Genomic DNA, 225,919 nt, shown 5'->3' on the forward strand with positions numbered 1-225,919 from the left:
TCTCTGCTAACGACTCTGCATCTGTATGGAATGGCCTGAAAGCAATCACTAACTATAGAATGCCATCCCCCCAAACAGTGAACAATAAGGGTCTTGCTAATGAACTAAACATGTTTTTCTGCCGATTTGAAAAGGACACCCCCATTTCCCACACACACCCACCTCTACCAGAAACTACTCTATCTACCCCTCCACCCTCTTTTTCTCCACTACAGATCCACGAACAGGACGTGAGACGGCTCTTCAAGCAGCAGAAGATCAAGAAAGCTGCGGGGCCCGACAAAGTGTCCCCCTCCTGCCTGAAAGTCTGCGCTGACCAGCTGGCTCCGGTCTTCACACAAATCTTCAACAGATCTCTGGAGCTGTGTGAGGTCCCATCCTGCTTCAAACAGTCTACCATCATCCCAGTTCCCAAGAAATCGGCAACATCGGAACTGAACGACTATAGGCCTGTCGCCCTGACGTCTGTGGTCATGAAGTCCTTTGAACGCCTTGTGCTGAACCACCTAAAGAACGTCACCGGACCCCTGCTGGACCCTCTCCAGTTTGCCTACCGGGCAAACAGGTCTGTGGAAGACGCAGTCAACATAGGTCTGCACTACATCCTCGAGCACCTCGACAGCACAGGGACCTATGCAAGGATTCTGTTTGTGGATTTCAGCTCTGCGTTCAACACCATCATCCCGGAACTCCTCACCCCCAAACCTCTCCACCTCGGTGTGTCCCCTACGATCTGCCAGTGGATCCTCAGCTTCCTGACGGGACGGACACAACAGGTGAGACTGGGAGCAACAACATCATCAATATACACCACCAGCACTGGAGCCCCACAGGGATGTGTCCTCTCTCCACTGCTCTTCTCTCTCTACACAAACGATTGCACCTCAACAGATCCAGCTGTCAAACTCATAAAGTTCGCAGACGACACCACGGTCGTCGGTCTCATCAAAGACGGCGACGAGTCTGCGTACCGCCAACAAGTGGAGCAGCTGGAGCTCTGGTGCAGCCGACACAACCTCGGGCTGAACACGCTCAAGACTGTAGAGATGATCGTGGACTTCAGGAAACATTCTTCTCCACAGTTGCCCCTCACACTATCCAACTGCCCTGTGTCAACCGTCGAGACCTTCAAGTTCCTGGGAATCACAGTCTCCCAGGACATGAAGTGGGAAGTCAACACCATCTCCATCCTGAAAAGGGCCCGGCAGAGGATGTACTTCCTGAGGCTGCTGAGGAAGCATGGCCTGCCACAGGAGGTGCTACGACAGTTCTACACGGCAGTCATCGAATCAATCCTGTGTTCTTCCATCACGGTTTGGTTTGGGGCCGCCACAAAAAAGGACAAAATCCGACTTCAACGGACAGTTAGGACGGCGGAAAAAATCGTTGGCACCGCCCTACCCACTCTTGAGGACTTGCACACTGCAAGAATCAAGACAAGGGCACGGAAAATCCTCCTGGATCCCCCGCACCCTGCCCACCACCTTTTCCAGCTACTCCCCTCAGGCAGACGCTACAGATCCATGCGCACCAAATCCAGTAGACACTTAAACAGCTTCTTCCCTCTAGCCATTAACTCCTTAAACAGTCACTGACGTAGTCACTCTTCTTGTACTACAAATACTGCTACTGGTTACTCTAAAATGGTTCAATGATTTGTTGTTTACGATGATACTAATGAAGCGTGTTATACCGGAGACAAATTCCTTGTGTGTTCTACATACTTGGCCAATAAAGATGATTCTGATTCTGATTCTGATTCTGATTCACTCCCATGTATATTTTGATATTTGAGGTCTTTTTATCTTATATATGTTTTATCTTTTCTGATTCAGATCTTATTTATTACTGTTTAAAAAACTTGTTTTTCAGTTTCAAATCCGTTTTTTGAGTTTCAGAATTTTGACCCTGATGAGGCTTTGGGGGCGTGGAATCATGAGTGACAGCTGAACAATAAGGCTTGGAACATCCCCCAGTGACATTGCCTCTTGAGCACAGGTGTCAAACTCAAGGCCCGAGCGCTAGATCTTGCCCGCGAAACCAAATCATGGAGGTCATCTTCCATGATGCTTGCTAAAATTCGAATCAGAATTTGAATTTGTCATATGTAATAAATAGTGTTGAGATATTGCAAGCATTTTCGATTAACAGAAACTTGAACAACGGTTGAACAAACGACGATCCTTGACTTTTGATTTTAAAATTAGTGATCCATTAATTCTGTACTATGTATGTAATATTTATAAGGGGTGGTTAAACATATATATCATAATGGCCCTCCGAAGGAAACTGTAACTACATTGTGGCCCGTGACAAAAACGAGTTGCTCTCGAGAACATCCAACTACGGTAACTAGAATAACATGTTATAGTGCCACGGTAATTTGTAGCGCTGATGGTGGACCATATGTGTCCTGAGATTATATCATAGTTTATTACACTCGCACGTGCAGAAATATATATTTTTTCTCTTTGCTTAATCTAAAAATGTAACTGTTACTGACCTTCACATTTTTAAATTGATTTTTTTGAGTGTTTCCTAAAGCCAGAAGTTGCCATTTGAAATGACTTCAGTTTTGTGTCATGCACCTTTTATTTCGACAAAACTACAAAAAAAAAAACATATGACTGAACATCCTCCGAGACCGGTGATTCCATAATTTTTGCCATGGGGTGTAAGAGCAGTCTCAAAAGCACAACAATCAACACCAGGGGAAGTTGGCACGGTGTTGTATAGTGTTGTAGGTCAGTATGATTTTTAGACTATGTGGGATTTTTTTTAGATCAAAAGAAGTAATTTAGGTGGGACACTGTATAAGTGGGTGTTGAAAAATAGAAGTCGGTGCATACACACTACTCGAAAATACTGTATGTAGAGTTGAAAACGGTACCCCATGAGGTAGTGTTTGCAGTCCAGTACAGTTTAGTATAATGGTCATTGACATCTTTGATAAACTGGAAAATAAAAATCCATATGTTCAGACTCTTTGGACACAAGTACAAAATTTAAAGTTGATTCAAGAGAAAATGCAATTGAGGTGGTATGGGGCTGGTCAAATTGGGGCTGTAAGTTAGATGGGGTTTTTTCAGACATCATCAGGTTGTCTGTGATATTACACGGCCAAATGCTTAAAAATGTTAGTATGCAATTTCCAAGTATGTTTTTTTGGTGAAAAGCTGACCTGAAAACAAGACACTCTGGTTCAGGAGAAATGTAAAAAGATGAATGACTTTTAAAATGGTTGGCAGAAAAAAACATGGGGATCCATATGAGCGTCATATAAAAAATTATCAGGCCCAAATAGGAGCACCGAGCAATGATGGACGGGGTGTGTTTTGAACAGATATCTGCAGCAGAAAGTCATCCAAAGTAGTGCGAATCTACATTTATTCAACCAAGTCTCGTACTTTACATCAGCGAAATCTCACGGCACATCATTAAAAGTTACAGATACAGTCATCAACCCATAATCCTATTGTAGTGATGTTTTTTGTTTGCTTTGTTTATTTGTATTGTCTTTGAGCAGGAAGAGCAAATGAACAGAAAATCAAGGAATCAATGGAATATTGCAGATGTAAGGGTAGGAGTGCCACATAAGCCTGAAGGTTGGTTTAAGCAGGCAGTAAGTATGTTGGGTGACTGGCCATGAGCTGCGGCTGATAGCAGCTCCCGAATGAATGGACATTCTGTTACCGCTTGTGGGAATAAAGCAAGTGATACGCATCAGCAACTGTGCCAGTTGCAGTTAATTACATTTAAAAGAATTCAGCAACCCTAGTAAGGAAACGCGTTACAGATGATGGATGGATGGATAGTTTAATGAAAAGAATGGCAAGTATTTTTTTTTCATTTCCTGCCACCTGGTCATTCTAATACATTTGGAGTCTCGTGATTAACACTCCAACCCGGTAGGTGGCGGTAATGTACCTTAACGCTGGCTCAACCTCGCAAATCAAATAAATTTAAGACGAGGAAGAAGAAAAAGAGGATTCCCGTTCAAAACATGATGGGGAGAATTGAAAGTGAGGTAAGATTGTTCATTTATTAATTCATTTCCCGAACGCATTATTTTCACTCATGTACATATCTGGGTTAAGAGTTGATACTGTCATTCATACAGAATACTGTCATTGTTAAGTAGTTGTTTTGGGGAGCGTATGGCGGAGATTTAAGCTAATTTCCCACGTGGAAACTTAAGATTTTATAATTAGCTAATTTACTTGTGTTGAGGGGAAGAGATGTAAAATATGAAACTATTGTTTCTTATGCATTGTCACACCCGACCACGTTTTATGAGAGTATTGTCTTTCGCCAGCTGCCTCAAACATGTGATTGTACTGTATTATACGTTGTTGCGGAGACTAGACTGTTTTATCACTAAGTACAATTTCAGCTCTAATGGTAAATAAAACCTAGTGCACGGGTGTGTAAGTGTACCACAACAGAAAAATTCTAGGACCTGTAAATTCATAATCGCTTATTCTCTCCCTCAGATGAAGTCTTTGCTCATGGTTTTCTGACTTTCCTTTTGAGGTCGACTGTAATACTGCAAAAAGACAGGTAAAAGTACACACGAAAAGGGCCCCTGATGTAAGCAAGTCTAACGTGATCACGTTGATTATCAAACAATGATGTATGAATGGAAAATTGTGGTATTTGCTTTGCCACAGTTGTAACGGTTGACACAATATTTTGTCTGTGTGTACAAAATATTCAAACACATTTAACAAATATGTACTGTTGGGGGGAGGGGAAATTGTGTATACACATGTGTATGCTGCTCATATTCAGTCATGCTGTATAACTTTCCCATGCCCACAACGTAGCTTGGCGTCCTTGAAACAATCGTCACCTAGAATTGGAACACTCCCTACTGGAGACGCACAAACATTGGAATGCACTAGTTGATACAAGATGAGAATCGGTTTAGGAGAAACGAAAGTTATGATGTCACACCTTGAGTTTTGGTGCCGCCCTTCTGATGATATAAAAATGATGTGAATCCCTTCCTGCTTCGCACTCGTGACACGCAGCCATTGTCTGTAAACCGCGGCTGCCCGGAATATTGTGTTATTAAAAGCTTAGAAGAAACTGTTTATCGACTCCAGCCTGTATTTTGGATTACTAACATTCTCCTCGTCCGAAATTCAACGAACACGCGGGGGAAAGGAGGCCACTTTCCCCCCCAATGGTACAATACTATGATCATTATTGAAAGTACCTTGAAATACCACTAGATGATTGTATTTAGTTTCAAATTAATACAGTACAAGCAACATCGATACGGTCACTTATTCAATGCCAGCCGTTTGCACTGATCACAACTCTTGAGTGCCAGCGATTTTGACAGATTTTTCAAGACCCGCAGAATATTCTGTTCTCTGATCATTTTTACATCGAGGCTACCAAATGAAAGAATTGACTCTCACGCCAGAAAAAAAGTTTGATTCGACATGTTTCCATTCTATAATAATCAGAAATAGAACATAGGTAAGCTTGAAAAAATTCTTCCACTTTGTCCGAAGTCTGGAGAAAACAACTTTTTGTGTAAACAAATATGAGGCAAAACGGTCATTTTTTAAAAATGCTTACATTTGTTTCTTTTGTGACACCTCTAACATCTGAACAGCAGTTTCCTTCTATGAGGTAGTTAATTCAGAACTAATTAATGGCTTTTGATTGCAAATAATATATTCAGTGAAATATAAGCACCGGAGTAAATGCCAACCTAGCAGGGTGGCTTCATCAGGCATCAGTGGCTGTTCACGTGACAAGCTCGTCATCCTCGTCATGTTTCCAAGTTAGTTTTTGTCCATTTTTCATTTATGACACACATACATGCTTTTGCTGTCATAATACATACATATACTGTATACAGTAATAAACGTGCCCCGTTCGAATATATCTTTCAGACTGTCCGACTAAAGGTCTGTTGACTGTGCCTTGGCGCCATGACAGCGAGGGGATTTTTAATCTAAAATTGTGCACCGCGACCACAGAAATACAGTTTTTATGAATATTGACTATCAATAGGCCCGTGACGACTGAAGCCACAGGGCAACGATCTTACGTTGCCACTGTTCCTGATAACTTGATATACTGTATATATATATATATATTTTTTTTTTCCATTGAAAACACTTAGCAGTCCGTGTTTTACTCTAGGATCCCTCTACGGAGTAATGAGAGCCTCTCAAAGAACAAACTTCACTGTTGGCATTGACCATTCAGATTGTATTATCTCAGTATCATGCATTTTGCCTGACAGAATTTAGGTTTCGATTTCAGAGCAAAATGTGTCCTTGATGGGCTTTGCTTACATTTCACTGTTGTTAGTCTGATAACATGATACAGACGGATCTCTGAGTAGCTCTACAAAATTTTAAATCCCGTTCTTACAGATGAAATATGGATTTGGCGCTTCACCCAGACTCATAGACACCACAATGTGCCATACACGATGGTATTTTCGGTGTTGAGACAGAAAATAACATGAAAACGCTGCAGAGAAATCAAAGTATTCCTGTTAGGTGGGTTTCGCGTGTGGCAACGTAAGTAGGCCACTGGTGGCTTCACTTCTGCGAGGGCGCACAACGGCATACTTAGTCCATTCATCTATGTACTTTACATCGGTGACTGCGACCCTCTGCTGGCATTTCGTCTCATTGTCTTTCGTCAAAATGCTTGCAATTTAAAGGCCCAGCGCATCAGACTCATATCAACTCTTCCCAATGAAAGGAAAGAAAGACGGACAGAACTCAACCTTGACACAGAATGTTTTCATTCTAATGTACATTTTAAGGCTTTCTTGGCATTTAATGAGTTAATGACTTCATTTCAAATGTTACTACACTTTTCTTGAGTGTTGATTGACTTTTTTTCCGGTGGCTTTGGACACATTCAACACGTGGTATGACACAAAATGGACAGAGTTAAAATGTTTTTGATCTTGCACAGTTCCAATATAAATTTTAGTGTGATTAAAAATCACAACAACTTTGTGAGTTCAGTAATTTTATGATGTGTTCCAGGGCATCATGCCGTATTCCCGCCCGACTTCGCAAAACCCAGCCAAGGGCCAGAAAGCACAGAAGTCTTCGATCACAAGTCGCTTCAAAGACATTCACATCAATGAAGAACTCAAAATTTCAATTAACTTGTCTCTGGAGAGGTTTCGTTATAGCGACCAGAAAGGTATGTGATGATTACGTAAGTCAAGTTTATATATTTTCCAATGTGAGCAGCGAGGAATGACAATCCAAATCTAATCTCCCCCGAATGAACAGAGATGGAATTTCCTTCTTCGCTTACTTCTAATGAGAGAGCCTTCATACATCGTGCGGCGCAGGCTTTGGGTTACATTTCTAAAAGCAAAGTGTAAGTATGTCTCACTAGAACGTCAGGGTAGGAATTATTGAAAGTATAAAGAAGGGCTTTCATCAAGAGCTGTTTTCATTCAGGATACGTTGGTGAGATCAACGAACAGGGTGCAGACAAAAATACAGATTTGAGCACCAATCACAAATTCGAACACAATCTGTTCCATGATGCTACTTAACTTGCAAATCTTAATTTGACAACAGTTTTCCCCCAAGAAGTGTAAAGTGACATAATTTGAACCGAGCTGAACTGTCACTATCATAAAATATTTATTCGCTGAACACAAAGTAAAAATTTAGTAAAAATTATCATTCACTTACCTTTCTATTAGACCAGACTTTGATGCCTTTTGGTGGCATCATTGGGCATTTAAGAAGGAACACAAAAATAGCAAAAGGTGAGTTATGAAGATAAGGTTGCATTTGTTAGTCATTTTGCGGAAAATAGGTTCTCCAAAAATCAGTAAATTCAAATGTAGCGATTTTATTAAATTTTTTTGTAAAACGGCATTCATATTTTTATTTATATTTCAGTTTTACAAAAAACAAATATACACTGAAATAATATTTAAAATAAAAGTGTTTGTGTGTGTGTGTGTGTCTGTCTGTCTGTCTCTCTCTCTCTCTCTCTATAATTATAAAACATATAAAAATCATTTCAGCTAAGAGTTTTGACTTTTCATGCATTAAGCATTACAGATACTGAAATGATGTCTTTAATCCACTGGTGAAAGGACACTTTGATTCACTCTACTTTCATCTATAACTGCTTTAAACAACAAAGTGTATGCAGAAAAGTGGTTAAGTTTGCACGGCAGTCTGTGTCTTTTGTGTTGCGTTGTATTATTTGTCATTTTATGTTAACTGTTCTTTTGATGGCGGCGCGGGCACCCGCAGCGGCTCCTCTCTCTCCTGAGGAAAGAAATGTCCTCTGTGCTGTATGTTGCAGATGTAGCACATTTGACAATAAAGTTGACATGAACATGAGAACATACAAATGGTAATATATTTTGTGTTTCAGGAAAAGCTCAAATCGCTTCCTCACCATCAGGAAAAAGAATCTCCTCGACAGTCGTCGGTCCGCCATGCTGCTGACACTCTCCCAAACCTCCTTACATGCCATCCGCAGCCTTCTTCAGAAGTTTCCTATCACCAGTAAAGAGCGTGAAGACCTTCAAGCCAGCAGCAAAAGCAAACTGTCTGTTGCTGCACAACTCGGTGCGTTTGTGTTTAAAGTGGTGTTAGCAGAAATGAACCCACAAAGCTACACTTTAGCAAATTCTGCGCTTTCTAGTTTTATCACAATAGGCTAATTGGAAAAACTAATGTTGGTATTATTCGGCCTGCGTTAGGAATGGGATCTCACAAAGACATGCTGTTCACCTAATCAGTGTTCTCCTTCTGAGTTTGTGCAACAAGATTAGCTGTAAACCTAAAACCACACTCATGCTGTCTATGTTGTTGTTGCACAACCTTGAAACATTAGCTGGCTGTGCCACCTTTCAGAAGCATTGTGTTTCTCCTATTTGTCTAAATCTGAGAACGAGCTTTCTTACCAAATCTGCAACATTTACATATATTGAAAAAAAAAAGTGGATGCAATTGGGTCGTGTGTACCGTTTCGTGCCCTGTAGTTTGCACAAATTGCAGTGTACATTGTCGTCCTGTCTTGAAGTGTGTAACCATGGGGGCCAATAAACCACTAATGAGACATAATAGATTTCAAATGTTCTGCAATATTTTCCTATAAATGACAACTCACGAACAGTTGCAGTCATGCGAATGTTCGGCTTTTATAGTCACATTTGGAAAAAGGTGTGTAATATTCTCCTGTCTTCCATCAGTCAACAGCTTTGACATGAACAGGCCAAGGGGGCACTTGGATGGTGGCGTTTCCGCAGTACCCCCAACGAGGAGGACATCGGAGTTTGACAGTTTCCGACGTGCGCTACCTGTGTATGAGCACCAAGAAGAGATAGTCAGACTGATTAGAGAGAACAAGGTGGTACTGATTGTAGGAGAGACCGGTTCTGGGAAAACAACCCAGGTAAGAGAGTGATTGCAAAATCGATGCCAATGTTAATTTTCGAAATTTACAGATACCCTTTAGTGGAATTCCTGTGCCTTCAGTGTCGTCCTTTAAGTACCGTATTGGCCCGAATATAAGTTGTTATTTTGCCTCATTCAAATCTTAATATCTTTTACATTTAACCATGTCAACTAAAGTGTAAATTACATCATAACTTCTCCTCAGCTGCCGGTTGACCTGGCCAATCTTCGACCCACTTTTCTCCAGATTGTCGCTACGTTCCTCCATTTTCTGTTATCTCTTCTATTATTTTTTTTCTCTTTTCTTTCTTACTGCTATTTTTTATTTTTATTCTTCGTGCTACCGCTATTTTTATTCTTCGTGACAGGGGTTCACTTTGGCCTGGGGAGCCAAGTTTTCGCTTCAATGATATCTGGCGCCATCTAGCGTCGTGAATGGGTATAATGTCTAGACCCCGAATATAAGACGACCCCCACTTTTTCAGTCTTATTTCAATGCAAAAAACACCGTCTTATATTCGGGCCAATACAGTATTAGGCCCGTTACACTAGTGAAAAAACGATATGCTTTTTTTCAGGGCTAATAATTATTACTAGCCAAGGAGGTCGACAACTGATATTTGAAGCCAATATTCATATGTAGAAAAAAAATGGCATCCAAAACTACAACAAATGACTTTGTTTAAATGCCTTTAAGTCAGTCCTTCTCGAAAAAGTGCGGTGGGCCCCCTGTGTCGGGTGTGTGTATCACCCCAGTGCCTATTTATTTTATTTTTTTAATGCTGTACTTGATTAAAGTGTACCGTGCCTGGCGAAAGTATTAGGCTCCTTTTGCCCTTTGACCCCAAAGATATAAAATTTGATTTTTTGTTTTGTTTTGTTTTTGGTGAAGAATCAACACCAAGTGTGCTCTTTATTCAAATGCAATGTCTGGGGTTATCTGAAATACACACGCACGCACACACACACACACACACACACACACACACACACATATACAGTATATATTTGTAATATACGTTTGATCAGATTCCACAGTTTCTGCTGGACGACTGCAACAAGAAAGGAGAACGCTGCAGAATTTTCTGTACTCAGCCGAGACGCCTGGCTGCCATCACGGTCGCTGAGAGAGTGGCAGCCGAGAGGGGAGAGACAGTTGGCAAGACTGTCGGCTTTCACATTCGACTGGAGAGCAGGTAAAATCCCTTTTAATCACAACTTCCTACTTAAAATAATTATATATTTTTGGGATATCCGGTGAAAAGTAAAATGAATGCGCTGTAAAATGTTCTAAAAGGTCTAGAATTTTTTTTGTTATATAAAGAGGGACGGCAAGATGAATAATTTCAGAGCTTTCCGCCTTGGCAGAGGATTGGCATCCATGGTGGCAAAACAATGTCTGAGGCTGATTCTTTAACTCTTTGATAGCCATTGCTGTAAAATGGCATCAACAGAATTCCTAACAAGGAGCGCCATCGATTTTTAAACTTATTTTGTGGGGCAATGGGTGAATAAAAGTCTTGGTCAAATGTGGTTTAAGCCATAAAAGTAGGAGAAAACATTAACTGTGTCTCGCAGAAGGCAGGAATGGATCTCTTTTGGAGTTATCTACGTCACAACACTTGTTACCTCCTAAAACGTTGCTGAGCCTTGGAAATGTGACCCAAACAAGCAGCTTGTGATGATCAAACTGTTAGTCACGTAAAATCTACCACAAAGAGTATGCTAAAAGACAGAAAATATTAAATAATAAATATAATGACTGAAGAAAAGATGTTCAGATGTTTAAGACGTCAGTAAACGAGAAAGGTATAAATTCTCCCAAATCTTTCCACAGACCGGACAGAGTTCATTTGATGTGATTTTCATACTTTTGATAAAGTGTGAAATAATTTTAAGAAACCCCCTCTTAGCATAACATTCTGATTCCTTCTCGTAATCTTGATGAGATTGTGCAAATGACTCTTGACTTTGAATCTATAGGGTTTCTCCAAAGACTCTGCTGACTTTCTGTACCACTGGAGTTTTACTCAGGACACTTATGGCTGGAGATGTCAGTCTGGCATCCGTCACACATGTCATTGTGGTGAGCATTAATTGTGCAATTGCAGATTCTGAAAGTGTTTTTGCAATATCACTCGGTGCAGTTGCGTGTTCTTGTTCATACCCCTGATAGCTGAAATGAATCTGCCATGTTAAAACCTGTCTTACTGTGTTTTCGAAGGATGAGGTGCATGAACGCGATGGTCTCACTGACTTTTTGCTCACGAAGATGCTTGATATACTTGAGGACTTACCTGCAATAAAACTGGTTCTCTCCAGTGCTTCTCTGGATGTTGACTTGTTCCTCAAGTACTTTGGCACTTGGTCCTGTCCTGTTATTTATCGTAAGCCATTTTAAACTGTGATTTTTAAAGTCAAACTGAAGCAGTTGTTTCTTTTTAACACCGGTCTCACGATTGGCCCCACAATACAAGATGGAAACATTTTCATTGCTGACTTATGGCACGTCTCTAATGTCTGCCTCATATCGACTCATAATCTCAGATCTAAACGATCCAAAAATGAATTGAATCAATTCAACAGAGCAGGGCTCACCAACCTCCTGATTGTGTGAAGGGCTACCAAATTGATACACGTCTGAAATAACATTTGTACAAATTACATTTAATAATATTAGAATGTGTTATTTTTAATACTTAATGATTTTAATTTTCAGGCTCTGATCATCTTAAAGATGTCTCACAATACTGCCTGTGTTTGCATTTCTAAATCATAATTTCTACTCGCACTGGCGGGCTATTGGTGTGGTCCTCACGTTCTACCTTGTGCCCGCGGGCACCACGTTGGTGACCCCTGCCATAGAGGCTCGATTCCAAGACAATTGTTGGTTCTCAAGGCAGCCAGTACTTGGAAGATACATGATGTTTGTGGGCAGTATTTAAGTTATACTGTGAACACATTGTCATACATTACAGGAAATTCTTCCACACTGATTTTCGGCTTTCAGCATTTTAAACTATTCTCGCACATTGTCTAATTTTTTTATAGTATGAATCAGGATCTGCGAACCATCGCACACAGTCAAATTGACTAATTTGTTCTTGCTGCTCATTGTATGAAGTTTTTTAAGTCATCTTTCGTTTTGCATAAATTGATAATGAATTGTTTTGGGTTTTATTTGTAGTGGAAGGAAGACAGTTTGAAGTGAAACAACGTTTTCTGGAAGACATTTTGAGGTTCACAGGTTTTAACAGTAGAGAAGTGGGCAAAAGCAAGGAAGAATCCCAGAGAAGTATGTAGGAATATTTAATGACTTTTTTTTTTTTTTTAATGAAACAGTATTGTCTTATTCACCTCACTGTGGCTCTTGCTACCAGAGGAAGAGACGGAGAACCTTTGGACAAAGTGGGGAAAAGCAGAGAAGAAAAGCAGTGTTGAAGATGGACAGAACACACACCCGGCATCCTCTGACTCATACAGGAGCAGCAATGATCTTGATACAGGGGGCACTGTTAAGACACTGGTAAGATGCTTGTGAACACACAGAATGCTAAATACTAGTGATGGGTCCAGCAACACCGATGCGTTGACGCATGCGCCGGGCTCACAGAGCAAACCACGTGTCGGTGCATGTGCTGCTTCATTACGTCACGTGATTGACACGTGAACTGCACCGGCGCAGTTTAGACTGCATCGGCTGCGTTGACACAGTCCAGGCTGCTAATTGACACATCGGCTGCGTTGACACAGTCCAGGCTGCTAATTGACACGTGAACTGCACCGGTGCAGTTTAGATTGCATCGGCTGCTTGGCACAGTCCAAGCTGCGCCACTTAGTCCAGGGGGCGTCGACGCAGCAAAAGCCCGCACAGTGTATCCTAAGGAAGTGCGTCTGGCGACACGATGCCGATTACCGAAACAAGCCAGACCTCACCCTCGCTCGAATAAAAATATATGTTTGGGCAATACGGAAAACACACTGATTATCAGAAAAAATGTGTCCGTCTGACTTCGAGCGTCATGTCGGCTGTCATATAATAGGCTATTATTATATGAGAAGTGCTTTATGAACGTTTGTACTGTACGTCATACTCCAGTTGATTGAGAGGTCCCGCCTATAAGGGGGAGTTCCAGAAAGTGACTGCGAGTGAGCACACCGCATGTTGCTACGTTGCTATTAAAAGTCACATAAAACGTAAACCTTGTCTGCTGACCATCATTACATCGGCTAGGCTAGTTTAGCTGTTGTCGTAGTTCAAAGCTTAATATGTGGCGTGGGTTGGGTCGGCGCCGCGAGTACGTGCTCGCGCTCACAGCAGAGAGCAGCAGACTATCGACTGCTGAGACGCGCTTCACTCGAGTGACGTTGCTACAGTACGTGCATATTATGGGGCAGCTTCCGGACAAAACAAATTGTCCGCCGTGTAGAGCCATTTTGATCTCCTTTTGGAAGATATGGTATTTATTAAAATCTCCTTGTCTCGGATTTTTGACATGTCTTATTCCATTGTGTGTGAGTGTTCTCCACAACAGGGGAAATAGCATGCATTCAACGCAACAGACTGAAATTTAAAACACTGGAGCATCTTATTTTTCTAAATCAAAATTTGTGAAGACAAAGCCCACAAGCATCCTCATTCACATGATTTTCACATTATTGAAACACATTGAATGATACAATATGAATGCATGGATGTGAATGATATTGTCAAGGGTCAATGTCATCTTTATTGTCAAATATGCTTTATGTATGACATGCAGCATAGATGAAATTTCTTCCTCTCAATCCTCAGTGCATACATGCATGCAAACATGCTGTGCATTAAACACACACAGCTAAGAAAGGATAGCAGCTACACTGTATAAAAAGACATGTAATCTAAAACAGTATAGACAATATAAACAATATAAAAAGCATAAACAACAACATAAACAATGGCGCTTGTGGCTATTGTGGGTAGAGTGAGGTAGTGCATTGTATACATGTCATCATCAAATAAGTTTGTTCAGTCTGTCAAGTGGGTTGGCTGCAGGGATTTTGAAGGTCCAGCAGGTGGCAGTGGTCAGCGAGACAGTATCAGTACAGTATCAACACAGTGTGTCATTGTGTCGACACGACTCATGAGGCCTCATGGACCCATCACTACTAAATACCGTAAATACAAAATGACGGGGGGGGGGGGGGGGGTAAATAAAAATCATTGTACATTGAAATATCCAAACACAATTCCATTGTATTGGGGACATTGTGTTGAACATAAATAAAAACAGAATGCAATTATTTGCCATTCATTTTCAACCTATATTTAATTGAATACACTCGAAAGGGGAAGGGAACTCCGGTTCCTCGAGAGCCACATTCTGCCTATTTTAGAGCTCTCCTGACTCCAACACACCTGATTCAATTGATCATGTTCGTTTCAGGCTTCTCCAGGGGTTGCTAATGAGCTGATCGTTTGAATCGGGGGCATTGGAGTCGGGAGGGATCTAAAACAGGCATCATATGGCTCTCGAGGAACCTGAGTTCCCTACCCCTACCCCTGCACTAGAAACACAAGATATTTAATGTTCAAACTGATAACCTTATTTTTTTAGCCACTAATCATTAAATTAGATTTTTATGGCGTAAAAGCTGGATCAAGTGGCAAAAAAGACTGAGAGAGTTGAGGAATGCTCATCAAACACCTGTTTGGAACAGGCTAACTGGGAACTGGTGGGTGCCATCAGCAGGTATTAAAAGGAGCCTCCTTGAATTGATCAGTCACTCAAAATAAATAATGGGGCAAGGTTCACCTCTTTGTGAACAGCTGCATGAGAAACTAGGACCGTTTAAGCACGATGTTCCTCAATGTACAATTGCAAGGAATGAAGGGATTTCATCATCTACGGTCCATAATATCAAAAGGTTCAGGGAATCGAGAGGAAGTCACTGCATGTAAGTGGCAAGGCTGAAAAGCAACATTTTAATGCCCGTGACCTTCAACCCCTCAGGCGGTACTGCTTCAAAACCCCACATTGATTTATCAAAGATATCACTTCATGGACTCCAGAAGACTTCAGAATTGATTGCATTGTTTGCAAAAAGGGGAAAAAAGTGTGTCAATTTCATCTATCCATCTTTGGACCTCAACTTGTAAATGCCTCTTTTTTTTTGTGTTACAGGATGGAGAAGGCTTAGAGCTGTTGGAGCCATGGATCCAGAAAGAGATGGATTCCTGCATAGTGAACATTTTTGTGAATGAAGACCAGGAATATGTTGTTCAGCTCTTCAACCTCATTCTCAATGAAAATGTCAATGGTATGACTGGGCAGTCCTGAATGAACATTTGTAATAGAAAACATTTTGGTTGGTAGTGTCTACCTGTATATGGAATATGTTGCGCAGTTTCTACAGTTTTACATATTTTCATGTGGAATTTGATTTGTTTCCTCATGTTTGTATTGATTTGCTTAGTTGACTACATGCACAGTGAGACAGGGGCCACACCTTTGATGGTGACAGCAGGTCGAGGGTACCTACCTCAGATGGAGCGGTTGCTTAACATGGGCGCTGACATCAACTTGAAGGCATTCAATGGATGGTATGACAAATCGATTTATTTATTGAAGTCATTGAACTGTTGCCGGTCGCAAGTGAAATGTTAATTATCTTCACATTTACATTAGGCGTAGAAAAAAAAGTAGTGTGTTTCCGGTAACCCGACCGACCGAGAATTTCTACGTCGAAAAAAAACTTTACGGTCTGCATTTTTTTCAAACAACCCTCTACATTTTAGTGTAGAGGGTTTACATCGGTGCAAACTCTCGCGATATTCAAGTTGAGCGCGTGCGTCGTTTGCCCTGTCGTCTGTCAACAACATTGAAACATGGCGGCGGCCGCGATCTGCGACGACAGTTTAAACCGTGTTTTCTGCGTTACAGTTCCATGCTCGCACTATAATGTTAAGAAAATAGCATCCATTGATGTATCGAAAAAAATCAGCGAACTATTTGATGAACACCATGGGCCGATTAAACACCGAGGGCGGAGGAGGACGTCGGCGGAGGCGGCGGCGTGCCCGGGCCCCCCCCCCCCCCCCCCCCCCCCGAGTCCGAAGCGGGGAGAAAACTAAATAGGTGGCGGCGGCCGCGGCCGTGCAGCGGCGGCCGCGCAGCGGCGGGTTCAATGTCTTCTTGTTCTGTTTTATGGTTATTTTGTTTAAATTTTTGATGATTAAAAAAAAACTTTGTCCGACCTACCGACCCTATGCTGAAATTTCATGTTACCGGAAACACACTACTTTTTTTTCTACGCCTTACCTTAAAATTGTACAATAAAACTGATGTCTTTTAATTGAAGGACTGCCTTGGACTTTGCCACAAACTTGAAACAGGAAGAGGCTGTTGATCTTCTTCAGTCCTCAATGTGAGTATTATTTTGTCTTGATAATGCACAATTACATTTGGCGATTTTATACACTGTTGATGGTCGTGTCGTACTTTAACAATGTTGGTTTGTCAATTGGTTTTCTAAAGTCCCGTTTTCTTTTCATAATCAAAAAAAAAAAAGATTCATTTTTGTTTTGGTTGTGGTCAAATTTGGTGACCCGTTCAAATGACAGTGTCACAAAGAATGTTTTTCGTTCAGGGCCTCAGGAAAGCTATCTCAGTAACTTTAGAGTTTCTTATTCATTTTACAAGGAGATGTACAGTGGATTAAAAACAGTCTCCACCCCTGTTCATGTGCCAGTTTTTTGTGACATAAAAAAAATAATAATACCAAGAGTCATTTGAAAATGCATACACTTTTATACAGTACAGTCAAACCTCAGTTTTCGAACTGTCTCGGTTCTCAACCAATTCGGTTTTCGACCAAAAATTTCGAGTTTTTTATACCTCGGATGACGAACAAATTTCGGTTCTCGAACGAACTGAGCGCACGTGAATGCACCATTTCACTCCTCTCGCCTTCCTTACACGTATTGGGAATCGAGAGGAAATCTCGTCTACCCGATGAAGCGTCACTTCCTCGTGTTGCTTTCCATTGTGAGCAGACGTGTTCAGTAAACATTTTTATTTTAAAAAGAGCATGATTTCGGTTTTCGAACAGCCTTCTGGAACGGATTATGGACGAAAACTGAGGTTTGACCGTACCTGAGGATGCGGCTGTGTTCAGAAATAACCAGTCACATTCAAGCTCGTAGGTTTTTGAGCTGTGCGAAGCCTCCGTCAATTTCTCAGAGGCTCATTGGGAGGCACAAACCCTTCCAACATGATAACACCTAAAAGGGGAGGGGGATTTCACCCCCCCCCCTTCAAATTAATGTTTTCCATTCATTGCATGCCGGTTATTGTATGTCCACGATGAGTTTTTGTGTGGTGAAACCCTGAATTATGCATCGAGAAATAACCATGTCATCACACGGCTGTCTATCTGTGCAGTGCCAATAAAACGATGGAAGAGTGCCCTCGGGTTCAGTGTGCCAGTGCTGAGCAAAGCTCCGAAGACCAGGACCTGCTCAAACTGTACCACCACAACTTTGATGATGAGTTTGTAGACCTAGATCTCATCATGGACCTCCTGCACAAGATCTGTTCAACCACATGTGATGGTGTGTCTCATCACAATCTGTTAGGTGTTAATGGAAAAAGAAAATTGAATTGAAAGGCAATTTTAAGTTATTAAGGAACAAGTTAAATTGTTTCCCAAAATTCAGCACAATTGGATTAGCTGAAAAGTAAAAAAATTACAAAGTAATTTCTCCCCCAAAAAATAATGCTCAAGTTTACCATTTATAACAGCACACAAAAAATGGACACATATTGGCTATTTGTAAAAATATTTTTATTATTCAACAGTGCTCCCATGCGAGTCAATGTATTTAATCCACTCTCAACTCATTCATTTCAAGGAAGTACTATTTGTAAATATTTGCATCAATAATAGGTGGGGATTCAAAATACAAAAGCAACACAGTGCATGAAATAATTGATAGTTGTTTTGCCAGTCCAGTGGTTAGCACGTCGACTTCACAGTGCAGAGGTTCAATTCCAGCTCCGGCCTCCCTGTGTGGTGTTTGCATGTTCTCCCCGGGCCTGCGTGGGTTTTCTCCGGGTACTCCGGTTTCCTCCATCCATCCATCCATCCATCCATCATCTACCGCTTATCCGGGGCCGGGTCGCGGGGGCAACAGCTTTAGCAGGGAAGCCCAGACTTCCCTCTCCCTAGCTACTTCTTCCAGCTCTCCCCGGGGGATCCCGAGACGTTCCCAGGCCAGCTGGGTGACATAGTCTCTCCAGCGTGTCCTGGGTCTTCCTCGGGGTCTCCTCCCGGTGGGACATGCCCGGAACACCTCACCAGGGAGGCGCTCAGGAGGCATCCGAATCAGATGCCCGAGCCACCTCATCTGGCTCCTCTCGATGTGGGGGGAGAAGCGGCTCGACTCTGAGCCCCTCTCGGATGACCGAGCTTCTCACCTTATCTCGAAGGGAGAGCCCGGACACCCTGCGGAGAAAACTCATTTCGGCCGCTTGTAACCGGGATCTCGTTCTTTCGGTCACGACCCATAGCTCGTGACCATAGATGAGGGTTGGAACGTAGATCGACCGGTAAATTGAGAGCTTCGCCCTTTGGCTCAGCTCCTTCTTCACCACGACAGACCGATACAACGTCCGCATCACAGCAGACGCTGCACCGATCCGCCTGTCGATCTCCCGCTCCCTCCCGCCCCCACTCGTGAACAAGACCCCAAGATACTTGAACTCCTCCACTTGGGGCAAGATCTCCTCCCCGACCTGGAGGGGGCACTCCACCCTTTTCCGACTGAGGACCATGGTTTCAGATTTGGAGGTGCTGATCTTCATCCCAACCGCTTCACACTCGGCTGCGAAACGCTCCAGTGAGAGTTGGAGAGCCCTGTTTGAAGGAGCCAACAGCACCACATCATCTGCAAAAAGCAGGGATGCAATACTGAGGCCCCCAAAACGGATCCCCTCAACGCTTCGGCTGCGCCTAGAAATTCTGTCCATAAAGGTTATGAACAGAATCGGCGACAAAGGGCAGCCTTGGCGGAGTCCTACCCCCACTGGAAACGATTCCGACTTACTGCCGGCAATGCGAACCAAACTCTGACATCGGTGGTATAGTGACCGAACAGCCCGTATCAGGGGGTTCGGTACCCCATACCCACGAAGCACCCCCCACAGAACTCCCCGAGGGACACGGTCAAACGCCTTCTCCAAGTCCACAAAACACATGTAGACTGGTTGGGCGAATTCCCACATACGCTCGAGGACCCTGCTAAGGGTGTCGAGCTGGTCCACTGTTCCACGGCCGGGACGAAAACCACACTGCTCCTCCTCAATCTGAGGCTCGACTTCCTGACGGACCCTCCTCTCCAGCACCCCTGAATAGACCTTACCAGGGAGGCTGAGGAGTGTGATCCCTCTGTAGTTGGAACACACCCTCCGGTCCCCCTTTTTAAAAAGAGGGACTACCACCCCGGTCTGCCAATCCAGAGGCACTCTCCACGCTGACCACGCGATGTTGCAGAGGCGTGTCAACCAGGACAGCCCCACAACATCCAGAGCCTTGAGGAACTCCGGGCGGATCTCATCCACCCCTGGGGCCTTACCACCGAGGAGCTTTTTAACCACATCGGTGACTTCAACCACAGAGATAGGAGAGCCCACCTCAGGGTCCTCAGACTCTGCTTCCTCCAAGGAAGGCGTGTTGGTGGAGTTGAGGAGGTCTTCGAAGTACTCTGCCCACCGGTTCACAACGTCCCGAGTCGAAGTCAGCAGCGCCCCATCCCCACTGTACACAGTGTTAGTGGTGCACTGCTTCCCCCTCCTGAGACGTCGGATGGTGGACCAGAATTTCCTCGAAGCCGTCCGGAAGTCGGCTTCCATGGCCTCACCGAACTCTTCCCACGCTCGGGTTTTTGCCTCGGCGACCACCGAAGCTGCGATCCGCTTGGCCAGTCGATACCCGTCAGCTGCCTCTGGGGTCCCACAGGCCATAAAGGCTCGATAGGACTCCTTCTTCAGCTTGACGGCATCCCTTACTGCTGGTGTCCACCAGCGAGTACGGGGGTTGCCGCCACGACAGGCACCAACCACCTTACAGCCACAACTCAGATTGGCCGCCTCAACAATAGAGGCACGGAGCATGGTCCACTCGGGCTCAATGTCCCCCGCCTCTCCCGGAACATGGGAAAAGCTCTGTCGGAGGTGGGAGTTGAAACTCCTTCTGACAGGGGATTCCGCCAGACGCTCCCAACAAACCCTCACAATACGTTTGGGTCTGCCAGGACGGACCGGCATCTTCCCCCACCATCGGAGCCTATTCACCACCAGGTGGTGATCAGTTGACAGCTCCGCCCCTCTCTTCACCCGAGTGTCCAGAACATGCGGCCGCAAATCCTCCCACATTCCAAAAACATGCATGGCAGGCTGATGGAACGTTCGAAATTGTCTCTAGGTGTGAGTGTGGGCGTGGATGGTTGTTGATCTCTGTGTGCCCTGCGATTGGCTGGCAGCCGATTCAGGGTGTCCCCCGCCTACTGCCCGAAGACAGCTGGGATAGGCTCCAGCACCCCCCGCGACCCTAGTGAGGATAAAAGCGGTTCGGAAAATGAATGAATGAATGAATGTTTTGCCAGTTATGTAGATACAAATCTTGTTGATTATGTACCACCTTTGTCCTTCATTGTACTTCTAAATCTGTTTAAATGTGATCATATCTGTTTGTCTCAGGTGCAGTGCTAATTTTTCTTCCTGGATATGATGACATTGTGTCGCTCAGGGACCGTATCCTCTATAATGATAAGAGATTTTCCACCGTTTCCAAAAGGTAAAATGTAAAATAATTTGGTAAGGTAATTCATGCTAATGAAACTTTTAATAGTGCACCAAATACTGCTGGTTTAAGTTAAGTAGTATTTCATGTAACAAATAGGAAATTTGATTGGATCACAGGTGTTTCTGTTGGCAGTTCCTCATTACTTCTCGTATGTAGGATGCAATTGTGACAGTGTTCTGTTTATTTCAATTGGCAAAGTACAGTATTTCATATAACTAAATCGGAAAAGGGCTGTCACTTGTATAGCGCCTTTCTACCTTGGGCACTCAAAGCGATTCACACCGTTGCCTCATTCACCTACTGATGACAGCAACTGGGGGTTCAGTAACTTGCTCAAGGACACTTCAACAGCGCTAGTGACATAGCAGCCACAAACATGCCCACGAAGTTTGACAGCAGAGTGCAGTTTACCTCGATTTATACATAGTGTGTACTAAAATTGTCTTCCTGGTAATAATCTCCCTCTCAAGCAGAGATTGAGTGCTACAATATAAAGTGTACCATCCAGTGGTGAGGAGTACTGTTATAACTTAGTGCGGAAGTGGCAGAGGAAGCATATTGTAAGGTTAAAAAAAATAATCAATTAAAGGGCCACGGGCCTCCAGTTGCCCATCTCTGGTTGAGATTGAAAATATAGATCAGTGCTTCTGATAGTCTTTCGGCCAACAGAGAAGGCCTTGCTGGCCCTATGGCTCACTGCTGCCATTAAATATTGTCCTGGATGATCGTCACAGAGCCATTCATGTCAAGTGTAGCATCATTCTGAAGAGTGTGTCTGACAAGAGTATATTTTCCTCTCAGGTACCAGGTGTTCACACTTCATTCGGACATGCCAAGCATTGAACAGAAAAAAGCCATGAAGACATCTCCAATGAATGTTAGAAAGATTGTAAGTCTTTGTCTCCATATTGACATGAAGAGGATGCATGTTTTGGTTCCAAAGGAAACTGTCGTCGTAGCTGCATTTTTAAATTAATTTGAAGTGTTGTGACATGTGTAATACATACTGTATGTTAAATGACCTTGAGCTAGCCAAAATAGATCCGTTGCAATTTTTCGCCTCCCAGATTCTTTCTACTAACATTGCCGAGACAAGCATCACCATCAATGATGTTGTTTTTGTGATTGATTCTGGAAGAGTCAAAGAGGTACGAACATTTTCCAAAAGATTTCCCAAGAACGCCAGTTTATCAATAGACAAAAGTATCTGTCAACAAATGTCCTCTTCTTCTTTTGTAGAAATCATTTGATACCATCAGTCGCATCTCAATGTTAAAGAAAGTCTGGATTTCAAAAGCCAGTGCTCTTCAACGAAGTGGAAGGTAACAATAATTATGTCCATATTCAGAATTTGTTTTGGCAATCGCAGTTCCAGTGGTGAGCTAACACAACTCTGTTGTTTTCAAATGTTGTCTATCCTCAAGTTAGTTTCATGCTGCAATTTTATGGAACATAAAATTCCAAAGGCACAGTAACTTAACTTCTTACAAGTACAATAAATCCAAAAAGCCAGTGCTAAAGATTCGTTGCACATGGAATCAAAACTTTCTGCTTCTCAGATTGTATTTTGTTTGAGCTACATTTGAAATACAGTGGAACCTCTACTTACTAAATTACATATATTTTTTAAATGTATGTCTCAATGTCACAAAGTGCATTTGCAATTAAACTCAAGACGGTAAGTTTTAGTGTTTGTTTCACATGTAAAGATGGGCCCAGTCATCTTAAACTTGTATACAGTGGTACCTCTACTTACGAAATTAATTGGTTCTGGAAAAAAATTCTTGGCTAGAAAAAGTAGAGACGCCTTTTCCATGTAAATGCCCTAATCCGTTCCAAGCCCCCCCCCCCAAAAAAATTCAGACATTTATGTTTTCTAAAGCATAAAAATGCATCAAAATATGTAACAAATACATGTTACAATGAGATTATTGCCCAATAAATGAGAGTTGTGCATAATGTAAAAAAAGAAAGAAGAGAGTAAAGAATAAAATTGGTGGTCATTTAACTTGTAACTGCGCCCTCATCGTTTTTTGCCCTCTTTAATTCATGTTCAAGTGGTTTTTGCCTGGCGTTTTGTAAATAACTGATCCAAGGACGTTTGCTTTTGTCGGCTTTTAACAATCCTTCAAAAATGTCCAAGGCAAACATCAGCATAGTGAGCGATCGCCCGACTGATGAACACTTTTTCTGGGTGATTCACATTTACGTAAAACTATCGGAAAGCCTCATGGTCCAAGGGGCAAATGACAAGGATGCTGCATTGACACATATATATCTTATTTATCCATCGACACACACAGACACATCCAGTAGAGGTCCCTCTTAGCCAATGGGATGCCAGGAAGATGTTAACAGCCAATGGGAGAGGAGCTATAAGTATGTTGCGTTCAGGAAACTCTGAGCTGCGAGTAGCAGCCCATACTTGTATTTTTACCTTTCGTATCTTCAAATTTATTTCGTAACAAGAGGCAATATTTTCCTGTTGATTTCGTAACTTGAAAATTTCATATCAAGAGACGTTTGTAAGCAGAGGTATCACTTTAGCTGTGCCCATTTACTCAGTGACAAAAAGTAAGTGTTTGACAATACGGAACAAGGAACTGAAAATCGAGTATGTCCACAGAGCGGGGCGCTGCCAACCAGGGATTTGCTTCCACCTCTTCAGTCAACTACGGTTCAACAATATGCAAGAGTATCAGGTTCCACAGCTGCTACGGATGCCTCTGCAGGTAGAACCCATTTTCAATTTTGATATGAAAAAGTAAGGTTTGTTGCTGTGACGACTGTATATGACTATTGTGCCCATGTCCAAACATGCTGGATACACAGAACCATAAACACCATAGATGAACTCAGGTCAAGTTCAAGCCGTCACGTTACTGTTGTCAGAATCAGAATACCGTAATAATTGAAGCAAATTGAGGGATTCTGGGATCTTTTCACCCATTTCTTTATAAAATATGCATTTTATATAGACCCCACCATAAAATGAAAAAATATTTATAAATTGAAAAAAATAATAGAAATTTTAAAAAAAGAATAAATACACATTTCATGATTTAAATGAAATTCCGATATATTGTACCTTTCTCTGATATAGTGTATATAACAGGTGCGAAACTCAAGGCTTGCGGGCCAGATTTGGCTCGCCACATCATTTTATGTGGCCCGCGAAAGCAAGTCATGTGCCTCAACTTTCTTGATCCTTGCTAAAATCTGGACCGAAATGTCAAATTGTAATGAATAATGTTGGGATTTTGCGATAATTTTGTTCCCCTGTTTACACTCACTTGAACAATACTTTAACAAACAAAATAGTTGACTTATTTCAAAACTAGTAATTTATCAGTTTTTGTGTCCAAGTAATTATACGATGTGATGTTTAAACATTTACAGTATTCGGGTTCACTGTCGTAACGGCCCTCCAAGGGAGGATGTAACTTCCAAATGGCCCACGACAAAAAATGCGTTTGACACCACTAATGTATATCATTATATTGCACAACTGTAATTCTCAGGGAAGAACATGAGTATGTTTTGTCTGAAATAACATAATATAAACTTATAATTAGCAATTGCATATAGATACAGTACATTTAAAATCCCATTTTACAGTGGAACATGAAGAACATCAAACAATTGTCTGCGACCTGGATGGAACCTAAATGATAAAATTCCTTCACAAGGCATTCATTTTTAATTTTCATCTGTCATGTTTTGTGTGTGTGTGTGTTAGGAATTATGTCTGCAGACCAAATTGCTGACTCCCTCTCCAGTATCAGAGTTCTTGTCCAAAGCTCCGCAACCTCCTACCGCGCACGCTGTAAAAAGTGCCGTGCAGATGCTTAAGGTCAGGAATATTAACTGATGATGATTGCTTCGCAATGCACCACACCCACTCATCTTCTGTATTGTTTCAACCTCGTCTTTTTCATCAGACAATCGATGCATTGAACCAGAATGAAGACCTGACTGATCTTGGCTTCCATCTGGCCGATCTACCTGTTGAGCCCCATCTGGGAAAGATGGTGCTATGTGCTGTGGTGCTGAGGTGTCTCGACCCCATTTTGACAATTGCCTGTACACTTGGTTATCGGGACCCCTTTGTTCTTCCTGTCCAGAGCTCTCAGAAGAGAGCTGCTCTTCAGTGTCGTAAACATTATTCTTCCAACACCTTCAGTGACCACATGACCATGCTGAGAATTTTCCAGGTACATTCAATTGTCTATTGAGCACCCAATTCAACACGTACTCACATTTTTATCAATGCGCACAGAACACTTAATGTATAATTTTTGCTAAACCTCTAAAATACATGTACGTATATGCTGTACTGACATGACATTGCTTTTGGTTTGTCAGGCATGGCAGAAGGCTCGCAATGATGGCTTGGAGAGGTCCTTCTGCGAAAAGAACTTTTTGTCCAATGCCACCATGGACATGATTCTTGGCATGCGAACACAGCTGCTGAGACAGCTTCGTGCAACTGGTCCGTTCTAATTTACACTAAAATCTTCAAAGGCCCCCAGTATTTGTTTCTATGCATTTCTTTGAATTGGCATCCTGAAATATTTGAATCTATTGAAGTGGAATGAATTCTCCTGACATTATTCCCATTTTTTCCTCAAGGCTTTGTGAGGGCCCATGGAGAAAATGATATACGTGATGTGAACATCAACTCAGAAAACTGGGCAGTGGTGAAGGCGGCCCTGGTGGCTGGCATGTACCCAAATCTGCTTCATATTAACCCTGAGACAAACCTGCCCTCTAGTAATAAGGAGAAGAAAGTCAATTTTCACCCTACGTCCACATTGAATCAATCCCAGAACAAGGAGGTATGTAGATGAAGTTACTGTATTCTTTTGGAACAAAATAAGTCTTTCGGTGAGTATGGATGCAAAATACAAACATTGTTGATACGGCAACCTGTCAAATGGTTCAATAATGTGGCCTAGTCTGAAACAGGGCCAGATCCCATTTGGACATGTGCGAAAAACAGTGTGGGCAGTGAATCTGCAAATTTGTTTTGAGTAAAAGTTGACTTTATATTTGACTTTAATTTCATCTCACCTGGAACATGAAGGATAAAGTGGACATTTGTGGCGAGAGTACTAGTCCTTCCATGCAACGGGTTCATTTGTTACCTGCGGCAATGACGTGACATCATTTTTAGTACAAACTACATGAAATCAGGAGCGTCGCCTCATATCTCCCAAATATTTTTCCCTCCACCCACCTCACTACTCTGTCAATCTGAGATAAAATGAGCCCCTACGCATGGGACCATACACTTTTTTGTTTTGCACATAACAGTACTTGACATGCTTTGTGTGCTTCCGTGTTAAATCATGGACGGGTTCTGTTCACATTAGGAGTGGCAATTTGTTTTTGTAGTGTGAGTGAGTACATAAAAAGATCGGATTTCACAAAAATTCCAAATTGGACATCATGCACTATAATGTGAATGTAGCCTAATGGTTGAAGCTTTGTAGGTCGATTTTTTTTCCCATTCTTGTTTGCTTTCCAACTGAATTTGCTCAACAGTTCGAGGGACTCTGTCGTATTTTGGAGCGTGTTGCAGGCATCAAATTCAAAATGACAATATATGGAAGAAAAAAAATAAAAGAACGAAACTGACATTCATGAGTTTTAACATCAAATATCTTCAGTATTCAGTTGAATATAGGTTGAAAAACATTTGCAAATCATTGTATGCTGTTTTTATTTACATTTTACACAACATCCAAAGTTCATAGGAATGGGGTTTTGTAGTACTGTAAATCAAATGCCTTTTTTTTTTTGTTTGTTTAATTCTCTCCAGGGTAGTTCAACTCAACCACAGGGCCTTCCCACAGACTGGCTGATCTATGATGAGATGAGCAGAGGCCACAGGATTGCCAGTGTTCGCTGTTGTACTTTGGTGACAGCCATCACTGTAGCCATATTTGCAGGCGGTTCCAGACATCTTTGCTCTGCCCTGCATGAAGCTACTGTTCAGAAAGGTACTCTTAAAAGCACAAATCCACCTGCTGTTTTTGTAGCTACGTTATCTGCATCATTCACTTAATTGTAGTTTGCCAAATGACTTGCAAAGCAAAATGGAGTGCAACAAATGACAAAATGTTCTGTTATCAAGCAAGCAGCATCATTAAGTGCTATAATGGTTTCAGTTTCAGCCAGATCTCATCATATCGCCATTTTGAAAAGGAAAGATGGATTTCTAACTGAATTCACCTTTTTACTGCCATATTTGAACCAGTCACAAATAATTCAAACATAGGATCCAACCAATTATTTTTATGTTCAGTCACATAATTTCTTAATCAAGAAGCCATACTTTGTTTTTTAATCTTAGATTTTAGCATTACAAATATTTTGAGGAATGAGCTCTACATTTTCCTTGACACAGAGAACAAGATTTCGTAAATTATCAGGAATGTAAATTTACAGCGACAACGACATTTGGTGGTGGTCTAAAAAAGAAATGCAACAGCTATTAGCCAGATAGGGACATTTTGTGACATTTCTAATTCATTTGGGTGAGACAATCCGTCTGATTGGACATCATCTGCAAGAAGTTATTCTTGCTGAAGTTCTGACTTGTTTTTTCTCATTGTTATTTGATATTAAAAAAAATGTATCGATACAGTGCTGTGAAATAGTATTTGCCCCCTTCCTGATTTCTGTGTTCTTTGCATATTTATCACATACAAAGGTCTCATTTCATCAAACCACTTTTAATATCACACAGACTGACTACCCAAAGAAATACAATAAACACACACAAAAAAATCCCAAACTACCTGTCCCTATGTGAAAAAGTCATTGTTAAAGCCTATGTTAAATCACAAAGTAACTGACTAATGACAGTTTTGCGAAAGGTGAATTCACTTTCACAGGCAACACCCAGGCATCACATTTGTTGAATCAAGAAATCACATAAATAGAATCTATCAGACAAAGTGAAGTAGGCTACAATGTATCTGTGGTGGTCATGTGAACACTTTTGTTAGAGCTCGACAAGTTTGTGCTGTTCTCCTTTTATTCCGTTGGCCAAAGTTGGTTTATTTTGTTGGAGTTGATTCAAAATATGCTGCCTCTTTACCATTATGTTCTGTCCTTCAGACAGTCCAGTGGATGACATGAGTGACAGTGAGACAGAGGACGCTGACGCCGCCGAGTTGAGAATTGATGAGTGGCTCATCTTCCATACAAACAGTGAGGTATGGAGAAATTGACGTTAACTATCTTTCAATATATGCTATAAGAGTGTACAAACTAATTACCGGTCATCTACAACTAAGTTAACAACTGTTAGACTGAATTCTAGAGACAAATAATCAATAAATTTATCAAAGGACAAATGCTATTCACGCTCCATAACAACACAGATTTTTTTTGTGTAATTTTTTTTGTATATTCAAATTGTTTGAAATGATAAATAAATAATAAGTGATAGCATTCGTAGCCGTTGCCATGAAGCTCAAAAATTAAGCTAGGGCATGTCTGATTTCTGCTGATCACGGCCCATCTTAACTGAGCGAGACAGGAACTATCCAGATGAAATGTAAGCATCTGTGGAAATGTCACAGAGCATTCAGACAAAGCATCTGCCGATAGAACTGGGATAAACCCATGAGGAGCATCAAGACTGAGTAACTCAGTCAAAGGCTATAGCATAGTTAGTTTGTTGTGCCTGCTCTCAGGTTTGATGGTATAGTTGCATTTCAACCAAAATTAATTAATCGTAGTCTGAAAGTAAATTGCAATGAACAACCAGTGTTTTTTCCGAGTTATTGTCCATTATAAATTGAAGATTGATCAGTAGTTTACTTGGAACAAGTAATTTAATCTATCAAATTTACTCAAGCAAAAAAACAAAAACAAAAAATCTTGCATTATTTTTAGTACTGTGCTTGTTTCAAATAGGCAATCTTAGTTTTTGTATCCAGTACTTACAGGTCTTATTATGACTGGAATATCTTGTCAGTCAGCAGAAATGGTGTTTGACCTGAGAAACAAGTGGAATAATCTGTTCATCAGGAGAATCTGTTGCCCATCAAAACCCTGGTTGAAAGATGATGAGATGACCATTCAAACCCTCACTTCGGTAAGTCACAATTTTTCAGTTTTCAGAAAAACTTCTGTTGAATTTTTGTATACTTAAGTATTGCACCCTTGCAACACTAGCCAAGAGTGTCCAATTTCACGAGCTAGTTGACTGGACCACCCCAACCTGAGTCGCCACGCACATATGCCTTCTATATTTAACATTAGTGTACAACTGCACTGCAAAACCTAAACTTTTTCACCTGCTGTCTTGCTGCAAAATTGGACACAGCTCTCGATGTAGCCCCATGACACTGCAAACAACATATGCAACCGCCAATTATTGTTAAATGAATTCCTCTGTCCATAATAACTGAGCCAAATGATATTTGCTCGTTGAAAGATTTATGCAGTTCTTGTTTTTGATCTCATTAGATTCAACTTTTTTTTTTTTTTTTTTGGTCAAAACATTTGCCATCTATTTATTGCTATACAGTCTTCCACTGCCCTAGTCATGGTTCGCCGCTCTGGATTTCATGTACCGTATTTTCCGCACTATTGGGCGCACCAAAAAGTCTTCAATTTTCGCTCACCGAGCGCCTTAAAATCCGGTGCGTCTTTTGTATGATCATTACGGTAATACGTCGACTCCAAGATGGCTCCTTCCTGGAGACATGCTTCCAATGTTATAACTTGCTGTTGGTTCAGTGAACTGTGTCGCTGCTTTATTAAATAAGTATGTGTTGCAGCTCCGAAAAGAGAGCTGTGGTGTTAATTTTTTAAAACAGTCTCAACAAATACAGGTACGTCTTTGTCTATCTCCGTGCTTTCTTCCGTTCGACTTGAGAGGCGTTCAAGACTGCCACCGAAAAATGTAAACTAACGATTACTTCAATGAAACTACAAAAATTGAAAATAATACATCAAAACTGAAAAGCAAGCGAGGATATAACAAAATAAATTCTATTGCCCCCCCTCCTACAGAATTTATATTGTGATTTCATCATTTGTGAATACACAACAAAGGAATAAATAACTACGACTGACATCTTGTGTTATTTTGACTTCAAGATGGCGCCGCAAGAGTGGCTGCCTTTCCAGCAGCTGCTATTTATTTTGTTCTTCTACTTCTTCATCTCATAACTTTGCTGCTGTGAAGTGGGAATTTCTCCATTGTGAGACTATTAAAGGTTTTCTTATTTCATCTTATCTGATTGTACTCTTGGAGCTACGATAAAGGAAATGCAAATGGGTCTTTCGGAGTCATGAACGCCTCTCGAGTTGACCGGAAGAAAACAAGGGAAGGAGACGGACAAAGACACAAAAAATGAGAGCCGTGGTTGTGGTTTTATTATTTTTTTAAACGCAGACTTTATGAATGGTTTTCACAGTCTCAGCAAGTACAGGTGCTGTACGTCTTTGTCCGTCTCCGTGCTTTCTTCCGTTCCACTCGAGAGGCGTTCACGGCCGCCTACGAAAAACGCAAATTAATTCTTACTTCAATGAAACCACGAAGAAAATCAAGCGAGGAAATCACAAAATAAATTCTGTAGGGGGGATATGGAATTTATTTTGTGATTTACTGGCTTGATTTTCTGTTTTGATGCATTATTTTCAATTTTCGTAGTTTCATTTAAGTACAGCAATAGTTAATTTACATTTTTCAGTGGCCGTCATGAACGCCTCTCAAGTTGAACGGACGCCTCTCGAGTTGAATGGAAAGAGCTTCCTCGTGGACGTATTGTAGATTGCGCCTTTTAGTGCGAAGCGTCTAATGTATGAAATTTTTTTACAAAATAGTCATTCATTGAAGGTGCGCCTCATAATCCAGTGCGTCTTTTCGTGCGGAAAATACGGTATTTGAAAATTCAACGATTGGCAGATTTTAATGGTGAACCCATCCTCTGTCAATCATTGTTTCTGAGCTCTTTCTGAAACACCCAAGATGTCCCAAGATGGCGCCTAAACCCTACCCTAAAGCCCTGTATGCACATAAGAAAAGTCAGCTACATTCACATTGCAGGGAGTGATGACCGATTCAGATTTTTTATAAAGTGTTTGGATGTAGTCGTTCACATTACCAAACAAGTGCGACTTTTGATGTGAATGGAATGCATCCGTGAAGTGACAGGCATTTGCACAAAAGACAATGTCGAGTGACACGCATGTACACAAAACATGACCTCAGGTGGCGCAGTTTTTACGGAAGTAAATATGGCGCTGTCTATTCGGGCTCACCTCATTTCTCTCTTTGTACCTTCCAAGGTCCTCACTCCTGTGTTTACATGCTTGCACCTTGCAACAGAGATCCAATCGAGAAGATTAGGACATTGACAGAGTAGTGAGGTGGGGGAGGGAGAAATATTTCGGGGGAAATGAGACAACGCTCCCCGATGTCCTCATTTCATGGAGACCTCAAGATGACATCATGTCATTGACTCGCATAATAAATGAACTGTCTGAGTTATTACTATCCACATAAAAGTCCACTTTATTTTTTGTTTCAAGTGTCAAATTAAATCTAAAATTAACACCATTACTCGTCGCTTTACGGATACAAGGACGATCGTGAGCAATCTATCCAAAGCACACTCCTCCGCCAGTGCTCCGCCCATATTTGGCTTTTCATGACGTATCTGTTGGATGACGTGACCTGAGGGCCCATATTGCAGACGCCTCTGATACCTATTTGATAAATGCCTACATATGAAAGACACCCAGGTTAGATTCCGAAAAAAAAATTAATTGTATGGTTCACATTGGAAAAAAAATCGAAAATGACCTTCAGTGTAAGCGAATAGCCTACAAGTTTCACCCCTCATCTGAGCAGGTTCATGCATAAGGCTAAGTAGAACAGCAGTATCCTGAGTGATGGTGTGGAAAACCAATTTATGTTTGAAGTTAAAAGCATGTTACCAACCGCAAAAGGTATTATTAATCAGTGTATTCCCCACTACACTTCAAATTGCTTCTCTGGGTATGGGGGATCTGATCTTCGTGGTGTGTGACCAGGTTTGAAAAAGGACCGAAAGGTTATGTTGTTTGAAAATCCTTCAGAGTTTCTCAGATAGACCTGAGAGGTATGAAATGAAAATATTGGTGCTATTGAGGTATGAAAAATATGCATAGTATGTCTCCTTGAATACTTCACAAAGTTGACACACAGATACACTTTCCTAACATATTCACATTTCGTCCTGTAGGTGCTTACAACAGAAGAGCATGGAGCAGGCTTGACTCAGCCCTCAGGGATAGGCCAGCGTCCCTGCCCTTTCATGTCAGAAAGGTTCATCCAGAGCTCGAAAGGCAACCCAAAGCTTACCTGCGACACCACTGATGACGGGTAACAAGATACCATCTGCATTTCAGTACATTTAATAGCCCTGTTTGAGAAAGTTGAACAGGAGTCCCTGTCCTGCATCCAAAGATTTTCCTACACGCTATTTTTTTATTCATGTAAGTTATCAACCTTTCACTTCTTGTGGTAGGTATTGTTTAAATCAGGGGTTCCCAACCTTTTTAGACGCAAGATCTACTTATTAAGAAGCCAACTTTCCACGATCGACCAGTTCTGTGTCAACATTGTAAACCCACACACCTTTTCCAGCCTTAAGTAGCATCTGTTTACTTCCTGTCATGCAAGTCACATGCTATATCTAGGTCAACGATGACCTACATTAAAAAAAAAAAAAAAATTGTGGATGTGAGACTGATAGGGTACGCAGGCTGTTGTGCACACCAACTCAAAATATATAATGTGCCCCCCCCCCCCCCCCAAGGAAAAAACATTTTTTTTCTTCCCCCACATCCTTTGCAATCTTCGACCGGTTGGGCACTCCTAGTTGAAATAATTTCCTGAAATGTTGAGGCCCTACAAAAAGCACATTTTTTCCAGTCACACTAGTTTGTAACACTGTGCATGTATTTAATACGTGTTCAAGAATTCTTGAAATATTGTTGCATTCATAGCTTTAAATATCTGCTTGACCTAGGCATTTGCTGAGTAATATCATTTTAACACTGTAACCCCCCCTTCCCCAACCCTCGCTCCCTCATATTTAGATGCTCCAGGGTGCCAGGAGTCTCAGGCCAATGTCAGAAGAAACCATATAGCAGTGATAAGCCTTCACTGAGCAAAAAACATCTTGTGGAGCAACGTCTCTCCTCCAGGAATTTCGCCTCTTTTGTCAACTTGGACAGTCAGTTTGACAGTGCATTCCCTTCGTCCTCAGAAAAGGTATTCCCAAATTTAAATATCTGATCCGTACATCCATTGCCCAATTTACAGAAATAAAGCTGAATATATTTTTGTTCATTGTAAAAGTCCCTTGTTCTATATTTCAGAAGCTCAAAATAGCTCTTATCCATTTCTCTTCGTGGACTGTTTCACATTACAAATTCCCAAGAGTAAAAAATTGTTTGACAGTAGCAAGGAGAAAAAACTTGAGTAAATCAGACTTGAACCACTTAGATGAAATGGGAAGAATTCTCAGCTGTCGCCTGAAAACTATCCACACAAGAAATTAAGCCTGCACCGTGAAACTGTTTGCCAAAGTAATGTACGTATATTTCTGCGAATGGGGTGCTAGAGGGAAGCAAGTACAGTACCGGAGTATTTGTTTAACTTGTATAACAACGGAGAAAAAAATCTTCAGAAGTTGGTTCATTTAGTCTTCTAGGGGTTGTGTTTGAATGTCATGATCCTTTTCTTAGGTTGTGGTTTGTGATTGTATAAAAAAAAAGGACCTGTAAAAATTGTTTTATATGTATGTATATAGGGCGGCCCGGTAGTCCAGTGGTTAGCACGTCGACTTCACAGTGTAGAGGTACCGGGTTCAATTCCAGCTCCGGCCTCCCTGTGTGGAGTTTGCATGTTCTCCCCGGGCCTGCGTGGGTTTTCTCCGGGTACTCCGGTTTCCTCCCACGTTCCAAAAACATGCATGGCAGGCTGATTGAACACGCTAAATTGTCCCTAGGTGTGAGTGTGAGTGCGCATGGTTGTTTGTCTATGTGTGCCCTGCGATTGGCTGGCAACCAGTTCAGGGTGTCCCCCGCCTACTGCCCGAAGCTCGGGGGCCACGCCCAAGACGGCTGGGATAGACCTGAGTGAGGATTAAGCGGTTCGGAAAATGAATGAATGTATGTGTGTATATATATATATTTATATATATATATATCAGACTTTAAATAGCTAATGTTGCTAATAGTCAGATGGGCCAGCATCCATCAGTTTTCTGATCGACTTATCCTCACACGGGTCGCGAGGCGTGCTGGAGCCTATCCCAGCTGGCTTCGGACAGTAGGCGGGGACACCCTGAACCGGTTGTCAGCCAATCGCAGGGCACACAGAGACGAGCAACCATCCGCACTCACACTCACACCTGGGGACAATTTAGAGCGTTCCATTAACCTGCCACGCATGTTTTTGGAATGTGGGAGGAAACCGCAGTACACGGAGAAAACCCATACAGGCACAGGGAGAACATGCAAACTCCACACAGGAAGGCCAGAGCCGGAATCGAACACTGCACCTCCGCACTGTGAGGCCGACGTGCTAACCAGTAGACCACCAGTGAGGTTGCCTATTCATAATAATAATGAATACAGTATACCTGGTTCCAGTTGGGGCAATTCTGGGTGAACTCTCTTAGGAGGAGTTTGTCAAAATATGATTAATGGAATTCACATAAAGTAGCAGGAATGGATTTTTCTGCATCTTGTTCATTGTTCATCGATGTGCTGTTTTTGGTCTCACATTTAAGAGTGTGCTACTGAATGTGCTCTGTGTGGGGTCATATTTGGACCCCTAAAATATGTATCTTTTAATCACATGCTTCTAAAAATGTATGCCTTTTTATGAATATATATCGGCCTCCAAGAAGGCAACTCATTTGTTTTAAGGTTTATCGTAATCACATTTCCTTTTTATCAGCCCAAACATGGCAGAGAAAGCAGCATGCCAGCACTAATTATTAACGTTAACGGTAGAAATTCAAATGCTTTTTACAGCTCAAGTTAATTGACGTCTAGAAGTGCAGCCAGGCTAAGCAGAACTGCTCGCAGCTGCTGATGCGAAAAAATAATATCACAACATCGCAATGTAACTTGCATTTGGCGCTAAGTCTTTGCAGCAGAGGTCGTATGGCAAAATTATACATTACTTGATTCGAATAAAATGATTAAAAACAATCACATTCCAAATCTTAATATTTGGAGACATGGCAATTAGTAGTTTTTTTATTCTATATACGGTATATATTTTTTTTACTAATAGTTCAACCCTATTTCATATACTGCAGTTTTTTTTGGGGGGGGGGGGGATTTGTCAGACAGGGGAGTTCCTGGTTTATGGTTGACCCAATAACTGTAAGGTGCTCACTTGTTTTGTGGCTCATGATTTGGGCGAAAGCTAGTCCAAACTCGCCATTTTCACCAAACATCTCTAGTTTGATGTGCCCAAAGTACATTGTTCTTGGAAGTTTTGTTTATATGTAACTTGGTAAACCATTGTGACATTATATTCATATTTACTGCTTCTTAATTGATTGAATATTTTCCCAGCACTGCACAAAACAGTTGTTATCACCACTGGACTTTTCATCAGTCCGGTACTTCATCATGAAAAGCAGCAACCTGAGGAACATAGAAATTTCTCAGCAGAAAGGCATCTGGTCCACTACCCCAGGTAATGAGACTAAACTGACCAAGGCACTGCAGGAGAATGAAGTCATCCTCATCTTTTCTGTTCAAGGCTCTGGGCACTTCCAGGTATGTAGAATTTTAGCTTTTAAAGTAGCATAACTTCCCTATAATGTCTTAGGGATCGATTCAAGATACTTTCCTGCTGTATACAGAACCAGCTTGTTGCACACCACACAGGCAGGCATAGACGGAGTGAGTCAGTTGCAAATTGTGACTGCGCATTTGAAACTGTGTTTCCTGCTCTACAATTGTATCCCACCGAGGGATGCTATGCATTCACAGTTGTCCGTCTGACATACCAAATGTTTTTTTTTTTGTTGGTTGTGTAACACAGATTGCATTAATGTCTGTCTGTAAAGGCAAGTTACTTTTTTTTTTTGCACAATTCATATAAAAGGATGAATGGGTGTCTTCCCCCCCCAGCTGTAAGGGGAAGTCAAGTCCAAAATTTTCTTCATCTAAAACAGGCTGGGTAAGGGCTCTTAATGAGGCCTTATCCGGACTTGAGCACCCTTTCCATCAACCATACAATTTACCAATTTTTCTTTTGGTAGAATGAGTGCATAAAAGTGAGGGCTTATTACATTTTATAGAATCATAGATAATTAGAAGATGCCGCATGAGACACATTGTGGTCATAGACGACAATGCATTTCTGGCTTTATTTTGAGACTTTGCACATTATAATTGGTTTTACTTTTCCAGGGATATGCTCGCATGTCTTCAACTATCACTTACACTAATTGCCAAGACTGGGGGTTCGGGCGATTAGGAGGAGTCTTTAGTGTGGAGTGGATCTGCAAAGAGAATTTACCTTTCCAGTGCACCCAGCATATTCTCAACCCATTGAACGACAACAAGAAAGTCCAAATCAGCAGGGACGGACAGGTGAGTTTTTCATTTCATGTTTGATAAAGAAAACCTCATGTGATGACTGTAGTTGTACATGCAGTCTCGAACTATGTGTTATGCTGTAACAAATGGATAGATAAATGGATGGCATTCATATTTTAACATTCTACATGTCATTCCGATATAAAGACAATTTAACCCAAGACTTAGTTCTTTCTTGCAATCACAGATTACCTTTAACTGGAAAAATTAGTTGTTGGTCTGGGGGATTAAAGACATGCTTGCATGCGTTTCATTTTTTGTTTCGTTTGTTTGTTTTTTTTGGGGGGGGGGGTGGTATTTACAGGACACATGCCTTGCCCACACACGGCCAGTTTGAAAGCAGAAGAGAAAAGAGGAGCCGCTTTTCATTATTTTGAAGATACTCACTGGATGGCTGATAACATTTCCAAAGATGAGCGACAGCTCACCTTATGGCAAAGCTATAGCTTATACCCGCCACACCACTAACGTAACTCAATTGTTGTTGTCCCGTCACAAATCACCTGCAGTACAGGTTCACCATTTAAACACCACATTAACAATAAAAAGGGCTAAACTTATTGGGATACAAAGGTTATGGTTTTTTTTTTTTTTTTTTTTTGGAGGGGGGTTGTTTGTTTTTTGCAGTTTACATCAGGCCAGTGCGATAGTCAAGTCAAGAATTATTTTACTAAGTACAGTTTCTTCTACAGGTAACTAGAAACTAGATCAGAATAGATGTTAAAAGTAACCCCCCTAAACCGTAGATAAATTATACCTTGATATTGGCTCTTTTAATTGTGCTTGATTTTTTTTGTTGTTGTTGTCTCAAAATGCATCAAATTGATGCATTCAAATATGAAATATTCTAAATTTTCTACCATGTCCTTACCTCTCACCGTTTTCACCCCTGACCTCTTTTCATGCCTGGCATGCACAAGATTTGGCTTTTTAATTCAAATTCTGAGCCCCTTATTATTATTATTATTGACACTCACTGTTCACTTTAATGCCTCAATTCTACTGTTTTCTGCATTAATACATTGTGTTTGAAAATCTCTCTCCATTTTGATATCTATGACAATATCATTTAACAAGAATATTTGGATTGGATACAACTTTGTCAAATGTGCTTGCTGTATGTGTAACATACAGCACAGATGAAATTTCTTCCCTCTCAAGACAACATAAAACAAGATCAGTGTGTGCTGCACTGCAACATTTTGGTTAATTGACCGCTAGTCAATTTAAGCGTAAAATGTTTTCAGTCAAACTATTATTATTATTTATTTATTTATTTTTGCTTTGATCGCTGTATTCTACCAGTTAACCTTAATGACATGCATTACAGTATAAAAAAAAGTTGTTTTTGGAATTCGAGTAGACCACCCGGAACTGAGGTGGGTAGAACCAAGAACAACCAAGTCCAGTGCATCCTGAAATTATTCACATAATACTTTAATGTTGTTGTTCCCCCCCCCCCCCTCCCCTTTTGAAGGAATTAGATGCCCAGGCAGGCAGACTGCTGCTGTCTCTTTGGGTAAAGTAATTTGGTGTTCACACTTCACTTCATCATCATCATTGGGATATCCTTCTGCATTATTTCTACCACTGTTTCTATCCGTTTGTCAAGTTCCAATCCACTGAGGGATCCAACTGCATCTGTTAAGAATCTCTTCCCGACAAATGTTATGTATACTTGAAGTAATTGGTATGAATTGCACTAAGTGAACTGTAGTTTAAGAGAACAGAACAGTGGTTTGGTGATGGTTTTGAAATGTTCACATGTTTTTCTTGTTTGTTTCTTCAATGTTGAAAGTTGCCTCTTCCAGGCTACCATTGTTTATATTCCATGTATGCCAAATGTACCAATTCTTTGCAATGGCATGTTCATCAAATACAGGAAATTGAAATGCTGCTGTTTTAGACATTTCTATTTTATCGTACTATTTTTGGATTTCTACTCTGCCTTTGTAATTGTTTATTACCGGTAATATTCTGTTGAGATTGGAATCCAAAGAATGTTTGTCCATTCATTGTTTATTTACAATATTATTCAATAAATAAACTGTTGGTTGGTTCTTATTCACACTCTTGCTAATCCTGTGAAGAAATGAATGTTTAAATACAATATTTATAAGATTGCAATACATAACTGTAGCACGGTGCTCAGTGATGGTGGCCGCACATCTGCCTTACAGTCCTGAGGTTCAAATCTCAATTTTGGCCTTCCTCTATCGAGTTTGCTTGTTCTTTCTGTTCTTGTATGGGTTTTCTTAGTGTACTCTGGTTCTTCCCACATTCCAAAAAACGCCCATGTTAGGCTAATTGAAGACTCTAAATTCACCATAGTAGTGAATGAGTTGTTTCTCTTTGTGCCCTGTAACTGATGACCAGTACAGGTTGTTTGTACCTGGCTAGAGTCATTTTTGATAGGCTCCTAATATGACAAGCAGTGCAGAAAATAAAATTTGTTTTTAGTTATTATCAGTGGGGGGGGGGGTTGTTGTTGTTGTTTTTTTTTTTTTTTACACCAACATGAACATTTCATTTCACTCTCACATGAGCTGGTTAAGGGAGCGGGGATGTCAAATTAGTATGGCCTCATTAGTAATGTTTTCCTCATAGTTTGCTTGAGTTACGGTGGATTTCTTGGTCTGGATTATCTTTTCTAAAAGTCTAATATTTTTAAATAATGAGCAGTATGAGGCAGCAATAACTAAATAGATGAATTGTTTTTTAAAATTCTATTTATGGGCTCGGAAGGCCATGAATAACCATTTGACGAAGGGTTGTGACAAGTAGCAAACGACATGACAGGTGCAACCCAACCCCAATAAAGAATTTGAGTGCAAATGAGAGAACAGTCCAGGAGGTTTATACATTGATATACTGTATACACGTACATGTATATCCACACACACGCACGCACACTATCGATCTATACTAATGTGTATATACACACCTACAATTTTAAGTGAATACCTTTATGAAAATAGGACTTACAAGCATGCCTGTTCCAGCATTTACACATAAAACCATGGCAATGAAAAAAATGTCAGGTTTATCAAAGAGGCAAAAAGTGTGCAGTGCAAAACTTCCCCGCTATAAGTGTAGTCAGTGATATAGAAATGCCCGATACAAAATACACGTTTTTCATCACTATATGTGGTGTTTTTTAAAGGTATTTCAAAACACTTAAAACAATAGAAATGCTATTAAAGACAATACATTGAGAAAACGGGAGCAATGGAAAATTAAAATCTTGTTCAAGCAGTATAGATGATGAAATTGCTTGTTTTTTTTTTACGATGGATGACTACCATTGTTTTAACAAAACAAAAAAAAACTTTAAATGTAATGTCTGAGTGTTTACCTATGTGAGTGTTGAACTCTTGATTTAACTGAGTTATATTTGTTCTTCACAACGTGTAAATATATATATTTAAAGGGTCACATTTAACAAGATTTCATAGCGTAATATTCCTTTCAAAGTTCCAAATACATTATCACACGAACACCTGACTTGAGACGTTTAGAGCTGCCCACTGCACGATCTACTTACCGCGCCAGGAATTACGTTCAGGCTGTGATTGGTTGTCCCCTCTCACCAGACATCGTGCACGTGATTCTATTGGACCACTGTTACAGCGTTGTTCCGTGGTTGCAATTCTTACTTTGTGATTGGCCAGGAAATCTACGCGCTGCTCCTTCTGCACGTTGAACAAAGTACCTTGTAATCTGATTGGTCGAATAGTCTTGTGTGTAGCACATAGGTTACGCTTCCCAGTCATCCTCGCATATAAATACTCTTCTGCCGTGGTTACTCTCTATTTCAGAATTGCTACTTAACTGGCGCTCAGTTCAAACCAAATTACGTTACAGGCGTTACACTCACACAGGTAAGATTTTTTTTTTATGCCTACAATCAAGAGTTGATCGGTTGGATTCTTTATTATGTATATGGACACCTTTCCGACGAGCTTGGTCGGACATGGGTATCCGTGATATTTTTACATCATATAAAAACTATTTAAATTAGCAACTGCTATGAGAAGTTGTCATCGAAGTTGTTATGAAAGATGTTACAAGACCGAAGTGAGCTAGCTTGACAGATCGCAAAATCATGTCCGTCAATTTATTTGCTCCGGGTAGTAAACCTCCCATGATGACGACCCTTATAACCTGATCATCACAAAGGAGTTTGTCCACATTAAATGGCAATTCATCCTATCTATCTTATGTGTGGTTAAATGTCACTGTGTTAACTGAGCTAACGAGTGACAGATGACGGCACTGCCATGACTGACCATTTTAATTTAAGGCAAATTGCGTTAACCTTTCACCCAGTTTTCTTCCTCATTTCCTTGGACTTCAGTTTACATAATCCTAATGCTAGTCTTTCTCTTATCTTTTTTGTCAATAACTGCAGGTAGCGATGGAAACATTAGTGCCATCACATTTTTGTGAACTTTTTAATAATAAAACTAACAATAAGAATCATGTGCGTCCGTTTCTGTGTGTTGTGTGGTTGGAACCTCGACAACAATGTAAAGTGCCAATTCGTTTTATTTACACTCGAGGTCAATGGTCATCTTGTTGTCTCCCTACATTCTGGCCCTATGAGCAAGGTTTATGTACCGGGGACATCTCGCCTTTAAAATAAATCCAGTGTCAAAAAAAAATTATGTAAATTAAAGAATTGTGTACAAAGAACATTACAATTTTTAGAACCAATAGAAGATTTTTTTGAATAAGTAGTAAGTATTATTGTCTAACAATGAAATAAGAAGGACTTAGAGTAAACATTTAGAGATACATTTGAATCGAGCACTCAACTGCATTATCTTCATTTCACTGCATATAACCATGAGTGTTTTAATATGAAACCTTCTCAACCTATACAGGATGCCTGGTTCTGCCTCTAATAACTGCTTGGGTCCGTGGCCCAAGGATGTGGGTATCATTGCTATGGAACTGTACTTCCCATCGCAGTATGTGGACCAAGCTGAACTGGAACAGTTTGATGGTGTTACAGCTGGCAAATACACAGTGGGCCTGGGTCAAGCCTGCATGGGTTTTTGCTCAGACTGTGAAGATATCAACTCCCTTTGCCTGACAGTGGTCCAAAGACTGATGGAGAAGAACAACCTTTCTTACGATTCAATAGGTCGTTTGGAAGTTGGCACTGAGAGCATCATTGATAAGTCCAAGTCTGTAAAGACAGTCCTCATGCAGCTGTTTGAAGATTCGGGCAATACTGATGTGGAGGGCATTGACACCACAAATGCCTGTTATGGTGGGACCGCTGCGCTCTTCAATGCTGTAAATTGGGTTGAATCCAGCTCGTGGGATGGTAGGTGAACAAACACACGCAAATAATGAGTAGAACGAGTAGTAGTTTGATCATTGTTTCATATTGACAGGTTAATGTAATGATTGTCATCTGAACCGTGATGTAATTCATCCCACCACTACAATGTTGCTGTTATTTCACTGCTATTTAGTGGGCAACACTATTTTTCCCCCTTTGTGTGGTTGATCTTCTTTTCTCTACGCAGGCCGCTATGCCTTAGTTGTAGCAGGCGACATTGCTGTTTACGCCTCAGGAAGCGCCAGACCTACAGGCGGTGCTGGTGCTGTGGCAATGCTCATTGGGCCCAATGCTCCTTTGGCCTTTGAAAGAGGTCAGAAAATGTGTGAATGTGTTGATCAGTGCCTGAATTAACACTATGATAAGACTTAAGATAAGAATTAAACGAGTGTGTTAATGATGATGTACATGTATCTTGCTCAGGTTTACGAGGAACCCACATGCAGCATGCGTATGACTTCTACAAACCTAACCTCATGTCAGAGTATCCTGTGGTGGATGGCAAGCTATCTATTGAGTGCTACCTGAGTGCCTTGGACCGCTGCTACTCTGTGTACCGGAATAAGATCCATGCTCAGTGGCAAAGAGGTTGGCCAAAAGTCTTTTTACAGTTGAAAACGTTAAGGCTAACATCAGTGTTCTTTCTAACTTGTTCAGATACTTAACTAACTGAGCAAATCTTCAAATGTGGAAATGCGACTCTGTTGGTATTAAAATAAACACTCCTTCCACACTGTAAACTGCAATATTAATGAATGAATATAGACGATGTGAAGCTTGCACTGTCGGTAAAATCCATTGTACAGTGTTCTTCATAAACTCTTCACATTTGTCTCTTTTTGAGGCTGGTCATACTTCTCCAATATGGCCCGCAACAAAATCCATAACAGACATACAATTGACGTTCCACTTGAGGAAATGGGGATCCCAAAGAGTACTATAAAGGGCAAATGAGTTTAATGTTCACTGAACTAAAGTCTCAGAAAATAAGGTATGGCCACAATTTATGACTTAAACTCTTAAATGGTCTTTCAATATGTTCTATGCTGCCACTTATCTAAATACGGCATGCAGATTTAATATTGTGTCTGTGGAATATGAATTAAGCAACCGTTTTTTTGTTTCCAACGCGGGGGGGGGGGGGGGGTCATTTTGCCTCTCGTTGCCGACTGAAAATGACATTACAGTGCATAAGGGCTCGGTTAATCAATCACAGCTCACCTGTTTTCTGGGTTTGGTCATGTGACGTTCACAAACTGAGCCCAGCACTGTGATGTTATTTTCAATCAAGAGCAAGTGGGAAAATGAAAATGGGTGCTTAATTCATATTCCACAAACGCAGTATTAATCAGAATGCTGACTAGACTCATGGGGGCGCATAGTGGTGTCCTAAACAACCTTTTTGACGTCACCCTCCCGTGTAAGTGTATTTTTTTCAAATTCTGTTAAATCACCAGTACAAATATTGATGACAGAAACATGTAGGGACCCTATATCAAGGTGGTTATTGATATTCCACAAAGCTATCCTTGGTATGTTAGTACAACTGTAATTTTAGCATGAACTTAAAAGACTGTGCATTGCAATTTTTTTTTTAAAGTTTGGTTTCTCTGTTGGATGTCTGTTTTGCATACTTGTTTGTTGGGTGAACTGATATCTGCCTAATTGATTGAGAGGGCTAAGAACATTACTTGCTGTTGGATTTACATGGCTTGCTGTGCTAAGTTTACCCAAGTGCAGTGATCATAATGTAGCTTTGAAACAAGCCTTTAATCTGCTGAGCAAATGTGTCTAAGTGAGGGAGCCCAAGTGTCGTAAACAGGGATGGCAATTTTCCGCGGATACGCGGAAATCCGCCGTCTTATTTCTTAAATTGATCATTTTTGTGAATCATCTAAATCCGTTGAGAAAATTTTAGGGGGGGTCAGGTACCTTATCGTCGAGTTTTCACGAGCTCTCCCGATCAGTCTTTCCATCTTCCGATTGTAAACAGCCCTGCGATTGGACGTGTATGATGTCTTACTTGTTGTGATTGGTCGCCCCGTCTAGGCCACGCCCTTTCCGCTTTTTTCATCACTAGCCATTGCCATCCCTGCGTAAATCATTGATCAACTAGGCAAGCTGTACTCTGTTCTTATGTGCTTAACCTCGAGACATTTGGACCAAAGCAGAGTCTCAATATCACTTTGACTTTTGGATGTCATTTGGGTTTTATTTTTATTTTATTTTTTTTGGTGGAGTAGAAGACAAAGGGCAAAAACACATCCACGCGAGTGCTGGGATTCCACAAAACTGCTTGTTGTTCATTCAAGTTGCTACTTGGCACTTTCTTTAACTATGGGTAATAATTGTCCCATGAAATATGTCCGTCATGAATACTATATATTTGGAAATCACCCTATTCACCACAACACTTGACACCAGTTGTGCAACACCAAATTGTTCATACATAACCCCCAAAAAGGAGACTACAAAAGTGCTGCCCAATAAATGGCATTGCTTCGAGGCAACACACAGTATGAGAACTACTACATTAACCATTTATTTTGTTACTGCACTAAGTGTAACTTCTGATTTTACATGGTATATTTCGGCTTGTTTATTTAAGACTGAGCTTTAAATGTACCGTATTTTCTGCACTATGAGGCGCTTCGGAATATAAGGCGCACCTTCAATGAATGGTCTATTTTAAACCTTTTTTCATATATAGGGTGCATTGCATTATAAAGTGCATAGAGTAGAAGCTGCAATAGTGGCTGGGGTTGCACTATGCATCCACTAAATGGAGCTACACTAAAGGGAATACAATACAATACAGCTTTATTTATATTTAAAGAGCCTTCACAACAGCTGGAGCTGGAACAAAGCCATGAGAACTGGTCACAAACACCAACATGAAACATATAAATACAAATGGCATTACCAAACAATAAATGAAAGACAAAAGTTATGAAAAAAATCTATCACATCCACAAGGGGCTAAGTATTCCTAGAGGTTTTGCTTGTCTCCTTCCTTCGTTTAGTCAGCAGTTAACTCTGCTTTTGGTATTATCTTTGTTTCATGATGGCTGTGCAGAGCTCACAAAATAGTTGTGTTGGCGAATGCACATGTCAATTAGTGCCGGGCAGAAGCTTTTTAGGTTACAATTGGTTCGTGCTAATAATTACCACTCAATGGCATAGGAATAAGAACAGGGAAAAAACTAAATGGGAAATATATACAGAGACTGTGAGACCATATATAAGGCGCATCGGATTACCGGGCGCACTGATGGCTTTTGGGAAAATTGAATGTCTATAGGTGCGCCTTACAGTTTGGAAAATACGGTCATTTGTTTGCGGTAGTTACTTTGTAGTGCACCACAGACATGCTATAAAAACATTTTATTTTGTTTGAGCCACTACCCCAATGGCCTTATCAATATTAAAAAAAAGTTGTGTCAGATACTGTTATTCAAATAGACACAATTTAGACAAATGAGACAATATGGATGTACTTTTGCATTAGGGACTGTCATGGCAGATGGTCAATGATTAACTGGGGTTATACAAAAAATCTGATTGGGACATTCCTAGTAAATGCCTCGGTAAAAGGTGAAATGGGATTGCATTTTGTCAGTGAAACAGTTCCTTTATTCTGACAAACAAAGCAAGAAGTAATTTTTGAACTGAAGGATTTTTTTTAAGCCTTTCTCTTCTCCTTGACAGATGATTCAGAGAAGCGCTTTTCTTTGGAGGACTTTGGCTTTCTCGTGTTCCACTCGCCATACTGCAAGCTGGTGCAAAAGTCGTTGGCGAGACTGATGCTGAATGACTTCCTGAACCACCCCTGCCCAAACACGGAGACGGGCCCCTTCAGTGGCCTTGATGCTTTCAGGTAAACCACCAACAAAAAATGGCTGGACAGGGGGACATGCTCATTTACCCACAAATCTTATCATTAAAATGCACGCGGCTCAAAGGATAATGTGTAAAATGTCATCATATTTCTCTTCTTTTTGGCAGAGACATAAAGCCAGAGGAGACCTACTTTGATCGTGATGTTGAGAAGGCCTTTATGAAAGCCAGTGCGGACTTGTTTGAGAGGAAGACCAAGCTGTCTTTGCTCATATCCAACCAGAACGGAAATATGTATACCCCGTCAGTCTACGGCTGCTTGGCATCAGTCATTGCGCAGTATGTCTCAATATCTGACTTTTGTTTTGACATGCATGCACTCGTCGCTAAAACCATGCGGGCAAGAACTAGAATCTCAAATCAAAAGCATGTACTGGGATTGCTACACATTTAAAATAAGGAGCACTCCCTCTCGTCGGTAATGACCTCATATCAAGCTTGATAAATGGAAGACCTGAAATTCAGTCGAACTTACGGCTCATCGTTGTTGAAACTAATTATTACTTTGTATTTGACAGATTCAGAGTTGTGTATCAAAACCTTTCTCATTTGGGGGGGGAAATTTATTTGATAAAATCCAAGACAAGACGCGTCATCTTGAAAGGCAATTTCAAATAAAAATAAAACGGAGAACAACAGGCTGAATAAGTGTACGATATGCTCATGTTCCATGACTAGTAAACAACGAACTGAGAACGTGCCTGGTATGTTCACGTAACATATTCAGAGTTACTCAGATAACTATAGCATAAAAAACATGCTAACAGGTTTACCAAACCATCAGTGTCACCCCAAATCACTAAATCCAATGAAATCTTCATCCTCTGTACCACTTTTAAACAACTCTGCCAACTCTGGAGGTAGAAGATGCGCAGCTCCCTTTTCTACTTCGCTTACGTCAGACTTATCAACACATGAGTAGAGCGCCCTCCTGTGGTGTAATATGAAAATAACATGTGAAGTGATATACAGAACTGTAATTATGTGTTAATAATTTCACACTTAAGTCGCTCCAGAGTATAAATCGCACCCCTGACCAAACTATGAAACCCCCACCCCCTGCAATTTATAATCCGGACAATACGGGATACTGTACTGAAAATGAGGCCATCACTAAACCCATTAACTTCATAATAATTTAAAAAAATATACAAGTTTATGACAACTGGGACATGACAACCATCTTTACAAGTAAAACGTAAACACTAAAACTTGCCGTCCTTAAATTAATTGCAAATGCACTTTGTGACATTTATTGACGCATACTGTACATTAAAAAAAAATACCACTGTGAACACTTCATTGACTTTAAAAATAAAACGACAAAGAATATGGTGATGAGTGTCATCATCCTGCACCTCAAACTTTATCTGTCAAGTATTTACATGGATTTTGCTTCTTTTTTCGTACTGTAAAAAACAGGAACCCTGTTCAGCAGTACCATATATTAAATATAATTTATGGCATAGCATATGTCTTGACAGATAAGCAGCAAATTTAGGTCGATTTTTCATAATTTTAGTGTAACAGGTTGCCATCTTTGTTGCAGACACACATCTTTGCAGATGGCAGGTCAAAGGATTGGAGTCTTCTCCTATGGCTCAGGATTTGCTGCAACTCTGTATTCTCTCAGGGTCTCACAGGACCACACACCTGGTGAGTTTCCCACCGTTCGGCCCCACTTGTCTGACACGAATCAGTCGTGATTGATACCCGCTGCCCCCAGGTTCTGCTCTTGACAAACTTATCTGCAGTATGAGTGACCTGAAGGTCAGACTGGAGTCAAGGAAGAAGGTTTCACCTGCTGTCTTCTCTGAAAACATGAAGCTCAGAGAAGAGACCCACCACCTAGGTAGGACTTTTCCCACGTTTATGCTGAACGGTGCAAATCGTAATGACACACTAGTTGGTAGCCAGGAAAAGCACAGCAAAATATTGCTGGGCCAGATTCGAGAAGTCACTAAATTCGGCATAAGCACAGATTAAAATAAACGAATGTGGCTTTATCACGTCAGATTTTCACTTTTCATGAAGCGCTGATATGCAAACAGGTGGACTGCATTTCCTCTGAACTTACTTACACTATATTTATAAATAAAGTATGCATATACACTGTACGTAAAAAAAATTCTAACCTATTGCACAAAATAGTTTTTTTCTCTTGTTTTCTCCAAATGGCGTCCGTTGCGATTTGAAAATTGCATTCTGCTATTTTGGCCATGTCGCTTTGAATTGAATTGTTCATCCCTCTCATATTTCTTCATAATGTAAAATCCCCATTGAAGTAAACATCATCAAACTTAATTCCAATTTTTCTGTACCAAACTCGACACTAGTGACCCTTCCACTCTCAGCCACCAAAGCTGGCTTGCGAGGTGCAACATTGCCAAGCAAAGTTTCTTGTGCGGCAGAGCTATACGTCGATATGACATGTTCCTTTTCAGCCGTGTTTCGATGGCAGTTGCGAAGCTAATGTCAATGCTTCATTACGTTTGAGGGGACTTTCCCTTGCCAACATGTCTGCCACGTCAATGCGCTTTTTAACCTGCTCTAGTCTACTGTAAAGTCTGTTTATCTGTAACGTGATTTGAACAAATATTTTAAATCTGTCCTTACAGCCAGCTACATCCCTCGTGGTTCTGTGGAGGATCTGTTTCCAGGTACTTGGTACTTGACACGAGTGGATGAGAAACACCGTCGGGAATACGCCAGGAGACCTCTGGACAGTGAGCTGCCTTCAGAGCCAGAACGTGTTCATTCCAGCACTGCCACTGAGGTACAGCTTCTGGAACAACACTCAAGTCTTCTGGAACATAAGTGATGTCTTGAAAGCTGGCTTTTGACCTGGCAAAATAATGTTCTTGCATTGCACACCGGAGCTCACCGAATTATTGAATAAGTGTTATGTTTTACAAGTAAGGATGGCCATTCGACCAAATTTCCTTGATCTGCCCTGTGGTGGCCAAGCATTCAGAGCAAGGTCACTTTCTGATCCTTCAATGTCATATCTTGCTATCACTATGAAGCAGAAGTCACCACACGTTGGAGTGTTCACCCACAAAAAGGAAACATGAGCTGGGTTGAGGGCTAAACGCTTTAGGAAAATAATCAAATTCAAATTTTGTATTTTTTTAAATATGATATAATAAACAATTATTAGTTTATTAGTTTTTTATTATTTTAGTTTAATATATTTTTGTACATATATACAGTATATTACGAATATAAATAATAATTTACATTATAATAATACATATTTTAAATATGTATTATATTATTATTAGTAGTAGTAATAAAAATAGGTATTATATGCATGTTTTGGTATTTTAGGTGAGGTTTACGACGAAATAAAGTCAAATTAACTATGAATTAATATGAATCATTTCTGACCTGGCGTCTGTTGAAAATGATGTCATTGTAGCACATCCCAAGTCCAGCCAAGAAGATGCCACGCATCCCTGTGGCCACGTCCAACAACGACACTGGCGTCAGCAACTGAGAGCCTCCTCCCCCCTCATCCCAGCTCTTCCTCAAGGTCTCACGGTCCAGTAATTTGGAAACGGTGCAAACACTAAGTTGATCAAAAGGCCAGCGTGTCATTGGTCTTGCAGTGCGGCTTGTGGACAGCTTTTCGATGCCGCTGAACTGCTTGTAACTTGCCCATCCTCACCAAGTGTACACATCTATCAAGAGGGGACGATATATTTCATACATCAAAAAGTGTTAGGAAAACTTAATTTTCATATTTTTATTTTGGAGCACTGACTGTTATGACTTCAGCATCACCTAACCAGAGAAAGCAAATTCTGTTTTAAAATTTAAAAATTAGAATTTTACCTGTGCACATTGCTGGTTCGACAGCAGCCAACCCGAATCACCCTTTTCATGCATATTTTGTCTTTGACTGTACCTACTTTGATTCCTCCCCTGGACGCATTGAAAGATATAAAATCGCATGGCGCTCTGAATAAAACACTAGCTTGATAATTGGTTATTTGGCAGTGTCAGTTAACCTTCAGGGTGACAAAAAAATATATATTTAATCTTTTTAATCATTTTTAAAATGACATTAAATGTTACTGGTATATATCGGTAATCAAATAAACTGGGAGATGGTTATTATCATTAGATATTTCTTAAAACTGCTGACTGAGTTTTATCCAGTTAGACTTTTTCTGCCACACCACTCTAAACACTGCATGTCTCTATCTGCTAACTATTACAGAAACGGAAACTAACCTACATTAAAAAAAAAAAAAGGTCTTGAGTCAATTTGTGTCACTTGTGGCTCCGTGTGTTTTGGTGCTTTCTGCTCGTATCATATTTGGCAACGTTGACAGGAAGCTAAACCGCATAAATATCTTTTGAACTGACAGTGGCCATCATTTGAGTTTGAGTTTTTGTAATAAGTCATTCTAAGTTCTTTCTTCGTCTGTGTCTCTCCGGTTGTTTTATTCCTGTTCAATCTTGAATAAAATATCCGGCATAGGAAGAAATAGTACTCAGGTAGAAACCATGGCAACCATCAGTCTTGAATTTAATGAGGTGTGGATAATTATAGACAGAGTTATTGAAATTACAGTTACGTATGCCATTAAGAAGCCTTATTTCAATGATGTATCAAATGTAAACAAAATGTGTTTCCTTATGTACAGAAATTCTCAGTTGTACAGTCAGTTGGTGCCTCTCCACACATGCTAGCGTCACAATTGCAGTGTGGCTGTTTTGCTAGTGTGACTGTAATGTAGCTTGCCTAATAGGTCACACGATCTAAAATTTTGATTTTAATGTACAGTAAATGCTGTAAAATTATTTATGCATTGTAGATAGGAGTGGATGTTCCATCCGATTTATTTTAGCCATACCGGTTCTGTAAATGAAAATAAATGATTACTGTATTCAACATTTGTTGTTGGTCTGTTTTCACTTATCTAAAATTGTTTTTTGCGCACTAAAGACATTTCAGTAAGTACCTTGAGAAAATTATATAGATCAACTCAAAACAATGAATAACTTATTACGTCACAGAAAGGCTTTGAGTACATCAATTTGACTGAAATAAAAAAATAAATAAATGAGAGCAGCGCTGCCACCTACTGTAGTGGCTGTCCATTGACACTTTATTGTCGTATGGCAAAATATATACTGTATATATATATATACAGGTGTATATATCTATCGAGGGTCACGGGTGTGCTGGACCCTATCCCAGCTGTCTTCGGGTAGTCGGCAGAGGACACCCTGAACTGGTTGTCAACCAATCACAGGGCACGCATAGACAAACATTCTTTCGCACTTACACCCACAATTTAGTGTGTTGCATTAACCTACAATGCATGTTTTGGGAATGTGGGAGGAAACCGAAGTACCCGAAGAACATCCAAACTCTACACAGTAAGGCCGGAGCCGTACTCAAACCCTGCACCTCTGCACTGAACACGACGTGCTAACCAGTCGTCCACCGTGCCACCCTAAGGCAAATTATTTTTCACGGTACTGTACGAGATCACATTATTCCCATACATTTTAACTCATTTGAAAAGGATTGACGCAGCAATATTTTGTGGTGCCTTAGCTGAATTTTTTTTTAAATAGTTAATTTATTTTCCTGGCAACACAGCAAAATTAAACAAAAGTAAATGGTCTGTTCTTTAAAAAATATTGTGGCCTAAATTGTCGGTGTCAATCGCCGATTCTGGAACGACTATTTGTCATTTAATCGGCGGGCTGTTGTCTGGGCACTTCCCGTAGTTACCACCAGATGGCACCCAAGTAATGAGCCTCGCGCCACACTTCACACGTTCAACATAATCTTAGATTACGTTTTAGTGTTGCTCCATACCATCGCTATCACTGACCTATTATTGTATTTCCTTTGAGATTAGCCTCAAATCTGGGAAAGCAGTCGGCCTACTGATCTACTCCATGACGCGAGACACCGCCCGACTGCAGTCATGCAGTATGCATCCAGGGAGGAGTTTGAAGCTACCACTACCCTGAGCGGATAGGGAGGGGAAGTTACAAAAAAAAAGGTCGCTAACTGCCCTTTCTCCCTTGCCCTGTTTCTTGGATTAATTGAAATCACCACAAAATCGCTTCATTGAATTTCCAAGGGGACTGTCGGCGGCACTGTTAACTGCGCGCTCAGGTAGGAACTATGTTTTCAACTTCGAAAAGTTTCCACCGTTTTTGCAATAAGTCCTTGACGTCACCAGGGACTCGGTGTGGAAACAGAATGAAAAGTTAGTGGCGCTGATTTGTTTACGAGTATTATTTGTTGCAGTCAAAAGGTAATCGTGCGTATTCGTCCATGTTCAGTTCCCTAAATAGTTTCCACACAACGGTGTGCAGTTCTCCTGGATGGCTAGTGGAGGCTAACTGCGCCTTTCCTCTTCAGACGCATACCGTACGTAGCAGGACGGTCTGCAGGCTCCACTGTAGATCTCATTCTGACGTGTGCAGCCTTCTATAGAACAAGCAAAGCGATCTGAAGTTGAGGTAGAGGGGTGACGAGTTTGTGTCCTATTTGTGTGGTGTGGAAGCTCACGTTGAAACGTGAACATTTCCATATTTCCACAACGGGTTTTTGTTTTTGGGTTTTTTTTTTTTTTTTGCTTGAGATGCTTTGTTGAGGTGGCTGGAGTTCCGCTCTAACGGGAGAGCAAATTATCGAATATTACAGTATTTCATTTTGGTTGAAACAAAGCTGAGCCCCGGGGCGTGTTGTGCTCCAGAAAAGACAAAGTTCTAGCCTCCGGGTGTCAATTCTCACACCGCTATGTTGAGAGGGTGTGACAAGTGTGGAGGAATTTGCGTTCATAAATCTACTTTGATAAGTAAACCATTATCATTTGGCTAAAAGGTAGGTTTGTCAAAACACTTGGGCAAGTTGCATAAGCACACTTTGGTTGCCCCTTTGTTATTTTATTTACACATAGGCCTGTATGATTATCATAGTTCCACTTATTACAATAACAAATTAATCACATCAGCAGAGAGGAAGTTATTTCTCAATAGGAATTTAGGCTGCAGCTCACCCATGTACTATTTTGCTCTGATCTGCTTGCCTACTGCTGGAAACAGATGAACATACTAACAACGATCAACATCCATCCGCTTCATGGGCTGTCAAAGCGAGCAAAAACACAATCTAATTTTTTACGTTGTCATCTGAATTATAATGTGTTAGTTAACCTGATCCCTTGATCCCTCCCACCTTCTCTTCCAAAGACAAAGTAAAACAATTCACTTATTTCATTCATGACCTAAAATAACTACAGTACATCAATAACATGGTATGTGACGACGAATGTGATGGCTGGTTTTCAGGCTAGTGGATAGAAAGAGAGCGCCTTGGCAAGACTGACTTTGTTTACGTGCACAAATCAATGGGAAGACTGACATTGTTTCTTTGCTGTACTTGATCCACACTTTTTTGTGTGGTTCCCGTTTTTATGCAGTAAGTGTAATCCGATCATTGGCCAAACCGTATCTGCCTATGTGTGTACTGTGTCTGTGTTGGCTGGCCGATGATGCTCTTTTCAACTGCTTAGGGGTGGAGGTTCAATAAGGTAGAGGGGCTTGTTGCTACTTGCTTCCCTCAAGTGTGGAACAAGCAGAGCGGTAAAAGGAATAACTTTACAGCTCTTTACAATTTGTATGTGTGGGTGTGTACTTAAAAAAAACAACAACAACTGAGTGTTGCACCCAAAATAGCATGTTGGAGAAAGGAGTGCACTTCTAGTGTCTGGGGGGGAAAAAACAACCATAGATATGAAGAGGTAGAATCAACTTCTTTAGTGCTGCATGCTTACGGTGATGCTAAGCTAACGTCAATGCTTTCCATATCCTTTGACGGGACAGTCACCCTGCCAACATGGCCGACACATTGGTCAACTTTTTAGCCTGTTTTAGTCTACTGTAAGTCTATCAATGACAAGAAGGCAGCGCAAGCCAGAAACACATGACCGATCTCTGTCTGCTGAGGGCGGCCCAGCGCCATTTACTGCCACTGTGGCAAATTGCGGCCAATTCTGGAATTAACAGACTTTGAAAGGTCATTTTTGAATGCAATGGCCACTATTTTCTGTCTGTTGGTTCTGTGTTTGTTAAATCAAGGTTCAACTGTATTTTCTTCCAACACAAACAGTCAGAACATCCCTTCCACCCATCTTACTCTCTTGGGTTTCAATGCAAATTTTAATGTCGGTCATCTATCCACTGCAGCATCAGTGTTTATACATACAATAGGATTTTGATTTTCACACGAATAGTCCGGATGAGTTAACTTTCTTACTTTCATACTTTCAGATGGTGTGTACATGCAATTCTGGTTTCAGTCTGTTTTAAGTCCGACCTACGTAATCATCTGTACATTTGAGGCCTGCACACCGAACGACACGGCTGAATATCAGAATCTGAATCAGAATCAGAATCATCTTTATTGGCCAAGTATGTAGAACACACAAGGAATTTGTCTCCGGTATAACAGGCTGCATTAGTATCATCGTAAACAACAAATCATTGAACCATTTTAGAGTAACCAGTAATGGTACCTCTACTTACAAACGTGTCTTCATACGAAATGTTCAAGTTACGAAATGCCTCAACAGGAAAATATTGCCTCTTGTTACGAAAGAAATTTCAATACACGAAAGCTAAAAATACAGTATGGGCTGCTAATCGCAGCTCTGAGTTTCCTGAACGCAACATACTTTGAGCTGCTCTGCTATTGGCTATTACCGAGCATCATCCTGGCATCCCATTGGCTAAGAGGGACCTCTACCGAATGTGTCTATGCGTGTAGATAGATAGATGTTTGTCTATGCAGCGTCCTCCACATTCGCCCCTCGGGCCATGAGGTCTTCTGATAGGTTTATGTGAAATGTGAATCACCCAGAAAAAGTGTTCACCAGTTGGGCGATCTCTCACTATGCTGATGTTTGCCTTGGACATTTTCGAAGGATTGATAAAAGCCAACAAAAGCAGACGTTCTTGGATCAGTTCTTCACAAAACGCGAGGCAAAATCCACTTCTGAGAGAGAACATGAACTAAAGAGGGCAGAAAACGATGAGGACGCAGTTAAAAGTTAAATGCCCATTATTCTTATCCTTTACTCTTTTCTTTGTTTTTTACATTATGTACAACTCTCATTAATAAGAAAGCCTTTATTAGTCTCGCAATGGAGAAATTCCAGATTCACAGCAGCAAAGTTATGAAAGGAAGAAGTAGAACAACAAAATATAGGAGCTGCTGGAAAGGCAGCCACTCATGCGGCGCCATTTTGAAGTCAAAATAACAAAAATAACACAACACAACACATAGGACACAGACAGTCATGCAATCTTCACCACTTTTCTGCATACATTTTGTTGTCTGAAGCAGTTCTAGATGAAAGAGGAGAGGATCAAAGTGTCCTTTCACCAGTGGATCAGAGACGTCATGCAGAAAATGTGCACACGTCTGCTACAAGCTAAGTTTTGAAAGCAAACACGAAGCTGTAGCGTCCATTGACGAAAAAGAGATTGGCTCACATCTCCTGTCCCATGTAAATCCACTTCAATTCCAAGCCGCGACTCCCAGTTCCACATCTGCATCGGCGCTAACGCTCCTTTCTTCTCATCGTCGGCTCCTCAAGCCTTACATCCATCCAGCCGCAGACCGTTCAACAGCACCGATCTCTCCGCTGAACAAAGTGGGGCTGTGAAAAATGCTGCCCATAACAGGCGCAAGACACAAGCGCCCCGGGACTGTCCAGCAACGACAGTCAAATGGCGCCGACATTCCTCCCAGGCAAAAACAGTGCTGGTATACTTGTGCAATAATCTAATTGTAATATGTATTTGTTACATATTTTCATGCATTTTTATGTTTTAGAAAACATTTATGTCTGAATTTGGGGGGGGGGGGGCGGCTTGGAACGGATTAGGGCATTTAAATGGAAAACGCGTCTCTACTTTCAAAATTTTCAAGTTGTGAAATTTCTTCCAGAACCAATACTTTTCGTAAGTAGAGGTACCACTGCATAATAATACAATCATGACTCCAACATTGCATGATTGTCAAGGATAAAGTGGCCATTGTATCTTTGTTATAATAATGCAAAAAGAGGAAATAGGTGAGAAATAAAGGAGAGAACGGATGCTTGAGAGGCTCTATGCTCGTGCATACTCTATATGCGCTTTGCTAATAGTGTCTTTCCATACTTTGCTTTTTAAGCCATAGATAGTAGTGAAATGATATATATGGTAAACTATTAGTATAATATATCCATACCTCCATTTCCTGTACCTTTTATCCTCATTAGGATCGCAGGTGTACTGTAGCCCTGACTTCGGGCGAGGCATTGGATTGGTCGCCATCCAATCACAGGGCACATGTAGACAAACAGCCATTCACACTCACATTCAAAACTGAGGACAATTTAGAGTCTTCAAATTAACCTAAGATGCATGTTTTTTGAATGCCTGCAGACAACCCCGCAAGCACAGTCAGAAAGAACATGGAGTCTTCACAGAGGGAGGCCAAAGCCCGGATATGAATCCCCTAACCAGTCGACCACTGTGATGATGTGCTAACCAGTTGGCAGTGATAGTTTTAACTCAAGGTTGATTTAGCGCTAAACAAGTGTTTTGTCAAGAACACTGATGCTTCACCGAAATCAATCGGTGGTGGATTCGTGCAGCAAAGTACTGTACATGCCTCAAATACGTAGCAATATTTACTACAAATGACACTGTCAGCATCGTCACTTTCAAAATATGCAAGTCTGTTCTCAAATATCAGTCCTTTGCCCATCTGAAAAGACACTTGTTAATGCTAGCTGAAGAGCAGCCTTAAATCCTCCTGTCAGGAGTCAGCAAATTCACCAAACGCCCTCCCATACTAGTAAAAAGACTGACAATGTAATGTCGTGTCTTCTGACAACAATGAGATGGTGGTTGATCAATAACCTCTATATTGTAAAAATGAACACTAAGTGGTGCCAAAGCAAATATCCAATTTGCGTTTCTCTCAACCACCAGTCTTCATCTCACAGGCACACACACACACACACACACACACACACACACACACACTGGCCCCACCCTTCGACTCACTCATCCACATGGCCCTAAAGTACTCCAGTGTGGTGCTGGAATTCTGGCGCACAAATGTCTTTTAACAAGGCCTGTCCTGCATGTGTGAGTGTGTGTGTTGCTGAAATACGTACACGCCATATAGCGCACGATGTCAAAGTCAAGCCCCGGGGGCCAGCTCTGGCCCATTACATCATTTTATGTGGCCCACGAATGCAAATTAAGCATGTCAACTTCCATGATACTTGCCAAAGTCTGAACCAAAATTTCAAATTGTCATATGTAATCCATAATAACAGTTTTGAAAAAGCCATTATTCTTGACTTCTGATATCAAAACTAATTACAGTGAAACTCCTCTAGAACGAAACCTACGTGGGCGAAAATACCCCCTAATGTGAAAAAATCTTCATGCATTAACACCATTCCCATTCTACTGCCCCCCATACGACGAAAACCCCCTGTTGCGTTATATGAAATCATTTTCTCTGCTCCAGCCTCGCGAAGACATTCACTGCAACGAAGTCTGATCCAACAGCGACCTCTACTGCTTCGTTCGGAAACGGCAGCAGCAACCACCACACTGGTTTACATAGTTTTTTCGGTCACAGCTGCGAGTTTCCTGAACGCAGCATACTCATAGCTGCTCTGCCATTGGCTTCCCGAGCATCATCCTGGCCTCCGATTGGCCAAGAGGTACCTCACTGTCTATGTGTGTAGATACTGAAGCTAGATCTGTAGAAGATAGAGTGAAATGCATCCGATTAGCTGCTCAGAGTAAATTGCTTATGGCTCAACGGATATTCAAATAAACGAACGTTTCCTCGTATTACAAGTAAAGCATTTTCCTCGAAAATGCTTTACTTGTTATCATGCTAAAAACCTTACGCTAACTGGAGCGCTAATGAGAGAGAAGCGCTCCAGTTAGCGTAGGGTTTTTAGCCTTCGAGAGCTAACTATGGCCATCAAGGACTACGAAGCGTCCCGTGGCTGGCTTAAAAGTTCATTGCATGACATCAACTGAGCAACGCTGTCTTGGGTGGCGATCGAGGGGAGGTCGAGTTAAAGACAGTGAGATGGTGGAAAGAAAAGCCACCGGGTCTAGGAAGTATTTGTTATTGTTAGATTCAGACGAGCATGGACGTTGCTTTGCTAAAATGGCTACAAAACAGACCTTTGGATGTCAAGCAGCTAAGACAAGAAGCGCTCTGATGCTGGAAGAGAGGGTAAAAGTGATCAAAATGAAAGATGGCGCAAGCAAAATAAAAGACATTATCCAAGAAATTGATGTAAGTGAAAGTGAATGCTGATTGTAAATTTCGCAATTTCTTTCCCTTTTTTTCTTTCTACACTGACAATATGAAGTGTCAAATAAGTGTGTGCTTATACTTATGCACTATTGAAATAAAAATAGAGAGTACACATACGATTGTGTGCACGTGTACACATACGTTTGTGTGTATGTGTTTGTGTGAGTGTGTGTTTACATCTGAGATCAAATTTGCTACAGTGAAAAACCCCGTTGTGAAAAATTTCTTGCTGCAAACATGATTTCGTTGTAGAGGAGTTTCACTGTATTCATCAATTTGTTGTTCGCTGTGTATGTAATATGTAGACGTGATTAAACATTTATATAGTTTCACAAAATTCACAGTCATAACGGCCCTCTAAGGGAAACCGTAATTACTACACAGCCCGCGACAAAGATGAGTTTGACACCGCTGATATTGTGGATTAAAGGAGTAAAGTTTACCAAAAGTATACAATAATATTACAGGTATGGATTCTGAATTTGATGCTTGATTTGGTACCACCGAGTACACCATACACTTGAACTCAGCAGTGAATGCTCAAGAGCGTAATTATATCATTCCATAGCTGCCATTTCAACAAACCAGAAAGGCTTGAAAGTGCTTAAAGATTTACTGCCTTTACTTCTCGAAATGTGACACAGATTATTGGAGATGTGCAATACCAATTTTTTTTTCAGACCGATACCAGTTTGAGTAATTAGGTCTTCAGTAGTACCAAGCACCAAGACCACTGTTACGTTTGCTATAAACAATTTCCTCCCAAAAACAAAGAAAGACCAAAATATGTTACTGATATATTTTTCCTTAAAATTACATGATATTATTGGGGTTTTATTCATTTCTTCATAAAATACATATTTTGTATAGAAAATGAATTCAAGTCTGTCACTGGATTATTTGTTACATTGTACTGATTAATTTACTGACTTGGAAAGTCCCAATCAAATTTTTTTGTAGTGCAACTTCTTTTCAAGGAATACAGTGAAGTGAAAAGAAGTGAATTGATTACAACAGTGCTACAAGTAATATTTAGGACTATCGTACATTTGACAATAAAGTTTACCCAATTCAAAATCCAATCCAATCCAATATCGACCATTAAACAAGATATTTGGCAGCACAGGTTTGTCACCGTTTCATTCAATTGTGGTGTCTGTCCGAACACTAGGTGGCATCTGATAATGATGTACATAAATTAAGAAGAAATCTGACGTCATGTCACGGCGCTCTGCTGAGCTGAAAATAACGTGAATTACAAACATATTTATATATACAGTAGCAGACTATCATTGAGATTTACAACATGGACAAAACCCGAATGTCTGACATCGACCCAGACGAGTCCTGACCAATTTAAAATTATTTGCGGCAATCAAAGGCTTGTAACCTGCGGTTATCGCAAGCTAGATGCTAACAATAATGTAAGCCACTGTCACGCCAATGACCGCCGACCTTTTCACTGCCGTCATTTGACATGTAGTACAGTGAAACTTCTCTACACGATAGCCACACGCTGGCTATATGACACTTCATATAGCCAGCATAGAAAGAAAAAAAGGGAAAGAAATTGCGAAATTTACAATCAACATTTACTTTCACTTACATCAATTTCTTGCATAATGTCTTTTATTTTGCTTCCTCCATCTTTCATTTGTATTACCTTTATCTTGTCTTGAAGCGTTAAAGCTTTGCTTTTTTTAACTCCTCGGTATGCAACGGTCCGTTTTGTCGCGTTTTTAGCAATGTAACGTTCGGGCTGCATCTGAAACTAACAATAACAATTACTTCCTGGACTACTGCGCATGTGTAAACCAGTGTGGTGGTTGCTGTTGCCGTTTCCGAACGAAGCAGCAGAGGTTGCTGTGGCATGCTGAGGTTGGATTAGACTTTTGCGGAAGGCTTGTTTTGGTTGTAGTGAATCTCATTGCGAGGCAAGAGCAGAGAAAAAGATTTTGTATAACGGAACAAGGGGACTTTTCGTCGTAGGGGGAGCAGAAAAGTGGGAATGGCTTTCATGCATGAACATTTTTTCACACTCGGGGATATTTTCGCCCATGTGGGTTTCGTTGTAGAGGAGTTTCACTGTAGCAGCTTAGCTCAGCAACACTGGTGGCAGGAAACGTTTGGCCCTAAAAGGCAATGTACATGCGTTGAAATGAAATCATAACTTCTATTTTTTTTTTGTGACGTCCCTGAACATGGAACGAGGTAACACTTTGCCACTTCGAGCTTGAACGTTGCTGGAGGCACAGGGAAATGTCAATTTATTGTTCATAACTATGGTGATGGCAAAGCCCCTCTGTTCCCAGAATGCATTGCGTAGCGCAATACCTTTTAGTGAAGAAGTTCTCAGGACCTTCATCCTTGTCACAGATGTGTTTGTGTTACTAGTAGTTGAATGTGTGTCATAAGTGTCACGTTTGCTGGAGTGTATATGGAGCACTGTATTTATGTATTTTTAGACAAACCGTGACATTAGGTTGTGTGTAAAATGGTGACACCCAAGTCAATTTCTACAAAGCATTATTATAAATGGTAGGAATGACTCCATTGTGAGCAGACGTGTTCAATAAAGATTTTTTTTTAAAAAGAGCGTGGTTTCGGTTTTCGAACAAATCGGTTTTCAAACAGCCTTCTGGAACGGATTATGGTCGAAAACCGTGGTATGACTGTCCTATAATTTGGTGGACAGACAGAAATGGCATCTTAATGGGCAGCTGTCAGTGTCATGCATGCCTTTAGTTGCTGAAAAGTAACACGGCCACCAGAGGGAGCAACATCTTTGACGCACAAATACCAGATGTTCAATCTAAGGTAGCACTGAATTCATTAAACATAAAATTATGCTCAAGGATGAAGAGTGCACCACATTCGACGTCTGCAGCCAATGACAAAGTGGCCTTAAAACTTTGTGGCAGGAACGCCAACAACAGTGAGACTGACTGGTAAACAAGCCCAGTGTTTAAAAGTGTACAGAGTAGTCATTGTTTGATTGATTCAGTTGAGTTTAGCTGAGGTTGAAGACTGTTGTATTTATTTATTTATTTTTGCACATTTAATGCTTTTGTTTATCTGCTCCCGAGCTCCTCCTGCGCCTGTAAAGCACACCTTCTCGAGCTCGTCCCAAATGAAGGACAAAAGCTGTCTATTGAAGCGTGGGCTCTTGATACAAAAACAACAAGAAGACTATTATGATGTGGTGAGATGATTCTCAACATTGTGTTGGCGAATTTTCAGATGAAGAAGCAAAGTGAGATGCATAAGGCTTGCCTTTTCTGTCCTGTCTACACACTTTTCTGCTTAACTATGAAACACAAAACAAGTCTCGTGTTGTTGTGACTTTTGGCTTGTCCCATTAGGCTTTACTTCTTCGATGTACTCGAGGTCTCGATTCGGGTGTGAATCGCACTTGTGTTCCTTTTAAATGCCAGAAAAGTGCTTCACCTTTGACCATAGAGTTGTATAACCGTTAGACAAGGAATATGTATGCCCTAAGTACAAATCACCAGCTCAAAAAGCACTTCTTCCTCGAAAAATGCGATCACTGCGGTCCGGGTGATAATTTCACCTCTTTGAGTGTACAGCATATTTAAAGTTTAAAGTTTAAAGAATAACATGTTACGTGACTTCACCCAACGAGAGACAGTTGATCTCTTTTAATAGTGTCGTTTAGTTTTAAGGTCAAATATTTTATTAGAAATGAGCTGAATAGTCCCGTAGGCAATTTTGAAGGTCGCTCTTTCAAATTAGGTCAAGTTACCAGAGTCCCGAGTCACCAGATAAACAAATCCAGCCTGGAGAGAGTTAAAGTGGCTTTAGGCTGCTGTCGATGTGTAGTGTCAGGGTCCACATTCACGCCAGTTAAGGAGACTCGCTTTTCATTCCAGCGTGCTGCACAGATTGGCTCGTCGTGTTTTCACTCACTCGGCCATATTTGGGCAAGACGTGCTGCCACTCCTTTAAGCACAAGAAATCATTTGTTGTCGACCTCAGCCAATTCCTCAGCCTGCGTTAGACACATAAGGGATTCAGAAAATAACTTTGGTTAATTCGTATCAAAGAAGAGTATTGGAAAGATGTTTTTTTTTTTTGAAAAATGTTTTATTTGATCTCCGTTTGGTCTACCCATCAGTGTTTTTTTTCGAAAGGAACATTTGAGATGGAGCATTCTGAAGTAGTGGTGGAGCCACCATGACTATTACTAAATTGATATTTGATTTTTTTTGTGTGTGTTTTTTAACAAGGGGATGTCATAGCCTACCGGATATAGCAACTATAGATTATTAAAATTTCTGATTTGACCTTGTTGGAATGGTTATTTAGAATAGTTCAATTTTGCGATAAATTACAGACATACGGTGTACGAACCAGCTCGAACCACCTCTGACATGTTGTTTTGAATTCTCTTTTATCATCTGTGAGACAAGCCCTGCCATTTGACATTTCTTGGATTGAATAAGGGGAAAATTAACAATCAATTAATTGACTGAGTGTTGATTTTTTATTTTATTTTATTGTATTTTTTTGAGGGCATGGTGATAAACTGAATGTTCTGAACTGTGGTATTGTGGTATCGAGCAGATTAATGCTGGCAGGAATAATTGTGCCATAGTGGAGTTCTTTGTGGATGTTGCTCAACTTTCCGTTGCTGACATCATCTTGTTCTTCAGACCACAAAGTCGTTGAGACTGTATCAACAGCACCTCTGCTGGTTGCCGTCATGCACTCCATTTTGTGTCACTTTCTTCCGGATATGAGCTTAACCATCGCTGAATATTTTCAATCCGTTTTTTTTTTAGGTCTGCCCTATGTTTGATTGGTGACTAGTCCGGGGTTTGCCCTCCCCCTTGCGCAAAGTCAGCTGGCATATAGGCTCTCACTCAGCTCGATGTATGCTTTTTTGTTGAAGCACTTTAAACCCAAGATCATTCAGTGGACCTCTAGCAGCATGATCAACACATTGAGTTTGCCCAAGCATGTGATCAAAATGCATGATGCAAAATCTTTATAAAAATATAACAGTTGCATTCCAATTTTATTGTTTGCCGTGTGCACCATCCAGTGACAATAAAAGCTTTCTATTCTAGTCTATTGTCTTTAGTGATAGAACGTTTTAGTCCAAACCTATGCATTTGCAGAGAGATGATACATTTTTAATTGCCGAATAATTCAGGAGCAACTAATGAATTAAAGATGATAAATCAATACACGATGATGCGCAATGCGCATTAAAACAATTGCACAGTGGGAGAGGCTTTTGTAATTGTAACTTTTGATGCACTTGCCTGAACATCTTTATCCTTACGCAGGTGTCATCCATTATAGTTCATCTTTGTAAGGCACGACCAGTTGTATATTCCAAATCCATCTTTAATTCATAACCGGATCAGCTTTGTTGAGTAATGTCTAACTTTAGTAGAAGTGTTGTTGTTGTTGTTGTTGTTCAAGGTGATATCATAGCTACAGTACAGACTGAAGAACGTCATTGTTTAAAAAAAAAGACGAGAGACATGTTACCACAAGATTGTAATTTTGAGTGAGTTGAGCTGTCACTCTCATGAACCCTTTCATGCACAAATAATGATAGCCTGTAACCCGATATCCTGATAAGCTGTCCACTGTAATAACCGCTGTCCCTGAAAGGTTTCAAGACATGAGAGGGTCACTCGATGGTATGAATACAAGTGAACTCTGTACAACGTCCCTTCAACTGTTGAATTGTATTACGACTGCTTGTATCCTTGTTTAAGTCGCAACATCACAAGTGGCGGCCATCTTTTTGGAATTAAAAAAAAAAATGGAATGATACTTTTATTTTTTATTACTGCCACGGCCTAACGGATAAATCTCCGTTGTTTTCTGGTTTGGATTCATGTTGATTTTCCTCAGGCCCCCTCAAATGCTCCATTTATATTTGTCTTTTTTCTTTACTTCAATGCTTTGCTCCTATTTTTTTTTTTTGAGTGAACGAAGAACAGTATCTATATAGCTGTCTAATGAGCATTTCAAAGGGCTGCAGAATTTTCCATCGCAAATACATTTAGGAAAATAAACAATAAAGTACATGACTAATTCTACTGCCTACAGGGCTACTCTCACGAATATTCCATCCATCCATCCATTTTCAAATTCGCTTATCCTCACGAAGGTCGCGGGCATGCTGGAACCCATCCCAGCTTTCTCCGGGCAGTAGGCGGGGGACACCCTGAACCGGTTGCCAGCCAATCGCAGCCAACCTTGAACCTCTGCACTGTGAGGCGGACGTGCTAACCAGTCGCTCACCGTGCTGCCCCACCAATGTTCCATTTATGCTAATTAAGCAGAGTTTTTATCGAATGAGACATTGTTTCAAACATTACTCCCTCGGAATTTTCGGCCTATACGTGCTTATTGGTGGATATTTTAAAGTTAAGGCAAAATGAAAGGGTCCAGGAAATATCGTGAAAAATAAACAAGTTATACTGTGTACAGTCAAACCTCGGTTTTCGAATGTCTCTGTTCTCGACCAAATCGGTTTTCGACCAAAACTTTCGAGTTTTTTATGCCACGGATTACGACCGAAAATTGGTTCTCGACCAAACTGAGCGCAGTTGAATGCGCCACTTGACTCCTCTCGCCTTCCTTACACGAGGAAGTGACGCTTCCTCGTGTAGCGTTCCATTGTGAGCAGACGTGTTCAATAAAGATTTTTTTTTTAAAAAGAGCGTGGTTTCGGTTTTCGAACAAATCGGTTTTCAAACAGCCCTCTGGAACGGATTATGGTCGAAAACCGTGGTATGACTGTCCTGTAATTTGGTGGATATTTCATTTAATTTTATTTTTTTCCTTATCACACAAAACGTTCCCCGAAAAGGCCTTTATTTTTGGCACAAGAAATTCAAGTTCCCCGGAACCCAGATTAAACGTTCAATTCTTAGTACAAGTACATTGCACTGAGGTTGAACTGACTATTTCAAGAAGGCTCAGCGTTTTTTTACAGACTGTCATTTGTGAGAAATCTTGTCACGTTGCCAAATTAAATACCGCAGTAGAACAGGAGTGCTCCATATCGTGCACTTGGTTTCTGAAACCATTGAAAGCTTGATGACATAAAAGGAAAATGACAGTTGCGGCCAAAAATCTCAGCTCTTGAGAAACTCGTTTCGGTTGTCTTTTATTATCTATGCACTGCTCCTAAACATAGTCCATTTGGCTTACTTACCTACTTCCACATTTACTAATCTAATATGTTGACAACAAATTGACTGTTTGTGTTTGAAGTAGGCATATCTGGCACGCATGTGTACGCTATGATGTATTCTATTTTCTCTTACTTGTGGATTATATCCTGTGAGTTGAAACATCTCAATCATACAACGTTATCTCTCGCTAAACATTCCTGTATTCTGTGGGGAGTTTTTGAATGTCGTCAGCAACATAAGGCTTCGTAAAGCATATCGCTGTCTGCTCTAACTGCAGTCTGTTAGGATGCTGGTGTTCAGGGGAATGCAAAGTTGAATTCCTCTGGAGGTCTGGAGGCAGCAGAGCCACCAGGGCACATTAAGGAATGTGCAAAGTTTTGCTCAACATTGTCTACTTATTTTGGAAAAGATGACACTAAATTACAGACTCTGGATTCATCAAATATAATAACGGAAAGGCAGTTACAGTAAAGCGCGTTAATGAAATTGGTCAGGGAAAACATGAACACGCAAGCTATTTTCAATGGCCTTTTTATAAACTACCTAGGCTGTCACATTTTTTCATGGGGTGATCGAGTGCAGTTGACCCTAACCTTTTTTTGTGTCATGGACCCGTTTAGACAAGTCCATGCTGTTCGCGGACCGGCAACCTTTTTTTCATTGCTATTAAATTGCCAGTTTTAAAGCACTGGTAAAGTCAACCAAGATAATTATAGAGTACTTAAACATTTTATCAGAATTCTTTTTCATTCCTTTCAAACAGTTTTATTCAATAGTACAACAAATGTAGAATAATATAAAATTACACAGTAAACTACTAAGAAAGTGAAAAATCAGGAATAATAAATACACCTCCTAATGTAAACAGAATAATGTTTAGGTTCGGATCCTACATACGGCGTTAGCATCATTGCTACTTTCAAAAGATGACACAATTGATTGCTGGTTCCATCCAGTGGCTATTGGTGAGTTATAAGCGACTAGACTACTAATATTTATGTGGGCAGGCTGTTCAAACTCTGCCTATTTTTGCTTCTTGTTCAAATAATTCAACAGGTTTCTTGTATTGCCTTGTTTTTGACGACATACCATGCACAACAGCTACCTCCTCTACGTCGCTCTGGCGATACCGGCACGGGATGAACTTCTTTTGTCAAAATAGCTTCATTTTTGCAAGTCATGGCTGACCATCGCTATATAAATCAGCACGTATTGTATTGTATTGTATTGTATTGTATTGTATTGTATTGTATTGTATTGTATTGTATCAGCTGCGCCTTGAGCTGTATGTTTGTTCAATTTGTAAATATTACTTCTTGTTTCCTGCTTCTTCTTTCATTCATTGGCAAATTTCTGTTTCTTTCAACTTACAAGGCAGTCCGATTGGTGAGACTCGCGCACATTTCCACCACGTCTGATGGAGGAAACTCACAGCTAGCAGGTCTGTTTCTGTGCGGCCCGGTCCCAAATGGCCCGAGGCCCGGTACCAGTCCGCAGACCTGTGATTGGGGACCTCTGATCTAGTGTCCACACTGATGATGGCTGACCACTCATGGTATTAACTGCCTCTTAAAAAAATGATATGCAGTCGTGAAGTGGAACGTTTTCTTTCAGCAGTTAGCGACCCCTTTAACAGATAAAGCATTATTGAGTGACAACAATTTCATTGTCAAATTCATTTAATATTTCTTCAGAAAAAGAAGTCTTTTAAACCTAGAAATAGCACATCTTTTAAGTTTCAACGTATTCTATTTGAATGAAGTTGGCGATGAGCAATACCTTTTGGTATGATACTCAAAAGGTTCTGTTAAAAATTGAGCAGTAGCTGCTGTTTTTTTTTTTTTTTTTTAACTCAGCATGAACATTGTCACAGTCATGTTTGACTGGCCAGCTGCCATCTTGGGTTTATTGTATGAAGCCAATTTAAATCTCACCCCACTGGTAAGAGTAAATTTTGAGCCAATAAAATCTGTATGTGTGAGTGAAGCATGTTTGTGACCTATGCTCCCTCTCAACTGCGCGCGTGCGCACTTCTCTCACCCTCTCAGCGCACATGGCGACTGCTGGCGCGGACCACGCCACGCCCACGCACTACATTACGACACTCATACCTTCATTTCCACCCCACTTTAATCGACAAACAGGACACCAGACTATCCCCATAGTTTCAGTTGTGTAATGACTGTGCGCACTCAGTTGTTCTACGATAGTTTGATGCATACATTGACACACATTCACTCTCACTTACCACAGACGAGAGGCTGCAGGCGACGCGCGGACCGCGGAAGTCCAAATATGGACATAGTTTAGAGCAGTGGTTCTCAACTAGAAAGGCTGTCGGTCCACTTTTTTTCTTTTTTTTTTTTAAGACCAAGGTCCGGTCCCATGCACGGCGGTCATGGGGAGCAGGGCTATATGCCCATTTAGTATGGTCAAGCCAAGCTTATACAAATCACTCCTCACAACCAACCAATAATGGGGTGCATGAAAATAACAATTATTCACTTTGCCAGTACACAGCAAATAATGAGAGGTATTGTGTTGAGGCACAGGAACTCTTTTATTTTGTTAAGTTGTGCCTGCTTGATAATAGAAATAGCCCTTTTAGGGAAATAAGACATTTTTACTTTAACTTTGTTAAACAGTAGTTGTCTTTTTTCCCTTAATTTAACAAAAGCAAAACAAAATACTCATTTTACCAAAATAAATACTAAACATGAAAACAAAAATATTATTTTCATTTGTACAATTCCCCTTTTCACATCCCCTCTGAAATCACTGAAAAATATATCAGAAGAGGAGTTAAGAACCATTTTAAATACTGACACAAGGGAGCACAGGAATGTGCAGTGCTGTTCTTCCACTAAAGGTGAATGCAATGTCTGAGGCATGCAAATATTATTTGAGGACGCCATTGTGATGTTCATTTACCATGTTGCGGTGTTCTGCTGTTAAACAGCTGCAAAGATCCCCGGGTAGACGGGAGCAAAACTGCACACGATCGAAACCTCCCGCGATTCGTCTTGTCTAATTGTCTGTGTGCGGCTCTCCTGGGCTGAAGCTGTGAGCACACTGTGGCGTCGCGCATGCGTCTGCTTCCTGACACGATCATCCATTTTGAATGCGTGACGCTTATGTATGGGCACACCTTAAGTTCAGAGGAGCCAATCAGCGCATCGTTATCGCCGACATGCCCTGCTCAGCCAGGGTCTCCAGTTCGTCAAACATTATACACACACAGTCGCGCTGCTGCGTCCTCTGCAATACATCTGTTCGTCCACGCAAATAATAAAGCGGATAATTTTAACAAGCAATCGCGGTAATGCGCAGATTATAGTCCAAAAATATAAAATGTATAATGTAAAAATCACTTTATATAGACTTTGAAGTCAAGATGGCGCCCGAGTAGGCAGCCGTCAGCAAGTGCTCTCATGAGCCTTGCTTTTTTTTGTTGTTTTTGTGTTTGTTTTGTCACTTTGTGTTGTTTACGTCGTGTGGACCTGATGTGGACTTTTCTCAGCATTTTTTGGCCACGACATTCATCAAGGAGGAGACTCTGTGCTCGGTGGTTGCGCCTTCTCGGCAGCATGGGTATACCAGCTGTTTTTGACTGGGAGGAATGTCGGCGCCATTTGACTGTCGTTGCTGGACAGTCCGGGGCGCTTGTGTCTTGCGCCTGTAATGGGCAGCATTTTTCACAGCCCCGCTTTGTTCAGCGGAGAGATCGGTGCTGTTGAACGGTCTACGGCTGGATGGATGTAAGTCTTGAGGAGATGAGAAGAAAGGAGCGTTAGCGCGGAGCGCCGATGCGGATTTGGAACTGGGAGTCGCGGCTTGGAGTTTGAAGCGGATTACGTGGGACAGGAGAAGTGAACTCATCTCTTTTCGTCAATGGACGCTACAGCTTCGTGTTTGCTTTCAAAACTTAGCTTGTAGCAGACGTGTGCACATTTTCAGCATGACGTCTCTGATCCACTGGTGAAAGGACACTTTGATGCTCTCCTCTTTCATCTAGAACTGCTTCACACAACAAAATGTATGCAGAAAAGTGGTGAAGATTGCACGACTGTCTGTGCCCTATGTGTTGTGTTGTGTTATTTTGACTTCAAAATGGCGCCGCGAGAGTGGCTGCCTTTCCAGCAGCTCCTATATTTTGTTGTTCTACTTCTTCCTTTCATAACTTTGCTGCTGTGAATCGGGAATTTCTCCATTGCGAGACTAATAAAGGTTTTCTTATCTTATCTTATAATTTATTATTTTATACAATTTGCTGAGGGTCCGGACAGAGGACGTCGGCGGTCCGGATAGAGGAGGTCGGCGGTCCGGTCGTGGATCGCGGTCCGCCAGTTGAGGAAGTTAGAGTTCCTCGAGTGAGGGTGTTTTATTAAATGGCATTATTATTATTATATATTTTTTAATACGTTCTTATTATTTTCCATTATTTATGAGTGCACAATGTGTGACCATAGTTATACAGCAAGAATTTAAACAAAATAACCATAAAACATAAAACAAGAAGACATTGAACCCGCGGCGGCGGCACCGCCGCCGCCACCTATTTAGTTTTCTCCCCGCTCTGGACTCGGGGGGCCGGGGCGCGCCGCCGCCTCCGCCGACGTCCTCCTCCGCCGACGTCCTCCTCCGCCCTCGGTGTTTACTCGGCCCGTGGTGTTCATCAAATAGTTCGCTGATTTTTTTCGATACATCAATGGATGCTATTTTCTTAACATTACGGTGCGAGCATGCAACAGTAACACAGAAAACGCGGTTTAAACTGTCGTCGCAGATCGCGGCCGCCGCCATGTTTCAATGTTGTTGACAGACGACAGGGCAAACGACGCACGCGCTCAACTTGAAATATCGCGAGAGTTTGCACCGATGTAAACCCTCTACACAAAAATGTAGAGGGTTGTTTGAAAAAAACGCAGACCGTAAAGTTTTTTTTCGACGTAGAAATTCTCGGTCGGTCGGGTTACCGGAAACACACTCCATTTTTTTCTACGCCTAAGGCTGGTAAAGTGAATATCATCAATAATTACAGGCCAATAGGGTTCGCCGGCATATTGCCGAAAGGCTTCCAGGGAAATCAGTTGAACAGCGTAAGACTTTATGAAGTCCGGGTAACAAGTTAGTTTTTAATCTAAACAGTACTGACTACTTGTAGGGTCACTCCCTTTTAGTGTGTAGTAGGTAAAATGCCGAACATAGTTCAAGTCCGGAGATCAATTTGGCCCATCGAAAACGTTCCTTTTCTTGCCCTGATAAAAGCCGGAGTTGTTTATCAGTGTTTTTTCGGGCGTTATCTTGTTTCTCCTAATCAGTTTGGTTGCATCTTTCTTGGCATGCAAAGTATTTGTGGAGAACTCTGAGTTTATTTAGCTGCCACCCTCAATAGAGAGAGAACCAAATTGTGTTTTCCGAGCCAATACCGATTACTCGCCAAGGAGGCCGATAACCGATCGTTTGAGTTGTTCCCAGATTTTGGCTCTTATGCAGTAAATAACACCGTTTTAAATCAATCGGCTGTCAGATTTTTGGAAACGGCAGGTCCCCGTCAAATATCGGCAATGATAATCAGTCTGTCCCCAGTCCTCCATGACGATTATTGAGCCCATCTCAGAGAAACCTTTTTGGGCAGGGTATCGATTCAGATTTCCAAAGTCAATTTGATTCGACCGCGTGATCGGATTTACGGTTAACGATTCAGTTTGATTGATTTTCGATTCAGTTCAGGAATTCCCGCAGTACCAATTTGACTTTCATGGCAAAAGCACTTTAACTCATGCCATTCGCATTCCTGTGACTGTCTAGCAACATTTCAATTCATTGTCATTGTCTTTATGTTTATTAAAACCCCAAATTTCCAGACATTTGCCTTTAAGCTGATTTCAGTGCTTCCGCCATATTGTTTTGATAAGCTTCTCTCGCGTCATGATGAGATGTCAAGTGATGTGACAAGTTACATGAATGTATGGGAAAATTATGTTTTAAAAGGATTGATTTATGAATTGATATAGGGGTATGAAAAGGTAAATCGATTTGATTCAATTCATATGTATTTATATGCCGTGTTGCCCCCCTAATTGCTTGGAATAGAGCCTGAGCCATGCCGCAAATAGCGGAAATTCGCGATTAATGCTGATGCCACAGCTCAAAAGGTTTATAATTGCTTGTAGATGGCACTATATGCCCGCAACGCAACTTTTTTCAATGAGACAAGGCTGTCTCATTGACTGAATGAAACTCCTTCCCCGGAACCGAGAAGGTAGCTCAAAATAGTTCCTTGGCACCACAATGCAACAACAAGTTGGCGCCAAAGCAATGTATATATATATATATTTTCTTAGACATGGCTTGGGCCTGAGCACACAACAGTGAACAGGCAGATTTTTCATTGAGTACTGGAGTATAGTCCCCCCGCCCCCCTAAAAATCTATGATTCCATAATATGGTGGAGAGCATGGCTTTTTGGTGTGGGAAAGGAGAACCAGAGACACCGACTGTGTACATGCTGTCAATCAAAAAAATAAGGGATCAGCGTTTCTTTCTTCCTTTTGATCTTCAGCTGAGGCTCACCGAGTTTTCCATGTGCCTTTTTTTTTGACGGATGAAGTTCAAACTTCACTCCACCAGAAGAAATTCCTGCATTTCTTTCTTTTTATAGATTCAGTCTGCCCTTTTCTTTACTCAGTGGTCGCGAACGGTCATTATATCCCAGCGCACTGCATATTCAGCTTCATCAGCATTGACCAAAATAAAACAAAAACAAAATTCCCCGTGTGTGAATTCACCTCACCTCTTTTTTTGATTTTACACTTCACAGTGGAAAATGTGTAAGAAACTACAAGAGAAAATCTATTATATGTGCGACAAACACGGCTCCTGTGAAAAGATCAGCATCTCGGCAGGGTAAACACAGCTGCATCAAATACTGTACAAGCGACAAAGAGAGCAGTTTGGTTTAGGTGGCTTCACTGGTGACACCATAATAAGTACTGACAGTTTGTACCACTTTAATGTTGACAGCTGGTTTATTGTTTCCATCCATCCATCCATTTTCTGATCCGCTTATCCTCACAAGGGTAGTGGGCCACGCTGGAGCCTATCGCAGCTGTCTTCAGGCAGGAGGGGGAGTACATCCTGAACTGGTTGGCAGCCAATCGCAGGGCAAACATAGATAATCAATCATTCGTGCTCACACCCACACCTAGGGACAATTCAGAGTGTTCCATTAACCTGCCATGCATGTTTTTGGAATGTGGGAGGAAACCGGAGTACCCCGAGAAAACCCACGAAGGCACGAGGAGAACACGCAAACTCCACACAGGAAGACCAGAGCCGGAATCGAACCCTACACCTCTGCACTGTGAGACTGACGTGCTAACCAGTTGACCACCGGGCCGCCCTGTGTAATTCTAATTTGTTTTTGACAATACATTTTCATTTATGTAGCGCATTTCACAACAGCTGGAGCTGTAACTCAAACCTCAAAACTGCATATAAAATAACAAAAATACATTAACGAAAGAAAGTGAAAACAGAAATTAATGATACTAACCCACGTACAATACACACCTGAAAACAGTAGAACAGTGTCAGTCTCATATTGGGTCAAAAGCCAAAAAATAAAAATGTGCCTATTTAAATGAGTGTTTAAAAATGGAGAGGGAGCGGGCTTGACTAACATTTAACGGAAAGTCATTCCAGTGGGAATGAGCAGTAACAGAAAAGGTTCGATCCCCTCTGAGGGTTCGCTTCGTCTTCGAAACCTCCAGTAGCGTCTGGTCCGCAGACTTGAAGTACGGGACAGGTGCCTAGGGGTGGAGGACCTCAGAGAGGTAAGATGGGGCGAGGTCATGTAAAGATTTGAAAACAATTTGAAGTATCTTAAAATGAACTCTAAAATGTACTGGGAGCCAGTGAAGGGAAGCCAGAATTGGCGTTATGTGCTCCGCACGTACGAGCTCCAGTTAAGAAGCGAGCGACAGCATTTTGGACCAACTGGAAATGCTTGAGGGAGGACCAGATGATTCTAAAATAAAGTACAATACAGTAATCTAGCACAGATGTAACAAAGGTATGGTTTTACAGCTGGAAGGCTCTTTTTGAAAAATATTTCCCAATGTTATCTGCCAAGCTGCTGCTTGTTGTGAAGCAAGTTGTCAGCTGCCACCACATAGCGCTGGTATACCACGTTAGCGCTCACAGGCCAAAGCAAAAAATAAATAAAAAATCACCTGATCGACAGCTCGTATCTTGAAAACCTCTCAAGTTGTGTTACTCGCATCTCAAGGCAACGCTTTACTTTATCACACCATATGCAACTCCTGGTGAAGTGGATCAGGGTGTGGATAAATGATTGCTTTCGCACCAAATAAACGCGCACCATATATTTTGACAGTGTGAAATCCACATGACCCACTCCCAAAAAAACAATACATCAATAAATTCAGTCACTTGCCCAGCCTAGTGTAGGATTGCTGTCGGATTGTGCTGCAGTAGCACGAGGCCACCTGACTGTTTATACGACCACGCCACTATGCAGCGATGGACATGAAACAGAGATGCCGTTCATATGACCTCATTTGCACTATTCTGGCAAGCTGTTCGTCACCTCTTCTACCCTTCTGTCAACACTAGCATAACATTCACTAAGACGAGTTGTCCCTTCATCTTCTTTTCTTCAAGAAGCACTCCCAAGGATTGTATTCACGGGCAATGCAGTATTTATTGTGACCTGAGCCTTTGGTATATAAGAAATCCTGCTCTCTGCAGATGACCAACTGTGCCTGCGCAACATTAAACAAAACACAACATAACATGAATCTCTATGTCGGGTTGTATCATAGGCTGTTACCGGAGTACCCAGACAAAACCCACACAAACTATAAATTACCGTATTAGCCCGAATATAAGACGGCCCTGATTATAAGACGACCCTCTCTTTTTCAAGACTCAAGTTCGAAAAAAGACTTTTTGAACACCAAATTAATTTTTATACAGAAAATAATTACAGTACATCTGAAACAAATGATTATAACAATATATTTGAGAGAAAAAGCATGTTATTTTTCCTCATTCAAATCTTAATATCTGAACATTTAAATATGTAAACTAAAGTGCAAGTAAATGAATGGCTTCTGATTTTTCAAATGTAAATTGTAAAATCATAACTTCTCCTCAGCTGCCGGTTAACCTGGCCGATCTTCGACCCACTTTTCTCCAAATTGTTGCTACGTTTCTTCATTTTCTGTTGTCTCTTCTATTATTTTCTTCTCTTTTCTTTCTAACCGCAATTTTTTATTTTTCTTCTTCGTGCTACCGCTTTTTATATTTATTGCCACCAACCGCTTGCCACCAGCACCAATACGTCCATCCACCATGCTCAATCAAGCATGACTGTAGGTCCGACACTTCAGCATCACTACAATATACTTCATAAACTGTATTTCATTGGCTTGGTGGTGGGCAAGTCTTGCTCGCTTCCAAGCCTGGAAATATACTTTTGGCTTGTGTGTAGAAAGCCCGTGTGAGTGGATGACGTCATAACACCGGTGTGCGCGGACTGCTGCGTTAAGTGCGGCATGAAAAATCAACAACTTTTCTGCTCATATTTCATATGAATCGGTGCTCGGTATTACCGACCCAAATCACCACATAACCCAAAAAGGTAGCAACCCACTTTTGGACCATGATCCACCAGTTCAAAATCACCGTACTATAGTGCTGTTTGGTTTGCTCACGGTGAGTGCATTATTAGAATTTAATAATAGCACTACAATTAGCATTACGGTAAACTTGAAAATGTGCGCTGTGCACATCAACCTTTTTTTAATATATTTTACTGGCTAAAAGCTTGCGATTTTTCTAAATATTGGAGAAAGACCAAAGGTATTGCAGTAACTACTGGTCGGGTATCAATACAGAGGAGCAGTTTTGAAAATAACTGGCAGAAGAGATCATTTATATCCCTCTGCTGTTGCTGATGGACAGTTCCGCTCGTTCCGGCAGTCCTACTGGATGTGAGAGGGTGAAATGTGTCTGAGTGATAGAAAGAATTTGGCCTGCGTTGTGACAAGTGACAAGATAGCTATCCAAATCTAACGGAAGGAAGCCTGACCAAACAATGAAAGTCAACAAAAAAAGCCTTTAAACGTTGGTGATGACTCTGCGGGAATTTTGATGTTCCGTGTTGTCTCAATTTTCCATGATTCATTTCGGTAAAGCACTCTGCAGGTATTTTGACTGCAGGGGTCATATTGGAATAACTTGAGGCTGCACTCAAACTGAGCAATTCATACCAGTCATGGGAAAAACTGACAGCAAGTCCCCCCCATCACGAGTAGAATCGTTGCAATGAGACCTCTCCTCCGAGTGGTGAGCAAACAGCTCCAGCAGTCTTAGGTCTGAAGGGTGCCTTCTCCAGACAGCCTGTTGCAGCCCCACGGATGTACAATAGCATTTACACGAGGGCTCATAGAAGAATGTTTTGCTCTTAGCTATTTTCTAGCCTTTCAGTTGTGGCTTTTGGCTCATTATCCTGTTGGAAGACCCGTGATCTGTGACTGAGACCCAGCTTTCTGACCCCCGGCAGCACATTTCTTTCCAGAATGTCGTGGGAATTCATTGCATCCTGCACAGCGTCAAGATACCACGTGCCGGATGTAACAAAGCAACCCCAGAACACATCCGAGCATTCTCCATGTTTCACGCTAGAGAAAGTGTTCTTTTCTTGGTATAATAATAATAATTATTATTATTATTATTTTGCGAATCAGTCACTGTTAGACATAAAAATGAGTTTTATTTTGATTTTGTTGTGGAGAATGTCGACAATACTTGACTGTCACTGCTTAACCGCCATGGGGCGCTTCTTAATCACCTTAATGGGCAGCATTTTTGTAACAGCCCCATTGTTGAACGATAAATATCAACGCTGTCTACGACTGCACGGGTCAGGGAGCTGCGATGTGATGAGCGTCAACAACGAGGACCCCTGAAGAGTTGCGGAGAGGAATGAGAGCCAGTGTTTGAAGGCAAGGTGACGTGAGAGAGATGACGTCAAGGGATTGGAGAATTGAACTCTTTCTGTATCTGTGTCACTCGCCAATGGAGGAACGTGTGGCTATTAGAAAGCTACACTTGCTTGTTTACTGTCAAATTTAGCTTGTAGCAAACGTGAGCGATGCATGCTGTGATAATGACATCTATAACCCAACCCTGTGACCTCATCTGGTTAAAGGAGACTTCAAATCTCCTATTTCATCTATAATGGCTTCAAACGCCCTAAGCAGCTACAGGGAATCAAACTGAACCGACGATGTGCAAGGTGGTATGGTACACTTTTATTGTCAATACGCAATATTTGAAACAGAGGATTTAATTGCACAGCATGTCTTATGTATGAAAAGTGTAATATAAATGTGATTGATTGATTGATCTAAATTTAGTTTTCAAGGGCTCGCAGTCACAAAAATGTGACGTAAAACAATGACAACACAGGGGTTTGCCAATGTGGACTGTGAAGGGAGCAATATTTTGAACGGAAAAGAACATTTTGTTGTTGTTGTTTTTGTGATTGAGTTAGTGTTATTACGGCGCTTTGGTACAGTTATGGCTCTGGTGAAAGTGCTATGCAAAAAATGAGTTTGGATCAATGATTCAATTCCTGTTCCGAACGATTTTCAATTCCGGTCCTTCTGTGTTTTTTTAATTTCATGAACTTCTTACTGTTTGTGAACTTTACTACGCATTACTCAAAGAGCTATTTTTAACCGGCATAATAATATCAAACCTATGAACTTGAATTTTTTAGCTTCGGGGGCGACGTTCGTTGAAGATGGTACATGTGAAGATGTTTTATCAAATTTGAAGCGCAACCTCTTTTGATATTGTTTACTGAAATGTGTTGCACTAAGCACTGCCCCCCCCCTTTTTTTTAAAAATATATATACTTTTTACGAAGTTCGGTGAGACTGTGCAAAATGGCCGCCTCCTGAGATGGATAAAAACGGATGAATTTGGCTGCTTCACTCCTATTCCACAAACACAATATTAATCAGAATGCCGTGTTTAGACTAATGGAGCCGCAGAGAACATATTACTATCAAGAACATTTTTGGGTTGACATCCCCTTTAAAGATGGCCTCATAGATGTTACCTATAATTTTCTTTGTAATCTCCTGAGACAAGGCTCATCTTTTTCTGTGGTCCATGTACAGTGTGGTCAACACCGTGTCACCAAACCACATAGTGACTACTTTTCACCATTTGAAGACGAGTTTGAAAACACCTCAAATAATAATCAGAAGACACATATATGGTCTACATGGTCAAATTATTTTCTTTTTTGAGTTGGCAAGGCCCGGATCATTACTTTTTCTTTTAAAATTATTCTATTGAACCACAAAAGCAGGGTCTGATTTTCATTGGTTTTCAGTAGTTTATTGGTAATTACTTTTGTCAGTTCCAAGTTATTACAGTGAGCATTGTGCGATTTTTCATCACTGACAGAGATGTACAAATATGTCTCTGCACTTTTTTTTGTCACTCTCACGCTTATTCTATCAATTCAGACTGTTGTGGAAAGCATTTAATTTTTACCAACCTCAAGACTTTGTTGGCAAGCGCTTGATTTAAAAACCAAACGTTTCAAGCTATTATTGAACTTTTCTTCAGCTCCTCAAGATGTCTTTCAAGACACAGCAGACAGGATATGCCACTTCCAGCTGAATCATAGCTGGGGGTGTGTAGACCGCTGGAATGCCCTTTTATGGCATAGAAGGGCTTTTTAAAACAGGAAATGATGTCATGAGTAAGTGAGGAGGAGTAGTTCTTGTCACTGACCGACCAGCAGAGAGAGGCCCTTAAACTGTTCACTTGTTTCATTGCAAATCAAGCACTGTAGAAAGAGCGTCAGTTGAAATAAATGATTGCAAACTGTCTATTTTTTTTTTTTTTTTTACATTTAGGGAGAAGAAGAAAGCCAGAATTCATCAACTGACAGTGCTGCCAGTACAGATCACAGGTACTGGCCTCTTTCACTCTCTGACCTCATAACCTTATAATCAACAAAATTAGAGAAACTAAAATTTGCAAAATGAAATTGGGAATCAGAGGAGTGAAATACACTCACGAGATGGAAGAAAAGATCGCCATTTCCTTCGTTGAGAAGAGAAAAATAGAAAATGAAGTGGGAAGTGATTCAGAGAGAGCAGGATGTGAGGCTGAGGGTGTCAGGGCGTCTGTGTTGTGACATTCAATCCACGTGACCTCTGATAGCAACCCCCTACCACAACGTTCTGTCCCATTGCTGTCACTATGCTGATGCTAACATGCAACTTCCGGATTATTTTTCAAAGAAACCTGCTTATTCGGTGTCTCTTAATCATTTCCTTTCAAATAGCCCTTCAGCACAATGCCCTTGAACATCAGTCATGCCAGAATTGCTGATAAACAAAGTCAATCATACTTGGTTTTATCAATCTTAAATGTAAATAAAACATGAAAGTTAAATTGGAAGTAATCTTTATTGCAGTGCAAACAATTCCCAATTTGGTGAATGTGAACACAATATATGTTTGGAACACTTGTCACAGTTAAAATGGTTAAATATATGCTTATGTGGACGAAACTCTCAACTACAGGACCTCGTGTTCCGGTCCCCAAGTCATCTGACAAAAGTTCCTATTTTTAAACCCAGCTTGATGCGCTTGTAAAGTGAGTTTTAATCGGAACATGTTTTTCTGACGAATGAAAGCTACAGTTGACGTTAAGATATTGTTTTTGATAGGAAAAATAAAAAAATTTAAAGTTTGTAATTGCTTTCAATTTGCAACAGTTCCCTCCTGTGAGCCTTTTGTCCACTGAACTGAACTCTATTGCTTGCTAGAATTGGCGTTTCCGTTGAGCTCATCTGTAGCTTTAGGATACATGAACAGTGTTGGGACACTCATCTGACTGTCCACGAATGAATATATTAACTCTTTCATTCCACAAGACGTACTTGTACGTCTTTTTAAAATTAGGCCCCGCCTACCAAGGACATACTTGTACGTCTAAGTCTTTTTTGTTTTTGCGTCATAGAGAGGAGGAGGGTCTGATGCAATCTGTGAATGAGAATAAGCCGTTTGCATTGTAAATCATGTAAAAAAGCGACCAGTAGGTGGCAGTGGTGCCTCAAATGATTGAAATGCATGCTTTTACAAAAAGCTCTTTTTCTCCGTTTTATGCCCAGGAATCGCCATTTCGATGAAACTAAGCCATTTTGTAATGCCGATTGCTGAAGAATGGAAAAAGAAACAAATTTTTTTTCTGCTGAAAGAAGAGAGTCCAAACCTTATTTTGGTCGGCTCCATGTGTATATAGCATTAGAACCAAATATTCTGTGGGCCTTTGCAAGATCAGTCAAAATCCAGTAAAACGCTGGGATTGAGGGGGTTGCTCCAGTGAAAAGGGCTGGGATTGAATGAGTTAAATATTATGTAATAGTAATAGTATGAGTACACATCAAAGATCATTCTGCTACTCCAAATGTGAATATACTGTAGATGTTTCATTGTGGTGGATCACGCTGGAACAAATGTTAAAGCGATAAAGGAATTTATTCACATTTGCCAAATTTTCCGCACTGTAAAGCGCTTCGGATTATAAGGCGCACCTTCAATGAATGGCCTAGTTTACTGTTTTCATATGTAGTGCGCAGCACATTATAAGGCACATAGAATAGAAGTTACAGTAGTGGCCGAGGTTGCATTATGCATCCACTAGATGGAGCTATGCTAAATAATACAATACAATACAGCTTTATTAATATACTGCTTTCACAACCGCTGCAGCTGTAACAAAGGACATTACAGAACATTTGAAATACTACGTCCAGAAAATCTGAATTATTGATCCATATAGAAGCCGCATTGGCTTATAAGGCGCACTGCCGGCTTTTACGAAAATTGAATGCTTTTAGGTGCGGAAATTACGATAATTGTAACTGCAAGATATGTTATATTATTTTGTATACTGGTATTATTTGTTCTTAAACACAATACATTGAAAATTGGAATGGCATGTAAGGTTTTCAAAAGGGCAAGTCCAAATTTCTTTTAATAATTCCGCTTTCTTTGTTTGAATCTTTGTTTCTCTGTAGGTGTGAGTTGGGTGGCCGTGAAGAACCGACATCATGGTGGCCTTGTCATTAAAGATCGGTGTGGGCAATGTGGTCAAGACCATGCAGTTTGAGCCCTCCACCATGGTGTACGATGCCTGCCGCATCATCAGGGAGAGAGTTACGGAGGCGCAACTTGGACAGCGTAAGTTTTCCGCCTCTTTGCGTTTGCCCACACACGGACACACGCTCACACATATTCACACGGGGGCAGTGATTACAGAGAACCCACAAATTGTGATGACCAGTCTGCAGTTGGCTTGCAGGCCTTTACATACAGTATACTTCGCCCCAATTTCATCAATGTGAAAAACATCAATTGCAAGAATGTGAAGTCAATTTTTTTCCCTTCAATTCCAAGATCACAATCAATGGGAAGCCACACCCTACAGCGGACACAATTAGCAGTCTCCAATGTTCGTGATCTTTTTGTTGATAAACCGCAATTAGTTTCTTGCCCTTGTTATTATAGGGCATTTTTGTGTATTTTTGACCCTTTATTTCATTATTGCCCATAGAAGGAAGTTACTGTGGCAAGTATTTTTAGCATGACTATGTTATCTGTTGACATTGCATTGAAAGCTGGCACATGCCAGAGTATGCCCCGTTCAATATTACAATAACAGGACACAGACCTATATTTGGGGCTTTGACTCCAGATAATTTACTTGAATACTCCATTTAACTTATTTAATGTGACTATGAGAGTAACATTTCCCATACGTGAAATGCTCAACTAGTACAGTGGACCTCTGCACACTTCAGGTTCAGCCCCCGTGGTTTTAAATATCCGCAGAGTTTTGCTGATTATTTCTTAAATGTATAAAAAAAAAATTGGGAGGTAACCCTGTTTTTAATCTTCCCTTATGATTTGTTGTTGTTGTTTTTTTGTTTTTTCCGAATGCATTTATCAACTATGCATGGATTTTCGCGATTGGTGGGCCGCTCCCTGTAGACCGCAAATATAGGAGGTCCACTGTACCTACCTGTAAAGAAACCAAATTAGGCGAGCAAATCAGGCCTATTGGTGCTTCATTACAAACTTGGCAGAATAGCATTTGACAGTTTTGTTTATTAGTTCGTATCAGCTGTCACCGCATGACAACTACGGCACTCTTCCTGGAGTCCCTTTTTTAATTCGCACACATAACAAAATTACATTCTAGTAATTCTACAACACAAACGTACAGATTGTGGTCCACGTAGTACATATTTTCATCAGAATAAAATATCACCATGCTCCTAGTCGTCAACTACGACTTAGAGAGCATAGACTTGATCAGCAGTTTCTTCAAATTGGCTCTCGGAGAAGCTTCTGTAACAGCAGGCGACAGATTATTCCGAATAGTTATAGCTCTAAACAACACAGATCTACAAACTGCATCAGTCTTGGGTCTGCGATGGGCCATATGACCATGAACGGCTTTTCTGGGGGAATACCTATGCTGCTCTCTCACATAATGTGAAAGAGCATGAAATCCAGTATGTTGTTTACCGTAGCATACATTTCTAAAACAAAAAAACCCACACACTTAAGTCAGTCTTCTATTCTGAGACACAACAGGCGCGGGTGAAGAGCATCTGAGTCCGCATCCAGTGCCACTGTTGGCAGCTTTGTTTTGTGCAGTCTGTTGTTTAATCAGATGGGTCTTGGGGGTTTTTTCGGTCCCGGCACACACCGCAGAACAATAGTCCAGGTGGGATAACAGCAAAGGCTCAACCCCCAGGACTCGAGAAGCTGGTTAAATCTTGTCATGAACCACAATTAGCCTCTCGGTTCAAAGATGTACCAGCTGGTGTACACACTGTGCTATTTATTGTTACATAAACAGCAGGGCTCACCATTGCGTGACCTCACAGGCTTCTTGTTTTACAGTGAGAAATACAAATACTGACATATCTGAATGTGCTTTCTTGAACTGTTGATCTTGTCTGGAGTTCATGTATCAATCACCCATCCTACATGGAGCACTTGTTTCGATCATCCACATACAATTCACAGACATTAAGGGGGAGTATATTCAAACAAAGAAACACAGTTGAAGCAATTAATGAGCATTGTTGTTAAATTTGTTTTGTTTTTTTGCAGCCAATGACTATGGACTATTTCTCTCTGATGAAGACCCCAAAAAAGGCATTTGGCTGGAGGCTGGAAAAGCCTTAGACTACTACATGTTAAGGAATGGGGTGAGTCACTCCTAAAAAGGAAGACAGACATCGCAAACTTCATTGGTCTACTTTATGGGCACTCAAAAAATTATAGGGACATTTTCAGCTAAATGGACAGTTATCTCAAATAAACATCAATCACTGGATCTTTATTTTAGGAATGCTTAGCAATATGTTTTAACTGAATTTAAAAAAACGCTTGGACGTGATGGATCAAACACGACAATAAAAATAAAACTAGTAACACATTTGACAAAATGTTCATGATCAACTCGAGGGGAAATTAATGATCACTTCATTAATTAATTGCTACAGTGGTGTCTTGAGATAGGAGTGACTTGACTGAGAGGTTTTTTTGAGATGCAAGTTGTAACTCGGCCAATTTTTCGCTTCGACTTGCGAGTGAGATATGAGCACTGTATGGTGGCAATAAATTCAATTCCGATCACTTCACAAAACAAAGCAATTTGGCAAATAATGAATAATTAAGAACAAAAAGAGGTTTCAGCCTGTTGAATGCCACTACCAATTTAAATTTACTTCAAAACTAAACATAAATTGAAGAGAATTCCATCTTAATTAAAACACCCAAACAACCTTGCCCTCAGATAGTCACTGCTAGCTTAATGCTACACTACAATGAAAAATGCCATTGGTTGGTATTGGCAGTTGTACTTTTACAACTCTTTAAGCAATGGATATTTGAACATATTTGGTGGAACAAAATAACTATTACAGCAACTTTCTGAGTCACGGTAGTAATAGAACAAGTCCATTCTTGTTTGCCTCTTCGACTGTATTATTACAGTACTGCCTCCCGGAGGCCACGATGGGCACATCACATGTCAAACCATAATGAGAATAATGCAAAAATATTTTCAATATGTCTATTCTATCACTCCATGTTTTGATAAGAGTGGCTGGAGGGCTCAGCTGGTCGCACTCCTGACTTCGGACACCAATGTCTGGGGATCAAATCCCGGTCAGGGCGGACAGTTGGGTCCCTCTGCAAGACCCGTTATGGACGTGTGTTGCGTCAGGAAGGGCATCCGGCATAAAAACTGTGCCAAATGTATCATGCGAGTAACTCAGTATTGAGACAGACCCCTGACTAAAAGGCGCTAAGACGAAAGTAAAATGACTCTTCCATATTTTGATAAAGTCCGATATGATAGAAGGGTAATTTTCCTTCTTAAAAAACAAAAACAAATATTTGGTGGGTGAAATATCTTTATTGTATTTCCCTTCATTTCAGTGAGGAAAGAGGATTTATGATCCAACTGTTTTGAGTTACAAGCGTGCGCATGAAAAAATAAGAATAAATAACAACTCTATAGCGATAGAAAAGTCTTTATAGTCTTTTGGAATTGCCCTGCTGTCTCTAATCTAGATATACTGTATAACAAAAAAAGGCAAACATTGACACTCAGTTCGGGTTTTGTAGCCCTTAAATCTGGTCGATTTTACTTGAGCTTTTCACTTGTTCTGAATTTGAGAATCTGTTAAATATTGCTACTTTTGAAGTACCGGTAAATTGTAGTCACTAGGGCCAGACGTGTTCACATCCATTGTAACATTATTTTGTCTCTCAGGACACTCTGGAGTACAAAAAGAAACAGAGGCCTCTGAAGATTCGTATGCTGGATGGCACTGTAAAGACTGTCATGGTGGATGATTCCAAGATTGTCAGCGACATGCTCATGACCATCTGTGCCAGAATAGGTCAAATGTCTTACACAATTCACAATTGAAATAACAGCTTTGATTTCTGAAAATTCTGATTAAGCTGTAACTTTTGTGATTTTAGGCATTACAAATTATGACGAGTACTCCCTGGTGCGAGACATTGGTGAGGAGAAGAAGGAGGAGATCACAGGCACTCTTAAAAGAGACAAAACACTGCTCCGAGATGACAAGAAGATGGAGAAATTAAAGCAGAAGCTCCATACAGATGATGAATGTATGACATTGATCTGCTTTCATCTTGATATTATGACGATTTGAGTCTTAAAATGTCGGGTAATATTGAATATACCGGTCATGGATAAACATTGACTCATTTACTATCATTTTACATTACTTGCATTGTGGTGACGTTGAAAAGGTTAGGTTCAACTGAAGTTGTGTTCCACAGTAAACTGGTTGGACCATGGGCGGACTTTGAGAGAACAAGGTGTTGAAGAGACAGAAATGTTGTTGCTGAGGAGGAAGTTCTTCTATTCAGATCAGAACGTTGACTCCAGAGACCCCGTACAGCTCAACCTTCTCTATGTACAGGTACATGAATCCCACTCTTGCCTTCACAGTTGAAGAGTTGCCGTACAAAAATCCTTGCTTCCTTTTGCATAAATGTTGTAATAAATGGGTAGGACAGCCTACCCATTTATTACAACATTTATGATTTATGATTTACATTTATGATCCTATGATTTACACCCCTCTCCTTTTGTTCTTTAAGCCAAGTTTATTATTATTTGGACTTGGACTCGCAGCCAAAATCCTGATTTCATATTCCTAATGTATTCAAATGGGTTATCACTGCAGTTTTTATAAACAAAAAAAAAGAATATCGAGTCTGACAAATGAAAAATCCAATTTTATGTAAATGGCATGTTGATACATTGTACTTTGTCTATTCCATACAGTGCCCTAAGCCTGACATCCACTTATTTGAGGGCATACTGTATCTATTGAACGGGAGAGTGCAGAGGCGTGGCAGCCACCCGCGTACTCTGTAAATTCCGGAAAAGTTATTCTTTTGAGTTTAAAATGACTTACTTTTAACTAGGAACTCGTGCACCCTGGTGCCCAAAGGTAGAATTTGGGGCAATTATTTTGCCTATTCGTGTTGTCATAAATCGTCATCGCCATGGACCAGCTGCATCCTATAACTGGACTAGATAGCTAGCTGGAGAGGCGGTCTCTCCTGGGCTGAAGTTAGCTAACGCCCACTGCGTGTTGCCGTGTGTGACGGAATGAGTAAAAGGTCGGTTGCAAACTAATAACAGAAGTGTTAATACACTGTCTAAGAGAGGTTTTGTTGACCATCCTATTTAATACTTTATTTAATGCTTATTAGCTGGCTAGCTATTCCCATACATGTGCACACCACTCATACGCACTCCCCGCATAACTCGACACGCATCTCGTACTCGAATCCCAATTTGAATCCCCACTGATTCATGCTCAGCCCTGATTATTATCGTCTACAACACAAGGACATTAATTTCTTACTATTTTGAAGCTGGATGAATCTAAAATCTTGCTATTATGACAAGAGAAAATAGTGCACACAAAGCTCTCAGGATACAATAACAAAGTGCCTTCATATGCATTCACTTGATTTTGACTAAAAGGTCAACTTAATGTATGTGCGCACGTCTGTGTTGCTGTAAACAGGCTCGTGATGACATTCTAAATGGGTCTCATCCAGTCTCCTTTGACAAGGCTTGTGAGTTTGCCGGTTATCAGTGTCAGATCCAGTTTGGTGACCACAACGAGTCGAAACACAAGCCTGGATTCTTAGAGTAAGTGTTATCCGACATTGAACTCTGTTTCATTTCATTTCAATTCATGTTGATCTTTTTGCATTGCAGTTTAAAAGAGTTTCTTCCCAAAGAGTACATCAAACACAAAGGAGAGAAAAAGATCTTCCAGGTAAGAATACAATATCCAACAGATTCGGCAGTCAAGCAGAAATCAATTCAATTCAATTGAGCAAATTGAGTCGAGATTATTATTTGGTTTGGTAAAATTGTGTGACGTTGTTGTTATGTAAAATAGTTGTCTTTCGGCAAAGGTTGCCGTTTGCGTTCAAGTTCATGTGGTAACAAAATTTAGTCTTCCTGTACGATTTACATTTTCTTATCGTCAGATTAAAACTTTATTTTTACACCTTTGACTTTTTTTCAGGTAAATTTCAATTGCCCCCCCCCCCCCCCTTCTAAGTGGGGTCTAAATAATTTTTTGTAGTTCTAATGCAGCACTTTGTTGGTCTGCCGTTTACCCAGGCACACAAAAACTGCCAAAACATGACCGAGATCGAGGCCAAAGTCAGCTATGTGAAGCAAGCCAGGTCTCTTAAAACCTATGGCGTGTCCTTTTTTTTGGTCAAGGTAAGAACACTTGTCAATTCATGGGATATCCGAACTGACTGATATTGTCCCCTACATTTGTTAACACGAAATATCCTGTAGGAGAAGATGAAGGGCAAGAACAAATTGGTGCCACGTCTCCTGGGCATCACCAAAGAGAGCGTGATGAGGGTGGATGAGAAAACAAAGGAGGTGATCCAGGAGTGGAACCTGACCAATATCAAACGTTGGGCTGCTTCACCCAAGAGTTTCACTCTGGTCAGTTTCTTCTCCAAAGACAAGCCACATGATTACAGCTTGATCGGGGTTTGACATTAACTGGTCAGGTTAGCACGCAATGGCATTTTGTGCCCTGCTCAATAAGATGACGGAATGGTTTTGAGCAGTTACACTTTAACACTTACCCTAGTAAACTTGCTGTGTCGAGTCACGGCATGACGCAAGCTAAAATGCCCGGCAAGTGCGGTCTTGAAATAATTAAATAAGTTGAAATAATATAAAGTTTACTGTCGTTGTTAGAATCAAAACTGTATCATATTTACCGGATACGTTTCTTTTTTAGAACTGCATTCATTGACTCGTTTGATTTGTACAAAAATCTCATCCCATCCCATATCATCAAAAGTTTTTTTTTTTTCAAGAAAGCTTTCTTAGATTTTTTTTTCCATTGGCTGCCAGTTTTATAATTCATAGCAGTGAAGCGCTCACTCATGAAACTCATTTCTATATCATTGTCATCCCTCTTCTTATCTCAATGAAATTGTGCTCTTTTTATGACATTATCAATATTTTACCTTGCATGTTTAATTATCTCTTTGAAGTTGTTGACTCAGTGGGGCTGTGGAGTTGTTTTTTGCAGTGCGTTTTTCGTTGGTTTTCTTCATTCTGTGTGTCAAGTGTCGTGAGATTTCTGTTGTGAATTGGCATTAGACAAATGGAAATCATATGACTAATCTCTACAGTGCGAGGGAGCACATTCTAGCATAATCTTGAAATGAATGACGTTATTTGATCGACTTTCAGGATTTTGGAGATTATCAGGATGGCTACTACTCGGTGCAGACCACCGAGGGAGAGCAAATAGCTCAGCTTATTGCTGGTTACATCGACATCATCCTGAAGAAGGTAACAGACGGCAGATTTGCATATTGCTCCACTTTGTCCTCATCCATTCCTAATCAGCCATGTCAAAGTTTTTTGCACTATACCGTATTTTCTGCACTATAAAGCGCTTTGGATTATAAAGTGCACTTTCAATGAATGGCCTATTTTAAAACTGTTTTCATATATAGAGCACGCTGCCTTTATAAGACCCGTAGAATAGAAGCTACAATAGTGGCTACGGTTGCACTATGCATCCACTAGATGGAGCTACGCTAAGAGGAATACAATACAATACAATACAAGACAGCTTTATTTATACAGAGCCTTCACAACCGCTGCAGCTGTAACAAAGCCATTAGAACTGGTCACAAACACGGACATGAAACGTATAACTACAAATGGCATTACAAAACAATAAATGAAAGACAAAAGTTATGATGACAATTGCTTGAACAAAAAGGCACACACACCTTGTTTGTCTCCTTCTTTTGTTTAGTCAGTAGTTAACTATGCTTTCGGTATTATCTATGTTTCATAATGGCTGCGCAGAGCACACAAAGTAGTCTGTTGGAGCATGTGTTGGTGAATACACGTCAATTATAGTGTCGGGCAGAACTCTTTTGGTTCCTGCTAATAATCACCACTAGATGGCATAACAGGGAAACAACTCAATTGGGAATATAAAGAGACTGTGTAACACCATAAATAAGGCACATCGGATGATAGAGCGCACTGTTGGCTTTTGAAAAATAGAATGCTTTTAGGTGCACCTTATAGTGCGGAAAATACAGTATCTGCTTTGTCATATGGGATTTGAGGCGCGGGGTAGGGTGTGGTTTTTATGACTGGCGGTGGGCGGAAGGAATTTATTGTCTTTCATTACCGGTACAGTACCTATTTTGTGAAGCACTTCTTTTTTAAGTGGGGAAAGTGGCAAAATCTCAAACTACATGAATAATTGAATGATTAATGCAAACATTTCAACTCAAGTCAACTTTATTGTCAAATATGCTCCATGTGCAACATACAGCACAGATTAAATTTCTTTCCTCTCAACCACAAGAGAGAGAGAGAGAGAGGAGCCGCTGCGGGTGGCCGCACCGCCATCCACAGAACAGTTAACATAAAATGACAAAATAATACAACATAACACATAAGACACAGACATCATTTCATTTTAATGTTAATATTTTTTCCATCTCATTGAACGATTATAATGTGAAGATCAGCACTAATGGGAGGAAGCATTCGTACAAGCCTCAAAACTTGAATGTGAAAATTGTTTTAGAAAATGTTGAAACTGTCAAGCTGCAAAGCAAATACTTGTGTGACACTTTGTAAGAACAGACGGAAATAGACCGTATACAACTCACTAAAAGTGAGAAATCTTTGCCTTGCGAAATTTCAAGATGAGCCTAAAATGTGCTGTGATCTTTTCAGGTGACCTGAATTTGACCTTTGCTGAACTTTTGAATGCACATACTGTACATACCCAACTCTTTATTTTGTTGTGATGATTACTGACAACTGAATCTTGAAACAATAGACGGTATGAACGGAATTTCATGAAGAAAGGCTTACGTGGAACACATGAAATCTACTTTTCAACTGAGCCAAAGTATTTGAACAGACATGAAGACATTAGCTTAAAGTGAATAACGTTTAATATTTGGTAGCATCACCCTTATTTGCAATAACTGTCTCAAGCCTGCAACGCATTGTTTTCACCAGATGGTTGATTCCGCTGGATAACATTTACCGAAATGAAAACCTTTTCACATTGTATCAGTATTCACCTGCAATAGTTAAAGTATTCTCTAATATCCAGTTTCCGTGTTTTTAAATCAAAACTAAACGATCCACATGGTCAACTGTATCTGCCAAAAATGTCTTTGGACAGAAAAAAAGCAAAGACCACTTTGGGCTGGAGGGAGATGAAGAGTCAACGATGCTGGAGGACTCCGTGTCCCCTAAAAAGTATGTGTGTGTTCTTCCATTTCCATCAACAGCATTCCACTGTGTCATTTTGTTCTTTCAAACATGAAGTACTGTACTATTATCCACGCAGCATATTTTGAGGGCCTTGAAATAACCATAAAATAGAAACTGGTCAAGCTAGCCTCACCACAATAATACTGTCGATCTTGCTATGAAAGCGAGGAGAAAATTTCAATGATTATTATTTTTTTGTTTCGTTACTTCAGGTCAACAGTGTTGCAGCAGCAGTTCAACAAAGTGGGTAGGGTCGAGACGGGCTCAGTGGCCCTGCCAGCCATCATGCGCTCGGGAGCCGGCGGTCCCGAGAGTTTCCAGATGGGCTCCATGCCTCAGGCCAAGCAGCACATCACCAGTGGACAGATGCACAGAGGACACATGCCCCCACTGGTGAAATAAACATGACTTACTAGAAAGCACATATGACTGAAACCAGTGCATGTGGTGTGAATGTTGCGGGGGGCAAGAGAATAAGGTCAAATTTTAGAACAAAATATGTCTTTTCTAGAATAAAAGACAAGATTATGAGATTAAAGCTATGTCTTTTGTTTGGTTACAATTTTATTCTCATTGCAACTTTTTGTTCTAAAAAAAAACGATGTTGTAACGCATTATAAGATAAGATAAGAAAACCTTTATTAGTCTCGCAATGGAGAAATTCCCAATTCACAGCAGCAAAGTTATGAAGGGAAGAAGTAGAACAACAAAATATAGGAGCTGCTGGAAAGGCAGCCACTCTCGCGGCGCCATTTTGAAGTCAAAATAACAAAAATAACACAACACAACACAGGACACAAACAGTTGTGCAATCTTCACCACTATTCTGCATACACTTTGTTGTCTGAAGCAGTTATAGATGAAAGAGGAGAGGATCAAAGTGTCCTTTCACCAGTGGATCAGAGACGTCATGCTGAAAAATGTGCACACGTCTGCTACAAGCTAAGTTTTGAAAGCAAACACAAAGCTTGAAGAAAAGAGATTATGACTGTTTTCTCACATTTTGAAACCTTTTTAATTCCAATCGTCGTTGAGATTTTATACAAGTTTGAAAAGCCCCCAGTTTGAGTCACATTTGTATTTTGTGCACCTTCAAAACTGTTGCCTAGCATTCTTAGAGTGCATCATCAAGCTTGGGATGCATTTATAAGTACAAACAGTGAGCAAGGAACCCAGCTTTTCTTGAATATTTCGATGAAGACAACATTCCCTTCTTGTCCCACAGTTTTAAAAAAAAATGTGCAGGGCGGTCTGAGGAAAGAGCAACTTAGAGGTTTACCATCTTCTTGAAGACAGAGAGATGCAGTCTTTTTAGACCCTTGAGGTTACTCCACATCACTGTGACGTTGGGCAATTGCCTCCCTCTGTTTCCGGGAAAGTCCCAATTGCTGAGCTGCTTGTTGGCTTGAGCTCTTCTAAATCATCTTTTGTCTTCTTTCATTTCTGTCTCATTGTGGAGTTGCCTTTATTGCATATTGTAAGTAAATCAAGTCATCAAGTTGATCAATGAGCAATTGGTTTATACTGGCATATTATTATTAGTTTTAATTCATGGGTCTCCAGGTAGTAGGTTGGACATTTCAAGTATAGAGTGTGCAAATGGAACAGCTATAGTGTTGGCAGCACCTGTAGATTGTGATCTGTGGAATTTTTGTGTGTTTGCAGACTTCAGCTCAGCAAGCCCTGACTGGTACCATCAATTCCAGTATGCACGCTGTCCAGGCTGCTCAGGCCTCTTTGGATGACTTTGATACCCTGCCACCACTGGGAACAGATGCTGTAAGATTTCACTCTCCTTTACACGAACTTCCCGATTAAACCCGAAAGCCCGTATTTCACTCGGCCACGAGTGATTGCGGATATAGCAATCTATTATAGATTTATTTATTTCAGGGTTGCTAAAAGGTTGCAAACTGTTGCAAAATTTTCTTCACGTCACAAAGACATTTTGAGCATGTGTGCGATCATTAAAACTGTCGGCGAATGTATGGCAAACATCTTTGTGACCATTTGCGGCTTTGAACTAACGCTGATGAAAAATAAGCATTTGAGCCATGTACAAATACACACCTTTGCCGCTCAGCGAGATGTGTCAGCGGGCGAGAACTCACTGAATTACTGTATTGGCCCGAATATAAGACGGCCCTGATTATAAGACGACCCCCCTCTTTTTCAAGACTCAAGTTTGAAAAAAGACTTTTTGAACACCAGATTAATTTTTATACAGAAAAGAATTACAGTACATCTGAAACAAATGATTATAACAATATATCTGAGAGAAAAAGCATGTTATTTTGCCCCATTCAAATCTTAATACTGTATCTGAACATTTAAATATGTAAACTAAAGTGCAATCACATTCGTAAATGAATGGCTTCTGGTTTTTGAAATGTAAATTACATCATAATTTCTCCTCAGCTGCCTGTTAACCTAGCCGATTTTCGACCCACTTTTCCAGATTGTCGCTACGTTTCTCCATTTTCTGATATCTCTTCTATTATTTTCCTGTCTTTTCTTTCTTACTGCTATTTTTTATTTTTCTTCTTCGTGCTACCACTATTTTTATTTTTATTCTTTGTGACAGGAGTTCACTTGGGCCTTGGGAGTCAAGTTCAGCATTCGCTTCAATGATATCTGGCGCTATCTAGCGTTGTGAATGGGTATAATGTCTAGACCCCGAATATAAAGGCCACTATTTCAGTTTTATTTCAATGCAAAAAACACCGTCTTATATTCGGGCCAATACGGTAATACAGAACCATTGCTTTTGCTTGTATTGTTATTCTAACTCAATTTGACAAACATTACTTGTCGATTTTATATCAAATACATTGGAGACATCCAATATGGCGGCTGCGCTGACACATGGCTTCAGATGGGCCACCTGGTTCAACGGGTGTCTGCTTCAGAAATTAAAAGAAACATCCAAAAGAAATTTTGGGGCCTGATGGTCCAGTGATTAGCATGTCGACATCACAGTGCAGAGGTACCAGGTTCAATTCCAGCTCCAGCCTCCCTGTGTGGAGTTTGCATGTTCTCCCCAGGCCTGCGTGGGTTTTCTCCGGGTACTCCGGTTTCCTCCCACATTCCAAAAACATGCATGGCAGGCTAATTGAACACTCCAAATTGTCCCTAGGTGTGAGTGTGAGCGCGGATGGTTGTTGGTCTCTGTGTGGCCTGCGATTGGCTAGCAACTGGTTCAGGGTGTCCCCTGCCTACTGCCTGAAGACAGCTGGGATAGGCTTCAGCATGGATAAGCGGATCAGAAAATGGATGGATGGATCGAAAGAAATGTGATCTTCATTTCAATGTCCAAATGGCTCCCGTGGTTTATTTTCTGAAATGAATTCAAATGGCTCGTTACTTGCTGATATTGCCTAAGTGTTCCTCCATGAATTACAAAATATTGGGCCGATCATTCTGATATTTTTAGAGGTTGATGTGGGAATAAGTAGAGATGTCCACATACATTTTCATAATAAGTGATTCACATCTTAAGCGACGTAAACTTTTTTTCACTTATGTTGCGTCCCAAGTGCCAATCCAAAACAGTGTCCTTGGCTCTCATTATTTAAAAATCCATACAATTTTGCATACATGTCTTGCATAATGCCACACAAACAAAAACCTTGCAGGGCTCTTGCACGCAAAGATTGCCATATTTGTCGTGGATAAGCATGCATACCTAACATTATTTTCAGTCGGGTCCTGATTGGCTATTGCGGATACCGTACGCGCTGGAATCAAACATTACACCACCGTTTCTTTATATTTTTAATGCCTTAGTGTGAAGCAACTCAGCCTTCGTATTTCATTAGTATTTATTCTTGTGTTTAAGGCATCCCAAGCCTGGCGTAAAAACAAGATGGACGAGTCGAAACACGAGATCCATTCTCAGGTGGATGCGATTACAGCGGGCACTGCCTCCATGGTGAACCTCACAGCAGGTAAAGCTTTTCAGAACGGACATCATGGTCAAGATGTTGTCGTCGTAGTGTGTTAGTCCTTTGAGTGGAGCTACTTTCCACAGTCAGAGATATCACCGTGCAATAAAATGGTTTTAAGGTGTTGAATCAATGTCAGAAACCCAAACTAGAATTAGGAACAATTGTGACGTCGAGATTAAATAAAGGAACAATTCATCCATTCGCATTTGCCATATGAACGGCTCCAAAGTTTATACTGCGCTTTATAGCCCACAGGAAAGTCAACCGATACTTAATGTTCTCGACTCCACCTCACATCTGGACCAGATAGTTTCCATTTTTGATCATCACATCTGTATCAGATAGTATCAAAAATGGAAACTTTCGCTTTTGGTTTGAATAGTGTTTGCTTATTTCGCTTCTAGAGACTAGATATAGCACATTCTTTTTTTTATTAAAGAGTACGCTTTTCAGGTTTACACACCCAACGATGCAAATTAAAGTATTTATTTCAATCTGCTGTTTGCCTTGAAGCCAATATGTTGACCGGCAAACCATAATTTTCCCACCTTGGCCGAGGTCTGCACAATGAATGACTCTAGCCACTCTAAAGTTGACTCGGAACAGTGGAGGCAGATACCATCTACTCAAAATTATTCCAATTGTGAGAAATAGAGTTTGATCCGTGTACCCATCCACAGGTGACCCAGCAGAGACAGACTACACAGCAGTGGGCTGTGCTGTGACCACCATCTCCTCCAACCTCACGGAGATGTCAAAGGGTGTCAAACTGTTGGCAGCACTCATGGAGGATGAAGGAGGAAATGGACAGCAGCTGCTAGGTGCTGCCAAAAACCTGGCCTGTGCTGTCTCTGACATGCTGAAGACTGCGCAGCCAGCAAACACAGAGGTATACACCATATGAGATCGATCAATGGTTTTCCGATGAAAGGAACCTGAAAAAAATAGGTTTGAGACGCACAAAAAATCTGATAATTACGCTTTTGCAACGTAAAGAGTATCAGAAATGGTTTGGGGGTTTTTTCTCTCGATAAATATTGTCAATAATATGGACAAATATGGCTTTGCTTTTTAGCCTCGTCAGAATCTACTGCAAGCTGCGGGAAATGTGGGTCAGGCCAGTGGAGAGCTCCTGTCACACATCGGAGAGACGGACACTGATCCACAGTTCCAGGTATGTGTACTGGTACTCTAAATGTGAGTTCTAATTCTGCTATTTCTTTATCATTATTTTATATTAATACTCATAAGTCTGCCTGGAAGTTTCTGAGGGCCTATTAAAAGTCTGGTCCAAAAAGAATTAATAATGTCCAAATTACCACAATACATTGGCGACACTGACTTTTACAAGTACAGTATTTCTGAAAAGAACCTTTAAATCTCACTTAAAGGTCATCGTGAATATGTTCGCTCTTAAATTAAGAAAATGTTGAGATTTTGTAAAGTACGGTTCTTGTGGTTTTGCTTTACAAGTATATACCGGTACACTGTTTTCTGTCTTTTTTTTTTCTCTTCTATATTTGACAGTTTCTAGGTAAAGGATCTTTCAGGTCTGCCAGATGGAGAGTGCCTACTTATTGTCAAATGATGGTAACAAATGTCTGCTGAAGACATTTAACGATGAAATGCCAATCAAAGCAATCTATTAATTCATTTCGTAATCCATGTCCGGTGATCATCATGACAAACTGTCAATCCAAACTGATTTATACTAAACTGTCGGGTGAAAGTATTGCGCCGTTAATATTAACCCATCCTCACATATTTTTTTTAGTCCTGGGTGGCATCTGAGGCGGATGTGTATTTTCATTCATTTGTCTTGCCAGTCCAACTACTGGTTTAAAACATAATCTTGCACTGTCTGTAAGACACACAAAGATTTCTCAATTGGAATTGAAAACGTGGTTCAGGTAAAGACTATTGCTCGCTATAATATACAGCTTCAGTGATGAAGTATTGGGAAGGAAACCCGAGATGTATGTTTTGAAGGTATTGGCTTTCTTTGTCGATCATTGCCAAGAGTATTAAATGGATGAAAAGAAATTTGGGGCGGGAACAAAAATAAGAAAAGAAAATGAAGTCATCATTGTAGGATATTTCAACATTCCCTGGGGTGTTTGGAGAGATTAGCTAATCCAATTTTAAATCAATCACCCATCTCTAAATCGTGACTCTGTCTTAATTTCCTTTTCTGATTTCTGATTTAATTTCCAAACCCAATTACAGTATTTGAATGTCAAGATATCATGGCAAACCTTTCTTCTCACCCTGCTCATTGTGCATGTTTGCCCTTTGCAGGATATGCTGATGCAGCTGGCTAAAGCGGTGGCTAATGCCGCAGCAGCCCTTGTGCTCAAAGCTAAAAACGTGGCCCAGAAGACAGAGGACTCCGTCCAGCAGAACAGAGTTATTGCCGCAGCCACCCAGTGTGCTTTGTCCACGTCTCAGCTGGTGGCCTGCACAAGAGTGAGTTAGACTACCGCCACCGGAAATATTCAGACTGGGTGGGACAACACTTCCATACCCCAATATATTGGATCTTGGTGTACGTATGGCAATATCAGGTATCGCTAGTCTTCCTGACTGACATCCATTTAGAAATCATGGATATAGTTTCACCTCACTTCATTAATGTGCTTAATTTGATGAAAAATATAATGGCCACTTTTGCCAAGATCTATGAAAAAAAGATGGAGTTTTACCTCAATATTGTGAAAACCCCAGAGAAGAACACATCCTGCATGAAAAATTAAAAACATTTAAATGTATATATTGATATTTATTCTGGTCACATAACTGTTGATACTTTCAATACTCAATTTCTTGCTCCATGACCCGCCAAATAGTTTCTTACAAAAAGCTAAATTGTTCCCCATCAGGTTAAATAGGGTGATGAGAGCTTTTCTGGGATGGTGATAGAGTTGAAGTCCTTCTGTTTCTTCTATGATGCTTCTTACACTACCATCTCTCATGTAGGTGGTGGCTCCAACCATCAGCTCGCCAGTTTGCCAGGAACAGCTGATAGAGGCAGGCAAGCTGGTGGCCAAGTCAGTGGAAGGTTGCGTGGATGCCTCGCAGGGGGCCACAAACGATGAGGGCCTCCTGAAGCAGGTGGGCGTGGCCGCAACAGGCGTCAACCAGGCATTAAACGAGCTACTTCAGCATATTAAACAGTACGCCAGTGGAGGTCATCCTATTGGACGCCACGGCGAAGCCACCGATCGCATTTTGGATGTCACAGAGAACATCTTCAGCTCAATGGGAAATGCTGGTGGGTGTTTCATGTTTAGTAGGACTCATACACATCATATAGGCTGACATAGCAACATCTGTGCAATAGAATCCAATCTGTACCTTTTTTTTTTTAAACATAACATTAGTGTTATAATTCTGCCATCCTGGAGAAAATACATATACAGTAATTACAAAGTCCAGGCATAGCATGGCATTCATGCTCTTGATGAGTGTTTGTAAAGTTCTGGCCACAGCTGTATATAGTGTGACACCTCAGCAGCATGACAATGTGTTTCCTACCAGGGAAGATATGCAACAGGCATGATTACACAATGTGCAACAGTGTTACATGCTGATAATCCATAATCAAGCAAACACAAACGGCATTGGGGAAATTTCCTGTCGAACAATCAACAAATAGGAACAAAGAAAAAGAAGCGTGGTTAAGTCCACACTACATGAGTGTATCTTATTGTTCTGTACACCAGTAAAAGCTGAAAACTATTTGCAATGGAAGCACGGAAAAATGCTTACATACATGCATGGATTCATCCATCCATCCATCCATTTTCCGAACCGCTTGATCCTCACTAGGGTCGCGGGGGGTGCTGGAGCCTATCCCAGCCGTCTTCGGGCAGTAGGCGGGGGACACCCTGAATCAGTTGCCAGCCAATCGCAGGGCACACAGAGACGAACAACCATCCACGCCCACACTCACACCTAGGGACAATTTAGAGCGTCCAATCAACCTGCCATGCATGTTTTTTGGAATGTGGGAGGAAACCGGAGCACCCGGAGAAAACCCACGCAGGCCCGGGGAGAACATGCAAACTCCACACAGGGAGGCCGGAGCCGGAATCGAACCCGGTACCTCTGCACTGTGAAGCCGACGTGCTAACCACTGGACTACCGGGCCGCCTCTGCATGGATTCAATACAATTCAATAATTTGCCCCCCTCCTGATTTCTGTGTTCTTTACATATTTATCACACACAAAGGTTCCAGTTCATGAAACCAATTTTAATGTCACACAGAGTCAGGCCAAGGAATTACAAAATGCAGTTTTCAAATGACAACTCAATTTATTAAGGCACAAAAAAAAATCCCAAACCTTTCTGACCCTCTGTGAAAAAGTATTTTCCCTTTGAAACTAATAATGTGCTGTGCCTACCTCGGCAGCAATAACTGAAATCAAGCATCTGCGATAATTGGTGATGAGTCTTTCACATCGCTGTGGAAGAATTTTGGCCCACTCTTCTTCGCAGAATTGCTTCTTCTTCGCCATATTGGAGGGTTTTTTAGCATGCGTTGCCCGTTTAAGGTCACATTACAGCATCTCAATTGGATTCAAATCCAGACTTTGACTTGGCCTCTCAAGAACCTTAATTCAGTTTTTTGTTTTTTGGAGGGTTTTTGTGCCATTCAGTGGTGGACTTGCTGGTGGGTTTTGGATCCTTGTCCTGCTGCATGATCTCAGAGTGCTTTTGCATTTGAGAGCGCAAACTGATGGTTGAATGTTCTCCTTCAGGATTTTCTGGTAGACAGCAGACTTGACCGCAATCACAGCAAGTTGTCTTGGTCCTGAGGTAGCAAAGCAGCCCCAGACCATCACACTGCCACCACCGTGCTTAAGTGTTGCCATCATGTTCTTTTTAAGCAAATGCTGTGCCATTTCTAAACCAGATGTAAGGGCACGCATCTCTTCCAAAAAGTTCAATTTTTGACTCATCAGTACACAGAATGCTTCTCCAAAAGTTTTGATGATCATCAAGGTGTCTTTTGGCAAATGTGAGACGACCCTATGTGTTCTTTTTGGACAGCTGTGGTTTTCGGCTGGGTCCTCTCCCATGGATGCCATTTTTGGGCAGTGTCTTTCCTATGATAGAACACTGACCTAAACTGAAGCCAATGAAGTCTGGAGTTCTTTGGATGTTGTTCTAGGTTCTTTTGCAACCTCCCGGATGAGTCGTCGTCGCATTCTTGAAGTAATTTTAGCTGGTTGACCACTCCTGAAAATGTTGGCCACTGTTCCCAGTTTTCTCCATTTGTGGATAAGGGCTCTGGCACTGATTTGCTGGAGCCCCAGAGTCATGGAAATGGCTTTACCCCCTTTTCCAGATTGATACATTTCAATAACGTTTTTTTTTCTTCTTGAATTTCTTTGGAGGCATGATGCGTTTGTTGTTATTATGTTGTTGTTGTTTCACTTTGTCTTCCAGATTCTATTTATGTGACTTCTTGATTCAACAAATGTGCTATTAGGGTGTGATCTGTGAAATTTTTACTCTGATTTCCCAACCAGTTGTTAGTCACAGTTACTTTGTGATCTAGCCAGGGGGCCAATTACTTTTTCACATTGAGCCAAGTAGATTTGGATGGGCACTTCCTGAACTACCGGAAAAGCACCAAAATAAAAGCAAATAGGAGAAAAAAAATACAGTGTAACAATAAAGCATGGCAAGAACAGGATTTTAACTGTAGAAAACAAAAACTTGTCAAAAGTAATAAACAGATGAACATTTATGTGAGTCCTCTACATACTGGCTGAATTTATGTACCTGGTAATATTCACAGTTTTTGGGAAAATCTTAGAAAACTTTTATTTCGGGTTTATAGATCTGAGAAAATATACAGGCCAGGACGTTTTGATCTGTTTGTTCGTGCCACTGCATATTCAACAGCTGCAGATTTTAACTTTGGCTGTGGACGTTTTCTTTAACAGGTGAGATGGTTCGCCAGGCTCGCATCCTTGCACAGGCCACATCTGATCTGGTCAATGCCATTAAGATGGATGCAGAGGGAGAGTCAGACCTGGAAAATTCACGAAAGCTCCTGTCAGCTGCCAAGCTTCTGGCTGATGCTACTGCCAAGATGGTGGAGGCGGCCAAGGTCTGCATGTATTTTTTTAGCATACTTTATGCAGTCTTGTTCTTGTGTTGCTGAAATTAACCGATTTTGAGGGGTTGTGCTCATGCGCGCGACTTTATACTCTCCTCCTTAAACTGCTCGGCCAATGGCGAATCTGGATTTCGCTCCCATGACGACACAACAGAGCCCTTATTTACACCTTGAGTAGCTTCTTCTACTTGGGGTACCAGAGTTGGAAAAATGCTGAGCTTGCAGTGATCTAAACAGACAAGAAAAAGTAATAAATGCAAAGCCTAAAAGTTCAACATTTATTTAGCTCTCTATCTATGTATAATGTATATAAATCATAATTTGAAACACAGCAGTATGGCATAAAATGACATTTGTGTGTGTTTCCTTCAGGGCGCTGCAGCAAACCCCGACAGTGAGGAGCAGCAGCAGAGGTTGCGAGAGGCGGCAGAAGGTCTCCGTATTGCAACGAATGCTGCGGCTCAGAATGCGATCAAAAAACGTTTGGTCAACAAGCTCGAGGTAACTCAGATTCAAAGATAGTATGTTTGTTTTCATGTCACTCACCCAGGATTATCTGATTGAAAATTGGACGTTATATGTTATATACGTTAAATGAATAAAGCCCCTCAAAAAATCCAAATTAGGTACACAAGTTTGCCAACGTTTGAGCGTTTGAATCAAATGTTTCCTTACCCCATCGTGCATTTCCACATTTAGTGGCCTCAATTTAATGCCCTTGATACCTTTGACTTGAACTCAAGCTGCAAAATGATTTTCTTCTTTCCTGCTAGAACGCAGCAAGACAAGCAGCTGCAGCAGCTACTCAGACAATAGCTGCAGCCCAGCATGCGGCCTCATCCAACAAGAACCAGGCTGCCCAGCAGCAGCTGGTCCAAAGCTGCAAGGTGAATACACACAGTATTATTATAAAGTATACCATGCTACTTTTTTTGTTCATCTGTTCTTTTTAACACATTTAATACAACTAGATAGCAGAGGTGAATTGTCTTTCTAAAATTTGGAAACCACATGCGGTCAAGTTGTGCAGGATGTGACATCGTGCAGGGGAAAAAATGCAGCTGAAAATGCGTCCTTCTGAAGACCCAGTCTTTGATTTTGGACACAGCCAAAGACTCACTCAGGAGCGGTCATAAGATGACACGCGTACATGCCCGCAAACAAGCTTTCAGCGGGCCTCTTTTGGAGGACAGATTACAAAACGTTCCTTTGACTTCCATTTGCTCGCAGCGACTGCGTGAGTAGAGTCAGGTGGTCTATATGAGATAGAAGAATTGTGAAAATGTATCCACTTGTTGTGCTCAGGGCTCATATAAACAAGCGGGCCAATGGCGTATCTCCGTCTGCGTGTACAGTAATTGTAATCCTGAAAAGAATCCCCTTTTTTAATAAATATGACTATAATCTGATTATGTCCATTTTTTTTCTGCAATTGTAACGGAATACAGTTGCATTTTTTAAAATTCAGAATCGGTAATGCTGGTTGGTACATGCATTCCGTTACTCTCCAAGCCTGTTATTTATCGTACCATCCACAGCCAGGGTTTCATGAAAGTAAATATACACATATAGAAAAACGTACCCAACACACCTGAGAGCGGCCAGCACTAACTGGCAAGTAGCCCCGCTCCTATAGATACATTTGCTGAGGTCTTTCTTTTTGTGTATGTGTCTCTCAGGTGGTTGCGGAGCAAATTCCTCAGTTGGTTCAAGGAGTCAGAGGCAGCCAGTCTCAGCCTGACAGCCCCAGCGCTCAGTTGGCCCTCATCAGTGCAAGCCAGAACTTCCTGCAGGTATTGCACCACACACAAACAACATGCAAACTCCACACAGGAAGGCCAAAGCCGGAATCAAACCCCGCACCTCTGCACTGTGAGACCAATGAGCTAACCAGTCGAGCACCGTGCCGCCGTCCGAATTATTCAATAAACATTCATTTGCAACTTTTTGGTTTTCAGCTGAAGGTCGTCACCTCTGTGGGAAGTGTGTTTACATATGAGAGAAAATAATTTCAACCAATGGGGCTAAAGGCATGTCCTTTTTTTTGTTGTTGTTTTGTTATGCTTGGTAATTCACATAGATCAATTTATGGGAACCGGTCAAAAGCAATCATCGCTGACTGCGGTTGTACCTTAGATTAGCCAATGAGCTACATTATATATGCATTTTGACTGAATATCGTTTGTAATTGTTTCTGTTTCAGCCTGGTGCAAAGATGGTCACAGCCTCCAAAGCCACAGTTCCCACCATCAGTGACCAGGCATCTGCCATGCAGCTCAGCCAGTGTGCGAAGAACCTTGCAAGTGCCTTGGCTGAGCTCCGCACCGCCTCACAGAAGGTACCTCATTAAATGCTGTGTCTGAAAGGTTTGGATTTGGTTTTAACCCTTTCAGGGACAGCGGTTACTATAGTGGACAGCTTACCACGCTATCAGGTTACAGGGTGCATGAAAGGATTAATGTGATTTAAAATGTGAATCGCTGTTGTGCAATGTAGCGGTGTTGCATCACCGCACAAAGGAATAGGTCGATGAAACACAAAATCCCTCCCTGGCACCCCTTGAGCTGCATGCCTTCAGCAATGCTATGCTCGGAGGGTCAAAGTTACAAATTCCATGTGTGTGGATGGCAAGAAAACAAAAAGGCCCAGGATGCCGGTACATTTTACTGCATACAACGGCGTACAATTACTACAAAGGATTTGGGAGTAATCTCTCAAAGGCAAAACTATTTTTGGTGGCTTTTTTTGAAGTGGTAAATATTGATGATGACACACTTTGGCATTGGCAAGGCACTTGTTTAATACTTGTTGATTTCATGAAATGAAACTTTTAGTGTAGAACTTTGACCTACTGAACCTTTTTTGCCCCGTATCTGAGAATCCAGACTGATTTTGTTGTGGAAGGTCACATGTGTACCTGTGGACAAAAAAAGCAAAGGTCCCTGTATCTGTCGCCAAAATGTATGCGAGCGATGTATGTACTGTGCCAGATACATTCTGGTCAATCGTGATCCGCTCAATATATCACCGCTCTTTTATTCTCACCCAAGTCCTCTCTCAGGAAATAACCCACTCCTTCCCTGACAGTTAGTCTTTTTTTTAATGATTTAATAAAATTGGTAGTACAATACACTGTGTGTGCCCGCTCAAAAGGTGAAACCGGCTCACTTTTTAACTTTGCAGAACGTCCATGGATCAAATTGCCCAATGCGCGGGTCTGAGTTGCCAACTGCCATTTGCAATGGTCCAGTCTAAATCGGGTTTGGTTGTATCGCATAGTGTGTAACGGGCCTTAAAGCACAATTTACAATTTAGCAGTCTTCACACCTTTTTGATATGAAATGTCACTGCTGCCTACTGTCCCTGGCAGATTTTTTTTCCCATTTCATACGCAATTGTTTAGCTTCCTTCTTATTTATAAAATGTTTGCATGTGTAGGCTCAAGAGGCGTGCGGCCCACTGGAGATCGACAATGCTCTATCCGTTGTGAGACGTCTGGAGAAGGATATTCAGGATGCCAAAGCTTCAGCTGATGAAGGCAAACTCAAACCCCTGCCGGGCGAGAATGTAAGTGACGCATACACTGGGATGGATCAAGACACATGCACTTACACGCTCGTGCCCATGTTTTTGCTTGTGCAAATGACATCAACCAGAGACATGCATCAATAACAATTTCTTCTTCTCTGCGTGCCTCACACGGTTACAGCTTGAGAAATGCTCCCAGGACCTTGGCACCAGCACTAAGGCAGTAAGCTCAGCCGTAGCCCAATTGCTAAGTGAGGCCACCCAGGGCAATGAGAATTATACAGGTGTGTTCCAACCCTTGTCAACCATTTGCATTCTATTTGCTTGATATAGAGCCTTCCATAATTTGAAAAAAAAAAAACTTGTCCTCTGTAATTCCTGTCAAACCAATAACACTGATGCAAAATATGCTCTGAGTGTGAAGTTTTGGCGACATAATGAAAGAAGTGAGACTGCATTGCTTGGCCTGTTCGATGGAAAGGTTTTAAAATGTCCTATGGGCATGGTTGTGTGCAAATTGATCAAAAAGACTCTTCGCTTATCATCGTAGCATTTAAAGCCTACGATATTGAGGCAAATCATGTTGCAGCTAGCAGGAACACCAGACTTAATGATGGAGTCACCAGATCAAATATTAACAAGGCTATTCGTCTCTATAATTGGCTGAAAGAGGAGGCGAATTACCGGTCGTATATTTTCGCAGCACACTAAGTATAAAAATTGAGGGCGTCAAAATTGAATAAAAAGCAAAACAATTACTTGCAAGCATCTGCTTTTACTTTGGAAAACATTGACCGAAGCAGTAACTGAATCCTTTTCAAGTTTGGTGAGCACATTTGTTGTCGTTTATTTGTTCTTTTTATAATCACTAAACAAGACAAAATCAATAACAATAATTGATTGATCATAAGTATAATAATAATAATGCTCTGAGGAACAAGTTTAATTCATTCTGTGAAGTTGCTTGTTTTTTTTTAAGTAATCATACTCCAATCATGTTTCCCAATTGAAATAAATGCAGAAGCAATTAATCCGTTCCAACGTCCAATAACTCAGACATTTTTTTTCACATGATTTTTTTTTTCCATGAAAAGCTGCACTCAACCGTATTGAACTGTATAAAAACGCACAATAATAAAATTAGCTCTCCATATAACCAGCAAACAGAAATGTGAGCACAAAAAAAAATCCTCCCTGATTCCTCTTCTTTTGTGGTGTTCATTGGCAGTCGGCAAACCAAACCGCAACATATTGTATTCCATTGTATGGTAACCAACCAGGCTTATTGCATTGTCAATGCAGTCATCCTGAGTTAGATCTTTTTTCTTTTTTTTTTAAGGTATGGCGGCCAGAGATGTAGCCCAGGCTCTGAAGTCCTTGGCTTCAGCAGCAAGAGGAGTTGCTGCAAGCACAGATGACGCAGGAGCGCGTGCTGCTCTGCTGGACTGCGCCAGTGATGTCATGGATAAATCAGGCAACTTAATTGAGGAGACAAAGAGGGCCATCACCAAGCCAGGAGACCCAGAGAGTCAGCAAAGGCTGGCCCAGGTCAGACAAAGGCTGAGGATCAGAGGGGCATCAAGTTTAGATAACAGATTCGGCAATTTGTCTCTGTTTTTTAAATTATTTTTATGATTTAAAAAAAACAACAACAACATCAGATGCAGTTATTATGCTTTTCGAGACATGTTTTGACTTGAGAATTGTAACTGTTTTTGTATAAGATTGTTCACATTTGCCTCTGTCTTGACTGAAGTTAACCTGCAAGTGTTTGAGTTCAACAGTCACTCAGTAAGGGTGTATTTGTGCGTCTCCTTCGGTATGTAGGTGGCCAAAGCGGTGTCTCAGGCCTTGAACAGATGTGTGAACTGCCTCCCTGGTCAGAGAGATGTGGACAACGCCATTCGTACCGTGGGTGAAGCCAGCAAATGTCTACTGGCTGATTCTGTGAGTGTAATCAGTGTGAATTGCAACAGATTGCTCACATTTTTTTTTCTTGGACTTGTTTGGTTGTACGATTTTTTTTTTTTTGTCGGTAGTATATCATACATCCTAACTGAAACACACTTCTACTTACCGTACATAAAAAATACGGCCACACACCAATCATTGCGACACATTTGATTTTGAAGATGAAACATAAAGTCAGTAACCATATATCAAGTCAAGTACAACTTTATTGTCAAATACTTATACTTTCAGTATCATATTCAGTGTCACATACTTTCAGACAATTATAAACAAAAACAATCCAAATCTTGCATGCAATAAAAGTTACTTATAATGATGAAGACAATTGTAATAAACGTAATATTTAATGATAATCGTATTCAATCAAATAAAAATATATGACACAAATAACTGCTATTGACTGCTATCGAAGTCAGACATGTAGTGTTTCTCCTTTTAAACTGTATTTACATGGGCAGACGTTTGTCAACATAAACATTAAAATGTAATCACAGGTGTTTTTCCATCAGGCTACTCATCAACTCATTTGTGCCAAATTTAACAACTTTTAATTATAGAAATCTTCACAAAAATGATTAATTCAAGTTAGCGATGTTTACGTTTTTATCCAAGAGTCTTAGGCAGAAGTCGGCAACCCAAAATGTCGAAAGAGCCATCTAGGTAAAACAAAAAACAAATGTCTGTAGCCGCAAAAAAATAAAAGCCTTCTATAAACCTTACAATGAAGGAAACACATGCTGTAGGTATGTAGGAGACTTGACTGTCTCAGATAGAATTTATTTTGTGATTTCCTCGCTTTATTTTTTGTTTCGGTGCATTATTTTCGCTTTTCTTAGTGTCAGTGAAGTGATCATTAATTTCCGTTTTTCGGAGGCTGTCTTTGAATGCCTCTCAAGTCGAACAAGAAGAGAGAATGCACGGAGTCGGACGCAGACGTGTCTGTGTTTGTTGAGACTGTTAAAAGCATAAATAAAGTGTATGTTTTAAAAAACCAACACCGAAGCTCTCCATTTTCGGAGCTGCAACATGTATCTATATCTATTTGAGCTATATTAGCCTACTATCAAAATCTTTTTCCATTTTCAAACATTTTTTATAAAGCTCCAGGGAGCCACTAGATGTCGCTAAAGAGCCGCATGAGGCTCTGGAGCCGTGTGTTGCCGACCCCCGGTCTCAGGCTACGTTCACATTGCAGGGGTTATTTATTTTTTGTACTCGTTCACATTACAAAAACAAACGCAACTTCTAATGTGAATGCACCACGTTCCTGATGTGACATACAGTATGCGCACAAAGCATGATGTCGAGGAGTAAGACATCTTGTGCCGCAGTGCATGGCTCAGCTTCAGAAAAAAAGTCTTGCATGCGATCACAAATCGAGGGAGCTAAATAAATGCATACAAAATGTTTTGAAATGTTATCCTCACAGTTGCTCTTCTCCTTTCTAGTTCCCATCCAGTGGAAGGAGTTTCCAGGAGGTTCAAGGTCAGCTTAATGAAGTGGCAGCCAGTCTGAACCAGTCTGCCAATGAGGTTGTCCAGGCGTCTCGAGCAACCACCCAAGACCTGGCTAGAGCCACCGGCAAGTTCGGAAAGGACTTCAGCAACTTCCTGGAGGCTGGTGTTGACATGGCAGGAACATCACAAGTCAGTATGATGAGCTTCATCAGTAAAACGGTAGCCACTTTCATATGGCATTCTTGGTAAATTGGCACATAAGAATTGTACAGCAACAGTAGTCGTTCCACACATTTACCACCAAAATTGCGACTTGTGAATGTGTTTACTGAGACAGAAACACACTAGAAAATGTAATGCAGTGTCAGCGTGACAGTCACAATTTCTTTCGACACAAAAGGGAGTCTAGGGTTTTGAACATCAATCTCTGGTGTGGCTGATGTCAGTCCACCTCTGTTACGCCTTGGATACTACGTTGGAAGCTGGCAGGTCGACTTCTGTCCATTTTCAATGCAGTTGCCTTGGAAAATATCCATACGCACTATGTCTGATTTTTATCCACATTCTGTGTCGTTTTATTTTGTTATTCTTTAATGCAGTCTGCATTGTGACACTTGAGAGCAAAAAATATAGAGAGAATTTTGGCAGCGATGTAAATCTAGCCCAATTCTTCTCCAGGCATCTTTAATTCACTTGTAGATGTGACAGTGATCCCCGATCTTTATTGAGCCAAGACACATACAGTATAAGTTCAAAAAATTGCACGGCACACCACCAAACAAAACTGTCACAAAAAGAGGATACATATGTCAATTTAATACTTTTTGGATTCTAATAGAAGATCATCTATTTGGTTTTTTTCTGTCACTGTAAGTTGCTGGCATAGATAGATGGAGAAAGATACATTATTTGTTCTTGATAAATAATTTTCTCACAAATTAGGTGACATTTGATAATTTGAGCTCTCGCGGCACTCTAATGTACCCCGGCACGCTGGTTGGGAATCACCGAGATATGTCTCCAGATCGACCCACAACTTTTCATCCCTAAAATATTACAGGAGCAAAAATGCAAACGATTTTATTCAGAATGAATTACATTTGTCTTGCGTGCGAAATGTGTAAAACTCTTTGCCTTCTTCCTTGCTTTCTTCAGTCTAAAGAGGACAAGGCACAAGTGGTGTCCAACCTGAAGACTATCTCAATGTCATCCAGCAAACTACTACTTTCAGCCAAAGCACTATCTACTGACCCCAATTCCCCCAACCTCAAGAATCAGCTGGCAGCTGCTGCTCGGTACCGTTTATCTTGAGCTTTCTGTTTTATAAATCCTGTTTTTTGTTGTTGTTGATGCAGATTGGGTTCTTGTATCTCATGTATCAACCTTTGTCTCCATAGGGCTGTCACAGATAGCATCAACCAGCTCATAACTATGTGCACTCAGCAGGCTCCAGGTCAGAAGGAATGTGACAATGCCCTCAGAGAGCTGGAGGTACCACCACCAAGCAACTGGAATGTTACTCTCTTGTCTCTTCTGTCGTTTGCGTCATTCTGCTTTCTTCTCAAAGATTACTAGACACCATAAATAGTTTCACAAAAACGTTTATTTCGCAAATCCATCAATGAAATAGCTGATCAAAACGATTTGGGAAATAGCGGGAACAAGTCCAGTTCAAGTTCAGTTGGTCCCATTCACTTGCATTGGTAAATAAACATACATTGCCAAATTATGGTAATCTACTCGATATATGAAAATACATGTAATCTATATTATGACGTCATTATATTCTTTTTTTTCCAGTTCTGATAGCTATTAATTGTTGTTCAATATACTGTAATTAGTTTAAATGACCATATTGATTAAAAATATGCTGCTCTGGCAGTATCGTCTAGTCCAGGGGTGGGCAATTATTTTCCCGGGGGGGCCAAATGAGAAGCAGAAAATATTGTGGAGGGCCGGGCCAAAAGTTAGAAATAGGACTATTTGCTACAAAATGAGACGAGTAAGAGACCCTGTGGCTTTTCTTTCCTCTCACTCACTGTCTCTTAACTTTACCTTGTCTCGATATCCACACATGATAGCATTGCTCAGCTGATGTCGCGCAACGAACTTTTGAAGCCAGCCTCGGGACGCTTAGAAGTCTTCGATGCTCATAGTTAGCGCTATGGAACTCGCCTCCTCTCTTATTAGCGGTCTAGTTTGCAAAAAGTTTTTAACATGATAACAATTAAACCATTTACTCGAGCCACAAGCAATTCACTCTGAGCATGGAAATTGCCAGAATCGGACTGAGTAAGAATCGCTTCCTTGTTTTTCAAAGTCTCGTAGATTTGAGTCTAACCGACTCCAGGCGTCTCCTGAATGTTTCGTACTTTGTTACCCGCTTCGTTTAATCAGATACATATCACTTTCCCTTCCATGGTCATTACTCTCTCCCTCTTTCTTCGTCTTCCCCTCCCTCCCTGTGCTCTGCAACTTGAAGTAACTGCGCCACCTGGTGTTGAAATACCTGTCATTACAAGTCCAAACGAAATGAATGCAATCAAACCTGAATTGTGCACCAATCTTCGGCGGGCCGGATTAAAAAGACCAACGGGCCGGATTCGGCCCGCGGGCCGTAGTTTGCCCACCCCGGTCTAGTCACTTCTTGTACAAAGTATTCGAGTTGACATTAGTTTGATCAGGCGCAAACCTATCAGTTTTGAAAACTAGAATTGCATAAATTAATTTCGATTAATCCACCTTCCGAATCAGGTCAGAAACAAATTGGAATTGTAACGTAAGATGTGTTGTACAGTACTACACCAGAGATCGTTTATTCTGCAAAGTGCTGCTTAGAAATCTAATTTATTTACAAATGTTTTAAATGCTGCCATGCCTTAATGTTTTAGTCATTTTTCTCCCGTAATCGAGAATATAAACTATGGGCCAACTGCGCAGAAAAAGCTGCTATAATTTAGGAAATATCATCAACTCAATTCACATTACTAACCTGACAACAAAATGGTTCATCAGCACCAAGCTATTAAAATGTTAAAAAAATTTTATCAATTATTTGCATCATGTTTATTTCAACACAGTGCCCATATCTGCTTTTCAAGTGTTGCGATAACAGAAAATTAGGAAAAATAGTCAGAGGAAATAAAGGAAGCTGTCACCCTTACCAAAAAACATTCATATGATATGATGACGATTCCTGATTAGTAGTTAGCTTCGTAAATATATAATTTAACTTTAAGAAATTATATGCACCTGTTATTAAATAATCACACGTTAACAGAGTGTGGTGTGACAATGTTGCTTGTGTGTGTGTGTGTGTGTGTGTGTGTGTGTGTGTGTGTGTGTGTGCGTGCGTGTGTGTAGTCGGTGAAGGGGATGCTGGAGAACCCGACAGAAGCCGTCAATGAGCTCTCCTACTTTGACTGTATCGACAGCGTCATGGAAAACTCCAAGGTTTGGACAAACATCCCTGTTGCTGGATTGCTGAATGGTTTTCTGCAACTGTCTTCTGTTTTTTTTTTGAATCATCTGCTTTATGTTGCAAGATCCTTGGGGAATCGATGGCCGGTATTTCCCACAATGCCAAAAACTCCAACCTGCCAGAGTTTGGCGACTCAGTCAGTTCGGGCTCTAAGGCCCTGTGCGGTTTGACTGAAGCTGCAGCACAGGTAAAAAAAAAAAATTAAATAATAATAAAAAAAGATGCTGTGAAGCATAACTGAACAGAAATGAAACCAACCTGATATTTTGGTGTTTCTAGGCTGCCTATCTGGTTGGAGTATCCGACCCTAACAGTACAGCGGGTCAGAAAGGTCTGGTGGATCCTGCTCAGTTTGCTCGTGCTAACCAATCAATCCAGATGGCCTGCCAGAACTTGGTTGACCCTGGCTGCACCCAGTCACAAGTACAGACCATTTCAACCACCTCAACGACCGCTTTCATGTTTTGCCGTTTCATTTGAACGTCTCCTTGCACAGGTGCTCTCTGCAGCCACCATTGTTGCCAAACACACCTCCGCACTCTGCAATGCTTGCCGCCTGGCATCCTCGAAAACTCCCAACCCTGTTGCCAAGAGACAGTTTGTCCAGTCAGCCAAAGAGGTGGCCAACACAACTGCCAATCTAGTGAAATCGATTAAGGTTTGTAGTTTACATTTTATTGTGGCTTACACTAATTGAAATCCACAGGGTTTGTAATTGGCTTGGTCCAGGATTACCTTTAAACCATACTGCATTGTACACTTAGTGGAGATTAAACACACACACACACACACACAAAAAAATCATGACATTCTGAAAAAGGACCATGATGTCCTAAAAAAAAAAGATACTCATTTCATGCAAACAGTATTCCGATTTCTTCCTCTGTAGGCTTTGGATGGAGCATTCAATCAAGAGAACAGAGAAAAGTGTAAGGCTGCGACTGGTCCCCTGATAGAAGCCGTGGACAATTTAACAGCCTTTGCCTCCAATCCAGAATTTGCCAGCATTCCAGCTCAGATCAGTCCTGAGGTACGTTCACTCAAAAAGATTGAATTTTACCTTGGATGTAGTGAAAGATTTTTCAATAACTCATTTTAATGAGCACACATGATTCATGTTGATTCTAATTTAAATTCTGTTGTGTTCTTTGGCGTTAAGGGAATACATAACACAATATATATGTGTACCGTCATTTCCGCGCACAGTCTCTTTATATTCTCCATTAAGTTGTTTCCCTGTCAGTGTTCCGATGCCATCAATTGGTGATTATTAGCAGGAACCAATTGTAACCGAAAAGGGTCTGTCCGACACTAATTGACATGTGCAATAAACCCGGACTTTTTCTGGACTTCATGTCGTGCTTCATGCTACATTCTGAGGGAGCTACATATGGATCAATAATCTGATTTCTTGGACGTAGGATTTTTTTAATGACCTGTAAAGCGCTTTGTTACGGCTGCAGCGGTTGTGAAAGCTCTACAGAAATAGTATTGTATTCCCTTTAGTGCAGCTTCATCTAGTGGATGCATAACACAACTGCAGTCACTATTGTAGCTTCTATTCTATGTGCCTTATAATGCAGTGCACCCTTCCTATGAAAAGAGTTTTAAAATAGGACATTCATTGAAGATGCACTTTATAATCCAAAGTGTTTTATAGTGCAGAAAATGCGGTCCATTTTGGTCTTTCGAAACGAAATTCCTCATCCTGATGTTGAGCTGGAAATGTCTGGGAGACCATGCTTTATACCAAATTGCCAGAAGCACCAGAGTTAACATCCTTGACTTCATGTTGTCTCGACTTAGGGTCACGCTGCCATGGAGCCCATTGTAGCAGCAGCAAAGACGATGTTGGAAAGTTCCACTGGGCTCATCCAGACTGCGCGTTCCTTGGCCGTCAACCCCAAAGACCCGCCCAAGTGGTCTGTGCTTGCCGGACACTCAAGAACTGTATCTGACTCCATCAAGAAACTCATCACCAACATGAGGTATAATCTCACACGAATGGTTCAGATCTTACCATTTTTGATACTTGAACAAATGTACTTCCCTATCAAAGATCAGATAAAGTATTATTATTATTATTTATACCCTTGCCAAAAAAAAATAAAATAAAAATGGATCATTACTGACTTAAACTGAACTGGGCTGCTGAATGCTTTATAAGTTCGACAATGACCAACAGTGACATTTAGCAGTCAGGAGCTTCAATCAATATTACTCATCAGTTCTCCTTCCAGCAGCGACAGGAGGTCTCCTTCTATATTTGGAGGAAGATGGGAGTGTTTTGTTTTTGTCCCCCTGGGCAACAACTGTGGCAGCTTTACAATGCTGTCGGCTCAATGTTTTTTCTTTTTGTTACTGTGTGTGATTCTTTTTTTTTTTTTGGCCTGTATATTTTTACCATGTACATCAGATTATTTTGCGATTTCCTTCTCCAAAATTGATTACATTATTATTACTTCACTGTTTGGCTGTCTGGCCTGTTTCACAGTGGTGGGAAAAAATGTTCCTAATTTCTTTTTTTGGTGGGGGAATGGTGGGGTGGGCTTCTATTTAGCACACTTATGTGTTTCATCTCATCAGACTAATTTGATATTGCACAAAGACATACCAAGAAAATGCAGTTTTTAAATGATGATTCATTAATAGATGTTTTAAATTATGTGGGAATGCAATCCAAACCTTTCTGGACCTATGTGGAAAAAGGATTTGCCTCTGGACATAGCTGATTGTGCCATCCATGGCAGCAATAACTGCCGTCAAACTTTTGCAATAACCAGTGGTGAGTCTTTTGCATTGCTGTGGAGGAATTTTCTCTGACTCTTCTTTGCGGAATATTTTGAAATCAGTCATATGGAAGGGTTTTTGAAAATGAACTGCCCGTTCAGGGTCGTACCACATCATGCCCATTGGATTCAAGCGCACGGACTTGGCCACTCCATCTATTGATCTATATATCCATCCATCCATCCATTTTAATCTGCTTATCCAGTGTTGGGTCGCGGGGGCAGAAACTTCAGCAGGGAAACCCAGATTTCCCAATCCGCAGCCATTTTGTCCAATTTGCTAGCTTGTCTTAGCCAGTCAGGTGCTCTTGCTAATAGGTTTTGGTGCTGTGGTCCTGCCGCATAACCCATGAGCGCTTAAACTTGAGGGTTATGAATGTATGGCCAGATGTTGGCCTACAAGATTTTCTAGTATTGTTCAGTTTGTCACAGCAAGCAGCAAAATCGGGCCAAAATCCACCACATTTGACCGCTAGCATGATATTGTTGTTGATGTCGTTCTTTTTTTTCTTTTTTCTTTTTTTTTTTTTTTAAGTAAAATGCTATATTGTTCTTTTGTTTGTTTTTTTCCTTAAGTCTTCGTGGAATAGGTTTTTTGACAAACGTGCGGAGAACAATTTTTGCCCAGTGGCTTTGTTACGGTTAAGTCATGAACACTGACCTGAGGTCCGTGAGGTCTGCAGTTCTTTTGATGGTGTTCTATCTTTTTTAAACTTCCTATATAAGTTATCCATTTGTGGACAAATGCCTCTGAGCGTAGTTTGCTGAAGTCCCAAAGCCTTGGAAATGGCTTTGTAACTTCTTCCAGACTGATAGATTTCAATCATTTTGTATTTCATTTGTGCTTGATTTTCTTGTGATCTTCTGGCAAGATGCATGCTCGACATCTTTCTTGATTCCGCTAACTCATTTTGGTAGTAATCAAGCCCCAGGGTGTGGCCAGAACCTTTATGAAAACTGTCTGAACTTATTAACAAGGGTGTCTCAGACAGGTCTCTTCAGGCATCTTTTAAATATTAATGAGAGCATAAAATGACTGAACATTCATGGGAAGGCGACTTTTTGCTCCAGACTGACTACACTCTATTCTCTTCTATTCGGCCAAATGTTTTAATTGATTCTCTACAGAGAAAAGGCTCCTGGCCAGAGGGAGTGTGATGATGCTATCGAGGTTCTGAATGGCTGCATCCGTGAGGTTGACCATGCTTCTCTTGCTGCCATCAGCCAGCAATTAACACCCCGCGAAGATATCTCTATGGAGGTAAACACAAACAGTACCTTGTCTGTGGATTACATTCTCTTGTTAATGCAGTTACAAAGTAAAATGTAAGATGAAATTTTGTTAAAGTGACAATATTTTTGTAGGTCTGTTTCTATTATTCAATTCCATTTACAGGCTATTGCCACTGCCATGGTGGTTGATGATCATAAACTCCATGTCTGTGCTGTGTGTTTACAGGCCCTTCATGAGCAGATGGCTGCCTCAGTTCATGAGATTAGCAATTTGATTGAACCAGTTGCTGTGGCTGCCCGCTCTGAGGCCTCCCAATTGGGCCACAAGGTAGGAGAACAGATCTCTACTCAAGCTCACTTTTTTTTTTTTTTTGTGACTTATTATCATTATAGGTCTATCCTGTTGTGATATTCCAAAAGCGTTTGAATCTCGTTGCTCACTTGACAGGTTTCTCAAATGGTCAGCTACTTTGAGCCTCTCATAATGGCAGCTATCGGCACGGCGTCGAAGATACTTAGCAGCCAGCAGCAGATGGCTGTCTTAGACCAAACTAAAACTCTTACAGAGTCAGCCCTACAGATGCTCTACACTGCCAAGGAAGCTGGAGGAAACCCCAAGGTACTTTTCCACCCCCGTCATTAACAGCTGTGAATGTGGTGTCATACATTGTTCAAAACGTCACTGCTTTTTAATAGATGGAGGATAAATCAATCAAATCGAAAAATAAACCCAGTGCTGGTGCTCAGTGCTTACTTACATTTCAAAACATGTATGACCTTAAACTTTCTCCGTTGTTATGACCGTAAGAGGGGGCCATTATATATTCTTTGCACCTATTAGCGCCTCTCAGGAACACAACATGCAGAGCATCATGACTGAACTCAACAAGTTAGTCGGCGACTGACCTTTGCAATCTTGGCAACTCGCCACAGAGGGAAAGAAAGGCGAGGCCTTTTGTTCGGATCAGGATACGGCGCTTTGAGCTGCCACATAAATTATTTTATGGAACCACAAACATGCATGTCTGCCAGTAAAAAAAAGCGGTGTGAATGTATAACAATATGAAGAGAGGAAATTGGTACGAACAAAGGAGACAGTGTGGATATTAAAGCTGCTGTGGACGATCCCCATTCATTGATTGCATTTTCGAGCACAGACTCCCCACGCTTCGCTTTGGCCACAGTCACATATGATTATTATATATCCATAATGCTTGACTGTATCCTCCTTGGCACCCGGCCATGTAATTTTTGTTGTAAGAGGTCATGGGATAGAACATGCCATTTTGGATTGGCTGTTACATCTGCAACCTTGCAACGTTGTTCACCTGTGATTCAAATTATGAATCGCAGCAAAACTAGTTGTCCAATTTTAGCAGAAAACTCTTTGAATTCCGCATGCACCGCATTGGAACCCCTTTTCACGATGTGTTAAGGCTTTTGGCACAGATTTCAATGTACCGGTAAGTGGAGCAACATATTAACTCGATAGTGAAATCCAGTTTCTTTCATTTGCATATTTGAATCAAGGTCACGGTTTTTCTTTCTTACGTCTTTGATAACATTTTACGTGCTTGCATCTCGACCTGGTTGGACCATTATGTAATAGTTCGCTAAATGCTAAATGGGCTGTCATTTATATAGCGCTTTTCTTACCTACATTGTTATCACATTCTACTACCACGCAGCATCAGGGCGTTCGGTATCTTGTTCAAGAACACTTTGACGTGGTCGCAATGGCTGGGGATCGAACCACCAACAACGGGGTTGGGAAATGACTGAGCCGTGCTGCCCCGTTCTAAAGCTCCTTCTGGTCTTGCTCTTATACTACCTGAACATAAAAATCTGGTGGTTGCCAGGTCACCTTTAAAACACAGGCTCTCGAAATGTGGAACCAAATGCCCAAAAGATAACATGCCCACTTCGGCATGTTTTCATATACAGTAATTGCTTGAAACCCACTTGGTCTCATTGGTATTGGCCCTGACAATGCAGAGTTGCAAGCTTTGTATTTTATTCATGTATTTTCTTTCAAATTTTAAAATTAGAATCTTTATTGTCAGCTTTGGTCTGGTCCATTTTTATTGGTTTCATGCTGTTTTATTGTTTTGTATCTTCTGTTAGTTTGTTTTATATTCTGTTTTTCAATTTATTGTACGGCACTTCTGTCATTATTAAACGTGCTCTATCAATACAAACGTGGATTCTTTTTTCAGGCAGCCCACATGCAGGAGGCTCTGGAGGAGTCAGTGCAGATGATGAAGGAAGCAGTAGATGATTTGGGGGCCACGCTGGCCGAAGCAGCCAGTGCGGCAGGTGCTGTGGGTGGCATGGTGGACTCCATCAACGACGCCATCAATAAGATGGAAGATGCCCCCACGCTTGAGCCTGAGGGCACCTTTGTGGACTACCAGACTACAATGGTTAAGACGGCCAAGGCTATTGCTGTCACTGTGCAGGAGATGGTAAGACTATTTCGGGTAGATGTAACTGATAGCGTGTTACTTAAAAGGGAAGCTCCATTCTGTCTCTCTTTCAATTGACCTGTGAACACTGATTGGCATGCTGCAGAACTGCCAACTACTGTGTACTGGCGGGTGAGCTGAGGTAGTGTAGATAATAATGTTCTGTATGTCATCATGCTCTTTCTGCCTCAGTTACTATTTCCTGCGTAAATACAGTATTTTATTTTGAAAATGTGTTTTAACTACAACTTTGTACTAGGTGAGTATGGGTGGAGAATTCTTCAACATAAAAAACAGTATGTGTTGTGAAGGGTTTTAAAGGGTAGAAGGGGAAATGAAACTTTAATATTACCCACTAGGTAGAGTAACTACACTCTAATTGTTTTCATACAGTGGTACCTCTACTTACGAACGTCTCTTTATATGAAATTTTCAAGTTACGAAATGTCTCAACAAGAAAATATTGCCTTTTGTTATGAAAGAAATTTCAAAATACGAAAGGTAAAAATACAGTCTGGGCTGCTACTTGCAGTGCAGAGTTTCCTGAATGCAACATAGCTGTTCTGCCATTGGCTATTACCGAGCATCATCCTGGCATCCCATTGGCTAAGAGGGACCTCTACCCTATGTGTGTAGATACAGGGATATGTGTCCATGGAGCATCCTCGTCATTCGCCCCTCGGGCCATGAGGTCTTCCGATAGATTTACGTAAATGTGAATCACCCAGAAAGTGTTCACCAGTCGGAAGATCGCTCGCTATGCTGATGTTTGCCTTGGACATTTTCGAAGGATATTTAAAAGCTGACAAAAGCCAACGTCCTTGGATCAGTTCTTTACAAAACGCCAGGCAAAAACCCCTTCTGAGAGAGAACATGAACAAAAGAAGGCAAAAAACATTCAGGATGCAGTTAAAAGTTAAATGCCCTTTATTTTTATTTTTTCTTTTTTGTTTTTTACATTATGCGCAACTCTCATTTATTGTGCAATACTGTAATCTAATTGTAACATGTATTTGTTACATATGTTGATGTGTTTTTATGCTTTAGAAAACATTTATGTCAGAATTTTGGGGTTGCGGGGGGAACGGATTAGGGCATTTACATGGAAAATGTGTCTCTACTTACAACATTTTCTTGTTAAGAAATTTCTTCCAGAAACAATTAATTTCGAAAGTAGAGGTACCACTGCATTTATGAGAAAATCAATATGTAATTCTCAACTAATTGTGTACTATCATTGTTCATGTTGTTTACGTAACATTCAAACTAGGTTGTTCTATGTCGCTACACCTACATAAATCCTCTTTTTTTATTTTTTAGGTGACCAAGTCAAACACAAACCCTGATGACCTTGGTGGACTGGCCAATCAGCTGACAAATGAGTTTGGTAATCTGGCAAATGAGGCCAAATATGCAGCTGTAACTGCAGAAAATGATGAGGTATATTCAGATGATTAGCCAAAACCTCAATCTTATTAATATAGATGTTGCCTTTTATAATCTCATCTGTAGTGCTTTTTGTGCAGTGGTTGAGCAGTTTTCACTCTGTTTCTTCCAGATCGGTTCTCATATCAAGAAGCAGGTGGGTGAACTGGGTTTCAGCTGCACCGGTCTGGTGACCAAAGCTGGAGCTCTGCAGTGCAGCCCCAATGATTCATTCACCAAGAAGGAACTGATTGAAAGTGCTCGTAAAGTCTCAGAGAAGGTCAGTTTTGCTTGTACTTGTTTTCTGGTCAAGGTCAAATACATTTTTACAACAGAATAAATAAAAATGACACAGATGGATTTGTGTTTATTAAGTGTAACTCTTACTTAGTCGAACTAAAAACTTGTAAAATACATGTCCTTGTGCCCAAACTTACTCAGCTGCACCTGCAAAATGATACGCGAAACCAAAAATGTTCCGACGGCTGTATCTGTACTTACCGCAATTCCACTAAACACGAACCAGAGGCAGGGGACTCGAGTCATATGACATGGTCCGAGTCACAAATTTTAGGACCTGGGACTTCCGTGGTCAAATCTTAGAAAACACCAAACCTGACTTTAACTTGCAAAGCATGACTTTCCGCTTTACCTTTGACAATTAATCATCATTATGCAGTACATACACAATCCATTTTTATTTATATCGCACTTTTACAACAGCTGCAGCTGAAACAAAGCACTATATACAGTTCAGATAGTACAACTAATATTAATCTCAGGGTACATGAACGACCTACAATCACTAAAAACACTTAATATTGAGGCCCTTACCTGCTAACGCACGCACACCTTGTGAATCAAGTCAATTTGTTTAGGAACTCAAATGTGTTACATTCCGCTTCATCTGGTGATTAGCGTGGGTCTTAAACATTGTGACCAAAATGTGCCTAATTGAAATTGAACTGCACTAATAAAGTAACCATCAGAGGGTACTGGAACCGAACAAATGGAAAACAATCTGTCCCTTTGAGCAGAAGTGCTACTTTTAATATTGCGACATGACGACGACTCCATCGTGGCAATTTTGATATCACAATGCTGTGACATTGCTGCTATCGTTACATCCCTAAATAGCCATGGCATTTGTAACATAACATAGGTTCACCTATAAAAGTTCCAATGCGTTTTAGGCTAACCTGAAATTTCAACTGAATAGCGGATTATGTTTTGCTTTTTGTATGTCGTGTTAATCAGATTCCTGTTCCGGTCCTAATAAATTGGTCTTCGTATAGGTGTCGCATGTGCTGGCAGCTCTCCAGGCAGGTAACCGTGGCACCCAGGCCTGCATCACAGCAGCCAGCGCTGTGTCTGGAATCATCGCCGACCTTGACACCACCATCATGTTTGCCACTGCTGGGACACTAAACAGAGAGAATGCAGAGACCTTTGCAGACCACAGGTATGTCTCATGACAGAGATATTAATCAGCACTGAAATTCAATTATGAGTAAGTTAGAGTAAACTAGAACAAGGAATTTTGAATGGGGCTGCTAACTGTTGCAAGTCGAAAAGGTGCATTTGGAAAACATTTTACATTGCGCCCTGTTGTCAGGTACCATTAACCCTTTCAGGGACAGTGGTTACTACAGTGGACAGCTTATCATGTGATCAGGTTACAGGAAGCATGAAAGGGTTAAGGAAAGGATGAAATGCTAACAGTGGTTAAGCTAACATGCGCAGTAGCAATATAGCAATTTAAGCCGAGAAGGCACAAGGGAAGACAGGCTTATCTATGAACATTTTTATTCTGCCCTGTGATCAAGTAGTATTTTGAAGGAAATTTGCTGAAATGCTAACAGTTGGAATGCTAACAGATAGTCAGATGTCTCTCTGTGCACAGAAAGCCTACGGGCAAAGCCATAAGGTATTTACCGTATTTTCACGCCTGTAAGGCACCATTAAGAGTCTTAAATTTTCTCTAAAATGGACAGGACGCCTTATAAAGCGGAGCGTCTAGTGTATGCGCCGAGTTCCAAAGCCTGACTGAGAGCACCTCTGGCCGACACGCTGTTTATATAGAGAAAAGGCGGACGTGAGTGACGACAGGCATGCGGAAGTCTGCTAATGAGTGAAGGGTGGGCGTGTAAGAGGACGCTAAAGGCACGTCCCTAGCAGGTACCAGTCGCCAATGAGTGAAGGGTAGGCGTGTAAGAGGACGCTAAAGGCACGCCCCTAGCAGGTACCAGTCGCATGAGTACATTGTAAAATGGCTAAATAACGTACAACCGAACTCAGTTTTGCTTCCGTTGCCTTTTTAAAAACGTGTTTTTAGCGTGCGTGCATGCATGCCGTATGTTTAAGCTGGCGTATGTTTTAACATGCCTGGCTCCGCCCAATAATACAGTGCGTTTTGTGTATGTGTCAAATACAGAAATAGCACCCGTTACTGAGACTGCGCCCAACAATACGGTGCGCCGAATGGTCGTGAAAATACGATACTTAACCCGGGAGTTGGCAACACGCGGCTCTCGAGCCGCATGCGGCTCTTAAGTGCCCCGCAGTAGCTCCCTAGAGCTTGTTTGACAATGGAAAAAGATGGGAGGGAAATGCATTTTTATGTTTTAATTCGGTTTCTGTCAGAGGACAAACATTAGTAACATTTTCCGATGCTGTAAAAATGTGTCGAATAAATATTAAATGTGAACATTTCGTCAATGAATATTTGCATCATAGCCTGCGACACACGTCTCTCTTAGCAGGGCAGGATGTCAGTCAGGGGGCTGTTGTTTAAAAAAAAAAATGCCTTTCATGTACAATTCACCGAGGATACTTGCTAAGAATTGAAATCTGGGCGGCCAAGAGAAGCAATTTTAAACGGTGCACTTGAGCTACGATAGTTAGCACGCTACGAAAGTGCGTCCCGTGCCTCGTTCATCTTAGCGGCCGTCATGGCTGTTGCTCATTACGGCATGCGTGTGTAAGTGTGTGCGTATGCGCGCATGTACGATAACGGGTCGATCGCGGGAGGTTGGTTGTTCGAAAAGTAGATCTTCCATCAAAAAAGTTTGGGCACCCCCTCCTCTACAGGATGAACTGCAGTGGAAAAGAAAAACGTTTAATCATGAATGCTCGTTGTGTATTTGTAGCCAACTTAGTCATGTTGATAGCAGGCTAATGTAGCTCCTATAGATACATACAGCATGTGTTGCCTTCATTGTAAGGCTTTTTATTTTTTGCGCCTCCAGACATATTTGTTTTTTGTTTATTTTGGTCCAATACGGCTCTTTCAACATTTGGGGTTGCCGACCCCTGATTTAACCTAATGAGACAGTGACAGGTGTCTGTTGTTAAACGGCTGGTTAAGTTTACAAAACCCCAAAAGGAGTTTCTATTTAATTATTTGCTTGTTTTAACAATTCTGCTTGGCAAAAAAAAAAAAATCATAGACTGTTTAAATTGTGCCACGTTTTGGAAAGAACATTCCTTTGTGCAATGAGCGTTGTGTCCACAAAAAAAAAAAAAAAAGTCAAACTTCCCTGCCTATGCCAGACAACGTATTTTTCTGTTGCTCTTGATTTGTTGTTTTGTGACTCCTGGGTTGGATTGTCTGCCATTGGCTGGCAACCAGTTCAGGGTGTACCCCGCCTACTGCCCGAAGACAGCTGGGATAGGCTCCAGCACACCCACGACTTTTGTGAGGATAATCGGATTACAAAAGGATTTATGGGTTGGATTGTAAACATTTCATGAAACAAGACATATTGGCTAATTATTCATTCGACAATTAGGAGTCGCAGTAGTGTGTTGAAGTATCATACACAGCCCCAACGGCCCGGCACCTCCTCATCCTGGTCACACATTGCTGTGCGGTGGTAGCCCATTCTTCGGCCGGCATTTGTAGCAAGTCAGCCAACATGTTTGTGTTGGTCACGAACAGTACACCCAAACTAATCCCACGAGTGTTCACTGGGCTTAGATCACAACAGCTGGCGGGTCATTCCTTCCTACTCCCCACTCACAAATTGTGGAGGTAGTCTCTGATAAAACCCGCTGTGTGGGGTCAAGCATTGTCATCTTGGAGGATAAAGGTCAGTTCCAGACTGTGGCGATATAGAATTGGCACTGGTTGTTGAATCTGATCTTGATAGCTTTCTGCATTGAGATTGCCTCCAATGAGGACAAGAATTGTTTTTCCAGTGAGGGAGTTGCCACCCCACACCATCGCACGGCCTTCCCCATAAGCTTTTACACTATCGGTACAGCAATCAGCATCGTGTTCTTGGTGTCTTCTCCAGACTTCGACCCGACGATCCAACTGTTGCAAGCATTTATTGGACTGATTGCTGAACATAACATGCTCATGCAAATCTGTAGAAGACAGCCCAAGTGCCGAGAGGGTTAGGAAACCATCTCTGACATCGCTGGGATCACCCATCATACAGACTTAGCCTTGAGTTTGGAGATGATACTAGGGCTCACACCAAACAGTTTTGCAACTAGGTTCATCGGAACACAGGCACATTATACAGATCAGTCAAATGCAGAGTTTGTAGCAAAGAAATGCTCATGCTGAGAAGCTCCAAACGAGAGTCCATGGCAACAGCTAAATAAACTGTTGGGCATTTGCAAGTACTTGGCAAATTATGAATGGCCATATGCTGTACGTAGCTGTGCTGCCCATCCCTGAAATGCATATTTCTTACCCTTGTTCAAAAGGGAAATGAACAAGCTTTCCAACAGTATAAGATTTATTACCAAGAAATAACACTTGATCATGCTGAAGCACACGTTAGTGGCAGGGCATCCGCCACAGCAGGCCCATAATAAAGCAGGTAAAATGACAGCTTGATGAGAAATCTGAAAAAGCATTTTTTTGTTGCCATATGCAAATGTACTCTATTTTCACCCTTTCTGACTTGTTTTAATTGAACAGTTTGAGCAGGAATTTCACTTGCCACAATAGCTATTTCCGAGAGGATGACGCACACAAAGAGCTTCTCTTGTGTTAAAATAGCAAGAGCGGCATTATGTAGGATCATGTGTCATGAAAATGTGTCGAGCATTTGTCCTAGCTGCCACTCCTCCCAATTTAGAATGTTCAGTTAAAGTGCAAGTGGGCGGTTTTGATGTTTTTATTGAGGCACAGTGGTCATTGATTTGTTAATATATATCCTCTTTGCTTTTGTGGAGATCTATAAAGAATTCATGATCGTGTTGAGAAAACCGAAATGATCTGTTGGACTTGTGGTGAAACAGGAAAGTGTGAATTTAGTTTTCCGTGTTTATTCAGAAATTATATATATATATATATATATATATATACTGTATATATGTGTGTGTGTGTGTGTGTGTGTGTGTGTGTGTGTGTGTGTGTGTGTGTGTGTGTGTGTGTGTGTGTGTGTGTGTGTGTGTGTGTGTGTGTGTGCGTGTGTGTGTGTGTATATATATATATATTTTTTTTTTTTTCCCCCTCGTCTCACCCCCCCTCGGGTGGTGTCCGTCCCTCATTCAGCTCGGGTCCTCTACCAGAGGCCAGGAAGCTTGAGGGTTCTGCGCAGTATCCTTGCTGTTCCCAGCACTGCACATTTCTGGACTGAGATGTCCGATGTTGTTCCCGGGATCTGTTGCAACCACTCATCTAGTTTGGGGGTTACTGCCCCGAGTGCTCCGACCACCACAGGCACGACTGTCACCTTTGCCTTCCAGGCTCTCTCCAGCTCCTCTCTGAGCCCTTGGTATTTCTCGAGTTTCTCGTGTTCCTTCTTTCTGATGTTTCCATCACTTGGGACAGCTACATCCACTATATATATACCGTATTTTCACGACCATTCGACGCACCGTATGGTTGGGCGCAGTCTCATTAATGGGTGCTATTTCTGTATTTTACACATAGACAAAACGCACTGTATTATTGGGCGCAATTTTAAAGTGGTAAAACATACGCCAGCTTAAACATACGGCATGCATGCGCGCACGCTAAAAACACGTTAGCTTGTAGCATACGGTAGCATGCCAAGACATACAGATACAAGCTAAAAACACGTTTTTAAAAAGGCAACGAAGCAAAACGGAGCTCCGTTGTATTTTATTTAGCCATCGTACAATGTACTCACGTTTTTCGATCAATCATCACCCAGAAATCCATCAAAGTCCTCATCCTCTGCATCAGAATTGAACATTTGTGCAAGTACCGGTAATCCATCAAAAACGCCGTGTTCCCTCTCGTTGTCAGTCACTCTCATTACCATGTGGCTCCACAGAAATGATGCCGGCTTTGCCAAAAACTCGAACAACAGTGCAAGCAGACACGTTCGTCCAAGCAGCCACAATCCATTCGCAAATTGTGGCGTAACTCGCCCGGCGCTGCCTCTCACTCTTTGTAAAGTTGTGTTTGCCATCGATCATTCATTGTTCCCATGCCGCTCGCAACTTTACTTTGAACGCCCGGTTGATGCCGATGTCCAGCGGTTGGAGTTCTTTAGTCAAGCCTCCGGGAATAACGGCAAGCTCAGAGTTCATTTGCTTGACTTGGTTTTTCACCGCTGCTGTGAGATGGGCACGCATGCCAAAAGCATAACCGATGGCTTGAAGTTTGAACTGAGCTTCGTAGGCGTGTCTCTTTGTAGAATTTATTTTCGGGGGTTCTTAGAAACCAAAACCGAAGTTGTTTTGCAACAATGCACATAGCCACACTCTATACAGGTGTTGGTACCTGCTTGTAGCGTCGCTTTAGCGTCCACTTACACGCCCACCCTTCACTGATTGGCGGACTGCTTCCCCGCATGCCTGTCACTCACGTCTGCCTTTTCTCTCTCTTTCTCTCCATATATGTATATATACACGCCCACCCTTCACTGATTGGCCGACTTCTTTGCCGCATGCCTGTCCACAGTCACTTCCGCCTTTTCTCTATATAAACAGCGTGTCGGCTGTCAGTCAGGTTTTGGAACTCAGCGCATAGACAAGACGCTCCGCATCATAAGGCGTCCTGTCCATTTTGGAGAAAATTTTAGACTTTTAATGGCGCCTTATAGTCGTGAAAATACGGTATATATATATATATATATATATATATATATGAACCTCATGATGATCCCAGCATGCTCCATCTTAAGAATTCTGCCAAGGTAAAAGACAAACGCACATTCACATCCCCAGTTGTCAAAGGTTTAAAAGCATATATATATATATATATATATATAAACCAAATATTTTCTGCACTGTAAGGCGCTCTGGAGTATAAGGCACACTTTCAATGAATGGCCTATTTTAAAACTGTTTTCATATATAGGGCGCACTACATTATGAGGCACATAGAATAGAAGCTACAATAGTGGCCGCGGTTGCGCTATGAATCCACCAGATGGTGCTACGCTAAACATAATACAATACAATTCAGCTTTATTTATATTGAGCCTTCACAACCACTGCAACTGTAACAAAGCCATTAGAACTGGTCACAAACACGGACATGAAACATAAATACAAATGGCATTACAAAACAATGAATGAGAGATAAAAGTCATGAAGACAATTGATTCAACAAAAAGGCACACAAACCTTGTGAGATCACAAGCAGAAGGGGCTAAATATTCTTAGAAGTCTTGCTTGTCTCCTTCTTTCATTGAGTCAGTAGTTAACTATGCTTTTGGTATTATCTGTGTTTCATAATGGCTGCGCAGAGGTCACAAAGTAGTTGTCTGTTTGAGTGTGTGTTGGCAACTGCACATGTCAATTAGTGTCGGGCAGAACCCATTTTGGTTATAATTGGTTCCTGCTAATAATCACCACTTCATTGCATCGGAACGCTCACAGAGAAACAATTTAATGGGGAATATAAAGAGACTGTGTAACACCATACATAAGGCGCATCGGATTATAGGGCGCACTTACGGATTTTGAGAAGATTGACTTTATAGTGCGGAAAATTCAAATTCATCTTTGTAAAAACCTTTTAAAAGCATTTATCCTTATTCCCACAATGAAAATGTGATAGTTAGTGTCATGAACAGAAATAAATCAGTGGTTCCAGTATAACACTGTGCTCAAGGAACACTGTGAAAAATACATAGCAATATCAAAAACTCTCTTTGTCTGGTTTCTATGGCTCTTTCCCTTTCTCTCGCTCACTTTCTAAAAATGTGCTCAGTTTGTCTTTCACACCAGTGATTTTTTGGCTTCCCTATTTTACAGAGAATACATCTTGAAGACAGCCAAGGCTCTGGTGGAGGACACCAAGCTTTTAGTATCTGGTGCTGGAGCCAGTCAAGAAAAACTAGCCCAGGCTGCACAATCCTCTGTTTGCACCATTACCAAACTGGCTGATGTGGTCAAACTGGGAGCTGCCAGCCTTGGTTCTGAAGATCCAGAGACCCAGGTGCGTGGATGATCATTAAACTACGTTATGATCAAAGAAACTCACAACATAATGAAAATAAAAGACTATGAAATGTTAAAGAATGTAACTAGAGGAAAAAAAGCATTTTTGGGGGTGTTTATGCAACAGGTGGTCCTCATCAACGCAGTGAAAGATGTGGCCAAAGCCCTGGGCAACCTCATCAGCACCACCAAGGCTGCTGCAGGCAAACCTCATGATGATCCCAGCATGCTCCATCTTAAGAATTCTGCCAAGGTAAAAGACAAACGGACATTCACATCCCCAGTTGTCAAAGGTTTAAAAGCATGCCGTGCTACTCTCTTGTGACATTCATCCTCACACCCAAAGGCAACAGTGAAAGAAGAGAACTAAAACGGAGATGTCCACCCTCTCAGCATCAGACGGATGGATTGGATGGATAATTGTAAATTTTCATCTCACGTCTCGTAATTAGGAAACATCTATATCAATATGCAACACTTTATTTCGAGAAATCTCCTCAAGTGTTTACATTTTCAAATTCTTACATTACTAGAAAATCAAAATGTCCCATCACTGGTGAGCTCTTTTTAGAACAGACCCGCCGGCTACTCATGTGGGTCTCGAGGGCTACCTGGTGCCAGCGGGCACCACGTTGGTGACCCCTGATCCAAAGGCTGACTTTGAATCATTAACAAGAAGGAGTCATGCCTTACCAGTGATGCCAATAACAAGAACGCATTAATAAGTAATATGTTACTCTCCAATGTGTGCTTTTTTTCCTTAATGACTCATCTAATGGGGTTTTTTTTCTAGACAAGTCATCAGACTACATTTACTCAGAAGTCATAAAACATTGCTATATCATGATATTCAATCTCATTGACAAGAAGGTGAATTTCAGGTCCCTTTCACCAGCCAAGGCAGTTACAGGCAATCGCCTCTGGGTTGCAGCAGTTTGTGACTCTTGACAAATCTTCTGAACAACAAGCACATACTTTTCAGCCAATGAGGTCACTCACGCACGCACTGTGCCTGCAACAAAACTAATCGTTAACAAATAATAAAATACAGGAAGACGCCCTATTAGCCTTTAAAAGGCACTCAACAATTAACTCTACATTATTGAACGTGTAAGAAAGGGGAACTCTGGTATTTACTGCTTGAATATAGTGAGGCATTGTGGGAGTCTCGGGGAGTGATATCACGTATGCGCCATGTCACGTTTTCAACACATGTACTTCTCATCGTGTCAATACCATTGAAACATACTACAGCAATGGTGGCCAACCCACGGCTCGCGAGCCACATGCAGCTCTTTGGCTGGTTCAATGTGGCTCCCTGGCTTTCACACGGCAATTGTCGAAAACGCCTCGGCGATGGCGCTGCCATTCAAACAACGGTGCTTAATACACAAACGTACTACGTCAGCCTAACATCAATCCCCTTACTTGATTGACATAGGGGGCAACCAGTCAGATGACTGAATCACCGCTCACGCGCAGACAACGGCGCTAAGTGGTTAGCGCTAAGCTAGTCAGCAAATTACCTCTGTTTTTAAGGCAGGGGTGCCCAATATGTCAATCGCAATCGACCAAGAGCCAGCAGAGTGGTCCCAAGTCGACCGCAAGCCATGAGAGGAGGAAATGGGGGGGCGGGGGGGGGGGGGGGAATTGTGTGCTTGAGTCTTTAGCTCAGGCTGTTGCTCGTCGAGGCGTGCATGCATATATGTGTGTGTGTGTGTGTGTGTGTGTGTGTGTGTGTGTGTGTGTGTGTGTGAGTAAGGAGAGAGATTTGCATTTTCAAGCTGAAAATACAGCCAGTCCGGAAAGATTGTCAGTCTGTTTGGTTGCCTCTTCCACGAACACTTCCAATTCCTTCAATTCAAACTTCATTTTGGGCTTTTGGTGCTCTCCCATCTGTGACAACCATCAGACATGTCTAATACGCAAAACCATTTTTTTTTCTTTTCTTCGCAACTTTTACACCTGTTGTCAACAGCGCATGCAATCTGGTAGAGTGACCAATTATTGTCCGCTATCTGTAGATAATGCACAATACGAGCATGCAATCTACAGTATTAGAGTGAACATGTAATTTACTTATTTGGGACCTTAATACATTTCTCAGCCCGCAGTGCAGTCAACCTCAACCCAGAAAGAAGGTCGGTTGCCTCGCCTGGTAATGATGTGGTTCATTGGAATGAAATTAAAGAGATATTTGGTGACTTGCATTCATGAGCGCTATTTTCTTTCTGCCCTTTTAACCCATACGATGATCTTTGCCCACAACAGGTGATGGTGACTAATGTTACATCGCTCTTGAAAACGGTAAAGGCGGTTGAGGATGAAGCCACGAAGGGGACCAGAGCTTTGGAGGCCACCATTGAACACATCAGACAGGAACTGGCTGTTAGTACTGACACATTTTTTGTTTGTGCATCTGCCATCTTTTCCCTTAATTATATCCCACCAGGCACATTGGTCATTTTTTTTCTCTTTTAGCAGATACAGTTTTATCATGTGTTTGCAACAGAACTTGACAGATCAACATAGGCCGCACATTTTTATGTACATTACTTACGCTATGTATGCATGAAACAACTTGTGGTCGCTACCGTAGGGACCACAAGTTGTTTCACAAAACAAATAGAGGCCAATGACCATTCTGATCTTTCGCAAACATGCGTTCGCCTCACCAAGCGCTGGTTCAAACAAAGCTTCTTTGTCTTTTAGCGTACATTTTAATTGCAGTTTTTCGCAATGTCAGATGTTTTGTAGCCACATCCCAATTTCATATTCATGAAATATAGGAGGATTGGATTCATCGACATCATCCATGACTATGGATTTTTAATTTTATAGAATGTCCTTTTCAATGTCACATACTAATTGAAGCCATTTGTTCAATCAATGACACAGACATTCAGCAGCTCGGACCCACCAGCAACGACGACCACACCTGAGGAGTTCATTCGCATGACTAAAGGAATCACCATGGCGACGGCAAAGGCAGTGGCTGCAGGGAACTCTTGTCGCCAAGAAGACATCATTGCCACTGCTAACCTCAGCAGAAGGGCCATTGCTGACATGTTACACTCCTGCAAGGTAATTGGAAAACTCATATATACGCTGTTGATGATTTATAAAGTTAGCCAGTTTGTCTCTTGGGACAAGGCACCGATGAGTTGTCTTCTTAAACAATGGGTCTGTAAAATATTTTTCTTCTGTCATGTATGTAATGCATGTACACTCTTCACCCTTTCATGCACCCTGTAACCTGATAACATGATAAGCTGTCCCTGAAAGGGTTAATGACCTTTTATCTCTTGAATCTGAATTGTCACTCATTAAAATGTTGATTCTTTTCATTCGTCCTCTTAGCAAGCTGCCTACCATGCGGAGGTCAATAAAGAGGTCCGGATGAGAGCGCTGCGCTATGGAAACGAGTGTGCAACGGGATACCTGGGACTCCTGGAGCATGTACTAGTGGTAAGTTGTCATGGGAAACTCATGCCTTGATTCTGTTAGGATCAGAGGGAGAGATTTTTTTTAAAGACACATAGTTCCATGATCCATTGATTTCGGAATCTGAAATATGTTTTATTTTGAAAAATTACCGGATCCTCTGTTACATCCGTCAACAGTATGTCACTCTTGACGCAGGTCAAGGCGCGCTTCACGGTCACGTGATAGGTTAAAGCTAAAATGAAACCCAGGAGCAAGCAAAATGAGTAAAAAACAACCAAAAGTAGATTTGGGAAGTGGAAACGGCCCAGCCAGGAGACAGAAGAGGAGCCTACGACTTTCAAGAAAAACAAGGCTACATTTAATCGACAATATCAGGGGTCCTACTGAAAATGTGGATTAATTTCAACGGGTGATTCCCACACACCAAGCCCACTCTGCATAATATGCGGTGATAGTAAATCGTATTTTTCATGCAATTTGTATTTGCGCAGTGTCGTATTTTGAAGGCACGTTAAACCGTTACCATAGCAACCAGAGAGTGCTGCGGCCAGATAGGACATTCCTCGTGTCATGATTCGTGTTTATTATGATGTTTAGAAAATACCACAGGTGTCATGCAGGTCATATCATATTATTTTGTTGTATTTATCTGCCACACCTTAAAGGCCGGTCTCTGAAAATATTGTCCGACATTAAAACGGTCCGTGGGGCAAAAAAGGTTGGGGACCGCTACTCTCCAGATACATTGATTCCATTGACATCTTGTACATTTTCTTCGACAGTTCTCTGGTGTATGAATCACGTTTTTGTCAAAATCATCCCAGGGCTCAGAATTTATTTCACACATGACACAATTTTTGTCTTGCAGTAGGTCATTTGTTTAATAACGTCCTCTATTTCTCCCCCCCCCCCCCCCCCCACATTCTCTGCAAATGTTTTTTGAATTTAAACTTGTGGTTCATTGATATTTGTGCAAAGCCGGTGAGTATGCAACATGACTAATCAAACAAGTGTGAGTTGCATTGGTTGAAATCATCTTAGTTCATATCATAACATGTCTGTTAACGGCGTGTTTTCTTGATGTCAGGCTTTTCCTGATTTTGGATGTGAAAGTTGAACGGAACGAATATTAGAAGGGATGCGTGTTAGGGAAATTATACTAAGAAAAAGTCATCCTTGACGTTGTGAGGTCTTACACTTTGTATCCCTTATGTGACCCGCCGTAGCAAGATGAGTTGGAATTCGATCGTGTAAATTCCGAGATACAAGGCAATAATAATAAAAACACACGCATGGAAGTCACAACTTTGACCCTCCTATAGGCATGCGACACAAAGGTGGCGTTTCGTACCTACCCGTTCATATTTGTGATAACAATGTTATGACTAGCGTAGCGCAATGGTTGATATAGAATAGGGAAGCTGCAATCATGCTCTTTTTAACGATGCCAAAATATAATTTTTTAACTCTGGGTCAGTGTTACTCATTTATCTGTGGCAGGTCACTTATGTTTACATGAGCACATTAATTAAAAGTCACTGACACAGTTTGTCAAATGCTTGTTTGCTTGCACTGGACCCAGTTTGATCTCTGGCCAAACAGCCTGCCTTCGCATCCTGTATTTGTTTTCATATATGTTGAATTACCGTAAATACATCTGTTCGGTAATTCCATTGAAGAAACTGGAGCATGGATAGAAAGTTGACGTTGATATTTGATCAGTGGTAGTGTATACATGCAGCAAGAGTCACTTTCAATCATTTAGTCCAGTGGTCACCAAACTACGGCCCGCGGGCCGTATCCGGCCCGCCTCCACATTTGGTCCGGCCCCCCTGAACAATACCAGAGAGTCTTTTGATTTATTTTTCATCTGTGTATATTTGTATTTTATCATAAAATTTGGCTTTTGCAATAAAATATTCCTTAGTTATGAACTATTTTCATGATTAACTATTAGCTCGTAACAATTTCATAAACACATACAGTATAACGTGACATTTGTTCCATCCTTTTGCGGTCTGTGCCGTTATCTGGCAACCCCAGAAAAAAAAAATCCTAAACCCGTCCCTCTCAAAGAGAACGTAATCATGGCGAAAAGGTGAGGTAAGAGAAAAAAATTATTCAGAATACAGGGAATTTAACCCAAAATGGAGAAACAATTTTTTTTTTCAATGCAAAGAAAAGATTGTCTGTCTCATCTGTCGGTGGCGGTATTCAAAGAATACAATCTGCGGAGACACTATGAATCCCGTCACAAGAACAAGTACGATTTTTTGCATGGGCAAATGAGAGCAGACAAACTGTCAACGCTAAAAAGAGGAACGTTAGCTCAGCAAAATACATTTGTACGCCAAGCTCAGCTGAACCAGCCATCTGTTCGGGCTAGCTTTCGGTTTGCTCAACTGATAGCAAGCAGCGGTAAGGAGAGTTTGTCAAGAAATGCATGAATGCTGTCGCGGAGGTGGTGTGTCCTGAGAAGAAAGACGTCTTTAATACCGCGAGTGTATCAAAAAAGGTTATTTGATTTTGTGTGGGTTTCTGGGAAACAATACATTTTTACGTCTAGGTACTCTTGCAGTCACACTTTTGCTGTTACAAACTGACCCCGGACCCCCCATCAGAGAAGCGAAAAGTTATGTGGCCCTCACAGGAAAAAGTTTGGGGACCACTGATTTAGTCTGTGAGTGTTAATCCAACATGTTCATATGAAGATCTTGAACCCTTTCAGGAACAACAGTGGACATTTTATCATGTTGTCAGGTTACGGGTTATCATTATTGGTGCATGAAAGGGTTAAAATTCGCTCTAGGTTTTAAGGAATACAGTCCAACATAATGTCAGTACTCGCCCATAAAGGCAAAATTTTTCCTTCAACTTTGGTATCGTAAAACGTACTGTATGTCCACAGCTATAGTTAATCCTTGAATTTTGTCTACTTCTTAGAGAATCTTGCGCCCTCAAAAATTTGACTTGAATCACGCAAATTAAATATTCATGAGAAGAGCAAGGCAGGCAGTAGAATAAGTCCGGTACTTTCGTCATCAATTGTTTTCTCGTGAATTTATCTGTTAAGGGTGATTTAAAAAGTGTTTGCAGTGCAAATTACATGTTGTTTTTATTTTTTTCTACAAAGGTGGCTTCCTCTTGTCACTTTGCTACGGACAAAATCAACAAAACTGTTTGACCTTCACTTATGTTAAATTCAGTAATCTTTTACCCTGTTATTTGCAAGTTATTTTAGGTCTGCCTATTGAATCCGGTCAATTTGGCTTTTTTGTTTTGATTGTAAAAATTATCTTTGCATCCACTCGAATAAATTCAGTTTAGTAAAAAAAAAAAAAAAAAAAAATCAATGGTCCACTGGCAGGACCTTTTTATAGATATGATCTGAGTCCGTTCTTCTGTTCCAGACACTTGAAATGGTTTGACCGCCTTGTCCACACCCAGTCGATCTGGTTCTGAAACCGGACTATCCCTGAGGGTCTCAACGTGCTGCTTAGCAACATAGCTTGTTTTTTTGTTTATCTTCTGTCAGGAGCACGTGGCGCTATAGCAGATTTTTACCCTTTCACAACAGTTACCCTCCTCACCTTGAGAGAAATGCGAAATTAAATTCACAAACAAAATCGTTTAACTTGGGGTTTACAAATGTCCATGTTGAATTTCTGATGTGTAGCAATGCTTTTGAAGCTCAAACAACAGGAGTGGTCCCAGTGACTGTTTTTATCCGAGTGTGAGAGTGTCGGTTCATTTGTGAGCTGTGTGTGAGTTTGTGTGTGAGCTGGCATGTGCGCCGGTTTGGCTTGTTGCATGCGTTCCTGTACTATTGCGTGCACACCTCTATCTTGTCATGACAACACATCTGAAAAAACCCGAGCCGGGTACAGGCTGAGCCAAGTTAATACTTTGCAGCTGTCAGACACTTCTCCAACTTGAATAGTTCATGTCTACCTAGGACAGTTTGAGGACACCAACTGACAGTAAAATAAATGGCCCTGTTGCAATTATAGAAACCCTGACCAATTATGTTCACTGAATTTTTGAAATGGGTTTCCTATGGTATGTGATCAATAGATTTTGTTGTTTTACCGACAATGGAAAAAAAAAATCAAGGGTTTGGCATACAGTATTAACGTCATTGTCAGCAGAGGCAATAGAAGCATTTTTTGTAGGGGACCATCAGCTACATGGTTTTAAAAAGTCTACACACCCCTGTTCAATTTCAGATTTTGAGACGATAAAAAAAAGACACTAAAAGAAATAATTTCAAAATTTCTTCTTCCCAAAATGTGCTCTATAACCTGGATATACAACTCAACACAACAAAAAAAATCTAATGCTGTGGTAGTTCTCAGCCAACCAATGCCTGTGCTGTGATGTGGCAAAAAAAAAAAAAAGTTAGAAAAAGCCCGCTAGAACAGCTAAAGTTTACATGGGGTTAATCGGGGCCACTTGAAATGATGGCAGGTATGTCCTGACTCCCATTTAACACAAGTTGGAACGTGACTGTTTCATTGTGAATCCAGCTACATACCCAGTTACAAAAGGGAATTTACTTTTGTGCCACCACGCAATCTTTCTGCGTCCCATCTTGAAAACATTACCTAGTGTGAACACGAGGTAAAACACACAAAGCTTAAATCCAAACATCACACAGGAATGTGGTATCAATTAAATACAAATTAAATGCTGAAAATAATTAAGGATTTGAGCAAATGACAAAGGGTGGGATGAAAGATTACAGAAAGATCAGCATTTGTATGGTACATTAAATAGAATCTTGTTTTTTTTTTCATGCCCTCAATCAGATTATCCAGAAGCCCTCGCATGATATGAAGCAGCAGTTGGCCAGCTACTCCAAAAGGGTCGCGGGCTCTGTCACCGAGTTGATCCAGGCTGCAGAGGCCATGAAAGGTATTGTACCCGCCACATAAAAGCGCAGTCGCTGGACAATATTGTCACGTGATTCTTTAAGATGTCTGTTTGTCCTTTTATTCATGACTTTTTTTTGTGTGTGAATGAGTCATTTGTATGCTTTACAAAACTATATTTTAACATATTAGCTATGTGAATAATGTATCTTTAATTAACAAAAGCATCTGTTGGAGAAAATAATCTCAAGCGAAGTGGCACAATTAGCTTTGGTTAGTGGCTAATGCTAATTAGCCTAGCAGCGCAACTGCTGACTCCATACTATACAATACAATACAATACAATACAATACAATACATCCTGATTTATATAGTGCTTTCACAACAGCTGCAGCTGTAACAAAGCGCTTAACAAAACAGTGAACATAAAGTAAAATAATAAACACAATAAACACAACACATAACATAAAACACAGTCGTGCACTTTGTTGTTAAAAGTAGCTGTCAGGGGGTAAATCTCGTGATATTTCGGGCCTCTGGAGTTCAGGGCAAAAAGAAAACTGTCTCCTAAGTCCCCCTGGAATGTCTGACCGCCATCAGCTCAGCAGTTTGTTGCATGGTCGAGGTCAGGCAGCAAGTCCTGTCTCTTTCAGAATGTGCCATTCTGGCTCCACTCAGCAGAAGCACGTACAAGCTCACATTACACCGCCATATTTAAAGGAGGGTTTTGCACATACTGTAGTTCTAATGGTTTTCACCATGGGAAATTTGGGAGAACACCCAGTCATGTTTGAGCAGTGTGAACAGCAGAGGGCTTACAACGCAGCCTTGAGGGAAGCCGATGCGAAGTGTGATCGAACCTGAAGTGTTAAATGTATTTAGTTCGTATTGCATAACATTCGTAGCTGCAGAAGAAAAAAGGTCAAACATTTGTTTGAGAATTGTAGTTCACTTTATAACATGATACTTAAAGACGTTTTTTTTAAATTCAACTTACACTTGACTATGTCACTGTATTTAAAAAATAATAATATAACTCATAAAAACAAAACAAAAAAATAAATGATATATTTTCAAAAATAAAAAGTAGCAAACTTGCTCAAGAAAATCAAATTAAAAATGAACTGAATTGGGAAAACCAAACTCAAAATGAAATGAATTAATGAAAAATCAAAAACGATTATAAGCCTGGTTTCAGTCTACTTTGTTTCTCTGCATATATGTTACTTTTACAAGGTCCCCTGTTTGTTTTTGCATGTGTGTTTGGTTATATGACTAATCCTGTGCTTGATATTATAGTGTAATAAAATGTGTCTTTGCGAAGTTGGTCGAAGCTTGTGCCATTGTCTTCCAAAGTGCTGGAAACATTCTGAGTGTGTTGTAGGCACTGAATGGGTGGATCCTGAGGATCCTACTGTCATCGCTGAGAATGAGCTGCTCGGAGCAGCAGCAGCCATTGAAGCAGCTGCCAAGAAACTGGAGCAACTGAGACCCAGGACCAAACCCAAGGTTTCTTTTTCTTTTCTAAATAATATAGTGTGTCCACTCAGAATCAATGTCCCCCGCCTTCCACGGGACGTGAGAAAAGCTCATTTTATAAAATAACAAATATACGTACATGACGTAATGTAATATAATAACAAATAGCTATATTTGACCAACAGTGATTGTGTTGTGCAATTGAGCAAGAAGGGACCCACTCTAATGTTAATGACATAATCTCACAAATATGGAAATGCAAAGAAATATATTCTGAAAGTGGATTTCTTTCGGTTGGCTGCTCTACTTTGGGCTTTCGTCATCTTTTTCACCTTTTTTACCTTGCGTGTTTACATTCCTGAGCCTCAGGGTGTTTCTTCTTCAGTCTGAAGATGGCCATGGATGCACAATTTGTATTGATTCAGAATCAGCTGTTAGCAGTCTGTGCTAAGTTAAAAAACATGAAAATCTGGCAATTAATAAAATAATTGTTTCTAAAAAATGTATCGAAAAAGTGTCAAACTGCGACAGTGTATCAAATCAACCCAAGACGTGAATATATTCTCTATTTTTGCACCCCTAAAAGATTTAGCAGCGTGTCCAGTCCATGGCATGACGGATTGTATATCTCTCATCTTGTTATTCTTGACCCCTGTGCGCGGTTGTTAACTTTCCAAATGAGGGCACCTTTTTGTTTTTAACAACTGCTTCGCACCTCATCACAGTTGTTGCACATGATGTATTTATTGACTGTTGGTTTCCCCCTCCTTAAACAGGAAGCAGATGAGAGCTTGAACTTTGAGGAGCAAATTCTTGAGGCCGCCAAGTCTATTGCTGCAGCCACCAGTGCTCTGGTCAAAGCTGCTTCGGCAGCACAGAGGGAGCTGGTTGCTCAAGGAAAGGTAAGGCTTACCCAATACATGTCAACTATCCACAATGAAAATTCAGCTGTGGGCCCCTCACGACACAAAGCCCACGTCCATTTATTTAGAGTCCCCCCCCCCCTTCGATTGGATTGGCCTTAAACATGCTCATACTCCTTAAAACAGACATTTATTTAAGTGTGTTTTGTCGTCAAATCTTAATCATAACTATGATGAATGAATCATCCATTGCCCAGCAACACATAAGTACGACATAATAACGACATGCCATTCTGACACATTTACAGGTGGGAGCTATTCCAGCCAATGCAGTGGATGATGGACAGTGGTCTCAGGGTCTGATTTCTGCCGTGAGTCTTCTCCATCCAGTTTGAAATACTGTATCAAAGAATGTACTTGCCAATTTTAACCTGTCAATGCCTTTGGACTCCTTAGGCGCGAATGGTAGCTGCAGCTACCAACAATCTTTGTGAGGCTGCCAACTCAGCGGTTCAGGGACACGCAAGTGAGGAGAAGCTCATATCTTCTGCCAAGCAGGTGGCAGCCTCGACTGCTCAACTTCTGGTGGCCTGCAAGGTCAAGGCTGACCAAGACTCCCAGACCATGAAGAGGCTTCAGGTTAGCACTGCATGCCAATGCCAACTCCGGTAATACCTAAAATGTCTTTTTTTGAAAGAAAAAAAAAAAAGTCAGGTCAACCGTTATAACACGCTGCCCGGAACAACTTCAAAATAAAAGCATAAAAGCATTGATGACCATATATGATTTTATTAGCTCAGATTTATTTTGAAGTTGGCCTTCTTACTGCATTGGTGGCGGGTCACTGTGATGCATCCTCAAAAATTGTTGCTATGCTTACCTTGACTTCTTCTTGGTAGTGTACACGTAAATAAGCAGAAAAAAATGTTTTGTTTTGTTTTTTTTTTTAAGTGAGGTACCTAGTTGACTTTATATTTGACTTTAATTTCATCCCACTTGGCAGCCCAGTGGCCAACTGGTTAGCATGTCGGCCTCACAGGGTTCGATTCCAGCTCCGGCTTTCCTGTGTGGAGCTTGCATGTTCTCCCCGCGCTTGCGTGGGTTTTTTTCCGGGTACTCCAGTTTCCTCCCACATTCCAAAAACATGCTTGGCAGGCTAATGGAACACTCTAAAATTTAGAGTGTTCCATTACGTCGATCCTGATCTACCGGTAGATCTAAGACAGGTCCCAAGTAGATCCGAGGAGTGTCGAGGAGAAAAAAAACAAACAACCATTTGTGTGTCTTTGTACATGTTAGTAATATATATTTTTTGTGTTAATGTACGCTGCACTCTAATCATCCTATCAGTCTAATTTTCACAAAAAAAAATAAATTAAAAATAAAATAAAGCAGGTAAATCTTGAATTTACGGTGGCGTGATTACGTCACCGGAAGTTGTTTGCGCTCAGCAGTCTGCAATTGCAGCTTGTGATCAGAGCTGTTGCGCTCTATCTTTTATCGTCATGATTCTCATTCAGAGTTTGCTTCGTGTACAATTCACCGAGGGCACGGACAAAGAATAGGAATCGAGGAGGGCCCAGGGAAGCACTTTAAAACGGTACGTGTGAGCTACGATAGTTAACAGGCTGCAAAAGTGCATCGCGTGCCTCAGTGTCAGGCTGTTTCTCATCATGGCGTGTGTGTGTGCGTGTGTGTGTGCGCGTGTGTGTGTGTGTGTGTGTGTGTGTGTGCGTGTGTGTGTGTGTGTGTGCGCGCGCGTGCCAGTAAGGCACCTCCAGGGAGGTTAGTTGATCGAAAAGTAGATCTTCGGTCCAAAAAGTTTGGGCGCCCCTGTTCTAAATTGTTCATAGGTGTGAGTGTGAGCGCAGATGGTTGTTGGTCTATGTGTGTCCTGCAATTGGCTGGCAACCAGTTCAGGGTGTACCCCGCCTACTGCCCAAATGCAGCTGGGATGGGCTCCAGCACGCCCCACGACCCTTGTGAGGATGAGCGGATCAGAAAATGGATGGATGGATGGAGTAATCACACCTGAAACATGAAACATAAAGTGGATATTTGTGGTGATAGTAGCAATCTAGCCATCCAGACGGTTCATTTATTACTTGCGGCAACAACGTGACCTAATCTTCAGTAAAGATCCCCAAATGAATGACAAGATTTAAAAGGCCCAAAATAATTCTACCTCTTCCCACATCACTCCTCTGTAGACATGAGATGATAAAAATATGAGCTCCTTCGCACTGGACCATATTTACTTCTGTAAATACTGCCACGTGATGTCATACTTTGTGCGTGCGTCTCAACGTCGTGCTTTGGATACGTGCCTGTCACATCACGGGCGCATTCCGTTCTCATTAAGATAAGATAAGATAAGAAAACCTTTATTAGTCTCGCAATGGAGAAATTCCCAATTCACAGCAGCAAAGTTACGAAAGGAAGAAGTAGAACAACAAAATATAGGAGCTGCTGGAAAGGCAGCCACTCTTGCGGCGCCATTTTGAAGTCAAAATAACACAACACAACACATAGGACACAGACAGTCGTGCAATCTTCACCACTTTTCTGCATACACTTTGTTGTCTGAAGCAGTTAGAGATGAAAGAGGAGAGGATCAAAGTGTCCTTTCACCAGTGGATCAGAGACGTCATGCTGAAAATGTGCACACGTCTGCTACAAGCTAAGTTTTGAAAGCAAACACGAAGCTATAGCGTCCATTGACGAAAAGAGATTCGTTCACTTCTCCTGTCCCATATAATCCGCTTCAAACTCCTAGCCGCGACTCCCAGTTCCATTTCCAAGTTAGAAATCACATTTAGCATCATGCCCTGCTGTGTGCCCAGTTGACTTTTTGGGCATTTTTCTTCTGGGAGAAAAAGTATTGTCTAAAATATACAGTGGTGCCTTGACTTATAAATCTAATTTGTTCCGACACCATACATCACACAGAACCCAATCTTACACACACACACACACACACACACACCCGCACACACACACACACACACACGCTGTGGTACATTGGTGCCATGTGTCTTTAAACAGCATGACAGCTATTGCCGGCTACCTCTCTTTGTAGCTGGCGTTTCCCCAGTCCCGCTGTGTGCAGCAGCTGCTGGCTGCTTCAGCAAGAAGCTGTCTTGTGTCTCTTTAGCAGAGTGTACACTCCAAAAAAAAAAACGCTTTGCCCTTTTAGGGAGTTATGCTCAAGGCTAATTTACATAAACATATAGGGTAATAATGCTACAGGACATGAATTCTGCACTGCGCGGAACGAATGAGTTTTGTGAAAGAAAGCTAAAATCGAACATTGTGAATGCACTGTATAAAAAGAAAAGTGGGTGAACTCAAAATTTGAAGGCACCGAATTTTAATTAAATTTTAAGTTGGAAATATTTTCCGTTTTTCTGTTGTGAAAATTGTCACATTTCACAACAAAGAGTTTACAGAACTGTTGGCCTTTGTGTTGTTCCCCCCCACACTTTCAAAGAAGGGGGAAAAACTGAGAAAACAACTTGCTTATTTGTTGTGCTGACATTGTTGCCATAAATATTATAATATATATTTTAAAGTTGTCCCAACTTAAATATTGTTTTCGCCTCTCAAAATACATTTTTTTGCAGTGTAGATGTCAGGAATTGCAGTTCATGAACCCAAGCACTATTTGTTGTAAAACCTCTTTGTAAACTAATTTGTTCTTCAATCGAGGTTCCATCACAATTAGTTTTTTTTTCATTACGCTGGAGGCGGGGCACTTATAAGTCAAGGTACCACTGACTGAACTGTCAAACTGAAACTGTGGATATTTCCAAGACAGTGAAAGCGCAGCAATCACCTGTCATAGCAAACACCGCTAAATGTTATATTTATTTATGACTGTGTATCTTAACTGAGAGCACATCAGTCAGTCCCAGCCAGCTCGTGTTCTCTGATCCAATAAGCAGTGGCTTATCCCCTCCTCTTCTGGGCCTGCAGCTGCCACCACAGTAATTCCCATATATTTATGTCCAGTGGGGGGATCTTGGAAACAATCCACCAGTCAACCAATGGCACCCAGAACTGGAAACATTAGCCCTGACCTATGTTTACACTCTTAGCATCTTGTCTCTTCCCTTTGCAATGATGCTTTTTAAAGCTAATCTCACCATCTTTTAAGGCTGTCATGTAAAACGGTTTACTGTACATAAAGCGAACATTTTTTTTTTGTTTATTTTTGTAAATTACTACATTGTATGCAATTAATTTACGATGAATCAAAAGTTACAGAGCAGTGTGAGGGCCAGTGGGCGACAGAATTGCATGGTATGGTAGAACTGGCCTGGTGTGATTGTGAGCATGGAATAAAATGTGAATTATATCCTGGATGTGACTGAAGTAAATATTTGTTTTAAAACGTGATCGTTTTGTGAAGTGAGGCATTTATCAAATCAGTTATGACATCAGTTTTGAGGTAGGGCTGCAATCATAACCGATTGCTTCAGTGGAGCCGGACAGTTGTTGAAAGTTCACGTCAAGGCTCTGATTCACAGTAGCATTCCAATCAAAGATAAACTAATCGGATGATTGTATAATGTTTTTGTGATTGTGTCATCCACTACTGCGCTCAGCATCTGCTCCAGCCCACAGAGCCACAAAAGGAGAGAAAGCTCCTCTTCCTCGACCAATGAGAGAAATGTTTGGCTTTGAGTTGCACTACACCAGCCCACATGTTTTCCTTTTACAGAAATTTCCAGGCACCACCAAAAAAAAAACATTGTTATGGTTTTCAGGTCTACTGTAAGAGCACTCGTGGTTGCTTCCTTTCCCTTTAAGGAATTGCTGCTCACAACAGACCAAGTCATGCGCTCATTTCCCTGAAAATATGTCATCATCGAAACAGATGAATGCCTTCAGTTAACAGTTAACATTACAAGAGATATGATTTGTTTGTTTTTTTAGGTGCCACGTGTATGCGCTTTTTCTCAACTGATGTCTGTGTTTCGCTAGGCTGCTGGAAATGCTGTGAAGAGAGCTTCGGATAACCTGGTGAAGGCGGCACAGAAAGCGGCGTTTGATGCTCAGGATGACCAAGCGGTGGTGGTCAAGAGCAAGATGGTGGGAGGTATCGCTCAGGTGAGTCGAACCGAAGACATTCCAGTCATTCAAGTTAATGATCGCATGTAGGTATGAACTGCCACAGGAATGTTAAATTAAGCAGAGCACAGGCATACTTTATTAGTGGATGCATTAAGCCATCGTACATATTATTTGTTTATTGCAATATTTTTGGAGGGAGGAAACATAAAGTTAGTAACGCCTCTTGCATTTCAAACGAACTGTCAACGGTTCCCACTACTGCAGCGCTCATCACTCCCCAGACCACGACACTCCCGCCACCACGACTGACTGTAGGCAAGACACAGTTGTCATCGTAATCCTCACCTGGTTGTCATCACACATGCTTGACGTCATCTGAATCAAATAATTTTCTCAGTCTCATCATATCACCGGACAGAGTTCCCGTCATGCACATTGTTCCAAATAAACAATCTAGTATGTTAACTGATATTCGGTTATTGTCAGGTCCTTATTTTCATCAGTAAAACAAAAACACATTGTCTTGTCCAGGGAAACCAAGACAACAAGTATAATAAAAAATAACGAGATTTATTTGAGAAAGAAAAAAAACATGGGGAGACACCATTCCCATATCTGCAAACGGAACCTCCAATGGTACGAACAGTTAGTTACATTTAGCACTGCTAGATGTCAAATTCCCATTACAATTCTCCTCTTTTGATCCTAAGGATCAACAAGGAGGAAAAAACAAAAACAAGAGCACAATTCGATATGCAATGAGAGAGGGTCCCCAAATTAACATCAGACTGAAGAGGGCGTGTGGTTTGAAAACAGTCACCATAAAGAGGTCGGAAGTGGATGCCAGGCATTTCCAGCCGTTTGTCTTTGTTAGGGGGTGAAGTACACACAGGGCGGAGGAGTTGTCCAATGGGCGAGGTTGAATAGGCAATGCATCAGTGTTGATGTGACAGCGCGACAAGGATTTGGGAAATGTTAGTAAAAGACCCAGGTGAGGAGACGGGACGGGTAGCGTTTAGCTCTGTGGGGTCGACTGAGATGGTTTGGACTAGTACCGTATTGGCCCGAATATAAGACGGTGTTTTTTTGCATTGAAATAAGACTGCGGCCCGGCAGTCCAGTGGTTAGCGCGTCGACTTCACAGTGCAGAGGTACCGGGTTCGATTCCAGCTCCGGCCTCCCTGTGTGGAGTTTGCATGTTCTCCCCGGGCTTGCGTGGGTTTTCTCCGGGTGCTCCGGTTTCCTCCCACATTCCAAAAACATGCATGGCAGGCTGATTGGACGCTCTAAATTGTCCCTAGGTGTGAGTGTGGGTGTGGATGGTTGTTCGTCTCTGTGTGCCCTGCGATTGGCTGGCAACTGATTCAGGGTGTCCCCCGCCTACTGCCCGAAGATGGCTGGGATAGGCTCCAGCACCCCCCGCGACCCTAGTGAGGATCAAGCGGTTCGGAAAATGGATGGATGGATGGAAATAAGACTGAAAAAGTGGGGGGTCGTCTTATACTTGGGGTCAAGACATTATACCCATTCACGACACTAGATGGCGCCAGATATCATTGAAGCGAATGCTGAACTTGACTCCCCAGGCCAAAGTGAACCTCTGTCACGAAGAATAAAAATAAAAATAGCGGTAAGAAAGAAAAGAGAAGAAAATAATAGAAGAGATAACAGAAAATGAAGAAACGTAGCAACAATCTGGAGAAAAGTGGGTCGAAGATCGGCCAGGTTAACCGGCAGCTGAGTAGACGTTATGATGTAATTTACATTTCAAAAACCAGAAGCCATTCATTTACGAATGTGATTGCACTTTAGTTTACATAGTTTACAATGTTCAGATATTAAGATTTGAATGAGGCAAAACAACATGCTTTTTCTCTCTCAAATATATTGTTATAATCATTTGTTTCAGATGTACTGTAATTATTTTCTGTATAAAAATTGAATTGGTGGTCAAAAAGTCTTTTTTCAAACTTGAGTCTTGAAAAAGAGGCGGTCGTCTTATAATCAGGGCCGTCTTATATTCAGGCCAATACGGTATTTTTTTCGTGGATATTGTCAGCACAACAAAGTTGTTTTGGTGGGTCTACAAAGTGTACCAACATAATGTGTTGCAGATTATCGCTGCCCAAGAGGAGATGCTTCGCAAGGAAAGGGAGCTGGATGAGGCCAGGAAGAGGCTGGCCATGATCAGGCAGCAGCAGTACAAATTTCTACCCTCAGAACTGCGGGAAGATGGTCAGGAACAGTGAGAGAATCGGTGGTACAATGGTGATTCATGGAATGCTCAGGTCCTGTACCCAGCGACATGGAAAGAAATTGGGGTAGGGAGATGGGGGAGCTAATTCCGCAGCAATTATACTGAATTTGTCCCTCTAGGTCATTTTCAAAGTGAAATGTGCTATAATCTTTGATACAGAAATAGATGTATATGCCTTGAATCCTTACAAGTTATCTATGCTTTTTGATATGTACTGATTGATTATTTACAAAATATAGGGCTCACTTTATAGTTCTTTTTTTCTTCTAATTGTGTGGTCTACATTTTGGAAATGCCACGTGCCTTCATAACTCGAATTTAGCATTTAGACAGTTGAAGGTAAGCACAATTATATGCTTTACTCCGAAATTTCTATGCAAAGTTTATGTGACAAAAAAAAATTAAGTGGCTCAGTGTATAACCGTGTCATAAGCACATGACAATATTTGAATTGATGGTGAATGTTTTTAAAATGAAAGCAGTGACATTGCAATGGAAGAGTGCGGGGACAAAAATATATTTTTTACAGATTTAGCAATTTATTAGCTATTTGACTTTCATTCGTGTTGTACGGCATAGTTTTTGAAATTGAACAAGGACAGTATTTAGTCATGGATTATATTTGAGAGAGCGGTCAAAAATCAAGAGGCTTGATATTTAACATTTGTATTCACTGTATTTGGATGTGAAATGATTAATTGAACCTTTGCCAAAGTATTGTGTCTGATGCAGAACTAATAACAGTCTACTGTAGGGGATCCCCATCGCAGTATAGTTTACGGATGTCTGTCTGTGCATTATTTTGAAGTGACATCATTATTTTCCCTTTACGAAGTCCCGAATGTTAAATCACAATATTTTTTTCCCTTAGTGTATAATTGTTTTTCAAAGTGCCTTTCTATTGAATGTATCAAGTAAATACATTCTCTGATGCCTGTCATTTATCCTCCAACGCACTTAACTCACGTCACTAAGTTAACAGGGCATCATATAAACTCACCATTGAAATAATATTTGGCACAGCTACAGTAAGTAGATTGCTGACTTTAAAAATCTGTCATTTTCAAAAGCCATTATTTCACATTATGACTTTGGTATAAATATAATGCCGGTGTAAAACAGTAGCACATCGCGCTGTACTGAAGCTATGTATATGCATTAAAGCCAGTTTTCATTGGAGCTCTTCATTTCTATTTTCCTGTCCACAGATTCTTTCCTGTATTACACCCTTTGTGCATTATACACCCTATATAGTGGATATCAATAGTCTACACACCCATGTGCGAATATCAGGTTTTTGTGGTAAAACTGAACCCCCCAAAAAATGTCACCTTTAATATAATGTATAACCAATATAACCCGGGGAAGTAAAATTCAATGAGAGGTTTCCCAATTGTGCACCCTCCTATCACATTATTTGGATGTAGGCGGCTGTGTTCAGAAGTAACCAATCATATTCAAACTCATGTTAAATGGGGCTCAGCACACAATTGTCACCCTTGAAAGCTCAGACTCCATTTAACCCTTTCATGCACAAATAATGACAAACTATACCCTGATAAGCTGTCCACTGTAGTAACCGCTGTCCCAAAAAGGGTTAAAGTTCCGATGTTCTAGTACACTTTTCCTGCCTTTTTTATTTTATTTTATTTTTATTTTTATTTTTTTTGCGTTATACACACACACACACACACATAAAGAAGTTGGATTTGTACTACTCGGACTGTACCAGTTGCAACCTCGGTGTCCCCGGCAAATTTAAACGGCAAAAATGGCTCATGGGGAAAAAATTGTTTTTCTACTTTTTTTTTCTCAAAACACATTTTGACCCGCCTTTATTAGTTGCTTAATTTTGATCAAGAAATTATCGTATAAGCATTTCATACATGTCACCAAATAACTTCATGCAGGGAGATTGCGGCATATCTTCACACGGTCAGTACAAATCACAGTGTTATGTGAAGTTATGTTAAATAACTAAATTAATGTAAGAATAAATAGAGACATATTTTAAACTATGTAATTAATTTTCATGGTCTGTCTCTCCATGGTGGTTGGCATTGTCAAGTGATGTGAGGAGGGGGGATATTTTTTTTCTCTCAGACTTCGCAACTTGGGCCAACCAGTTTGAGTGCTCGTTTGGGTGCTCTTTTCCTGGTTAGAGTTCCGAAAATCTCAACTTCCTACTTTGCTGGAATGCAGCATTTGGCTCCAAATGTAGCGGGGCTTGTATGTCCAAAAATTAGACCAAACACGCCTGTCCGGTGCATTTTCACTCATGTGGTCCCCAAGTTCACTGGGGTCAGGGATGTATACTGTACTGTGCTTGAGTGCAGCGCTAATAAAACTTTAGGAGCTCTATTTTTGTGACCGGTGCAGATTCATCATGGCATGCAGCATTAATCTGCACAGTGGCAGTTTAACTCATTCGGTACCAGCCAATTCTGGACCAAGGCTGAAAAGACGTTTAAAAACGTCTTTGGGAGTGAATGAGTTAAGATGGGTGTCAGTAACTTCACAGATGTGTGCAAACCAGCATATTTTAGGTGGTTTGCACCGATGTGGGCATGGACACAACCTGCGCCAGTATTTAGACGTGGCCCGAACAGGTGTGAGATTTGATCGATTGTGTGAGCCACTGTGCCCAAGCACGATATGGATTTTATACAGTATGTGTGGGATATTCTGCCCGACTGAAGATGGATGCCAAACTAAGATTGCAGCACAGCAGTGTTTTACCACCAAAGAGCTCTCACTTAAGGGTACCTGAGCAGTTTCAGGCGGCAAAAATTTGTCAATCCAAACCACGGCTGGACCGATTTTATGACCAATATTTTTAACTGCAGCTGTCCTTCAGCCTGCCGCATTCTGGTCTACAGGCCAAGTACTTCCACACTGAGCTCGACTTCCATTTTAAGGTTTCAAGTCCATCCGAGTACTATTTCATACGATATATCTCAAAGCTGAGCTGCTACTCTAACCCAAATTATATATGTACATTAAAGGTGGACTTGACTTGACTTGACTTGTAAGAATATCCACATATAATTTGGTGGAATTGGAAAATTCAAACTTGAACTTGCATTCATATTTGTTAACTAGCTAACTAAATAGAATGTTTGATTAGCATACAAAAATTCATTCAGTCTTATTACTTTCTGTAAGATGTTCATTCTTTCTCATGTTGGTGCAGACATGTGAAATGATACTCATAATTGGAGAAAAATAAAATCCTGTGGCCCGAGGCAGACTAGACAGGATCCAGCGTCACGTGCATCAAATGGACATCTGTCACTGCCTAAATATGGGCAAGGTCCACAGGCGGCCCTACAGTGGAAAAAGTGTGGGGGGCTCACTCAGTTGGATTTCCATCTTCAAGATTTCCACCTCGCGGACTCTCCTGTCCTCGCTTGTTCCCATCACGCCGCACTGAGTTCGTTTCTGTTCGACTAACCGCGCCACACAACCGGAGGAAACATGGAGGCCATCAAGAAGAAAATGCAGATGCTGAAGCTGGACAAGGAGAACGCCATAGACCGGGCAGAGCAGGCCGAGGGGGACAAAAAAGGAGCAGAGGACAAATGCAAACAGGTGATGATCCCGCTATCCTATTCCTCACTCAAGCCCTTTCATGAAAGTCACATACACTTTATATCCAGTTTTTGTTTTTTTTTGCCTCACTCGGGTGATTACAGTTTTCATTTCGGTTTCTACGGGCAATTTTAGAAACAATGCATTTTGTGCTGACAAAGCTATAAGAAGCAAAGTGGATGGAATAAAGAAAGTGGATGAATTGTGACGGTGGAGGATTGATGTTCATTCGCCATCGTTTGCTTTCGAATGAAGTGAACTGAATACTTAGCGTAAAGTGCAATGTGAAACAAGCAATACTGTATGTATCGTTTGGATACTGGAAGTGCTCAAGGACAATGTGACACCGTGGGGAAAAAGTCCAAACAATCTGACAGAGCTCTGTAAATATTATTTCCACGCCAAGTCCTCGAATTCTCAGTAAATGCATTACTTAGAAAATAAAGTCAATGTATAGCTGCCCTCACATGTATTGTGAATAAGCTTGAGACTGAACCATTAAATACGTTGTTGTTTGAAATGCTAATGCTTGCGAGCCTGTGTTGTTGTGTTTACGGTAATGAGTAACAGTAATAAGCTCCTAATTATGCTATACAGCCAACAGCCTTTCATTGCATATATTTAACGCTTTCATGCGCATAATGATAACCTGTAACCGGATAACACGATAAGTTGTCCACTGAAGTAACCGTTGTCCCTGAAAGGGTTCAAATGCATGAGAACTGAATTATTTTTCCACAGCACATTTGCCCACTTTTGGTCATCGTGTTTTATTAATGTGGATGAGCCGCTCTCTGCCATTTGTAGCCGGATGGTGTAACAAAAAGAATTGCGTGCTGAGCTACAAATAGACATCAACGATTCCTCGGTGCAAACTTTTCACATAGCAATTGTCCTCCGAGGATCCCGGCACTTAGTGATCACAATCGCATAACAATCCTTCCTTGATGAAGGCATTTCTATTTATGTCCAGCCATTCATTTCAAGGTTTATCCGGCCAGGGTCATCACAGTTAGCTGGAGCCTAGTGTTTACTGTTGTCAGATAATTACATACCTGTCAACTTTTCGGAGCGCCAAACTGTATAAACTACCCAAAAAAATCCTTAGAAAGAGCAAAAAATCCTTAAAACATACCAAAGCATTTTATATGTCAAAATAACGGCAGAAAAAAACCCACGAAATTTTCAATGATATTTCTTGTAGATCTCCATAATACAATGTCTGGTTAATGTCTAATCGTCATTCTACTTCGTGGCAAATGTTCAGAATCCGTATGATTTGTGCGATACGGCCATATACGTAAGATTCACCACAAAATCCGTATGAACTATGGCTAAACCGTATGAGTTGACAGGTATGTAATTAACTCATGTGTTTTCGGAAACCTGAGTGAGAAAATGCAAACTTTGGGGCCTTAGTTGAGATTAAATCGAAATATTTGCTGCCTTCTATTCGTGTTTCTATCTGAAGACTCTAAGATTCTTTGAATTGTTGCTCTATGGCAGTGCTTCGCAAAGTGTGGTGCTAGTACCGCTCGTGGTAATCGGACTCATTCTCATGGTACTTCTCAAGTCCGGTGCAGTTGTATTTGAACTTTTTCGTAAAATGTTCCTACATTTAGGTGCAGTGTTAATTTACAAACTGCGTATAATGTTACAGTGACTTGAATAGTATCCTTTTTTTAAGAACACTTAGACCCGCTATGCTGCTGTATTTTAATGACGGCGTGCTCAGTATTATGTTAGGTGGCTTATTTGGTGTAAAAGGTTTGAGAACTACTTCTCGATGGAAACATTCTGAGAGTTTGGGGGTGGGTTTACAACAATGGCGGCCGCTGCAAGATCAGGATTGCAGGCTATTTGTGACTGGGCAGCCTTACATGGCGACAGGCTGCAAAAGACAAATGGAACGTCCTGGAGACATTCTAGTGGCGCCATCTTCCCCATTTACAATAAGTTCTCACGCTGTTGCAATTGGTCAATGCTTAAAGTTTGGAAGAAAAAAAATGAGTCCTAACCTTTTTTGAACTGTTAAAGCCGGAGTCAGGTCAAAGATTTTCTTTGGAATAATGTCTTATATGTGCACCCTCTACTCTGTATTAATATTGCGTTTGTGGAATGAGAATTAAGAAGACTAATCCATGGCTCACCTGTTTTGGTCACATGATATTCACAAGGGGCGGCAGTGGACACTTTGACGTCAATTTCGGTTGACAGCGGGCGGCAGTACTGCATAAAATGTCAGCCTCATTGATTGGCTGAAAACGGGTGGATTAGACTTCCTAATTCTTATTTGACAAACACAGTATTAATTGGAACACCGTGTTTATGAGCACACAGGAAATTGTTGTTGCAAAGAACATTTTTGACTCGACTTTCGCTTAACCAACACGAGAATTAAGCTAACCATTGCAAAAAGCCAATTTACCAATTATTGTAACTGGGAAAAACATATCGAAATACCTGTTTACAAATGTAGGGAGTGAGAATAAAAAGTTGTCCGAAAAATGAATACGCAAATTCAGCCATCCCACCTCCATCACCTTTCACATGACCGCCACGATATAAAAAAAAAAAAAAATCCTATTTAATTACTCCCTCCAAATCTTAAAGCATATTTGAAAGGTCTTGAAACACACTTTTGTAATAATACACAGAAAACACATTTAAACAATGTATTGAGAGAGAGTAAGAACAATGGGGAAAACAAAAATATTTTTTAGAGTATAAATAAAATCATGTTTTCTCCAAGCCATTACATTTTACATGTCATAAAACATATCAATAATCATGCCCAAAGGTGTATATTTAAAAAAGGAACCTCCAGCTGTCACATTCTGTAGGCCAAAAAAATCAGGATTGAAGACGACTTGACATTCAATCATTTTCATCCAAAACTACACTGAGCGAAAAGTACTCGCTGCTTTCGTTCTTTTAAAATTCACACCATGTCAAACTGAATAATGTGCCGCCATGTTGCGGTTGACTTGAATTACATCCAAAATAAATGTGAGGCATTATGAAAGAGTTACATCAACTATACAACAGAAAAAAAAAGAAAAGCGGGACCGGGGTTGCGAAACGTCTTTACTGTACAGATAAGTGAAAAATGGACTTCAGTAGAGGAAGGTATTTGTGCTTCATTACGTTCCCCCACTGGTGACCAACATATAAATAATGATTTAGCCACGTCACGCATCAAGTCATATAGTCTGTCATTCAAAACTGCTGTAGCATGAAAACAGTTGAAAATATCTTTCCATACTTTATTACAAAATGGCTCATCCCAGACTCCTGTTTTCTCTCTCATACTTCACACATTTACTTGACTCTAACGTGTGTGTTGTGTTCTGTAGCTGGAGGAGGAGCTGCTGGGTCTGCAGAAGAAGCTGAAAGGAGTGGAAGATGAACTCGACAAATACTCTGAATCATTGAAGGACGCTCAGGAGAAATTGGAACAGGCCGAGAAAAAAGCAACAGAAGTAAGTGGCGATGGGAAAGGAAAACCCACTTGATGCATCCCACTTTCGACGCACACTACCCCAAATGTCATATCAGAACCTCATGCACGAGTGATAATCATAGACCTTCAATTTGACCTTCAAGGGTACTCTATTAAAAAGCTTGTGGTAAATCAACCATCATTAGTTCCAGTGTAAAGTTGCTAACCCATAGCAGTCCCTCAGCAAACAGCTGCAGATTAACTGTTATTAAACCTGTCAGTATCAGGTTCTGCTGGCATCTCAAAATTTGCCAGCGACTTTGTCTATTTTAGCTAATGTCGGTGTGGTGCCACGAGTTTTTGATGAAAGCTTTCGATACACCTACATTGTCATACATGTATGGTGGAAATTGCGCAGCAGCCCAAGTTTAAAAAAAAAAACATAGTAATCTTTATTTTTTACAGTCAGCTGGGACAGGCTGCGGCATGCCCACCACCCTTGTGAGGATAATTGATGGGTAGATTTTAACATCCATCCATTATCCAAACTGCTTATCCCAATGGTGTCAAACTCATTTTTGTCGCTGGCCACTTTGTAGTTACATCTTCCCTCGGAAGGCCGTTATGACAGTGAAATCAAATAAATGTTTAAATGTCTCATTATATTACTTGTACGCAACAAATTGATATATTACTAGCTTTGAAATCAATTAAGTCAGCTATAATAGTTTGTCCAATTATTGTTCGAGTGTATATCAGGGTAACAAAAATATTGCAAAATCTTAATGTTATTTATTACACATGACAATTTGACATTTCAGTACAGATTTTAGCAAGGATCATGCAAGTTGACACACATGATTTGTTTCCGCGGACCACATAAAATGACATGGCAGGCCGGATCTGGCCCCCAGTCCTTGAGTTTGACACCTGGCTTCTCTTCTGACTTCGGACAGTAGGCGGGATACACCCTGAATTGGTTGCCAGCTAAATGCAACATTTTAACATCATTTTTCTAATAGTATTTGCTGTTTTGGTGACTGATTCTACATTGTTTGTGCATAATACTGGATGTGACTTCTTATGTTAAACAAGACCAAAGAGGTCTCTCCTACTTATCTAAATTGAGAGATTGTTGTTACTTGACCAGTTGTTAGTTGTTCTAAGTTAACTTTAAAAGGACTTCAGAGGACAACAGCTCCACTTACTTTCCTGTGATTGATACTTTTCTACTCTTGCTTATTGGGCTGGGTAATTATTCCAAATGTCTTCGTGATTTCGACATTGGCCTCTCACGATTGAAACAACAACAACAAAATCATTGTACATTTAAATAGAAGACATACTTATTTTTTAGAAACATTGCTGTGCTAATGCTAACAATGAATGCAAAATTAAAGTGAAGAGAAAATTAGCATTGAGTTCCGGGAGTGATATTCCTCCAAATAACGAAGATTCACGCAAAACGTACGTAATATGTACGGACAGGTAATACAACAATACTCAAACATATATATTCCTATATTAATAAAACAATTCAATTTTATTTTTCTACCCTTTTTATCTGCATCTAAGCGTCTACGCTCGTACCCCATACATGTACGGCACCACACTGCCCCAAAGAGGCAATTATGTGCACAGCAGGAACAACCAATATTTATTCTTATTCAGTGATGTTATTGCTATTATTGCTGCTTATTAAGATTTTACTTTGTTTTTATTTTTTTTCTTTCAAGTTATATTTAAAGATGAGTTTAAGTATCTGAATGAATTCTAGTTTTGAATCCATGATTTCAATAATTGATCAAACTTTTTTAAAAATTATTATTCCATAATTGAATGATTCATTGATTTTTCTCATTTGTTTTTGAGCAGGCCAGCACAAACACATGTAATTCTGAGAAATCAAACAACCGTGGGCTAAATTTATACACAAACAAAAAGAGAAAGGATAAAAAAAAAAAGAAATCAAACGTCATCATTAGCAATCGCTCTGCATGTGCTGGTCAAAAAAAGGAGTGGGAAGAAGAAAACGTACTGTATTATTATTATTATTATTATTATTGTGGTTAATAATAAGAAATCATTTAGCGTTCTTTTTGCATCATCCAAACTTATTTTGGACTGTTTCTGGCTTGATGATGAGTGCACCTTCACCGGCAGCCTGTTGACAACTGTTTTTTTTCTCTCCACCCTATTTGCATTTTGCTCGGACGTGGTGCTTGTATGGTCCAATTACTTCAGGCTCGGGGTAGGAATGACACATGAAATATGGCGGGCAAGGGGACGTAGCGAGGCAACGGTCCAAACCAATCAAGACAGATCTAAATATGCCTTTATGGAGAGTGATAACATGACACTGTTGCCACGGAAACGACACCATTACAACGCTGGGTCGAGTCCAAGCAGTATGGCGACTTTCATGTCAATCGACGCGGTGAGAAGAAAAATCCTAATGCTACAACAAGCCGCCTTTGAGGCGGAGGACCGAGCCGAGCTTCTGCTCCGAGAAGCGGACTTTGAGAGACAGGCGAGAAAGGGGGTAATCATGAAAACGAATACATGCGAATTGTTCTCACACCTCATGAAAGATGGGCTATAAGCACGTCACGCTCAGCTAAAATGTAAGCATCATGACGCTTCAAGTTTAACTACAGAATTTTGGCTTCTATTTTGCCGGAAGTGAACCCGGTATCTTTCACCACAGACATTATAAAATTATCTTTCATAAATCCCGCCCGGAGCAGTTTCAACCACGTGAGCAAGTTTGCCATATTTATGCCATATTTAATGTGGCAAATGTACCCACAAACTAATGCACGACAATGAATCATGAATCGACTTTCTGCAAAATAAACAACGTTTCTGCCTCTTTTTCTTCCGCATACAATCGTAAATATGGTTTTGAAAATTGATGATCATAGTTCTTTCATGTCAAATATCTATGTATCCGTATTTATTACCACAGTCATATCGTACGGCTATTGGTAGCTGGAAACACTCGTACAAGCAATAGAAAAACGCATGAAAGCGTCCGCAAATACTGTACACACATTCACTTATATATTTGTGAAAATACAGGCGTCAAAACAAAGAATATGTTGAATGATGAGTGTAAATATAGGGCATACAGTAGGTAAGGACCAAATTAACATAATTATGTAATCATTTTTCTGACATTTAAAATTTTCATGAGTAACAATGTACCTACCAGAGTCAGAGTTGGTACTCCAAGGCAATTTAGTTAAATGGGAAGGACTTATATTTTCCAGACTGTATGTGTCAACACTTTTGTATATGTTTCAGAGCATTTAAATTTATCCAACCAGCCGTCCGTCCATCCATTCATGTATTTTTCCAAAAACTTCCAGTTTTGTCTCATCCACCCAAAGGACATTTTCCCAGATTCCAAGTTTTACGGCCTGGTATTTTGGAAGATTAATTAATTTCTGGTAAAATAGTCAGAAGTATATCTATTTGTCTGTTTTTTCTCGGCAGGCTGAAGCCGAAGTGGCATCTCTAAACAGGCGTATCCAGCTGGTGGAAGAGGAGTTGGACCGAGCTCAGGAGAGACTTGCAACTGCTCTGCAGAAGTTAGAGGAAGCTGAGAAAGCAGCTGATGAGAGTGAAAGGTGAAATGCTCACTTATCAACATTTCTTACACCCTTTGCCAACCTGGGTTCTCCCCGAAGCTTGATATATTAAAACAAATAAAATGTCTTTACGGGCAGCACGGCGGTCGACTGGTTAGCACGTCGGTCTCACAGTGCAGAGGTTCAGAGTTCAATTTCAGTTCGAGCCTCCCTGTGTGGAGTTTGCATGTTGTCCCTGTGCCTGCGTGGGTTTTCTCTGGGTACTCCGGTTTCCACCCATATTCCAAACACATGCATGGCAGGTTATTAGAACACTCTAATTTGTCCCTTGGTGTAGGTGTGAGCAAGGATGGTGGTTTGTCTATGTGTGCCCTGCGATTGGCTGGCAACCAGTTCAGGGTGTATCCTGCCTTCTGCTCGAAGACAGCTGGGATAGGCTCCAGCACGCCCGCGATCCTTGTGAGGATAAGCGGACTAGAAAATGGATGGATGAATGAAAATGTACCTGCTGTACAAATGCACATGAAGTTTCTTTCCTGAATAATTCAGAGTTAATTAATGCTGAGTTGCATTCATATAAATAATAGAAGCAGTGACACAAAAATACGATCAATCAGTTCTGTGCAAAGGAATCGAAAGAGTTGATTTAAACTACTGGTCATCAATTTTGATTACCGGTACTTGAAATTGAAAGCGCAAAGATTATTCAAGCAATTATTCGAATAAACGTTGTAAAGTAATGGTCTCTCTCTCTCACTCACACACACACACACACACACTCGCTTGCTGTCTTTTAATTGCTAAATAATCATTTGCTTACATTATACACTTAAAAAAAACAATGTCTATTTTTGTCATCATAAAGAGGAATGAAGGTCATAGAGAACAGAGCAAGCAAGGATGAGGAGAAAATGGAGATCCAGGAGATGCAGCTAAAAGAGGCCAAACATATCGCTGAAGAAGCTGACCGCAAATATGAAGAGGTGAGATATTTACAATATTTGTCATATGCACTGTTTTCTAGATTTCAAGTATGTTGTGTCCGCACCTTCGGGAATGATACTAAGTTTATGATCTGAATTGATGACAAAACTGGAGGCAGGACTTGACACTGTTAACTCCTTAAACCTTTTAGGGACAGCGGTTACTACAGCGGACAGCTTGTTATGTTATCAAGTTACAGGGTGCATGAAAGGCATGAAACAGCAACTGTGGTTATTTTCATATTTCAAGCCAAAACAATACGTGCCAATACTTCATCTTAATTCTGTTTTTTTTTTGTTTGGAATCATTTTGTCACTCATCACATGTCTGCTGTACATGTCTGCAGGTCGCACGTAAACTTGTGATTCTTGAGGGCGATCTGGAGCGTTCAGAGGAGCGTGCTGAGGTGGCCGAAGCGTAAGTCAACACTTGTGCCTTGAAAAATGCAAACACTGACATGACTACCCTCATACATTATTCATGTTGTCATAGTAAGGCTCGTGCGATCACTGTAATGAACACATGGGACTATTGAAAGTGTAACAACATGTGGAAAAGCAATGAAGGGCTCTATTTTCGGAGACGTTGCGTCTGCGGCACAGCTCCTGATTTTCGTACAAGTGCAGGGCTAGCTGTGCGTGTTTGCCAATTGGGAGACTGGTCTGTACCCAGCTGGTCATTCCGGTGCAGTGAGAGTGTGTCCTTGGAGATGTACCTGGCGGAGTGACAATTTGGTGGCAAAAAGTGGATCTAAATGAACACCTGCTCAAACCATCTCTAAATTCTTTTGCACAAGAGACTTTGGTGGTGATTTTGCGGCGCAGGCAGACACACACTGAGCACCATAACTCATTCTGTATACCAGATTGTCTGTTGCCACACCATGACTAAGAGCAGTGCTCTAACACATAGAGATATCTCCATCCAAACTCTGTATTGCCCCCCCGATGGAGCCACCTAAATTGGCAGGTACTTGAGTATAAACACTCCCACGGTGGTGCAGTCCTTCCACCGGTAGATCCGTCCGACTGCATTCGTCCACAAAATTACCAACACTGGTCTAACGCACAGTTGCGCCACCTGCCACACCGGATTTGTGCCGTTCACGAAAATAGGGCCCCAAATGAAGAACCCTTTTTTTTTTTTTTTTTAATAGTTACTGATGTGAAGTATTGAATTGCACGTTCATTTGTATCATTTCATGAACTGATTATTCACACGACCATTTCATGAGTAACATCATTGCATGCGCTGTGCTGCAGCCTTTTACAGATGTGTGAGTCACATGTTGCAAGCAATAACACACAGGACACGGAGACGAGAACGTTTATTTGTGCTTCCCTGTGTATTTCTACAAAATGCATGCCTCAATACACCACCACCACCTTTCTGGGATGTTTTGCTTCCCCTCACCCTCAAACCAAACCACCTGGCTATGGACTAAGCCCTGCAGTCGAGTGAGGGAGCTGGAGGAGGAGTTTGGGTTAATGGACCAGAATTTGAAATCCATGATGTGCGGAGAGGAAGAGGTATTTATTGTGCTACCTCTGCCATGGGTTCATCCTGACCCGTTGCCCGCTGCTCCTAAAACCTGCCATCTTAACACTTTGTTCTCATTTCTCCGTCTAACCTGCGCGCATGATCACATCTGAAATTTTCATTCGTCGTTTAAGAAGTCTGGGTGGTTTTATTAGAGAAAGATATGTACGACATTGAATTAATGTCATTTAATTCATTATAGATATATATGTGCAAAAGGCAAAATATTTATAAATTTGTTCCCATTTGTAATTAGTAGCCCCTGAGTTTTTAAACAACCTAACTGAGTTTTTCATTCTCCTCTGAATTAAGGCAGACATAAAATTGGAAGCAGGTTGTTGAGTGGTCATTTGAATAGTTTGGATCAGTCTCAGTTTTCCTTCACTCTCCTACTTTTCCTCTCTTGTTTTTCCTCTCACCGTCATTGCTCAGTAAATCAGGTGATCTTGAGGAAGAATTAAAAAATGTCACCAACAACTTGAAGTCACTGGAGGCTCAGGCTGAAAAGGTACCGAATGTTCTTGCAATGCATTTATTGATCGAAATACTAAAATTAGGCTGAACGATTTTGACAAATAAAACCCAATTGCATTTTTTTCCCCTCTTTGTATTGTTACTGCAGTTTAATATGTGATTATTTTTCTCAAAGTCCTCTTCTTATGTGTTTTTTTTTTTAACAAACACAAACAAAAGCTATTCAATCACATCTTTAATTCCACTGCTGGTCATACCACGTTTCAATTATTTCCATTTCCACTATTTTTATTTCAAATTTGAATACTATGTAAAAACTCCCTAAGTTCGAAAGAGCAAATTTTCACCTATGTCTCTTTGGGAGACTTTACAGTATGTATGTGGGAGGTGGGGTGGGTGATGCTGGAGGGGGTAATCACGTGATTAATCATACACTCTCCCCCACAAGTAGTGGAACAGTGATGTGAGGCTCCTTTTCGTTTTGCTGTACACTGAAAACAACTGTGTTTGACATCAAAATATGAGTTGTAAGATCAATGGTTCAGTTTTATTTCCAGGTAATGACAACAAAATCCCCAACTTCTTAGGTGAGCAAAAGTATTGAAAGAGATTTAAAATAGACGGAATGAGAATTTTTATTTTGTTGCACCAAGGCTGTGAGCCATTGAGTCACCAAATGCTCACATTCTTCTTTTCCAGGCCTTCGCTGTACCTTCTTTGAGTTGTTGAGTGTTTTAGTGGGTTACTCTCCATCTCATATTAGCATGGAGATAGGCAACTGGCAGCCTGCGGAAGTTCAAAACCGTTTCCTCTAATACAGTAGATCCTATGGAATCAATTATTCGTTTTTTCCCCCCAATATGTTTTTTCAATATTTATCTATTTTTGAGGAGCGGTGAGGTTTAAATCCTGTAAAAATGTATAGTGGAGGTTTATCTGCATTTTTAAAAAATGAATATTTCCGGCCCAGTCCCTCTCCATTGTATCATTTTGAGTTGTAATATCACCATTGTCCACTAGATGGCAGAAATGGCTTTGTTGCATTTGCACCGGGTCTTATACTGCCCAGTACGACAACCCGAATAGGCTTCGTAATTTTTTTGCGGATTTGGAATGACATGCAGAACAAACATACTGTAGTACCTGAATAACATGAACATTTTAGACATGGACACCTCTGATAAACCCGTTGTTTTGGGAGTATGTTTGGCTTATTGTCGTGCCGACTGAAGGATTTCCCAATCAGGTTAAATGCATCTGTTTTTAAATTGGCAGACAAAAAAAATAAAAATAAAAAATTGAGAGGAAAAGCTACGTTTCTATCATCTTCTCCCGCTGTTTAACATGTTCTACGTGTGAGGCGTTTCTTCCTTAATGATGGCACCAGTGGCTTGGTTCTTCGAGATATTCCAAATTTGCGATGGGCAACGTTTGTTTGTGGCTCAGGTTGATTGTCTCTTAGCATCACAGTTGCTTTTGATTCACCTGTAATCTGTAGTATGATTTCTATGTTCATTACACATCTACACGGCATACCATGTTTTTTGTTTTTTGAATAACCAATGTCGTAGGGGAACTCCCGGGCAACAAAACACACTTGTCAATCGCATATTCCAATACTTTTGCATTATGATGGCGGGGAATCAAACAAAAGGTGCCATCTTCTCTCTTGTTTCTCAGATCCATATATAACCTGGAAATAAAAGCTGTACAGTATTGACCTCCTATCTCAAAGTCATCTTTTGATATCAAATACGAAGGTCGAGGAGCAGCGATAAAATAATTGGCCTCCGGCATTGTACATAAAGGAGATAAAGAAGTCCTGTTTAGAGATTAATAAATTACTTTTGGCACCATTTCATGCATTCTTTTCATTGTAATCTTTAATAACAACACATATTTTTGTCGGATTTTAGTACTCACAGAAGGAGGACAAATACGAAGAGGAAATAAAACTTCTGACTGACAAACTTAAAGAGGTAAGATGCTTGATTCATGTTTGCCTAATTGTGTGATTCTCTTTCTGCTCACCACTATTCGTTTGAAGAATAATAATCATGTCAGACATTAGGAACATTAGTATTGGTGTGTTTTTCAGGCTGAGACCCGGGCAGAGTTTGCAGAGCGATCTGTGGCCAAGCTGGAGAAGACCATTGATGATCTGGAAGGTACTCAGTCATTCTTTGTCTCGATACTATCATCGATGCATCCACGAAATACCCCACGTAGAATAAATTGGCGGTAACAAAAACTAGTCAGGATCCCCCATTGCGTGATATTCATGTTCATAATGAGGTCTGGCTCAACTTTGAGGAGACACATCTATACTGAGACTTCATTAGTCTGTCAACAGCTTTTATAATTTTTTTCTATTTTTAATGACATTATCTTTTTAAAATGGTGACATAGCAAATCTGATCTTGATTTTGTGGGGTTTTCCAACTATCTTTTAATCAGTGGGCAACTGTCGGCTGCTGGTTTTGCTACGATTTGAAATTCCAATCTCCATCGCAACATTGCATTCTGTAAATATGTAACAGCCAATCAAATGTAGACAAGCGTTCATCCATCCATCCATTTTCCGAACCGCTTGATCCTCACTAGGGTCGCGGGGGGTGCTGGAGCCTATCCCAGCCGTCTTCGGGCAGTAGGCGGGGGACACCCTGAATCAGTTGCCAGCCAATCGCAGGGCACACAGAGACGAACAACGTTCATTTAAAAAAAAAAAGTTTCCTGGTTTTAAGCGTAAAGGTGGTTCTCACTGAGCAGCTAATACTTGCGAGTGGTTTTTCGTCAGGGTTCGTGAAAGGTTGCAAACACATTCGCCAGACGTTAGCAAACAGTTTTAAAGGACGCAAACTGTTTTTCGTGTCACCAAGAATATGTTAACGTGGTCAAAATGTAATTATATCTCAATAATATCTCATTTAATTCACGCCGAGTCCTGGAATGATGCGTGCTGCTATCGGTGAATCCTAAAAAAATGAAAAATCAAAAAATCTTGATGTGCCAACCCATTAATTTTGTCGGGAGATAAAAAAGACAATTTGTACTCACTCCACGGTTTTAGTTGATTCAATATTTGATTTGTTACATGCGGATACGAAACCCTGCAGACTGTCTGTACATCAATAGCATAGTGTGATGTGCTCAATGCATATGAATGTATTATGTCCGGATAAGTATGTTATCTCCCGATCGCAGTGGCTTCTTTGGTTATGGATCCATTTTTGCTAAATTTCTCTGTCCTGTCTGGCATTGTGTGTGTGTGTGTGTGTTTCTGTTTGTGTGTGTCTGTCTGCTTCTGTGTGTGTCCTCCTGCAGATGAAGTGTATGCTCAGAAGCTGAAGGGCAAGGCTCTCAGTGAGGAGCTGGATCTCGCCCTCAATGATATGACTACACTGTAGAAGCTGTCAATTCTTGTCCTTCCTGTTTCAACTCTTCTCTGTCCGCTTGCTGCTGTTTTACTACATTCTACTGTGGTATTATCAGCCGGGAATTTTGTTTTTTTTCGGGAAATGGAAGATTCACTTGTCATTGCGCTGCCAGGTCAGGCCCTGCAACGCGTTGGTCTCTTCAAAGTAGGTTACAGCTTCCCCAGTCAGTGCAAAGTGTTTTGCCGAGGTCACACCACTCATTTCCTCAGTTGAAATTGCAAAACACTTGCAACCCTGCATTGTAATAAATGTATTTCAAATCTCCTCATTCTCCGTGTCCCTCCGGTCTTTTTTCTTTTCCTTTCTTCTCTATCTTACAAAGCTCCCGGTCTGCATTTTTTTCCACCCAATATCTTGAAACAATGACTATGAAGTTTCTTAAACTAAACAGTAAACGCTTTTTCAAAAAGATGTTTCTGTTTTTCCTTCCTTGAAAACTTTGTTTCACATCTCACTATATCCTTTCCTCCTGTGTAAAACTTTTTTTGTTGGTGCCATGCATGACAACCTCCCTTTCCTCCTTATCTACAAAACCCAATTCCAATGAAGTTGGAACACTGCGTAACACATAAATTAAAACAGAACACGTTTTGCAATCCACCCCAACTTATATTCAAGTTCACACTGATCAAACGTGTGTGTGTGTGTGTGGGCAGGAGTATTCTCTCGTTTTGAATTTGATGCCTGTTGCAACACATCCAAATAAAAAGCATGAGACAGGGGCAACAAAAGACGAGGAAAGTTGAATGCTTAAAAAAACTGACTTGGACCATTCCACGGGTTATTTGGAAACAGCTGAGTGTTTGATTGGATATAGAGTGAGAATCCCCGAAATACTCAATGATCACACGCAAGAATGGGGCAAGGTTTTCCCATTTAGGATAAGATAAGAAAACCTTTATTCGTCTCGCAATGGAGAAATTCCCGATTCACAGCAGCAAAGTAATGAAAGGAAGAAGTAGAACAACAAAATATAGGAGCTGCTGGAAAGGCAGCCACTCTTGCGGCGCCATTTTGAAGTCAAAAACAAAAATAACACAACACAACACATAGGACACAGACAGTCGTGCAATCTTTACCACTTTTCTGCATACATTTTGTTGTCTGAAGCAGTTCTAGATGAAAGAGGAGAGCATCAAAGTGTCCTTTCACCAGTGGGTCAGAGACGTCATGCTGAAAATGTGCACACGTCTGCTACAAGCTCAGTTTTGAAAGCAAAAGCAAACACAAAGCTGTAGCGTCCATTGACGAAAAGAGATTCGTTCACTTCTCCTGTCCCACGTAATCCGCTTCAAACTCCAAGCCGCAACTCTCAGTTCCAAATCCGCATCGGCGCTCCGCACTAACGCTCCTTTCTTCTCATCGTCGGCTCCTCAAGCCTTACATCCATCCAGCCGCAGACCGTTCAACAGCACCGATCTGTCCGCTGAACAAAGCGGGGCTGTGAAAAATGCTGCCCCTTACAGGCGCAAGACACAAGCGCCCCGGGACTGTCCAGCAACGACAGTCAACTGCCGCCGACATTCCTCCCAGTCAAAAACAGTGCTGGTATACCCATGCTGTCGAGAAGGTGCAACCACCAAGCACAGAGTCTCCTCCTTGATGAATGTCGTGGCCAAACAATGCTGAAAAAAGTCCACATCAGGTCCACACGACGTAACAACAAACATAAAGTGACAAAACAAACACAAAAACAACAACAGAAAAAAGCAAGGCTCATGAGAGCACTTGCCGACGGCTGCCTACTCGGGCGCCATCTTGACTTCAAAGTTCAATTTGTGACCAACTGCTTGAGCAAACAGTTCAAGAACATTTCTCAATGTACAATTGTAAGCAAGTGAGGGATTTCACCATCCACAGTCCATAATATCATTGAAAGATTCAGAGAATCTGCATGTAAGAGCCAATGCCGAAAACCACCTTGAATATATCAACAACACCCAGAAACACCACCAGCTCCTCTGGGCCTGAGTTCATCTGAGATAGACCCACACAAAAAGGAGAAGTGTGCTGTGGTCTGACTAGTCCAGATCCTGGGTGCCATGTGCTTTTTGTCAAAGAAGAAAAGGACAATCTGGAATGTTATTAAGTGTAAGTTCAAAAACTAGCATCTGTGATGCTATCAGGATGCGTTAGTGCCCATGGTAACATGCACATCTGTGAAGGCACTATTAAAGGTACATACAGGTTTTATTTATTTTTGCCATCCAATCAACATGATGCATGATGATGCCAAGCCACATTCTGCGCGTGTTCCTCGACTCCCGGATTTGTCACCCAATGACAATGTGTGTTGCATTATGAAGTGGACTGTTGAGCAACTGAAGTTGCCGAACAATTTACTCACCAATGGATGCAACAGTTGCATGTTTAATTTCAAACTTTTAGCAGACGTGAGTGACATGTCTGATCCATGTCTGATAAAGGAAACTTTTTGGAGTTGTGTAGTGAAAACACAGGTGGCAGGTGGATGACTCAGAGGGTAAAACTCCAAACACACTTGCGACATGGGGATTGGGGTTCAAATCCCAGTCAGAGTGAATGGTAACTTTCAGTTGGGTGCCAGGCATGACAAACTAAAGGAAACCAAGACCAAATCCAGACGGAAAAATTGCTTCTTCAGAGAAAATCTTTGCAAGGAATTTTTCTAGCTATCTGGCTAGCTATCTAGCTATCTACATAGTATTAAAGTATTAACCACAGCTATTCTGATAACCTGGTAAACAATTTCTTGGTAGCTTTAACTCATCGGTATAGGTAGTTTTTTTTTTTTTAATCCTTTGCTGGATTTCAATCTTAACCCAACATACTGGGTCAAATTCTCAACTCAATGCACTGGTTATAAATAACCCATCACTGGGTCAATCCCTCTTTGGCCCAACACTGGGTTAGCGATTTCACCCATTTGTACAAATGATCAACTTTTGTTAATTATGATCAGACTGATCAAATGAATAGTTTTAACTTGGATAAAGTTAACGTTTTTAACATTTGCAGTCTTCATAGAAAAATGTAATATTTCATCAAAGATCCAAAATGGAAGTATAACATTGAGGGCTCTGGACAAAACATGTATTTAAGACCACGTAATTGAATTGCCAAATGTGACTGCACACAATTTATCTCGTTTGGTATAGTATGTCACATGATGTAGTTCCAGAAATAATGTGTGCTTGGATGTGCATGTGTCTTTTTAACTTGCAGAAAAACTGGCCCATGCCAAAGAGGAAAACCTGGACATGCATCAGGTGTTGGACCAAACCCTTCTGGAACTCAACAATCTATAACAACAGTTTCCCAGTCACAACTCCCAGTACACACTCATGTGCATGCAAGGATTGTCAAGATGCAGATGGAAACCAATTGGAGGGATCATAAAATGTTGATTCCTAAAAATACATGTTTATGTGCTCAATAAAATGTAGCAGTTACGCACTTTTGAAGGTCAATTTAAAATAAAAATTATATTTCTATCTATTGTTTCACATGTACTTTGACATGTGTATATTACTCATTGGTATTTGCCCAACAACCAAACCTGTGAGACAATGCAATAATTAAAAAAGAAAAAAACGAATGATTTCTGTGTATGTCACCTTTTTAAACATGAAATAAGACAAATTACTGTATCACCACAGTTACACTGAAATTGTTTCTCTGTTTCATCCACATGGAAGTGGCATTTTGACAGCCCAGATATGATAACTTTTCAAACCAACTCCCAGATGACTATATTAGAAAACTTGACACGGTAGTCCCAGTTTGCCAACAACAACAATGTTGGATCACTATGTTAGAGGTTGTTTATGGCTTTCATTCCAAAGCAGAAGCTCTACCTCGTCCACAGTCCACACAAATATCGCCTTTCTTTTTGCATCACATTCGCCGCCATCGTGATGAAGCATGGGTTTCTTATTCTGTTCTTGGTAACTTCCCGTGACATCATTACAGCGCCTCTTCAGGCTTGGCATGAATACTACAGCATTTCAGCTACTTGCTGAGGACACTATATTTCTTGAAACAATTCCGTGTTTATGGGAAACTGTTTAAAAACTCAATTTCCATGTGGACATGGCTTTAGAGTCTTCAAATAACCTAGGATATGGACCGAGCTATGTGATATTTAATGGTGGTTGTATTAATCTATAACATTAGTATGAGTACACGAAACAGTTTAACACTTATTTTTTTGTAACTCTTTCAGGGACAGTGGTTACTACAGTGGACAGTTTATCATGTTATCGTGTTAGAGGGTGCATGAAAGGGTTAATATTGATGGAATATTTATGATTAAAATCACCAGAGCTGGTAAAAATAAAAAGATGAGCATGAGTTACGTCCATCCATCCATTTTCAACACCGCTTACCCTGAGTCATGGGGGTGCTGGAGCCGATCCCAGCTGACTTTGGGTGAAAGGCAGACTACATACACCCTGAAGTGGTCGCGAGTCAACTGCAAGGCACATACAGAGACGAACGACCATTCACATCCACATCCAGACTGTCACTGAGTGGGAACCGATCCCACGCCGCCCACACACATGTCAGGCGAGTGTACCACGACACAATCAGTGACAGCATTATTACATTATTACAGAGTTATTTTTGAGAAAATAAACTTCTCGAAATAAAATGCAAAACATTCGTAATACTGTATAAACTGGAAGCATGGTGGACCACATTCCCCTGACAATTCTGAGGCCTTCCTTATCAGTCATGAAAGTCCTCCGGATTTTACCGGAATTCCGGATTTTCAAATTTTCATGAAAATTCCTCCGGAAAATTGAGGGAAAACATTAGTCCGGATATTAGTTGACAACATTGAATGAACACGTGTTTGAGTTTGTTGTTTTGCTTTCACAAGCGTAGCCATGTTGAGGCACTAACACTGGGAACAGTAACACCCCTCCCCTTGAATTCTCATGGCCTCGCCATATCTCAGAGATTTTGAAATTTCGGCGAGAACGGAAGCCACAAAGGGTGCACGTGTGCATTACAAAAGGCAGATTAATCATTGAATGTCCAGTATTTGAATACCGTTTTGTGTAAACTAATTCATGCGTGATCGTCAAGGTACGGCCCCAGCGCAATGTTCAAACAGGTAGACAGGCAAGCTGACATGCGTGCAAAAGACGCGAGTGTTAGGAATACGTTCAAGTGGTCATGGCTTGAGGAAAAGGACTTGAACAGAGATTTTTTTTGTCCGGCGACATTAGAAAGGTCGACAAACCTGGTAAGTCAGTTAAAATCTCTCTCTCTCTCTCTAAATGTGTGTGTGTGTGTGTGTATATATATATATATATATATATATATATATATATATATATATATATATATATATATATATAATTCCTCGTCTCACCCCCCCCTCGGGTGGTGCCCGTCCCTCATTCAGCTCGGGTCCTCCACCAGAGGCCAGGAAGCTTGAGGGTTCTGCGCAGTATCCTTGCTGTTCCCAGCACTGCACATTTCTGGACTGAGATGTCCGATGTTGTTCCCGGTGATCTGTTGCAACCACTCATCTGGTTTGGGGGTCACTGCCCCGAGTGCTCCGACCACCACAGGCACGACTGTCGCCTTTATCTTTTTATATATATATGATTTAATAAATCATATATATATATATATATATATAGTATTTTCAAGAACTTTCAGGAAAATCCACTTTCATCTCTGCTTTATGGAGGTTGACATGTTCTCCCCATGCTTGTGTGTGTGTGTCTTTTTCTGAGGACTCAGCTCAATTCCTCCAACACCTGTTGTTGATAAGGTTTTGCAGATCCAACATAAAGACCCTCCTGACCTACAGTTGCCCAAGTCGGTTCAGCAGCTGTTCTGCAAAAGAGAGCTGCGACCTGCGGTTGATGGTGAAAGCAACAAAGTGGTCGCTTGGATGTTCACTTCCCACCCTCAGAGACACCTATATTGGCAGACTACTGCGGAAAGCCAGTGGAAACATTAATGACTCCTCCCAAACTGGACACTCATTTTCCTTTCCCATTCCCTCTGGAAAACACCACAGTATACCTGTATTTGAGCCTCGAACCACCAGGCTCAAAAACAGCTTCTACCACCAGGCTGTGAAATGCATCTACTTTGCTATCGTAAGAACTACGTCAGGGATGTCCAGCACCGGGCCTGGAGGGCCGCCATCCTGCCTGTTTTCCAGTTCTCCCGGCTGCAACACACCTGATTCAGATGATCAGCTCATCAGCCAGCTCTGAAGCAGCATTAGAACATTCCTGATTATTTGAATCAGGTGCGTTGCTCCTGGGAGAGCTGGAAAACAGGCAGGACAGCGGACCCTGAGGACCGAATTTGGCCCCCCCTGAACTACGTAATACTGACCACACCCCCACCGATCCCTTTACACATACAGTAAGTGCAATATAGTTAATAACGTGTGCAATATTGTCTGATTAAAAAAATAATAATCTGTGCAAGACCCAAAAGTAAATAACCACACAACTACCATATGATAATATGGTATTATGGACATTCTCACAAATGTTAATAACTATGTTCGAACAGTAAGTGTGTCTTTTTACGAGTTGCATGCTTTGATTTTATACTTAAAGACTGTAAAACGAGATGCCGGACTGATTTCACTCATTTTTGTGACAATGAAGTTCCATTCTATTCTATACTGTTACGTCTGTCTGTTTGGTTTGTTTTCAGACGCAGCTGGAGTGAAGGGTGTTTCCCTCCAGAAGGTGCACCTGTTCAGCATTTACCAATCAAGACTGCCATGTATTTAAGGACTGCCAAACTGCCGAGTCTCTAGTTGGATTATTGACCTTGCTTGCTGGACTGCTTCAAGTGTTGTTTTCTAGACTTCTTGATACTCTCCATAGTTGGTCTAATTATTCATAGATTCTGGTTTGCACTTTAATTTTTTCTTATTACTTTTTGATCTTTGGCTTCGCGTTATTGGCTTCTTGACATTTCTTTTTTTTATTATTGGTGTTCAAGTGTTGTTTTCTAGACTTCTTGATACTCTCCATAGTTGGTCTAATTATTCATAGATTCTGGTTTGCACTTTAATTTTTTCTTATTACTTTTTGATCTTTGGCTTCGCGTTATTGGCTTCTTGACATTTCTTTTTTTTATTATTGGTGTTCAAGTGTTGTTTTCTAGACTTCTTGATACTCTCCATAGTTGGTCTAATTATTCATAGATTCTGGTTTGCACTTTAATTTTTTCTTATTACTTTTTGATCTTTGGCTTCGCGTTATTGGCTTCTTGACATTTCTTTTTTTTATTATTGGTGTTCCACAGTACCTTGCCTTGTCCAAGCACTTTTGTTTATGCATTGTTTCTCCTGTAATTTGGTGGTGCACGTTTCTGTAAATAAATATTTTTGTTATCGCACTTTGTCTGAGCCTGCATTTCTGGAATCCAAAAACATTCGGTTCAGTCCAGAACCTGACATATTCTCTTCAATTGTGCTCCATCTTCTTACCACATTCCAAAAACATGCATGTGACTGTGAGATTAATTGGAGACTCTAAATTGTCCGTTGGCGTGACAGTGAATATTTTGTTGTTTAATTTTCTTCACGATTGGCTGACAGCCAATTTCAGGGTGTTCCCCGCCTCTTGCCCATAGGGTTTATCTTCGAATACACAATTCTCCACTTAAAAAACAAAACAAAACATTGTCTTAATATCATAAAGAATATCACAAAGCAATAATATTTTATTCATGAAATCATTTTTACACGCATTTTAACTTTATGGATAATTTTTTTTGCGGACGTTGTATCGGTCTGTCGTGGTAAAGAAGGAGCTGAGCCAAAGGGCGAAGCTCTCAATTTACCAGTCGATCTACGTTCCAACCCTCATCTATGGTCACGAGCTATGGGTCGTGACCGAAAGAACGAGATCCCAGATACAAGCGGCCGAAATGAGTTTTCTCCGCAGGGTGTCCGGGCTCTCCCTTAGAGATAAGGTGAGAAGCTCGGTCGTGCGGGAAGGGCTCAGAGTCGAGCCGCTTCTCCTCCACATCGAGAGGAGCCAGATGGGTGGCTTGGGCATCTGATTCGGATGCCTCCTGAACGCCTCCCTGGTGAGGTGTTCCGGGCATGTCCCACCGGGAGAAGACCCGTAGGAAGACCCAGGGCACACTGGAGAGACTGTCACCCAGCTGGCCTAGGAACGCCTTGGGATCCACCGGGGAGAGCTGGAAGAAGTAGCTCGGGAGAGGGAAGTCTGGGCTTCCCTGCTAAAGTTGCTGCCCCCGCGACCCCCGGATAAGCAGTAGAAGATGGATGGATAAAAATGTAAAAATACTGTAACTGTAACTCCGGTGTGTCAGATAAAACATTGTAAACTCGCTGTTTCTTGCCGCTCTATGAATGGAAAGTCAGGACCAAGCAGGCGGGAAATTCACTGGGAGGGAATCTTATGTCATTGCTGATTAATCACTCTCTAAAACTCTGGATTGATTGTTTAGCTGCCATTTCCTTTTCTGTGGGAACATGAGGCGGAGACTTACTGGAAAACACGACGGAAAGCAAGGCGAGTGGAATCTTAAACATGCCAATTGGTCAAATAGAATTAACAGACAGAGTTAGTGACGAATCAGCAGGCACAAGTGGCGGGATTTGAACAGATACATATACTAGAAGATACACGGCGATCAATGTAGTACAGTACTGTATGTCGATCCGTGTTTTGTGAGATCTGACAGCGCAGCAACGGCTGGCTATTACCACACAAGCTTCTTCCTTGACGGGAAATGGGTGGTCCTTATACGGCCAGTTTAGCCTTAAACCCAAAGATTTAACGTACATAACTTGTTTTTACAATCTTTGGACTCAAACGACATTAATGATAAATTAAGATTATACATGGACTAATACTGACACATTTTGGTAAGTAGTAATATTTTCCTGTCTGACCGTAAAAACAATATGGCGTAATTGAGCTGTTGGGGTGAGGTGATTCCACAACATCGACACTTCTTTATTTCTCCTTCGTTCCATTACGTTAAGACACATATATGTCAGTAACTAAGAACCTACAACATTACGTCTTTCTGAAAAAAAATGTCAGGACTGTTCAGAAGAAATGTTAGCATGACGACCCGATGCACAGATCTGTACGTAGTCGTAATAATGTTTTCGGTGAGGTTGGAAGCCTTAGTAAACATTTTGGACATTGAATGTTTGACAGTGATTTTTCTTTGACAGCCCATTATGACCATGGTGTTGGGAAGAAGGCTCCTGCTATTTGCGCTCGCATGTTTGGTTTCGGCTTCGTCTTCAGCAGGTCTGTACGGTTCAAATTTTTGAATGTGCTGTCTACGTTATCCTTGCTGATTTAATTAACTGTGGTCCACATTGTGGCCTCAAAATAAAATTTCCTTGTTTTTAATCCACCAAAAATCAGTTTTCCGAGATGTATACATTTGACATGTTCAATGTTCAAAACTTGGAGAAAGTGACCCTTTAAACATCACCCTGTGTGTGTGTGTGTGTGTGTGTGTGTGTGTGTGTGTGTGAGACAAAAAAAAATCTTGAATATGTAACAACAAAACTTTCATATACCATGACTAAAAAAATGAGTGCTTCCAATCAAAATTTACCTTTGTACTTGAATATGGACTCTCGTTTGAACTGAGTAATTCTCCTGTCCTTTCTGAGCAAGATGAACCAGACGTATTCGGAGGATAATATCATTAAAATTCTAAAAGTCCTCTAGCAAAGGTGCCTGGATGAAACCCCTAAACCACCTTTATCAAGGTTATTCCTGACCAACCTTTACGAAGGAGATAATTCTTTACGGCAGCAATATTTAAAGCAACCGTCTTAGTGAACCGTAGCAAATGTGAACTTAAATATTTGTCCCAATCAATAAGACTAACATTGCAATACAGAAAAACAGCTTTAAATTAAAAAATATTGTGAAATACAAAAACATGTGGGCGGCACGGCAGTCGATTGGTTAGCACGTCCGCCTTACAGTGCAGAGGTTCAGGGTTCGATTCCATGCCGCTGCCTTCCTGCATGGCGTTTGTATTGTTCTGCTTGTGCCTTCGTGGGTTTTGTCAGGGTATGCCGGTTTCCTTCCACACTCCAAAAACATGCGCCATAGGTTAAGTGAACACTCTTAATTGTCCCTTGATAAGATAAGATAAGATAAGATAAGATATCCTTTATTAGTCCCACACTGGGGAAATTTACAGCCTCCAGCAGCAAGAATGTAGGCAGAAAGAAGAAGAAAAAACAAACAAACACCGTCCAATTAAGTGCAATATAAATACAAAATGGATAAATCGCAGTGCTATTTACAGTTGTTTTCCACATCATTCAATTATTAAATATTATTGTTGCTATTTTTTATTCAGCAGCCTGACAGCAGTTGGTAGGAACGAGCGTCTGTATCTCTCCTTCTTGCAGCGCGGGTGTAACAGTCTCTGGCTGAAGGAGCTACCTAGTGCTGTCAGGGCGGGCTGGAGAGGGTGGGAGGGACTGTCCTCATAGCTTTTAGCTTAGTTAGCATCCTTCTGTTGCCCACCTCCTCCAGAGTGTCAAGGGAGCAACCCAGGACAGAACTGGCCTTCCTGACCAGTCGCTCCAGTCTCTTTCTGTCCCGGGCTGAGATGCTGCCTGACCAGCAGACAATGCCATAATGGATGGCCGAGGCCACCACCGAGTTATAGAAAGTCTTAAGGAGCGACCCCTGAACCCCAAAAGACCTCAGTTTCCTGAGTAGGAAGAGTCGGCTCTGTCCTTTCCTAATCAGGTTGTCCGTGTTTGTAGACCAGTCCAGTTTGTTGTTCAGAAGAACACCTAGGTACTTGTAGGAGGTCACCCTCTCTATGTCCATACCCTGGATGTTCATCGGTGCCGGTGAGGACTGTTTCCTGCAGAAATCCACAACCAACTCCTTAGTTTTCCTAGGGTTGATCTGGATTCTGGATGGAGATTCTGCTGGCACCAGTCCACAAAGTCCTTCGTCAGTCCCCTGTACTCCCGATCGTCCCCCTCTGTAATGAGGCCAACAATCGCAGCGTCATCTGAGAACTTCTGAAGGTGGCAGTTTGGAGTGGCGTGTCTGAAGTCCGAGGTGTAGAGGATGAACAGGAATGGAGCCAGAACAGTCCCCATGCGGCGCTCCAGTGCTGCAGAGAAGCCTGTCCGACTCACAGCTCTGCAACCTCACGTACTGCGGCCGATTTGTGAGGTAGTCTATGATCCATGCTGTGAGATGGTGGTCCACTCCGGCGTTCTGCAGTTTGCCTCCCAGCAAGTTGGGCTGGATGGTGTTGAAGGCACTGGAGAAATCAAAGAACATGATTCTCACAGTGCTCCCAGCCTTCTCCAAGTGTGACAGCACTGAGTGGAGGAGGTAGATAATGGCGTCTTCCACGCCGATGCCAGGCTGATAGGCAAACTGCAGCGGGTCCAGTGCCGGGCTCACCAGCGGTCGAAGGTGGGCGAGGACGAGTCTCTCCAGCATCTTCATCAGGTGAGACGTCAGCGCCACCGGTCTGTAGCTGTTCAGCTCCTTAGGGTGGGGGGTCTTGGGCACTGGGACCAGGCACGAAGTTTTCCACAGCTGTGGAGTTCTGCCCAGCTTCAGGCTCAGGTTGAACATGTGCTGGACAATGTCACACAGCTGGTCAGAGCAGGTCCTGAGGAGCCGGGAACTGATCTTGTCTGGACCTGCTGCCTTCCTCACATTCATCTTCCTCAGTTGGTTCCTCACCTGCTCTGTTGTGACGGACAGGCAGGAACCAGGTGACAGACTGGGTTGATGAGAGCTGGTCGAAAGAGGAGGGGGAGGAGAAGAAGTCCTCAGTGAGAGTGGTTGCAGTTGGTGGTTGGGGGAAGGGACAGACGACTGGTCGAAACGGTTGAAAAAACGGTTCAGTCCATCTGCCCAGTTCTTGTCCTTCTCAGTCAATGTCTTTGGGCTGTCATGGCCTGAGATGGTTTTCAGGCCCCTCCAGACACCAGCGACATTGTTGGCCTGCAACTGGTCCTCCAATTTCATCCTGTATATCTTCTTCCCCTCCCTGATCTTTCTTCTCAGCCGAATCTGCACGGCCTTCAGCTCCTCTCTGTCTCTCGACATAAAAGCTCTCTTCTTCTCCTTCAGGAGGGCCTTTATGTCGGGATTAATCCATGGTTTGCTGTTGGAAAAACACCGCACAGTTCTGGTGGGTACGGTGTTCTCCTCACAGAAGTTTATGTAGTCTGTGATGGTGTCAGTGAGTGCATCAATGTCCTCCCCGTGAACCTCGCTGAAGAGTTCCCACCTGGTCGTGTCGAAGCAGTCCCGCAGAGCATCTTCAGCTTCCGTGGACCATTTCCTGACCATTCTGGTCACAGTTGGCTGCCTGTGCACCAGTGGTTTGTACACAGGCTCGAGAAATACCAAGTTGTGGTCTGCTCTTCCAAGAGGGGGGAGGGGGAGGGGTTTATATGCCTCCTTGGTATTGGCATAAAACAAGTCCAAAATTTTATTGTCTCTAGTGGCACAGGTTACATATTGCGTGAAGGTTGAAAGGGAGGACGACAGAGAGACATGGTTGAAGTCCCCAGAGATGATCAGCAGGGCATTGGGGGACTGTGTTTGCAGCCTGCTCATGACATTCATCAGGGCATCACGCGCTGCACCACCATTAGCCGACGGGGGGACGTACACTGTCACAGCTATGACGTGTGAGAATTCCCTCGGGAGATAATGGGGCCTGAGGCTAATGGCTAGCAGTTCAATGTCCCGGCTGCAGAGTTTGTCTTTGATCGTGATATGCCCCGGATTGCACCATTTGTCATTCACAAAAACAGCCAGTCCCCCACCTTTTCTCTTTCCACTCCCTTCATTCCTGTCCGCACGTATGAGTTGGAAGCCGTCCAACTCGGCATGTGATTGTGAGCGTGAATGCTTGTTTATCAGTGCCTGTGACCGTCGTGAGGATAAGCAGATTAGAAAATGGATGAATGGACAAAAACACGTGAGGGATTTAATTTCAAATTAATTACATTAAAATGTATTCAGAAAGCAGAACCTCCAAACACATTTGCCATGGGGGTGACATGAAATGTTGTTGTCAAACCCTTAATTCACTGTGTTGATTGCATGGCAAGTGTGTAGTGTATGTGATTCTGCCGTCTAACTACATCCGTCGTTATGAAACCCACATAGACAGTTAAGCTAAACTAGCAGTTTAGCTACCATCTTTGAAGACGGCGGACCAGTAAAAATATGTGATTGTGAACATTTGGTTTGTGAAAACTGTCCGAACCATTCGTTTCGACGATGGCACCCCCATACCCTACACTTGAAAACAAGGTGAAGAAATGTGCACTTTGAAAGTAGCCTCAATGTACTGAATGCAAAAGAGGTTTTGGTAACAGACAATTGTGGAGCGAAAAAATTATGTGAAGATGTCTTTGGATTCAAGGATGATGTTTTTGATGAGGCTGGACAAAGACAATCACAAGATGCAAGGTTTGAAACTTGAAAATGAGAGAAACAACATCTTCAACGCTTCATATATCCGTCTGATGCATGTAATACAGTATAGCTCTGTGAACTTAAGCTAGCTAGGGTAGCTCGACAATTTAACTTACAAAGAATAATTTCTTGGCGGCTTTGCATTTAATTGAGAAGCCAATAATGCCATAGATGAAAAAACAATGGACAAAGTAATTTTGAAACTAGACCATTTGAAACAGTGATCGTTATTTAAGCATAGACATCGTACTACATCAATAGAGTCAATATAGAGAGTACTTTCCTGGTCGTGAGCATGAGATGGCATGACATACACTCACTTTTCTTTTTCACAGTGTGTGAGGTAAACATACAGTCGATTGAATGTGAGGCCAGTGTTGCTCTGCCTTTTCTGACCGCTTCACATGAATGAGTCACAAGCTGGGTCTCGGGTTTCTTAAATGCAATTAGCGATGTCCCATTGACACTGTTTTGGCACTCGAGTTTGAGTCCGAGTATTTGGTTTTAAATATCTGCTGACTCCAAAACCCGATGCAATACCGTGGCAATGTATTTTGAAAGAGCGCGCATCCGATTTTCCTCAAATTAAGATAGAAATAGACATTGATCAATGTGTGTATGTTACATGATGTTACATATATTTATTTTATATGGACCATTCCACCACATCAGTGCCAATTGCCTTTTGTAATACACAAAAAAGCATTGCATTTGAGGATACACCCTGAACATTGAGTTGTTGGGTATGTACGTGGCTTCTCTCGTGTCGAAACAACACTATTTATTTATGACCTCATTAACTCATTGAATACCACCCCTTTTCACTGGAGCAACCCCCTCAATCCCTCACATTCTGTTCTATGGCTATATATACATGCAACCTGTCAAAAGAAAGGTGAGACTCTCTTCTTTCAGCAGAAAAAAAAGTTTGTTTCTATCTTTCTCCGTTCGTTGGCAATCAGCATTAGAAAACTGCTAAGTTTTATGGAAAAGGCAGATTTTCTGCAGAAATCCAGAGAAAATTAGCTTTTTGTAAAAACGTGCATTTCAAGCATCATTTCAAGTTTTACACTATTTTTTGCTTTTGTGACAGCTCAAATACCTCAATAATGTGTTCCTCCTACAAAAGGACATTACAAATCATGTTTTTGTAGCAAAATAATTTATTTGCACACAACAAAACTATTGAACTATGAACAAAAGTGCAAATTGAACAATGAACCGAAGTGCAGCTGTGGAGAGGATGGTTTTTGGCTTCCATCCAGTTTGTCACCACATCGATTCATCCCACCTCGTCCAGATGCACGACCTATAAATTATCGAAACATAAAAAGTTGCAAATATATCTTGCTGCAGAGTGAGGTACAATAATTTTATTTACCTTTCTTTCCACCACCAAAGCAATGAGTCGTTATCTTTTGGCTTCTGGTTGGACAATCTGTAATTTATAGAAGTATGTTCAATCACCACACTTTTATTGTTCTATTTTTTATTGTTGCTCTCCACTTACATTTCAACATCTCTCACACACACACATACATGCTCGCACACTGCTATTTACACCATTCATTCCACGTTGCTCAGCATCCAATTTGAAAGGAAATGGAATATGAATTTAACACCAGTGGTTTTAGCAGAGCTGAGCGGACCTGCGGAAATGTGTCCTGTTTTTTTCCGTTTTTTTTTTAAACCTACGGCGACACGCAAGTCAGCACATTTATGGCGCATATTTTCATCCACATCTACGAGACGCATCAACCGTACATAAATGATGAGTGTTACTGGCAACTTTCTAGTATAGCGGGGAATGTAGCGGTGCATAAAAGTGACTGATGAGGCATAAGAAGTGATGAAGTTTTGAATGGGAACTTGCAAGCTAGTCAGCAGTTACCTCCTTGTTCCAGCGGCTGTGGCGAGAAATCTCAGTTGCTTTCCGTTAAGTCCGAAGGCACGTATTCGTCTGACAGATCGGGATCCAAATCGCTCTCCAATTCATCGTCTTCGCCGTCGTCATTATGAGACGATTCCAGCGAATCGCTGACGTGTGCCCGGCGTCGGCCATGCGAAGCCTCTTTGCCGTCATCGCTGGAAGTCGCCGGGGAGACGATTTGTGGGCGATGTGGGGCATCGGGAGGCCAAGCGATGGTCCCTGACGTGGAGCATGTTCATCTTCATCAGATGAACTCGAAACTCGGCGTGAGCTATGCGGGCCGCGTGTAGCACGCCATGTTTGCGCAGGCTGACGTTCGTTTGACGGGTGCTGCTTTCGATTACGTGACCGAAGCGTCATCTTCTCTTCCACACAAACACCATCTCCTTTGTTGTTTTGTTTCAAGGACGCTTTTATACCGAAAAAAACCAATCCTTTTTAGTTAGTTGTTTCCTTTTCTCCATCGTTGCTAGTTGCTAATGTTCCAATCCACTATCCACAGACACCCCTCCTCCACTATACGGCCTTTCTACTACTTCTGCGGCGTGATCCTGGTGGATCGTTGCACCACTGCCACCTGATGGCCATTTTTTTGCTATTTAACATTGCCGTCAAGCCTTATCCTTTGGTGAGAAGTTGCATCAGACTCTCTTGCACGCTCCCCCATGAAAAAACATGATTGACGTATTAATACGTCATGGGGAGGGAGCGGCTGTGCGCTAATTGACATATTTATACGCCAAAGGGTGTAAATGAGTTAAATGCAACCAGTGGAGAACAAGCTTGCTCGTCACCGAATCATTTCCACTCATTGAATTTCTATTTGAAGTTATGTCGTTTGATCGTGTCACAATCGCTATACTGTCTGCCGGACTCTCAGCTCTCTCAACTCTTTGAGGATGCTGTTTTAAGAGGCGGCTTCTTCATATCAAGCAAGGGAGATTATTTAGGAGCAATTTTTGGTTTGCCTCTCCCTCCAAACAAGTTAGGGCGACAAACTCACTGCTCTGTCTATGGCTGCAGGACAGCTGTGCACACGGAGGAGACGTGTCTGTGGGTCTTTTGATGTCACAGTAACTACATTAGTTCTTAAAAAATAAAAAGTACAATTAAATTAAGATACCACTGTTTTATTTGGCAAGATATATCCACATCTGGATTATTTTGTAGTTTTGTGACCTTTAAGTATTCAGAAATGTATAATCGATCTTTTTCACCCGATAACAGATCAGCTAAAATCAGTGATGAAAGTCCCCCATATTTTCCCGGAGTTCCGGATTTTCAAATTTTCATGAAAATTTCTCCGGAAAATTGAGGAAAAATATGCCTAAAATTCATTGTTTTGCTTTCACGAGCGTAGCCATGTTGAGTCACAAACACTAGTAACAGTAAAGATATTTTTGTCTCTTTATAAACACACTTGCTAAACCCCAGTGGAACAAATAAAAGACGCCGTGGACAAGACCGTTGTTGTCGTAATCACAATCATCTTTATTGGCCAAGTATGTAGAGCACACAAGGAATTTGTCTCCGGTATAACACGCTGCATTAGTATCATCATAAACAAGGACATGACAAATTGGTATGGAAGGACATTTCGTAATGTAAGTGAACCGTAGTGCGGTGGTTCCACCCAGTGACAACTATGAGACAATGTGCAAAGTATCAAGCAGAGCAAAAGTGATCAGTGGTAGAATACAATACTATGACAGTTGTACAGTTGGTGCAGAAAATCATTGAAGTATTTTAGAGTGACCAGTAGCAGTACAGTAAATATTCCCATCCCCGGAATTCTACGGAAAGGAATATCCTTCACCCGGAATAAAAACCTATGCATTAACATTTTGACTACGATATTACATGTTACCGGAAGTTGCGTAAGCGGAAATTCCACTACCCGTAACCCGGATGGAGGTGTAATGCCGCGGGAGCTTAAATACACGCAACACCCACCTGATGCGACGGAACAGACAACGCTGAAACAAGTTTTCACTTCGCGTTCCTTCAGTATGCACAAGAATTACCAGACATCGGTGATCAACGGGACAGTTACTTGCAACTAGCAAGAAAACTGTATGACACGCAGGCAAACATTGTCATAAACCAAAGAATGCATCCAACAAAACAATCCAAAATACATATTTTTTTTCCCCAAGACAGAAAAAAAATAAACATTATAATACTGTACGCATTTTACTGTTGTGATTTTTTTTTGGATACACCTGTATTGCAGTTTTTGTTATATAAACAGTTTTTGGACAGTATATTTTTGTATTTTATTGATTGTGTTGTTACACGTGCATTTTGTCAACATACTTGCAGGTTCATAAAGGACATGTACCATGCTCATTTCCCAAATGAGGAATTTCTGTTATCAGGACAAATTGGACAGCGCAAACACGAGTCCGTACTAGAGAATATTTACTGTATTTGTTGTACAAGAAGAGTGACTACATCAGTGACTGTTTAGGAAGTTAATGGCTAGAGGGAAGAAGCTGTTTAAGTGTCTGCTGGATTTGGTGCGCATGGATCTGTAGCGCCTGCCTGAGGGGAGTAGCTGGAATTCTTTGCAGTGTGCAAGTCCTCAAGATTGATAGGGCGGCGCCAATGATTTTTTCCGCCGTCCTAACTGTCCGTTGAAGTCAGATTTTGTCCTTTTTTGTGGCGGCCCCAAACCAAACCGTGATGGAAGAACACAGGATTGATTCGATGACTGCCGTGTAGAACTGACGTAGCACCTCCTGTGGCAGGCAATGCTTCCTCAGCAGCCTCGAAGTACATCCTCTGCTGGGCCCTTTTCAGGATGGAGATGGTGTTGACTTCCCACTTCATGTCCTGGGAGACTGTGATTCCCAGGAACTTGAAGGTCTCGACGGTTGACACAGGGCAGGTGGATAGTGTGAGGGGCAACTGTGGTGAAGGATGTTTCCTGAAGTCCACGATCATCTCTACATTCTTGAGCGTGTTCAGCCCGAGGTTGTGTCGGTTGCACCAGAGCTCCAGCTGCTCCACTTGTCGGTCGGTACGCAGACTCGTCGCCGTCTTTGATGAGACCGATGACCGTGGTGTCGTCTGCGAACTTTATGAGTTTGACAGCTGGACTTGTTGAGGTGCAATCGTTTGTATAGAGGGAGAAGAGCAGTGGAGAGAGAACACATCCCTGTGGGGCTCCAGTGCTAGTGGTGCGTGTTGATGATGATGTTCTTCCCAGTCTCACCTGTTGTGTCCGTCCCGTCAGGAAGCTGAGGATCCACTGGCAGATCTTAGGGGACACACCCAGGTGTAGAAGTTTGGGGGTGAGGAATTCCGGGATGATGATGTTGAACGCAGAGCTGAAATCCACAAACAGGATCCTTGCGTAGGTCCCTGTGCTGTCGAGGTGCTCGAGGATGTAGTGCAGACCTATGTTGACTGCGTCCTCCACAGACCTGTTTGCCCGGTAGGCAAACTGAAGAGGGTCCAGCACGGGTCCGGTGACATTCTTTAAGTGGTTCAGCACAAGGCGTTCAAAGGACTTCATGACCACAGACGTCAGAGCGACAGGCCTATAGTCATTCAGTTCCGATGTTGCCGATTTCTTTGGAACTGGGATGATGGTAGACTGTTTGAAGCAGGATGGGACCGCATGATGAGCAATAGCCATTACTGACCTTAATATGAACCAAACAGAAAACCCCCCAGCTACGAAACAGGTAGTGTGTGTGCGTGCGTGTGTGCGTGCGTGTGTGTGTGTGTGTGTGTGTGTGCGTGTGTGTGTGTGTGCGTCCGTGCGTGCTAGTGCGTGTGGCTGGGGGAAGTGCAAGAGAGAGAGAGAGAGAGAGAGAGAGAATATATATACAGTATATATATATATATATATATATATTAGAGCTGTCAAACGATTAAAATATTTAATCTAATTAAAAACGCAACTGTCATAATCAACTCAAATTCACTAAAAATTAATCGTGATGACTCACGCATTTTTTATCGTTTCTGAATTTCCTTTTATATTTTTTGTCCTATTTTTCCCATTTTAATGCTCTCATCAACATGGAATCATGAATCAGTTTTCAATGTGCAAAATGCAAATATTTACTGAAATAATTTCGATTTATATAGTGGATTTAAGCCACGGTTGCATACTTCGTTTTTCTCAAGTTTGCTTTGAACACAGCAGTCAGGCTATGTTGATTCTGTTGGTCCTTCTTGCGCGGAAGTCTCTCTACGGTTTTGTGTAGACATAATTTCGGATGACGACACTTGGTTCGATGACAACACTGGAGACGTTTTATTTTCAGTGTGTTCGCTAGGTTGCTACCACTGCACCACTGAACTCTCAACGTGCCTCAGCGCACCATCGCTGTCAGACGAACACAGAGAAGCTCCACCCCCATTATTTATATGGACACGGAACACCGTAACCTTCCACACAAAATAGTTCCAAACAAGTAACAATCGCATCAGTGGCATACATCGAACTCAACAGAATGCCTGCTCTTTATTCACCAGAGGCTCATCAACCTAGTCTCTTATTTCTCTCCCGAAACAGTGTCTTCTCCCGCTTGGTGTACCTTAGCCTTCTTCGCTACGTACAATTTCTGTTCATAGCTTGTAATGGAGGATCTCGCTGGCAATCCGTAGTGGAGTCGTTAGACGCAATGCGAATGATTTCAGCTTGAGTCTGGCTGTGGACAATGTTGACAGGCTTGCATGCAGTAGCCATACATTTAGCTCTGGCTTCAGCAAATTTGTTGAGATGGCGGCGAAAAAAACTCACCAAGGTCTACTAATTACGATATTTAAGAAATGGGAATGCTCGTCTGATTTTTCGTATGAATCGTCCAAAGGGCGTATCACTAAACTCACCTGTGACGTATGCACAGAACGGGAGAGCGAGATACGACGTGAGGCACGATTACGAGGCAAGTTGGTCATTAGATTTGTAGGCTAATCGCTGTGAAAAATATGATGAAACAATATTGGTTATTCTATAATTTACTGGTTGTAGCATGGTAACTTTATGAATAAAACATTCGTCACAAGGTGTAGTAATGCTAATGTTAACTGTTGGTAGAACTAATGATGACGTGTGTTAAATTCTTTCGTCAAATTGATTGTAGATTACACATGCATCGTCTTGGGAAGAGGATGTCAAGCCACATCAATACTTACCTGTATTAATGATTACCAGTCAATTAATCTTTGCAGTGTGAGATTGGAAAAAATACTCTGATGATGCCACATGAGTACACCAGTTTTTGATCCATTTATTTTTTGGAATAAACCTGGGGTACACAGCTGCTGATGTAATGTTCATTGTTAATGCATAGTTTTCAAACATTGACCCTTGAAACATTATACTTTTGAGTTTCGGAATTCTTGATTATAAATATCAGTCAAAATAGAAAAATGGGTTCCCATGATGAACGTTTACGGAACCCAACATTTGTTATCGTGGTTTCCCATTGGGTAATCCGACGGAACCGAAAAACGGTTACCATGAATTTCCGAAATCCTCAGGCCTGCTCCTGAATTATTTAAATTTTTGCAGCATTTGTTTATCATTGTATTTATATGTTGTTGTTTGTGTTATTGTCATATGCAATTGAATAAGTAGACCCTTTCAGAATCAGAAATTTGGGACTCTCTCAATCCATAATGGCACTCATACTTTTCTGATCAGCGAGTCCCTGGGACTCGCTGCCGGTAAACTGTAAAATTATCACTGAGAGATTACCGCTTTTTCTGCAGTCAGTAATTGACTTCTATGCAAAGTCATTTCTCAACTTGTGTTCCGTGCCATGTCATGCCTGTTGAGTGTTGATTTACTTCATATTAAGAAACTACTGCACTAAAACATCCATCCATCCATCCATTGTCCGAACCGCTTAATCCCCACTAGGGTCGCGGGGGGTGCTGGAGCCTATCCCAGCCGTCTTCGGGCAGTAGGCGGGGGACACCCTGAACCAGTTGCCAGCCAATCGCAGGGCACACAGAGACGAACAACCATGCACGCGCACACTCACACCTAGGGACAATTTAGAGTGTTCAATCAGCCTGCCATGCATGTTTTTGGAATGTGGGAGGAAACCGGAGTACCCGGAGAAAACCCATGCAGGCCCGGGGAGAACATGCAAACTCCACACAGGGAGGCCGGAGCTGGAATCGAACCCGGTACCTCTGCACTGTGAAGTCGACGTGCTAACCACTGGACTACCGGGCCGCCGCACTAAAACATTAATTCATAAATGTACACCATATGATTTTATTTATTTTTTCTCAGTATAAATAACACGTACCCTGACTGTTCTACTCTTTGAATAAAAACACTTCATTCAACGTTAGGGAGTGCAAAGGGTTATGATGGAGGGGTGTTGCAAATCATGAAGACCTGCCAAGTGGTATGATAGCATTGTTTTATACATGTCCTCGGCTAGGCCTCAGTTTCAAAATCAGTCCTTGGCCTTGGCCTCGGAGGCAAGTCCTTGGTCCTTGGCCTTGGCCTCGGAAAATTTCTCAAGTCCTTGGCCTTGGCCTTGCCCCGGAAAATTTTCCAAGTCCTTGGCCTCGGAGTCAAGTCCTTGGCCTTGGCCTTGGCCTCGGGTTGCCGGTCCTTGGACACAACACTGCTCAGCGCACTGCACAGCTGTTTGATGGAATTTTTTTTCAGTGCAACATAAATCAGCACTATCTGCAGACTCGGCATTCTTAAGAAAATAAGTCATTGTGTTGATGAGGTAAAGATGAGGGAACGAAACAATGTGGCAAAAACGAATTTCTCCTTTTATTCAGACAGCGTTTCACCGGGTTGATCAAACCTACCCATGCTTGTCTGCTTTCACAACAGCTGTAACAAAGCACTTTCTAAACCATTTAACATTAAAGAACAATAATAATTCATTGACAATCGTCGTGTTCTATTTGTTTTTCTTCCATGTAAAGCCAATTGTTTCTCCCACCTTTTGCTACTTTTATTCCCATACAAGTTCTATCAGTGTAACCAAATTTGAAATTATCGAAAGAATACAACAATCAACAATCCTTTAATAACACAAACAACAATATAAATTGATAATAGGTTTATTTCTTATAAACAAATGCTGCAAAATTTTAATTAATTCAGGTATACACGATTTGCTGAGAAATAGGTTCTTATTTCATCCCATGGTTCAGTCTTTGAGTTTATAAATTCTCCTCTCTTTACTCTGCTTCCAATGATGCAATACATTCTCAAAGTCAACTTATTATCGCAATAAACTTTCGCAACACTTGTTCGCAACACTTGTTTTAATGTTACACAACTTGGCATCGTCTGCTTTCCGTGAGGTTGAAGGCCGATCTCGCCAATCTTGTCTCGCGAGAACGGAAATGTTGTTGCGCGAGATTACTTAACGCGAGATCAAAACAACAGTGGTGGCGATTGTCGAACTGCGACACTGCTTTGCTGGAAAAAAAAGAAGTACTGTACCGTAGTTGTTGTTTTTTTTTGACAGAAATTTCCTTGCGTCCCAAAAACACACATTATTTGGAACTGTGCGCACCGCGGGAAAATTATGCGTCTAGGGCGCGGGACGCAGAGGTAATGAGATGACTGCACACTATGGAGTGGCTTAACATGAAAAAAGAAAATATCCAAGTCTGAATATACAGTATACTTAGCCACTTTCACAGGCATCAAACTTGCAATTTGCTTTTCAAAAAGGACGGCGTGTACACATTTTGATTGTGCATCCTCAATACAGCCCATTCATTGATCCTCACAGCGTGCACTATGTACTTAAATATTTTGTTGTATTGTTTGTAAGCTGTCAGCTGAGATAGGAAGGCGGAAGAAAAAAAAGAGAGGAAACATGGAAACAATCTGTGCTGAAAGGACACAAGTGCAGGGGCGGTTCTGGATCAATTTCACTGAGGGGGCCGGGCTGGGGCCAGGGGTTTTGATGGGGGGGCACATTAAACCCAGGGCTAAAAAGACAGATTCGAAATCTTATTTGACTTTTTATTTCTTCAGACTTGGGTGTCTTGAAAGGCGCTTATAAATAAAATGTATTATTATTATTATTATTATTAGGAGGGCTAAAATGTCTGCAAGCGTAACAATACGTCTGTTGAGAATATTCAAGCCAGGGGATGATATGGTACCAGCCTGCCGGGGACAAAAATTGCAAATACACTGAAGCTAGATGTTTTACATGCATATCATTATCCAAATTTTAAAAGGCAATGTCTTATATATTGATCCTGTTAAATAAAAATTAAAATAAAAAGGGAGACTAAAAAAGTTACACACGCGCGCACACACACGCGCACACACAAACACGCGCGCACACACACACACATGCACACGCGCGCGCACACACGCGCAAATAGCACTCGTGTCGTGGTAATTTCCTTCTCTGCGGACTGCTTCTCATTTTCCCGCTCATTTTTAAATGGCGCAGCGCACTAAAGGGTCCGACTAGAATGTTAAATCACGCACTTTGGTTCCACCTTTCGCGTCGGCGACTCGGCACGACTGCGTAATCTGCGCTCGGAGGGGGGGCCACAGGGGGGGCCAGAATCGGTGCTACAGGGGCACTGGCCCCCGTTGCCCCCCCCCCCCAGAACCGCCACTGCACAAGTGCCGTCAGTGCTGTCGCTGCATGACAGAGTGATGGACTGATGATGAAGGACTGACTGTCCTAAAATGCAACTTAAATATCCGTTTACAACTGTCCACAGCCAAACGCGGATCCAGAGATGCAGTGCAATGTGACGAACCAGAATATCCCTGGTTTTTAGTATTTCTTTTTTATTTTTACATGCCAGACAAGTTACCAGTAGGTGCAGTAGATTCTCAGAAAACAAACAAGACCCAGCATTCATAATCGGCACGCTCCGAAGGCTGTGCAATTGGGCAAATAGTTCAAAGGGGTGTGTTAAAAAAAATAGCAGTGTCTGCTGTTGACCATACAAAACTATTTTGTATTTCCAAAAAAAAAGGTAGGATTGAACAATCCTAATATTTAGTTGCATAACCACAGTTTTTTATAACTGCTTCACATCTGTGTGGCATAGAGTCAACCAACTTGTGGCACCTGTCAGTTGTTATTTCACTCCACGATTGCTTAACAACATTCCACAATTCATTTACATTTCTTGGTTTTGCTTCACAAACAGCATTTTTGATATCACCCCACAAGTTCTCGATTGGATTGAGATCTGGGGATTGGGCTGGCCACTCCATAACATAAATTTTATTGGTTTGGAACCAAGACTTTGCTCGTCTACTGTTGTGTTTGGGGTCATTGTCTTGTTGAAACACGCATTTCAAGGGCATGCCCTCTTCAGCATAAGGCAACATAACCTCTTCAAGTATCTTGACATACACAAACTGATCCATGATCCCTGGTATGCGATAAATGGGCCCAACACCAGAGTAGGAGAAACATGCCCAGACCATGATACTTGCACCACCATGCTTCACTGTCTTCAATGTGTACTGAGGTTTGAATTCAGAGTTTGGGGGTCGTCTCACACACGGTCTGTGGCCCCCAGACCCAAAAAGGACAATTTTACTTTCATCAGTCCACAAAATGTTCCTCCATTTTTCTTTAGGCCAGTGTTCTTTGGCGAATTGTAACGTCTTCTGCACATGCCTTTTTTGTAACAGAGGGACTTTGCGTGGGATTCTTGAAAATACATTTGCTTCACACAGACGTCTTCTAACTGTCACAGCACTTACAGGTAACTGCAGACTGTGTTTGATCATCCTGGAGCTGATCATTGGTTGAGCCTTTGCCATTCTGGTTATTCTCTGGTCCATTTTAATAGTTGTCTTCCGTTTTCGTCCGCGTGTCTCTGGTTTTTCTACCCATTTTAAGGCATTGGAGATCGTTTAGCTGAACAGCCAACAATTTTTATAGGTTGTTCCCTCTGCAATCAACTTTTTAATCAAAGAACGCCATTCTTCGGAGCAGTGTCTTGAACGACCCATTTTCCTCAAATGCATGTTCAACCTGTGCTGGCTTCATCATCCTTAAGTAGGCGCCACCTGATTCACCCCTGTTTTTGTTTTGTTTTCTTCCCCAAAATTGATGAACTCAGAGATTGGTTGCAACACTGCTATTTTTTGGACACACCCCTTCGAACTATTTGCCCAATTGCACAGCCTTCGGAGCGTGCCGATTATGAATGCTGGGTCTTGTTTGTTTTCTGAGAATCTACTGCACCTACTGGTAACTTGTCTGGCATGTAACAATAAAAAATTTACTAAAAACCAGGTTTATTCTGGTTCGTCACATTGCACTGCTATTATTTTGAACAGCACTGTATCTGCAGCTCCCCACTTGGGCTTGAGTTTTCAGAAACCTTAGTTTTTGATTTGAAAAATCTGTGGAATGTGTGGATTACAGGCCAAACAGCTATCTATCCCCCGTTTACAGACTACCCGGCTATGTGTGTATGAGGCCGGACAAATGTGGGGGCAGATAGGACTGTTGTTGGCATTTTTCTGCTGACTGTCAAAATGAATGGCTCAAAATCACTGTTATCATTTGTAATTAATTGTAAATGTAATTGTATTTCAGAAACTGGAAGCCATTTGGTTATAACCCCACAGTCTCCAGTGCTCCAGATTGGGACTAACTTCACAGCTACATGTGTGATCATTGGCACAACCGAAGTCACAGCAGATGACCTCTACTGGAATCTTTCACAGATCGTTATCCCAAGCAATCAGTACACCAAGATCAATGAGTCAGCACTCAGTGTCACTATCCCTGTCGACAATGAAGAGTCAGAGTGGTTATTTTGCCACTGCAAGGAAAAGTCCTCCTATGTTTTCTTCAACAAGGGCAAATTTATTCACGGGATCCACCTAACAAAAGCCTGTAAGTTATCTGTTAATTTTTCTTATGACATTCACCTGCAGTCTATTATATAGTGGTGCCATAAAATTCTAAAATTCTACCTGTACTTATCTCACATGGTTACAATACTAGTGCTGCTTGCTGACAATTATTCTCGATGCAGAGGCGTAATAATGGCTCCCTCTATCCCAGTGGTTCTTAACCTTGTTAGAGGTACCGTACCGAACTAGTTCATATGCTTGTTCACCGAACCCTTCATTAGTGAAAAATAAAAATACGATTTTTTACAAATTCAAGACATAAAAAAACTAGAGCTGTCAAACGATTAAAATATTTAATCTAATTAAAAATGCAACTGTCATAATTAACTCTGAATTTCCTTTTATATATTTTTTGTCCTATTTTTCCCCATTTTATTGCTCTCATCAACATGGAATCATGAATCAGTTTTCTATGTGCAAAATGCAAATATTTACTGAAATAACAATTTCGATTTTCAATTTTACATGAACATTTTTCACTTCGAGCAGTTATTCACACATAATCTCTCACACAATATTACTGTCCATCAACAACAGTGAAAAAAATATTTTGTCACACAACAGCTGCTTTAACAGCTCTTTTTATGGAGTCAAAACAGAGCAATATAACATTATAAAGTGCACATCTAAGTAAACTAGTACTCAGCCTATAGTGGAATTAAACCATGGTTGCATATTTCGTTTTTCTCAAGTTTGCTTTGAACACAGCAGTCAGGCTATGTTGATTCTGTTGGTCCTTCTTGCGCGGAAGTCTCTCTACGGTTTTGTGTAGACATCAGTTGGGATGACTACACTTGGTTCGATGACAACACTGGAGACGTTTTATTTTCAGTGTTCGCTAGGTCGCTACCACCGCACCGCTGAACTCTCGACGTGCCTCAGCGCACCGTCACTGTCAGACGAACACAGAGAGGCTCTACCTGCTTTATTTATATGGACACGGAACACTGTAACCTTCCACACAAAATAGTTCCAAACAAGTAACAATCGCGTCAGTGGCATACATCGTATTCGACAGGCTACCTGCTCTTTATTCACCAGAGGCTCATCAACCTAGTCTCTCATTTCTCTCCCGAAGCAGTGTCTTCTCCCGCTTGGTGTACCTTAGCCTTCTCCGCTACGTACAATCTCTGTACACAGCTTGTAATGTAGGCTCTCGTTGGCAATCCGTAGTGGAGTCGTTAGATGCAATGCGAATGATTTCAGCTTGAGTCGAGCTGTGGACAATGTTGACAGGCTTGCATGCAGTAGCCATACATTTAGCTATGGCTCCAGCAAATTTGTTCTTCGTCGTGTCATCCATTTTCTTCGCTTTGAAATGATCCATAGCTGTCTGTCTGAGACGAGGGGGCGGAGTACTCAGGTCAGCTGTGTTCTTGGCCATTAAGTGGTATTTCAGACTCGACGTGCTATGATGATAGCTCAGTTTACGACTGCAAAACATACAGGTAACTTTGGTCTTGTCAGTGGAACAATCTGGCAACTTTTTAAAAGTAAACTTTCCATTCATAAACTCTTTAAGTATCCGTTTTTGGTGTCTCGCGCTGCCGTGGCTGGCAAAACAAACGTGCGTGGACCTGTGCAGCGCGCTTGTTGTTTTGTTCCTGGTTTATTTATAGAGCAACGTAACATCCGCTGCGACGTGTGCCGCGTTAATCTCGCGAGAAAAAAATTAATCCCGTTAAAATTTATTGAAATTAATACCAATAAAAACGCGCTAAACTGACAGCTCTAAAAAAACCACATTCATTAAAAACAGAAAAAAGTAAATAAAATTACATGGCATAAGTATAGTTTTTTTTTTTTTTTAATTGTATGACATACAATCAAACTAAATTTCCCATAGCGCGGATTGGACAAATAATCTAATACGATCATCTGCAGCCAGTGATGGCCAAGCAGGTGTGTCATAACTCATTGACATGTTGATTCGCGTATGTCGTAACCTCCATGGCAGAGGCTCTGTCGAACCCCTGAAAACGATTCACCAAACCCCTAAGGTTCGATCGAACCCAGGCTAAGAACCACTGGCCTAAAGTAAATACATTCCTTATCACTCTTTCCTTTTTCTTTTTCACTTGGGAACCTAATAAAACGGGTCTAAAATTGATATCAATGATCTCAACGGACAGGGAACAATGTCAGCAAAAATGTTCAGAGTAAAAGAAAAACTTGAATGTTGATGTACCGTATTTTCCGCACTATAGGGCACACCGAAAAGTCTTCCATTTCTTAAAAGCTCACAGCACGCCTTGTGTATGGTCATTACAGGAATACGTCAACCCCTAGATGGCTCCTTGCTGGAGACATGCTTACAATGTTATAACTTGCTGTTGGTTCAGTGAACTGTGTCGCTGCTTCATCAATTAAGTTTTTGTTGCAGCTCCAAAAATAGGAGAGCTGTTGTGTTGTTGTTTTTTTTTAATTTTCCACACTAAAAGGCGCACTGGATTATGAGGCGCACCTTCAGTGAATGGCTATTTTGTAATTTTTTTCATACATTGGACGCATCGCATTACAAGGCGCAATCTACAATGCCTCGACTAGATGGTGCTACACTCCTTCCATGGCCGGCTGAACACACAAACATTACTGCACCTGCAGGATAATATTAGAACTATGTGCGTATATGCAACATAGGTAGACCCAGGGGTCGAAAAGAAAGAGGTTATCACCAGATCAAAAATCAATCTGAAAAAGAACCCAGGAAAAGATGGTAAACACCGTCCACGACATCCTGATATTTAAATGAAAACAAGTCACCACAACCCGAGCTGTTTTCCACATCAGAATCACTGCCATCCAAAAGTAACAGCAGAGGGTACATTCCATTCAATTTAGACATCGTGGGTGCCACAACAGTAGTGATAAATTGGATAAGCAGAGCTTTTGATACAGGCACTGCAGCAAATCCACACAATGTCGAGATAGCTGAGAGAAAGAATTTGAAAGATTAAGACATAACACACTAGTATTTTACGTGACAAAGGTCTTACTCCATAACTCTGATGACAAGGGCGTGGTCACGCCGGAGCGATCCGGTTCAGTGTGCGGGGCCCTCAGGTGGGGTTTGTTGGGAGCGTCTGGCGGAATCCCCTGTCAGAATCCCCTGTCAGAAGGAGTTTCAACTCCCACCTCCGACAGAGCTTTTCCCATGTCCCGGGGGAGGCGGGGGACATTGAGTCAGAGTGGACCACGTTCCATGCCTCTCTTGTTGAGGCGGCCAATCTGAGTTGTGGCCGTAAGGTCGTTGGTGCCTGTCGTGGCGGCAACCCCCGCACTCGCTGGTGGACACCAGCAGTAAGGGATGCCGTCAAGCTGAAGAAGGAGTCCTATCGGGCCTTTATGGCCTGTGGGACCCCAGAGGCAGCTGACGGGTATCGACTGGCCAAGCGGAATGCAGCTTCGGTGGTCGCCGAGGCAAAAACTCGGGCGTGGGAAGAGTTCGGTGAGGCCATGGAAGCCGACTTCCGGACGGCTTCGAGGAAATTCTGGTCCACCATCCGACATCTCAGGAGGGGGAAACGGTGCACCACAAACACTGTGTACAGTGGGGATGGGGCGCTGTTGACCTTGACTCGGGACATTGTGAGCCGGTGGACGGAGTACTTCGAAGACCTCCTCAACTCCACCAGCACGCCTTCCTTGGAGGAAGCAGAGTCTGGGGACTCTGAGGTGGGCTCTCCTATCTCTGTGGTCAAAGTCACCGATGTGGTTAAAAAGCTCCTCGGTGGCAGGGCCCCAGGGGTGGATGAGATCCGCCCGGAGTTCCTCAAGGCTCTGGATGTTGTGAGGCTGTCCTGGTTGACACGCCTCTGCAACATCGCGTGGTCAGCGGGGAGAGTGCCTCTGGATTGGCAGACCGGGGTGGTGGTCCCTCTTTTTAAAAAGGGGGACCGGAGGGTGTGTTCCAACTACAGAGGGATCACACTCCTCAGCCTCCTTGGTAAGGTCTATTCAGGGGTGCTGGAGAGGAGGGTCCGTCAGGAAGTCAAGCCTCAGATTGAGGAGGAGCAGTGTGGTTTTCGTCCCGGCCGTGGAACAGTGGACCAGCTCTACACCCTTAGCAGGGTCCTCGAGGGTATGTGGGAATTCGCCCAACCAGGCTACATGTGTTTTGTGGACTTGGAGAAGACATTTGACCGTGTCCCTCGGGTTCTGTGGGGGGTGCTTCGTGGGTATGGGGTACCGAACCCCCTGATACGTGCTGTTCGGTCACTATACCACCGATGTCAGAGTTTGGTTCGCATTGCCGGCAGTAAGTCGGAATCGTTTCCAGTGAGGGTAGGACTCCGCCAAGGCTGCCCTTTGTCGCCGACTCTGTTCATAACCTTTATGGACAGAATTTCGAGGCGGAGCTGAAGTGTTGAGGGGGTCCATTTTTGGTGGCCTCAGTATTGCATCTCTGCTTTTTACAGATGATGTGGTACTGTTGGCTCCTTCAAGCAGGGCTCTCCAACTCTCACTGAAGCGTTTCGCAGCCGAGTGTGAAGCGGTTGGGATGAATATCAGCACCTCCAAATTGAAACCATGGTCCTCAGTCGGAAAAGGGTGGAGTGCCCCCTCCGGGTTGGGGAGGAGATCTTGCCCCAAGTGGAGGAGTTTAAGTATCTTGGGGTCTTGTTCACGAGTGAGGGCAGGAGGGAGCGAGAGATCGACAGGCGGATCGGTGCAGTGTCTGCTGTGATGCGGACGTTGTATCGGTCTGTCGTGGTGAAAAAGGAGCTGAGCCAGAGGGCGAAGCTCTCAATTTACCGGTCGATCTACGTTCCAACCCTCATCTATGGTCACGATCTATGGGTCGTGACCGAAAGAACGAGATCACGGATACAAGCGGCCGAAAATGAGTTTTCTCCGCAGGGTGTCCGGGCTTTTCCTTAGAGATAAGGTGAGAAGCTCGGTCATCCGGGAGGGGCTCAGAGTGGAGCCGCTTCTCCTCCGCATCGAAAGGAGGCTTGGTCATGTGATTCGGATGCCTCCTGAACGCCTCCCTGGTGAGGTGTTCCGGGCATATCCCACCGAGAGGAGACCTCGAGGACCACTCAGGACACGCTGGAGAGACTATGTCACCCAGCTGGCCTGGGAACGCCTAGGGATCCCCCGGGGAGAGCTGGAAGAAGTAGCTATGGAGAGGGAAGTCTGGGCTTCCCTGCTAAAGCTGCTGCCCCCGCGACTCGGCCCCGGATAAGCGGTAGAAGATGGATGGATGGATGGCTGGAAATCCTCGCTTGCTTTTCAGTTTTGATTTATTATTTTCAATTTTCGTAGTTTCATTGAAGTAATCATTAGTTTACGTTTTTCGGAGGCGGTCTTGAACGCCTCTCGAGTCGCACTGAAGAAGAGAAGGCACGGAGACGGACAAAGACGTAACTGCATTTGTTGAGACTGTTTTAAAAAAAACAACACCACAACTCTCCTTTTTTCAGAGCCGCAACAAAAACTTATTAAAGCGACACAGTTCACTGAACCAACAGCAAGTTATAACATTGTAAGCATGTCTCCAGCAAGGAGCCATCTTGAGGTCGACATAACACCGTAATGACCATACACAAGACGCACCGGATTTTAACGCGCTCGGTGAGCTTTTAAGAAAATGGAAGACTTTTTGGTGCGCCCTATAGTGCGGAAAATATGGTAATGGTTTTGACCGTCTCAACAAATACAGGTACGTCTTTGTCCGTCTCCGTGCCTGCTCTTCTTCCGTTCGACTCGATAGGGGTTCATGACCACCTCCAAAAATCGAAAATTAACGATTCCTTCAATGAAACTACGCAAATTGAAAATAATGCATCAAAACAGAAAATCAAGCAGGGAAATCATAAAATAAATTCTATAGCCCCCCTACAGAATTTATTTTGTGATTTCCTCCTTTGTGAATACAGTAAATATTCCCATCCCCGGAATTCTATGAAAAGGAATATCCTTCACCCGTAATAAAAACCTATGCATTAACATTTTGACTACGATATTACGTGGTACCGGAACTTACGTAAGCGGAAATTCCACTAGCCTAACCCGGATGGAGGCGTAATGCCACAGGAGCTTAAATACACGCAACGCCCACCCGATGCGACGGAAAAGACATGACGCGGAGACACGTTTTCACTTTGCGTTTTTCGATCATGAGATTCGAAACGACGACGTGTAAGTGAGTTTTTATTGGCGTGCCTTTTACTGTAATTGCGAAAGATCTTAATTTTATTCACTTACGTCGTGTAGATCATGGCATCGAAACGTAAAAGAACTTTAATGACTGGAGCGGAGCGAGTGAAATGCATCCGTTTGAGCGAGGCTGGACACAAAGTTAAAAACATCCAACAGACACTTGGAGTCGGAAAGACGCAAATCTACGAAACTTTAAAAAACAAGGCATCGATTCAACTCCTGATGACAAGCCACCATCCAGCAAGGAAGCAATGCAAATGGCAACAAAAATCCTTCAGTATGCACAAGAATTACCAGACATCGGTGATCAACGGGACAGTTACTTGCAACTAGCAGGAAAACTGTATGACACGCAGGCAAACATTGTCATAAACCAAATAATGCATCCAACAAAACAATCCAAAATAGACACATTTTTTTCCCAAGACAGGAAAAAATAAACATTAAAATACTTAACGTAATTTACTGTTGTGATTTTTTTTGGATACACCTGTATTGCAGTTTTCGTTATATAAACAGTTTTTGGACAGTATATTTTTGTATTTTATTGATTGTGTTGTTACACGTGCATTTTGTCAACATACTTGCAGGTTCATAAAGGACATGTACAGTACCATGCTCATTTCCCAAATGAGGAATTTCTGTTATCAGGACAAATTGGACAGCGCAAACACGAGTTGGTCCGTACTAGAGAATATTTACTGTACAGTAAACAACAAAGGAATAAATAAACACTTCTGGGACAGTCCAGTTTCCTACATTTTACCGACATCTGATCGTTCTGTTGGAGCTATGAAATTTACGAACTACGAAAATTGAAAATAATGCACCAAAACAAAAAAAATCAAGCGAGGAAATGGCAAAATAAATTCTGTAGTGGGGTTCTATAATTCATTTTGTGATTTCCTTGCTTGATTTTTTTGTTTTGATGCATTATTTTCAATTTTCGTAGTTTCACTGAAGGAATCGTTAATTTAAGTTTTTTAGAGGTGGTGATGAACCCCGAGTCAAACAGAAGGAGCATAGCTTTATCTAGTGGATGCATTGTAGATTGCGTTTTATAATCCAGTGCGTCCAATATATGAAAAAAATTACAAAATAGGCCATTCATTGAAGGTGCGCCTCATAATCCAGTGCGCCTTTTAGTGCGGAAAATACGGTAACTAGTGGAGTACCAGGCAAACAACTAACATGACCCTTTCAAGCGTGCCATCAATCACAGACCTGCAGGCTTTGAAGCACTTGAGCCAATCTGTTCGCGGGCCAACATATAGTACTTTGTCTTACCTCAACATTGATTATGAATTACAACTCCTCATACTTTCAAGGATTATTACAAATGTCCGATGCTATGCACCTGTTGTGTATCAGAACCACAATGTTGTGGGAGGTTTTATTTGTTTTTTGTTTTTTGTTTCACAGTTACAAAATGTCTGAATTCCTCAAACTGAAATATAGCCTTTTACCTTTTACTTGTTTCTTTTTTTTTTCCAATGCCAATTTTAGATCATCCAGAGAAGCCCAAGAATCTGACCTGTATAGCAGTTCAGGGGGTACGTTATATGTCAAAAGACTTCAAGTGCTCATGGGAACCACCCGAACACCACATCAAGGAAATGCCGACAACATATACGTTACATGTTAAAGTCATCCAGTAAGTAGAATTAATCTGCTCTCCTCAGTCCCGGTAAAGTGTGTCTGTCTGAAATGTCTTTTAAATTTGACACACCAGAGAGAGGAGTGTTGTCAACCACCTTACTAAATTTGCCTGATTAAGAAAATAGTCACATATATCAATTAAGGCTTCAAAATCATAAACAATCCAGCCGTTCTCTCCTCTTTCAGACACTGTGTATGCATTTGCTTAATGCGCTGAAAACACACTCCATTAAAATATCACACGTTTTCTTATGCCTACACGTCACTTATCGTACATGTTTGAGTCGTGAAATACGCACTTAATGCTTCCAATGCCTGAAATTCGTCGCACATTGTTGTCACAGGCCGTTTCTTTGCAACTTCAATGAGGCACTCTAAAACGACCACACCAGCATGAAATCCCTGTCCACATGCTGGCTCTCATGTTGACTTTTTTTTTTTGTGGGCCAGCACTCCCTCACCACCTCTCCTCATGTCCACTCGCGACCAACAACGAAACGCTGTAAATCGACCATGCTAGTGGAGCCAAAGAAAAGATGTACTTTCTGCGTGTAGGCAAAGCTAGCTGGCTAACTGCACATCGCAGTTGCATACCTCCAGTACATGTTGTCGACTATTTATTTCAAATTGAAGCCTAAATGTCGGCCTTTGTCATCTCCGATCGTTGTTGGAGACATCTTGTTCCCAGTTTGTACGGGTGCTTTGTCTCAGTTCACTGATATTGGGTTCCATCATTTACCCTTGTCGGAAGAAAGTTTTGTCAAGTTTTGACATCCCTGGTTAAGATGTTTTACTGTAGCTCCAAAAAAACATTTTTTTCCTCAATAATAAACGACCATTATAAAGGTATTAGTTATTAGTGTAATGTCTGCAGTGCAATATCAGTAAGGAAGTGACAACTGCGCAGAATCTCAACATCTGAAATGAGTACTTACATAGTGGGGAGGGCGACTCATGCTGTTCCTTGGTTGCCTCAATTTACCTCTGCTTAAGCCCCGCCCAAAAATCCAGACTGAGAGGGTGAAAAATATTTTTACACTGTATCTCAGCATTTCTGTAATTCAGTTTGAGAGTTTGCGTTGTAAGTTACAATACCTGTATTGTTAAAAACATTAAACCAGTCAAAAACACTTAAAACATTGGCAGCAGAGTTTAATGAGTTTAAGGTTGTGACATTTTAAGACTGGAACCTGCGTTTATGTACATTGTGCATGCCTTTTCAGGAATAATAAAGCCTACAATGTGTCAACCCAAAAAAATACTGCTGCGGTGACAATGGAAACATTCCCGTTCCATTTGGACCTGGAAATTTGGGTTTTAGCTGACAATCAACTGGGAACTGTCGAGTCTGAACATCTGAAACAAGAAGCTACCTCGTTTGGTAAGGCCTTGAATAATTATGGTCAGCATAGCTCTGCTTTAGCATTATAGATGACTATTGTTTTTGTTCACATTAATTAATTTGATATCAATACCAGTCCTGGAACTTGTCTGACATTCAATCCCACCGATTTATCTTTTTTAAAATTTCTCCAGCTTTATTAGGATTCCACCTGTCATGAATTCAATTGATTGGACACGCTCTAGAACAATATACATATGTGTATTCAGTATAAGATCTCACAGTTGAAGCATGAAGCTAAAGGATTGTCCAAAGACCTCCAGCACAGGATTGTCTCGAGGCACGGATATGGGGATAGGTACACAAAAAAAAAATGCTCCATCGTAATTGCTGGCATTGGGCAGAATCTTTGCATCAGTAAAACCATCACTTTTCAAGAAACAAAAAAAGAATGGCGTTTTAATGTTGACTCATCAAACAGAAAAAGCACTTTTCAACACTTTCAATATGTTTGTAAAAATAACAGACCCACATGGGCAGTGAAGAACATCATAGATTCGATTCTGAACTTTGACATTGATTTATTGAATCTCGGCATATAAAATCCCGATAGTTGAGTGAATTGATTTTGTTTTTGCACACCCTTAATATCGGCCAGTGTTTACATTTTCAAATTATCTTTTCTTTGACATTCTTGAAAAAAAAATAGCACTGCCCCATCACTCGTGAACTATTTTTAGAACGGGCTACTCTTGTTCTGGTCCTCAGGGGCTACCTGGTGCTGGTGGGCACCACATTGGTGACCGGTGCTCTACACCTTTCTGTGACTCTTCCAGTCTCGCTGAATCTGCGTTGTAACCTCTGACACTCTAAAATCACCGGACCCATTCTATGAGAATATCCTTTTTAAAACCATGTAGTGGCAAAGTACTGTTGATCAATTGTTGGGTGTCATCTTGGTCTCAAGATCCCAAAATATGAAGAGCATGATTAAAAGGACTTCAGATCCTTGTTAGAGAAGCACAGTTTGTGCAAAAATACCGAAACATTGAACAGGTACAGTGCCAAGTCATTCAGAAGTTGAGGGAGTGACAACTCAAGTTCACCTCTAAAGGAAATGCATTTTATGTTCATCGTGGGATTTCACCCAAAAGCCAAATAACCATTACTTTTTGTGTCTATGTTGTTGATGACTTAAACAAGAGAAAATGATGATGATTTAGGATCTGAACTCTGTTTCTTTTGTTTCAGCCAAAACAAACCCTCCATCAAGCGTTGAAGTCTTTTCAGAGGAATCATTTCCCACATCCCTTCTCATAAACTGGAAACATTCAATTCCGAAACAAAATTTTGTGTTAAAATACCAAATCCGGTATTGCCTCAATGGATCTCACAATTGGATTAGTGTAAGTGTATTTTTTCATTTCTACAGCTGTGAATCATTTTTAGGGCTAAATGTTATAATAGGAAAGGTTTAGAGCTTTGAAGTTATTTCTTTTCCTTTCATTGTCATTTAGGTACCGATGGTTCTTATTACCAAAGACGCTGAGTCCTTTAGACTCCAAAACCTCCAACCTGATACAGTTTATACCACTCAGGTGCGCTGTAAACATGTCAACAAGGGATATGGGTATTGGAGCAATTGGAGTGCTAACGTGACCGAGAAAACACACGCATATAGTGAGTATCATGGGTGATGATTTCGAATATAATGGGTTTACTACATTTGCAAGACTACATTTACAAAGAAATGAATTGCCTCAATTAAAGAAAACAAAGCCTCTTTTTTGTGTGTGTGTGTGTTTTTTTTTTAATAACAATCACATCTGTTCATCAGAAATCTTAATGATATCCTGCTGAAACCTATAATTTTCTCTTCTCCTTTGGCATAGGACCAACAAGTAAACCAGATTTATGGAACATAATTACAGAAGGCGAACGTGTTAATGAGCGTCAGGTCAAGTTTATTTGTAAGGTAAGTTCCATAATCTCGTTCAGCTAAAACCCAATTAAACAACCGTGTCATAAAGGTCTAAGTCACAGATGTCAAGGCTGGCCCGCCACATCATTTTATGTGGCCCGCGAAAGCAAATCAAGCATGTCAAGTTCCATGATCATACCTGTCAACTCATACGGTTTAGCCATAGTTCATACGGATTTTGTGGTGAATCTTACGTATATGGCCGTATCGCACAATCAAACTCTGAACACGGTAATGCCACTAAGTAGAATGATGATTAGACATTAACCAGACATTGTATTATGGAGATCTACAATAAATATCATTGAAAATTTCGTGGGGTTTTTTCTGCCGTTATTTTGACATATAAAATGCTTTGGTATGTTATACGGATTTTTTGCTCTTTATAAGGATTTTTTTGGTAGTTTATACAGGTTGCCGCTCCAAAAAGTTGACAGGTATGCATGATGCTTGCTAAAGTTTGAACCAAAATTTCAAATAGTCATATGTAATCCACAGTAACAGTCATTATTTTTGACTTGTGATTTTAAAACTAGTTATCCATCAATTTGTTGTGCGCTGTATATATGTAATATGTGGAGGTGATTTAACATTTACATCAGGGGTGCCCATTACGTCGATCCTGATCTACCGGTAGATCTAAGACAGGTCCCAAGTAGATCCGAGGAGTGTCGAGGAGAAAAAAAAACAAACAACCATTTGTGTGTCTTTGTACATGTTAGTAATATATATTTTTTGTTAATGTACGCTGCACCCTAATCATCCTATCAGTCTCATTTTCACCCAAAAAAATAATTAGAAAATAAAATAAAGCAGGTAAATCTTGAATTTACGGTGGCGCGTGATTACGTCACCGGAAGTTGTTTGCGCTCAGCAGTCTGCAATTGCAGCTTGTAATCAGAGCTGTTGCGCTCTATCTTTTATCGTCATTATTCTCATTCAGAGTTTGCTTCGTGTACAATTCACCGAGGGCACAGGCAAAGAATAGGAATCTAGGAGGGCCCAGGGAAGCACTTTAAAATGGTACGTGTGAGCTACGATAGTTAACAGGCTGCAAAAGTGCATCGCATGCCTCAGTGTCAGGCTGTTTCTCATCATGGCGTGTGTGTGTGTGTGTGTGCGTGTGTGTGTGTGTGTGCGCGCGCGTGCCGGTAAGGGTAGATCCCGGGAGGTTAGTTGATCGAAAAGTAGATCTTCGGTCCAAAAGGTTTGGGCACCCCTGATTTACATGGTTTCCCAAAATTCATAGCGGCCCTCCAAGGGAAACCGTAACTACAATGTGGCCCGTGACAAAAATGAGTTTGACACCACTCGTCTAAGTATTATTTAAAATGCACATATTGTTGGAAGTGTGTACGTGCTGGAGAGTGAACATTTTACATTCTGTTTATTGCTCGAAGATTTGCCATTATGTATTTATGTAAATGGATACAAAATCAACGGTTGTAGAAATTGTGACCTAACCCGAACTGTCTCCCAATCCCACAAAAGGATGTTTTTAAGTTGACTGCACTTTACTGTCAAATCATTGGACCCTCTCTGCAGGGGTTTTCTCCCTGATATTATTGTTACATACAATCTCTTACTTTGCCACGACAGAATCCTGTGCTGTCAAATGGAAAGATAACGGGCTTCAAGATAAAGATTCAAACCCGAAAAGATGACATGATGAATAGAAATATGCCGTGGGATAATATTCCTGTCAAGGAGCCAGAGGTTGACAGCTTCCGTAGCCACAAGTTCACCGTCTTAAAAGAGATGACCCTGCCGGACAACATAAGTGCGCGAGTGTATGTCACCGCCATCAATTCTGCGGGGGAGTCTCCTCAGGCATCATTCGGTATCCCAGAGAGAGCGCTTGGTATGTGGTCCTATTAAATTTAAGTGGAATAAAGGCGTCAGAAATAAATATTGTACGGTAATGCTCTTCTGTATGGTTTCTCTATGAAATAAAATGATACTCACTATGGTTGTTTGTACCACTTCCGACTACGAGAACTGTACTTCCTTTAAAATCAATTTGCATTCATGTTGTGTTTATTATTTTGCCAAAAAATGTCAATAGGAAGACTCATTTTGTAGTGTACATTTCAGATCTTGACCCAGTGGAGGGATTTAAAGTGGACCCACAAGGGGACACATTTTTCCTCAAATGGAATCCTCCCAAAAAATCAGCTGTGACACAATATGTTGTGCAGTGGGTTAGTGCTAATGACATGGACTGGCAGAGGGAAAACAAAACCACCCAGCAAACTACTATCAAAGGTAACTTCCTTCTTCCTTTTTTTCCATTAAGTGATGACCACTCAGTCTGCGCATTTGTTTGAATATTGCACGTTGATAAATTTGTGAGGGCATTAAATGAAACTGTTTTTCTGCTCACAGTCACCTTGTTCCATTCATTAAAACATGCTTTATTTTACCTCTCTTACACAAAGGCAACATCGAGAAGTTTATTTGCTACAACATATCTGTATATCCCATATACTCTGGATGGACAGGAAAACCAGCAAGAGTAGAAGCTTTTCTTGAGGAACGAGGTAAGGTTTCATGATCATGTCTTAAATGCTCATTGACACTTTTACCAGGAGGTCCATTTCAGGACAGTTCAAATCAGGTTAGCATTTTAGCTGTGGGATGACAATGTCAGTTTCATTATATTAGAGTAGACTTTACACAACGTGCAAGTTTTCACTTAACACAGAAATCGAATGTGACACAGTACAGTGCACTGTCCTGACAGAACGTCTAAACAAGGAGAAACACTGCGTTGGAACCTCCTCCTTTTAACCCTTTCAGGGACAGCGGTTCGTACAGAGGACAGTTTATCATGTTATCAGCAACAGCAGTGCTTCTGAAATAGTGCCCCGCCCCACCCCCAAATGGCTCGGTCAAGGGGGGCGCTTTTGACCTCGGGGAACATACTTTTTTATTTAGATTTTATTTTTCCTGTCCTAGAATAAAGTGCAGTTGCACCTCCACTACATTAGGGGGCAGTGGCGCTCTCATTGGCAGAGTGTGCGCAGGGAGCATTCGAAGGGCGGAAATATGACGAAGTGTGTGTAGCTCTTGGCTTCACTGTGACTACGGTGGGAGGAAAGACAGCGGACAGCATGAAGCCAAATGAATTAAGGTGTCACTTAAAGACACGACACCCCAATCACGCTGATAAGCCGCTTGACGTTTTTCAGCGAAAACGTGCCAAATATTGCCAACAATCATCCTGCTTTGTGACTGCTGCTTCAGTAAACTAAAATACAGGTCCCGGCGACACATTGAGCAGGAGCTGAGAGTTATAGTCCTGCTTCAAACCTCGCTTCGAAAAGCTGTGCATTGCAAAACGTGCTGATTGTAGCCATTAATCCAGACATCATCTTTGATTTTAAAAAATCAGCACAAATTATTTTATATATGTTTGTTTTGCAGGTTAAACGTTTTTTACTGAAAATGTAAACATTTTTTGACTGAACATGTCAAACCATACGATATTGAAAAATAAAATTACATAAAATAAATAAATAATAATGCATTCAAACTGATCACCAACATTAATTCAGGAGCACAATATTAAGGATTTAATTTTATTTTTGAATTTCAGATGCACTTTAAATCTTTTCTGTTACAGTTAATAAAGCTATTTCTTTCTTTTTTTATTCTCTTATACATTAATAAGGACGTACTGTTACGCAGAGGTGTATTTATAACAATTTTATAGACAAATGATACTATTTCTAGTCGCACGGGGCGGGGCAAGATGTTTTCTTCTTCCTGGGGGGGGCATGACAGAAAATAATTGAGAAGCACTGGGTTACGGGGTGCTTGAAAGGGTTAAATTCCACAGTTTGATTCGATCATGAAAGAAGACACAATAGGCTCTGACAACCAATAGCGCTCCAGACGCCATGTAACTGAAATGCACACAGGGGATCCTGTGTGCATTTGTTTACGCGGTCATGACGACAGTATAGAAGCAGTGGCAGGTAAAGAATTTTGAGACAGAGCATTGATAAAATTAGTATTTTCAGTGAACATTTTTCAACGATTGTGACGGCAAATATCGAGAATGTTCCAAATCTACAATACCCAGATGTCTAAAATTATCTGAAAGTTTCCATCTCACTACACTGGTGAGTCCTTGTCATCATACATCTGCTTGGAAGGTTACAAGTTTCAGTTAAGGGTGTGTGTCCTTATAAGACTTGCAATGCTAAGTCCAATAAAGTTGGGACATCGCTTTAAACATGAATTAAAACATAATACAATGATTTGCAACTCATGTCTATGTGTTTACAGAACATAGTCGACTTGCAAAAAGTACAGTATGAATGCTGCACCCCCCCCCCCCCAAAAAAGTCCTATCAAAGCACTTTTCTGGTGTGACTACACCTATATAAGGTGGTTAATAATGGTTAATAAGGTTAATAATGGTTCTTAAGCGTGTTAGAGGGACTGAACCCAACCAGTTCAGAGGCACATTCGCCGAACTATTCATTAGTGAAAAACAAAAATATGACTTTTTACAAATTCAAAACATTAAAAAATGCATTTATTCAAAACGGAAAAAAGTAAATACAATTTCAAGACATAAGTATACGTTTTTTAAATTTTACGACGTACTATCACGACAATCACACGGTGACTACTGAGCGAACTAAATTTTCCGCAGCACTGATTGGACAAGCAATGTAATGTGATCATCTGCAGCCAGTGATGGCCAAGCGGGCGGATCTTAACTAATTGACATGTTGAGTCGGGATGTCTTAACCTCCATGGCAGAGGCTCTGTCGAACCCCTGAGACGGATTCACCGTACCCCGAGGGTTCAATCGAACCCAGGTTAAGAACTATCATTTCTAAATTTTGTGTGGGGGAAAAAATTGTTTAATTGTAGAAAAGCGAATGAAAGTTCATTTTACCTGCTTCCTCACAGAGAAACTACAGTACTGTATTAGTTTTTTGTGCCTGACATTTGTCTTACGTTTACTCAGATATAAAAACGCTCAATCGTTTTGGTTATACAGCAGTTTCTTGATGCTCTATTCTTTATCTTTTTTTCAGCTCCTTTGGTAGGCCCCTCTGTTCGACTTAATGGTAAACCAGGACGAAATCAAGCAGAGCTTGTGTGGAATGAAATTCCGCAACACGAACGGCAAGGCTTCATCACAAACTACACAATTTTCTATTCAAGTGGGAGTAAACGCTGTATGTATCTGTGGTGGCTTCTTGAAGTAGTTCTGCATGTTTCTTCACATTCCCCTCAAAAAGCATTGAAACAGTATTTTCTTTTTGATTTAAACTGTAACCCTTTTGGTTGGAAGTTAAAAGAATATGAGACATGGGCCACGCATGAAATAAGAGGATTTGGATCGCAGTACAAGATTAAAAATTCGCATCTTGCGCCTCAAGCACATTGAAATGTAAAACGCAGATGTTTATGCGGCTCTAGCGATAATAGGGGTCACTCGTAAGAGTGTAAGTACCGTATTTTGTGCACTATAAGGCACTTCGGATTATAAGGTGCACCTGCAATGAGTGGCCTATTTTAAAACTGTTTTCATATACAGGGCGTACCACATTATAAAGAGCATAGAATCGAAGCTACAAAAGTGCCTGCGGTTGTGCTATGCATCCACTAGATGGAGCTATGCTAAAGGAATACAACACAATACAGCTTTATTTACATAGAGCCTTCACAACCACTGCAGCTGTAACAAGGCGCTTTACAAAACATCAAAAATACTATGTCCAAGAAATCTTGATATGTAGCTCCCTCAGTATGCTAGCATGAAGCACGACACAAAGTCCATATAAATACAGGGTTTATTCCTTTGCAGAAATACAGGCAATACATGGCATTACGAAACAATAAATTAAAGACAAAAGTTATTAAGACAATTGCTTCAACAAAAAGACACCCAAACCTCATGGGCTCATATCCACAAGGGGATAAATATCTTTACAAGTCTTGCTTGTCTCCTTCTTCCTTCGTTTAGTCAGTAGTTAACTATGCTTTTGGTATTATCTTCTTTTCGTAATGGCTGCACTCAGGGCTCAGTAATCATCATTGAAGATCTAACACGCATCAAAATGAACACAATTCAAAAGAATCATGCTGTTCCTTTTGAATAAATAACTAAATAATTGCAACCAAATTCATCTTCAATCATGCAAAAAGGTCAAGGAGTGGAAGGACCTCCTAAAACCAGGACCCCCCCCCCCCCCCAAATGTTTGGTTTGATTTATTGATTGATTATTAAATCAAACCTAACATTAACGCCGCTATTCCACGAGATGGTGCCAGAGTCATACTTTATTGCTTTGACCTGAGCCAAAAAACAAACAAAAGGCAAGATTTACAGGTAATGACAGAGGTTAGGGGCGGCCCGGTAGTCCAGTGGTTAGCACGTCGACTTCACAGTGCAGAGGTACCGGGTTCAATTCCAGCTCCGGCCTCCCTGTGTGGTGTTTGCATGTTCTCCCCGGGCCTGCGTGGGTTTACTCCGGTTTCCTCCCACATTCCAAAAACATGCATGGCAGGCTGATTGAACGCTCTAAATTGTCCTTAGGTGTGAATGTGAGCGCGGATGGTTGTTGGTCTCTGTGTGCCCTGCGATTGGCTGGCAACCGATTCAGGGTGTCCCCCGCCTACTGCCCGAAGACAGCTGGGATAGGCTCCAGCACCCCCCGCGACCCTAGTGGGGATCAAGCGGTTCGGAAAATGGATGGATGGATGGACAGAGGTTAGGCTTCGGAAAAAAAAAATCCAAATTTGTGAATCCCAAACTGTGAACACCTGGGGTTTCACTTTATGTCCATTAAGTTATGTTATCATCTTCAGTTGTAAATATATGGAACAAGGCTGAAATGTTGCGCTTGTCACATATTCTTTTGATGTCAAACCCACCGTTTCAGTCTTCCAATTCTTTAGTAGGAGAGTGTACATATCCTTTTCTTGTATTAAAAACTTTCCATAAATCTGTTTTCCCCAATCAGCAGCAATCACCGTACCAGCGACCATCACCTCATATGTCCTGACTTCACTGTCAGCTAACACCAAGTATGATGCCTGGATCAGGGCATCCACCAATGGGGGCTCGACCGATGGCACAAACCATTCATTTACCACCCTGAAATATGGTAAGTGGGATCAGCTTTTGTACAAACAGTTTCGAGGTGCTTCACCTCGTGAATTTGCTTGTGGAAGCGGGCATGACATTGAAAGTCCGCTCAAATAGATTAGCTATGGATTTACTTTAAATGAGAAAAATATTGGATTATCCACATTGAAACGGATATTGTTTCAAATGCATTGATAATGTAAATGCGAACATTGAAGATTCCACAGCCCATTTTCATATTGATGCTGCTATTCAGAAACCAGGATGCTGTGGCCAGGTCCTCAGTGTTGCCACGGCAAATAAGCCAATTTCATTTGTGTATTTTGTGTAAACATTTGCATTCATTATAAAACTGTGAGCTCCAACCAAGCGATTTGATTGAACACCGATCAGACACCCAACAAACATGCTAACATGGCTAATGAGTGCATATTTGCTGCGTCGGTTGGCTTGATTTTGCCTTTCCGGCTGACTTTGTCAAACTTTTTTGATGTTTGCAGGGTGCCCACTAAATGACGTAACAGCATGACGCGATTTAACATATAGTGGATTGTCCAAATCTATGTAACAGTGAAAAAGTATAACAAGTTTGTAGGCCTGCAACAAAGAGTTGAAGATATTGATAAAAATCCATATTTAAAAGTGTCGGTAACGAATGTAAGCATCGATTCGTTGTGTCGCATGATTATTGCGTCAGTTACCTACTGCGTCGCCAGGTTATGACATCACTCACCTGCTCAACTGCTGTGTAGTGCAGAGAGCAGCGGCGACTGTGACTCTCTAGAACAGTAAATGTGCTGAAGTTTGATGATGTAAGCACTGCTAGCTAATGATTCGACCCTGATTAACCAATCACAATCAAGTCCTGAAGCTTTCTACCATGGAGTGACTGTTGCCCCGTAAGCTTAAGAGGTAATGGCTGAACTGTATTTGAAAACAAGTGCTAATTTTCCATCAAAAATACATATTGCTGCTCATGCTTTGTAAGTGTGTTTGTTGTAATTGTTGTTGATTTCCCCAGTGTGGGACAAATAAAGGATATCTTATGCTAGCCAAACAACCTTGCGCTCAGTATGATTTTGAAGTGTTACGAGTGATCATATTAAGTTACCGTGTGTTGAAAATGTAGCGGGCGGCCCGGTGGTCGACTGGTTAGGACTTTGGCCTCGCAGGGCATGTTGGAGCCTATGCCAGCTGTCTTCGGGCAGTAGGCAGGGGACACCCTGAACCGGTTGCCAACCAATTGCAGGACACAGAGACAAACAACCATCCGCGCACATTATCGCACCTAGGGACAATTTTGAGTGTTCAATCAGCCTGCCATGCATGTTTTTGGAATGTGGGAGGAAACCGGAGCACCCAGAGAAAACCCATGCAGGCACGGGGAGAACATGCAAGCTCCACACAGGAAAGCGGAATCGAACCCAGCACCTCTACACTGTGAGGCCGACGTGCCAACCAGTCGACCACCTGGTCGCCCATATTTGAACTCCTCATACAGTATTTACTTTTCCAACATGTAGTAGCTGACAACGGCTGTGGCTCGTTGAGTTTGTCAAATCTGTTGGAGAATTGTCCTGAAATGTTGTTTGTTTCCCACAGCACCGGGGGAGATTGAGATGATTGTGGTTGGAGTGAGCCTTGGCTTTCTCTTTGTGGTTCTCTTAACCATGTTGCTGTGCATCTACAAAAAAGACGTGTAAGTAGAGGACGACGGTTTGCATGTCTTTGAGGAATAAGGAAGGAGTTCTGTCTTTTAGTGATGACATCTTAACAAGGAGACACTTTTTATCTAATCCTCTCAGACGCTACTGCCAGAGCTTTACAAAACTGTCTGATTCGCAGAATGATCCAAACCACTTAGCTAATATGCATTGTAAACAACAGTGATGCCTATTGTTTTATTTTTGCTTTCTGGATCTGACACACAATTTAGCATTCTTTGCAAATGAAAAGGCATCATTTTAAGTGAGCAAAATAAATTGAACAAAAAAGTTTGAGGTCGATTAAATTGATATTAGACTTAATATTTCTTTTTCTTTCATGTTCACTTGCTGAAATGTTGATCCCTTGTGTTGATGTCAAGCCCTAATGCAGCGATTTTATTGTCATCTTTTTCCTCTCCCATAGAATCAGGAAGAATTTATGGCCTTGGATCCCAAACCCGAGAAAGAGCACCATTGGAAACTGGTCCCCTGATTATCCTTTAAAAGTAAGGACTGTAATTAAAATACCAGTAATTGGTATAATCCAGTCTCCAATGCCGTTATAAACACTTAAACTGTGCAGGCGATGTTTTCAGTACTGTAAACGTATTTACATTAATTAACATTTTGTCATGTAAGCATACAAATATGTATTATGTTGACAGCTCTAATATTACCGCTTCAAAACAATAAACCGCACTATACATTCTAATTTTAGTGAAGAACAAAAGGGCATTCTGTTGTGCTTCATATGTGCCACAAACATTTAAATATTTATAATTAACTATCACAACGTTAACATTCAATGTCATATTGAAATGTACAGTCTGTGCATCACTGATTATTTTGTTTTTATTCCTATTGTACTGTACAGTATGGTACAGCCTACTCATCTGCATATAAACATTGTTTGCTAACTGAATAGATAGAACCAAGTGTAATTCATAACAGTCAGTATCGTTAGAGGGAGGATGTAAACAGCTGCCAGTAATCTTTCGGTCACTTCATTAAATGAATGGTTTAAAAAAAACAACAACAATAAATCGGAAGCACATTCTTGGCACACCTGCAGATTGTCTCAACTAATAATGTCACCACAGAGGCAAATGCCATAGTGAGGAAATAGCCGGCCAGTGCTAATGTTTGTCACTCAACAGAGCAGACCCGCCATTTAAAAGCAAACACTCATTCACATTCATCGTTGCTGCAGTGTACAATGAGCGAATGGTGACTCCAGGTGGCCATTAATATTACCTACACCTCATATTATTTGATGGGGACGTAAAGCTATCTATAAATAATACCATTGACACTTTGTCACAATTTGGTAAATTTCGTCAAGTGCGGGGATTACCCGGAAGAATGTAACATGCATTATATATCTCACAGAATCTTGCGCCATTGCTGTTTTTAAGATTGTCTCTTCCCATTCCACCACAGCCAGAGACACCAAAGGAGAACTTTCTGTCTGGCATCAGTGTGCTTGATGTGGACGTAAGTGATGGGAAATCGGTGTCTGAGGAAGACAAAACGAGCCTGGCTCTCAAGAAGGACAAGTATCTGTCTGAGGAGCACAGCAGTGGCATCGGAGGCTCCTCTTGCATGTCTTCACCTCGTCAGAGTGTGTCTGACAGCGATGAGGGTGCTGACATTGCTGACACCACAGCCAGCACTGTTCAGTACTCCTCAGTGGTGGCCTCGAATGGTTACAAAGGCCAGACCCCAAGCGCCCAACCTCAGCAGCTCATTTTCTCCCGTTCCGAGTCCACACAGCCGCTTCTGGACTCTGAGGAGAACCCGGACCTTTTAGTGCAGGAGGGCAGCAGAGCTACCCAGCCATTCTCACAAGGGCCTTGCTTCTCACACTCTGCATGGAACCAAGACAATGGCAGCTTTCCTGAGTTGAACCAGCTGGAGGTGGAGCCACAGGAGGTCCTGTTGCAGCTGGACATGTGTCCCTCGGGAGAAGACAGTGAGCAGAAAACACTTGCAGACGGCCAGTCTCTCTCCAGTTACATGCCACAGCTTGGTGGCTATAGGCCACAGTAAGAACGTTTACAGGACAAGCCTGTGGTTTGTAGATGACGTGTGCCAGTGTTGATGTTGCATGTTCATTTCAAGTCTTTGGTAATCCCAAAAGGATACTATTACTTCTGTTCTCTGTTTGCTCTTAACGAAGCAGAACAACATTTTCAAAAAAATAATGGGTACACATATATTCCAGATGAAAATCCTTTGATAATGTTGAATGAAGAACATGTCGTCGGAATGATCCCTGGAACGCAAGTCCTAACGCCACAAAAGACTGGATACAGAATCATACTCAAATCACTCAATATCTAAGTCTCTCTGGTAGTAAAGATGTATGCATGGCTGCCATGTTGCGTTAACCAGTGGAACCTAGATCCGACGGACTAATTGGAGGAAGGGGTCCGTCCGTTCGAGCCAGTTGTCCATTACATCAAATTGCTTTTTTTCGTGCTCTTAAAACCACCCATTACAGTGCAAAGTTATTGTTTTGTACTTTTTTTCCATAGCCTGAAAATACCCACTACAGTACAAAATTATTGTAAATAAATGTGTGTTTGTGGAGGGGGGGGGGCTCAAAACTGCATGAAAGGTTTACTCAAACTCACCTTGTTGGTGGTGCTTGGGGCGAGGATAATGGCGTCTATCTGATCGCAGTCATGAGCCACGATGTTAACACTTGCTTTTTTCACCGTCATTACGATTAAATGTGATAGATAAGGTCTTTCCCCATCAAAAAAACAACAGTACCCCCCCCCCCCCCCTAAAAAATATATATAGTATGCACGTGCTTTGCCTTTGCTGGGAAAATTGTCACTGCCAACATGGCCGCAACATTGGCAACCATTTCAGCCTGCTCTAGTCTACTGTTGGCCCTTTTCCACCATGCTTGTGCTAACGCTAGTTCCAGGTCACTACCCAGGTTAGCACCAGTTATTTCTTCCCCCCCGCCCCCACCAAAATTGGCTCTCGCTGTAGCCAACCTCGTAATCTTCTACAATGATTAATAAAGATACAGTATAAGCGTTGCTGATTACATGCTCTGACTGTGACATACTACATTCAAGTATCATCAATGCTATGTTATGTTGCCTAGCAGATGCTTACAGTGCATTACTATTAATGGCGCAGCCGCTCTTGGCTAAACGTTGACATAAGCAGTGTCGTTTGGATGCTTTACAATGACGAAATGACGTAGCTCCTACTTGGCTCTTTGTAAGAACTTGTTAAGCACCAACTAAGCACAGCACTGGCCCTGGCGCCGAACGTGCACCAAGTTTTTTTGGGGGGTTTTAAAGGGGTATGCACAGTTCGTCTGTTCTCTATGATGAGAGCAACGCAAGTTGGAAATATGTGAGCAGTTTCTGTCTGTTGATGCTGCAACAGCGCTGTTTATTGGCGCCATGGCCAATTGCAGCCAATTCCGGAACTAACAGAGTTTGAAAGATACTGTACAAAGAAGATTGTACAGTGATCCCTTGCTATTTCGTGCTTTGTTTAGCGCGGCTTCAGTGCATCGCGGAATTTTTTCAAACATATTCATAAAAAAAAAAAAAAAAAATTAAGTCCGCAAACGATCCGCAAAAAGCAGCGAAAGTCAGCAAAACAACAGCGAGTCACATAGAGCAGAGGTTCCCAACCGCCGGTCCGCGGACCGGTACCGGTCCGCAGGACATTTGGTACAGAAAGAACTTGCCTTCATTCCGTTTAATTTATTACGGAATACGAAAGATGTTTTATTTTGAAAAATTACCGGATTCTCCGTTACATCCGTCTGTGTCACGCTTGACTCACGTCAAACCACGCTTCTCGGTCACGTTACCGATTACACTAAAAACAAAACGCTGGAGCTCGCAAAATGAGCAAAAAAAAAACTGCTGGAGATCGCACATGACAGCGGCTTTAAAAGTACGTTCGAGACAACTGGATTAAAGTTATGGCTGAATACTCTGAGATCGCCACAATAGCACTGTTGCTATTTCCGACATCCTGTGTGAGGTGGGGAGTTTCTGCAGCAACGGCGACTAAAACTCGATTACGAAGTAGACTGGACACAACCACACACTTGAAGGGTCATTGTCTCCTATTACCCCAAGATGGGCCCGTCTGGTTGCAGAAAATCAAGCTCGGGGCTGTGGTGAGTCGTCATTTTCATGCACTTTGAATTTGGCCTTATAAATATTATTTATACTCATACCAATGTACAGATACCTATACGGGGGTTGGGGGTCGCTACTTCGCAGATTTTCATTTATCGCGGGTGGTTTTGGTCCCCATTAACCCATTAACGAGGGATTACTGTATTCTGCGTGGACAGGACGCTATTTTCTGTCCAGTTAAATCGAGGTTCCACTGTATAATGACTTGGTGTGACCCTGATGAGATGACAAATGGTCTACTGAAGGCTTTTCATCCATACCTGGAGCACTGCATCAATATAAAAGACATCCTTTGAATTTTCTGCTAAAACATGACAAAAAAACCTAACCAGAAGCCTGCTGGAGATCAATTTTTGAAACTCCAGCAATGCTCTCTCCGTTTCCTCCCTTGCCCTCCTACAGCCCCATCCATCTTTCCTGGTGTACTGGCCTGTTTCCTGATATCTCCTTTATGCACATGCTAGGAGACACAACAAACCATCTGGCCAAAGCGCGTATGGCTGAGCCATCTTGGAGCAACTTATTTGTGCCGTAGGTACGGTGCTCCCTATGACGCTGGCAGTGTAAAAATAGAAAACTGGCCGTGGCTCTTCAAGTGAGGATGTGGCGAGGGAAGGTGTCTGCGGCCACGAGTTGCAAAACCATTCCTTGATCGAGGTTTTTTCTATTGGTCCCATTTACACAAGCAGGTGACATTGCTTCACAATTGTTATTGCTCCCAAACAGGGCAGAATAGTATCCCTTAAGTGTGACTGACGCTGTGGTCATTGTACTGTTTGTTCCCTTTATTATTTTTTTATAGTGTTTAAATATTCCTGCTTTCTAATTACAGTATTAGTATTTAGTTAGTGACTTGCTTTCACTGTCAAATTACATTTCCATAACTTTGTATTAGTCACTGAGTGCTTCACTTGCTTCGCTTCCAAGTGCATGCAGCGTAGGTTCAGTTCCCACTCAGTCACGCTGCGAATGTGAGTGTGAACATTTGTCTGGCTTAATATATGCCCTGCAGTCAACTGGTAAACAACCCACAGTGTTGGTTTGATCGACTTTGTGTCACAAGTATACCAGAAATGCACTTTTAGAGTTAATTCCAGATATTGCATTTCAAAATGTCACTTGAGCATGGGCAGAGGTGTGTGCCTTTTTGCAATGTGGCAGGCATTTAAACAAAGCAACTTTGAGATTGTATGTTTGATTTATGGTCTGTTGTTTTTGTTACATTGGTCACAATCTTCATCTTAACTGTGAACTTGGATGCAGATCAAGTCACAAGCTCACAGTAACATATTCTTATTGTCAGTGTTCATTTCAGTGTGTTTTGGAGTGCCTTTCACAATGAAAATAAACATATATCACACTATTCTCAGCTTAGGTTGCAGAAGTGCTCACACTTATGTAGAAGTGAACGGACTTGTTTAAAAAAAATAAAAAATAAAAAAAAGTCTGGTGAACCTAGAAGTACTGATCCAAATCTTTGAAGGAAGTAAAAGTAAAAAAGTACCAACTCATAAATAATAAAAGTGAATTGTGGCCTTTTATAGACAACCTCAGGCACACCTGTGCAATAATCATGCTACTTATTTACAGTCTTGATATACCACACGTGTGAGATGGATGGATTATTTTCAGCAAAGAAGTCTTCCTTAACAGAGTTTGCGAGCAGTATTTTATTATATTTTTATTTTTTTTTAAAGGCCTTCTGTGTCCAAAGACAAAGAACTAAATTCAGCTTGTGAGGAAATGGGAAACGTGTTCCATTGATATTTTTGTTCAGTATAAGTATCTCAGCTAGGCTTTGCGCAGATCTGGAGCAGGTCAGCAGATATTTTGCAGTGATCGGTTGTCATTGATCGGATCCACAAAATAAAACATTACACTGTAATGTAATAATTGTGCTTGCTGTAATGATTACAGCAAGCACAATCTCCAGGCACTTTGTGTGCTGCAACTGTTAATAATCCAAGGCTACTCAACCTGTGCAGCCAGATTTGTTTCCAATATTTAAAAATGATTTTGTTCGGTACTCAAGTAGGCTACAGATACCTGAAAAAAAATCTGTAATAAAGTATTTGCACGTTTTGCACTTGCCAGCACTTAATAAAAAAGTTGATGTTTGGGCGGAAGGCAATGTCTGATTGAGTTAATGGCACTGCCTTCACACAGTTATAATCCCTTTTTTTTTCTAATCATGTGCTAAGCATGAGTCAGACAGGATGTTTGCTATGTGATTTGCACCTGAATGGTGATGAGAGCATAAGCGTTGGAAGCCTTGCTTGCATTAAGGCATTTTAACTCTTTCATGCACCAATAATAATAACCTGTAACCTGATAAGCTGATAAACTGTCCACTGCAGTAACCGCTGTCCTTGAAAGGGTTTAGGTTTAACAAATAAAATAAAAATACATGTCTGCTGAATGTGTCATGGGAATTTGTGTACGAAACGTAATTAATTCAGCATCTCTTGAAAACTTTGGATTTTTCTGGACTCATGAAATCAATCATGTCGCCTCCTTTATGTATTTACACACACACAAAAAAATCTATGTAAATTATAGAACTCATTTTAATCCGTCAAGGATAACTTGAACATTCTGCTGCATCCCCCCCCCCCCCCCCCCTCGACGACAGATATGTGATCATGATGGTTACTGGTTTTATAAAAGTGCAGGCTTCGACATCAAGCTAACCACGTATGGGAGGGTTATTATTTTTGATTTGATTTAGTATTTATTGTATTGAGCCGCTATCATATATCAGCATTTTTCATTTTAAATCACAACAGGAGGTCTGTATGATGTCAGAGGCAAGAGCTCCATCTTTCCCACAGTGACTGTGTGAATCTTGAACAGAGGTATCCTCAGGACGGGAGGGGGTGGATGGGTTCATCGGGTTCATGTAGTAGATTGCGCGCCTCCTCCCATTTCAGGTCGACCGCTTCCCCGGCTCGCTCTCTGAATGAGCTTGCTGCAATTCATATAGGTGATGCAAAAGCGATGGCGGATTGCAGTGGCTAAATAAGCGAGCCTGACCTTTATTCGGGACACGGCGACACGATCAGCTGATGCCTCCAAACTAGCTGCCATCTTTCGGTCATTCGAGGCATCTGGCCAACTTGTCTCCACGCTCGCCAGATGTTGGAATGAAGGCGCACGGGCATGGGGGAATCGTGTGTTCCTGAGCTGTCGAGAAGCGGAATCTGAATCATGCTGGCCGATGGATGTTGCGGAGGAATGGAGAGAGTCCGGGGTAAGATTGCGTCAGACTCTTTGCCGAGAGCCACCTATCCTCAGCAATATGCGCAGACCGGCCCCCAGCAGCAGGGCAGCGACATCCAGGAGCTCGCCTCCAAACGGGTCGATATCCAGAAGAAACGTTTCTACCTGGACGTGAAGCAGAGCGTGCGCGGACGCTTCCTCAAAATCGCCGAGGTGTGGATCGGCAAAGGCCGCCACGATAACATTCGGAAGAGCAAACTGACTCTGTCCATGTCGATGGCGCCCGCGCTCCGCTACTGCCTGGGGGATTTCATCGACTATTACGCCCGGATCGGATTGCGGGGGGGCCTCGCGCCCCAGCCGCCGCCGCCGCAGCTCGACGAGCACGGCGGCAACGATCAGGGCCGCGCGCTCGAACCCCGCAGGAGAGCGCAGGAGCCCGCGTCGTCGCCCACTGGCTCTGCGGCGTCAGACGACCACGCGCATCGCGTCCTCAAGAGCGAATTCATCGAGAGGGACAACCGAAAGTACTTTCTGGACCTGAAGGAGAACCAGAGGGGGAGGTTCCTACGCATACGGCAGACTGTCAGCAAAGGGCACGGCACGATGGGCTACTACGGCCAGGGGATCGAACAGACCATCGTGCTGCCCGCACAGGGTCTCATCGAGTTCAGGGACGCGCTGTCGCAGCTCATCGAGGACTACGGCGAGGACGAGTGCGACGAGCGCGGTCGAGCCGCGACCAGGAACCACGACGAAAGCCCCGAGCTTCCAGAGGCCGCGTCCTTTCGCGTGGACAACAAGAGGTTTTATTTTGACGTCGGTTCCAACCGCTATGGCGTCTTTTTAAAAATCAGCGAAGTGCGCCAGCCGTACAGAAACACCATCACCGTCCCTTTAAAAGCCTGGGCGAGATTCGGGGAGAATTTCATCCGTTACGAAGAGGAGATGCGGAGAATTTTTCATTGTCACAAAGAGAAGAGCGCTGACGCTCGGCAGGACAGTGAGGAGCAGGACTGAGCGACCTTGGCAGTCGGACGGAAGCTCCAAATCGTGCACTTGTGTAACGTCCGTACTGTGTGTGTGTGTGTGTGTGTGTGTGTGTGTGTGTGTGTGTGTGTGTGTGTGTGCCCCCGAAAAGACAAGTAGATTGAATTTTAGCGCTTATAAATCAGAAATATAAAGCCCCCAAGTCAAAATCAACACATCTTCTCAAAATCCTGCTTTAACACGCCCACGCCCGTCTTCTAAATCGAATACTACTTTAAATGCACTAAAAAACTATTAAATGGTGGAACTGTGGCAACGTGTAAAAGACATGCTAAGAAACGATCTCTCTCTCTCTCTCTCTCTCTCTCTGTGTGTGTGTGTGTGCGTTCAAAATGTATAACAGTTTTGAGCCGATAAAGAATTTGTATGAAGAGATATACCATTTATAAAATGACTGATAGGTTTATCATTGATCAAAAAGGAAAATGTTAATTGATGTTTGACTTGTTTTCGGGGTCCCATGTGGGGTAACAAGCTTCTTATTGTCCCTACATCTCATGTCTTACAAATGTGATATACTTGCTAATGTTTCAGACAGTCAATATGGCCTCGTGGTGTGCAAGGAGGCCGCTTTGCTTCTGATGCAGGTTTCCAAAGAGAATATGAGTCACAGGTGATGTGACATATGGTTGTAACTTTTCACCTGCAGAATGTTATTTGATGCTGACGTGAATTGCATGTGACCATCATAGATGGGTTAATGATGCACAATCTCAGAAGCAGAGGTCATTTATTTCAGTCACACCGTAACTCAAAGACGTGCACACACACACACACACACATTTTTGGAGTGTGCATCTTTCCAATCATAGACTATTTAAAAAAGGTTCCATTTTAAAGTGGAACTATTCAATTTGGTTCGACTCAGTGGAATTACAATTCGATTTATGCTACAGGTCATTTCAAGAAGGTATGATGCAATGAATATATATATATATGTAAAAATATAAATATAAATATCATATAGAACATCCTGCAGTTTATAAAATGTAGCGATTTTCACACTCATTTTGGGGCTGGCAACCTGTAAGTCAAGACCTGAGGTGTTTATTGATGTTATTAACGTATGTTGTGCACCAACAGATCCCCTCGCTTACTTTTGAAACATGGCTGACTGAGTGGTGCAGTACATTAACATTCACCCTGCAATCCAACACAAGCACTTTGAGAAATATTTTTAACAGAATGAATTAAAAACTTATAACTACAAAAGAATTGATCTAACTTGTACTATACCCCCAGTGTAGCGAATTATGTAATACTTTATATCATTTAGAAGTCTTTTCACAAACAAATTGAATTTACCATGAGCAAGTGATGCATGGTGATTCATCAGAGATCTTCACCCGTATCATTAGAATCATCTTCACCCCCCACCCCCCAAAAAAAACAATTCATTTTTCATTTTTTCCCCCCCATGATCAAATAATCCTTAAGATTACAATAGGTGAATGACAGATGTTTGGGGGGTTCATTACTGGCGATGATAGAAGTTACAGCCAATTTGTGTGTCCGACAAATAATTATACAAAGCTAGTGGCTGCTAGCTCAATGACAAAAATTCACTCAAATGTGTCTGTTGTCTGGCCTGTTTTTTTTCTTCCCCCTTTTAATGGATATGAGACCACTTTTTGGTCTCACTGTATTGAACAGCTTGCTCTCAACATCAATCGTAGTGAGTGCCTGAAGGGGCCATCGTCTCTTGTTGCATTCTGTAGGACTCCGCTATCTGTGTTTTCATCGCTAGTAATGTCGAGTGAGCGTGAACCTTTCATCTTTTGTAAATAACAAACCGTTTTTTTTCATATTGTATCTAATTTGCTCACCGTCCAAACAACAAGAAAATAGAATTACAAACTGCTCTGTTTCCACTTGCAGCGGAGGTAACCATTGTTGCCATTGTTTCAAAGGAATTTCACCTAAGCGTCACGCTCGCATTCTTCGTTCATTACAGACAATCGATTTACAAACCGGCTCAGCAGTGGTCATGAACATTTAAAAATAATTCCTTCAACCCTTTCATGCACCCTGTAACCTGATAACATGATAAGCTGTCCACCGTCGCCGCTGTCCCTGAAAGGGTTAAACAGCTCATACCTTTTTTCATGCAGACATTTTACCATCCCACAAGCACACACAATTGTCACAGAAAGATTAAAATGAATAAAAGTGGCATGTTTACGTGTAGGCCTATTTGTGTATTAGAGATTCTCCTTTTCTGATTTTATTACATGCTGCTTTAAGTACTTTATGATCGGAGGGTCTAATTCCCCGGCCGAGAAGCAACAAGGACATCAGTACCTGAATATTCATTCAAACGTAAAAATATCATAAATGGACCAAATGATTATGTTTAAATGGAATATTTTGGTTTTCTGCCCAGTTGAGCCCCACAACTGTGAATGATGCCTTGAAAACTATTTTGGACACTCAAAAGGAGAATTCTATTTCATTTCCCACGCGTGCTCCCAAGATTTTGACACTTCACATTTACAGGAATAAAATGACTGAAGGGTAATTTCCTCATTTCTTATTTTCAACCCGCTGGATGTTTAGAACAATGGAATTCAGTTTGAAAATACTTGAAATATGAACAAAAACGCATGGTGCTATATATTTTTCACCCTCTTTTGGTTTCGGTATGTAGATGGGCCCCATGGAGGATAGCTCAGGTCAATCGCGAGAAAAATAGAAGTGAAGGTAAAACCAGACTCGTTCAGCACCTCGATGCACGCTGGTTCGCTGAACAAAAGTGAGAGCATCGAAAGGGCTCAATATCCTGCTCCCATGGGACGGTATACCTTCCATATGTCTTGGCCCTATCCAAAATGCTATGTTTTAAATCTATATCGCTATGGTCGACTGAAAGAAAGGTTATCACTTGTGTATATATAAATATGTTGGTGTCTTCTTTTTCTTCCAAAAATCTTCTGAAATGCTGCTTTTGATTAGAACTCGGATAGCAGTTCGCTGTACATTGAGCACTTGGTAGATTGTGTATGAGCTACGTGGACGAGGGGTCAAGACGAAAGACTAACGTCCTAATTCTGATTTATTACTGTATTCAATCTCGATGCTCGTATGAACCTGTAAACCACGATTTAATGTACCGGTAATTCTTTATTGCTTAACTGACCAAAGGTTGCAATAACGTAAAACATACTGTATATTACGGTAATACAAATGAAGCATGCATTAATTGATATTTCTAACAACCATGTCGAATATCCGATCATCACGCAGTCTTTTACACCGTTTCTGTACTGCACGTACTGTATATGGGCCAATTTGTGGCTTCATACACACACACACACACAAATGCTAGGTTGTTTTTCAATACAACTCGCTGGGTAGTTGAGGATTTTGAGCAGAATGGGTTACTTTTAACCAAGGTTGGGTTCATTATTTTGACCCAGCAGATTGGGTTGAAGATTGGATTTGGGTGTGCCAAAAAACTGAGGCTGATGGCCCCTTCTTTTTTTCTTTTTTTTTTTTGCGTTCTGAATTTGAAGTAAATGTAACCCTTTCACGCACCCTGTAACCTGATAAATTGATTAGCTGTCCACTGTAGTAACCGCTGTCCCTGAAAGGGTTACCGTAACATGTTTAGAAAACAATAATGGCCGCTGGGTGTCTTGGAGGGGACCACTGTTGACTTTCGACACAGGGGCTTGGCTTCAAATAGAAAATGTTGGTCATAAAATGATTACTGTTGTAACACTCCTAATAATCGATCACTCTAACTTGTCCTGAGGTGTGATTGTGAATATGAAGGAATGAATAGTTGTTAGGTCCATGTGTGCCCTGCAATGGGCTGACACCCAGTTCAGGCTGTACTGGCCAAAGTCAGCTAGAATAGGGCTCCTAGATAAAGCGCTTCAGATCATGGATGGATAGATATACTAATAACCTGGTAACCAATTCCTTGATGGCTTTAACTCATCAATATGCATAGTTGTTTTGTTTAATCAAAATCTTGACCCAAAGTGTTGGGTCAAATCCTCATCCCAATGCACTGGGAATAATAAAACACACCATTGGTTAGGTGTCTTTTGGACTTCAATGTTGGGTTATAACAAGCTCAACCAATCTGGGTTATTTGAGCAAGCAGTTTTAAGAGTGTATGATGCAAGTGACTTGTTGTGATGACCTATGACAGATGCAAGTTGCTTCTTCCTCTCAGAAAATGTTGCGACACCAAAAAAACCCCCCAAAAAAACAGTTGGGTCAAAAATAACCCAATGTGGGTGAAAAATGGACAATCCACTCCTTGGGTCAATTTCACCCAACTTTCTGGATTGTTTTGCACAAACAACCCCTAAATATGACTTGTTTTTATATATATCTAAAAAACACACCAACAGCTCCTAAAATTGTGTAATTTTGTACAAACCAACCCAGAAAGTTGAATCAAATTAAAATAATGGGTTAGTCCATTTTTAACCCAAATGCTTTTAATTTGTAATTTATAACCACAGCGACACTGATATAACATGGTAACACATTTCTTGGTAACTTTAACTCATCGGCATTGGTCGCTGTTCGCCCAATGCTTTCTCAAAAGTTCAATCCAACATGCTGGCCCAAATTTTCAACCCAATCTGCTGCGGATAAATAACCTAGCAGTGGTTCGGTCCCTTTTGGACTCAGCTCTGGGTTGGTCATTTTACCTACCGGTAATTTGAGTTACTTTTCACTTCGCACTTTTAAGAGTGTAAGCATCTTTGCTATTGTAATTACACTCACGCAGAGCCCAGCCAAGGTTGAAATGTCCTCAACTGTCTGATCAGAAACTATTCAGACATTTTTAGTTCCAACCAGACCTTGATAAGACATCAGACCGTCTCTCTTGTCTGTACTGTCATCTTCTGTTTTTTTGATGTTTGTACTTAGCAGTTTAGTGAAGAGATGAAATAATATGGTCTTGGTGGAAGAAGAACAACAAATGAGTCAACTGTTCATCAAGACTGGTGTTTAAAAGATGAATCGGTGGTTTGTCAGTTCTTGTGAAGCACTTTTTGATGGGTTTGCTGTGTTTGTTCTGTCTTGTAGAGCGTGAAGAACACTTATATAGTGAATTGATTTATTTTCATACAAGTGGAAATATAGAAGGTGTACCTCAAAGCACAATTTATTCGGAAAATACTGATTGCGGTTTACTGATTCCATGAACGAATTTGTTGAAATTGTTTCACAGACTGCTGAATTTGGCTCAAAAAGCAAGCTGCAAATCTTGCTTTCGCCACTGATTAGCGCTAACTGTTATGTGTTTATACTCGACAGATCAGAAAATTAATTTCTTGAAAATTGCCTTGGAATCTGTCGCTTGAATTCCAAATATGTTCTTTGAAAAAAAAAGCACTTTAAATAAAAGCTGCACTTTTTTTTTTGTTCTGCTGCTTTGTAATCAGTTAATGTAGTGGGATTCTTTCTATTCATGCCTTGACAACCAACGATCCAAAACTGTAAGAATCTGATAAGCTGCTCTTTAACACCACTTTTCTTTGGATTTGACGAGATAGAATTTCCCCATTTTGTGTAAAACCAGTGCAAATGATAATAATCACGTTAAATAAGAGTCGGAGTAAATTTAGAAGAAACGTGTCAAAAGCAGCCGATAATGTGGCAGTCACAGCCGCTAATATGTCCTCAGAAAGAGTCTTCGTGCAACCTCTTAACTCATTCACTCCCAAAGACGTTTTTAAACGTCTTTTCAGACTTGGTCCAGAATTAGCTGGTACTGAATGAGTTAAGGATGAGATATCGTCATGAACTCAATGTAGAGCGTCGGCATTGTTAGTTAGCTGCTGCTTTTTGAATAGATCTATTTTTTTTGTCTTTGTCTTTTGAGGGAGATGACAGGGTTAAATCTGTGCTTCACGGGGTTCATGCTTGGAACTGACACATCTTGGCGTCATCCGCGTATTCGTCTATTGGAGATTGCACTGCATGCGTTGCTTCCCTGAAAACATGAAAAGCGACTCGGCTACTTCCAAAGCACGTCATATGCAGACCAATTTTTCTTTTGGGTTTTTCTTTGACTATCAAGACGAACCTCATAGATCTTACACTGTATACCAATCAAGTGTATTTATTACCCGCATTTGTGTTCAGCTACAAATTTTGATGGCTGAGAAGAAAGAAGTAAAAAAATGTGCGCAAAAAGAGCAGGCCACTAATAAATGTGCCACACACTGTATAATAATCCGTTTCGAATTACGTCTTGAGATGATGTTGTTAGACATGACCCGTCCCAAATGAGAGCTGCTTTGGTCTTCTGACCTACTGTGAATTGCAGTACGTTGACAGATTGTTTACTTGTGTTTACCCTCAGAGAGTGGTTCAAATAACAATCGCTATTCATTTTGTAGGTGTGAAACATTCGTTCCGAGAAACAGTTGTTTTAACACAAATGACTACATACTGAAAAATTATGGGTAAAATAAAAACACAACTCTAAATAGTTGGATCGAATAAATTGTTTGGATGAAACGCCTAAATTTGTGGGGGTTTGTACAAAACAAACCGATTTTGGTTTGTTTGTTTTTGGGGGGGGGGGGGGTTCATTTTGACCCAACTTTTTTGGTTAAATGGATAACCCCCCAAAACGGGTTGCTCTCTTTTTGATCCATTGTTTTTAGAGTGTATGTAACGAGGGTTCAGTTAATACGTAGAATATGCGATAGTGACAACACACAAAAAAAAAAAAGCTTCAGAAGCTGAGTGATGTAAAGGACATAAATTTAGTCATTTGTTTAAGGCCTGGGTGGGGCGGAGCTAGGGAATAATACTGAAGATGGAATGAAGATTCCAGTCAGCGTTATGGTCGTAGGATTTTGGGGACATTGATGATTAACCTCATGAAGGGAAATCTGCTTCTCCTAACAAAGACGCCTTAAAGTACCTTTACAATGCGAGACTGTGCATTTTGTCTATTTTCATTGTGTGTTGTGTTCATTCGGGAACAATGATGTCCACTGAGGAAAGTAGTTCTCATGCCGTGATTTGGACAGGGCAGTCATATGCAGGATGACAATGGTCGTCTAACAAAGTATATTATATATACAGTATATATATATATAAATAAAGGTAAAGAAGTGGGACTTGTGGTGACAAAGTGAAAATGTGTTTGTGCTTGTCATGTGAATGTTTGCATACTGAAGAAGTGATGGTTTGCTGTTTAGTTTTGCCCTCTTCGCGGTTCTGGAGCATGGAACTTAGAGATGAGTTGGGTTTTTGTTTGAAAGTTAATAGACCTGAAAAACATGGTTAAGATGTGTACATTTTAGGATAAGTGTTACGTATATTGGAGTGTCCTGTAGTCCGTTAGAGTATGATTTAACAAAAAAAATAATAATCTCAACAGGTTTTGTACTGTACTAGTTCATTCACTTTATGTCAAGTACTTTATCAGTAATCATTACTTGCCTTGTAATGTTTGAAATCAAGCTATGTTTAGAAATGGTAACCGAGACGGCAACGTTTTAGAGTGTCTGCATGCCGTTGGTTGGGTCCTAGTATAACAGAAAAATTATATGGAGGGGAAAAAAATGGTGCTATGTTACACGATATAAAGGTGCTTCTTTGGACCCAAGCTAAATGCATGCCAAGATTAGGAAAACAAAATAATTTCATGTCTTACTGCTGTTCTCAAAAAGTCCCACATTACAAACCTTTGTCATATTTGAAAAAAAATCAGTTGGAACAAAGTCTGTCGATCATAAAGCTAACTGTTGAAAACAATGACATGGGCGCTTACATGGCGTTCTGCCTGCAGCCTAAAAGACAGACAATCCCGTAACTTTTTTTTCTTAACCATTCACTCATATTAAGATGGTTATGTGTTGAAGTATGGTTCAATGTAGCAAAATATATGGAACATGAAACATCAAGTATGTCTTATTGTTATTTGAGTTGGGAAAACAATGAGCTCAATAATACAGGAAACATGGAAAAAAGACGCATATTTTATTGTTTGTTTGTTTTTTTTCTTTAATAAAAGTTGGTTATTAAACTTTTTCCAAAATGATCACGTGGTTGGAATGTTTTCCTCTCATACTTTGCAATCCATCCATCCATTTTCCGAACCGCTTGATCCCCACTAGGGTCGCGGGGGGTGCTGGAGCCTATCCCAGCCGTCTTCGGGCCGTAGGCGGGGGACACCCTGAATCAGTTGCCAGCCAATCGCAGGGCACACAGAGACCAACAACCATCCACGCCCACACTCACACCTAGGGACAATTTAGAGCGTCCAATCAACCTGCCATGCATGTTTTTGGAATGTGAGAGGAAACCGGAGCACCCGGAGAAAACCCACGCAGGCCCGGGGAGAACATGCAAACTACTTTGCAATATGCACCTTAAAACTAACTACTGCTAAGGTAGGCAAATTTCACACGAGCCAGAAAAAAAACTGTGTGTCTAACTCCTTTCTACAAATATATCGAAATGTAGAACTGCAACAAAGGGATGCTAGCCATACCTTTGTGGACATGTGGGCCGAGTCTTCGAGAAACCAAACTTGCATGTTTTATGGACTGGGGGGAGAACGCCACAATGTCTACAACGACAGGGTGTAAGAAGTCATTTCAATTCAAAAAAACAAAAACCCAATCTGATTCAGATCCTTCATGCAGGGAAGCTCTCCAAGCACGGGAATTGCCGGTGCACCCGTTCTACAGCGATGCCGTGACACCCCGTGTCAGCATTCCCTCCTCAGCCGCCCGCACCGAGATGCCCCGCGAACCTATAGCAGGCATTTCGGTTTATGTCCCATTTCTCACACCCTGGCCTCCGAGCAAGACCGGCCAGCCCCAGCTGGCCTCAGCTCCGCACCGGGAGCCGGCAAGTGTGCAGTGTGACCGCGAAAAGCAAGGGTGACTGGAAAACCACTCCCTACCCGCCAACCAGCCCAGCCCTGGCTCAGAGACAACATGGTTGACCCTGCCAGTATGCTTGTCTCGAAGATAAAAGCATCGCAATTCAGTACACACAGCCTGCAACCTAAATTCGTAACTTTCAAGTTCTTGTATGATCACAAGGATTCACCAGTGTAGTGCTCCCCAACTGCTGTCATGATACAGTCGTCGAAAGC

At 41.3% G+C, this 225,919-nt stretch overlaps 6 protein-coding genes across 14 annotated transcripts; all 6 read left to right on the plus strand.

Annotated features, from left to right (window-relative positions):
* The first annotated feature begins 3,966 nt into the window (after window positions 1-3,966).
* Window positions 3,967-38,988, plus strand: ythdc2 (YTH domain containing 2). Of its 2 annotated transcripts, XM_086134923.1 has the most exons (32): window positions 3,967-4,027; window positions 4,494-4,560; window positions 7,032-7,194; window positions 7,287-7,377; window positions 8,401-8,597; window positions 9,224-9,426; window positions 10,458-10,624; window positions 11,412-11,514; window positions 11,653-11,815; window positions 12,616-12,723; window positions 12,809-12,954; window positions 15,593-15,728; window positions 15,885-16,011; window positions 16,770-16,835; window positions 17,852-18,021; window positions 21,167-21,263; window positions 22,074-22,161; window positions 22,340-22,420; window positions 22,512-22,594; window positions 23,899-24,004; window positions 25,012-25,125; window positions 25,214-25,486; window positions 25,638-25,764; window positions 25,905-26,110; window positions 27,097-27,277; window positions 28,401-28,498; window positions 29,266-29,385; window positions 32,528-32,667; window positions 33,387-33,561; window positions 35,886-36,092; window positions 36,732-36,914; window positions 38,398-38,988. In XM_086134923.1, exons 3-32 carry the CDS (start codon window positions 7,038-7,040, stop codon window positions 38,446-38,448), a joined length of 4,164 nt encoding a protein of 1,387 aa, XP_085991049.1. In that variant the 5' UTR covers window positions 3,967-4,027; window positions 4,494-4,560; window positions 7,032-7,037; the 3' UTR covers window positions 38,449-38,988. The 2 variants fall into 2 exon arrangements, with proteins under 2 accessions (XP_085991049.1, XP_085991048.1); XM_086134922.1 differs by lacking the exons at window positions 3,967-4,027; window positions 4,494-4,560 and adding an exon at window positions 5,016-5,191.
* A 1,657-nt stretch (window positions 38,989-40,645) lies between these two features.
* hmgcs1 (3-hydroxy-3-methylglutaryl-CoA synthase 1 (soluble)) lies at window positions 40,646-51,073 on the plus strand. Its single transcript, XM_086135566.1, has 10 exons — window positions 40,646-40,801; window positions 41,807-42,255; window positions 42,461-42,586; window positions 42,697-42,861; window positions 45,982-46,150; window positions 46,279-46,449; window positions 47,720-47,826; window positions 47,897-48,022; window positions 48,789-48,946; window positions 49,592-51,073. The coding sequence occupies exons 2-10, from the start codon at window positions 41,808-41,810 to the stop codon at window positions 49,667-49,669; spliced, it is 1,548 nt and encodes a 515-aa protein (XP_085991692.1). The 5' UTR covers window positions 40,646-40,801; window position 41,807; the 3' UTR covers window positions 49,670-51,073.
* Window positions 51,074-52,153: 1,080 nt separating this feature from the next.
* Window positions 52,154-146,246, plus strand: tln1 (talin 1). Of its 4 annotated transcripts, none has more exons than XM_086135941.1 (58): window positions 52,154-52,318; window positions 78,714-78,769; window positions 80,888-81,050; window positions 82,995-83,092; window positions 84,667-84,796; window positions 84,882-85,034; window positions 85,209-85,351; window positions 86,474-86,601; window positions 86,671-86,731; window positions 87,085-87,189; window positions 87,271-87,426; window positions 88,192-88,293; window positions 90,173-90,249; window positions 90,477-90,657; window positions 91,930-92,043; window positions 94,103-94,211; window positions 94,892-95,100; window positions 95,287-95,385; window positions 95,739-95,801; window positions 96,510-96,677; window positions 97,188-97,482; window positions 100,168-100,334; window positions 100,716-100,844; window positions 101,117-101,230; window positions 102,023-102,136; window positions 102,547-102,681; window positions 103,782-103,910; window positions 104,053-104,155; window positions 105,211-105,419; window positions 105,699-105,818; window positions 107,291-107,488; window positions 108,455-108,594; window positions 108,697-108,790; window positions 110,663-110,752; window positions 110,845-110,967; window positions 111,060-111,203; window positions 111,277-111,438; window positions 111,670-111,810; window positions 112,587-112,768; window positions 114,698-114,830; window positions 115,029-115,130; window positions 115,251-115,421; window positions 117,019-117,267; window positions 118,588-118,707; window positions 118,826-118,972; window positions 119,988-120,154; window positions 126,889-127,072; window positions 127,202-127,327; window positions 129,346-129,462; window positions 129,973-130,158; window positions 130,435-130,542; window positions 135,330-135,435; window positions 136,777-136,901; window positions 137,648-137,773; window positions 138,043-138,105; window positions 138,191-138,373; window positions 142,721-142,846; window positions 144,925-146,246. In XM_086135941.1, the coding sequence occupies exons 3-58, from the start codon at window positions 80,921-80,923 to the stop codon at window positions 145,057-145,059; spliced, it is 7,689 nt and encodes a 2,562-aa protein (XP_085992067.1). In that variant the 5' UTR covers window positions 52,154-52,318; window positions 78,714-78,769; window positions 80,888-80,920; the 3' UTR covers window positions 145,060-146,246. The 4 variants fall into 4 exon arrangements, with proteins under 4 accessions (XP_085992067.1, XP_085992070.1, XP_085992071.1 ...); XM_086135943.1 differs by lacking the exon at window positions 52,154-52,318 and adding an exon at window positions 67,183-67,297; XM_086135944.1 differs by lacking the exon at window positions 78,714-78,769.
* A 2,163-nt stretch (window positions 146,247-148,409) lies between these two features.
* On the plus strand, window positions 148,410-165,651 carry tpm2 (tropomyosin 2 (beta)). Of its 3 annotated transcripts, none has more exons than XM_086135947.1 (9): window positions 148,412-148,658; window positions 152,015-152,140; window positions 155,599-155,732; window positions 156,559-156,676; window positions 157,024-157,094; window positions 158,649-158,724; window positions 160,607-160,669; window positions 160,789-160,858; window positions 165,332-165,651. In XM_086135947.1, exons 1-9 carry the CDS (start codon window positions 148,545-148,547, stop codon window positions 165,412-165,414), a joined length of 855 nt encoding a protein of 284 aa, XP_085992073.1. In that variant the 5' UTR covers window positions 148,412-148,544; the 3' UTR covers window positions 165,415-165,651. The 3 variants fall into 3 exon arrangements, with proteins under 3 accessions (XP_085992074.1, XP_085992073.1, XP_085992072.1); XM_086135946.1 differs by lacking the exon at window positions 165,332-165,651 and adding an exon at window positions 162,015-162,395 and having other exon boundaries at window positions 148,413-148,658; XM_086135948.1 differs by lacking the exons at window positions 158,649-158,724; window positions 160,607-160,669; window positions 160,789-160,858; window positions 165,332-165,651 and adding an exon at window positions 158,131-158,344 and having other exon boundaries at window positions 148,410-148,658.
* Window positions 165,652-170,834: 5,183 nt separating this feature from the next.
* il6st (interleukin 6 cytokine family signal transduce) lies at window positions 170,835-214,975 on the plus strand. Of its 3 annotated transcripts, none has more exons than XM_086134276.1 (16): window positions 170,835-171,002; window positions 171,321-171,399; window positions 188,077-188,379; window positions 196,071-196,218; window positions 197,447-197,604; window positions 198,817-198,971; window positions 199,083-199,245; window positions 199,458-199,540; window positions 201,146-201,407; window positions 201,641-201,811; window positions 201,985-202,086; window positions 204,604-204,747; window positions 206,539-206,682; window positions 208,266-208,362; window positions 208,794-208,875; window positions 209,810-214,975. In XM_086134276.1, the coding sequence occupies exons 2-16, from the start codon at window positions 171,327-171,329 to the stop codon at window positions 210,416-210,418; spliced, it is 2,694 nt and encodes an 897-aa protein (XP_085990402.1). In that variant the 5' UTR covers window positions 170,835-171,002; window positions 171,321-171,326; the 3' UTR covers window positions 210,419-214,975. The 3 variants fall into 3 exon arrangements, with proteins under 3 accessions (XP_085990402.1, XP_085990403.1, XP_085990404.1); XM_086134277.1 differs by having other exon boundaries at window positions 206,542-206,682; XM_086134278.1 differs by lacking the exon at window positions 188,077-188,379.
* Window positions 214,976-215,207: 232 nt separating this feature from the next.
* purg (purine-rich element binding protein G) lies at window positions 215,208-224,854 on the plus strand. Its single transcript, XM_086135329.1, has one exon. It carries the CDS (start codon window positions 215,764-215,766, stop codon window positions 216,793-216,795), a length of 1,032 nt encoding a protein of 343 aa, XP_085991455.1. The 5' UTR covers window positions 215,208-215,763; the 3' UTR covers window positions 216,796-224,854.
* The last annotated feature ends 1,065 nt before the right edge of the window (window positions 224,855-225,919 follow it).

The sequence above is a fragment of the Hippocampus guttulatus genome, chromosome 17 (assembly GCF_054856545.1).
Source record: "Hippocampus guttulatus isolate MCC_2025c chromosome 17, RoL_Hgut_1.0, whole genome shotgun sequence".
Classification (NCBI taxonomy): Eukaryota; Metazoa; Chordata; class Actinopteri; order Syngnathiformes; family Syngnathidae; genus Hippocampus; species Hippocampus guttulatus.

Bases quoted from the DNA above. Each gene is read 5' to 3' on its own strand.
- ythdc2 (XM_086134922.1), top strand. The intron at 22,162-22,339 runs GTAAGTCTTTGT...TTCGCCTCCCAG, and splicing joins CAATGAATGTTAGAAAGATT to ATTCTTTCTACTAACATTGC. The intron at 27,278-28,400 runs GTACTCTTAAAA...TCTGTCCTTCAG, and splicing joins TGAAGCTACTGTTCAGAAAG to ACAGTCCAGTGGATGACATG.
- hmgcs1 (XM_086135566.1), top strand. From the start codon at position 41,808: ATGCCTGGTTCTGCCTCTAATAACTGCTTGGGTCCGTGGCCCAAGGAT. The intron at 46,151-46,278 runs GTAAACCACCAA...TCTTTTTGGCAG, and splicing joins AGTGGCCTTGATGCTTTCAG to AGACATAAAGCCAGAGGAGA. The intron at 47,827-47,896 runs GTGAGTTTCCCA...CGCTGCCCCCAG, and splicing joins CTCACAGGACCACACACCTG to GTTCTGCTCTTGACAAACTT.
- tln1 (XM_086135941.1), top strand. From the start codon at position 80,921: ATGGTGGCCTTGTCATTAAAGATCGGTGTGGGCAATGTGGTCAAGACC. The intron at 108,595-108,696 runs GTACCGTTTATC...TTGTCTCCATAG, and splicing joins CAGCTGGCAGCTGCTGCTCG to GGCTGTCACAGATAGCATCA. The intron at 138,106-138,190 runs GTGAGTCTTCTC...TGGACTCCTTAG, and splicing joins CTCAGGGTCTGATTTCTGCC to GCGCGAATGGTAGCTGCAGC.
- tpm2 (XM_086135947.1), top strand. From the start codon at position 148,545: ATGGAGGCCATCAAGAAGAAAATGCAGATGCTGAAGCTGGACAAGGAG. The intron at 155,733-156,558 runs GTGAAATGCTCA...GTCATCATAAAG, and splicing joins GCAGCTGATGAGAGTGAAAG to AGGAATGAAGGTCATAGAGA. The intron at 156,677-157,023 runs GTGAGATATTTA...ACATGTCTGCAG, and splicing joins CTGACCGCAAATATGAAGAG to GTCGCACGTAAACTTGTGAT.
- il6st (XM_086134276.1), top strand. From the start codon at position 171,327: ATGACCATGGTGTTGGGAAGAAGGCTCCTGCTATTTGCGCTCGCATGT. The intron at 199,541-201,145 runs GTAAGTTCCATA...TTGCCACGACAG, and splicing joins AGGTCAAGTTTATTTGTAAG to AATCCTGTGCTGTCAAATGG. The intron at 202,087-204,603 runs GTAAGGTTTCAT...TCTTTTTTTCAG, and splicing joins AGCTTTTCTTGAGGAACGAG to CTCCTTTGGTAGGCCCCTCT.
- purg (XM_086135329.1), top strand. From the start codon at position 215,764: ATGCTGGCCGATGGATGTTGCGGAGGAATGGAGAGAGTCCGGGGTAAG.